We start from the raw sequence: 288,358 nt of genomic DNA, 5'->3' as shown, positions 1-288,358 counted from the left end.
AATGTAACAATTAAAGTGCTATGCCTCTGAGAGCAATTTCCTATTGTTGTCTTGCAAAGTATATTTCCTCGCCCTCAGTTCTGCCGTCACTTAGCAACTGAGAAGATAACTGGTGAAATTCTAAATATTAACTTGTCAGGGGGATCAAAACAGAAAACACGCACTGAAAATATTGGGAAACAACTTCATTTATTTTTTCTTCTTGACTTCAGCATCGTTGAGTGGCAGATGTGCGGGAAGCTGCTAACCAGAGTGCAGCTATGGTAGAGTCTAAGGATTCACTTGAGTTCTGTGCACATCGGTCTCTATATCACATGAAGTCTATTCAGCCCCAGTGGGGCTCAGCACAGACTTTGGGGACTATCTGTGCAAGGCTAATTGCAGGACTAGGGTCTAGTTTGCTGAACACAGTGCCAGCAACAATGCCAGCTAAGGTCCTGAGACTACAACTTCATCTGCACAAGCAGACAGTTTTGCTCACATGTAACCCCACATAAGTCCAGGGGTACAGACAATTGCCTGCGTAGCTCAGACTGTGGAAGTGGGACCTAAAATGGATCTGTGCAGAGGCAGTACAGGCTGGTGGGTAGGAGCCCTGGACGTGAATGCAGAAAAATGGGTTCTCATGGGAATTCCAGGCCTGAACTCACTGTTATGAGAATTTATTTTGCCCACCTATATAATGTAGGCCATAGAATTTCCAAATAGTTTCCATATCAAGCTCTCTGGTTGAGCCAGACCATTTATTTTAGAGGGACAGACAATTCATATTTACAGACTTCGAGTGAAGGAGGATTCACCATGTCTGACAGCAAAATATTCCAATGGCTAACCACCCCTATTAAAAATGTATGCCTTATTGCTAGTCTGAATGTACCTAATTTCAGATTGGGTAATAGTATGTCTTTGTCTGCTAGACAAAATAACCCTCTCCTCTCAGGAAGCTTTCCCTCAGGGGGCTAGTGATAGACTATGCACAAGTCCCTCTTAACCTTTTATTCGTTAAGACGAATCCTTTGAGCTTCTTCAGAGTCTCTCTGTAGCACAAGTGTCAGAGGGGTAGCCGTGTTAGTCTGGATCTGTAGCAGCAACGAAGGGTCCTGTGGCACCTTATAGACTGACAGAAAAGTTTAGAGCATGAGCTTTCGTGAGTTAACTCACTTCTTCAGATGCTGGACCAGCATCTGAAGAAGTGAGTTAACTCACGAAAGCTCATGCTCTAAACTTTTCTGTTAGTCTATAAGGTGCCACAGGACCCTTTGTTGCTTCTGTAGCACAGTGGTTCTCAACCAGGACTACGTGTACCCCGGGGGTACTCAGAGCTCTTCCAGAGAGTACATTAACTCAGAGTTTCTCAACTTTTTCTATGAAGCAAAACTGCTTCTTTTATGTTCCTCTAATATTTTTATTTATTCTTTTTGCACCATCGTAAGTACTATGGTGTTCCTTCAGTCACAGTCGACATCTCTTCAAAAATCCAGAGACACTGAGCTGACTCAGCTCCTGCGGAGTCTTCTCTTGGATCTTCCTGGACCCTGATTGGCTGGATTCCCTGTAGCCATTCTAGCCTCTTCGGAAGACCTCTCCATGGCCTCCTTTTGACCTCAGGGCCTGGTGCACCCCATCACAAGGAACCTATTTTTTAAAGTGTCAATGCCAGGACTGGGCTCAGTATTCCAGGAATAGTCTCAATAATGCTGTCATAGTGGTAAAGTCAATTCCCTGCTTCTACTTCTGCATTTGTGCTCTTTATAAAAGCACCTTAGTGTGCAGTCATGAGCAGTAGGTTAGCCGCTGTGGCTCCTACATCCTTGTCTGAGTCACTGCCTTCCAAACACAGTCCCTCATCCCAAAAGTACATTTGATTCTTATGACTTGCATTTAGCTTTATTAAATGCAGATTATTCAGGGAAGCAGAGTTTACCGTGCAACACCAATTTTTGTGTCATCTGGAATCTTTATCCGTAACAATGGTCTATTTTCTTTCAAATCATTGATAAAGACATAAAACCAGATCCCTTTGGACATCCTCTAGAAACACTCATATTGAATGGTGATGTCCTGATTAAAATTCCTATTTGAGATCTATAATTTCGCTATTTCTAATCCCAGGACTACCACTAAGCTACTGTGTGACCTTTGGCAAATCACTTCCTTATCTGTGCTTCTATTTTGTTACCAGATTTGCCCATTACATTGATGTTGGCTCATTTATTAGGATTACTCTTCTGGCATTTGTTTGCTTGTTTGTTTGTTTGTTTGTAAGGAATGTGCCATCAGGAGCACTATACTGCTGAAGGATTTGGGGAGTGTGTCTTTAGAGATCATTTGCATGACAATGCAAAGGTGTGTACATGTAATGCCTTGTAAACAAAGCCTGATGGGGAGCAGGTGAAGCAAACAGATTCCGTCTATTGTAAACAACATGTTGTTGTAAAGTCACAATTTATGCTATCAGCCAGTGTAAGAATTGTGGAGTGTCACCAATTCTTGAAGTTGTTGTGGGGGTACAGGGCAGTCATCACTGCTGTGCAAGATATAGATTGCACAGGGCTCCCTCCATCTTAGCATTGTGAGGTGTAAACAGGGAGGGGTAGCGGTTGAATTAGTTGGCTAGGGGCCTTTTGGCCGTACAGCTGTAAGACCGTTTTAACTAGTCTCCCCCCTCCCCCCACTGTTCAATGCTAGATCTAAAGCTGAGTCTGTAATTATTTAAACAGACTTCACCTTGGTGGATGCTGTGGCTAGGCCCAGAGCTGATGCCCATGTGAGCTGAAATCACAGGGTTTTGTCTACAGCACAACCCACAAGACAGTGGGCAGGCGGCTGGTAGGAGCAAGCGGAATGTCAGGCCAGCACAAATGTGGGATTGCCTCAGGCTCAATGAGGGAAGACTCCAGGGTGATGTGTCAGGGCCTGCATGGACTGGACAGAGTTGTAAGTGGGGCATTTGAAACTGGGTACGAAGAAAGTTTGGGTGTGTGAATGGGACCCTTACAGGATTGGACTGGTGAGCCTGAGAGGAAAAGGACACTGCTCAATCCATTTGAGCCGGGACAGTTACTTGAGGGTGCGTTATGAACTCTGGGTGTGGCATTTTCCCAAGCTTATGCCATATGACTTTTCTGCCTCTTTCATTAAAAGTTTCTTTTCTACACTCAGACTCTGTGCTTGCAAGTGGGGACGCATTGCCTCTCTGAGGCAGCCAGAGATGTGTGAATTTCCCAGGCTACTGGGTGGGGGCTCAAACTGGTTCTATGTGAGATGTATGAAAAGGAACCCCTAGATATTGAACTTGGCCCTGGTTGCTGATGACTCCTTCTGGCAGAATGGTTATATATTATTCTATGAATGTGCTTCTTATGTCACTTGAGTTTTCATACAGAGCTCTACTTTTCCCTTTTGCAAGTTCTCTCCAAATGGCCCTATTCTGCAGGACCTAGGTTCTCCAGGGTTGGTTTCTCCCAACCCTAGAATCAGAAGAACATACGCACACATTAACAGAGCACGTTTGAGAGGCCCAGTTAATCACCACTCACAAGCTGAACACATATATGTGCCTGGCTGGGCTAACCAACAGTTTTTAAGTTGCCACCCTCACATGTCAGGTTCAGTGCATCTCTCCCTACTTTGTTACCACAGTTGTTCTGATGGTAATCCACTTGATGAAGAATCCCACGTTTTTTTGGGTGCTTCAGGGATCCTTAGCTTAGCTATGAGGAGCATTGCTGTAGAGTGAATGAGGAAGCCAAAAACACCCTTGGTGGGGAGGGGAAAGAAACAGAGAGAAGCAACCAGCTTAACAATGGAAGTTATTTATTTTCAAGGTAGTAATCACATAAGAGGAGCCAAAGAAACAAAACAGTTACAATATTAAATCTAACTTAAATTTGCTAACAAAAGTTAGAGCTAGCAAACCATAACTGATAACTGACCATAACTAACCCTATGGTCAGAAGGCTATACAGAGAGAGAGAGAGAGAGAGAGAGAGAGAGAGAGAGAGAGAGAGAGAGAGAGAGAGAGAGATGGCTCTCACCATTCTACAAAGCTTGAATCAACCAGAGCTCCCAGATGGTGTTGATGCCTCAGGGTCCAGAGGGCTGGAGACGAGTAGAGTCCCCAGCAGAATCAGTTAAGTCCTAGTGGAACTGATGCACAATTTTGATCCAGGCATCAGCACTCTTACTTGAGCATAGTTTTTTTGTAGGTAAACAACAATGGTTTAAGGGTTACCACTAGATTTGTTTATGGGTAAACTGATGATTCAAAGCAGCATACCAAAGTTGTTTTGTTCAGGCTAGACAACAGGGACTGATCATTCCCAGCTATGGGCTGTGTTCCTTTGAGGGAGCTCATAATGCAGTTAGGCAGTGTCAGTATCTTGGATACTAACAGAGGATTTATTACTAGAATTGGTTTGTTAACTGCTGAGCGGAGTGTGTGCAGACATACCATTAATATCTGGAGCAGGGATTTCCCAGCAGGGAATCACAGAAACAAAGGGTTGGAAAAGACCTCAGGAGATCATTGAGTCCAGCCCTTGCTGAAAGAAGGACCAATCCCAACTAAATCATCCCAGCCAGGGTTTTGATAAGACAGAACTTAAAAACCTCTAGGGATGGAGATTCCACCACCTCCCTAGGTACCCCAGTCCAGAGCTTCACAACTCTCCTAGTGAAATATGCAATGCTGCCCTGCTTTTTGGATCCCAGAGGTCAGTGTGGTTCTTAGCTTGGAATATCTGTTCTCCTTACTGTATGCTAACGGAGATGCCTTTTTGCCCCACCTTTAATGCAAATGAGTTTCATTAGTCCTGTCACCCTTGACCAGAGGCATTTAGGTGCATCTTTCCCTGCTGTTTCATTACTTTTTTGTACGTTTTTCTTCTCATTGGCTTTGGTTCAAGCAGAGGCTGGGATCATCTTCCATGAGCCAGAAAGGCTGGATACTATGCCCTGGTTCCGCCCAGAGCACAGATCTGTCAGATTACAGATTTTAATCCCACCTTTTGCTTGCCTTGTGTCTTTAAATTGTAAACTCATTGCAGCACGGAGTATCTCTCATGCTCCTACAGTGCTAGTATAACCAGATGGAGGAGGTTGGCTCTGGGGGATTGGGCCACTGGGGCTGGGAGGTGGAGCAGCGGGCTGGGGCAATGGGAATTGGGAGACAACGGGGGGCTGAGAGGCTGGGGTTGGGCTTGGAGCTGGGAGGTGGAGAGGGAGGCTGAGAGGCCAGGGGATTGGGCTGCTGGGGATGCGAAGTGGACTGTGTGTGCGCGGGGGGAGCATGAGGTGTTTGAGGGTTTGGGCGGCTGGGACTGAGAGTCAGAGTGGGGGCTGGAGAACAGATGATTGGGGCTGCTTCAGTTGGCAGTTGCTAGCTATGCACAGCACAGAGTGCTACAGTTGTGCCCCAAATGCAGTGGCGCATACTCTGAATATGCCTTGGGATGGCCCTGAGTACAACAGGGCCACGCTGTGAGCTGGGACCTTTGCGTAGTGCCATATTATAAATAATAAGGAAGCTACTTACCTACATTCCCATCTTTGGACTAGGGTTAATCAAACACCAGTAAGAGGTCTAGATCCTGTCTCAACACAAGGGGCTGAACGAGATGATCTCTTAATGACCCTCCCAGCTCTACATTTTTATGATTCTATAGGATCTTTGAGATCAAAATTAATCTTTGAGTTTTTGAAGTTTTGTTGATAAATAAGGAGACATCCATGAACACAGAGAACTTTAATTAACCCCAGAAGGAACTATTAGTATCAATTAAAAAAATCGTATTAGTTGGTACATAGCTGATTTGAGAGTCTGTAGCGATAATCAACTAACTTCAGAGTCCCCCTTCTATCCATAGAGCCTGATGAGTGTCTCCTTTCAAACCGTTGCATCAGAGGTGAAGAAAAGAATAAAGCTATTGTCTACAGCTGATTTTTATCCAGTAGACTAAAAGAATAAGACTACTGAGTACCTAAGGTAGCGTTTCGTAAGGGTGGTGCATATACCACCAGTAGTATGCGAAAGAATTTGAAGGAGTACATGGCAAAAAAAAAATCACTAAAAATCAGGAAATAAGCAGTGGGACGGTAGTGGGAGAGCAGGTATGCCAATAAGGCCTAAGTCCCAAAAGGGGTAGACTAATGTTTTAAGTTTGGGAAACATTGACCTAAGGGAACACAAGGCCATCTGAAGTACTCAAACTATGATCAAGTTAAAAGGAAAAAAGGTCCACGGTCAACTTCCTTGATTACCTTTCACAGAGATCAGTACAAGCTTGATGCACTTGAATCGTACTGAGGAGATCAGACGCTTTTGGCAGTGCAGAGCCCTGTGCTGATAATGCTCTTGGAGCACCAAGGGTGCAGCTAAATTGCACATCTGTTTTCATAAATTTGCATTCGTTTTGGTGTCAATTTGTATGCTCTCCGCCAGGCAATTTGCATAAAAGAGACTTATAGCACAAGATAAAGCAAATCTCATTGACTCTGATCTTTCCCCCCCACCCCCCGCATCCTCTCCTTTCGTCTCGTAATTAAAGTTAAAATTTTGTTGGTGTTATTTTAGTAAATGTCACAGACAGATTGCTGGCAACAAATGAAAATTCATGGAAGCCATAACCCGCCTGTGAGTCTTAATAAAAATGATGGGAGTGGGAGTTGAATGAAGCCTTGGCTGCAGGGGGAAGAGAACCAGCGTTCCAAAGCAGGGAGGGGGTCTAGCACCCATAACAACTGGCAGCTTATAGCTGCCACCACAGCGTGGTGATGCAGACCTCCAGGCCCCACTGCATCCACTGTGGCTGAGAGCTGCCGGGGCCCTGCTTCTTAGGGTAGATGAGAGCTCTGTGGCCTCCCTGGCTACCTGCAGCAGATGAAAGCTCCATGGTTCTTGTGCTGCCCACACTTCTGGGGCCCCCCAGACCATGGCTTGGGGCTCCAGGCTCCTGCCACACACCTCAGAGCTCCAGGGGACACCCTGTCACCTATTGCACCTCAGGGCAGGGAAATCAAGGCCCCACCTATCAGTGACTAGGAGATCCAGGTTCCCCGCTGGCCAAGAACACTGGCCCTGCTGCAGCAGGACTAAAGCAGAAAATACCAGAGAGGTCTCTGACAGGCACAGAATCTGTGACTTCCATGACCTAATCTTATCCTTACTCATAATAGTTGTCTTCCCTTTTCCTTCTTTGTTGGATTTCTCCTTTTCCCCGGGTTCTCTCCTTTCTCTCTCTGATCTAACATCACTCTCTTTCTCCCTCTCCCTCCGGCCCCCATGTCCCGTTCCTTTCATTTTCCTGTCTCTTCCTTCTCCACTGGTTGCCCTTCCCAAGCCTGCTGCCCAAGCAGAGTGGGAACCAGGTGTGAGTCACAATCTGGTTTCTGGGCTTTGCACGCCCATACGGTGCCCTTTACTGAGGGAAGCCGCTTCCTCCTCCACAGATGTTAGCAACCTCTGGTGTGTCTGACTCATAGATGACACGTACAACAGGGGCTGCACAGGGGGCCACATGCATCCACCGCACAGCCCCGCCCCTTACCCTCGCCATGAGCACTGTGTCCCTTCCGATGAGTACGGGGGCAGCTCCGCCCCCCCCGCGCCCATGTCCCAGCTACTCCTAGGCTGGGCTGCTCCAGCCTGTACATTCCCGCTGTGTGGGAAAGAGTGGAACCCGCTGCAGTTCCCCTGAGATGAATGGCAGTGGCAGTGGCAGATGAGGTGCTGGTACGATGGCCTATCAGGGTGTGAGGGCTGAGCAGGAGCAGCTGAGGGAGTGGCCACAACTGGCCAATTAGCCTCAGATCAAGAGAAAGGAAAACTTTATGTGGCAGCCATTTCCTCCCTGGTGCCAGGCTGGGCTAGAGCCAGGGCAGGTGTACAGAGCAGGGGTGCCTGGCGTCCAGCTTTCCAAGGAGCACCCAGTCAGAAAGCTGCTGGACAGGCCATTAAAAGCCTGGTTGGTGGTGCAGAAGGGCAAAGGCAGCCTCGCACATGCCCTGGATCCACACGGCTCACAGAAGTGGCAGCCAGATCCTTGCAGCCCTGAGGTACAGGAGTGGCCAGGCAGTCTCCATGCACTGCCCCCTCACCAAGTGTCAGCTCTGCAGCACCCATTGGCTGGGAAATGCAACCATTGGGAGCTGCAGGGGCAGTACCTGTAGGGGTGAAGGCAGTGTGTGGAGCCTCCCTGGACACTCATGCTCCTGGGGACTTTATGGACTTGGCAGCCACTTCCTGGAGGGAGCTGCGGTAATCACTGCTGGAACCCTGCACCATCAGCCCCCATCCTGCACCCTAACTCCAGCCTGGAGTCCCCTTCTACATCCAAACTAGCTTCCACCCCAACCTTGTTTTCTAACTCTGAGCCCCTTCTGCACCCTCTTAGTCCTGGCTCTATCCCAGAGCCCACAACCCCAGCTGGAGCCTTCACAAATCCTGCACCTCAATTTTCCCAGTCTGGTGAAAAATGAGTGTGGGTGGGGGAGGAAGCAACAGAGCAGGAGGATGGATGAAGCTGGAGATGGGACCATGGAGAAGGGGCAGGGCCTTGGTGCAGGAAATGGCACTGGGGTGTTAAATTTTGTGCAGTTAGAGAGCTGGCAGCCCTTGGGTAGAGAACTCTCACCACAATGTGCTCAGTGACCCAGCCCCTGCAGAGGTATCATGAAAACCCTTGGCACCCTTCCATCTCCTCCTGCAGGCTCCCCTCTCTGGGCTGTAGTGCACCACTGCACCCTCTGTGTCTGTGGAAGTGATGGGCTAGGGTCACACCCATGGCACCGAGTACATCTATTGTCACATAGAGGGACAGAGCCTCTAACATTTCCGCCCAATGGCTACACGATGTGATCCAGGTGATGCAGCAGAGAAGACAAGATCAGCAGCTGCCGTCTGTTTCACTGCACTCTGCACATTTCAGCATGTAGGAAAACACTAGAAGAGTTCACCCGGCATTGCTTGGCTCCTTGGTCGCTCAGTGTGTGGTAGGGCGGGTGGGGGTGAGGTGCAGGAATCAGGGTTGGAGGCACCATTCCCTGTAAGCTGAGTGCTTGGGTTGCTGCAAGGAGAGATTCAGGTGCCACCCAGCTGATCAGCAGGGTTCCAAAGTGGGCAGCATGTGTTTTATTGGTGGTGCAGATCTTCACGCACCTTGGTGCCCATAACAAAAATTATTCTGCTCACAGATGTAAAAATTAGAGAGCAGCGTGGTCATTGCTGAGGAGGGTCTCAGGAAAGGGGGCTGCAGCTCTGGGGAATACAGGAGTCAGAGCAGGGGTTGGGAGATGTGGGAGCTCAGAGCAGAGGTTGGGGTACAGGAGTCAGGGCAGGTGACTGGGAACTGTCGGGGCCTCAGGGCAGGGTGTGTGTGCAGGAATAAGGACAGGGGGTTGGGAGTTGTGGAGGGTTCCTCAGGGCTGGCCAGGGTGGTGAGGGACATGCTGACTGGCCAGCAGCTGGTCCCTGGGGCAGTCTGTGACAGCAGGGGCTGCTCTGCCCACATGGTGGCTGCTTCCCAGGACTGGTACACTTGCTGCCCCCCTGTGGCCATTCTGGAGTATAACTGACTTGGGAGTAGAGCCCTCCCTTCCCTTTGGATGAGAAACTATCAGATTCCAGGCACATCCCATTGTCCTGGCACAACCAAAACATAGAATCATAGAATACTAGGACTGGAAGGGACCTCTAGAGGCCATCGAGTCCAGCCCCCTGCCCTCATGGCAGCACCAAGTACTGTCTAAACCGTCCCTGAGACATTTATCTAACCTTTTTTAAAATATCTCCAGAGATGGGAGTCCACAACCGCCCTAGGCAATTTATTCCAGTGTTTGACCACCCTGACTGTTAGGAACTTTTTCCTAATATCCAGTCTAAACTTCCTCACCTTGCTTTAAGTTATGGTAAGGGGAAACAGCGTTTCTGAGCCTTTTGCTGAGGTCTGCCCTTCAGTTGAAGAGTGGCTTCATATGTAACACAGCCAGTATGACAACCCTATGCCAGAGCAGGGAAATGTGCTCTTTCCTGCTTTCATGCTGGTTTAACATGAAAGAAAGAACACCTAATGCTCACACACTAAACATTGTGTTTAAATATTGAACATTGAGGGCTAAATTTGCAACATGATCAACTAAGTCTTAGCTGCATGATTCGCTTTAATGCTAATTGGAGTGGTGGAGCTAAATCCCAGCACACCTTGCTCAGTATTTACCCCTAAGGGCCTTCTTCCTCTGCTGAAAAAATCAGAACACATTGCACTCAGTAAGGGTCTAGCAGGCATTCTAACATCCCATGCCAGACAACTGACTGTGCCTTTTGCAATTTGCATATCAACTTTATGTCGTGCAGTGCATAGGAAAAAAGACAATTGTGCCAGCCTGAAGGCAGTGACAAGCAGTTACAGGAATGAAAAGATGGGGTATTTTTAAAGTTAATTAATCCAACATAACTAACAGAATATGCTAATCCAATGTAATATACCTGTAAAATAAGTGGGCTGATATTCTGAAGCTCAGATATTTCCAGGTCTTTGCTACAGTGCATGTTTTATCTAAGACAGGGGACAGGACCTGCTCTCCTTTAAAGCTGAGGAATTTAAGAAAGAGATCAATTGTGACCTTGCCACGAATTCTGAGTGAAAGGCAGTACACAGTTCTCCTGCCCCAGGAACTCAGTTGCATGAATCAGGGTAACAATCTGGTTCCCTTTGAGGGAAACCCATTGAGGGGGGTTCTACACTTGATGCAATGTACAGCTGCACCCATTCCTGATCAGCTGTGCTGGCATGAACATTGCATGTGAGGAGAAAAGACTCCACTCCCAATACCTGCATGGTGGGAAAGCTAGGCTATTCTCTGCTGCTGCTTGTGATATCAGTAGCCGGCACAGAGGAAGAGGGAGGCACCTTATGCCTCTTTAATCCTGTGCTTGGGCACTAAAGAGAAGTTGCAACATTGCTCTCAGTGATTTTCAAGGGGGCAAAACTCAATTCAGGGGATGCTTCTGGGTCATATTCTGCTTTTGGTTACCCAATTCACAACCTCGTGGATTTTAGTGGGGATGATGGTACAACTGAAGGCAGAATTTCACCCAGCATGGAAGAGGTCTTGTGTTTAGACCCCTTATTAAAACTTTATCTCTCGGGCTATATCTACATGAGGGGGTTTAGTTGACAAAACCGGAGTTTTGTCAAGAAAACTCATGGAACATGCAGATTCCCGAGGTGTTCTGTCAACAGCAAATTGACAGAATGCTGCACTTTTGTCGACAGCCTTATTCCACTCTCCACGAGGAAGAATGCCTCTGTTGGCAGAGCTCCATCAACAGAAAGCAAGTCTGTACATTTCTGGGGCCTTCTGTCAACAGAAAAGGCCTCCAGGGTGCTGTACAAATACTCTGGGGGACACCCTGTCCACAGCAATGAGTGCTCTATGGTTCCTGCCATCAGTCCCACTTAAAGACTGGAAGACGGCCAATATAACGCCAATATTTAAAAAAGGCTCTAGAGGAGACTCTGGCAATTATAGACCGATAAGTTTAACATCAGTACCAGGAAAATTAGTAGAAACAATAGTAAAGAATAAAATTGCAAGGCACGTAGAAGAGCACGAATTGTTGGGCAAAAGTCAGCATGGTTTCTGCAGAGGGAAGTCGTGTCTAACTAATCTATTAGAATTCTTTGAAGGGGTTAATAAACATGTGGACAAGGGGCACCCAGTGGACATAATATACCTAGATTTCCAGAAAGCCTTTGACACGGTCCCACACCAAAGGCTTTTATGTAAATTAGGCGGTCATGGGATAGGAGGAAAGATCCTTTCATGGATCGGGAATTGGTTAAAAGACAGAAAACAAAGGGTGGGAATAAATGGTACATTTTCACAATGGAGGAGGGTAACTAGTGGTGTGCCCCAGGGGTCAGTCCTGGGACCGATCCTGTTCAACTTGTTCATCAATGATCTAGAAAATGAGGTAAGCAGTGAGGTGGCCAAGTTTGCAGATGACACCAAGTTGTTCAGGACAGTCAAAACCAAAACAGATTGTGAAGAACTACAAAAAGATCTCAGCAAACTGAGTGATTGGGCAACAAAATGGCAAATGAAATTTAATGTGGGTAAGTGTAAGGTAATGCATGTTGGAAAAAATAACCCAAATTACACGTACTACATGATGGGGTCAAATTTAGCTACGACAGATCAGGAAAGGGATCTTGGAGTTATAGTGGATAGTTCTCTGAAGACATCCACGCAGTGTGCAGTGGCAGTTAGTAAGGCAAATAGGATGTTAGGAATTATTAAAAAAGGGATCGATAATAAGACAAAAGATATCATACTTCCCCTATATAAAACTATGGTACGCCCACATCTTGAGTACTGCGTGCAGATGTGGTCTCCTCACCTCAAAAAAGATATATTGGCATTAGAAAAGGTACAGAAAAGGGCGACTAAGATGATTAGGGGCTTGGAACGGGTCCCATGTGGGGAGAGGCTAGAGAGACTGGGACTTTTCAGTTTGGAAAAGAGGCGATTGAGGGGCGATATGATAGAGGTATATAAAATCATGAATGGTGTGGAGAAAGTGAATATAGAAAAATTATTTACCTTTTCCCATAATACAAGAACTAGGGGACACCAAATGAAATTGATGGGTAGTAGGTTCAAAACTAATAAAAGGAAATTTTTCTTCACACAGCGCACAGTCAACCTGTGGAACTCCTTGCCCGAGGAGGCTGTGAAGGCCAGGACTCTATTAGGGTTTGAAAAAGAGCTTGACAAATTTGTGCAGGTTAGGTCCATAAATGGCTATTAGCCAGGGATAAAGTATGGTGCCCTAGCCTTCAGAACAAGGGCAGGAGATGGATGGCAGGAGATAAATCACTTGATCATTGTCTTCTGTTCTCCTTCTCTGGGGCACCTGGCATTGGCCACCGTCGGCAGATGGGATGCTGGGCTGGATGGACCTTTGGTCTGACCCAGTATGGCCGTTCTTATGTTCTTATGTTCTTAAAGCCTCAGGAAGCCCAGGAAATGCTGTCACAGGAACCTAAGACTGTGGAAGCAGCAGGGCTCTAGGCTGCAGTCTCCCACAGCCTCACAGCCACTCCTTTCGCCAGAGCCATGGCAGATGGTAGGCAGACAGACAGCCACCCTGAGACCACCCTGGGCCCTTGAGGGAGCATACTGAGGGGTCTCAAGAGCCACTCTAGGGCATGAAGTGGTGAGCCACCTCCTGAGCCCCCATATGCCAGGGCCCATTGTGCAGACCACACGTGGCTCTGCTCTCAGGAAATTACCGTCCTGTGGCCCAGGAGTTGTTGGCTGCTGCTCATGGTAGGGTGGCAGGGCCTTAGGTGCTGCACTGCATAAATGACTCAATGTTTCTCCTCCGTATCTTCCTTACAGTGGAACCTGCACTGTCCATGGGCTGGGCCAGCCCCATCTCACTGCCAGGCTGCACCAGCCCCACCTCAGCACCGGAGTGAGCCAGCCCCACACCACCAACAGGTCAGGCCTGCAGTTGGAGGGGCCATCGCTCGGTGCAAGAGGACCTCCAGAGAGACCACAATGCTGCTCTCCTGAGGATGACAGAGCTCATGAAGTGATGGCTGCGGGATGACCAGAGTGGTGGTTGTCACAGGACTGGGTCCAAATAATGTCCTGCTTCAGTGATGATGCTGGAGTTTGGTGGGACATGGTGGCCCAGCCACCCACAGCTTCTGCCCCTGTTCCAGCCACCTTCCCCCCACCCCCGCAGCTGCCCCTGTGGGCCATGGGAGAAGCTTTCTGTCTGGGCTTCTCGGATCCATACCCTTTCCCAGTCTGCCTGATGGATTGGACCTGCACCCAGCTGCTCATATCTATGGCTGGCATCTGTCCCCCTCCCCAGGAGGAAGGCCTCCCACCTCCCCTCCACTGTGTTGTTCAGTGCACAAAACGTGGCCGCAGCTTGGAGGACATTGTGCTCCCCCACATCCAGACAGGTGAGCAGGCACCAAAACTGTGCATTGAGGTAGACAAAGGTGCAGCCAACCTGCATCTGAGCCCCGTTGATGTGGGCATTAAAGAGTTCCTGGCTGGGGTCCAGCTGGCTGGTGTAAGGCTTCATAAGCCGGGCCATGAGGGGGTAGGCTGTGTCCCCACGATGAAGATTAGCATCTGACTATCCCCAAATGCCAACTTCTGGAAGGGGACAAATGTGCCCACCTCCATCCTCCAGCATCCTCCAGGCTGATGTTGTGGAACATCTGGGTATCACGTGCCCAGCCTGATCACCCAACATAAATGTCCATGAACTGTCCACAATGGTTGACCAGGGCCTGCAGCACCAAGGAGAAGTATCCCTTGTGGTTGATATACTTGGCCATGCTGTGCTCCAGGTCATGGATCAGGATGTGGGTCCTGTCAATAGCCCTGATCCAGTTCAGGAACCCCAGGGCAGTGAATCCAGCCTTGACTGCATCCATGTCTCCCATATGGATGACCATCTGCAGCAGGATGGTGTTGATGGCCAGCATGATCTGCAGAGGGAGGGGACCAAATACACACCTCAGGGACTGCAAGAGGGAGTCCCTGGGTGCCCATAACCCCACTTCTTGAGGGTTCCCCTTTGGTGGGACACCCATGAGAAGGGCCCCAATGGTGGACTTCCCCATGCCAAACTGGTTTTCCACAGAGCTGTAGCTGTCAGGGGTGGTCAGCTTCCAGATGGCAATGGTGACCTGCTTCTCCACGGGGATGGTGGGCTCCAGCCTGGTGTCATGTCTCCACATAGCTCCAGGTGTCATGTCTCCACATAGCTTCATGTCTTCTGCATGCAAAGTTCTGGAGCTACTGTTGATCATCCCTCTGCCCCATGACCAGCCATTCCCACCAGTCGTAACTATTGCGTTGCCTCCAGGTCTGCCTGTGCACCTGGGATGTGTGTGTGTGTGTCTGTCTGTCTGTCTGTCTGTCCTGCAGCCATGGCAAGAATGGTCAGGCTTGCCCTCCATGAGGAAGAAGAGGATGGCTGTCGGGAGGTGCAGCACCTCTAGGTGGGGCCACTGCAAGCCTGGGTGAGGCTCTGGCACCATTGCTCTCTGGAAAGGACTGTGTCTCCCAGGGAGAGTTGAAGCCCTGCTCTAGCAGCTGTGCTGCCTCTCGTGGAGGTAGGCATACTTCAGCACGGGCAGGGAAGAGGCTCTGAGGGGAGAGGGGGCCTTTAAGGGCATGTCTCGCTGGGACTCCTAGAAGGGATTGCCAGACATGCCACCCTGTCTGCTGTTTTCCAGAGGGGCATTTTGTTGAAAAAGCAGTGGGGCAGTTTGAGCGCTCTCTGTCAACAGGGAGGTTCAAAAGCAGGATCTGCTTTGCCCGCTGGATGCAATCTGCCAACAGAAGTTTTGCCGAAAGGTCTCTTCCACCAAAAACTTCTGTTGACAGATCATGCTAATCTAGACATAGCCTCGGTGGGCAGCATATAACTCAGGTTGCTAACGTTGCTTTAACAACAATCATTCCTGCTGCAGCTCCTTGAAAAATTACTGATGACTCTGGAGCCAAGAATTAAATCAGATAAAATGTATATCTTCTTACTGAAACAGTCCTATGAATATTTCTAATGGACAGATTACTGGGTTCAAGTAGAGACAGGCAGATGGGTTCAGAAAAAGTGAGAAATCCCATCTGAATCATGCTCTTTGCAAAATCAGCCTTGAACTTGCACTAAATTTTACTATTACTGATAATTCAGTGGGTTTTTTTATCTATTTAGTAACTATATCTTGCAATAATGCTCAATTTTAGCAGTGATGCAGTTCTTTGGCTGCTGAACATATTACCAGTGGATTCTGTTGCTATGTCCTTAATCTTTTGGCTTAATTTTTTTTCTCCTGCCTGTGGATTATACCGATTCAAGCAACCTCAATCAAGCCTTTATGAAGCTTCTGAATTTCCTTTATTTAACATAGAGGTAATCCCATGAGAGTCAGTTTAATAAATTAAATGCTTGGCAAGTTTGATAGAGTTTCAAGCTAGCTCACAGGCACTGGCACTAAGTGCTGGCGTGAAGTGATTTCCATCATATACAGCAGGGATGGGGAACCTTTTTTGGGTCAAGGGCCACTGACCCATAGACAAATCAGTCGGGGGCCACACAAGTGAGAAGAAAAATAAACCCTCAGTGATGTGGCCCCTGCCAGATTGAAAAAAAGAAAAAGAAAAAGGAAAGAAACACTCTTCTCATTCCCTGGCCACACCAGCCCCAGAAGCTAGTGGAGCTAGAGCTAGTTCATTTTGTGGGCTCCTTTAGGCTCTCGGATGGGGCTAAAATGAGGGGTTCAGTGTGGGAGAGGGCTGCCAGGAAGTGGACTTGGCATGTGGGGTCTCGGCAGGAGGCAGAGTGCATGAGTGGGCTGGGAACTGGAGAGGTCTGGGTGAGATGGAGGAGGTGCAGGAATGGGTTGGGAATTGGGGGGTCTGGGCAGGAGAGAGGGTGCAGGAGAGGGCGGCATGGGGGTCTGGATAGGAGGGGGTGCAGCTTTCCTGTGTGGCACACCCAGACACACCTGGCTTTGAGCCCTCCCCCCATCTTCTGTTGCTCTGCTTGGCTGGAATTTTGGCCAATCAGACCAACAGGATAAAGCCTCCTGATAGCACTGCTGCTGCTACTCCACCTCCCTTTTCCCCAGCTGGGGGAATGGCAGCAAGTGACAGTGGCACCACATCAAGCTGCTTCCAGCAGAGTTCATGGGGCAGATTCAGACCCAGCTGGCCTGGCTCCAGCCCATGAGGTTCAGGGCTTTCCACTTCCACCTCACTGCAGGCTGGGGAGGGAAGCCCTGAGCTTTGGGGGTCCAGATCCAGGCCTGCTGCAGGCCAGATCCAGACTGCAGGCCGGTGGTGTCCCGCCCTGATATACAGGGTTTACTATTGGTTCAATGGCTCTCAGCACCCCAACTATGAAGATTGTTCTAGCACACATGAGTAAGCCCCCAAACTTCCGCTTACTCAGCTGAACCCAGCCCATATACCTCAGAGGCATAAGGGACTGGTGACAGAGGGGGTTTAGCCAACAGAGGCATGTCCACATGGCCTCTGCAGTGCCGGCACCCGCTTCTGCCGACACGGAACTCTCATGGGGCTATGGTAATGAGCTTTGGGAGTATGCAAATGGCATGCCATTTGCAGTCCTGAGACGTTCATTTCTCATAGCTCAGCTGGCATTGGCCCTGGGGGAAGTGCCAGGTAGACATAGCCTGAGTGTTTGCTTGCCTCGGTTTATCATGTGACTCCAACTACTCTGTAACAGTTCCCTTCCTCTTTGTTGTTTACCCCTCTCCCGAGTCTTATGTCATCTGCAAACTTTATCAGTGATGATTTTATGCGTTCTTCCATGGCATCAATAAAAATGTTAAATAGGAGAGGGTCAAGAACAGATCACTGTGGGGCACTATTAGGAACTCATCTTCTTGAAGATGATTCCCTGTTTGCAACTCCATGTTGAGATCTATCACTCAGCAGCTATTAATCCATTTCATAGAATCATGGAAGGAGGTCATCGAGTCCAGCCCCCTGCCTAAAGCAGGATCAACCCCAACTAGATCATCCTGGCCAGGACTTTGCTAAGCCAGGTCTTAAAAACCTGTAGGGATGGAGATTCCACCACCTCTCTAGGTAACACATTCCAGTGCTTTCCCACTTTCCTGGTGAAATAGTTTTTCCTAATATCCAACCTCCCACGCCCCCCCTGTAATTTGGGACCATTGCTCCTTGTTCTGCCATCTGTCACTACTGAGAACAGCCTTTCTCCATCCTCTTCAGAGCCTCCTTTCAGGAAGCTGAAGCCTGCTATCAAATCACCCCTCATTCTTTCCTTCTACAAACTAAATAAGCCCAAATCCCTCAGCCTCTCCTCATAGGTCATGCTCCAACCATGTAAATTTTATATGCTCTACTTTTTTAATCAAATTATTGTATGTCAAGTCAAATGCTTTACAGCAGTGTAGATATATTACTGCAATTCTATTAGCTTTATCAAACAAACCTGGAATCTTACCCAAAAAGACAATTAGTTTGAGAGGGTATTGTAGGCATAGATGGAGGAACAGATAAGGGTATCAGAGCCAGGATAGGGAAAGCAACAGTTGCATTCAAGACTCTTTGTGCCATATGGCATTCAGAAATAGTATCTGTGGCACAAAAAAAGCCCTGCCCTTGGCCTGGTTGGCTACAGGAAGGTACAAGTTTGTGAGCTACACAGAACTCCGCTATAGGTTTCCTTCCCCATACTTGAAGAAGAGTTTGGGGTAGCTCGAAATTTTGTATCTTCCTCCAACAGCAGCTGGTTCAGTAAAATATATCACCTCATCCACCTTGTCTCCTTCATGCTGTAATCTGTTATTTCTAATATTCTAATGCTAGAAGATTCACCAGGTGTTGTTTAGGTCCTTGTGGGGGCTCAGGGCTGGGGGTTGGGAGGTGTGTGTTGCAGGTGTAGCTCAGGGCGACTCCAAAGCTGGCTGGGGCTGCACTGCCCAGCCAGAGGCTGTTTCTTGAGGCTGGCTGAGACTTCATTGCCTGGATGGCAGCTGCTCCCTGGGAAGGCTGCAGCATCATTGCTATGCTGGCTGGTCCCGACTGGTGGCTGCTCCCCAACACCTCTCACAGCTGTCCTGCCCAGCCGACAGCAGCTCCCTGGTGCTGCCCAGGGTGACAGGGGCTGCAGTGCCTAGCTGGCCTCCCTCCTTCCTACCTGGTGTCCAGTGTTGGCACCAAGGGTTTGGGCTCTGGCTGTGAGGACCGGGGGCCACTTATCCTTGGATGGTAGCTGGCAACATGCAGAAGCCTGCCCCCAGCTAGGCAGTGTTTACAGGTGCATCTGACCTGCCCCCGTGCAGTCACTCTGAAATTTAACTGCCCCCTGCACTGGCTGCCCCCTGTGATCATTCCAGGACATAATGGTCCCAGTTACAAGACTCCTCCCTTTCAGTTTAATCCCAAACAAACACATCCCATGCCCAGCCCATTAGCCTGGCACAACCGAGCTCTGACTTTGCTTAAAGCTATGATAAGAGGAAATTTGGTGGTCTTAGTTCTTACCATTTAGGAGTTCTTGAACAAACAGCCTCATAGCTGGATGGAAAAACAGACAGACACAAAGTTTCTAAACTATATACTAGATTAGACAGCATTTGTCTAAGGAATCTCAAAAGCTCTCTGACATTGAGTAGGCCCCAGGTCAGAGCCACGTCTTAGCAATACCAGCCCTTCTCCTATTTCAGTGAGAATATCCTATTCCTTCTTGTCATTCAGCCTTTGTTAAACTGTTTGGCTGAGTAACTGTGTCAATTATATGAGCTCTTTTCTCAGATTACGGACATTATCATCAGTGGATCCACAGTGGGTAAAATCATTTCCAAGATCAGTCCTTCCAATTCACCATTCTCCTCTGCATCGACTAGTACGTTCCATTGGTCTTTTTAGATGTACATCTAAAACCGACCTTTCTTTTTCAAGGAAATTTGACAAAGCAAGTGGCTGATGTCTGAGGAGGGGTCCTGCCGTGAGGCTGAGGAAAACATTGCCTCTTCCGCAACGAACAGGAGAGTGGAACGGAATCTGTTCCACCTGAAGTAGCAGCAATGTCAGTCGCTGTTGATTAGATGGGAAGGAGGATAATTGCAGTTCAAGTGAGCTCTCCGGTCTGATTGCTGACTACACAAATGTGGTGGGTAGAGGTAACCACCTGGGGTTTCACGCTTTGAGGCACTGGTGCACGTGACGGGAGGTATAGCTGTTATAAATCATGACATCACTTGTTTACTCTGTCTCATACTGTACCTCTGAGAGCTTGTGTAATGCAATTAACCAGTGCTGTTAAGCCTGACCTTGTGTTGCCCTACAGGAGAGACAGACTTAATCCCCAAACACTGGCCATGCACTAGCTGAACACATGGGCAGTGGGTGGCCCCCCAAGCTTGGGGAGGCAAGCCCCACAGCTCTGCCCCTTCTGTCCAACACCCCGCCTCCCACTGCAGCCTCTGGCCTCTGCCCACCACTCTCCACAGATACACACAATATCTGTGTACAGCTTTGAACGCAGCGGGGGCCCCATTGCCAGCTTTGGCCTCCAGATGTCTCTGTCATACAAATCACAGTGGTACCCCCACGTGTAAGGTGAAGTTTCCCCTCCCAGTGTATCAGAGCGGGGAAACGCTTTTCTATTGAGGGCCACTGACAAACAACAAAAATTGGTTGCTGGGCACACACGGCCCCTTGGGGGGCACGAAGGCTCGGGGCTTTCCCTGCGCTCCTTGGCGGGGACCAGAAAAGAGAGTTTCAGAGTGTAGGAGGGAAGTTAGGGAGCAGGAGGGAGTTCTGCCTTTGGGCAAAGGGTGCAGGTCAGGGGTGGAATCTGGGCAGATTAGCAAGCGGGACAGGGTTCTGCCCTGGGGGAGGAATTCGAGTAGGAGTGCAAGCTATGGGAGGGGGCTCAGGGGTGCAGGTGTGTGAGGGGCTGAGGAGTGCTGGCTCCAGCTGTTTAACTCAGGCAGCTCCCACTGGGTGGCACAGCAGGGCTAAGGCAGGCTCACCCCTTGCCCGGATCCCACGCCACTCCCAGAAGCTGCCATAACGGTGCTGTGCGTGTCCCATGCATGTTGCCCTGCCCCCACAAATCCCAATGGCCCATGACTCCCAGCTAATAGGAGGTGCAGGGGAAGGGCAGTGAAAATGACCTCATAGTTTTCCTGTTCCCTCCCCGATTTTTCATCAGTATCCCTGTGAACAGGGGCTGTAGGGGGCAAACCTACACACACCCCCCACCACACACACACACACACACAGAGCGGGGCAAGCTGGCACTCCTAATTCCACTGGCACGCCAATACTTGCAAGGGGCTGGATCTGGTCCATGGGCTGGAGGTTCCCTCCCCCTGTAGTATATTCATGAAGGTTTATTCTTTACAGAGTGTTTGCTGGAGAAAATGAAGCTCCAATCCCTCCCCTAGGGAAAGCAGCAGTTTTAGTCTGCAGAATGAGATATTTTTAAACTCGATTTTACACCTCTTCTTATCGAGGGTGGCAGATTATGATGTTAATGTGGGGCGATGGGAGGTTTACTTTTGCAGGAGCCAGCATGCAATTTACTGCAAAACATTCTGCAAATGGCTCTCATTTGACCCAGACACAGAGTGCTAGTAAAAGAACAAGAGGTGACAACATTAATAAGGGAAATGCATTAACATTAACTCTGAAATTAAACAAATCCTGCAGGAGGGAAAAGGCAAACAAGACAATCAAGAGACTGTATCCTATGGACGGTTATAATATGGGACTCAAATGTGCACTGCATTATGGTCAATGCAGAACTGCCCTGGTCCCAGGGAGCAGAACGCCTCCTGGATTTTGTGGGTATGGATGGACACCATGCAGCCCATGCTGCTGCCTTGGGGTATGCAACCTGCTATACTCTCTGCGTGCACTATTGCTAGCCAGCGTGCAGGAGGAGAGACCCATGTCTCTGCATGGCCCTGCAAAGGAAGCAGGGAGGCAGCAGCTGGTGCACTTTCCAGAGCTCACAGGGTTTAACAGTGACACGGTTGTGGGAAGGCTTCTATGGGCTCCTTCCCCAGCAGTGTGCCTGAAGCAGATTTTAGCCCATATAATAGCAAAGAGATACATACTGGGCAAACTTCCGTTCTCACTTACCCCGGGGGGAATTGGGTGTAACTCCAGTTCACCAGTGTAAACCCAGAGTTGTGTAAGGCACTGGAAGCTTTGGGGCACCACTGGCTCTGTATGTCCAGCCACCTGCCTCTTCCTATCCATGCTCTGTGGCTCTGCTTCCTCCGCAGCGTTAAATTAAAAGGGAAAAGGCCCGCCAGAGCTATTAGCGGAACTTGGGAAAGAGCCATTCAAGTGGTAATGAAGCCATTTAGCAGGCATTTGCCAGTCACAGTCAGCTTCTCAAATAGCCTGACAGGCCTAACTTCAAAATTTGTTTTAAAAATATTCCGGTAGCGTCTTGTTGAGGATTACAAAATCACATTACTAAAAATCATCATCCCCTGCCTCCAGCTGCTGTTGGGTACAGGAGCACCTGTTTAATAGTACTATGTAGGGCCCCATAAACCCTAAGGATGGTCATTCCCAGAGCAGTACAACACAGTAGTGAATCAGGTCTGTAGAAGTGTAAGTGGGATTTCTTACTCTTCTTAGCTTTGTATTCATGTGACTTCGTATGAGATGTTCAGAATGGGACAAATCACCACCACAGGCCCCAGGGCAAGGTAGGAAAGGGGCCCAGCTCCACCCTCCCCGAAAGGGGAGGGGAAAAGGGTGGAAGGGGTAGTATCTAGGGCAGTCAGCCCATAGCACTGCCCGAACCACAGTGCTGTCCCCACATCCCCTGCATCACAGCCACAGGGAGCGGCAGAGCAGCACTGCCACCGCACTTCAAAGGGGTCTGGACCTCTGGACGCCACCACTGCCAAAGTAGCAGTGATGCTGGCTGGAGCTCTGAGCCCCTTTGAAACACTGGGCCTGGGGCAAGTGCCACCTCTCCTTCCCCCACCTCCCCACCCCTCCCCCCATTGGTGGACCTGTATGTTCAGACACAATAACTACAAAGCCTTAACCTCAGTTTGTTTATAGCTATTCATCTAGGTCTGGGCACAACCAAGCGTGGGAAGAGCCACTTTTTATTTTAATGGGTTGGGATTGGGCCCCTAGTCCTTAGGTGAAAGATTGCTCTTTGCTGAGCACTGGCAGGGGGTGCAGGGTTGTACACAAGGGGAGCAAAACAAGATCCCTGCTCTGAAGTGCTCTCCACCAGAATTCAGAGATGTCTTCAGGGATAGTCACTTGACGCTGCATGTCAGTAATGTGGTTCTTCCTTTGTATGGTTTGTAATATGAATGAATGTCCTTAACTGAGCTGCTGTTGGGTTACAGCCAGTTGGGTAGGTTCACATGGTCAATTTTGGATGGGGACCACCATCTTGTTTAGCAGCGTCATCATCTTTGGCTCAGGAAGAGCAATACAAGACTCTCCCAGTGTGTACTCAGTGCCTGAGGCACATTCTGCACCATGTGATCTGTGGAGCATCTCGGTGAGGGCGTCACCAGTGATCCAAGAAACATCTTGCCTGGTACCTATGGACACACATGTGGATTGGCTGTTGACCAGAGTTCAGCCCTGAGTACTGTGGATCCCATGGGCCCTGTGATACCCCCTTGTATGGTGCTATCAGGAGCCAAGGGGGCTATCATGTGCCCAGTGCCGTTGTCTTCAGACTCCCATAGCCACTCCCTGGCACTGAGAGGCACTGTATCTCCTTGGCAGGATGATTCAAGTTTGTTGTCCAAGTCAGAATTTGGATCTTACGTGTCATGGCCACTCCCTGTATGCCATCACTTTCCTCAGAGGGATTTTCACCCCTGCTATTCAGCAGAACCTCTGTACTGGTCAGCTAGCAACAAGCCACAACTAGGAAGAAGTTGTGTTCCTGTACGTTATCACTCACAGTACTTGAACCTGCAAGGGTTTCCACTTGCTTCTAGATCATCTCCATCTCCATCTTCTTCTCCATCCTCCAGTAGATGCAGTGAAGCTATGTTACAAAAGCTGCAGTGTGAGTTCTGTAGTGAGTTCAGGGAATCCCCCACCCCTCGCCAGCCCTCGTTGCACCCAATACTGGACATTTGTAAAGCAGTAACTTGGTCTTTGATTTCACCTGGTGAGTGACCTAAAGTAGAATGGGCATGTGCAATCATTTGAAGAAAAAATGGTTACTAACTGGTTCTGTAACTATTGTTTTTCAGGATAAGTTACACACGTCCATTTCGTGTTGTACAGTCTGTGTTCTGTGCAAAGTACATTCCCCTCCAAACAGTCTTTGATATAGAAGGGAAGACAGAATTGAAGGGAGTTTGGACTGGCTTGGAAGTGAAATGGACACATGAGGCACAACAGCCACAGACTATACCACAGGAATACCAATCCTAGAACTTTTCCTTGAAACAAGGCCCGTTGCCAACTTTGTCCACATATCTATTCTGGAGATACCATCACTGGACCTAACCAGGTTAGTCACAGAATCACGGGCACATTTTCATGTTCCTCAACTAACATCATACATGCCATCATGTGCCAACAATGCCCAGATGCTTTCTATATTGGACAGACTTTTAAATCTCTTAGACAAAAAAATAATGTGCTTAAAATAGACATAAAAACACTCCTGATTCACAAACCTGCCAGCCAGCACTTTAACGGAGTGAGCCATTCTGTTAATGACCTGAAAGTCTGCGTTTTACTGAAAAGGAACTGTCACAGCCATTTGGAAAGAGAGGCTGCTGAACTCTCTTTTATATTCATATTCGACACATTAACACATGGTTTGAACAGGGATGGCAATTTTTTAGCTCATTATAGGGGCTCTTTTACATACTTTGCTTTATCTAATTCTTGATTTCCCCCTGCCTCCTTCTGTCACTCTGCTGTCTGATTTGCTCACCTTGGTAATAACTTTTCTGATTTGTAAACCTTGATTACAATTTTTGGTTCTGTGTGCCTTAAGTATTGAGTCTGTTCCGGTATGGCTATACTCTGAAGAAGTAGGTCTGTCCCCGAAAGCTCATCACCTAATAAATTATTTTGTTAGTCTTTAAAGTGCTACTGGACTGCTTTTTTGTTTTCAAAGAACAACAGTTACAGAACCAGTCAATAACATATCACTGTCTGGCTGAAATAGTTTAAAGGACGGTATTTATTGCTAATGTTTTCTGTTTATTAGATCCAGCAACAAAATCAGCCAAAATTGTTTGCAGGGTACAGGAGGTAATCATGAGAAACTTGGAAACTATTTCCTGTCCTTTTATATACCAGTTTGAATATGTTTTTTACTTTTTCCTTTGACCGGTGGGCAAACAATCCATAATTTTTTCTCCTTAAGCCTGTATCCCCCAGCAACATTTGTGTTGTTAATTTTACTCCCAATTTTACTCCTAATTACTCCTACTATTGAGTCTGTTCTGGTCTGGCTATGGTCTGAAGAAGTGGGTCTGTCCCACGAAAGCTCAGCCAATAAACTATTTTGCTAGTCTTTAAAGTGCTACTTGACTGCTTTTTGTTTTGATAGTGTATAGACTAGCACAGCTTCCTCTCTGTTACTATTCCCCATGCTGTGTTTGTTGGGAATGCTGTGGTGCACCAAATCCTAGCAGCGCCAGCTAGGCAAGTCCCAGGCAAGTGCTGCAGGGGTTTCATCAGCAACCCACAGCCGTAACACCTGCTGGGTCCCCAAACCTAGTCCTCATCTGCCTTCAGTGACCTGCACCTCCTAGAGACTGAGCGACCTGCTGCTGTGACTCACCCAACCTCCCAAATGCCATGTCATTTTCTCCAGCTGGCCATCTTCAGCCCTTCCCATCCGGAGGAAGAGAACAGCAGACCTGAACCCATCACTGCCTTCTGATGGCTACTACTGCCCAGCAGATGTACTACACTATGGAACCAGTGTCTTAATACACTTGTTTCAGAGAGGGAGTACACTGAGGAGTAACTGCACTTAATCCCGTGTACCTGGACCCAAGGTCCAATTGCCTTATCTATGGACGTATGCAGCTCTCACTTCTCCTGTGCAGGGGTGTGCTCTCATTTATAATCTAGCCCAAAGAGAATTAGCTAACACACTCTCTAGACCAATGATAGCTTCTTCTGAAAAAGCATGTCCAACTCGGACAGCTCTGAAAAGCCAGAGAAAATTTGTCAGACAAGAAAAGAAGAATGATGGCTGCACTTAGCATCCCTTCCATTTAACTCCTGTTGCTAATTAAATAATTAAAGAGACCAGCAAGAACAAGAAAGTAACAGCATCACTAGCAATCAGGAGCCAAATCCGCTTTCTCGATGGCTTTTTTCTAGAATGACAAAGGTTGGTCACCTGCGGCAAATGTGCACCACCAGTAGAAACAAAAACCCATTTGTGGGCTCTTTGATAATCAGCTGGACAGCATGTGAATCTCTCCTGAGTGGCTGCATAAGTGCCCAGCTTACAGGGAACACTAACCTGCAGCAGCCATTGAAGTCAAATATGACTCAGAGGATGTAAGTGTTTGAAGAGAGCACAGTCAGGGTTTGGATTTTAGGGACACATTTCATGCTATATCTCATGAAATCTTCCTCAGAAAGTTAATTCAAAATGTCTTAATGGGACCACTGGCATGTGGTTTGAAGAGTGGCTAGAAGTAATAAAAAGATAATGTTTTGAGGGGTTTGGCTAATGTGGTATCATTAGAGTCTATCTTGTTTAACTCTCTCATTAATGATCTGGGAGAGTGAATAGGCAGCATGTTAATGCAATTCTCAGAGACGATTAAATTGGAAGGAAATGTGAACACCATTCAGGAGAAAGAACTAACATGAAAGGACAAGGAGTTGTTAGCAAGCTGGGTGGGCAGAAAATAAAATGAGATTCAATTTAGAGAAGAGCAGGCTAACTGATCCAGGGGGAAATAATCTGAAACAAGTACTGATCTACTCAATGAGCAGGAGACATTTGGGAACCATTAATGCTGAGAGAGACCTAGATGAAACTGGACAGCAAATTAAACATGATTTTGCAATACGTGCAGAATAATTGGCCCACCAAGCAGGGAGGTGTTTGCTTCTGGTATTACCATTACTGGAATGCTGTGTTCAGTTCTGGGTATCACATTACTCAAAATAGATTTCCAAATTCAGGGGGTACAGAGGAGAATAAGCTAAAGTAACTGATGCCTGCAGAAAGTTTAAAAGATCAATCCTGGCTAAATGACGACTGGAAGGATACATAAAAATGGCTACAGATAGCGGAGAAGTTTAAGATCTTTGGAAGTACTCTCTTAGGCTAAATAAACAAGAAAGACAAAGACTATGAGCCCTTGAGGCCAGTGTATACTGCCTTTTGCTGTGTGTCTGTATGGTGACTAGACTCAGCTGAAGTTTGGGCCTTTAGGTGCTACTATAATGGCAATACTTCATTATCATCACCATGACCACCACCACCACCTAAGAATATCTTCTTTCCCATGAGGCATGCACTATTGGCACGCACTGTAAACTTGCAATGGCCTACTATATTAGTGGAGCATTAATACATGGTGGCCAATTCACAAACACAAATGGTGGTTGGCGCTTTTTGGCAATTGGGACCCATTCACTGGTGTGGGGATGAACAGAGAGCTGAACATTGCAGCTGTAAAAAGCCTCTTTCCAAATCTCATTATTTAATTAAACTTCAGGCTAGCAGGAGCAGATACTGAAACAGCCTCCAAGGGTACCAGATGGTGGGCAGGAAAGACGGTGCTCAGCTGAGACCAACCCTTGCATCCAAGCACCAAGAAGCATGCAGTGATGCTCTCTGTCCTTCAGGGGCACTAGGGCAGCTCCATCTTTTCCCCAAGTCATGTGGACTTAGCAGATCAAACTTCTACAGAGAAGCTAGTCCCAGCAGTGTGAGAGAGACTTTCACCAGCCGACTCCTGGATGTCATCAGACTGCTTTCTCTAGTTTTTGCTCTGGCCATTGTTCTCATCTTCTCTGATTGGCTGTGTGCTGAACCCTACTGGATAGCTTGGAGCCCCAGAAGACATGAGTATTAAAAACAACAACACAGGGAACTCAGACCAGGGGAAGTTGTCATACTCCTCACTTGAAAGATAACACTAATGCATTAGCACCCTCTACTGTGAAAGCACTAGCATAAAAACACTACTGGGACTGTGGAACAGTCCTCTAGGCAACACATTCATTACTCTATACTGCAACATCTGGTCTATTCTCCTCCTTGGGCTTGCTTCCAGAGAAACTGTAAATCATGCACAACTGTTCAGTCACTTTTTTGGGCAGAGAAACAGCCAGTAGATGACTGGGAAATACAAGTATCAGAGGGGTAGCTGAGTTAGTCTGTATCTTCAAAAACAACAAGAAGTCAACGTGGCAGCTTACAGAATAACATATATTTTGGAGCATAAGCTTTCATGGGCAAAGACCCACTTCATCAGATGCATCTGATGAAGCGGGTCTTTGCCCACGAAAGCTTATGCTCCAAAATATCTGTTAGCCTATAAGGTACCACAGGACTTCTTGTTTTTGGGAAATACAAGACCACCAAAAACATTTTTGCTTGAGACCAAAACTTAACATGGACTTCATAGGTTCATACACCCAATACTCCAATTGTCACCTCAGAAAAGGGAGTTTTAAAGTGGGTCTGAGGCAGATTAATTTGAGGGGATGTTATTCCTGTATCTGAAGATGCTCTCTGATCCCTGACACCCTGCCCCATTTTCATGAATAAATCAAGTTCCATCACTGAACAATGGCAGATATGTTACTTCTTGCTGCAGACCCATTGTAAGCCTGGCTGCCAGGCTAAAGAGCCAGTCCCTAAGTGGTTCTTTAGATCCAGCAACTGCCCTTAATGAGCTGCTTCTGGCAGTATGAAAAGCTGCCTGGGTTTTTGGAAAATCTTGCCTCATTGTTCTAAAGACTGAGGTGTTACACATAAGGGTTGGGTCTACACTACACAGTTTTGTTGACAGAAGTTACGCTCAGGACATATTTCCCAACAGAACGTCTGTTGACAGAACGCGTCCACACCTAATAGCGGCTCCCCTCATCAACTCCCTCTGCCGACAGAGAGTGGCCAGACTGCTCAGCCCTCTCTCAACAGAAGAGCCACCTGGAAGCTCTGCAAACAGAGCAGCCCAGTGAGCTGTAAGCCCTTTCTGTTGACAGAAGCCCCCGCGCCCCCCTCCCCCAGAGCGTCTACTCTATGTTTTTGTTGACAGAATCTGCCAACAGAGGCATTATGACTCCTATGGGAGCGACTTAACTCTCCCAAGAAAACTGCTGTGTTCTGTCGACAGTTTCTCAACAGAATGCATTTGTAGTGTGGACGCTCCATGAGTAGACACAGCCAAGGTGAAAAAGTCAAAGTAACCCCCCAACCTCAAAATACCACATTATTGAAGTGACACTGCCCCTACAAAATCCTAAGGTCCCACTAGCTTTTTTAACACCTTGTTTTATGGCAATGACACAAATTCCTTCAAGCAGCACGGGCTTGTTGCAGACAATCTCTGTACTTTCACTGATGAAACCAAGCAAGAGGCCACTGAGTAGCTCACCAGGAGCAGACTTCACTGTTATCTTTCTGACCACCCTGTACCAGGTAAAAGCATTTGTTTACTGATAAACGGAGGTTGGACAGTAATGTTCCTCAGTGCTATTAATGAAGTGGCAGTGAAGAACCTATTACATCTTGTCATGGCTCCTTCCCCACTCTAGCAAGATAAATGCAGAAGTGGGGGCCAGCAAAAGTACCTCCAAAACCTTATCTACCAGGTTTTGGTGTAAACTTCCCCCCAAAAGTCCTAAAAACCTTAGATTTTGGGGATAAAATTCGCTGCCACCACCCAAGTAATAATAAGGAAACCAGGGAGAGACCACTTGGGAAATCTCAGCCCCAAAAGTAAAAACCAGGACACAAACATTAACCGATACCAGGTTAATAAAAAGAAAAAGAAAGAACTTTTATTATTACAACAATATTCGTGTTGCAAGCCTCATGACTAGATGGAAGAGTCACAAAGTAAAACACACGGGGAATCTCCATCATGGGCCTAGAACTTAGTTACAAGGAGAGTAAAAGAACATTTCTAAAAAGCGCACAGACATCAGATCCCACTTCCCCAACCATAAAACAATAAAGCCTAACGGATCTATCTAAACTTTACCCTACTTACAAAAGATTGGAGGGCCTGTTCTTGGAGGGAGATATTCTGTGTCTCTCTCCCTCATGGCTGGAAAGAAGAAGAAGAAGAAAAAAGACAGAGAACAGAAGAGGGAGGAGCCAAAATTCAATTCTTACCTACATTTCTATAGGCCAACCCCACCTGGCTCAGGAGTTTAACCCTTTTACTCCCAGGCTGCTGGCTAACCCTCATGATCATGACACATCTATAATACATAATTGCAATTGCATCTTCTAATTTTCCAATGCAAAACTATAGTGAGTGCATACGGTGCCACTAGGGAAGGCATCTTTAAACTGCAGACTGGGATGAGTATGCCCAAGGAACTGACAACATCAATTGATTAAGGGTTTTCCACAGCATCCAACGTTTTAATATCCGAAGGCCTGACCCAAACGCTGTGAATGCCTCACAGGTCAGTTCAATCTGCATAGTGCAGAGCATAATATATTCCATAGTATTTTCTCCTCTGCCCTCCCTGTGTTGGGTGGGGAACGGACTCTTCTTGGGCAATAATTTATTATAATTTGTATTATCATTGTTATACTTTGGAAATACTTTGCCAAAGGGAAGGATCATTCATTGAGCACTGATGGGTCAAGTTTTGAATAAGGCTTCTCCTCAGGAAGCTCTAGAGACAACTGAACCTTTTTATCTAAGGCTCTCATGTGTCTTGTCAGCTGCATTGTCCCAAGGGAGCACAACAGTTTGGAGAGTCCTGACAAGAGACATGGTTACTGATGGTGAAATTCACCATGGTGTACAACACCTGGGCACCACTTGAGTGCCATTTACATCCTCAAAATGGATATTTTTCAAAATTGACTTCCTTTCTGGGTCTCAGTGAGACTGTGATTTCAATTGTCTGGCTCTTGTCAAGCAGCGAATGCTATGAAATCTTTGTTCAATTTACAGATAATCTGGCATATATTGTCTGTGTCCCATATGGAACAGGGGCTCTTAGTTTTCAGAATTTGTTTTAGTTAATGGAGAATAACATTTCATAGAATCATGGAACACTAGAACTGGAAGAGACCCGCACAGAACCAGCAGACAGAGACTCTTTACACAGTCTGAATAACCAAATGAGTTCTAGAGGGGCCCTGACAGTCTCTAATCTCAGGCTCTGTCACACCAGCCCAGGAAAGACCATGCCCCAGCAGAGGACGCTCTGGTCCCTGCAGTATAAATCCGGGGAGTATCATCCAAGCTGGCAAATAATGCTGTTTATGTCAGGGAATCACCAGCAGCGTTCCTTGTAATCTGAGCACTTGGGTGGCTGCCCAGGGGAGATGAAGGTGCTGCCCAGCTGATTAGCAGAGCACCCAGAGATCCCACTACCGGCAGCATATGTTTCTACTGGTGGTGCACATCCACATGTGCTTTGGTACACAGAACAAAATTTATTCTACTCATGAAAGGAAAAAATATCGAGGGAACTCCGATTACCAGTGTAAAGTGGATCAGAACAGCTCAGAAGGAACGAAATAAAATCCACACAGTATCCAGCCTCTGCTCCTGAGCAAGCAGCTGACCCAGTGGATGGAAGATTTGGGAAAGACACCTGACACTATTTCTCCCAATTACATGTTCATAACTTCCCTGATTTATTTTTCCAGAAGCACCTCTGATGCTATTACGGGTTTGAGATCTTCTGTCTCAAGATGTGCTGTCTGATACGTAGCTAAGATAAGGGACCTTACTGTCATGCCTCTTTCCCATGGTGTTTCCGTGGGCAATTTGTCAATGTTTCCACAAGATGGCAGTAAAGGAAAATTGTTGCCCAAGGATGGGACAAAAACACCAAAGGACATTGTGCCTGCCAACTGTGATTAAGATACTGAAAATACCATTTTGCTAGAACCAGGAATGCTTGTGGGAAGCTGCCTGGTGAGAGAGATTTATTTACCGTATATGCTTTCCCAAGTCTATGGCCAGCTAAATGAAAGTCACTTTCATGTTACCGTAACGACATGCTGACTATTCCCATGGTACAGTGTAACTGCTGATTTCTGACTCCTGGGCTTTGCGGTCTTGATTTCAAGTGTTAATTTTTGTCTTCCACCCACCCAGATAAGTTTACCCACATTAATTGTGTTCTAAGCCTCTACATTTATTTGTATTACAGTTACACTTAGATGTACAACTCAAATCTGGCCCCATTGCACTAGGCAGTGCATATACACATACAGTCACTACTTTGATGAATTCACAGTCTGCAGAAGAAGTGAGAGGAAATGGTGAGGCAGAGGGGAAGGTGGCTTGCCCAAAGTCATCCAACTGGCCAAGTAGTCTGACTACCAGGCCAGTGCACTAATCATTAGACCATAGACTCATAGAACACTAGAACTGGAAGGGAGCTCAAGACGTCATCGACTCCAGTCCCCTGCCCTCATGGCAGGACCAAGCACCATCTAGATCATCCCTGGTAGATGTCTATCTAACCTGCTCTTACATATCTCCAGCAGTGGAGATTCCACAAATCTTCCTAGGCAATGTCGGTTAGGAAGTGTCTCCTCAGCTGCGTCTACACGTGCATGCTACTTCGAAGTAGCGGCACCAACTTCAAAATAGCGCCCGTCGCGTCTACACGCGTCAGGCGCTATTTCGAAGTTAACTTCGACGTTAGGCAGCGAGACGTCGAAGTCGCTAACCTCATGAGGAGATAGGAGTAGCGCCCTACTTCGACGTTCAACGTCGAAGTAGGGACCGTGTAGACGATCCGCGTCCCGCAACGTCGAAATTGCTGGGTCCTCCATGGCGGCCATCAGCTGGGGGGTTGAGAGATGCTCTCTCTCCAGCCCCTGCGGGGCTCTATGGTCACTGTGGGCAGCAGCCCTTAGCCCAGGGATTCTGGCTGCTTCTGCGGCAGCTGGGGATCTATGCTGCAGGCACAGGGTCTGCAACCAGTTGTCAGCTCTGTGTATCTTGTGTTGTTTAGTGCAACTGTGTCTGGGAGGGGCACTTTAAGGGAGCGGCTGGCTGTTGAGTCCGCCCTGTGACCCTGTCTGCAGCTGTGCCTGGCATCCCTATTTCGATGTGTGCTACTTTGACGTGTAGACGTTCCCTCGGTGCGCCTATTTCGATGTTGGGCTGAGCAACGTCGAAGTTGAACATCGACGTTGCCGGCCCTGGAGGACGTGTAGACGTTATTCATCGAAATAGACTATTTCGATGTTGGCTGCACGTGTAGACGTAGCCCTCATGTCCAAACTAAATCTCCCTTGCTGCAGTTTAAGCCCATTGCTTCTTGTCCTATCTTCATAGGCCAAGGAGAACAATTTTTCTCCCTCCTCCTTGTAACCCTTTTTTAGGTACTTGTGAACAGCTATCAAGTCCCGTCGCAGTCTTCCCTTTTCTAAATGAAAAAAACCCAGTTATTTCAGTCTACCCTCATAGCTCATGTTCTCTAGACCTTTAATTGTTCTTGTTGCTCTTTTCTGGACCATCTCCAGTTTCTTCACATCTTTCTTGAAATGTGATACCCAGCACTGTGTACAATAATACAACTGAGGCCTAATCAGTGCAGAGTAGAGTGAATGAACGACTTCTTGTGTCTTGCTCATTACACTCAGTTAACGCATTGCAGAATCAAGTTTGCTTTTTTTGCAATAGTCTCACACTGTTGACTCATATTTAGCTCATGGTCTTCTATGACCTCTAGATCCTTTTTATGCAGTACTCCTTCCTAGACAGTCGCTTCCCATTCTGTATGTGTGAAACTGATTTTTCCTTCCTAAGTGGAGTACTTTGCATTTGTCTTTATTAAACTTCATCATATTTACCTCAGACCATTTCTCCAGTTGATACAGATTGTATTGAATTATAACTGTATCCTCCAAAGCAGTTGTAACGCCTCCTGCTCGGCATCATCCATCTGCAAACTTAGTAAGTGTACTCTCTATGCCAATATCTAAATCATTGAAGAAGATATTGAACAGAACTGATCCCAAAACAGACGGTCTGTGGAACCCGGCTTGTTATGACCTTCCAGCATGCTTGTGGACTGTTAATAACTATGCTCTGAGAAGGGTTGTACAGTCAGTTATGCTCCATATTGCCTCCTTGATGTTCTATTGCACCCAGCACAATGGGACCATAACACATACCAGTGCTTCTGGGAACGACCAGAATATACGTAAGGACTATATAGTGATATTTTTATTTACACTAAGCAGAATACGGGACTGTTGGTGGAATGAGGCAATACCCAATCTGAGTAAAGGTATTGCATTCTGACCTGTTGGGATTTATGGGCTACGTCTATGCTAGAGCAATCTATTAACAAAATAGTGACAGAGAGATAGCCGTGTTAGTTTGTATTCTACCAAAACAAAAAAGCAGTCAAGTAGCACTTTAAAGACTAATAAAATAATTTATTAGGTGATGAGCTTTTGTGGGACAGAAGAAGAGCTTTCGTGGATCTGAAGAAGTGGGTCTATCCCACGAAAGCCCATCGCCTAATAAATTATTTTGTTACTCTTTAAAGTGCTACTTGACTGCTTTTTTGTTCTGTCAACAGAAGTTTCTGTTGGAAGATATCTTCTGACAAAACTTCTGTTGACAGATTGCGGCCAAACTGCCAAGTGGATAGAAAAAGCAATCTGCTCTGTCGACAGAGAGCAGCTGGATTGCCCAGCCACTCTCTTGACAAAATGGCCAACTGGAATCCAAGCAGACAGGGCTGCCTGGTGTCCTGGAAGCCCTGTCTGTTGACAGAGGGTCTCTCAGAATGGCCAGACTGGCTTTCTGTGGACAGAATCTGTAGACAAAGGCATTCTACCTCATGGAGGAATGGCAGAATGCTGTTGACAGAAGTGCCACATTTGTTGATTTACTGTCAACAGAATGCCTTGGGAATGTGGACACTCCATGTGTTTTGTCAACAAAACACCACTTTTGTTGACAAAGCTCTCTAGTGCAAACATAGCCATGGTGAGATGAGTTTTCTTGACAGAGGAAAGGAAAAGGAGCCAAAGAACACTGGGAGACTGAGGGAAACCTAAAGGTGGAGATGAAGTGTTTTACCTTTCTCTATGTCTCTCTCTTGCTACAGGCCGACCAACCAATGAAAGAGAGATTAAATGTTTCCCCATGTAGGAAAGAGAAACCCCTAACTATTCTAAGTGGATTCAGAATATTATTGTTTCCCCAATGATAGATATAGCCCTCAGAGACTAGTACAATGGATGTTTCTGTAGGTCACTGTCAGGTAGGTGTGGTCAGTAAGAAAAAATGCAAACCCTCTTGCCTGAACTCTAATTGTGGGTATAAGCCCTGAGTTCTATTTCCTTTAGGCTAACCACCATGTAATTGTATACAACCTTTCTCAGTACAGCTCCATTTAATGTATCAGTCACTCATTTAATTTGGCAGAAATCCAGTTGTCTGTCACATTAATGGCTACCAATGTCATCCGCTGGAATAAAGGGAGTGACTATGACTATAAAGGATTGCAAAAAATTAACTTAGGAGCCTCAAGACAGCACTAAGAAAAAAATCAAATGCATGTTATATAGATGAACATATTTTGTAAGATCAAAAGAAAAGCACTTAATAAGTAAAGCCATCAGGCCAGTTTCAAATACACACACACACACACACAAATCTTTTAAATGTTAAACTGGGCAGTGAAATAATAACAGTGCACTGTCTGGATGGTGGGATAGGAGCATTTTTAAGCAAGTAACCATAAAATGCCACCTTCTATTATTCTAAACTTATAGAATAATAAAAGAATGAATCAATCAAATCTTTAGAGCAATGAGAGAACATGGATCAAAATCCTGAGCATCTCTACTGATGTGCTAAAAAAATTGGGATACTCAGGTAGGAAGTCTTTAGGGTTTCTCTAAGAAATAGGTTCAGAAAAAACATATAGTCAATTCAATAAGCTGAGCTAGAAAGCTACATGGCTAAGAAGTCTGGGTACCCATGTTACCTGAACAAATTTCTGTGTCCCTTACACACTTCAGGGACACACACATCTTTACCCAATCCCCAGGGCTCAAGACATGACCTTGTTAATTTAAACTCCCACCCTTAATTCCTAGGGCTCAGGGTGGAATTCCCTGTGGGTATGCAGGATCTGTGCCACTGAAAAAAGCCTTACACTGCAATATTCTAATTCTCTATTTACTGACAATTACCAACCAAGCAGAATACGTGCTAAGCAGAGGGTCATGCTCATCAATACTGATAAGGCAGGCAGACTTCCGTTGTTGGACAGACAAAGTCTCTCTTAATCCTGGTTGCTGCACCTCAGGGTTATGCAGAGGAATTCTGGCCATTCTGGTCTTAGGCTGTGTCCTGGGGATGAGTTCTTCTCCCAGGTCATCTAGTCTTCTTCTTCTTCTTGCCTTTAACAAGAGGCAATGGGCTTAAACTGCAGCAAGGGAGGTTTAGGCTGGACATGAGGAAAAAGTTCCTAACTGTCAGGGTGGTCAAACAGTGGAATAAATTGCCAAGGGAGGTTGTGGAATCTCCATCACTGGAGATATTTAAGAACAGGTTAGATAGATGTTTATTAGGGATCGTTTAGACAGTACTTGGTCCTGCCATTGGGGCAGGGGCCTGGACTCGATGGCCTCTTGAGTTCCCTTCCAGTCCTAGTAATCTATGATTCTATGATTTTTCTTCCTTCTGTGTTTCCTTCTTTGACCCTGGTTTAAATAGTGAAACCTGAGTCCTGCTTAGCTATACCTTGATCAATTATTTTAGTATAATTTTACTAACAAATCCTAACCTACCATAACAGAATTACCTAACCAATCAAATCCCACCGCCTTAATTTGATTTACACCTAGCAAAATTAATTGTACAGCAGACAGAAACAATTACAAACCAGACAGAGATCACACAGACAAACAGGAGGAAAGTGAAGACAATCACCATAGCATGGGGATTCCACAACCTCAGTTATTGATCAGTTGTTTCTTGCCACACAAAACGCTGTTAACTAAGTTTTCTTTACCCACTCTGCTGTCTGTATCTGGTGGCAGTGGGAGGTATTAGGTAGGTGGTCTTCTTCTAACAGCCCGATATGACATTTTTGTAATGAGATTTAGATGGAATGTGGGTTGTGACCTGTAGCTGCTGCTGCTTTTCATTCTGGCTGCAGAGGAAGCCGTTAAGCCTCTCTGTGGTTCTAGGCAAACCATATTTGTGATATGGTTACACTCAAGCCTCCTCTAAAAGACTCTCATGAGCAGTGCTTTGTTTGCTAAAAAAAGAGGAGCTGGTCAGCTTGCTCGACACCATTCCGCCCTGCGCACAGATGATCCCATGGCTGGGGCTGCAGAAGTGCCAGTGCTCAGTACTGGCAAGTATCAGCCCAAAGAAAGCGCTGCTCGTGAGTGTTACACTTCATAAGATTGTAGAGGAGACAACATGGTCTAGTGAGTGGGGCCCTGGACTGTGAATCAGGAATCCTGGCTTCTCCTGGCTCTGCCACTGTCTCACCGAAGATCATATAGCAGATTGATTCGAATCAATGGGTTTCTGTTCCATTTCCCTCCATGTATGTAGTATATAAGGTCTTCACAGACTGTCTTACCACTGCTCTATACACTATAACCTGCATACCCTGGGTGTCCCTAATTCTGTCCATAACTCTGTGCAGTACTGCAATGCATTCTGCTGGATGCTTTCCCCCAGTACTCCCATAGTAGCACAGGGTAGTGCCTGGCAGAGGTGGGGGATGTGGAGTGCCATGTAAGCCCCTTACCACCATCATCCTCACTTCCTGCCTGGGCTGGCACAATCTTTAATTTGGCAAACCCTGTTTCCCAAGGGTTGCCAGATTAAAGAGGTACAAGTGTATTTTCAAAGGCACCCATTTTAGTAGATGAGACTTAAGAGCCTAATACCCAGTATGTATGTACAGCACCTAGCACATTGGCGTTCCAAATTCATTTGGACTACGTCTACATGTGAAGCCTACATCGAAGTAGCTTATTTCGATGTAGCAATATCAAAATAGACTATTTCGATGAATAACGTCTACACGTCCTCCAGGGCTGGCAACGTCGATGTTCAACTTCGACGCTGCGCAGCACCACATCGAAATAGGCGCTGCGAGGGAAAGTCTACGTGCCAAAGTAGCACATATCGAAATAAGGGTGCCAGGCACAGCTGCAGACAGGGTCACAGGGCGGACTCAACAGCAAGCCACTCCCTTAAAGGGCCCCTCCCAGACACACTTGCACTAAACAACACGAGATCCACAGAGCCGACAACTGGTTGCAGACCCTGTGCCTGCAGCATGGATCCCCAGCTGTCGCAGCAGCAGCCAGAAGCCCTGGGCTAAGGGCTGCTGTCCACGGTGACCACAGAGCCCCGCAGGGGCTGGAGAGAGAGCATCTCTCAACCCCTCAGCTGATGGCCGCCATGGCGGACCCCACTATTTCGAAGTTGCGGGACGCACAATGACTACACGGTCCCTACTTCGATGTTGAAAGTCGAAGTAGGGCGCTATCCCCATCTCCTGATCAGGATAGCGACTTCGACGTCTCGCCGCCTAACGTCGAAGTTAACTTCGAAATAGCGCCCGACGCGTGTAGCCATGACAGGCGCTATTTCAAAGTTAGTGCCGCTACTTCGAAGTAGCGTGCACGTGTAGACACGGCTTTGGAGTCTCTGGGCACTACTGCGAAAAAAAATACATAGTAAATAACAATAACAAGCAGTCTTCTGTCCAGTGGAATATAACCAGTTTGTACATCTGGGAGGAAAGCAGAGTGGAAGAATTTACTGGGCAACTAGTCAAGTAGATTATTAGATCCTGAATGTATGTTGTGGTAGGAAGAGTTTTGTGACACCTAATGTAGAGAAAAAATGTGTTCATAACTTCCTATTATTGCAATTTCAGTGACAATAACTTTTAATATAGACTGTCCCTTGCAGTGCTGGAAACCAACGAAATCCACAAAGTGAACCTGTCTCGCCAAGTTTCCCTTCCTAATCTGAATGAGTATTCCAAATTATAGAAGCTTTCCTCGGTAAAAATAATTTACAAGATCATGCTGTGTGCACAGTCTTACACACTGTCTCAGAGTATAGCTATGGAGCCTGGACCGGAGTTGTGAGGTACAGGAAGAAAACACACCTGTTACACAATGACAGTCCAATGAATGTCAATTCCTAATGAATTCCAAACCTCATAGTCAAGCAACCCACCTCCAAGAAGACCTGGTCCCGGCACGCCGGGGGCCACTACCGGCCTCACACCATCCATAGGCACCTCTTAACAATTTCATGCCCTCTTAGGGCTTGAAATCATTAAGAGGTGCCTGTGGATGGTATGAGGCCAGTAGCAGCCCCTGGCACTCCGGGACCGGGTCTTCTTGGTGTCAAGTTGCTTGGGAATGGAGCCCAAAGCAGGCGTTAAACTCCATCTAAGGCTAAATACTGGTGAAAAACCTCACAGTGACACTCAGACAACCCCTGCCCTATATTATTATATAATACCATTCTTCATTATTTGTTAAGTGTTGGCACCACAACTTGCTGTGATCTAGGACACAGATACCAAGATGATCCTGGTCTCAGGCAGCTTGGGGTCTAGAATAGTGAAGGGCAAACTTGGGTAGTGAGTGGGCTGCATGAATGGGCCTTCTTCATCCCAGTGGGCTGCAAGATTGTTGAAACCAAGATGGTCTCCTGGGAGAGGATAGTTTTGCTAACTGTGCTTGTGTACCTAGACTATGCAGGGGGTGCCGATTGAACCATACCAGCAGCTTGATTGGATGCAGAGGGTGTGCACGGCTCTCACAGTATTGTGTGCAATTAGCACACACCTCACTTCATGTGCCTTTGCTTTAAGTGAGTGTCACTTTTGTAATGCCAGTTGGAAAAAAACCTACATTGACAAAAAGAAGCAGAATCTGGTAACCCGGCATGACCTGGGCGATGGTAAAGAAAATGTCTTGTAGACCACATGTAGACTGATCACGGGTCTAGAATCACAACCTGTGGACACCAAGAAGTCCTGTGGTGCCATATAGACTAACATATTTTGGAGCATAAGCTTTCATGGGCAAAGACCCACTCTGATGAAACAGGTCTTTGCCCACAAAAGCTTATGCTCCAAAATATCTGTCAGTCTATAAGGTGCCACAGGATTTCTTGTTGTTCTCGAAGATACAGACTAACACGGCTACCCCTCTGATACTTGTCAACCTGTGGACAAGACATACGGGAGATTCAGATTAAGTTACTTTTGATAATTTTTCTCATTTGTTACCATTGACTTCTGTCAACCTCATTTTCCTCCCATTTCAGTGTGATTTTATTTTTACTGTGATTTCACATCAACTACACAAATTTCTCAAGGTTTAGGCTGGAAAGCATGCATATGTCCAAGGACAGCGTGATGGGATGTCCACCCCACACAGAACTGAAAGGGGTTCAGGTGTGCAGGTAGTCCAATTAACTGCCAGGTTGCATCTGCAGGAGGAAACAAGGGGGAAGGGAATTGACTTGCTTTGGGGTTGAGGTGGAAAAGAAAAGGAGGTACCTATTTAAAGCCAGGGAGGTGAGAGCAGAATGGATCTGCTGGGGTGTAGCCTGTAACCTCTCACTGAGAAGGAGAGAGCTTGACTTGGCAAACTCAGAGATGGGGCAGGAGCCAGAAGGTGTAGCCATAGTCTGTTACTCCTGAGAGGAGGAACATGCACAGTGATCTGGCCAGAGAGCCAAATCACAAAGAAGGAACACCTCAAGCAGCTGAGAGTGTGAGAAGACAACAGAAAAGAAACTACCACAGGAGGGAGCAATGCTGGGTCACAGCTAATACCCATGAGGAGGCACAACTAGCTGGTGAGAGAAAGTCATGGCAGATACCTTTAAACTGGGCCCCAATTTCACTAGAAAGGTTCGTAGACTTTGTGCAATCTTCTCATAAATCTAAGCAAAACTATGAGATTGCAAAAAACCCTAAAGTCAGATGACTTCTTTGGGGGTTTTAGGATGCACTGTAATCATTTTACAAAGCCATACATGCAGCAGGGTTATTTTTGGACATCAGCAGCCATCCTTGTCCTTGGGGGCGGGAGGGGGGGCGGGGGAGAGAGAGAGAGAGAGAGAGAGAGTGCTAGGCTTGGAAAAATTGTTATGCTTATTTGTAGGATGTTTGTGCTACTCAAGAGCTACTTAGAAATGATGTATGTACAGGACTGAAACCACTGACCTACTTGCACATTAGCAGCCTGTGCTGGTAAAAGGAAGACAAGTGGTACTTGGAAGTGTCACAGGAAGGCAAGAAACAGGGAAAGCTACATGAGGAGGCACTTTAACTTAACCAGTGCATCTCACAGCAAACATTCAGCGCATTTCTAATGCTAGCAGTTTTCCTCTGAGTAGTATTAGCATGGATTTCTAAATGAATCTGAACGTCACAGTTATTAGATGTGGCCATGTTTTAATAGCATTTCTGTAGGGCATGCTGACTGAAAGGGCTGCATATTCCTTAGCTTGTTTCAAGGAGCAGGAGCATGTATTATTATTAGGGCTGTCGAGTGACTTAGAAAATTAGTTGCAATTAAATGTGTTATTAAATAAGTCTAAAATACCTTTTTCTTAAATATTTTTGGAGGCTTTCTACACTTTCAAATGTAGTGATTTCAATTTCAGCACAGAATACAGACTGTACAGTACTCGCTTTCTATTTACTTTTAATTACACATTCTTGGACAGTAAAAACAAAATAAATGGGGTGTGAGGTGAACTGAAAGTTGTAAGTACCGTCGTGCAGTCTCTTTATCATGGAAGTTGAACTTACAAATATAGAATTATCTAAAATCAACTGTAATCAAAAATAAAATGCAAAACTTTAGAGCTTACATGTTCACTCAGTTCTACCTCAGTTCAGCCAATTGCTCAGACAAGTTTGTTTGTTTAATAATTTCCCATTGGTGTACTATTGTTTAACAGTGTGATTAATGCTGCAATTAATTGTGTTTTTTTTAAAATCACATTTAACTCAAAAATTAATTGCACAAGTTAACTGTGATTAATTGACAGCCTCAATTATTACTTAGCCCCATTTGCCTCCTCTGAGCATTTTACATCTTTTCTTGCCTTTGTATTTCTTGAAACACAGCCGAGATCTGCACGTGTTTGAATTCATCACTCCATTTGTATGGGCACAAATTTGAGGTATGAGCATTCGTGTATTCAGTGTTCGGCTTTTCCACAGCACCTATCACCATAGTATCAAGCACTTCTGGGGTCTGATCCAATACCCATTAAGTTTCGTGGCCTTTGTGCATTCACATTTGTACACATAGATATTGGATTTTAACACTTTTGTATACATGTGATAGAAATTTACCAGGCTGAATCTGTTTAATTAAACTTTGGCTTTACTGTGTTAGCAAGGTGACCACCCATCCCATTTTCACCAGGACAGTCCCTTATTTGAACTGTCTCACAAGCGTCCTGACTTTTTTAAGAAAATGGGCAAATTGTCCCATATTTTGCAGGGGTCCCTGGTACTTGGTGTCTCAGGGAAGCAGCCTCCACTGCCAGGGAACTCTGTGGAGTGTTCCCTGGCACCCTGTGCCTTGGGGCAACAGGTCCTGCTGAAGGGGAGCTCCTCTGTGGGGCAACTGCCCCATTCTGCAGCACCTTACGATGGCAGCCCCTGCTGCCAGTGAACTCTGCCATGGGGTGGCTGCCTAGTTCCCTAGCTTCTTGTGCCTCAGGGAGGCAGCTCCTGCTGCAGGGAAGCTCTTCAATAGGCCGGCTGTCCCACTCCCTCGTGTGACAGCCCCTGTCGCTAGGGACCCCTCCCACAGGGCAGCTGTCACATTCCCTGTCTCCACACCTCTGCCAGGAGGCTGCGAAACTCCTATTCTTAGCACCCTTCCGCCAGGAGGTTGCAGACCCTCCCCATTCACTACTCACCCCCCATGGGAAGGCTGCTGAGCCCCCATCCCTGGTGCCTCACTGTGGCCAGTGTTCCGTATTTGCCATAGGGCGATGTGGTCACCCTCTATGTTAGACATTAGTGTAGCAGAAGCACTCAGATACTTATTTTGGGGCTTCCCTGTAGTCTAGAGCCATGTCTACACGTGCACGCTACTTCGAAGTAGCGGCACTAACTTCGAAATAGTGCCCGTCACGGCTACACGTGCCGGGCACTATTTCGAAGTTAACTTCGACGTTAGGCGGCGAGACGTCGAAGTTGCTAACCCCATGAGGGGATAGGAATAGCGCCCTACTTCCACGTTCAACGTCGAAGTGGGGACCGTGTAGTCGTTGCGCGTCCCGCAACTTCGAAATAGTGGGGTCTGCCATGGTGGCCATCAGCTGAGGGGTTGAGAGATGCTCTCTCTCCAGCCCCTGCGGGGCTCTATGGTCACCGTGGACAGCAGCCCTTAGCCCAGGGCTTCTGGCTGCTGCTGTGGCAGCTGGGGATCCATGCTGCAGGCACAGGGTCTGCAACCAGTTGTCGGCTCTGTGGATCTCGTGTTGTTTAGTGCAACTGTGTCTGGGAGGGGCCCTTTAAGGGATCGGCTTGCTGTTGAGTCTGCCCTGTGACCCTGTCTGCAGCTGTGCCTGGCACCCTTATTTCAATGTGTGCTACTTTGGCGTGTAGACGTTCCCTCGCAGCGCCTATTTCGATGTGGTGCTGCGGAACGTCGATGTTGAACGTCGACGTTGCCAGCCCTGGAGGACGTGTAGACGTTATTCATCGAAATAGCCTATTTCAATGTTGCTACATTGAAATAAGCTATTTCGATGTTGGCTTCACGTGTAGATGTAGCCTAGATGTGTTATTCCAGAATAGCTTATTTTGGAATAACTCCATAAACAGCTATTCTGAAGTAACTTTGTAGTGTAGACATACCCGAAAAGCTTTTCTAGTGGTAATAACGTCCTGTTGTGAGTCTGTTGGCTTCCTATTTAGCTAATCAAGATGGCCTAGAGCAGGTGACACTGACACCCATACAACCTTATTAGGGACCTGGCAAGGAGCTATCCATGGCAGCCTTTTGTCAGTTTGGAGGGAAGGAGTCCTCGTTAGGTGCATTATAAAGGCTCTAATGTCTTAACCCTAAGGGATCAGACAATGGCTGCTGCAAGAGAGACGTTAACAGATAAAGCTCGTGATAGATGGCAATTCCTAGCTTACAGCCTCTCCTTGCACTACATGGTTCTTGGGGACCTAAGATAACTATATAAATTAATTTGTTCCAAAAGAACCTAATAGATTTAGGAACACTGGACTGCTCCCTTTCACTTTTAAAATTTCCCCCTAAAAACCTAATGCAAGAGTCTGGTTCCATGTGCTGAAGGAACCTGGCATATGTGCAAAAGGACTGGAGTGGGACAAGGGCCATTCTGGACTAGCCTGGTGGGCTCACAACACATTTAATAGGCTTGAAGTTCTCCAGTAGTATGCCACTTTTTTCCTGAGGCAAGACAGAGAAGAACAGTGTGATTTGGGTGTGTGCGGCATTGACATACAATTAATAATTCAAAGCAGCAGATGCTTTTATTCTCCCTTGATGCCTTGCACTGTAACTTCCATCAATAAAAATTCTAGCCTCTGTTGTTCAGCAGGAAAGACTAAGTCATGTGAAATATTATGCTTTACAAACATTTTTGTCTTGAGACAGATTTGGATAATGGTTCAGTTCAGACTTCACAGGGAGAGAAATTATTAAACAAATGTCTCTAATTCCTCTAATTAGCTTTTGTGACAAGTACAGGACACACATTTTGAATTATGGGTTGAAGTTATGTAATGTGTTGCTTTTGGAAAGCTCTGTCTGAACATCTCAGAACTACCCCTTCCTTCCCCCAACGCCAAGAGAAGATTTCTCTCCCCTCATACTGCCTATTCTGCAGTAGCCGTTTGCAGCCTTTGCGATGCAGAAGATTGCATAAGCTATGGAAGACTGCATAGCTATTTATATCACACCAGATGCCCACATGCTTATTTGCAAATGATTGGGACATTCAATAATAATTTAATGCTGCACTTTCTTAGCCCTTTTCATCCATTGAACTCAAAGCACTTTAATCATGTGGGAGTAGATAAATACCCCCATTATGACAAGGTCACATCTTGGGTCGCTGTGTGGGAATTGGGAGTAGAATTCAGCTCTCATATCAAGAAAATATGGTCCTTTCCCTGACGGTCTTAAAAATCTAATAAAACAGATTATATGGTGAGTTGTTATGACAAACTATGGAGTGGGAGAAAGGAGTGAGGAGCTCGGGGAGGGCAGGGTGCTGGAGGAAATGCAATTGGATGAAACAATTTTAATTTCTCTTTTGATATTTGGTTGTTAAGGTCTTCGTGTGTTTTTAGTGTTCAGTCAGCCAGACACTGGGATGACAAGGGAGCTGTTGGTTTTGTGGTAGTTCCACGGGTGCTTTCCCTAGCAAGATGCATAGAGTGAGGGCTGTTTGCGGGGTGGGGTTTCACAAATGAGTAAAATAGAAAATGTCAAACTTTTTAGCCCTCTGTCAGTGACTCTGGACATCCATGAGGTGAACATTTTGCATGTGTAGGCAACGGTTGTTGGTCACAGGAGCCAGACAGGGACTGTAGTGAGAGGATTATGTTAAATTAATAGGCTGTGTCTACACGTGTCAGATCTTCTGGAAGAATACAGGCTTCTTCTGGAAGATCTGGGGAGTATCCACATGTGTAAGGTGCTCTTCCAGAGGAAAACACTAATTCTTCCAGATCCCTAACACCACTTTTGTAAGGGGAATAGCTCCTTCTTCCAGAAGATTCTTCCAGAAGAAAGCACGTGTGGATGCTCGTGGACTGCTTCTTCCGGAAGAAGCAGACCACCATGGAGGCTTCCCACGGAACTGGGAGACAATCTAGCAAGCTCCTGGGAGCTCTATCGTGCCTGCTTCCATCAGCAGTTAAAGCTCAAGGACCTTAGAAACCCCAGAGCAGGAAGCAGGGGCTGTGAGGCTGGCAGCACATGCTAGACTGGAGTGCCCAGCCTACTGCCACCCCAGTGTTGATGGCCAGCAGGTGGATGGCCAGCAGCCAGCCTCCCCGAGGGCTGCCCTGGGGAGTCAGATGATGGCAGCCTGGAGGGAGATCCCCACCGTAAGAAGAGAGCCCCTGCCTGGAGAGAGCCAGAGTTGTGAGACCTCCTCGCACTCTGGCGTGAGGAAGATGTCCTGAGGGACACGTCAGGGCACCGGCACAATGCCTCTGCCTGCACCCGTCTGGCCACAGCCATGGCCACCCATGGCCATCCTGCGCAGACTGCGGATCAAGTCCGCAGAAAGACTAAGGAGCTCCAGCAGGTACACACACAAGCCAGGGACAGCAGCCATTGCTCTGGGGCTGGCCCAGCTGGGTGTCCCTATCATAGGGAGCTGAGGAACATTCTGGAGGGCGATGACACCTCAGCACCATGCCACCTCGTGGGCTCGGCTGCCATGGAGCCCCCCCGCCACGCTGGAGGGAGAGGACAGTGGCTCCTCCTAAGAGGCCAGGGAGGAGGGCGAGACCACTAGCCAGCCCCAGGGACCCTCAGATGACTCCTCCCTTGAGGTGTCCCTGGTGATAGACATGGCCGTGGGGCTGAGCAGCTGGAACACGTCCAGCTGGGCCTCCCCAGACCTATATGAGGTCACACTAGGTAAGCACATGGCATGTGGCATCCCCTGGTGGGGGGGCACATGCAGTCCCCCCCATCACAGCCTCCTGATGCCCCACAGTTGCAGGGCACCCCAAACTGTACCCCCCTCCAGGAGCCCCAGCACATGCAGGTCTGCACAGGGGGGAACCCTGGGTGCACAGCTGTGCCCAGACTATCCATGCCCTGGGCACAGAGCCCTCTGTGACTGACCGTGTCCCTCTTACCCAGTACCCCCTTCCCAGGTGAGGCCCTTCACGGGTGACAGCATCTCTAAGGTGAGGGGCTGCTCAGGCCACCATGCCAGGGCCATGGCCTGTGGTACAAGGGCCTCCTGGGTTGGGCCCAGGGTCAGGTGCCTGGGGGAGACAGGGGACTGGCACATGGGGCTTTGCTGGGGCCCTAATCCCACCCCCACCTTGTCTTACAGCAGCTCCATCCCGGGGACGACAGAGGCACCAGAGGAGCCTGGGGTGAGCTGGCAGTGTGCAGGCCAGGGCCCTGATGGGGATATTGGTGCCATCCAATGCTTTGAAGCACTGGGGGAAGTCGAGCTCCGCAAAGCCCACCACGGCTCCATCGAGGTCCCCACCACGGCTGCGTTGAGCCACCACATGAGCATGTTGTTGATAGCCCTCACGACCTGCAGGGGATAGACAGCATGCATGCTCATGGGTGTTCCCAGGTGTACCCCAGGCCAGTCCCCAGCCTCCCCCTCCCTCCATCCCTCCCTCTCTATGACCCCCTCAGCAGGGTTCACCTCTGGGAGTTGGCTTGTGTACAGATGGGGTATTGGGGGTCCCCTGTCAAGGGTCCCCTGGCCCCTGTGTCTGGGCACCCCCCAGGTCCCTGGGGTCCCCATTGCCTGACACCCTCTCCCCGCTCCCTGAGCCAGGGACCCAGCATGTGGCTTACCTCCAGTATGACGGCCCCCAAAGGCGGACTTGCCTACCCAGAATTGCTGCCCCATGGAGCAGTAGCTATCTGAGGTGGCCAGCTTCCAGGTGGCGATGGCTAGATTCTTCTCCACCGGGAGAGCTGGCTGCATCCCCATGTCCTGGCGGTGAAGTGTGGGGGGGGGCGCAGCCAGGCACAGATCTCGCAGAATGTGCCCTTTGCCATATGCAGGTTCCGCTGCCACTGTCTGTCATCCCACTGTGCCATGTCCACCCTGTCGCACCCGTCACTGCTGGTGGCATGGGTCCAGCCATGGTGGACGGGCTGTTGGGGGCCTGGCTGGGGCAGGGGTGGGTCAGGGCCCCCAGTGCTCATGTTGAGTTCATGCATCAGGCTGAGGAGGGTGGCCAGGAGGCCCTCCAGCACCCTTGTCAGGGCAAACCTCTGCTGCTGCCAGACCTCCGGGTCCATGGCCAGCACATGGGCTGTTGTGGGGGGTGGGGTGGCGAGCCTTTAACAGGCTTCATGGCTGGTGCCCCAGAAGTGCTCTCTGGCCTTGCAACCCCATCTGGGGCGTTTCCTGCCTTGCTCTTCTGGAAAAGCATGTGCCCATGTGTGGACACAATCTTCCAGAAGACTGGGAAGCTCTTTCAGATGCCACTTTGTGTGTAGATGCTCTCTTCTGGCAGATGATCTTCCTGAAGATGGCTTCTGGAGGATCCTTTTCAGAAGAACTGACACATGCAGACACAGCCATAGAGTTTAAGGCCAGAAAGGCCCACTAGTTCGTTTAGTCTGACCTCATGTACAGCATGAACACATAATTTCCTGCTGTTACCCCTGTGCTGAACCCACTAACTTGTGTTCGAATGCTTCCAGACATTCACAGCCTGCGTCTGAAGACTTCAAAAGATGGAGACTCCACTACTTCCCTTGATGAGTTGTTCCAATGGTTAATCATCCTCCGTATTAAAAATGAATATCTTATTTCTAATTTGAATTTGTCTAGTTTTAACTCCCAGCCATTGCTTCTTGTTATGTCTTTCCCTGCTACATTAAAATGCTCTTTAGTACATGATATTTTCATCCACGGAAGTTATTTATATACTATAATGAAGTTAATGAAATCCAATGAATCTCTTCCTTTCCCATAAGCCTGCCATCTGATTCAGTCAGGTGCAACACTGTTGCAATGCATGAGAACCACACAGAAACTGAGCTGCCAGGCTTGTGGAGCACAGATGTTACAGCCAATAAGGTGACAGTCTTAGGCTATGTCTACACTTCTGGGAAGATCAGCTGGGTCAGGGTCAATCTTCTGGAGTTCAATTTAGTGCACCTTGTAGAGGCATGCAAAATTAAACTATCTGGAGTCAGCAGTCAACCCCTGTACACCTCGCTAGTGCAAGAAATAAGGGAGGTTGATGGGAGGAACTCTTCTGTCAACCTCCCTCTGTGTGGACGGCCAGGTAAGTCAGTTGCAGCTAAGTTGATTCCACCTATGCAATTGCCATAGCTAGAATTGTGTATCTGCAGTTGACTTACCTGCCTAGGGTAGGCCAAGCCTGACACTATGCCCTTTTCCTGTCTGAACAGCTGAGAGCCAAAGGGTGGCAGCACTCAGCTGCAGGGTGGCAGTGGCAGGTAACACTTAGCAAAACCCACCTGGCATATTCAAACTTGCATACAAAGAGTGGGAGGCAAGAGCAGCGAAAGTGTTTAGAGGGGTAAAGTCCAGCCTATCTGGCTGAACTTCAAGCAAAGTGCCTGAGGAAAGTTGGGGTACTGATGAGAGCTAAGTGTCTGAAGCATAATGATCAGACTGAGGTTGTGCTGGGAGGTTGGGGAAAGATAGTGGAAGATGCGGGAGGCTAATCCCTCAGGTATTTGCTGGCCACTCACTTTTGTGTGCATTTGCGATCGGGGAGTAGTGCAGAGTTGCCACCGTTGCATTTCCCCAGCCTGTCTGTCCAGGAGATTGCTCCCTTTCAGAGGTGGAACTAGCTGCCATGTTCTGTCCTTGCCAAGACAGAATAGCTTCTCCAGGTAGCATCTAAAAATCACATGGATTAGACTCGATAGTCCAATGCCATCTCGGGCTCAACATGGCTGCATGTTGTGGTGTAGGTGCACCCCATTCCATGAGGGCAAGGACACCTGTGTGTGTGTGTGTGAACACCACTTCTGTTGCTGACGCACTGTAGGCAACATGAAGCAGTCCTCCACTCTGAGAGAATGTGGCCTAATGGCCACTGTCAGTAGTGTAGCCATTGGGTTCAGGGCAGCATAGCCCAATGGCCAGAGTTCAAGGGGTTGGGAACAACAGCCCCAAAGAGAGGCCTAAGGACACCCTACTCCACTAGGCCCCAACCCAGGGTCCTGTCATTGGGGTACTGATTCATCACCTGCTCAGTAGGACGTGCCACTGAAACACACTGAGCTCACTTGGGTGGGAGCTACTAGTCACACACCTTCCTTAGGCACTTCCAACCAGTTCTGGCATTGAGGCATTCCACACAGCTTCAGGGTCCTCAGGCTCTGCCACACCAGTTTCCCCTTGCAGCTCCATTAACTCTGGAGGCTTGGTGCAGTCTCTCAGGTTTCCAGCTCCCGCTGGCTGGGTTACCTCTGGAACGTGTGTAGCAGGTCCTTCTTCTCCAGTGTCCAGGCCAGACTGAGCTGTGCTGCTTCCTTTTATACTGCTCCAGCACTTGGAGCATGCCCAATCTGGTTGGAGAGTTGGGACTTTCTCTGCCCAAAGGGTTTTAAACCCTTCTGTCCCCGTGTGGGGCATACACATCTGTCACCATGAGAACGAGTGTTAAAGTATGGAAAATGGGTTTATTTTTTTTAGTAGGTTACTAATGAAACTAATCCTTAACTGTCTACCATGAAAATACCAGTATCGTTGCTGCTGTGTGTGAGCAGGTATCAGGATGAGAACTTGGTTGCTAAAATTCTTACCTGAACTCTTTGATTGGTTTGTACAACTGGACAAAATTCCTCCATTTTCACGCTATCCAAATGAGAGCCCCCACTTACTTTTTTAAATCTATATTTCACTATTTCAAGGCAAAGCTATGCTGAATTGTGTTTCTCCCCTAAATCTAAATGAAGCTCTGTGTAAAATGGCTTCAGAGATACATTAATTCTGAACTAACGAGGCCATCAGCATCTCAGTCCTAGTGTGTTTATTAGGCAGCAAAATTACCTTGAGCTAAAGGAGGATAGGTCAGGAGAAGATGAGTGAGAAGCATTTTGAAGGAGATACCCTTAGGCTATGTCTACACTAGGCCCTTCGTTTCGGAAGGGGCATAGTAATGAGCAAGTGTAGCCAGACAAAGTCTCCCCCTTACAAGCCAGCTTGCTCGCTGCCCCGCCCACTGAGGAGCACACAGGGCACGGAAACGGCTGCTGACAGCACAGTCTTTGATGCCCTCATTGAGGCCCAGATATGCTAGCTTATCGTGACCCTGAGAAGCAGAAAGTACAGCTAGAAGGCTAACAGGCCAGACTGTCAACATGGGGGGGGGACCCTCAGAAATCACCCCAGCTGGCATTGATCAATATGATGCACACACACAATCACCCAGAAGGGGACGTGCCCCGCCCGCACAAAAGAATGTCCTGTACTCCTAAGCTGCGTCTACACGTGCACGCTACTTCGAAGTAGCGGCAGTAACTTCGAAATAGCGCCCGTCACGTCTACACGTGTTGGGCGCTATTTCGAAGTTGAAATCGACGTTAGGCGGCGAGACGTCGAAGTCGCTAACCCCATGAGGGGGTGGGAATAGCGCCCTACTTCGACGTTCAACATCGAAGTAGGGACGTGTAGACGATCCGCGTCCCGCAACATCGAAATAGCGGGGTCCTCCATGGCGGCCATCAGCTGGGGGGTTGAGAGATACTCTCTCTCCAGCCCTTGCGGGGCTCTGTGGTCACCGTGGGCAGCAGCCCTTAGCCCAGGGCTTCTGGCTGCTGCTGCTGCAGCTGGGGGTCCGTGCTGCATATACAGGGTCTGCAACTAGTTGTTGGCTCTGTGTATCTTGCACTGTTTAATGAAAGTGTGTCTGGGAGGGGCCCTTTAAGGGAGCGACTTGCTGTTGAGTCCGCCCCGTGACCCTGTCTGCAGCTGTGCCTGGCTCCCTTATTTCGATGTGTGCTACTTTGGCGTGTAGACGTTCCCTCGCTGTGCCTATTTCGATGTTGGGCTGAGCAACGTCGAAGTTGAACATCGACGTTGCCAGCCCTGGAGGACGTGTAGACGTTATTCATCGAAATAGCCTATTTCGATGTCGCAACATCGAAATAAACTATTTCGAAGTTGGGTGCACGTGTAGACGTAGCCCTAAATTGCTTATCTCTTGTCTTACAAGTGCAAACTAAGTAGAAATGCCCTTGTAACAAACTGGCGTCACAAAGACAGACCAGTATGATCTGGCACCATAGATAAGAAAGAGAATACATAACCCAAAAGGGGTATAAAAGATGGGTCCAGCAGAACTCTAACTTTGAGTGCATTCCACCAACTACCTGCTGGTTGGGTCAGGTGATTGCCTCCCGAGGTCCACTACTGGGGACGCCCAACCTCGTATTCGTCTTTCCGCAGAATTGAGTGACCGATCCGGCTTGGCTATGCTGGTATCGAGAGACGCAGAGAGGGTAAGATACACCCATGCTAGGTCTCTGACTCTTTTTGTGCACAGCTAAAGAATTAGAGCTCTGTAACTAGTGTCAAGATATCATTGTGTTAGATGATAACAGATATCTTTGTATTGGATTGTAACATAACTTGTTAACACCTGTACTTTGCTAGCATATAAGAAGTAAACAATAGCCTTTTGTAACCACACGCTTATAACTGTAGCTTAAATAAACTTGTAACTAGTTAAGCTCTGAGCCTAACCATTTTGTTAACCCTTTTGTTATTGCAACACAGCTGGCACAACAAAAGAACTTTAACTGTTTGGTTACTACAGCCTGGCCGTGGGTGAGTGTGCTAGGAGCTGCCTGCTCTAACAGTAAAAAACTGGGTTGTTTAGGACCCAGGGGAGTACCTCACCGCACATTACCCGGCCACCGGCTAACAGCAAGTTGGGAAGATGCTAATGAGGTGCTACCATGAATGTCAGGGATATCTATAAAGTCACTAGCAGCCCTACTTACAAAAGCTTCATTAATAAACAAATTAAGACGCAGAACTTTACCATTTAGGTGGTAGTTAGTAGCATTAGCTGTTTTTTTGTTAATTCACAGGTGGTATGGCTTTGAGCAAGCTCCGAGCTGCACGGGAGCTGAGGGACAGAGGCTGAGCCCTCACCTCATATGCCGATGAAAATCAGCTCGCATGCCACTCTTGGCACCTGTGCCAGGGGTTGCTGACCCCTGCTTTATCATGTAATAATGTACTGTGTGAAGAAGCCCTGAGGCACCATGGCTCATCTTTCTGCTAAGAATAGGGAACTGAAGGCTTGTCCACATGGAGACACTGAGGGAGAATTAATCCAAATGAACTAAATGTGTGACTTGAAAGCAGATTCATTAAAGTGTATCAAAGCTTGTCTGAATGCACTCATTCAGAATTCACATGGCCTCAATTTGGTTTTATTTGATTAACTTCCAAAGTAAATTGCAGTGTGCACACAGTGATTAAATGATATCTAACTAATCTACTTCAGAAATTAATTTGGACTATCTCTCCTGAGTGTCCCTGTTTATGATAGCCCTAGTACGCTCATCTCTCACTGCATGATGATGGAGAAATGTAGACTCTGTAGTAGTGTGTGGTATAGCATTTTCATCTCTTCTTAAACTTTGGACATTAGCTATGGTATTGTCAATCAGCCAGAAGGGACCTGAAATATTTTTTTAATATTCTAGCACTTCAGTTGTAGCACCAAATTTGTCCAGCATTAAAGTGGGTCAACGACCACACAGGAGAGTGTAATATCAGTCATCCACCTAGTTGAATATCCTGTATGAGTCAGTGATCAAAACTGAATTCTTCAGAGGCTGGGACTAACTGCCTACACAAGTTGAACCTCTCCAGTCTGGCAAATTCTCTCATTCTGCATCAGTCAGATCCTGAGATTTGCCAGACTAGAAAGATTCAACCTGTACTGCAATTTGTGTGATAACTTAGCAGATGCTGTTCTTGCTCCTACAGATGACTTCAAACATTGTCTTTTAAAAAATAAAAGGGCTATATGAAGTAATGGGTTGTTATGGGAGATTTATCCGAATCAAAACTCTGGGTTCATACATGCCCAAACTTCGGGTAACTTAAAACTACAGCTTTGAAAAGGGGTTTGAGCTTCCCTGTAATGCAGTGGTTCCTAACATTTTTCAAGATGGCGACCCATTTTCACAATTCAGTAAGAGTTTGTGAAACAGAGCAATTCAAAACCAGGGGGTGAGTGGGAGACCCTGGGAAAAAAATTATACATCTTGATTCACTACCCTCACTCTTAAACACCTCCCAGCCCCAAAACATGCCCCCCCCCACAACACGAGTGCCACTGCTGTTCCTCACTGTTCCTTCGCCATGCCGCCACTGCCTCCTTCATGCGGCTCTCTCTCTCCAACTCTCTCCACACCTGCAGCAAGGCAGTTCCATGCCCTGACACACTGAAATGTGACTCAATTTAATTGGTTTAACAACTGGATCCCTCCTGCCAGCTGTTAAGCCAATTAAACTGAGTTCCATTTCAGAGGGGCAAGGCAGGGACTGGGATCTGGAAAAATGAGCAGCAGCAGTGGTGGGAGCTGCAAGTGGCTCCTTAAGGAGCCACATGTGGCTCGGAGCTGTCTAGCCAGTGACCCTTAAAAAACCTTATGGTGGCCTGTGTCTGGGTCCTGACCCATAGGTTGGGAATCCCTGCTGTATTATTTCTGAGGGTGCATGTGCTTAGTCACTATGTGCATTTTGAACTTCTTATTGAAAGTGCTAATGGCTGCCCTTGGATACCGTAACAGGGGTTTGTCTACTGGTTTTGCAGGTTGTTTTTTTAAGAAGCCAGCAGAGCTTGGGCTCTTGGAAAGGCAGACTTTGGAGTCTCTGAACAAGGAATCAGCCTGCTGCTGTTTGTTCCTATTGTGTTTAGGGAAACCAACTTTTGTGGACATTTTTTGCACAGAAACACGTTTGCACTAAAGACATATCCAACATGCATCGCCTATTGCTCATCCTACCAGAAACAATCCTGCAAGGCCCCAAAGACTGGCTAATCACTCGGGCCAATGATATCACGATAATTCGCCTGCATAGCAACATCCTATATTAATCAGCTTATATGTACGCAGATAGCAGCTTTCGTTTCGTACTGCTATGTACAAATGTATCCATCTTTCTTTAGCCTGAATGGTGGTGCCTGCATCAGCAGACAAGAAGCATGGAAGCATGGAAGATAGATATAAATATTGTTCTGGGTTTTGGTGTAACATCACACACATGATGCTACTGAAAATCATAGAGTATATCTATAAACAGCACATAACTAATGGCTAGTGTTTTGCTTGTAGCCATTAGGTTATTACTCTTGCCTAAGTCATAATTAGTGGAATGAGAAGGATCTGTCTCTAAGGCCAATGAATCTGGGTCATCAGCAGAAGAGAATGAACCTGCAACATTTGGGGCTGAAGTCATGTGCCCCTCTACAGCTTGAGCTAAAAGCCATCTGGCTCTCAGCTAAGGTTGTAGAGCAGAGACTTCACTCTCCCTTGTCAGTGGTCTCAGTACCTCTGGGGGTTACATGTCCAACATAGACAAGTAGCCCCAGGTTGGGTTTTTTTTACCTGCAACAGTCACAGGAGAAAAGTCCTCACTAGCTATTATTCCATGAAATTGAATAAATTTAACCAGCCCTTTGTGTGACCCAAAGCTCACGCTTCATTAGCAAAGAACTCTGCACCAGAATAGAGCAATACTGAATGGGATTTTGGAAGGGCTAAACAAAAAGCCACCTATTCCACGAAGCACAAGATTAAAAATCATCACAGCTTCATCCTGGAGTGCTACTGTCTAGTTAACACCTTCCATTCACTGGGAATTGTCCTTACAAGGGTTGGCAGCACTGACAATAAAACTGAGAAAACTGGTCCATTCGGGATGTGTTTAGCAAGACTGAAATGCCAAGTGAACCACAGGAAACACAAATCCATCCATGCTGGTGGGAAAACTAGCTCCTGAGGATACAAACAGCTGTGTTTTTTTAGAGTGTTGTTTAAACCTGCCACAAATTGGTTCTCTACAGCCCCAAATACCACAGCGAATGTGAAATTAGTTTAACTATCTCCAGGTGTGGCAACACAGCCCCCCCAGTGTGGAATATGGGGTGAGAGTAGCAGTGTACACTAAAATCTGGTACTCCAAAGGTAAGTCTGCACTGCAAGTAAAAACCAGCTGACTCCAAGTTGAGGGCTCTAAGATGCAACTTAATTGCAGAGTACGGTTACAGGCTGGGGCTGCAAATCTATGCTTTAGTGGCTGTGTCTACACTAGCCCCAAACTTCGAAATGTCCATTCAAATGGCCATTTCGAAGTTTACTAATGAAGTGCTGAAATGCATATTCAGCGCTTCATTAGCATGCGGGTGGCCGTGGCGCTTCAAAATTGACGTGGCTCACGGCTGCGCAGCTTGTCCAGACGGGGCTCCTTTTTGAAAGGGCCCTGCCTACTTCAAAGTCCCCTTATTCCCATCAGCTCATGGGAATAAGGGGACTTCGAAGTAGGCAGGGGACCTTTCGAAAAGGAGCCCCGTCTGGACGAGCCGTGCAGTGGCGAGGCGTGTCAATTTCGAAGCGCCGCGGCCGGCCGCATGCTAATGAAGCGCTGAATATGCATTTCAGCACTTCATTAGTAAACTTCGAAATGGCCATTTGAATGGCCATTTCGAAGTTTGGGGCTAGTGTAGATGTAGCCAGTATCACCCCAGCGGGCAGGGTCCTGGAGTCTGGATTCCAGGCCACACCTCGGCTTTCCAACTCCACCTGAAGCTATTTAGGGAGGATCTGCCCCTGCCCGCCAACATGAGGTACTCTCATTTTCTGAAAATAGCCTTTCAGAATCTTCAGGATTGCTGTCAAAAGTCACTGGGAGATTGACGGCATTTCTGAGAAACTCCAGGTCAATCCTGGAAGGTTGGCAATGCTGCCTACACCTCAATTAAACAGCCCCTTAGCCAGGCCCATGAACCTGGGGCAGCTGGCATGGGCCTGCCGTGGGTGCCTAATTGCAGTGTAAACTTATCCTAATTTCCATGTGTAGTCCCTGCAGGCATGACCTAAAAGTATCTGGTGAAACCCACACAGTAATTGTAGCAGAAATCATCAGAAAAAGGGGTGAGGAATTAGTAGCAAAAAAAAAAAAAAAAAAAGAGGTCTGTAGGAATTGCTTGAGCAGTGAGTGTAAGTTTTTATAGCCTTAGTCAGAATAGCTGCTGAGTAAGTTAGTACAAATAAGGGAACAAAGAGTGCCCTTAAGTCACTACCTTTGGCTTACTATTTTGCAATAAGCAAATGTGTTGCAAACTAAGGTTGGGTAACCACAAGAAGGCAGTTTGTCCCAGCTCAGAATATTTTGCAGGGACGCAACACTAGATGCCTAACTGCAGGCAACTATGGGAACCCAACTGACATATATGCCCATGGGATAACCTTAGCTAATAAACTAACCCATGGGATATGCTTACCCCAGTAGTCTGTGGGCGAGGAAGCCAAGCTATGGTATGGGAGGGAAGAGCGAGGCATGGGATGCATACAGAACCTTAGGCGATGTCTACACTAGAACATAAAGTCGATTTTAAGGCACTTAGCTTGATTTTACAATGTGACTGCCTTCACTGAAAACACCATTAGGTCGATTTTAAGGGGCACCAAGGTTGACTTTCTTGTCCCACCCCTCTGATATGGTATAATACCAAGTTTGAATTTACAAGGTCGAATTAATGCTAATGTGGAAACAGCATTACTTTAAATCAATTTGATTGACCTTCAGAGGTATCCCACAATGCCCTGAATGTATTCATTCTTGCTGCTTTCACGTCCGCTGCTCTCCAGGTGTGGAGGAAGTAGGTAACAGGAAGCCTGGCAATTTGAATTTGTTTTCTTTCTGGCCAGTGTGGTGATCACATCTAGCCATGATTTCTCAGGGTTGCAGAAGAGCCCCAGTGTGGAGCTATCAGAAGAGCCAGGAACTCATTTCTGTGTGGGTGGATGACTCTATGCTCAGTAAACACCAGGGATGCTCAGCAGTGCCAGGTGAAAATAAGCTCCCCCACCCTCTCACATGACTGCCAGGCTGTGTGGACCATGCCAGCAGGCAGTGGCATGGCCTGTCCTGCAAGGGTTGAGGGCTTCTTCCCTGCACAGAATTCAGCAGGAGAGGCCAAGAAACTTGTTTAATGTTTTTCTGAGAGCACCCAGCTGACTGAACCCTTTCAACAGGTTGTTCAACTTTTTTCCTCCGTTTCACATTTTACGGGGCTGCCCCTCCCAGCAAGCCACCATGCGTCGGTTACATTTTTAAGCAGTCACTGCTGGGATAGCGCTTCACTCTGTCCCTTTTTACAGGATAGTGACTAAAAATAACCTTGTTACCAAAAAATGTATTTCACCTCCTTTGGTCAGTCCCGGGAGTGCCCTACTGTTGCCATACAGGCAGTCACACAGCCCGACTCAAGAGTCTTTGGGACGGCAGATAGTGTGACTAGGGGACATACAGGGTACGTGTGGCTCAGGAGGATTTCATAGGAAGGAATGTAGGTTGCTTTTTAAAGAAGAACAATGACCTTGTTACCAATGAGTTCTGGGAGCACCCCGCTGACTGAATCATTTCAAGAGGTTGCTCAACTTGTTTTCTGTGCTTCACATTTGTACAGGTCAGCCCCCCTGCCCCAAGACACCATGTGGCTGGCAGGCTAGTCTCCTCACCCCACCATGTGGCTAGCCCCCGGCTCACCATACTATGTGACGGCTTTGCTGTGGGGACTATGCTTCCAGATAGCCCCATGTCCTGCCCTGCGCAGGTTGAAGGCTTCAAATTTTATGGGGCTACCCGCCTCAAGGCTCCATATGACTGGTGGGATAGCTCCCTCCCTCCTCACCATGTGGTTAGCCCCCATGCCAACACATCAGTTGGTGGCTGGGCAGTGTGGACCATGCCTGCGGACAGTGCCATGTTCTGTCCTGTGTGGGGCTTCCCTGCTTGAGAGGGCTTACCCTCATTGGGACAGAAACAGAATGTGACTGGGGTCCATATGGAGTACTCCCTCTTCCCTAATCATGTGGCTTGGGGGAGGATTTCCTGTGGTGGACTGGAACATGTGGGCTCTCTCACTCTCTTCCCTCTGGCACACAGGCAGTTGCTACAACTACAGCTACTTTACCAAAAGAGGCAAGGGAATCCCTTTATTCTTTCCTTAAATTTTCTATCTTCTAATGCTTCCTTAACTTGTCCCTCTCTTCTCAGGACACTACTACTTCTGATGGGATAATGGCTCCTTCTAGCAGACACTAGAATCCAACGCCCTATGGGATTCTTTCCTTCTAAAGGAAGTATTAGAAGTATTTAGGCTTGGGGATCCACAGTGAGTCTGTAGCTAATATTGCTAATGGTCTTCTTGCCACTTGTTGGAGAAGTCAGTGCAATGACCTCTTTAGAGCGTTCTTCACTTCTACATGGTGACAACTCAGATTTCTCTCCCTTTCTACCTCTATTTCAAGCCTGGCTCCTTCAGCCACACACAGTGAAAAAGTGGTAGTGAGGCTGTAGTGTCTTCCGTCGTGGTGAATAACATGAAGTTTTCCCCTAGTCACATGGCTCCTGTTTGGTGTATTTTCACCGGGTGAAGAGACACTAACCATAGAAACCAAGGCCTTATGTCTTTCCTTCTCTTCTTCTTTTGAGCCGCACTAACCACTAGACACCAATGCCCTCTGGGACTCCATACTTTTCCTTCTTTCCTGGAGAATATGAAGGCTTTCACTGGTTGCATAGACGCACTTTTTCCATTTGGGTCTCATGGGGTTCAGAAGCTGAAGCCCACCTGTTTGGTGTATTTTCACTGTGGGAAGAAACTGCTGAAAAATGTCAGTTCTTCACTTTTGTGTGGTGGTGGCTTACAAATTTCTTTCTCTCTCTCTATAGTTCAAACTTTGCTCCTTCAGCCTCTCTCCCTCTCTCTCTTCACTTGTATCCAATGTTAATTTGAAATCTCTTTAAAAAAACTTTTTTAAAGATGATTTTCTGTAAAGAAAAAAGCTGCCTCTTTGTGTAATGCAGATGACTCAAACAATTTTTCTCATCAGGGACAGACTTCTGAAGAATGGCCATTTGTTTTCAGTGGTAGGGGGAATGAGGGCACCACACGCCAACAACCACTTGTGGGGCATTTTTTCCCATAATGCACCAGCAAAAAAGCCCAGAAGCCAACAGGGCTGAAGTAACTATGGGATAGGTGCCCACAATGCACTGCTGTGCCAGTCGAACTTTGGTGATTTAGAGGGGAAGCACTAAGTTGACTTTGTGAGCAGGTGGGGACACAACTTCGACTTCATAAAATCGAGTATTACAAAGTCGACTTTAATAAATTCAACTTTATTTCATAGTGTAGACTTAGCTTTAGTGTATTTTCTCTTGGCACAATAATTTTATTCCAGGAACCCGGAGATTACTCTGCATTTCAAGCTATTTACTACTTCTACTGCTGCAAACATGGGGCTGGGTTTTGGCATCTCCAGAATGGCTGTTTCCTGCCTCTGCGCTTTGTCTGAATCTCTCACGTTTTATATTTGCAGCCACAGCTTGCTTTTAAAAGTGATTTTAGTGCTGGTGAAATGTGCTAGATTGACAGCCCTGGAGAGAAAAGCGTTCATTTATCTTGAGGCAAATGTGGATGGCAACAGGGCATGGTTGCCCCTGCCCACTGAGGCATCTCAGTCCAGGCACTAGGATCCACTTGCAGTGTATTCGTTCTTTATCCCCCATAGGGTGGTGTGACCGCTGGAGAGTGTTTGTTTTCTGCTTGTAGAGGCTGGTTGGACGTAGTGGGATGTAAGAGAAGAAGAGCCTTTGGTCACCCCCTGATGGGTGCGCAGAGGAGGGGTGGAAAGTACTGGTCAGAAATCCTGTAAAGGAGCCAAGTGGCCAGCCAGTTGGCCAGGGTGCAGCAGACAAAGCTAGAAACCATGGAGCTTGAGTGGGCATTTGTAAGGGGAATTTGTGGCAATGTGTGTGGTGTTCTCTCTCTTTCTGGCTATGTCAGCTACCAAGCCAGCAGTGGGAGTCACTCAGAGAATGAAAGAAACAATGAGGATGACTGGGTGAGGAAGCTGTGTTATGAACATTATCCTGCAGTGGGTACCTGAAGGATGCTCCAGTTGTGTGAAATGCCACCTGACAGATTTGTTGGAATGAATGACCTGAGGTTTGGGGGTGTCAACTACTTCCATCTAGGGGATTTGAGCAGATGATAGTGGGAAGAAAAGAGGAAGCGGAAGGTAGAACTCAATACTTTTAGCTGCATGCTGGCTTGGAAAGTGGCCAGTGGAAGCATGTGACTATGATAATAAGGCAGAAGAAAAGACTGGCTAGTGAAGAGAAATCCAAGTGAGGAACATGTTTCTGAGTTGGAAACTGAAGGGTCATGGGAAGCAGTTAGCAGGTGGGAGAGTACTGAAGGGAAAATGACTAACCTTGCAAAAAATGGGAAGAGACAATTGAGTTAGCCAGGGATCAGAGCCTCAAACAGAGGATGAATCACAGAAGAGTGCAAATGAGAACAAAAGACCAGAGGACTTGCAGACTGAAAGAACAGAAGGGAAAAGACGAGAATTGCACCAACATCAAGAAGAGGCAGTGACTGCAACTGGGGACTCCCTGTTCAGGAGAACATATGGGCCTGACTCTAGAGCTGTTCTGGAGAACAGAAGCATTCTCTGATTTTGTCCAACAGGGCCTAAGGTGTGGGATGTGGATGTAAAGCTGAAGAGGATCCTAAGGTGACTGTTACAGGAGCAGGAGAACAAAAGTGAAACAAGATTGTCATGATCAACAGGTGCTTAGGTAATGGTGCTGTAAGGAGGGTCTTGGGATTTTTGATCACTGTGAGGTATTCATGGTCCAAGGACTTTTCTCATGGGATGGACTCCACCTTCTTAGATGGAAGTTGGCACAACTAATTAAAAGAGACTTAAACCAAAAACTCGGGGTCAGGTACGAAGGGTTGTGAGATACTTATGCAACCTTGACTTCTGGTTCTGTATCGTGTGGGAGGAAAATCAGGTAAGTGAGGATGCCACAATGGCAGACAGGACCAACAAACAATAGCGGAATAGACATTGAGAGAAAAGATAGTGCCTTTGTTATTGGCACTAACATACAGGTAGGTAATAAGTGTGGCAGAGGAATGACTGTATCTAATTGGGTGAGGAATCCGGGTGAAACCAAGCAGAAACTATTAATAGAGTTGTCTGCAAACCCTGCAAGAAGCATGGGTAATAAAATGGAGGAACAAGAATTACTGGTGCAGGAATTGAAACCAAATATTGTTAAGTGTAGCAGCAGCAGCCTCACTCCTGGGCCCCAGCCCCTTGCTCAGCTCTCATGCCCACAGATAATCTGGGTACTGCCGTATGGGCCCCACAAACCCCAGCCACAGTTTGGACTTCTGCCCCTTGGCTGAAGTGTGGGGTGGGGAACTGGGGTAGTTGCCCCAAGGTCTGCCTGGGTTAGGTAGCGTCCTCCCCAGCTTCCAGCTGATCCCGGTGGTTGCCTGGTGGAAGAGGGGAGCCCAAACACTCCTTGTGGGAAATCTTCACTTTCCCTGCTGTCTCCGGCAATGCTGTTATTCTTCTGAGCTTTCTAACTCTCTCTCTTACCTTATCTGTTGTCTTCTCACTATACTCCAGCTTCCTCTTCTGCTCTCCTCCTTCTCCCAGAAGGTGAAGCTGTCCCATGGCAGCCTCAAGTGAGCTCAGCTGGCCTTAACTGATTCATAGCAGCCCCTTCTCAGCTGCTTCTACAGGTCATCTGCTCCTCGCTGCCCTGAAGGCACCGTCTGTTAATTAACCAGGCTGTCTCTGCATTGTATAGAGCTGCCTCCCTCCCCTTCTAAGCTTGACCTCTGGCCTGACCCTGTCAGGTTTAATAGAAACCTGCTGCAATAGTCATGACTGAAATGCAGGTATTGAGGGGTATGCGCTATTTAGAAAAGACGGAAATAAAAGTGGAAGGAGGTGGAATAATATTGCTTGTTAATGAGAAGGTAGACTGTAAAGAAATTGGAAGTAATAGAATAGATAAAAGGAAATGTGTTTGGGTCCAAAGTTCTTAGTGGAAGAAAGCTATTAGAGGCTGCACTGGGACAGTGCTTAAGGTCTGCTATGACCTCCGGTATCTGATCTGCATCTGGATCGAGACTGCTAGTAACTTTAGTGAAATAAATTCTGAGAATTGTGTGACCACATGACATGTTAATTTCCCATATATGGGTTGGAGAAAAAGTACTACTAATAACAGTAGGGTCCAGATATTCCTCAGTATGAAAGTGGACAGATTTCTTCACCACATAGTCACAGAACCAATAAGAGAAAATGGCACTTTTGGTTAAGTATTGGTAGGTAGTAGAGACAAACTTGGTTTCAGTGAGAGTGAATTAATTCAGTTTAAACTAAATGGATGAGTAAACAAAAATAGGACTGCAATAAGGGCAAACTTTAAAAAAACTAAAGCAAGTAGTTTGGGAAGTGGATTGGACTACAGAACTTGAGGAGCTGAATATGGTGGAGGCCTGGAATTACTTTAAGTCAAAGTTATAGGAAACTATCTGAAGTCTGCATCTCAGGAAAGGGGGAAAATTCTTAATGAAGGGTTTGAAGATCATGTTGGATGAAGAAGCATCTCATGCAGGTTATCGAGAGAAAGTGTAAAGCCAACAAGGTTTGGAATAGGGGATGGATCAGTAAGGGAAAGACCTCGTGGACGGCAGAAAATGTAGGGGAAAAGTGAGAATTGTCAACAGCTAAGCAGAGTTGCACCTTGCAAAGGAAATTAAAACTAATCATGTAAGATTCATTAGCCATACGACTAAAAAGAGAACAAAGGAAGAATAAATAGGAATGCTAAAAACTGAGGCTGGGGAGGTAGAAGATTACAGATAATCTAGGCATGGCACAACATTTAAATGAATACTTTGCCTCTGTTTATAATAAGGGTAATGAGAAGGTAAAGTTTAGCCTCAAGGTAGCTAATGAACCTGAGGATAAGGAAGTCGAAACTATGATATGTGAGATGGAAATCTGGGGGAGGAAGGGCTAGATAATCTCCTTTCTGGAGTATAAAAGGCACTGGCACGTGAAATTACAAACTCAACAGCAAGGACTTTTAATGAATGTGCAAAATCAGTGGGCATAGCCTGTTACTAGAGAATCGCTGATATAGTATCTACTTTTAAGAAAAGAAAAAAAGTGATCCAGGAAATGACAGGCCTGGTGGTCTGATTTCAATTGTATGCAAAGTCTTGGAACAAATTTTGAGAGCAAATAGTTGAGGAGATAGAGATAAATGGTAACTGGGATAAAGTACAATGCAGTAGACCCCCAACTTATACAATTTTGACTTACGCATTTCTTCCAATAACACAAGTTGAAATCGTGACTGGTGGGGAGCTGGGAACCATATGCGATTGCTAGAGGTACAGATTGTTAGTGCTAGAGGCACTAGCAATTGCTAGTGGTCACAAAGGGGACATTAGATGCAGAGGCACTGAATTACTACACGGAATTATTTCCCAGGTGTTTAGCTGGTGGGTTTTTTTTCCAATACATTTATAATCTACTTGATCACCACACTTGCGGTTCAGACTGAAATTCTCCCCACTCCCAATCAGACTGGCAGACTCCCTGGGATTTAAATTTTGCCTTCTTCTGCAACATGGGGGAAAGGTCACATGCTGGTTTCCACTAGAGTAGATGGTGGTTTCTCTGTAACTAGAAGTCTTTAAATCAAGGTTTGAGGACTTCACTATCTCATACGGAGTTTATGGGTCTATTACAGGAGTGGTGAGTGGGTGATGTTCTGTGGCCTGTGATGTACAACAGGTCAGACTAAGTGATCACCATTATCCCTTCTGGCCTCCAAATCTATAAGCAGAAGTTCAATGGGTGAGTTCTGTGCACTAGACTGAGACTTGTTCATCTCACCCATTCCAAAGAGTCATCAGATGGTCATTCTGCACAGTTGGAATGAACTTGAAGTGATGCTCACAAAGATGAAGGACAACCTTGTGGTTAAAGTACTGGACTAAAAGTCAGGCAGATCTAAGTGAAATTACTGTCTGTGCCACATGCTGCTATGTGATCTTGGGCAAGTCACTTTCCCTCTCTGTGCTTTAGTTCCCTCCCCACTTGGTCTATTAGGTCTCTTCATATTCTAAATTCTACTGGGGTGGGATTCTCTTTCATCAGAGGTTTGTACAGTGACTAGCACAATGGGACCCTGACCTAGTTTATTAAGGTATTACAGTGGACCATTCAAACTAAATAATGCCTAGTGACGAAAGATTCTCAGTTCATTACTGACTTCCTAACCCGTGAATGACTTAGTTTTGCACAAAAGTTGTAACAAAACAAAAAAAAAATCAGACTTTCTCTAAAAAAAATTAAACCCTTTTTATTTGTATATGTACTTTATATATAAAAGAAATTAAAAAAAGAACACAAACAATGCTTATTATGGCAATTCAGTTTTGTCAGAGCCCTCTGCTTGGGCCACTGCCTCTGGTCCACTGGAAGTTAGCAAAGTCCGCCGGTTATAATGTCCCTTTATGATGCCGGAATTATTGTTCTCATTAAGGATTTGTTTCTGTTTTTGCCTGTTAAGAGACTGTACAAGTCCTAATACAACAGCTGCTAAGGAATACTGTCCAGTCAGTTTTCTTGGTTGTAAGATTAAAGGATTTGGTTGTACTCTTCCTAGAAGAAAATATGTTTTGATTTTTCCTTCCTGTTCGCTGATACCTTTGACATAAATCTCTCCTCGATAGTCGAAGGCAAATCCCCTGTCCTTCAGGATCAGATACGTTTCTTCAGGCACTTGTATTCTGCCACTTACACCTGTGCTGTCCATTCGACTAGCTAAATTAACTGTTTTGCCCCAGATATCATATTGGGGTTTCTTAGCACCGATAACTCCTGCTACAACAGAGCCATGACTAATACCTACAAATAAAATAAAATCAAGAGGAAACAGAATTAGGCAATCAAACAAGAACATTCAAAATATTAAGTTTCCACTTATGCTTTAGAAATCTGCTCAGACACACTTTTTTCCTGAGTTTTAGGAAAAAGGGTAGAAAAAAGAGAAATAAGGACATAAAAGATTGGAACTTCCATGTGCAATCTGTAAATTATGCATCACCTTGACACAAATGAACTACGCATTATCTTGATACTGTACAAGGGGTCAGGTGTAGCCCTTGTTCCAAATAATTTTGCCATTTTGAGGAGTTTGTCCTGCAAGACATACTTGCTAGTGTTACACTTTCAAGATACGATATCATCATATTGTTACTTCCCATGAAAAGACATCACAACAACATGATGCAATTGCTGAAAAATTTCATTGGTTCTTTATAGCTTAGTATTATTGTGTGAAAGTTTAAATTGTTCTGCAGGCGCCCCTAGTAAATTCAAGACCGGGAGTAATACTGCAAGATTGAAAGGATCTACGTGCCCACTTTAAAAGTGAATTCAGTACGTTTGAAAGGTGATAGACACACAGCTCTAGGGAGAACGTTGCTGTGTTTTCTCTCAGATGAGGTATATTATGGAGAATGACAATGCAAGTCTCCCCATATTGCCTGATCTGTGGAACCTTGATGTGGAAAGGCCATCTCTAATGGATCACACTTCTGTTGGGTATTTTTTTGGGCTTCTCCAGTAATGCATTCTCCCCCACTGGCTGTCAGGTACAGGTATGTTAGTGCTGTGTCCAATACGTGCAGCCCATTGCCTTTATTTCCCATCCCAAGGGTTCATCTAGGATGCCAGGTTTCCCATGGCAGCAATTCGAAACCACTGGTGGCCCTACAGATCTGGTAGACCTGCAGTAGAATTAGATTGCTGTGCAAAGCAACAACAATCTACTGCTCCCATTTCCATTTCACAGGAGAAACAGCCGAGGCCAGCAGATTAAATGAAAAAAGACACTAGGGCTGTGTCTACACTACCTCCCTACTTCGAAGGGAGGATGGTAAGTAGGGTGTCGGGAGATTAGTAATGAAGTGCTGTGCTGCATCTGCAGCACTTCCTTAAGCTAATTCTTCCCCATGGCAACTCTGAAGTGTTAAAATTTTGAGGAGTAAAGGGACTTCAAAGTTGCCCAGGTACTTTGAAGTACCGGCAGGTTGGCTGCGGCTACACACGAGCCGGAACTTCGAAGTTTAACGCTTTGGAGTTGCCCTGGCGGAGAATTAGCTTAATGAAGTGCTGCAGATACAGTGCAGCACTTCATTAATCATCTCCCGACACCCTACTTACCATCCTCCCTTCGAAGTAGGGAGGTAGTGTAGACAAGCCCCAAGGAGAGTCAGTATCAGATCCAGGATTAGCTATAATTGATCCTGGCTTCCCGATAGTTCTCAGACCCTCATATTGTGATGCTTGTCTGTTAGATTCATTCATGTAAGAGCACACAGGATACTTCCAATGATTAGTACAGTTTGAATCTCACTAATCTGTTATTCTTGGGACCTGACCAGTGCCAAACGAGAGAATTTGCTGGATCACAGGACATTAATATTGTCTAGCAGCATTACCAACACTTTCACTGCTTGCTGGGCTCTTAGGAGACATTTAAGGGTAAATTACAGCCAAATAACAGCACAGAACACTGAGACCCAGGACTGGTGGCTGTAAACAAACTTTCTGGAACCCCAGGAAACTGGACCACACCCATGATAAGCAGTTGTCCAGCTAACAAAAATTATGCTGGATTACAGATGTTGCTGGATGGGAGTGTGCCGGACTACAGAGGTACAACCTGTACAGTAAGTGATTACAAACACTATAAAATGAGAACCAGAAAATTTTCTTTCAGGCTAAGCAGTAGGTGCCTGTATTTTGTGACCTGGAGGGTCTGATTTCTCTCCCTGCTTATGACTTTTAAGTCACTGTTACCACCGAGGACAAATAGCTGGTGCCACTGAAGTTCCATACATCCACAGGATCAATACATAATGCCATTGCAGATAGCAATAGGCAGAAGGTAAGAAACAGACAGCAGGTTTAAATCAAAACCAAGGGAGCACTTTTTTATCCAATGTACAACCTGTGGATCTCAGCATCAGGAGTAAAACTGGGTTAAAAAAAGAATTAGAGGATTTGTTCATCAATGGCTATTTTGCAAGATGGTCAGGATGCAACCTCATGTTAGGTATCCCTAAAACTTCTGACTGCCAAAAGCTGGGACTGCAGAACAGGAGAGGGATCACTCAATATTTCCCCTGTTCTTTGAATTCCCTCTTAAGCGTCAGACATTGGCCACCGTCAAAAGAAAGGATAATGGGCTAGGTGAACCACTGGTCTAGCTAGGCCCAGTGTGGCCGTTCTTATATATAAAGGGTGCATGCCTGGAAAACCACAACCCATTGTATTTCAAATGCTTGCACTGTACTTACCGATGCGGAGCTCAAAGTTGTTGAATGAATGCTTGTTGATCTCCTGTATACTTTCATTCAAAGCTATGGAAAAGTCCGCCAGAGCACATAAATGCCCCCATTTGTCTTCACATTGCTAAGAGTGAATTAAAACAGAATACATTATATGTGTTTTGCATTTGCCATAAAACAGCTGTCTCCCTGGAATTAAGCATGTGAAATCATAATTCACAAGACCAATTTCATCACACTCTATTAAATCTCAGTGAGGTGGTTCACTGTTAATGGAGAGGTAATATATTCCATTTATGGTGCACTGCTTACACATTTCAGCACAGAGAAGCTTTGATGTGAAATATTGCAGATGCTTTCCTTGAGATAGGAGTTTGATGGGTAATTACGGGAATAAGCAGGAGGAGGAATTTTAGGGGATAAAGCTAAGGCAGAAAGGGGTAAGGAAAGCCAGAAGGAAGAAAAGCTGTGAGAACAGGAGTCAGAGAAATAAGGAGAAAAACAGTGTGGAGAGTGAAAGAGAAAGAGAGAGAATTCTTCAAGAGCAAGTGTAATTACCATTTGCTAGATGTTCCACCTACAGGTTGAACCTCAGGACCTGACCAGTGCTGGACAAGAGAATTTGTTGGAGCATGGGAGGGCAATATTGTCTAGCAGCATTACCAGAACTTCAACTGCTTACTGGGCTCTTAGAAAACATTTTAGGGTTAAATTAGAACTAAAATAAGAGTACAGAACACTGAGAGCCAGGACTGGGGGCTGTAAACAAACTCTATGGCACCACAGGAAACTTGGCCACACCCATGGTAAGTGGTCATTTGGGTAACTAAAATCATGCCAGATTACAGATGTTGCCAGACGAGAGAGTGCCAGATTAGAGAGGTTCAACCTATATCTATTTTCTTCTAGTAAATATCACCCTGTGCCCATCTTAAAATGTCATTAGTATCCTTCACTTTGCAGGAATGGATGAAGAACATCGCTCTGACAGCTCTGCTTGTTTTAAAAAGATTGATTTAGTTCCTTACCTGTTTTTCAGGTGATAATCCTGACACAGCCATGTATGTGCTGCCAATGGTTTTAATTTTTTCAATGTCTTGAAATCTTTCTTCACCTAGTAACTAATGGAAATGAAACAAAAGGCTATTACCTCTTGAACCTGCAGTAGAGTTCAATTGTAAGCTAATAATTATTCTCGCAAGTATCAAAGAGAGGTAGCCGTGTTAGTCTGTAGCTCTGATGAAGCGGGTCTTTGCCCATGAAAGCTGATGCTCCAAAATATCTGTTAGTCTATAAGGTGCCACAGGGACTTCTTGTTGTTCTCAATTATTCTCACAATTTGTTGTAAGGAAGATCTAATTTGGTAGCTCATCTTGTATAATTGACAATGGCACACGGTTCACTTGAACTTCTTTGTACAACGAGCTTAAAGCTTTTAATGTTTCTATGGTTGGTACTCACAAAAAACATTCAGCTAAACCCTGCTGTGCCCTGTAGGGCTGCTTGGAACATCCTATTATGGATAGTACCGAACACACACACTGAACTCTATTTTAAATTCAGGCAATTGCTGCAGTTCCATTGTGTGCGCACATGTGCACACACACACACACAAATTCAGTACAAGCATGCTGGAAAAAACAGCAACCAGCACTCCAAAATGTTACAAAATCTTAAATCCTAAAGAAGAGTTCTCTCTTATCAGGCAAAAAATTAACACTTTTTTACTATCCACCACTATGCAAAGTTCTTCCAGTTCATGCATGCAAGGTTCAAATGAATTAAAAGTTAAAGGAATTACTTCATTCAAAGCAAGGTGCCTACCAGTGGCTTATCACAAATGTCCTTCCATCAAACTAAGGGCCCTGTATGCAAGTCAAGAATCTGGTGTCTTGCAAACATCTTGCTTAGGGAAATCACACCATCACTCTCTGATGAAATGATGCTTTGCATCCTGTGCAGGGAATGGAATGGTCCTTCCAGCTACACGAACACCAACATCTAATCTGCTTTTGTTTTCTTCTGTCTGCTTGCAAAGCCACTTATGGTCTTGCCCTGCCCAAAAGTCAGCAGATCCAATCTTAAAGAAAGGCATCACTGTCTGGAATGCAGCCTGCATGAGCAATCTGATGGCAGCAGATCAGTGCAGGAAGGCATTGGGGGAAAGCAATTTAGGTAAAGGAAGAGATTTCATTCTCAGCTTCAAGGAGGATTTTATAAACAGCAGTGAGCAGCTCAGTAATTTAAAAAACACGCAAATAACTGTGCTCTTTTCAGAAGAAAAGAAATCATTGGCTCTTAGATTGTTTATAGAGATAGAGCTCAAGTGACCTTCTTTTTCCTCTTCTACTATTTTAAATACCCTTACATTTCAGCTCTATCCTAGTTATCAGCTGATTCCTTCTCTGTCTAAAACAATGCTTTCTTTTGGAGTTTCTGCTCTGTGGCATCATATAAAGATGGATTTTAAAACTGTGAAACAATATTCAAATACATGCAGTTCTGTTTTTTTCCTTAATATCGTCTATAATTTTCTCAGGAAGTTTAGGGGACATTTTCTAACACTAACACCTCCCTTGGGCCCCCAGATCCATTAAGGGCTTGCTCCCACATTCTTTACCCAGCCAAGGTCAGTGGGACATTAGTGATCATGCAAAGAATGCAAGATTAGTCCTCAACTGTATACACACAGTATTATACAGTTGCATGCACCTGGGCATATTATGCAAGTACAGTTTAATCAGTGAAGTGTGAAAATGCGATTCTGCAGTTAAATCATAAATTATGTTTGTGACAGCATAACAACTGCTACGGCAAAAGATTGAAAAAATAAACATTGCATAAATCACGGCAGGGCAAAGGGAAAGGAAAAATGCTCTGTAAAGTAGAAAGCCCTTATTAAAATACCAACACAAGCAATAATACAGTACCAAGATACCAAGGTGGTAAGCATCTTGGACTAAACCAATTCAATAGACTATCAAGTATCAGAAATAAATTGCCTTAGAACTGCAATTTGCAGGGCAGGGGCCGTGTCTATGTGTGTGTCTGCGCAGCATTCAAAACAATGGGGGTTTGGGCATAGGGGTGGCTTCTGCGATACATCCAATAATTATAATAATATTCACCTTGGACTCTGAAGAATGGTGCTCCAGAAAGTCAGTACAGGGTCTATGTAGTAAATATACCTGTTGGTGCCTCTGAGCACATGTATGAAATAGATCACATCTAATTGCATTCTCAAATCACACATTGTCAGACTGAATAGTAACAGAGAGGGAGTCACGCTAGTCTATATACTATCAAAACAAAAAGCAGTTAAGTAGCACTTTAAAGACTAGCAAAATAATTTATTAGGTGAGCTTTCGTGGGACAGACCCACTTCTTCAGACCATCTGAAGAAGCACCATAGGTCTGAAGAAGTGGGTCTGTCCCACGAAAGCTCACCTAATAAATTATTTTGCTAGTCTTTAAAGTGCTACTTGACTGCTTTTTGTTTTGATTGTCAGACTGAAAGAGTCCCCATGGCAATCCAGAAGTCTACACCTCCTGGCTTGCCCACCTAGGAGGAGCCTGAAGAATTACACAGACCTGACAGCAGATTCTGAAGGTTAACAGAGTTTGGAACTCTGGAGATAAGAAGTTCCAGGCTCTGGCCTGGCGTTAGGTGGCTGTACAAGGGTGGAAGCGGTAATTAGATACCTGACTCTACATCCCTGTGAATCCTCTGTGTGGGTCTTCATCAGGCCACTGCTTTGCTGACCAATGTAGGAGTGTGGGGAGCTGAAGGAGAGGGTTAGGGAATGGGCAATCTTGAATTCATTCTCCACAGTGTAGGTTATTTCCCCCCAGGACAAAGGGGGTAGAAGGGAGGGCCTGTGACTCTCTGAGGTATCACGCAGCTTCCCAGAAGCACAGGAAGCACAAAATAGCTGAAATTCAGCCAGAGAAGTCTTGTGTTTGTTTTTTACTACTCATAATAGATCTACTACAAAGGGGACGGAAGGCTAGGTCTAGACCCTAACAGTCCCCTTTGCCAAGTTATAAAGCAATCAACACTCATCTCAGTTTTTGAGACTGGCTTCCTCAGACTGTCTGCATGCAGTGGAGTTCTCCTGCTGCACACCACTCCTCTGGGTTAGACTGCTCCAGTGGCCACCGAGGTGGCTTACATCACAGCCACAGCCCGTGACTTTAAAGTGAACATGCAGTGATGGCATGAATCCAGAATAGGATTTTCACTACTAATGCTCTAACCTCCCTTCCTTCATTCTCTTCTGCCAGAGAATGCATAGTAAAGAGGACAATGCAGAAGGACATTGAGAAGACGCCTATTGGTGTGTTAAGGAAGATAATTATATTGTCCTATCAACATACAAAGAGAAAGGTTCAGGACAGGATGTTCCTTTATGCAGCTCTAAACCTGATGAGGTGGGAAAGAAATATCAACAGAAAAGCCCGTCTGCCTAGGCAGTTGCAAATGCGAGCGCTGATCTCAAACTCATCAAAGAATGGTTTGTTATCGTGCAGTAATTAATTTGTTCCTCTCCATCTGCCAGGCCTGTAATCTCAAGCTAGGATCTGGAAGGCAAACTGGATTTGTTCTGGCTCCCATGCCATCACCCAGGACAGCTACATTCCAGTTGCAGAATTTCTAACAGCAAGGAATCCATCTCTCTCTCAGCTGTGCTGGCACTGACTGGGACAAACCAGAATAATAAGCAGTCACAATAAATGTTGGTCACTGAAGTCAGCAGCTTCGATTCTGAATATATGCAGGGTGCAGAAACATTGCCTAAAATGTCACCATTTTGTCCTAATCACCTTCTACAGCATAACAGGTGTGGAGTACAGCAGTTGTTTTCCCACAGTCTTTCTATATGTGATGCTGAAAAGCAGCATTTTCCCAACGCTAACTGTGCTGCTTACAAGCTGTGCACCCAGACATGACTCACGGGTCTGCAACTGGGGATCAGGATGAAATACCGATAAGGAAGCACCATGCACAACAGGGGTGGGTCCCCTCCACCTTAAATCAATATTTGTCAGAAAACTTCATCAGCAGACTTTCAGCTAGGAGATGCTGCACAGCTGAAAGTGGGACATTTAATGACTTATCTGTCTTTTGGCAGTACCTTTTGTTCACTCCTCTTATTCTATCCCTTTTTCCTGTGCATGACCACTAACTCTTCTCTTTTCTTCTATTTGCTTCCTTTTAAGCTGCTGAACGTGAGACCAGAGTTTAACTGGAATAAACAAACTGCATCTCCACACTACGAATAGGTTACTAGGCAGCAAGGGATCACATTATTTCATTCAATGTTCATATGAAAACCAGACATGTCTGAGGTTTAACATAGTCCCTCAATAGGCTCTTTATTAATGAAAGAGTAAGTGTTGGGGAATTAAACGCAAGATAACATTAATACTCTTGGTAACAGAGATGCCTTAGTGATCACAGATATAGCAATGTGATTATTCTGCCAAGATTGCACGCACAAATAATGGGACTTCTTAAAATTAATTCAAAGCATAAACTTTGCATTAACTTTGAGACATCAAGTTTTAAATTGGATCTACACAGAAAAACAAAATTATTAATAAACATATGGTGACTGCTGGGCGTGAGCTTTATATGCATATCTGCACAGATAGTATTGCAGTAACCTAGATGGCAGCAAAGCTTGTTAAGTAGCAATGATATCTGAAATATAATTATGTTACACAGGGAAACCAGACTGTGCCTCTTTATTCTTCCCTGACCACCTCTACCTCTCTGCAGAAATTCCTCTGTCCCATCTAGTTCTGTGAACATATCCTCAGTCTCTTCCCCTCATACACCTCTTTATCCATGGGGTTATAGTCAGCAGGCACCTGAGAGTCAAAATCCAAGATGTACCCACCACCAGTCTCCCTCTCATGATACTCTAGGAGAAGAGGTTGATGGTCCTGGGTTTGCATTTGTGCACCTCAGTTCCCAATCTATAACATCTGGATAATCACACTTCTGGCACAGAGGCAATATGAGGATAAATTCATTAAACTTCTGTAGCTCTCTAGTTTGCTTTCCCAAAAGCAAAGCTATCAATGGTGCTTCAGCTTTTCTACACTAGAAGCAGGAGTCTCTCCCATCTAGCTGGGATCTAGAACTGCTGACATTTAATGAAATGTGAAGGGCAAAGGGGTCGCAACCTACTGAAACTTGTTCGTAGCCCCCAGGTTGGCTATCTCTCTCCTTGGTAGTTTTCACTCTGGCTTCCAGAAGCTTCACAGTTCTTAACCTGTCTTTCTGCATAGGCTCAAACATCTTCTCAGGTCTAGCCTTTGTTCCTTTTCTCTTCTCATCCTCCCTGACCGCAGTGCAGAATTTGACAACATCTGTCTTGACATCCCTATTAATTGATTGGCAGAGTTAGCAATGCATTTGGACAACTTCCTCCCTGGTCTCTGTCTGATATCCAGCTGCTACTCTTTTGTCAATGGTTACATCTCTGCCATTAAGCTTAGAGGTTTGTGCTTGGCTGTCTTCTCTCTTCTTGTTTATCTTATCTCCCTTGGTGTTCATTCTGAAATCAAACATGATTGTCCTTCCTGAGGAAATGTTGCCTTAATATAGCCCTTTAAGTCCTTTCCTCACAGATTGTTAGCAACATCATGAAACTTAGTTTAGTTTCATATATCTAAACCTATTCCCTCCCTATCTGATCAGGCCAGCACTCGACATTTCTCCATTCCTCATATACCATCTTTTCTTAAGACTCTGGAGATGTGATTTGACACTATTCATACTCCTTAAGTCCATCAATCAATTGCCTTCAAAACAATGTCCTGTACTTCCCATATCTGGACCACATCTTTCCCAAAACTACCATAGAAGACTTCGTTCCCTTTAACCATCAGTACCAAAGTACAGACTATAGCTATATTATCTAGACCAGTGGTCCCCATTGTGGGGTCTGCAGACCCCTGGGGGTCCATGAGGGAATTGCAGGGGCTCTGTGGAAAAAAAAAGGATAAAGAAAAAGGATCCTAGAAAATAAATACATTAAATACATTTAAATACATTGTAAAGTTCAGTCAGTTATTATTTTTAAATTAAATATCTTTCAATAATGTTATTCATTGCTGTTCAAAAATCTATGTTGTGGTTTCCCTTTTCATTTAATGAAATGTACATAGTAGTTAGAATTGTCTTTTATGGGGATCCGTGAATGGTTTGGGAACTGACTGGGGTTCTACACTAGTGAAAAGGCTGAGAACCACTGATCTAGATGTACTGGAAGAGATTCTAATTGGACTCACACAGGTGTAAATCCAAGTCACTCCACTAATTTCAGTCTTCACTTTACCAGCATAATTAATATCAGTATTTGGCAATTTTGGCAAAGGAAAAGAGAAAACTTAGATAGCAATTACAGTAAAGAGTAGATACAATTATCACAGGGACATAATAGATGTGATTAATGAAATGTCAGATATGCAGACGTGGGTGTTCATCATTTAAAGTCCATGAAGTCCCCTTCTCTACTAGCTGGTATTACCTCATCAAAGTCTGCAATGATTTCATTCAGCAAACGGAGACATTCCACTCCTTGGTTATTCATTTCAGTTTGAGAATAAAAATCAGCAAATCCAGGGATGGAAGCAAACATCACTCCAACAGCATCATAGGACTGAGAGTATAACTCCTAAAGGAATAATAAGAAAGAATAGCAAGTTGGAGTGGAAATTTATCCCATAGGGAATGTGGAGTTGTGGCAATTCATTGTCTGCACTTCACAACAAAGTCACCATCTTTTGAAGAACAACATAATGTATGTTGTATGATGAAATCAATATGCAACTCTGGACATGGGCATTTCTGGGTTCTATTGGCTAGCTGAAGTCCCTGCGCAGAGGTTGCTAAGAGTGTTGCAGACACTTGCAATTTTATCCTGAGTATATTGTAACAGTGGCTGCTTTTCTTAAATCCTCATCAGCTTGAGTCATGTGGTCACATAAGAATTTCATCTTTGATAGAAAAGAAGAACCTTTCCAGCCCTTGTGGTTGTTGAGAAAAGCTGGAAATGTGCGCCTGAAACGCACAAATACCTAAAAACAAATACAAAGAACCTGATGTTTATTATTGGAAAAATCCCATCATTTGTAAACCTGTTTCAGCGCGAGTAGTGCTGTCTAATGATAAGAATTGGGGGAAGTAATCAAGATTCTTGATTTCTGTTCTAGATGAAGTGCGTAGACTGGAGGCTGGGGCCCTAATTATAAGAGAAGAAAGAGTATATAAATGAATGTGTGTGTGTGAAGATACACACATATATACCAGTGCTGCATATGCAACCAAGTACTGTACATAAAACCAACTGGCAGAGCTTTCAGTTGCTCTGTTATTCTATTTTTGGTAGAAAGCATTGGGAGAGAAAAAATAAATCCACGAGAGTGCTTAAACTACACATCTGTGGAGTCATTTTTTGAGAGCAGAAGAATTAAGTTAATAGCCAGACATGAATGATGGGATTGATCACACAGTAATTTTCCAGATGTTAATACCAGCCAGCTCATTCATATCCTCTCCAGGTATAATCACTCCAGGAAATTGACTTGCAAAAAGCAGAGGTGACATCTGAAAAAAATACAACTGCAACTGTATTGAATGCAGTGGCATTGACCTGTTGGGCATCTGGTTTCAATGCTTCATTTGAAAATTATTTCCTCACTGAATGTGTGTGTGAATGTATGTGATATCACAATGGTTCAGTAGGATGGAGCATCTGCTCTCCCAGTAGCCAGATTATATTCATGACAAAAAATATATTCATGACTGTCGATAGAGAGCGGGGCCTGGAACTAGTGTTCATTTCACTCTAAAAAAAGTGCTTTGCTCAGGCTGTCTTTCTGTCAGCTGCATGTGCACACCTTCATTGTCGCAGAATAACACTGTGTTTTCTGAGCACTTTCACACATGCAAAGTAGGAAACTCCCCAAGAAACTAAACTTTTTAGCTTCCAAATGTGTAACTTCTAAAATGATTCCATCTTTTCCTGGCTGATGCTTTAAAGCATTAAATTTTAGGGAAAAAATATGGGGGCTTGTCCTATAACACCTGTTTTTGTTAGTTACATCTGTTTTCAAAAAAGTACCATCTGACAAACAGGATTCTGAACTCATTTCATTTACATTTTTGGTACCTTAATTCTAGAGCCATTCATTGGTACCTTGATTCTAGAACTATTCTAGAATTACTCATGGTTCCTGATGCTCAGTTCAAAGATCTTGTATATCTCCAGTCCCCACCCTGATTTCCATCATGTTTCAGAACACACATAGCTTGGTTTGTACAAATGTCACTGTGAGCATTTGATGTATTCCTGGTCACTTCACTTTCAGACTAAGTTTCTCACCCCCTTTTTTTTCAGACTTCCTTCATCTCTTAAGTAAATCCACCTGAGATCTCCATCAATGATCTTCAAATCTTCCCTATCCGTAGCTGTTGTTACCTGTGCATTCTGGCTTATGGGCCTGTTCAGTCTAGCTCTGTATTCATTCTGATTCTTAGCATATGTTTAAGTTTGTGGAGGCCCATTAAGATGCAATCTTTAATTAGATGGTGTCTGTTCTAAACAACCCTGTTTCGTTGAATGGACAGGATGAATAAATGAATGAATAAATAAGTAAATGAAGCACAGGCTATAAGAAGAGAAAGAATGTTCTCTTGGATTTAGGGGCTAGCCTGGAGCCCAGGAGAGCTGGGTGCTGTTCCTGACTCTGCTGCAAACTTCCTGTGTGATAAAACAAAGCAGCAGAAATGTAGCAATTTGAAGACTAACAAAATGATTTATTCGGTGATGAGCTTTTGTGGGACACACCCACTTTATCTGATCAATTTCATTTCCAATACAGACTGACGTTTATAAGTACAGTCTGTATTGGAAATGAAATTGATTTGATGTAGTGGGTCTGTCCCATGAAAGCTCATCACCGAATAAATCATTTTGTTATTCTTCAAAGTGCTACATTCCTGCTGCTTTGTTTTTTTGGAGTACAGACTAACATGGCTACTTCTCTCTTACTATTCCTGTGTGATGTTGAACAACACTCATTGTGCACATGCATAAGGGGAGAGCGTGAAGTTTGTACAGGCATTAGTTAATTTTGGCATTTCCTATCTTTTGAGGGTTTGACTTTGCAACATTAGTGGTCTTCTAACATTTTATGCATGTAATACATAAGGTAAGCTAGAGGAAACAGCTTATAAATTGTAGCAGCATCCTAAAGAACCCCTTTTTTCTTTTGCCTGTTAGGGAAAAAGATATCAGAAATAAACAGTCATGTACTTCATTATCTCGATCCTTCTCCAGGAAGTGACGAGCAACATGGCTTGGCAGAATATTTCGTAGCATATTTTCATTGTGTTCCCTTAATTCCTTCATTTCATTGATTTCTTCTTTTGCTTGAACACGCCACAGAAAGTCCAGCCTTGCTGTGTATTCAAGCTATAGAAGAAAGGCAAACATTAAGTCTGATGAGATAGCCACAGACATTGGATTGTAATCATGGAAGTCGGTTGCTATATCTAAATTACTTCAGTGCTGTAGACACCAGTATAATGAATCCTAAATAATTTGCTTTCTCCTGCCAACAACTATCAGCACTTTGTCATGTATAATGAGAATCACAAAGGAATCTAGGTCCCAATAACATTAATCACATTTGTCTCTTACATTCAGTGGTTGGAACATGTCAATAAGTTATATTTTCCTTAGGACACGTTGGCATTACTAAAAAAAATATTATAGGGTCAGACTTGAGATAAAGTAACCAAACAGATAGTTAGGTTAACAACATACGCTTCCAGCTCCTGAATCAGAAAATATCTTCATCTTTTTATGATTGTTTTCAACTAAAATGTCACAGAAAACCACAGCAAAGCTGGATAAGGATATTCTGCAAAGAGAGGCAATTTACTTCTCAAGGACAAGCACTCTTTCCTCAGTGAAAGGAAGTCTGAAAAGCTCAACATACTCCAAGAGGGGCTTTGAAGTTTGAGACGCCTGAAGTGAGCTGTTTCTGCAGCTAGGATAAATAGACATTTGCTTTTGGTCTTACATATGATAATGGAAGCATACACATTGTCCTGTGGCTATACAATTATCTGTCATTCTGTTCATATTGCATTCTGGTTCCAAAAGTTGCAAAATTGCTATTTATCATTTGATTTGAATCTACTTCACCAGGAAAAAGGCCCAGAATCACCTTATATTTGATTGTAATGAGATCCTCTGGTAAATTTGGAGCCAGCGTGCCATTTTGGGATGGTGTTGGGGGTATCAAACCTGTCATACTGGGATGCTGCTTGGTCTTCTTTCCCTTCCTCTCACTATCAGGGAGTGAAAGGAAAGCACACAGCTTGCATTCTGGCTGGTGAGGGGAGGGGGCAGAGGAAGGAGTGATGCAAGTTCTGTACTTCCCCTCGCTCTCTGAAGGGAAGGGCAAGCAGAGCAAGCAGCATCCCAGTATGAGAGTGTTCAGCCCCCTCCCCTGCCCTTGATTTGGAGAAATTACATGGGGCTTTAGATTATAATAGATTCCAAGGCCGGAAGGTACCATTGTGTTCATTTTATGGCACTGAACTTTCCCAAAATAATTCCCAGGAAAAAAAGGTCCAATTTTGATTGTAAAATTACCAGTGATGGATAATTCAACTTGACTTTAAGTAAATTGTTCCACTGATGGTTAATCCCTCACATTGGTAAAAGTTTACACCTCTTTCCAGTCTGAATTTGCCTAGCTAATACTGGATCATATTATAGTATTTTATGCTAGAATGAAGAGATTACCAAATATTTGAACCTACAGACTGTAATCAAGCCATCTTTTAATCTTCTCTTTGTTAAGATAACTAGACTGAATTCCTTGGTTTTGTCACTGTAAAGCATGGTTTCTAATCCTTCCATTATTTTTGTGGCTCTCTTCTGAATCATCACCAATTGATCAACATCCTTGTTCAACTGTGGGGTGCAAGTCCCTCCACTGCTATCTGTGGCCACCCCAGGAATTGCTCAGACTCCCTTCTTTTATGATAAATTCAGGATCATTTATTCAAGTGCCCTCCATTCACACCTTTAGAGTGCTACACAAGAATCTGAATCTCTTTGACCTTCAGATTTTTTTTATCAGGTCCCTGGAAGGAAATGAGAGCTCTCTTCCTTGAGATCTTCTTCAGTCTGGTTCGTGGGGCCTGTTCTCCCTCCCTCTATAGCACTTTCTTTCTGTCTTTTATGGACTAATTAATTCATCCCTCTTTCCTCAATCAACTGGCCGTGGGGAAACACTCTAAACACAATGCTGACCCATTGATTGACCTTTAGTACTCTGGCACAAGGCATCAGAACTGGATGCAGTGGTGGCACCAGCACCAAATACTAAAATGACATATTCGCTCGACTCTTACCTGAGATTCCCTCTTCAGGCATCCCAGGACCTCATTAGTTTGTTTAACCACATCATCACATTGGGAGCTCACATTCAACTGATTTTCCACTGTCACTGACACATCTAATTCAGTCGCTGCTTCCCAGGGCAGATGCCCCCATCCAGTGACTATGGCCTGTATCTGTTGTTCCTAGAGGTCCACATTTACGTTTACCCACATTACAACAAATGGGGTTTGCTTATGCCTGGCTTACCGTGACACCTAGATTGCTCTATATGGGTGACCTGTCCTCTTCATTATTTACTCTAGCCCACACTGGCTACGTCTACACGTGAAGCCAACATCGAAATAGGCTATTTCGATGAGTAACGCCTACACGTCCTCCAGGGCTGCCAACGTCGATGTTCAACTTCGACGTTGCGCAGCACCACATCTAAATAGGCGCTGCGAGGGAACGTCTACACGCCAAAGTAGCACACATCGAAATAAGGGTGCCAGGCACAGCTGCAGACAGGGTCACAGGGCGGACTCAACAGCAAGCTGCTCCCTTAAAGGGCCCCTCCCAGACACAGTTGCACTAAACAACACGAGATCCACAGAGCCGACAACTGGTTGCAGACCCTGTGCCTGCAGCATGGATCCCCAGCTGCCGCAGCAGCAGCCAGAAGCCCTGGGCTAAGGGCTGCTGTCCACGGTGACCATAGAGCCCCGCAGGGGCTGGAGAGAGAGCATCTCTCAACCCCTCAGCTGATGACTGCCATGGCGGACCCCGCTATTTCGAAGTTGCGGGACGCGCAACGACTACACGGTCCCTACTTCGACGTTGAACGTCGAAGTAGGGCGCTATTCCTATCCTCTCATAGGGTTAGCGACTTCGACGTCTCGCTGCCTAACGTCGAAGTTAACTTCGAAATAGCGCCCGGCGCGTGTAGCCGTGACGGGCGCTATTTCGAAGTTAGTGCCGCTACTTCGAAGTAGCGTGCACGTGTAGACACGGCTACTGTGTATTCTTTGCAAACTTAATCCACGATGATTTTATGTTTTCTTCCAAGTCATTCCTAAACATGCTAAATAGCAGAGGGTCAAGAACAGGTCACCATGGGACTTGTTCAATGATGACTCCCTGTTTACATTTACATTTTGAGACTTATCAGTTAGTTCGATATTAATCCATTTAATGTGTGCCATGTTAATTCTAAATCATTCTATTTTTTTAGTTAAAATGTCATATGGTACTGAGTTAAATGCCTTAATTAGGACTGAATATATAACATCGACATTCTAACCTTTGTCAACCAAGATTGTAACCTCATTAGAAAAAAATATCAAGTTAGGCTAAAGCCACACTACTGCAGAAGATCAACCCACTCAGGGTTGATCTTTCATAGTTTTGTTTCGCGCATGTGCAATACAGCACTTTCTGGGGTTAAAGTCTGCCCCAGACCTCCTTACAAGCAGTGAAGATTAAGGAAAGTCGACAAAAGAAAAGCTCCCATCAACCTTCCTTGTAGGCAGCCATTGTAGCTGACGGCTGATAAGTTGATTTTAGCTACGCAATGGCGTAGCTAAAATTGCATGTCAGCAGTCAACTTCTATGTCTAGTATAGATATAGCTTTAGTTTGCCAGGATCTATTTTCTATAAACCCTTGCTGGCTGGCATAATTACATTAACCTTCCTTAATTCTCTCATAAGCATTTGCTTAATTACTGTGTTGCACAGGATCAGTGTCAGACTCATAAGCCTGTACTTACCCTGCTCATCACATTTACCCTTTATAAATATGGGCACACTAACTTTCTTCCGGTTTTCTGGAATTTCCCTGGTGATCAAAGGCTTACTAAAAATCAACAATAAAATCAACATACTCCTTGGCCAGCTCTTTTAAATCTTATAGGTGCAAATTACCCAGACCTGCTGATTTAAAAAGTCTAATTTTTGTACCTTATGTGTAACAGCCTCCTGAGATACTCACGGAAAGGGAAGAGGGGTATCGTAATATGATGATAACATTTGTCTTTCACAATGCAGAACAAAAATATTGAACACTTCTGTGTTTTCTGTGTTATTATGATTGCTATAATATTTCCATCTAGTAATGCACCAATGTCTTTGTTTTGTTAGAATCTCCTTATTTTCCTTAAATGAACTATCCTTGCATTTATTTGTGGTCCCTTTACTTCTCTTATCAATCTCTCTTTATGTTTTAGAGTGCATCTGCCTCCCCATGAGACAGTCTTTCCATGCATTTGTGAGTCTGTTCGTTCAAGAACTCTTCCTAAATTATAAGAGTTAGGACCACCAATTTTGGTAAGCAGCTTCCTCTTACCTAACTTAATGCCAGGTCATGGTTTGGTTGTGCCAGGAAAATGGGAAGTGCCTGGAAGGGGAAGAAAAAAAGTTTCTACAAGTGACTACTGAGTTAATAGACACTTTCAAAAACTTTTCTTCTTCCCCTTTTCCCACCCTCTTCCTTTTGTCTCATCTAGCTGATTAATCAGTTTTTATTTCATTTTTTCTAACTTTTAAATTCTTTTCATCTCAGTTATCAGGACTCTCTACATCTGAAGAAGTGGGTCTGTCCTGCAAAAGCTCATCACCTTATAAACGGTATTGTTAATCTTTAAGTTGCTACAAGACTGCTTCTCTGTGACTGGTTGTCCAACCAGTTACGCACCTACCTGATAGTAGCCCCATCTAGGTTGCACTTCCCTAATTTACTAATATGGTGATGTAAGACTATATCAAATGCTTTACTAAAGTCTAGGCATATCATGTCCATCACTCCCCGTTTATACACAAGGCTTGTTAACCTATCAAAGAAAGACATCAGGTTGGTTTGACGTGATTTGTTCTTGGCATATCCATGCTGACTGTTACCTATAACCTTATTATCTCCAGATGTTTTGCAGATGGATTCCTTAATTATTTGCTCCATTACCTTTCCTGGCACTGAAGTTAAGCTGACTGGTGAGAATCAAGTATTGGCTTGGAATGTTCTTTATAAATATTTATATACAGAATGCTGAATGTACTTATGAAAAGCCACCTGGAGCAATAAAGTAAAATTCATCCATGGACAGTAAGGAATAAACATGGCCTAAAGCAACCACTTATGAATTAAAGAAAGCAGAGGCTCAGAGGGGTAGCTGTGTTAGTCTATAGCTGCAAAAACAACTCAGAGTCCTGTGGCATCGTCAAGACTAGCAGATTTATTTGGGCATGTATCTGATAAAGTGGGTTTTACCCACAAAAGCTTATACCCAATAAATCTGTTAGGCTATGGCTACAATGTAGCTGTAAGTTGAAATAACACAATTTGTGCAATGCAAATTGCATAAATCATTTTGAGTTACCTTATTTTGAACTGAGTGCTGTCCAAAAGGTTTCCACTACTGCCACTATTTTAACCATGGTGTTTAACCCTGGAGTCGCTATTTTGGGATAAAAGGTGCCACAGGAGTCCTTTTTTTTTTTGAACAGACATTTTTATAAGGAATTCTGATAGTCCTATCTTAGGCTAGAGAAACAGGTGACCTTGATTCAGCTAAGGCTTGTTTGGGTTCTGTCTGTAGTTATTACATCCTCCCTTTCGTAGCTCAGAAAGTTTGTTAGAGTTAAGGTTAGGGCTAACACACATTTTATCTATTGAATGGAGAAGTAAGGCCCCAGAAACATTTCCTTGTATGGATTTTTTCTTGACCTGCTTATATTTTGTAGAGGGATTAGCATATGATGCTCTATTTCTGATGTGTTTTTAAGATTTTTTTCAACTTCTATGCAATTTGGGCTATGTGATTTTTGAATGAAACAAGTACTTCAGCATGGAATTGCCAGACGACCTGGGCTACCTAAAATGACGGAAAACTCCTGGACAACATGTCACTTGAATATACAATTTGAACCTCTCTAGTCAGGCACTCTCTAGTACTCCAACATCTATAGTACATGCTGATTTTAATTAGCTGGATGTCCAATTATCATGGGCGTGGCCAATTTTCCCAAGGTCCCATACTTGGTCTTAAAGCTACCAGTCCTGGCTCTCAGTGTTCTGTGCTGTTATTTAGCTGTAATTTACCCCTAAATGTCTTCTAAGAGCCCGTAAGCAGTGAAAGTGTTGGTACTGCTGCTAGACAGTATTGGCCTCCTGTGGTTTGGCAAATTCTCTCATTCAGCACCAGTCAGGTCCTGAGGGGCCAGACTAGAGAGTATCAACCTGTATGGCTGTAAGTCAGATGCTTTTAAAATATCACTTTCTGGCTAAGAGTGCTTGTTTTCATCCTAAATCAGGTTCCTGGCATGGAAATATGATTTATATAGATATTATATAACACTAATGGAATAATTATTAATTAGAGGTTCAGTATGGCTGATTTTTTTCAGACTTACTGGCTGCACAAGAGATGGGTTCTGTGGGAGATTCTCTCCCTCTGACGAGACAGCCTTACTCTGTTTATACTGTATCAAGAAAAAGTAACCTTAAAGCCCGTGTGTGCAGAGTTGCCAGGCTTCATAAAGAAAAGCAGATGGCTAACAATCCTCAAATGGAAGACCACACCTATTTGCTTTAACATGCATCTCCTGCTTAAGAAATCTTCCTAGAACAGCACACAACTCAGCTTATTCTACCACAACAGAGCAAGGAAAAGAACAAGAGACTCTGAGTGGGGAGCTTAGCCAAAGGCATTGATTTCTCTTGTAGTGCAGGTTGAGCCTCTCGAGTCTGGCACTCTCTGGTCTGGCACCATCCACAGTCCGGCATGATTTTAGTTAGCTAGATGTCCATTTATCATGGGGGTAGCCAAGTTTTCCATGGTCCCATAAAGTTTGTTTACAGCCACTAGTCCTGGCTCTCAGTGTTCTGCACTGTTATTTAGCTCTAATTTATCCCTAAATGTCTTCTAAGAGCCCAGTAAGCAGTGGAAGTGTTGCTAATAGTAGCATCCTTCAGTCTATGTAGACTATGGAACGCGCCCTTCGTAGTTCCGTTTGGCATCCTCATTTGCGGCGTCGGCTGTGACTGTGAAGACCCACATGAGAGTGACAGTCCTTGCTGCATCTGTTGCATATGTAACGGGTGTCTGGCAGGTCCGTTCTGTGCTTTCTGTGGGCTCGCTTCTCCTTTGCTGGCTGTCTGATCCTCAGCTCACCCTTCTGAAGTCTTGCTAATGCTACTAGACAATACTGACCTCTAGTGGTTTAGCAATGGTCAGGTTCTGAGGGTGCCAAGCTAGAGAGGTTCAACTGGGACAAACTTTTGAACAGTATATGCTACTCCCACTCATAGGCTAATATTCCACTGTACTTCCGACTCAGAGCTCATATGGAGACTTGCAGAACACTTACTCTTAAGTGGCTAATTTGGTTGCTTTAACCCTAACTTTAAAACCTGGTATTTACTTTAGATGCTGCTGCAATATACCAAGTTTCATGAACAACAACTTAGATACAATGGAATTGGCAGGAATACCGTAGGCCAAGCAACACAGTGCTTTGGTGTCAACTGGAAATTGGCATTCAGGATGAGCTCCCTGTTTGCCCTCCTTTGGAATGGGTTGGGGCAGTGGGCAAGCCCATTACCAAATGCACTAGTTGCTACTTTCATAAAGCTAAATTCTTTCTTAGTGTTGCCAGTCCTTTACCTGGTGGTACATTTCATAAATCTCTAACAGCTGGATTCATGTTATTATCTGAGTATCTCAGCTGTCATATTATAAAATACAGTCATTTGTAGCCTTATGGTTGCACATGAAAGCTTGAAAATGTGAACCTGAAGGAGCAGAGGCAAACCAAAAGTATCTAGAGTTTAATAGTTTAAAAATCTATTTTTTAAAAGCTTATCATGATTTTTGAATTTGTGGCTTGGCATGATGGTTTACTCAACTCCCAATTCTACATATGTCTCAGTGGTCGTGGGTGGCAGAACGAGGAGCAATGTATGGTGTCATGTTACAACGTACGAGGTCTAAGTTGAATATTAGGAAAAAACTATTTTACAAGGAGGGTGGCAAAGCACTGGAATGTGTCGCCTAGGTGGAATCTGCATCCTTAGGGGTTTTTAAGTCCCGACTGGACAAAGTACTGGCTGGGATGATTTAGTTAGGATTGATCCTGCTTTGACAGGGGGTTGGACTCAATGACCTCCTGAGGTCTCTACCAGCCCTAGGATACTACAATTCTGTGATAAGAGTTTTGCATCAGTAAAACATGAATTGAAGAGAAGTAAGGACATGACAATTTAGGCCACACTTTGCAGGATGTGTCTGATTCTTCTCTCTTGCAGTTTGTTCATATCCCTCAGTTTCTGGTTTCAGACTTAGACCTGACTCAGACTGGAAGCAGCAAGGACAAAATTTTCACACATATGTGCCTTCAATTAACTATTTCAAATCATGTTTAGGCACCTGTGTTTGAAAACTTTCCTGACTGCCTTCTGCAAGGGGCTCCATTCCCAGAAAAGTCAGTGAGGAGGAGGGAACTCCACCCTTCTGTCCCACTTCCCACGAGCCACCCTGCACAACAGGCTTTTTCATTTCCTGAGTGCGTATTTCCTACATTCATCATCTCCCTTTCGGTATGTTAAATTAATCACTTCACACCGTTTTTTCCCCTAAAATATTCCTTCATCACGTCACTCCAGTTTTACACCAATGCCTGCTATCAGTATTTTTGTCACAGTGCAATACTGGAGTAGCAATATGAGGATTTTTATTTAGCACATTTGATGAGGGCTTTTTTTGCTTTTTTATGCTTTTAAGATTTTGTTTTAAAATTTACATATAAATATATGAGTCCGCTTTATTCTTTTCTTTGAGGGACTTCTAATGTTCAGTTTCATCTACTTTTAAGACCCTTTTCAGTCCATACCATTCAATACTATATAATTTGAAAAACAAACAACACAAAAGCATTTACAGTTCTTTCAACCCCTTTCTTGCAAATCCCCATTATCTCCATGTTTCCATAGTGATTTCCTTATTTTTATGTATCTATTCTGGGACAGCTGGTCTCTTTCTTTGGTTTAGGCACAATTTCAGTGTATAGCTGAGGTGAGTGGAAGCTGAAATTGGAAGACATAGCAAAAAACACAAGATGATGTGGTAGCATATTTTAAGAAGCATATTATTAAGGTTGCCTGAGGTTGTCCATTACAGGACCCTATTTTTGATTGCTTATAACTATTTTGACTGACATTTTTCAGGTGTCTGCATCAGGCTGACTTTTTTTTTTTTTCAGTTTCAGCCAGAATGGGTTAGCCATTTCTGAGAAAGAGGCTAAGGAAAATACATTGTTTTGGCCATGTTAAAAAAATAACATGGACAGCCTTTTTTTGAAAGCCCTAGTATCCTCAGCATTGAAGTAAGGACTGAGGGCATGTCTACATAGCAAAGTTATTTTAAAATAACAGTTCTTATTTCCAAATAACTTCTCTAGAGTCTACACAACTGTTATTTTGAAAGCATTTTGAAATAGCAGCTGGCTTATTTTGAAATAGGCAAACCTCATTCCATGATGAATAACACCTATTTCCACCTATTTCAAAATAGTTATTGCACTTTATTTATTATGGTGCAGACACAGAATAGAGCTTATTTCAAATTAAGCCAAAGTGTGTCCAATGGCTCCATTTCAAAATAGGCTCTATTATGTGTAAATCCTTCATTTTGAAATAGCTCAGGGCTATTTCAAAATGCATTTTGTCTATGGCTACACTAGAAGCAACTGTCATCAGACATTTCTGTTGGAAGAGATTTTCCACCAAAACGTGTGTCGACAGAGCGTAGCCATATACTAAGGCAGATCAAAAGAGCGATCCACTTTGTTGACAGAGCAGCCACAATGTCCAGCCTTTCTCTCAATCATGCAGCCAACTGGAAGCACAGCAAACAGTGTCCTGGAAGCCCTCTCTGTCGACATAAGGCCACCTAGAGCATCCACACAGTATTTTGTCGACAGCATCTGTCAGCAAAGGTGCTCTTCCTAATTTGGAAGAGGGAGAAGGTTGTTGGTGGAACTGCCCTCTTTTGTCGACCACCTTTCGACACAGTGCACTTTGTGTGTGGAAGTGCATCAAGTTTTCTCAACAAAACTCCGCTTTTGTTGAAAAAATTCACTAGTACAGCCATAGCCTTTGGCTGTGGCCACACTTGGCCAAACCTTCGAAATGGCCATGCAAATGGCCAAAACAAAGCATATTAATGAGGTACTGAATTGAATATTCAGCACATCATTAGCATTTGCATGCTTCCAATTGTGGTGCTTCGAAGGTGCTGGTTGGGAACGCATGTGGCTCAGCGCAGCTACACAGGAGTCCTTTTTGAAAGGAACCTGCACATTTCCAAATCCCCTCATTCCTCTCTGCTGAGGGAATAAGGGGAATTCAAAATGTGTGGGGCCTTTCGAAAAGGGCCCCTGTGTAGCCACACCAAGCTGCACACATTCAAAATCAGTGCTTTCGAAGCGCTGTGGCCAGAAGCGTGCGAATGTTAATGAGGCACTGAATAGTCAATTCAGTGCCTCATTAATATTCTTCTTTTTGGCTATTTGCACGGCCATTTCGAAGGTTTGGCCAAGTGTGGCCACAGCCTTTGTGTGTAGCAACCTTATTTTGAAATAAGCTCTTCTGGAATAGCTTATTTCAAAAAAAGTCTGGTATGTAGACATACCCTTGGGTGCATCTACACTAGACAGCTACTTTGAAGTAGCTGGCACAACGTTGAAATAGCATGAGTCATGTCTACACACACCATGCGTTATTTTGACGTTGAATCGACGTTAGGCGGCAAGACGTCGAAATCGCTATTCCTATCCGAAGATGGCATGTGTAGACGATCCGCATCCTGCTACATCGAAATAGCAGGGTCCTCCATGGCGGCCATCAGCTGAGGGGTTGAGAGATACTCTGTCCAGCCCCTGCAGGGCTCTATGGTCACCACGTGCAACAGCCCTTAGCCCATGGCTTCTGGCTACTGCTGCTGCTGCAGCTGAAGGTCCATGCTGTGTGCATGGGGTCTGCAACTGGTTGTCAGCTCTGTGGACCTTGTGCTGTGCATGCTGAGTGTGTCTGGGAGGGGCCCTTTAAGGGAGTGGCTTGCTGTTGCCCCAGAAGGGCTAGTCCAGCCTGTGACCCTGTCTGCAGGCTTTGCTGGCCCCTTATTTCGATGGGGAGTGCTTGTGTATGTGGACGCTCCACATTTCCTTCCGGGGCGGCTCCTTCAACGTTCCCCATCGCTACTTTGACATTGAATGTCGATGGCACGAGTCCCAGAGGATGTGTAGACGATATGCATTGACGTAGCCTATTTCGATGTTCTTACTTTGAAATAGGTTACTTCGACATAGTGTGCTAGCTAGCTCAATCCACTCTTTCGATAGAAAGCGTCCACACAGCCCCCAGCTCTTTTCAAAGAGCAGGCCAGGGATCAAAAAATCCAGCACCAGAGGGACTCAAAAAAAGAGGCTGCGGAGCATCTACACATGATTTTTTTTTGTATTTTTTTTTTGTTTTTTGAGAGAAGCTTTCAAAAGGAGGCTCTTTTCCTGATCTGGGAGCTGAAGAGGGCTTCCAGAAGAAGAGTCATATTCTTTAGTTTTCAGATCGAAGAGCAAGTTTTGTGTGTGGATGCTCTGTGTGTTCTTTCAGAAAAGGGCCTGATTTTCCCAAAGACCTTGCTAGCATAGACACAGCCTAACTATATACAGCTGAGGAATTTAGACTTTGTTGAAAACTGACACAGTTGTTTTACAACAACTTCAATGAAATTTAAGGTTTACAAATCCAAGAGCACAGATGGGTTCAGATCCTGGTCCCACTTTAACCATAACTCTAAATTTCAGAGGCAATCTAGTTAGGAAACGCTGGCCCAGTAACTACGGTGTCCAGCTGGGAGTTCTGCACTCAGGTCCCAGTTACTTGGTCTTCTCTATCTGCAAATAGAGAAAAAAACACTTCCCTTTCTCACTGGGGTATGATGAGGATGAATACATGAAAGATAAGGATGCACTTAATACTATGTTTATGGGAGCAACATAAGTGCCTAAGATGCACAGATGATTGCACATCTGGCTTCTCTCCATTTATTAATATAGCTGCAGTGAACACATGGGTGGCGGGTGAAGCTTCTGCTTAGAGAGGCAAGCTCCAAAGCCAGTGGCCCCACAAATGTTCCAACCCTGCTCTGCTCCGCCCCACTCTGCTCAGGTCCCCCTCCCTTCCCACCATTCAGCTGTTTTCCCACATGCTCCCTGCCCATCCTTTCCAGCTAAATTTGTGAACTTAAACGTAGGAAATGATAATTGGGAGAAAAAAACACTTTTCTAAAATTTCTTTCGAAAGAAAACACAACCTGTTTTCCACTATGTGCCTGATTGTGACCACTGGACATGTGGAAGGTACCTAATTAAAAGCATTGAATTTGGGAATAAAATATCAGTCACAGGTTTTTTGATCCTGAAGGTTGTCAGAGATTTGTTTGCCAAACGTTATAGAAAGGCAAGTTAGCTTCTGGCTGAATACAATATTAAATATTATGGAATGTATGATGCAGTTCTTCTTTGTTTCACATTTTATTAATGAATATTTTTAAGCTGATTTTACATTACAAATGTACTCTTGAAGGGATAGCTCAGGGATTTAAGTATTGGCCTACTAAACCCAGGGTAGTGGGCTCAATCCTTGAGGAGGCCATCTGGGGCAAACAGATTTTTAAAAAAAACTCTGTCTGCGATGATGCTTGGTCCTGCCAAGAGGGCAGGGGACTGGACTTGATGACCTCCTGAGGTGCCTTCCAGTTCTATGGAGTGTGTATCTCCATATAGTATATTAAAGCCTTCATAAAGGAATCAATCCAAATTGCTACACATTTAATGCACTGAAAGACTTTATTTTAAATTAATCAGTCAAAAAGGCTTAGTGTGTTCATAACAAAATTAAATAATTTTAGAAAAAGGGAATACTGATTTATTTTGTGTGATTTCCATAACAATAGACAAGTTTATGAAATTTCACCATATATTTATGTTAAAATATGTTTCCCAAGATTTTAAGCATAACAAACGATCTTATATCTTATTAAGGTACTGATTTTGGTGGAGGATTCTCTTAAAACTAGTTCATCAACAAGTCAGAAGAAAAGAAAGGGAAGCTCATTTGTCCAGCCACCTGGAAGAAGAGGGATGGTATCCCCTTATTGTCTCTCTTCAACAGGTGGACAAAGGGATAAAGATTACAGCATCGGGGTAGACAGAAAGGACAGGAAGACTTTGGAAGTAAGTTTTTGTACCATAGCAATTAAAATATGTATTTTAGATAAGAGTTGTCTTTTGATGAAATTATTTAAAAAAAAATTATATGCTTCATTTCCTGGACACCACAGTACAAATCACTCACAGCCACATCAACATCACTGTCTGCTGGAAACCCACTGACTGCCACACTTACCTACATGTCTCCAGCTTCCATCCAGCACACACCACATGATCCATCTTTTATAGCCAAGTCTTTTGATACAATCGCATCTGCTCTGATCCTACTGACAGAGACCGAAAACTTCAAAATCTCTACCAAGCATTTATAAAACTTAATTACCCACTGAGAGAAATAAAAAACAGATTGACAGGGCCAGGTGAATATCCAGAAACCCACTACTTCAAGATAGGCCCAAGAAAGTCCATAACAGAACACCACTTGTCATTACCTATAGCTCCCAGCTCAAACTCTTGCAGTGCATCATCAGAAATCTACAAGCTATTCTAGATCACCATGCTACACTTTGGAAGGCCCTAGGTGACAGGCCTATTCTTTCCTATAGACAACCTCCTAACTTAAGAAAGATTCTCACTAGCAATCACAGGCTATACCACACTAACACTAATCCTGGAACTTTTCCTTCCAATAAACCCTGTTGCCAACTTTGTCCATATATTTATCCTGGTGATACCATCACTGGACCTAACCATGTTAATTACAAGATCAGGGGCTCATTCTCATGCACCTTGACCAACACTATATATGCCATCATGTGCCAGAAATGCCCCTCTACAATGTACATTGGACAAACTGGGCAAACACTTCACCAAAGAATGATTGGACGCAGATTAGACATTAGGATTCTCAATACAGATAAGCCTGTCAGTGAGCATTTCAATGGAGTGGGCCATTGTGTTAAAGACCTGAGAATATGTGTCCTACAACAAAGAGACTTTACAAGCAGATTACATATGGAGATTTGTGAACTGAGGTTCATACTCGAATTTGACACTTTAACACCTGTTATGAACAAAGCAATTATCTCATGCATTACAAGCATTGCTCCCCTTCCTTTGAGGTTCATAATTATCTCAGGAAAGCCACAACATCCCACCCCGCCCCTCACAGCTCCCTCTTTCAGTTCTATGTATTTGATTTGTCAGTTTTTATTGCAATTTTTTTTTGGGCCTCTGTGCTATATAACTGGGTCTGGACTAGAAATTCTATAGATCTGAAGAAGTGGGTCTGTCCCATGAAAGCTCATCACATAATAAATCGTTAAACTTTAAAGTGCTATATGACTCCTGTTTTGTTTTATATGTTTATATGTTTTTATGTTTATATGTTCACTTTTGGGCTTTCAGATATGAGTTGTTCAGTGTTGGTCTTTTATACGTTCACTCTTTATTGAAAATAATCAGGTTTTTTTTTTTAACCTTTCAATTATAGTGTCAGGAGCCCCAAAGAAGTCCGCTGGCCTATGCAATGTTCTAACTCCAGTAACTAGTAGTATGGTCCCAAAGGGTGTGTTACACAGTAGGGTCCTGCCACACGTTTGGCTCTCCCAGCCTGCCCTCTGCTCCATGCCAGGGTGAGGGGGGAGTAGGTTAAACACTCAAAATGCTTGATTTCAAGTTGCACTTGAAAACATTTACGACTAAATCTGAATACTCAAATTTTCCATCTAAAAATATAAGCAAGGATTCTTCAGAGATGTGATTTAATAATCTTCAGTAACAAACGAATGAAATATTTAAAGCAAACTTTAAACAAAGACCCATGTAGACATATTACATTATTACACAACTACTTTTGTCAGTAAATTCACAAACTAAGAGTAAATACCTCCCAGTTGGCATATGCCTGTTAAATGGCTTCATTACCACTTAATGGCCCTTTCACAGGTTCAATGCTATGCTAATCACTCTGAAAGGCTTTTCACTTTATGTTATTGGATCCCCTCCTGAGGAAGACTCATCAGACTGCAACAGCCTGCAGTAGGATCCTGCAGGAATTATCAGAATAGGAGAGCAGCTGAGCACTAAGACCCAAGGAAGGCATTGCTTCCCTTTGCCCCTTAAACCCGCTGCCTATGAGTGCATGCACAGCATTGAATTTACTAGTGCATGCTGTTCTTAAGGATCACTACAACTGCACTATATTGGATGTGAGCTGCCTCTAATCAGTCTTTGTTTATGGTTTATTTGACATGACATTATTAAAGGTCATATACGCAAGTAGATAAAAATATTTGCTTCAAATGGCAGCTGGCATTTTGAAAGTAATTATTGCTACATCCCGCAATCCTAGTTTGTAAAGTGAGCAGTAACAGTAAATGTTTGCTTTACCTGTTGACCATGATAAAATACAGCTAACAGGAACATTGCCATCAGTAGCAAGGATGCCTCCTTTGTGCCCAGGAAATCCATTCTGGAAAGAAAAATTAAAACAAAGAAAAACATGAGTATCGATTGGTCAGTGTTTCATTTTTTATCAGGAAGGGCTAATTAGGTAATCTAGCTGCTTTTTTACATTTATGAAAAACATTGGGATTGAAAAATATAACTAATAGTAATAATAATAAAAATAAATTCACCAGGGCAAGATTGCAATTAAAATATTTACTGTCTAACAACCGATGTGTTGAAAGAATGAAGTGTGGCCTCCAACAGCAGTCTGGAGATGCCAACCCTTCTCTTTTAAGTGTGACAGAGGAGCCACACGTCACTCTCTTTGTGTTGGCGATCCCAGTGCCAGTCCCACACAGCGAACAGAACTGACATGATTAAATACAGCCTTCAACGAGGTACGCACACTTCAGTCCTCTCCTATGCCCAGCTTGAGAGCTATGGGCCAGGATGATCTGCAGCTGCAAAACCCATTTGGCACTGAAAAGCGGGCCTATCACAGACTGCATTATGGCCTTCTGATCTAGTTTGTTCTAGTCCTGTCGAAGATTACATGAACCAAGGCCAGGGGTCAGCAGTCAAAATATCAAGAAGAGCTATTTGTTTTTTTTAAATTTGATAAGAACTCAATAATTCAAGAGCCGCAGTGCATGTGAATACAAGATGGTCCTTAATAAATACCATCAAACCATACTTTTTGTAACTGCGGTTTTAAGAACAATGCACGTGCAATGATTTATAATGTGATACATGCTTACTGCAGGACATTCACAAACTTTTATTCTATTTCCTCACACTTTTCATGTGTGTGTTTGTACCACTGTCTTCCTGACTTTCACTCCAGAACATACTGTAATTATGCCCATTTTACATCACGTTTAATTTCATTTTTCTTCCTTAAAATGCGTGTTGCCCTTCACAGCAGGAATGCCACAAGCTTCCTTTTCCTAAACAACATTTTATTAGCAACACGATCAAAACACAGGTACAGTATCAAATCCCACAACGCACTGCACATATTAAAGGGGGAGTTATCCAACGTTTTGAGATCACATATCATTCGCTATTTAGATATGAGTTGTTCACTGTTGGGCTTTTAGACGCTCACTCTTTATTGAAAATAATCAGGAGGTTTTTTTTTTTTAACTTTGCAATTATAGTGTCAGGAGCCACAAAGAAGTCCCCTGGCCTATGCAATGTTCTAACTCCAGTAACTGGTAGTATGGCCCCAAAGGGTCTATTACACAGTACGCTCCTGCCATGTTTGGCTCCCAGCCTGCCCTCTGCTCCATGCCAGGGCCAGGGGAGAGTACAGTAAACCCTAGAAATGTAGGGTTTCAAGTTGCGCTTAACTTGCATTAACGTGAGTTAAGTGCAACTGAAAATTCCACTCCCCCCGGCCTTGGCTCAAACCCCCTGCAGCCCAGCTCACCACCCCTGGCCCGGCTCTGGCTCACCACCCCCGTCCCTGTTCAACCCCCTTTCCCTCTGGCCTGGCTCCCTACCCCCTGTGTGTAGCTCTGGCTCAACCCCCCCTTGGCCTGGGTTCAACCCCCACCCTGTTTGGTTCCAGCTCAACCCCCCACGGCTCGACTCAGCACCCAAGCCTGGCTGCGGGTCACCACCCCCATGCGTGTCTCCAGCTCAACCCCCCTCCCTCCCACACAGCTCCAGCTGAACTTCCCCCTCCCGGTTCAACTCCCTCCGCCCTGGTTCAACCCCCCCGTGCACAGCTCCAGCTCCCCACCCCTGTGGCTCTGGCTCAACTCCACACTTCCCAACCCTTTTGCAATCCTAACCCACTGTCAGGCTTAAGCCTCCCTAACTGCCCCCGCCTCGGACCCCAGGATTTGCGTTTCAAAAGGTGCTCTGGCTGCAGAACATGCGTTAAAAAGCCCCTCCCCCAATTTACATGAAATTCGAATTATGCGAGGGTGCATGGAAACACAATGCTTACGTAACTCGACGGACTACTGTACATAGGGTAGGAACTGGCTATGCTGGGTTTAGGCCATCTGAGTTCCCCTCATCCTGAACAGCAACGAAGGGTCCTGTGGCACCTTATAGACTAACAGAAAAGTTTTGAGCATGAGCTTTCGTGAGCACAGACTCACTTCATCAGATGCTCTGTGCTCACGAAAGCTCATGCTCAAAACTTTTCTGTTAGTCTATAAGGTGCCACAGGACCCTTCGTTGCTGTTACAGATCCAGACTAACACGGCTACCCCTCAGATACTTGACCTCATCCTGAAGGAATTCTCAGCCGGCCAGATAAAACCAGCATCAGTGCTAGTTCTGGCTGAGAAAGTTATTTGAGTATTAGACAAAGTCAGGACCATTGAGTTCTATTTGTAGCTTTGCAACTGACTTCCTGACACCTGAGGCATGTTACATAATTTCTTTGTGACTCTCATTTCACTTCCAAGTGACTGTTTGATTGGGCTGGGCCCCTTTTTTAATCACTGTAGATGAACATTCACGTTAGTAGGTTTTGGTCACACAAGTATCTGGGGAATGTCTGGTATTCATACAGTTACTAAGGCTATTTGCATATGAATAAATCAGACAACATTCATCATTTCTTATTCTCCTGCAAAAAAGCAGTCATGTAGCACTTTAAAGACTAACAGAATAATTTATTAGCTGATGAGTTTGGGGGGACAGACCCAAAGAAGCTCATTGCCTAATAAACTATTTTGTTAGTCTTTAAAGTGCTACCTGACTGCTTTTTGTTCTGATAGAATACAGACTCACAAGGCCATCTCTCTGTCATTATTCTCCTGAAGTTTTAAATCCTCCTATCAAGACTGGAAACAATATCATTTGACTAAGGTGAACAATAAGGAACTGTGAATAACAAACAGCAGGGCAGTCAAAAGGAACAGCTTGTGAACAACCCATAATTCACACAAATTTTGATATATTTGAGCAATTACAAATAGATTTGCAATAATCAGCTATATTTGGAAATGCCTCGAAATAGAAAAGAGGGCTAACTTTGTTGGATATCTGTTGACAGCAAATACCTTGATCGTATCCATTCACCTGCCTGTCAGTCTGCTCTATTGTAATTTTAGAATGGCAACAGAATGAATACAGGAACACAGATCACTCTTTCTTTTATGTCACAGGGTTATAAAACAATGGTAACATGCTTCAATAAAAGCCTTTTTCAAACCTCAACATGCCATTCATCAGTTTTGCTCAAAATTCATATAATCAACAAATTGAAGTCATCCCACAAATAGGCACCTGATCATATTTCTTGATATATTAATTGTTCTTAGAATACACTGCCTTTTTGTAAGAGTAGGCATCTCCTTAAACACTTCCTTTAGCAACCACTGTCTTGTAGCAACTGCTATCTTCTCACTGTCATTCATGCTGCCTTCAGATTGTCAGAAAACTGGTTTCTAACAGTAACACTCACTGTTAAGTCCCAATCAACCTGTCCTCTTTTTTCAGAATTCAGCGGTTTCTATTAACAATAGCATTCTGTACATTCTTTTCCACTAAAAAACAAGCAGTCTTGCAGCACCTTAAAGATTAACAAATTTATCTGAGACTTTCCCACTAGAATTTTTCCTAACTATCCAGACTGGATATAAACAAAGGCTTGTATATTATGATAAACCAAGTGGCATAACGTACATGCCACTGAAGCGGAAGGTAAAGTGAGCTGATAAATACCAGCCTTGTCGTGCAGCTACATCTGTGTTAAACTGGTTTGCACATATTACTATTTTCTCTGGAAACACAAAGATATTTGAAGAATTAAAAACTGAAATTTTCTGGATTTGCTCCAGGACTAGTCGAAAATGTGCAGCATCACTGGCAATTCTATTGCTTTATGAGTGCTCAGATGGCAGTTAAGGCAGGTCTAGTCTATAAATGTACTTTGGTATAACTAATCCACATCCCTGGGCAATGCAGTTATACTGACCTACCCTATCCCCTGGTGTAGACAGCACTACGTCAATGGAGGGAATTCTGTTGACATAGCTACTGCCTCTTGTGGGGAGCATTTACTATGGTGGGTTAAGCTTTCGCATCAGCAGAGTAGCAATCTCATTGCAGTGAAATAGTGGGCCAGCTGAACCAGTGAAGCTTTGTCACTGAGGTGTTTTTGGTATCTGCCTGCCCTCAAATACATAGGAACCTCAAGAAACACTCCCTGCAATTAGACTGATTTTTTTGGGGGACTAGGGCCCCAGAAGCAGTGGGCTAAGCTTTCCTTTGAGAGGTACAACATTTCTAGCCTTGAAAGATCTGGAACTATTGGGTGATATGGCGGCTCCTCAGAAATCAGTGGGAGCTATTTCATCTGTGCATCCAAGGCTCCAACAGGTGATTTTTAGAGATGGTTCAAATGTGGGGATGTAGCGGTCCTACTCCTGAGGAAATTCTGTGCCAAAATATTAGAAATCTGGAAAATTCAGTTAATTTTGTCAATAAATAAATGTGGAGTCCCCAGCATGGCAGTAAGGAACACAGGATACTGGTTGCAGGGAAGTGGGAGATCTCTTCTCCCTCTGTGGAACATGGCCCTTGGGGGTAGGCCCTGGCCTTATGCTGTGTCAAGGTTGGGTGTAGCCTCAGAGCCGAGCCGATGCCCTGGGATGGAGGTGCTGCAGTATGATGTTCCACCTATGTGCAGCCAGTTGCCAGTACTCCTCACTGCTCTTCTGGGGTTTTCACATTTATTAACTGACAGAATCTGAAGAACTGGAAAATATTGTGTGCAGAATTTTTAATTTGTTGGGGCAAAATTCCCTGAGGAATAGAAGGTACACATCCCCCGTGTCCTGGGGAAAGGCCAGTGGGGAGATTGCAAATTCCCACATTTTTGTCTCCATGGGGCATGGACAGAGAAAGAATGGAGACTTTGGCAGCTTTAAGATTACAGCAGCTGTTGCAGACTATCTTGAGGGGAACTTTCATGGGCCTGGTTCAAAGGAAACATTTTAGCTCATGGTGCACGTGAGCACATACCTATACTATGAGGTGTTCATAGGGTCAAAGACTTGCCCAGACTATTGGAGAAGCACAGTACCATTTATTTGAGATTTGAAATGAGAAGGCCCTGCACATGAAAACAGCTACAGGCTTCATTTTTTTTAATTTATGAGATCTATAAAAAGCCTGACCTGTTCCATTCCTGTGTCTTCTTTTATTGCTAGTTAATGAGATGTTTCCTGAAGCAAGGAGGTTGCTGACTTGTCTAGAAATGAGGCGACTCAGTACATTTTCTGTTTCTAAGGCTCTTTTGTCCCTTAGTGTTTAATGACATGGTCTTATATCACATATCTAAGGTGGAGGACAGAAAATAGCAACACATGGCATGAAAGAAATGTGACTGAGTGAATTAACCATCAGCAGCAGATAGCTCAGAGAAAGAAGATCATGTTTAAATATATCACCATGGCATCTGATGCTTGTAGCTTATTACCAGTATTATTTATATTACAGTAACTGCTACTGTCCCCAAAGAAAATAATTGAACAGAGAGAGACGGTTTCACCCTGAAGGCCTTGTGGAAGCTCACAAGTCCATCCTACATGTGAGCTAATGATGTCGTCTATCTAGCTCAAGCAGTGGTGGCTCAAGGCTTTAGCCTACTAGCTCCCAAGATCTGTCCTTCTAGATGATGTGACCTAAGGCTATTATTGCACATGATTTGACTGCCTGAAGGGGCTATAAAGTCACACTTGTGTTTGTGTGATGAACGTATTCCACCTGCTCTAGGAAGCTTATGTTGAGAATACAAAGTGTACAAGTGCTGCATAGGCCACCTCACATAACGACTCCTTTGGTCCCCAGGGACTGAAGTTTGATTGTAAAAACATGTATGTCTGTTACATGAGCCTAAAGGACCAGCTCCATCAATTCACAGCTAACAGTATAAATGTTTCTGAGGGGCCAGGTTACTGGCGTACAGCAAACACAGTAGTAGGCATCCTTCAGTCTGCATAGACTATGGATTGCGCCCTTTATAGTTTCAATCGAGGACTTCATTTACAGTGTCTACTGTGACTATGAAGACCCACACAAGAGTGACAGTCCTTGCTGCATCTCTTGCAGATGTGGTGGCTGCCTGGCAAGTCCTTAGCGTGCCTTCTGTGCGCTCGCTTCTCCTCTGCTAGCTGTCTGATCTTCAACTCGCCCTTCTGAAGGCCCTTGTGTAACCCCTGCCTCCATCTGCTGCGGTCGTCTGCTAGTTATTCCCAGTTGTCCAGCTCAATATCTACCTCTCTGAGGTCTCTCTTGCAGACAACACACACACTGTGTTATTGTGGTTTACCATTTGCATTTTCAGAAGACCCCTAGTGCCATAGTAGGAAGTAATGTTGACACACTGTGTGATCTGAAACCCTCAGTCTTTGTGTCATCATAGCTCTTACACCTCTAAAACATTGTCACTTAGTCTTGTGGACACTCTAAATGCTAATCTTTAAATGTTAAAAAGTAGTCATACAAAGCATGCTGCAGTTGCTAACTAACAATCATCCGAAGTACTGACAGCAAAGGGTTACATTATTATCATCCCTCAAGCTGCTTTAGTACATTTTAAAAGGGGTTCTGCAGAAAATACAAGGGCTGCCAAAATGTTTAACATATGGTGTTTTCTGAAATCAGGTAGCAAACTATATTTGGCATTTCAAAACAATCTCAATACATTTCTAATACAGACTGAACCTCTCTAGTCTGGAACTCTCTCCTACGGCAACATCCATAATCCAGCATGATTTTAGTTAGCTTGTCAGCCACTTATCATCAGTGCAGCCAAGTTTCCCGTGGTCCCATAAAGTTTGTTTGCAGCCACCAGCCCTGGCTCTCAGTGTTCTGTGCTGTTATTTAGCTGTAATTTACTCCTAAATGTCTTCTAAGAGCCCAGGAAGCAGTGGAAGTGTTGGTAACGCTGCTAGACAACATTGACCACCTGTGGTCCAGCAAATTCTTTCATTCTGCATCAATCGGGTCCTGAGGGTGCCAGCCTAGAAAGGTTCAACTTCTACAACTTTTCTAGCCCCATCACAATTAGAAGTCTGGGACAACCTGAATTATAGTCTTGGTAGTCCATTGTATTATATGAAGGAATTATGTTACATGCAATCTACATACAGACATTTCCCATGATACAGTCATTACTATTGATAGCTGAAACTATTTCAAATAACCTCAAAACTATCAGTCCAACTTCAGTGCCTTTCTGGTTTCTTAGCCAAGAATATATTGATTCTCTCATTGAAGGCTGTGAAATGCTTTCAATTGTTCTGTTGCAGAGAACCAGTGTGATTATTATTTATTCAAGGCCAGATTGAGATCCTCTTATCTGTACTATATTACCCCAGAAGTAGTTCCGTTGACTCCACTGGGATTATTAGTAATGGAAGGAACTGTTCAGGATGAGTAAGGTCACAGTCCAATCCCTAATGATTAATGATTATTCAAGAAATGATATCCAGCATACAATGCACAGAGGGCTATGCTGACTCACAGTGGCTGTGTCTGCACTACATACTTACTTTGAAGTTAACTTCGAAGTAAGCTGCTACTTTGAAGTAGCCTGCAGACCATCTACACTCATTTTTCCTTACTTTGAAGTTAACTTCGAAGTAAGGGAGCATAACTTCGAAGTCACTACTCCATTCCCAGGGAAGGAGTAGTGGCTTACTTTAAAGTTTAACTTCCAAGTTAAGTGTATGTAGACGTTCTGCACTCCTTACTTTGAAGTAAAGGGTCTGTCAACGAGGCGGCCCCCCTGGAGGACGGAGACAGTCTGGCCAGCTTAGGTAGTGTTTTATGGCCCCAGCTGACCACCTTAAATGAACCAGCTCCCCGGCAACCCCAGGCAGGAAGCTGAGGCTGTGCCACAAGCAGGGGCAGCATGAGCTCTCCCTCAGACTGCCCCTGCTCAAAGTACCAGCCTGCCTGCATACCGCCTGGCCAACATGGCAGAACGCCAGGACCCCCCCTCAGAGGACAAGTCCGAGGGCTCACAGCACCCAGGCAAGGCCGTGCTAGGAGGGGACATTCGTGGATCGAAGACGACCTGAAGGACCTCCTTGCTCTGTGGAGGGAGGAGAAGGCCCTTGCCAAACTGGCTCCCAGCAGAGGAACACAGATGCCTTTGACTGGTTGGCTGGCAACATCGTCACCGAGGCAACCCTGACCACACTGGCAGCAGCACGTGGATAAAAGTTAAAGAACTCCGCCAAACTGCCATTAAGGCCCGCGATGCAGCCAGCCAGTGAGGGGGCACAGCCTGTCCACTGCCCCCAATACTAGAAGCTGCATAGGCTCCTGTGGCTGAAGGTGGTGACCACCCCAGAGCATCTGGTGGACACCACTGGTCGCCCCCTCCATGGACAGCGAGGATGAGGTGGGCCCCAGTGGCACCATGAGCCCCTTGTGTGGGGAGCAGGTGACTAAGACCAAGGGCGATGAGGGGTCCTCCAGCGACGGGACCCTCTTCATCGCCCTCCCCTTCGGGACACACAGCCAACCCTCGCCAATCTGAGCCCAAGCCCCGGGATGTCGCAGCCAGTACGTACAGGATGAGTGGGACATCACCAGGGACAGGGATGGGTCCCTCCTCTGGAACAGCCCCGAAGCCCACGTCTGGGGTCGGAGGAGGGAATGTGGCCTGACCCTTGCCAAGTGGGAACCTCTGGGCATCCCAGACCCCAGGGGGCTCATGTGCCAGCAGGTGGCAGGGGAGCGGGGTGGGGGCCAGCACTAACAGGACATCCCCCTGCCCCCTTCTGTCTCCACAGGTCCATCATCAGGAAGGCACCACCATAGCTGCAAGGGGCTGGGAGGCAGTTCCATCACCCCAGCCTGCATCCCCCTGTGGCTGCAGCTGAGCCTCTCACAGACAACACTGGAGCCTCCCAAATGCCTGCTCGACTATGCCCCTGGCATGGTTGAGGCGACCGTTAAAGGTGTTCTGGGCCGGAGTGGTGTGTCTGGTATAGGGCCACATGAGCCATGGGTGCAGCAGGTACACAGCGTTGGCCATGAAGCAGGGGGACATCATGATATCCCCGAGTGGGAGCTCCTGCAGGTGGACATACATGCATCCTGCATGAGGTGTCCCAGCCATGAATTCTGCAGCAAGCTTAAACTCAAGGGCTTAAACTGCAGCAAGGGAGCTTTAGGTTGGACATTAGGAAAAAGTTCCTAACTGTCAGGGTGGTCAAACACTCGAATAAACTGCCTAGGGCGGTTGTGGAATTGCCATCTCTGGAGATAGTTAAGAACAGGTTAGATAAATGTCTATCAGGGATGGTCTAGACAGTACTTGGTCCTGCCATGAGGCCAGGGGGCTGGACTCGATGGCTTCTTGAGGTCCCTTCCAGTCCCAGCATTTTATGATTCTATGATGCTATGATTCATAGGTTCTGCCCGGCCACCCCACGCCTACCTCCAGGAAATGGCCCCTGGCATCCAGCAAGACCTGGAGCACCACCAAGTAATACCCCTTCCTGTCAATGTAGGTGCCCCTGCTGTGGTCCAGAGCTCGCATCACCACCTGCATCCCATCCAGAGCTCTGAAACAATTGGGGAAGCCCAGGTCTGCGAACCCGACGAGGGTGGAATCCAGGTCCCCCAGGGTCACGACTTGTGGCAGGAGTACCCTGTTGATTGCTCAGACAACTTGCAGGCAGGGAAGACGCACCCATGAACACCTGATGGGGACCTCCCTGTCCCCTCCCCACCAGGGGCCCCCTGCCCAGTAGCCCCCTTCCCAGGGTGGGTCTGTTGTGGGGAACGGACTTACCTCAATCATCACTGATCCGATGGTGGCCTTGCTGACTCCAAATTGGTGGTTGACAGATCAGAGGCTGTGAGGGGTGGCCAGCTTCCATAATGCGATGGCCACCATCTTTTGCACCAGTAGCATTGGCCTCATCCATGCGTCCTGGTGCTGGAGGACTGGAGCGAGCCATTGGCAGAGGTTTTTGAATGTCTGGCAGGTCATCTGAAAGTTCCTCAGCCACCGCTCATCATCCCAGTCCTCCAGCACCAGCCGGAACCACCACTCACTGCTGGTGGCGAAGGCCCATCGACGCTGGATTGGGGGGGCCCAGGGGAGGGGCAGCAGTGCTGTGGCCAGGGCCTGCAGGCTGGGGCCCATGAGGCAATCCGGTTGCACCGCTGGAAGAGAAGAGCAACCAGCATGGCCAGCAGGCTGGTCAGGGTGGACAGGACCTTGTCCTCAGGCAGAGTGGGAGTGGGCATGGTGTGCGGCTCTTCTCTCCAGCATGTGCTCTGCTGCTGTCCACAGCCTGGCAGTACTGAGCACATGCGGGGGTGGGGGGGAGTTGGGAAGGGCCCTTTAAGGGGTCATTTGGTTGCGAGCCCGGAAAGGCTTGTCAGCCATGCAACCCCCTGCCTGCATCATTTCCTGGTCCCTTACTTTGAAGTAGGGGCTAATTGTGTGTAGACATTTAATGTCGAAGTAGGGGAAGCCTACTTCGAAGTAAGGCAGGTGTTTTTTGTGTGTAGACGCTCTACTTCGAAGCTGCTTCAAAGTTATTTTGTAGAGTAGACACAGCCAGTGAGTAGCATCTCACTACACTAGGGCTATGGCCCCACAGACAAGTTATTTCAAAATAACAGCTGTTATTTCAAAATACTTTGCTGCTGTCTACAGTATGCAACTGCTATTTTGAAATAAATTCAAAATAGCAGGTGTGTTATTTTGAAATTGGTAAACTGCACTGCAGGAGGAATAGCGCCTATTTTGAAAGAACTATTTCAAAATAGGTGCTGTTAAGACAGGTAGCAACCATTCTGGAACAGATTATTTCAAAATAAGGCTGCTGTGTAGACGTAGCCCAGGAGAACCTTTTGGAGCATAACAATACTGATAGTGAGGAAAGGTGGCAAAACCTGGCCCACAAGAAAGGTAACCACAACAGCCATTTTGTCCACACGTAGCTGCTAAAACTTACTCTCCATTGTGATTAAAGTTGTCATATCGCAGAAAGAGGGAGGCATAAATGGTCTCAGTGAGCAGAGAATAGATTGCGATCATAATGAGAAGCACTGCCAACTTCAGGACGGAGTTGAGCCGAAGAAACACTGCACAGGTCACCATGGCCAGGACACCGGTAAAGACAAAATACTGAACAGAGAGCATAAGTGGTCAATTGCAGCAGTCAATGAAGCTTTATTAAGACCTGAATTTTCAGTCTTCACTATCTGTGGTCAGAAATTTTGAAAATCCAGCTCTGAATCACATTAGGGCACCAAAAATTGAAGCTTCCATGCATTTACAATAATTTAGGGATAAACTGCAATGGGGTATATAGGCAGTAAGTAATTGGTGCAAATAAACTGCTTGGGATGGAGGTGGTCTGATGAGGATTCCCCCTGTGCAGCACTCTCTGGTTGCAAAAATTCAGCAGAAATGGCTCTGCCACTTCCTGTGCTAGCTGCCCCATCCTGGGAAGGGCATTTCTTGGCCAGGATGGGGAGAGGAGAGGCATAACAGCTAGCTGTCCACTTGCAAATAGTCTCTCAGGGCATTAATTAGGCTTATCTGAGGAAGCTGTTACTTATACCACATCTGAGTAGTTCAGGATCATGGAGCCCTCTCCTTATAACACACCCCTTCATGTTGGCCAAGTGGAGAATCCAACCCAATGGAATAGTTTAGTGTTGCGAATCACGCAAAACTTCACCACCCTCTTACACAATGATTGTAAAAGCACCTGTAACCACAGACAGGCAGACTTGAACCTGTGACCTCTAGAGCTTAGTGCATAACTCTCTATAGTTTGAGCTAAAAGCCATCTGATGCTCAGTTAAGGCTAGAGAAGGGACTAAATCTTTTGCTCTTTAAGTGGTCTAGGTGCCACTACATGGGACAGAGAACCACACCCAGTAGGTGAGTGGGTTACGTATGCATGTCTACTGCCGGGGCCTAAAGGACCAGCTGCATTAACTCACAGACATTCTCTCTTGTTCGCTTCTCATTTTCTAGTACTTTCAACATCTCAGTCTTCTTAAGGACTACCTTTTTGTCAAAGAGCATCCTTGCACTTGGCATGCTACATAGAAGAAAACGTGAACCTGGCCTACAAGTGCTTACACTTGAAATGGCAACATCAATACCTATAAACCAAAGAGTTTAGTGCCACTAAACATCTAGGATATTTAATTAGTAACATTATGCAAAGGTGCAGAATTGGTTATTTTCACATTATTTCTCTTACTCCACCTCTTTGCCCTCTCTTCGCCAGTGATGGCCTGCTACCTAGAAATTAGATGCATACCAATGGCAACATCATGACACTGTAGCACACTTCTTTTAGAGCAATACATTTGTTTTATTTACAGCCATCCAGCTCAGTTCTGCTAAACTGTTTGCTCCCAATGGAAGGAACAGTTCAGCAAGAGTCCTTCAAAGGCACAGACTGGAAAGAAAATTGTGGCAGTTGAGTCACTGCAGTTCTTTTTGGTGTGCAAGATTTATTAGTACACTCCATTGATCTCATCTGACTAACATTTGTTTTTGTGTTTTACTGAATTCAGGAATAACCCCCCAGGTAAATTTACAATTATTTAAAATGAACCACTGGCAAAAGTCAACACAAACAAGACTGCAGAGTCAACTCATTCACACTGCCTGAGGTACCGGTTCAGCTAGTCACTTGGCACTTCTTTGGTTATCACTGCATTCAGGGGCACAGAAGGATGTGCGTAAGCACTTCGCTCAAAGGGGATATAAGAGACCACATACGCCTCATGCTTGCGCTGATTGCAAAACCAGCTCTTCATTGGCTTTCACCACAGCATAGGACTTCCAAATGTTATTTTGTCACAGCCACTCTAGTATCCTCACACAGCACATGCCTGCCCAAGGTCACGTGCCTATGGACATGTGAACAATGCAAAGAAGCGGGAGGGGGGCACTCAGGAGCTATGGGCACAAGAGTAGAAGGTAAAAACTAGTTGTAAGTCCCACCAGATCATCAGGTTGGTTCCCTCTGTAACCTCCCATTGAGTTTTCTACCAGCATGTGAATAAACACTTAAGATGCCAAAAAGTGGCAATATAAGCTCAGAAATACCTCAGGATAGGAGCAGATATCTGTGAATGATTCAGAGGAATTGAACGTCTGATTCTTAAAGGGAATTGGTTTGTCAAAATCACACCAGAGCTGTGGATTAAAAAAATAAAAAAAAGTTAGGGATGTATTTAAACTGAAGTTACCTGCTATACTGTGCTGTGATGACCACCCAGTCCCCCACCCCTACCCCAGATATGTGTATTTAGAGCAGGGAACTCTTTGGTGTCCATGTGTACACAAAACCACACCACCACCAGAAATGGCACCCTTGCTAGCAACCTTAGCAAAAAATCCAAGGGCTGAACAGCCAGAAAGACATCTAGGAAATCTATGTGCTCCTGTCTATTGCCACAGAAAGACAAGACACATTTCACAAGATTAGATCAATTAGATTAAGAGCAGATTAATGAAACATATCCAGTTTACATGCACAGACATATGTTTTGCACACACAAAGGTTATGCACCATTTTGATGCCTTACACATGGCACTAAAAGTGACTGTGTGGGCCTAGCAGAGATGGGTCAAATTCCCATGGCATTACTGCAGATCTGACTCATGAATTAAAAAAACACAGAATTTGGTCCTAAAATTCCGAGATTGACCATTGTGATGACGGGCAATTGGACGCTTGTACTGGAAATTGTTTTATCTGATACAAGGTCGGTGTTTAATTTTCAAGTAGTGTTTTAATTAGGATACATAAACCAGCTAAAATCTAAACCAAACAGCAGTCTGAGGTGCAATTTACTATGTGTTTGATAGGGGAGGGATAGCTTAGTGGTTTGCGTATTGGCCTGCTAAACCTAGGATTGTGAGCTCAATCCTTGAGGAACCCATTCAAGGACTGGGGCAAATAGATATCAGGGGATGGTGCTTACTTCTGCCAAGAGGGCAGGAGACTGGACTAGGTGACCTCCCAATGTCTCTCTCAGCTCTAGGAGATGTGTACCTCCATATATATATAAAGTCTGTCTGTTCACAGGAATACTTCCTTAATGCTCAGAGCCAGGACCACCCAATTTGCTACATAGCTTCCTTTTATTTAAACTTTGGTTATGTTGGGGAGGGAAATGAAGCTCCCTCACAGTCAGATTTGTTGCTTGTTATTCCCTTTCCTCACTGTTAGGGAGTGAGGGAAAATTGCCCAGTTTGCTGCATTCCCCACTCTGAATGGGACGAGCAAGGGGCAAGAGCTATGCACTTTGCTCTCGCTCCCTCACAGGGACAGGAAGGGGAACAGCAAGCCATTGGGAGCGACGTGAAGCTCAGGGCAGGGGACTGGAGAGTGGGGGACTCTAAGCTGGGAGCTGGGTTGTATATGGAAGGGAGCAGGAGTCAAGGCAGGGGCCTGGGTGTATGTGGGGCTCAGGGCAGAGGGTTGGGGAGTGCAGGAGTCAGGTTTATTGGGCATAGCTCCAGACCATTTAAACTGCAGCTGGAGCCGGGGGTCTGGAACAATTTTTATACTGGGGTGCAGACAGCTGTTGTACCAAACTGGAGACCCTTCAAGCCAGGGAGTGCTGCAGTACCCCCACCAGTAGTTCCAGCACCTATGGCTGGAGCCCTGCAAGGTGCACTCTTGGTAGCGGTAAGGGCTGGTTGGGGGAAGGGGATGTGGCACATTGTGCTCCAGGTGGCAATGACAGCTGCCTGCTCCCCCACCATTCCTTCCGCCTGAGGCCCTCCCTTTCTGGAAATGCAAAGCCAGCCTCTGCCCTTGCACAGAGGCCCAGCAACTCTGTCTGCCTCCCTGTTTCCTACAACTGTAGTACAGATTTATACATTGGTAACTCAGCCATAATGTATTGCCTATTTAGAAGCAGAAGTCATCTAAGCTTTAGTTGCACCATTCTCTTGGTAATCATCTAAACACCACACATGAAATTCTTGGCCCAACTGAAGGCAACGGGAACTTACTCTATAATGATAAGCATCACTGGTCACATTCTCCTTCCTGCTGCTGTCCTTCCTATCACTGGCTACATGATAGCACAAAGAAATTGGAAGGAAGCCATCACACATTGATAATCATCTGTCAGCCACAGGAGCGCGATACCAGCCGAACACAATGTGGTTAAACGTCGGTGGTGAAATGAGGAAGGGTTTGTCTGTATGAAAAGTTAGTGTGTGGCAACTTGGGGTGTGAATTCACCTTGCTGTAGCCTGCCGTGCATTCGCTGCTGTGCACTAGAAGCGTCATGGTGTGCTTTGGTCGAAACTTCTAAGAAGCAGGAGTCAACTGAAATGAACTAGGGAGCTTTTAGTGTACAGCAGCAGGGCCTGCATGGACAGTTAATGTGCTACAGGCCAGTGCAGGGTAAATTTACACCCCAGGTTGCTATGAACAAACCGTTCATATACACTAGCCCTATATTTAAATCTTGGCAACTCAAAGTGGGAGATTTGACTTCAGCACACAAGACTTTGTTTGTAATTTAACGTTATTGTGGCAAAGCCTCCCCAACTATCAAAATGGGTAAAATGACAGCATGTGCCTATCACATGGTGGCTTAATGAATGATGATTTTTGGAAAGTGCTTTCAGATAGCTGTCACCTTAGGGAGGCTGAGGCCACTGACAAGGGAGAGTGAAGTCTCCCTTCTACAGTCTTGGCTAAGAGCCAGCTGGCTTTTGGCTCATGTGGTAGAGCACACAGCTTTAGCCTCTAAGTTTGCAGGTTCATTCCCTCCTGACACTGACCCAGGTTTGTCAACCTTACATATTGACCTGGCATGAGTTATAAAGATACAAGTAATAAATGCAAGCAGCTAAAGCTCGCCAAGACTCTTGATCAAAAACTTCTGTAGCAATGGAGTGAATGATTAATGTATTAGATTTCGCGAATTAGTGAGATTTCAGGTCACCCTGAGTGCAGACTTCACTGCCTTTTGGGCTGTCCAGCGTGATTATCTGGCCCATTTATCTGATGGTTGCTGGCACCTCTGAAGACTTTCAGATAGTCTGTGCACTGTTGCAATTTTCAGTTACACAGGGCCCTTTGCTATTGGGCTCATTATCAGACAATCTAAGTGCTAACATTTAGTATCTAAGCCCAAATGCTTTATAAATATTGATTGCTTATTTTACAGATGGGTCTGCTGGAGAGATAAGCTAAGTGACTTGCCAAAGGGCACACACTGAATGTAAAGGCAAGTTAAGAACTGAAACCAGGACACCTGACTTCTTGACTTTTATGCCAGCCACTGACTGCCCCACATCCGAGCCATCCTTCCAAGAGTCATGTGATGGTATTTTCTTATGTTATCAGCCAGTTACATTGCTAAGAAATCTGATTTACAACAGGGCTGCAACAGATGAGAATCCTGTAGTTGTTATTTGAGAACATTATTTGGAATACCAGTTCTTAAGAAATCACATCATAACAACAGCAGACCTTAAATAGTTTGCAAAGCATGGGACTTATTGAGCAGGAAGTAGTAGAAAGGATTTTAAGATAGATAATCCTAAAAAGGGAGAAATAATTACACGTTAGAAAACTATATTTTAAACATTAGACTCAATTTTCTGAAGTGCTTTGGGTTTGCTTTGTATATTTAAATTATGTCTGGCGTGTTACCACTTAGTAAGCAAGAAGAGTCACAGAAAAAATGATCTAGTTTTATAATTCATAAAACACATTGTCTGGGATAGACGTACCACCCTCCCTTAGTTCCTCTGAGGCTTACTATATTTATGATGGCTCCCAGAAAGTTAATCATAATGGATGCAAAAATGATGACATTCCTGGCCAAGTAGGTCTCATTAATCCAGCAGCAAGTTTTCCGTAGCACAAGAGGTAAACATTTATAATCCTCTGCAGTGGTGATTAGCACAAGAGTGGAGTGCAGCATAATCAGGATAGAAAATTGAATGACCATAGGCACCATCCTGCAGCAAGGACAAGAAGAGACCCCAGCAATATATTAAATCTATACCACTTAGTATTAAAAGCATACTTGTAAATTGCTAGCTAGCATTAAGAAGTAAATACCAGTTAGATCCCCAACGATATTCCATTCCCTTTCTGTTAGTTTTTCTCTTAAAAATCAATTGATCTAATAACAATGACAGTTAGCCCCAAGAAACATCCAATATGCTGTGGACATTCCAGTGAATACAGAGAATTGTTTATATTCCATATGGCTGGCCATTACTTCAGTGACTTTATTACCCCCTAGCTTATAATCAACTGCTGTCAAGGCAACATTCCACTAAAATTATTGCCAATATCTCAGTCTGCATTGGACGTTCGACTGACAAAAATCCTTTTCAGGCCTCAGTGTTCTCTTTCTAGATGCTTTCAAACTCAATCTACTCAAACTCTAGGATTCCAGCTCCACTTTTATGTAAGATAGTCGTTATACAGCTAGGGTGGTTTATCTGTAGCCATTTTAAAACAATGTTATTCTGAACCTATGTACAGGTGTGTTCAAAATCTATCATTTACAAAGTGGTAGGTTTTAAGGTGTGAAGGGACTATGGTGGTAATCTACTCAATGGGTCTACAACCAAAATAGTGAGAAGAGTCATTTTTTCAAATTCCAGTGGTCCCATAATGTTTGTTTACAGCCACCAGTCCTGGCTGTCAGTGTTCTGTGCTGTTATTTAGCTGTAATCTACCCCCTAAATGTCTTCTAAGAGCCCAGTAAGCAGTGGAAATGTTGGTAATACTGCTAGAAAATACTTACTTCCCATCATCAGGCAAATTCTCTCCTCTGGCACTGGTCACGTCCCAAGGGTGCCAGATGAGAGAGGTTCAACTGTACCAGAAATTAACTGGGAATCTCAAGGGGGTAAACTTCAGATCATACAGCACAGTAATCTTATCTACAATGGGTACTCTTTGCATGTGTATAGAAATAACAGCTTACATTTCTATTATATAATAAAATGTGTCTTTTTGAAACATGTTATTCATTTTCTCCTGGTCTCTAACTTGTTTATTGCAACCCATTACATCATTTATACCTCTCTCCTTTATTTACAGTTATTAAATCACATTCAAGGACAATTAAAATACGTTAAACACATCCCTATTATTAAACACATCCCTAATATTATTTTTTCCGTGTAAGTAATGGATGACTCTGCCAAAGAGATGTTATCTGTTCACAAATGCAAGGATAGGTGGTGGTCCATGAAAAAAAATTCTCTTTTAAAATGTGAACCAAAACCATTTGCGACTCCCAGTTTTAAAACTGGGGGTGGGAGAGACACCCAAACCACTCCATGCTGGTTGACCCACTCACCGCAGCCTGCTGCACCATGCGCCACTCAAGCCCAGACAGGATCTGGACCCCGCAGGGAGAGGTGGGCCAAAACACACAGGTGCAGCAATAGGCCCAGCTCCCCCTCCCCAGCTGCCACTTTGCTGCCCTGCCCAGACATGAGAGGAGCAGGAGTTGAGGACTGGCCAGCTCCATCCCCTGCTACCCTTCTGACCCCTGCCCTGCCCAGACGTGAGAGGAGGAGTAGGGAGAGTTGAGTGCTGTCCAGCCCCTGCCACCCACCCTGCTGCCCTGCCTAGGTAGGAGAGGAGAAGGAGGGAGAGTCGAGCACTACACACACTCGCTACAGCTCTCACGTGCACTTCCAACACTGCAGGGTGGTGAGTTCCCTTCTGCCCAAGGGAAGCTGAGATTCGCTTTGGAGCTGCACAGTATCAGCCTGGAAACGAGTAATATGTCATCAGTGGGGAAACCTTTGGTACCTGCAGGGTGTACATTATTGATTCCCCAAAGACGTGGCATGCTGCAGCTCCAAAGCAAGTCAACAGAAGTCTTTCCTTTAATTTCAGAACAAGTTGGATCAGGACACTGAAGCCTGAACACAAGGGTATACCTGCACAGCAAAATACGTGTGCGGCACCTAATCTCAGAGCCTAGGTCAACTGATTCCAGCTCATGTGCCTTGAGCTCCCAGACTAAAAAGAAATTAGTATAAACATCTGGGCTTATGCTGGAGCCCAGGCTCCAATACCCACCAAGTGGGGAGGGTTCTGGAACTCAGACTCTCAACCAAATGTCTAGATTGCTCTTTTCAGTCCTTCAGCATGAGCCCCATGACTTCAAGGCAGTTGACCTGGCCTCTGAGACTCTCAGTTGTGGGGATTTTTAGCTGGGCAGATGTACCCTGAATGTCTGATCTGGCATTGCAAAGCACTAACTGTAGAGCCACAGAGCTAGTACTAAATTTACCCTTCTTTCCAGAACGTCAGCAAATGAACAGATGCAAGCTGTTTAGAAAAGAAACAGGCCCTGCAGAAATAGAAAGAACTCCAGTGACCCCACGAAAAGAGTCGAAAAGAAAAGTTACACAGCAGAATGCTCTAATGCTCATTCCATGAGCATATGGAATGATTATCACATGAGAAAGTGAGTCACACCCAAGAAGCTGCAGACAGCGAAGAATGACTTCAAGGTTTGTAATGAAATCAGCTGGGTTCAGAGAGAGGGTGGCTAGAGCAGACAGTGGGGCATTACTTTGTGTTGGCTAGAGTAACTTTCCATCTTGAGATGTCAGAAAAATAAAACCTGCAGCCGACATACTGAAATTCACTGATGGGCCTGCTGTTTCAGGAAAGACTATAAATGGATCAAATATATATACCTTTTTTAGCCCTGTATTCTACATATATATTTTAGAAATGTGCACCTGTTTGTCCATCTGTTTGTGACTGTGTTTGTTCAACCCCTCTTCCCACCTTAAATGATAAGAGCTCAGGCCACCAAATTTGGTACGCAGCTTCCTCTTATCATAACTTCAAGCAAAATAAGGGCCTGGTTGTGCCAGGATAATGAGATGGGCGCGGCATGTGACTGTTTTGTATCAAATGGGAAGTGAGGGGTTTGTAAGCAGGGATAGTTAGCTTCATGCATGGACACAGGGGGCAGCAACCGGGGGAATGGTTACGCCCACAGGTGGCCACTGGGAGGGCAGAAGGCATCCCAGTTATCACTCACTGGCCAACGACATGGGCCCCACCACCCCGGTATGCCCTGGGCAGCAGTTGTTGGTTGCTCTATGGCCTTGTGACCCTGGGCTGTCCTCGAGGAGCAGCTGTGGGTGGTTTGTGCCCCCCCCACGAATTCCAGCCCCCCAGCCCTAGCCCCACCCCCACCCAACCCTGGGCAATGCCAGGTAAGTCTACTAGTAGAGATAAATTGACAGAGAATTCCTTCCTGTTCCCAAAATGGTGATCTGTTAAACCTTACACTTGTAGGTGAGCCCCACCAGCCAGACACCTGGGAAAGAATACCCTATAGTAATTCAGATCCTCTCTCACCTAGTGACCTCTCACCAGCCACTGGAGATATACTCATAGCCACACATGTGCCAAATGCCATTACAGACAACCTCATCATACCATTCCCCCTCCCCTCAATAAATCAATCAATCAATCTCAGTTTTCTCCTCGGAAAGCCATTGCACAATTTCATTTCTCTGATGATTAGAAACCTTCTTTAATTTCAAGCCTAAACTTATTTGTAGCAGGATTATATCCATTCGTTCTTGCTCCAACATGAGCTCTTAACTTAACTCCTCTCCCTTTTGCGTGTTTATTCCTTTTGACTCATTTATAGAGAGCAATCATCTCCCCCCTCAGCCTTCGTTTGGTTTGGCTAAATAACAAAAGCTTTTAAAGTCTCCTGTCATTAGCTAAGTTCCGCTCCTCTGATCATTCTAGTAGATGTCCTTTGTACTTGTTCCAGTTTGAATTCACCTTTGTTAAACACAGACTATCAGAACTGTACAGAGTATTCCAGATGAGATCTCATCAGTGCCTGGTACAATGCTAACACTCCCCTCTCTCTACTGGAAATATCTCACCTGATTCATCTTGGGATTGCCCTTAGCTTTTGTCATCAGTGCATAATATTGGTGACTCTACCCCATCTTGTGATTAACCAATGTCTCCAATCTGTTATCCTTTATTGTTGATTCCAACTGATAAATCCCAAATTTATAGTGGAGATTCTCATTGTTAGTCCTTAAGTGCATGAATTTGAAGTTCACACTATTAAATTTCATCTCATTGTTAATATATTAGTTTTCTTGTCTGTCCACGTCTTTGTGTATGATATTCTGGTCAAACACTTTATTGACAATACCTCCTAACTTTGTGTCTTTATGAACAAAACAAACAGTCATGTAGCACTTTAAAGAAGAACAAAATAATTCATTAGGTGATAAGCTTTCACGGGGCAGACCCATTTCTTCAGATATGAAGAAGTGGGTCTCTCCTAGGAAAGCTCATCACATAACAAATTATTTTGTTAGTCCTTAAAGTGCTACATGACTGCTGGTTTGTTTTGTTAGGATACAGACTAACATGACTACCTCTGCAAAAGCAATGAGGGGTCCTTTGGCACCTTATAGACTAACAGAAATGTATGAGCATAAGCTTTCATGGGAAAGACCCACTTCGTCAGATGCAGGTGCTTTTGCAGATCCAGACTACCATGGCTACGCCTCTGATACATGACTACCTCTGCTACTATTCATTACTAACAGGCTACCACCTTTTTGTGCCACGGCCATTAAAGAAAACTTAATGTTAAAAAAGGCTGTTCCCAAGACCAGTCCTTGAGGAACTCCACCAAAAACCTCCTTCCAACCTGACAGATCATCTTTCAGCATGACTCACTATCATCTCTCCTTTATCCAGTTCCTTACCTACCAATCAATTCCTGTATTAATCCTCATTTTTTCCCATTTAACTAATAATTTTCCTTGTGCAATTGTATCAAATGCCTGACTGAAATCCAAGTAGATTAAATCTACTTCATTTCCTTTGCCTAGAAAAGCAGTTGTCTTCTCAAAGAAAGAGATTTGATTGTCTGGCACAATCTAGCTTTAAGAAAATCATGTTGTATTTTATCCCAATTAGCGTTTACCTCTATGTCCTGAATTATGCTGTCTTTCAAAATTTGTTCTAAGACCTTAGTCAGGAGTCCCCAGTCACACAGAAGGGGTCTCTTCCTGTTGACGTGGTTCTTCAGCCTTGCTCTTCAGCTCTTTCTGACTGAGAGCCTTCTTGCTTTTGTCCTCACTTGCAATCTCCCGTGTGTTCTCTTCTATGCTGCTGCGTCTCTGAACCCTGTTTATCTTCATTGTCTCTCTCCCTCTTCTTGCAGGACTAGATGTCTTTCTCTCTTCCTGGCCCTCCCACTTCCTCTGCTTCTCTTTCTGCCTGCTGCATGCCTCCATCTTCCAGCAGGAGGTGTATGGTAGAAAGTGGGCCAGAAAAAACAGTAAAATGTTTTGAGAGATTGGCATCAACATTTTATACAGAGTTCCTGGCTTGGAACCCTCTTCCTATTGGGTTTCCTTGACTAACCCCAACAGAAAGGGTTATTAAGGCCTTCAGCAAGTTGGTTACATTTAGAGGCTGGAGACAATACTCCCTCATCTAGGGCAACTGGCCTCCTGAGATACTGAGCTCTTCAGCATCCTGAAAGAGGAAAGGACTACCAATGATTCTGCCTGGTTGATGTCATGACCAAGCACCAATAAGAGGACAAGATGGCAAGGAGTTCAGCAGAAGAGGGAAACTGAGGTAGACTTACTCTGTCAGCCAGTTTCACTACAAAGGACTGTCGAGGGTGACTGCCAACAATTCTTTATACAATTGCTAAGAAAATGGACAAAAGAGTTTCCTCTATCCTGAGAGCATACAGCATATCTGAGAGTCTTAAGTAAAGATGCAGAGTAAGGTATTTCTCACAATCCTTTAAATGATGCTTCCCTTCACTTGTGCTTCCAATAATTCACCAGGAGCTCTGCTCAGCAATATATTTAAGCAGTTACTTCACTTTAAGCATGTATGTAAATCCTATTCTCTACTGAACAAACTACTTAAGCATGTGCCAAAGACCTACTGAAGTCAAAAACAATTGGGCTGTGACTACACTGCCCCTCCCTCTTGGAAGGGGCATGCAAGTGCGGCTGATCAGAAATGCAAATGAGGTGAGAGATCTGTAAATCTGAGCCTCATTTGCATTTCCGATTGGCTGCGTTTGGATGCCCTTTCTGAAAGGGAGGGGCTGCGTAAATGTTTTGCTATCACAGATGGGATTACTCGCATACTTAAAATTCAGAATGTGTTTAAAGGCTTTACTGAATTTGGATCTAGAAATACAAAACCCATATCTGTCTCCTTACTTAAATACGTCCCCTCTCTTGCTCTGACACACTTATTTGTTAGTGCAGGTTGCTCATGATTATGAAGCAAATAGTATTGCTATTTGTGTGCTTTGTAAAGAATGTGATTTTGTTTTCAAAACAAAACATATGGACTTTTCAAACAAGAAGGACTCAGAGGTAAACATCTGCCTTTGTTAACCTTGACATTGATCTTTAAACTCCTGAAAGTGGAAACCTGCCATGGAGTGTCATTCTGAGTAAGAAGAGAAATGACAAGGAAAGTAAAAGCACTGCAAGGAAGATGAATATGTCAGATATGACACCTGGTGGGTTGTGAGTTTTAGTGGAAAGGAATCCATACAATGGGAGAGTACGTCATATTTTGTTGCTGTGACAGAAATGATTAAAGAGCAAAAATCTTCAATAGTCTCCATAAACAACATCTGTCAATCCTATTGCACATGAGCAACCAGAAGAAAGCTCAGCAATCTAGATATGGTAGTTTAACATACTGGAAGAAAAAGGACTTTAGAAAACAAAACCAGATTTTGCAATTCTATTAGCAGCATTGCAGCACATGAGAAGTGCCAAAAAGCTAAAAATCAGAGGTGGGAAAGTCCCAGTATTTGCACTTGCCCCAAGTCTTCAGTGTGTTGAACAACTCACGTACCCAAGAGAAGTAGCCATGTTAGTCTGAGTCCACAAAAGCAATGAGAAGTCCCCTGGCACTTTATAGATTAATAGATTTTTTGGAGCATAAGCTTTCATGAGCTTTCATGTTCACAAAAGCCTGCTAGTCTATAACATGCCACAGGACTTCTCGTTGCTCTTGAGGATGAAGATTAACATGGCTACCCTCTGATACTTGTGGTCATGTACCCAATATCTGCCTTGTTTTAGGATACTCAGAGTAGATTGTTTCTAAAGATCTGAAGATAAGTAATTGAAGATTATAAATTGGTATAAATGGGCAGGAGTGGGCATATTTTGCAAACCATTGATGGCTGGGTTTGTGATTTCTGTAAAATCAAACAAACAAACACAAAAAAACCCCAAGGGGTGTTTTTTAATCCATGTCCTGATTTATTGGAATTCTACATTCTGTGGGACTACTATACATAAATTAATACAGGTTGAACATGTCTAGTTAGGCACCCTCAGAACTGACTGGTGCCAAATGAGAGAATATGTCAGACCACGGAAGGTCAATATTGTCTAGCAGCATTACCAACACTTCCACTGCTCAATGAGCTCTTGGAAAACATTTAGGGTGCAAATTACAGCTAAATAACAGCACAGAACACTGAGAACCAGAACTGGTGGATCTAAACAAACTTCATGGGATTATGGGAAATTTTACCACACCCATGATAAGTAGTCATCCAACTAACTAAAATCATGCTGGATCATGAATGTTGCTGGACAAGAAAGCGCCGGATTAGACAGGTTCAACCTGCATTATAAATTACTATGCAGACATTTATAATGTGCCCATCAACATAACTTAAAGGCATGTTTAAAATCATATGTTTAAATGAATCAAAAGCATCTATCCTTGGACACAAGTATGTTTAATACTTATTTAAAAGCACTAATCAGTTAGTTTAAGTCCTTAGTGCTTCTAACGTTGCTATAGTTCAATGTTATCCTGCAGGTGAACACAGCAGGCAAGCTTATTTGTGTGACAAGCAGCTGCCTGAGAATTAAGTGCTTTGTGCATCTCGTTCTGCAGTAGCAGCATCATACACCTGATAGGAGACTGAACTGTGGGACTTTTGGTGAAGTTCAAATCATAGGGTTTTGTATAGTAGAGCAGTAGAGCTGTAGATGCTCAGCATGGCTCTGGCATGCAGACAGACAGATGAAAAATGCCACATTAAATGGCAGGAGATAGTGGACAAAAATGTGAGTCCGACATGTTTGGTTATTTACATGAATAACACAATACAAGAACTGGAAGGAGCCTTGAGAGGTCATCAAGTCTTTTGTCCTGCACTCATGGCAGGCCCAGGCATCATCTAGACCATCCCTGATAGGTGTTTGTCTAACCTGCTCTTAAAAAAAATCTCCAATGATGGGGATTCCACAACCTCCTTGGGCAATTTATTCCAGTGTTTAACCACCCTGACAGTTAGGAAATTTTTCCTACTGTCCAACCTAAACCTCCCTTGCTGCAATTTAAGCCCATTGCTTCATTACCTATCATCAGAGAATATGGAGAACAATTTTTCTCTCTCCTCCTTGTGGCAACCATTCAGGTACTTGAAAGCTGTTATCATTCCCCCTGTGAGTCTTCTCTTTTCCAGAGAAAATAAAACCAATTATTTCAATCGTTCCTCATAGGTTATGTTTTCTAGAACATTAATCATTATTGCTCATCTCTGTACCTTCTCCAATTTGTCCACATCTTTTGTGAAATGTGGTGCCTAGAACTGGACACATTACCACAGATGAGGACTAATCAGTGCAGAGTAGAGTGGAAGAATAACTTCTCCTGCCTTGCTTACTAGACTCCAGTTAATACTTTTCAGAATAATGTTTGTTTTTTTGCAGCAGTGTCTTACTGCTCACTCACATTTAGTTTGTGATCCACTATGATACCTAGATCCCTTTCTGCATTATCCCTTCCTAATCAGCCATTTCCTATTTTGTTTGTGCACAAATGAATGCTCCTTCCTAAGTGGAGTATTTTGCATTTGTCCTTATTGAATGCCATTCAGTTTACCTCAGAACATTTCTCAAGTTTTTCCAAATCATTTTAAATTATAATGCTATCCTGCAAAGCACTCTGCAACCCCTCTCAGGTTGGTATCATCTGCAAATTTTATAAGTGTACTCTCCATGGCATTATCTAAATAATTGATGAAGATATTTAATAGAACCAGTCCCCAAATTGATCCTTGCAGAACTCCACTTGTTATGTCCTTCTGGCGTGACTGTGAACCATGGATAATACTTCCTGAAAATGGTTATCCAACAAGTTACTGTAACCTAGCTGATAGTAGCTCCATCTAGGCTGCATTTCCCTAGTTCATTTATAAGACGGTCGTGTGAGACAGTATCAAGTGCTTTACTGAAGTCTAGGTATACCACATCTACCACTTCCCCCTTCTCTGCAACCCTTGTTATCCTATTGAAGAAAGCTATCTGGTTGGTTTGACATGATTTGTTCTTTAGAAATCTATGCTAAGGTGCCATGTATCACCTTGTTTTCTTCCAGATGTTTACAAATGGATTCCTTAATTATTTGCTCCATTACCATTCCTGGAACAGAGCTTAAGCTGACTGGTCTGTAATTTCCTGTCTTGTCATTATTTCCATTTTTACAAATTGGCACTATACGGCCATGTCTACACCTACAAAAAACTTTGAAATGGCCATGCTAATGGCCACATCAAAGAATACTAATGAGGCGCTGAAATGAATATTAAGCTCCTCATTAGCAAGCCACCAGCTGCAGTACTTTGAAAATGCTGCGGTTTGCTCGCCTGTGGCTCGTCTACATGGGGGTCCTTTTCGAAAGGACCCTGCCAACATTGAAATCCCCTTCTTTCTATCAGGTCATAGGAATAAGGGGATTTGGATGTTGGCAGGGCCTTTAGAAAAGGACCACCATGTAGACGAGTCATGGGCAAGCGAACTGCGGCACTTTCAAAGTGCTGTGGCCAGTGGCATGCTAAAGAGGAGCTGAATATTCATTTCAGCGCCTCATTAATATTCTTCAATTTGGCCATTAGCATGGCCATTTTGAAGTTTTTTGTAAGTGTAGACGTAGCCTATTTGCCCCTTTTCAGTCTTCTGGAATCAATCCCACCTTCCATGGCTTTTCAAAGATGATAGCTAATGTCCTAGATACCTCCTCTATCGGCTCCTAGGTGACCTAGGTTTGAAGTTACCGATGATCCTTAACTTCTTTTGACTTCAGTGGGAGCTACAAGCACTCAGTGTTCCAGGAAGCCCAGAAAAATCAGAGTAGAAAAAGACCTACTAGGTCATGTACTCCATCTTTTTGACAGTACAAGGCTGTTCCTGACAGAATAATTATACATTGCATCACAACATTTATAAAGTATAATTACACAACTTACTAAGACATACTTATGTGCTGTGATGGAACACAGAAACAAAAGCACTTTTTAACCAGTCACTAACCCACAAATCATTACTTGCCAACAAAAAATTGTACCCATTAGTAATGAGCATTTTTTTAGATTATCTGTAGAAACATGAAGCCATGTTATGCTAATTTTTAAAACAACACTCCCCATTCATTTCAATGATAAGTTCCACTGCAAAGCTGACAGCATGAAACAGACACTGCAAGAATTGTCGATTTCAGTTCACTCTGCTGGTGAAAAGGCAAGGGTGAGCTAGGCCCTGAAGACAGCATGATACAAATTTAGGTAACAATAAAAAAAATCACATTTCCAAGGTTTTCTTAGGAACTTTAGAATACAGGTTGCTTGATTTATGTCAAAATGAAGCAAATTCTATAAATATCATCATCCTGTGTAGGGCCAGTGTTTTCTGGAACTTGCTGCTCTTTCCATGCTCTTTTCTGAAATGACTCTTCCTTTCCAGAATTATTCTTAATTTTAGAATTGGGCAGCACATACAAGGTCACCCCACCCATGCCCCCAATTTCTGTCCAGAGACCCCTGACTCACTCTCAGAGTTCAGGGCAAAGGCTGGGATCTGACTGCTGCTGCAATTCACTTATATCATCTCCTCTTCTCACGTTAGACAGAGGCTCAGCAAAATTGCTGCTGAGTTTCTCCTGGGAGGGCAGGGGCTGGGTGGCAAGGCACCAGGCCACCTTGCCGTGTTGCAGAGAGGATAGCACTCATTGCTCCTAAGAGCATCCATGGTGCTTCTCCTCTGCTCACCTTCCCTGCACAGCGGGCTCTGGCCTTCAGTGCCGAGCATTTTCATTCTGTGACAGATTGCTTATTGCTCATGTTTGTTGACAAGTGTATTTTTGTGCTAACAGAATGCTTTTTTTCCCAAGGTTTCCAAAATATACAGCTTTGAAAACCTGAAGTTGTTCTGTTTTCATTGCTGGAAAAAGCTGGCCCTAACCCTGTGCTTTCCTTGAACTGCCTTTTAGAATTGTAATGCAGTCTCTTTGTATTTACCTGGAAGAAGGAAGTAAACTTTGGATTGCGGTGATAAATACAAGGACAATGAAGGCGCACACCAAGTTTGATTTGAACACTTCATCCCTCATTTGAGAATACTGTAATAAAAAAAAAAAGATGAATTAATGTTCGGCTCATGTGGCAGTGTTGCAAAGAGTGACATTTTTTGAAGTTTCTGGGAAATTAAATAGAGGACCTGGCACATTAATCACTGTACTGTGGTGTTGTTTTCAAAGGAGAAAGAAAATTATTATGTCACAAACGAGCCACTCAACCACTCTCACAATGGGTGCAAAGCCCAACCACGTCACTCTTCCAGTAAAAAGTGTTTTTACATAGTTGCCTTTGTGTCTAAATTCCATGTGTTAAAAAGCCAAACAGAGGGTAAGGACACAGGCACCATGGGAATGACCATGATGCAAAGTACCTAGTTGTAACTAGGAAAAAACATAGCGCTGACCGGGAAGTCCAAGAAGTAAATTCAGATCTAGGTCTCTAATACCCCACCGTCTGGCACCATTTGGGAGCAGCAAAGTTTTAACTGGGGACTCTATTAAAAAAGAAAGAGAAGACGTACACTGATGTCAGCAGAGACTGAATAGATACATAAAGTTACACATGTGCTTAAGTGCCTGCAGGATCAAGGTGATTATGTTTTCCTTTTAAAATACTCAATTTTCAGCTGAAGCGAACCTATCTCTTCTCCACCTCCCAGCACCTGAATTCCCCTACCCTTGCTTATGCTGACTTCTCCAAACCATGGCAAGAGACCACTTGAGGGGGGTGGTGTCACAGGTGTAATGTCAAAATGATCTTTATTTCTGTAATTTCCACTTCCCCAAATCCAAACATACCCTACTTATTCATGAGATTTGTGAATGGAGTTGGGTGAGAATAGGGGGAACCATTTAGGCTGTGTCTACCCTAGCAAGTTCTTTCAAAAGATCCCACAAAAAGCATTCTTTGGAAAGTAAATTGAAAGAATGTGGCACTCCTTTTGAAATCGTTTTTCCTCTCCCACTTCAGGAAGAGCACACCCTTTTGAAAGCTTTCTAAAGAAAACATGTGTAGATGCTCCACAGGCCCTTTTCTTCAAAAGAGCAGTCCTTATGGGGCCTGATTTTTTGATCCGTGGTCCGTTCTTTTGAAAGAGTGGGGGCTGTGTGGACGCTCTCTTTCAAATGAACAGATCACTCTTTTGATTCATTAATTGGGTGTGGATGCTCTCTTTCTAAAGTAGTTCTTTCGAAAGATCTCTGCAATGTAGATGTAGCCTTAATGCTGCGATTGTCATGTATGTGTCATTTGCGGCAGCATTATGTCTTTTCCTAGAAGCCTAACAGAATACGGCCTGAGCTCTGTATTACATTGATCCCATTCTCCTAGTTTTCCAAGTAATACACAAATGATATAGAGACTGAGGATCATGAACATTCACTCTGCCTCTGTAGAAAGTGGGGATATTATTCTACTAACAGCCCTACTTTTATACTGAAGAACCTCTGAGTTGCAAAGATGCCACCAAAAGCTTTGGCATTTGTTTTTAAATTCAACTACACATTGCGAAGCATTTTGCTTTCAGTGCAGCACACCGCCTTTATTGAAAATCCTATCCGCTGTCTCCGATTACCATACATCGACCTCGCCACGCTAACTACTTCAGAAATGAGATCTGGCCTCAGCCAATAAAAGTTGATCAGTTAGATCAGGAGGCACATGGGCTAAGACCATACATGGTATAAATCATCATATCTCCATTGATTTCAGTGGAGCTATGTCAATTTAGAACAGATAAGGGGTTGGCCTGTGTACCTATATTTCAAAAACTCTGGTGGAGTTCTACTTATGATCTATCTGTGCTATAAAAATTCCATTAAGTAATCAAAATAAGCAGATGCCTGTTCTGTATATTGTTCTCTCCCATCTTTTACTTTAATGGATTTACACCTCTCTGTTTTATCCAGTCTCTCTGGATAGTGATGAAGCCACGCTATATATTCAGAACTGTAAATGCAATTAAAGGCAATCTAAGCTACATACCGATCTCTCTTACAGACTTTGTGAGAAAAAAAAAACAAACCAGATGCCAACAGGTTCAGCTATGCAGAACTGAAATGTGGCCAGGAGCAGGGCAAGTGGCAGGAGAGAGAAGAAGCTGCATCTCTAAGATCCATGGGCAACATCCTGCTGCAAAGTCCAAACCTCTGTCACTGAGGATACTTTTCAAGGAGGAGCGTGCTGGGCTTTTAAATTACATATAATCCTTGGATCCTGCTTAGGGGTTTCATGTAATGTATGTGGTCTAGTGCAGGGGTGGGCACTAAGCAGTCTGCAGGCTGGATGGGATTCACCAGGGTTAGCCCCGATGGGCTGTCAGATGCTTTATTTACTTGCATGTCCAGAGGTGCAGCTGCTTGCAGCTCTCAGTGGCTGTGGTTCATTGTCCTGAGCCAATGGGAACTGAAGCAAGTGGGGCCTGGCCATCACCACTTCCTACAGCTCCCACTGGCTGGAAACAGCCTCCTGTGGGCACTGAGAGCTGCAAGCAGCCCTACCTGTGAACATGCAGTTATATAAACCATCTGGCAGCATCCTGGGGCTAACCCTGGTGAACTGCATCCATCCCCCAGGCTCCTTATTGCCACCCTGGTCTAGTGAAAGCTGATGGAAGGGAGAAGGTTCTTGTTATCTTCTCTGCCATCCAAAGCCTGTTAGCTACAAAGGAGGAAGGATTTCCATTTTCCTCTTTGCCTGCTTCCATCTCCTTGTCTGCTCATTGGCGCATCAGTGAGAAATCGACTTGATACGTGATGAATTCACTACTGTGCACAGGGCCACTAATTAAACTCTTCTGCTTCACACAGAGGTACTGGACTTGATTACCTTTATTTGATGAGATGCATTCTCTTTGGAAAAAGATAAGTCTTGTTCTTCCTATTCATTTCTCCAGATGAATGCCACTTTTTTTGAAGCCCTGGGTGTCAGTTTCCTTAGAGATGTCTCTGAATGCCACCTGAGTCACTGAGCTATCAGTAACAATGACATAATGATAGTGCAAAGGATAATGGACATATTAAATTCAGATCACCTGCTCTTCATAACCCCACTTGTCTTCTCTCAAATATAAAGCCCCCTTGTCTTTCTAGTAACACATGAATATCCAGTTCTACATGCCTGATTCAGGTAAAACTATCACTGAAGACAGATTGAGTTTTGCCTGCCAAAACTGTAAAGGACTGGGTCTATGAATTGCACAAAATTAACAAGGAAAGATCATTTCAGTTCTTCATGATGTATTATGAAATGAAAATGATTTGATAGGGAAATTACAGAGAATTAATTTTCTCCAGCACAAATACAGCATTTCCTGCTGTGTTCAAATAGCTGTCAAAAGGATAAAGGCATGTGTGGCATAATTGTGTCTCAAGAAGGATTTGTTGTTAGCAGTTCTATGGCAGCGCTGAGGCTGATGATAAAGCTTAGTGCGTCAGTAGGCGTATCCATTTTCAGAATGCATCAAAGTCACCAGGGCTGGATTGAGCCTCAAGGCTCATGCCTGCACCAAGAGGCCTGCCAGGAATATTGGAGTTGAAAGCTTTATTCTTTTTATATTCATATTTTAGGTTTAATAATGTAGCAATGTAAATTAACATATTAACATTAACATCTTATTAATTTATTAATTAAGTTAACTGAATATACGCCTCTTGGTTTTAAAGTTTAGTGAGTATAGTAAGTAAAGAGATATTGTGTCTACTTTAATGAGATCAGGCTGAAGTCTTAATTGCTTGATTTACAATGCCCTTTGCTTTGCCCAATATGAGATACTGTGGTACAATGCTTTTCTTTGAAAGGCCTTGTAACATTTTTGTTTACGTGTGAAAGCAGTGTGTCTGTGTCGAGATAAAGATACAAAGTTTATTCTCAGAGCCAGATGGCCAAGAAAGGAGGGGCAAAGTGTGGGTGAAGACAGACTTAAGAGCATCAGGAAGAATCATCAGTACAAGAAGTGATCAGATTGGCAGATTGACAACTCCAAAGCATGGAGTAGGCACCCCTAAAGACAAATGGTTACAGAATGAGCCTTTTGGAGATGGTTTGGGAATGACTGATATCAAAAAGATAACACATTGACACAGCAGAATCCATAGACTTCAACAGAGAAAAAGATTATAAAAGCAGGATGTTTTGCCATGGGACTTTTGGTTTGTCTTGCCACCAACTCCAGGAGAACATCAGATTGTGACCAACAAGGTCCTTGTCCCCCTCTGTGATCGATCTAGCTGGCCACTAGATTGATCCAGGCTCTAGATTGGTAACTATAGCATGGTCTGGTGGGACTGTGTATGCACGGTGTCTGTGTGCATGACTGAATAGTATATGCTACTGTTGCATTCTCAATAAATGCGTCATACTGCCTTTTCCCCTATAAAAGACCTCGTGTGCTTCGTTTAAGCATAACAGGGAGTCATTGTGATTCAGAGGCACTATTCTTCCCTGGACTCCATCCAGCACTCTGCATAGTATGGTACCCCTCGAATGGCTCCATTATAGCTCTGGTCTTCACTTGTCTCTCTATTGAACATCCTGTCCCTTTTGTTCTGTATGCCAAGAGCTGTGGTCTGGGCAGGAACTGGGCACCACAAATGGCAGTGGGCACTGCACCATTCATGGCTGCAGAGAATCAGGGCCTGAATTGGCATCGGTTAATATTAGTAATGAGGTCAAAATGGGGTATCAGGATCCACTGTGTAAGCATGTAATAAAAGAACAGTCTATGCCCTGAAGAGGTCACAGTCTTCTGAGGTGTTTTCGTAATTAGAACAGTCCAGAAAATATATTTTCCATGGGAACCCTTGAATATTTAAGTGTCACTGTGAGGACAACATCCCCATAGCAACATCCTCCTACACGCACTTCCCAAAGCAATGTAGTTCTCTGTAGGAATAACCCTTGCAAGAAGAGGAATAGCCCTGAGGCTAGGCAGTCCTTTCGGGATACCTACATCTGTGGGGATAATACTTTCTTGAACACAATATTTCCCCTAATGAAAAAAGTGTGGACACATTCCCGTGATATATCCTGCATGGGATTCCTGGTGTGGGGAAGTTTCCAACTCGTAAACAAGAAGTGTAGAGAAAATCCCACCTGACAAACTTCTGTTTAGAAGGGAATCCTCCCAAGCAATAGCTGAGAAACTTAATGAGCTTTCAGAAGGATGCCAGTATCTTTGATGCTACAACTGCAAAGATTCTTTAGCTGTGTCTCTTTTGCTTTGGCCCATTTGCCACTGTGCTGTTTGTGAAAATAGCTTGTAGCAAAATCCAGAGTAAACTATAACAGAAGTCCAGTGAGCTATAAGTGCCTAGTGACAAATGTATTAGCAATGACCAGTCCATTGGGTGAAATAATTTCCCAGACACTATTTGGGGTCTTGCATGAATCTCTCCTAACAGCATTCCTAATCCCTCCTAATCCTGGTGGAGTTCATCCTCCTTTCATGATGATATCCTATTTTGTCTGATAAAACTATGCTTGTCACCTCCACAGAATCAAAGTTCATCCAACAGCAGAAGAAAATAACAGAGGAACGGAAGGAAGGCCTCTCCTGTTATAAATAAATTGGAGTTGTGCCACCACGTCCCAGCACGTCGTGCAATTTACACAGAGCAGGTACATTACAGAAACTGAGTGTTTGCATTTTGCATCCTTTTTAACAAATCAAATCTCCAAACTAATTCCTGCTGTAATTCCACTGACTGCAGTGATTTTATAGTAGAAGGATAAAATTCCAGCCTCCACCAGAGGGGCAGTGCGGATTTAGGGCTTTATTTACATCCCCCTCTAATTACAAAAAATAAGCTTTCAATGGGACATGAGGTGCACAGTTCTATTGCTTGTACAGTTGGAGTACATATTTTATATTTACTTGCTTGTCAATTGATTTGAGATATAAGCTATTGACTCTGAGTTCAGAATGAATTGGGCTGGCAAGTGTGATGCTTTGTTATGGCCAGCCGGGTCAATGCTGGTGTATCTATTGTACACACTTAATATATGCCCTTTCTAGAGAGATATGCCAGGAGAAGAAAGGAGGGGGTTTATTAGGTAGATGCCAGTGCTGTATCAAAGCATGAGGCTGAGTGTGAAGACACAAGGACTCAGAAAAGGAGACAGAAAAGGAGAAACTGGAAAGATTTTGGACATATTTTATCTCTGAGTCTCTCTTGTCTTGCAGCAGCCACTGCCCTGTAGTGGAAGCCACAGGGAGCAAAATAAATCAATCAGGCATAGGGAAACTGCAGGTTGAGAGGGGCAGGCCAATAAACCTGTGCCAGTTCACTTACTAAGAAGCATTGTGGAGGACAGTTAGCGGGGCTGAGATAGATGGTCATGGTGGACCGCAGAGAAGCAGGACAAATCTCTGATTCTGGAGCGAAAGACAAGGACTGGAACAACGAAAGCAGGGAGAAAATATTTTGAAAAAGTCATGTGACACTCAAATTTAAACTGGAGGAAAACAATGGCTGTTATATTATAGAATATGGACAATCTAGAAAACAATTAATTACTGAGGTTGGACCTCCCTAGTTCAGCATGCTTGGGACCTGACAAGAGAATTTGCCATATCCAGGGGCTGCCACAGGGCCTCAGTCAACCCTGTCCCTGCCACACCCCACCTGCCCTGTGGTGGGGCAGGTGGGGGCTCTGGGTCCTGGACATGTAGAAGCCTCCCAGCCCTTACTGCAGCAAGGCAAACAGGGGGATCCAAGTCCCAGTCCCACAGGGCAGGTGAGGGCTTTGGGTCCTGGCCCTGCAGCAGCCCCACAGCCCCTGCTTCTGTGGGACAGGCAGGGGCTCTGGCTCCCAACCCCATGGCAGCGTCTTGCCACCACTGCTGAGGGGCAAGTGGGGACTTCAGGTCCCAGCCCTGTGGGGCAAGCAAAGGCTCCAGGTCCCAGCCCCTACTGCTGTGCGGGAAGCAGGGCTCTGGCGCCTGGACCCACAGCAGCCTCCCACCCTGGGGCCTTGGGGCAGCCAGGGGCTCTGGCTCCCAGCCCTCCTGGGGCTCCTACAACTGCCTGCTACTCTTATCTGGCAAAATTGGTGGTCCTGCCAGACAACATATGTTGCCAGACGAGAGAGCACCAGATTCGAGAGGTAAAACACGTACAATGGACCTCTCTTATAGTGAAATACAAGATATGTTTCTTCCCCCACTTTTGTCTGTGCAATGATTGAAAGAGTAACATCATTGGTGATTAAGAACAAAGAGGAAGCCGTGCTAGTCTATACACTATCAAAACAAAAAGCAGTCAAGTAGCACTTTAAAGACTAGCAAAATGGTTTATTAGGTGAGCGTTCGTGGGACAGACCCACTTCTTCAGACCGTAGCCAGACCAGAACAGACTCAATATTTAAGGCCTTAAATATTGAGTCTGTTCTGGTCTGGCTACGGTCTGAAGAAGTGGGTCTGTCCCACGAAAGCTCACCTAATAAACCATTTTGCTAGTCTTTAAAGTGCTACTTGACTGCTTTTTGTTTTGATATCATTGGTGATGTTAGTGATGGTATGCAAGATAATATCCGGAGAGAATAGCTAGCCTTTCTAGAAAGGCAGCACCTAGTTATTTTCTAGATTGTTTATACACTATAATTTGACTCTAATTGTTTTACTCTTGTTTTATCAGGTTAAACTTTGAGTTTTAGAAAGCTGAAACTACCCCAGTTCATTTTCTAAGGAAGCTCTTCATTTTTTCATATTCTATACCTGCTGCTGCTGTGTGGGACTAGAAATGCTGGTATACAATTGTTATCATTAAGAAGTCACTATTTACCAACCATTCTGACAATGTGCTGCCTGAGATATCATTCAGAGAGCAACAGGTGTCATAAACGTTAACAGATTCTGACTTTTTAACAGATGCCTTTCTGTCATTTAGATATAATTTAACACTCTGTTACAATTTGAAATTTGACCTCTGAGATGTTACAGTGGTTTTTTTTCTCACTTTGCTTAAACTGTATTTAAATTAGATTCCACATTTTCCATCTGGAATTTGCCTGTCATTGCTAATTGTGGAGTCTGAATTGTCAGGCAAGTTTAACAAAATAATGCCCCTAACACAGGACTCTATTCTGGTAAATCCCCATTTATTTTGGGCCTGATAGAGGTTTTAATTGTATGGAGTAATAACTTACTCCTTGAATAATCCTCTTTTCTTCAGTGGGATCTTCTGCAGAGTGACATATTATTCGGTGACAGCAAGGAGTTCAAAAATTCCTTCTTAATGAGAGCAAGGTCTGTAATCTGGGTATGGCCTGAGCCATGAATGTGGGATTAGATTCAAACTGCTACTAGAGGTCTATGGGACAGATCCCTAGTTGGTGTCAATTAGTATAATTCTATGGAAGTCAATGGAGCTATGGCAATTTACACCAGTTGAGGAGCTGCCCACAAGAGTTGAACAAACACACCTTGAGCTGTTGCTCAACAGATGTTAAAGCACTGATGGACAACAAAACTCTGCAAGCATACCATTTCCACGCTCTTTCTCTTCCTCCCACTTCTCTATTTATGCATGCACCTGGCTAGAAGACTTTTACAGCTGGCACTGAGCACTTTGTTATCCTCTGGGTTGATGAAGCCATTTAAAATCAGTGAAAAGAATCAATGCAATTAGCTTGCAAGATACACTGAGGGTAGGTCTACACAGCACAGTTATTTTGAAATATCAGCTGTTATTTCAAAATAACTAACCTAGCATTTAGGAGATGTGACTGCTATTTTGAAAAAAAATTCAAAATAGCAGTTGACTTATTTTGAAATTAGTAAGCCTCATTTCATGAGAAATAGCACCTAGTTTGAAATAAGCTATCTCGAAACAAGTTGAAATATGTTTTTGAAATACGTTCGTTATTTCAAAACAAGCCTACCTCTTCTCTCCCAAAATAAGCCATAATGCATCCAATGACTCTATTTCAAAGTAGGCTTTTTGTGTGTAGCAGACGTATTTTGAAATAGCTAACAGACATTTTGAAATGCATTTTTGTATGTAGCAGTGTTATTTCAAAATAAGCTATTTTGGAATAGCTTATTTTGAAACATGGCTGTTGTCTAGCCAGACCCTGGAAGACCTCACTTTTCTGTCCTGTCCCCCTGCCTGCCCCAAACAGAAAAATATATCTGCTTTTCAATGTGGACAGAGATAAGTGATGGGTGGGATCATACTCAGGAGGAACAGTGACATGAGAGAACAATATTTATACATTGATTTGGGGATTAAACCAAAGATTTGACAGGATGGTTTTGACTCAAAACAAAAAGGAGTAGCTGACTGGGATTTCATAGACTCTTAGAATCAAAGAATACTAGAACTGGTAGGAACCGTGAGAGGTCATAAAGTCCAGTTTCCTGTGCTCACGGCAGGACGTAGATCATCCCTAACAGGTGGTTGTCTAACTTGCTTATAAAAGCTTCCAATGATGGAGACTCCACAAACTCCCTAGTCGATTTGTTCCCGTGGTTCATCACCCTGACAGTTAGAAAGATTTTCCTAATGCCCACCCTAAACCTTCCTTGCTGCAGTTTAAGCCCATTGTGTCTTGTCCTATCTTCAGGAGTTAAGGAGAATATTTTTCTCCCTCCTCCTTCTAACAACCTTTTAGATGTTTGAAAGCCATTTTCATGTCCCCTCTCAGTCTTCTCCTCCCCACACCCCCTGCAGACTGAAGAAACCTAATTCTTCCAGTCTTCCCTCATAGGCCATGTTTGCTAGACCCGTAATCATTTTGTTGCTCTTCTCTGCACCTTCTCCAATTTCTGTACATCTTTCCTGAAATGTGCCACCCAGAACTGGACACAACACTCCAGTTGAGGCCTATCTTGCTAATACAACCCAGAATATTTGCTTTTTTTTTTTTGGCAACAGTGTCATACAGTTAACTCATATTTAGCTTATCGTCCACTATGACCCTAGATCTCTTTCAGAAGTACTCCTTCCTACATAGTCATTTCTCACGTTTGTGAAGATATTGAATAGAACTGGTCCCAAAACTTATGCTGGGGCAGGAGAGGGGGGGTGGGATTTAGGCTGGAACTGTATTACCTATAAAGGGGAATATATCTCTATATCATCTATCTGATTTTTTAAAAAAGAAGCATCATTGTATTGACATTCACTCCCAGTTTTTGCCACAGCAGCTCAGTTTTTAAGAGCAAGCTCTGCTTTGACTGGTCATCAAACTAAAAGTCTGGTAAAAGTCTTTCACTTTTCTACCAACATAGCATTTGCTCACTAGTAGGGAATTTCATGGCTTTGGAACTGACTCATTCAGGAGTATAATGAGCAGTGTGTCCATTAATGGTCAGTGGTCTTCAGATCAATCACGTCTTCTAAGAAACCAAACAAAATAATGCTAGAACCTAGAGCTGTTTCTAGTTCAGTGGACATTTAAGACAATTTGAATTGGAAAAAAGCAGCTATCAAGACCCAGCTACCTTATGCTCCAGGCTGGAGTCTTTAAACATCAGTGAGAAAGGCTTGATATGCTCTCTTCTCAATTTATCGCCACTCCGTAAGTCGATGGTGTGCTCTATTCGCTTGTTAATTTCCTCGGGCCCCGACTGGACATGCAAAGCTTGTGCAAGATGGTTTGGAAGCAGATTTATTGAATTTCTTGTTAGGGCAGCCAGAGTCTAGGGGAAAGCACATGCAAACAGAATAAACCTGCTGGTCCCCTTGGGTTAAAAATGCAATGTTTTAGATCATGTCGCATTGCAAACTGTAACAGCATTCCATGCAATCATTCAATGAAATCTACAGAAGTTTAAAATAATAAGTCCGTTCCACTAAACACATACAGTACAGTAGGTGTCTACTTTCATGTGGTGTTTTGTAGGGGCTTTTATGATTAGGGTTACACTGAATTACCTCACCATCGTAATGTTTCCAGATTTTGCTACTGATTTATTTGTGGAATTCTTAAAGAACAGGGATTCTTAGAGATGTGGGGAGAACCCACATCAAGATCCCAAAATAGGGGACTCATGGTATGTCTTAGCAAATTAAAACAGAATTCACAGAAAAGATATAAAAGAGAAGACGCCATGAAATTACTGGATGTGTATAGTCAGGGAACAGATGGAGGACAGGGGAAAGAAGGAGAAACTTCCCTGACTACCTCACCATATGCTATCTGTGTGCTTTCACACAGACAGTGAACTCTTTCTCTCTCTCTCTCTCTCGCTATGCTGGCATGTCCCAACCAGTGCATGTAGCTCCCAGTTATGGCATATTGTTTAATATAACGTTTATGTAGCACTTTTCAGGGAATTAACTATAGTAGATATTTTTTGTAGCTCATTTCAATTGTACTTTTCCATGACTGATGACGCAAGTGATTTCTGTGAAGTTTCTAAAAGAACAGATTTTGGAAAGTGTAAGAATAGTGTTTAACCTTGAGACCAGATGTAGAATTTAATTCCATGAAGTGAGTAACTCCATCCAGTGTAACAATTCATTAAATGAACCACAACAAGACATCTGATTGAATGTGAAAACTTAAAGCATTATTGTCTGCTGTATTCCCAATGTATAAAACTCCACTATGTTAGGGCATAAAACAACCTCTGATTATTAGGGGTAAGGAAGAAATTCTCCCTGTGGTCAGATTAATTAACAGCTGTCTATCGCAGGGCTTCTCTGATTTATCTGGTACTCCCCACTGCGGCAGGCAGGATATTCCTCTTTGATTTGAACACGTTAGGCAACTTTTATTGATTAGGAGACACCACACTGCTAATGGAATATAGCGTCCCCTGGTTCAGATTCACAGCATGGACAGAAACTGTTTTAAGCAGCTACCTTCTGATGATGGTTTAGTGGCACAGAAGAACACAAGCGTGGCTTTACCCTACCAGTGGAAAAGTAGCCACCATAACAAAATATAACTGTAAGTGGCAACCTCGTTTGCAGTCCCACTAGAAAGACCAAGGATCAAATAGCCCTGAACAGTAAATTGCTCTCTGACACTATACAATTAGAAAAGAAACTTTAGAACACAGAAAGCCAAAATACCTTAAGACATATGGCTGAAATCCTGCCCCATACTGAAGCTGATGGGGATCTTACTGTTGACTTCAATAGGGCTAGATTTCGTCTCCCGTGTGTTTTGATAATCCCTTTTATTTAGCCACATAAAAGGAAATACCATCAATTTTTTAAAAAGGGAAATCAATTACATGTTTCCATAAAAACTACCAGACAAATCTGTGTCTTCATCTTATTTTTGATACACAGGAGTTAAGATGTCTGCAGTAAGGGCTGATTCCAAAGCCCGGTGAAGTCATTAGAGTCTTTCGAGACAGAATTTCAAGCCAGAAGGAAACACTGGGATGTCTAATCTGACCCCCTGTAAATCCCAGGCCAATAAACTTAACCCAGCCATCCCCACACCAGGCCTATCAATGAGTATGATAGAACTCTGGAGATCTACAGGGCAGACAGCCACCACACACCCCAGGGCAAGATGGGAGGGGACCCAGCTCCATGACAAGGAAGGGGTGGGGACAAAGGTGGAAGGGGTGGTGTCTAGGGCAGTCAGCCCTTAGCACCTCTTGGATCATGGAACTGGCCCCTGCTTCCCTCACAGCCATGTAGTGTGGCAGAGGTGTGCAGCTACGACAGTTCAAAGGGTCCCAGAGGCTGCGACCTCTGCTGAAGTAGCAGCAGCAGCAGCTGCAGCTAAGGGCTCCTATGAAATGGTTGCAGATCACAGGCAGAGGACAGGGAGGACCAAGGTGCAAAAATGTCTGAGGCCCTAGTAGCAACAAAAAATTTTTGATTATATATAAAATATATATACCCAGAGTGTGCATGTATATATATATATATATGTATGTATGTATGTATATACCCATAATATATATACCCAGAGAATTCTGCAAGTGATTCATTTCCCATGCTGCAGAGGAAGGGGAAAAGAACACACACCCAAATACACACCACTGTTCCTGCGAATTTGACCTGGAGCAATAATGTCCCAACCCCACATATGGTAATCAGTTGGACCCTGAACATGTGAGCAAGATTCAGCCAGCCAAGCCCCTGACAGAGAGAAGAAAAAAAAATATATATACGTCCTTCCTGAGCCCTACAGATGACTGTCAGAAGCCTTATATCATAAAATTTGATATTTTATTAACAGAAGAAAAAGTGATTTCAGTGTTTTTGGATCACACTCCCTAGCACCCAAAAATATCCTCTCCTGAGATGGATATTAGATGTTCCCAGGACTTGACGAGTTAATTTAAACTTGGGATCTGTGTGGTGAAGCTATTATGGATATTCTCATATGGGGTGGAGGCCTGAAAGAGTGCCTGGTTCTATATAAGAACAAGATCACTTCTGAGGCTGAAGTGTTTTGCTCTCTTCAAAATTAAGTCATACATAGTACGAGAGCTCTGCTGGAAGCAGAGGGAGACAAGTGCCTGATAGTTGAGCACCATAACTCTTGATTACTCAGGGACAATTATTTCACCTCCTCTCAGCGGGTGACTACAGTAATTTTGCTCAGTTTGAAGAGAAAAATCATACTGCTTTGTTGCTGCTGAGATTAATTAACTGGTTTAGAATCACTGGTGCCTCAATATTCCACCTAATCATGACAGGAGCAACAATGTCAGCTGTCATGGGACAAGGAGAGAATCTGAGTGCAATAATCCATATTTCTCTGGGAAAAGATGAGCAGTCCCTAGATGAATATGATGCAGTTCCACTCTCTCTGTCTCTTTCTCTCTCTCACACACATACAAAGTGTCTCCCTCATGGGCAATAAAAATTGAGTAAAAAAGGTGATGTATGTGTCATCAACCAAAGGGATGTGCTCTAATCCACTTGTGCCAGCACCTCCCATGCTTTGCTCTGCATTTAGGGGAGCACAAAGTGGAATATTTGCACCCCACCTAGGATGCTGTCTGGTCCACAGCTATAATGGAACAAATACCGGTGATCCATATAAACACTGAGGGCCAGATGTAGCCCTCCTTATTAATTTGCAGTAGTACTTTATTCACCAAGCAATCCTATTGAAAGCAATAGAGCTATCTGCAGAGTAAAGTACTACTGAGTATCTGTGACAGTAGCAGAATCTGGACCTAATAAGTTTTTTAGTGTTAGGGAGTTTCATTGACAGACAAGAACTATGGTACTTTCAGTCACACCCCAACTGAATACACTGGCAGAGTATATACAGAGGTCAACACAAACTTGTTCCATGTTTGCCAACAGATGCCATAGAATTATCATACTTATTTCTTGTTCTAAGTCTAAGGAAAAATTTCGGGGGGCATCTATGATTTGAGGGTGGCTGTCAGCTGGCAAATGTAATTTTTAAAGGCCACTGCTCTGGGTCTGTCAGATGCATAAATATGCAGGCATGCTACGGTGTACTCTGAAGACCTTATTGACATGATTTTGGGATAACCATTTTACTCAGGAGTTACAGGCTAACCATCCAAAATTAAAGGTCCTGAAATCTTTACATCATGCAGTTATGTATTCTATTATCAAATGAGGGCCATCATTATTTATGTTACAGTAGTGCCCTAAAACCTTGTTTAGAGTCAGGGAACCACTGTGTATGGGGCTCTGCTGAAACACAGATGCAGATGTATTACAAAAAACACAGCAACTTTTGAAAAGTTTCAGAGAGATTTTAAATACTGCACAGAAATGATATTTCACTTCCCTCTGCTTTTAATACCAAGTTCCTTTAGTATTGCAAGTCAAGAGGAAAGTAATAATGAATACATTTGATAAAAATCTCTAAGAATGTGCAAAGAGAAATCCTCTATGCGAACAGCACTAGAGATGCACGTAATGTTAATATCCGTCGGAAAACTTTACAATATCCCCTTTCTACTGGCACAATGCCCTAATGCAGCATTTCCCAAAGTGTGGTCTGCGACCCAGTACCAGTCCTTGGGAAAAAAAATTCTGACTCTTAGAAAATATACAAATTATCACTATGTACTATTATTGTGAATAAATAATAAACTGTGAAAATTTATTCATTTTTCATTCTGTTTTTTAATATGTGTTTATATCTTTGGGCCACAAAAAAAGTACTGAGAAAAACCAGGGCCCAACTATATAAAGTTTGGGGAACCCCGCCCTAATGCATAGCCCGGCAAGATTACAGTATATCTAACTTTACACCTGCATCAAACTAGGATGAAATCCTGGCCTGGTTAAAATCAATGAGAGTTTTGCCACTAATTGCAATGGAACTAGGATTTCATCTTCTGGGGCAGATCAGCTGGAGGAAATTGCTGTGACAATTTACAAGAGCCAAGGATCTCGCCCTGGTGCCCATCTTCCACCTTAAACCATTGTAATAATTAAAGAAAGGGCGGAAACATTTCCCCCACTAACTGAACTGGTTTTAAAAAGGGGCTGTTTGATGTTGTCTAGAGATTTGGAATTATAAATATGTCCCAAGGGGGTGGCGGGATTAGTAAGCAGAGAACTAGTGAGGCAGACAAAAAGGCATGAATAATGCAGTTTAGCACATGGCTTTCAAATTTTTCACATGCCTATTGCAGCTACCCATGTGAAGTTACAATTTGCTACAGACACAAAACCTTCCTGAACTGAGGATATAATGCATTTCCCAGCGCTGTCTAATGCTTCATCTGGGAATCCTTATCTTGTTGATAAGTATCAGGGAGGTAGCTGAGTTAGTCTGTATCTTCAAAAACAGCAAGAAGCCCTGTAACACCTTATGGACTAAGAGACACTTTGGAGCATAAGCTTTCATGGGCAAAGATCCCCTTTATCAGATACATAAGCTTGGCCCAGGGGAGGGGGAATTCAGAGTGGGATTTAAAGAGGGAATCTCAATAAAGGGGAGGGCCAGAGATGACAAGGTCTTTTCAGTAAGGGTGGATGAGGCTCATTAGCTGCGTCTACACGTGCCGGCTATTTCGAAGTTGAAATCGACGTAAGGCGGCGAGACATCGAAGTCGCTATCCCCATCACCTGAACGTCGAAGTAGGGCACGTGTAGCCAATCCGTGTCCCACAACGTTGAAAGAGCGGGGTCCGCCATGGCGGCCATCAGCTGAGGGGTTGAGAGACGCTCTCTCCAGCCCCTGAGCTCTATGATCACCGCATGCAGCGGCCCCTTAAAGCTCCCCGCCCCCTGCCTTCCTGTGCAGGAAGCTGAGAGAGCGTGCAGGCGGCAGCATTGCCACGTGGCCAGCCTGCACGCATCTGTACAGCCCCAGGCCACCCCCGCCCCCCGCTGCGATGGCCGCTCGCCAGCCCCCCAAGTCCCCCCAGGGCACCCCCCCAAAGGGGAGCCAGGGCTCCCAGCCTGGCAGCCAGCCTGGGAAAGGGCAGCGGGGCCCCTCCTGATGGAGGCCGAGATCCGGGACCTGCTGGGGCTCTGGAGCGAGGAGGAGGTGCTCCAGGTAATGGGGAGCAAGAGGCGGAACGTGGATGCGTTCGCTCGGCTGGCCGAGGGCCTGGCCGCCCGGGGTCACCCTGCCCGCACTCCTGACCACGTCAGGAGTAAGGTTAAGGAGCTGCGGCAGGGTTACGCCCGGGCCCAGGATGCGGCCAGCCTATCTGGGGCTGCCCCCGCCACTTGCCCCTTTTACAGGGAGCTCAGGTCCATCCTGGGCCCCCGGTACACCTCCTCCCCGCTGGCCACTCTTGACATCTCGGCTGACGAGCCCCAGCAGGCCCCAGAGGCAGAGTCCACCCTGGAGGCAAGCCCTGCGCCCCAGGGGCCCACCCCTGGGACACCAGAGGAGGAGGAGGGGGGATCCTCCTCCAGTGACGGGGGGCTCCAAATACTCCTGCCGTCCTGGAGCTCCAGCAGGGCGTCCGCCCAGAGGGTGTCCCCCGACCATGGGAGCGGACCGTCAGGTATGTATACCCCCGGTGCACACCCCCGGGGTTGAGGGGTGGGGACAACAGACATGACCAGGGTCCTCCACATGCCCAGATGACCATGGCCTCAAGGACAGCAGTGGCATGTCCCTCAGAAGAGTGCATCAGCCCCTGCCCCCCCAGCACGACAGTGCCATGCCCCATCCCTGGGGATGGGGGGAGTGGAACCTAGGGTCCCCCGGGGGGGAGGGAGCGCGACACCCATCAGCAGCAGCAGCATCTCCCAGGGACGGGGATGGGGAACCAGCAGCAGAGGGGTGGGGGGACAAGGGCCACAGCTCGGGGGCCATACACTAACAGCTGTCTCCACTCTTCTTCCCCCCCAGTGTTCCGCAGCTGCACCATTGGCGGGCCTGGAGAGTGCCGGCGAGGTGTCAGTGGTCCTGAACAGCCCACCAGGGCCATCGCTGCAGGCCAGCCCCTCGGTGGAGCACTGACCAGCCCCAGGGCAGGGCCGACGGTGGAGCCACCACCACCACAGTATGTCAACGGACCCCCAGCTGCTCGCGACCCTCTGGGGGCAGCTGGAGGTGTCAGACCAGCGGCTGCGGGTGGACGAGTGGCGCCAGGAGGCATGGGGGGCCTTTATGCGCACTTTTGAGTGCATAGCAGACTACCTGGCCCCCCATGCCACACCGCTCGCCGCTCTGCCCACCCTGCCCGCTCCACCCGCTGTCCCACCGCCGTCCACCACCGCGGGGCCTTCCGCCGTGGGGGACCTGGGGCCTGCTGACACCCGCCAGCCGTATCTGCTGGTTCGCCCAGCCCCCAGCCAGCCTCGGCCAGGGCTGAGGCCGAGGTGAGGGTCGCGCCCACCAACTCCGAGCGCTGGACAGTACATATCCCCATTATTGTGTATATAGTTTGTATTAGACCCCTGTTCTTTTATGATACCTGCCCCCCCATGTAAATAGTTCTCCCCTTCCTTGTGTTCCACTGTTTATCATATATATATATTTGTAGTAATAATAAGAGAATTCACCGTTTTGTGGTTTCAAGAACAGGTCTATTTTTATTTGCAAGAAAAGTTGGGAGTGTGTGCTTTTGGGTGCTCTGTGGTGTGGGCGTAGGGGCAGGGAGTGTTGTGGAGGATGGGGGGGTACAGTGGGGGGCCTGCCAGCGTTCACCCCATGGCCTGGTCAAAATGGGCCCGCAGGACCTCCCAGACCCGGGTCCCCTCGGGGTCCACCTGGCGACTGGAGGCAGTGGGTGGCTGCACGTCAACCCTGCCAGCCTCCACAGCCCAGCCCTGAAAGAATGCCTCCCTCTTGCTCTCCACCAGGTTGTGGAGTGCACTGCACGCGCCCACAATCTGGGGGATATTGGTGGGGCTCGCATCAAGGCGGGTGAGGAGACACCTCCAGCGCCCTTTGAGGTGGCCAAAAGTGCGCTCAACCACCTGGCGCGCATGGTTCAGGCGCGTGTTGAAGCACTCCTGGCTGGCTGAGAGATGGCCTGTGTAAGGGTCCATGAGCCAGGGCCGGAGGGGGTATGCCACGTTTGCGACGACGCAGAGGGGCATGGTGGTGTTCCCCACAGAGATCTCCCGCTGGAGGATGTAGGTCCCCGCCTCCAGCCAGCGGCACAGGCCCAAATTCCTGAATACTCGGGTGTCGTGGGTGCTGCCAGGCCAGCCAACATAAATGTCCAGGAAGCGGCCCCGGCTGTCCACCAAGGCCTGGAGGACCACCGAATGGTAGCCCTTCCTGTTCAGGAAGCGTCCTCCGCTGTGCTCTGGAGCTCGGATGGGGATATGGGTCTCATCCAGAGCCCCGAAGCAATTTGGGAAGCCCAGGGTGGCAAACCCCGCGATGGTAGCATCCGGGTCCCCAAGCCGCACGAGCCTGTGGAGGAGCAGGGTGTTGATGGCGCGGACGACCTGCAGGGGAAGGACATGGGACAGCACCAATGAGGGGTGTGCAGGGTGTGTCTGGCCCTCCCCCCCACAGGGCAGCCCTTCCCCCCCAGGGCTGCCCTCCCCCACCAGGGCTCCCCTCCACCCCCAGGGCTGCCACCCCTCCCCGTGGGTCCTCTTACCTCCATGAGGACAGCCTCGATGGGGCCTTGCCAACGCCAAACTGCTGCCCCACGGATCGGTAGCTATCTGGAGTGGCCAGCTTCCAGACAGCGATGCCGACCCATTTCTCCACGCTGAGGGCACGCCGCATGGCGGTGTCCTGGTGCCTGAGTACGGGGGTGAGCCACTGGCAGAGCTCCAGGAATGTCTGCCGGCTCATACAAAAGTTCTAGAGCCAGCGGTCATCATCCCACTCACCGAGCACCAGCCGCTCCCACCAGTCGGTGCTCGTGGGGTAGCTCCACAGCCGGCGGCGTGTGCAGCGGGGGGGGGGGAGGGGCAGAGGACAGCAGGGTCTGGGGTTGCTTCCTCCTCCCCTGGGGGCAGCTCCTCTTCCACGAATAAAAGGTGATCAGCTGCCTCCTTCATGGAATTGAGCAGGGCGAGCACTGCTCCTGCAGGGGCGGCTGTGTGGACCTCTGGCTGCTGCTGCTGCTGTTGCTGCTGCTGGGGGTCCATAACTGCTTCGCCGAGCTGTGCGTGCTTATGGCTCTGCAGACCGTGTGCTGTGCAGGCTGTGTGTGTCTGGGAGGGGCCCTTTAAGGGAGCGGCTAGCTGTTGCCCTGGAAGTGCTAGTCCGCCCTGTGACCCTGTCTGCAGCTGTTCCTGGCACCCTTATTTCAATGTGTGCCGCTTGGGCATGTAGACGCTCCCCTGCAGCGCCTACTTCGATGTGGTGCTGCCCAACGTCGACGTTGAACGTCGACGGCACCAGCCCTGGAGGACGTGTAGACGCTATTCATCAAAATAGCTTATTTTGATGTCGCTACATCGAAATAAGCTATTTTGATGTAGCATTCACGTGTAGACATAGCTATTATCAGCAGTTAACGTGGAGTTGTGAACATCAAAAGAGGAGAAATCAAGTCAGTTCAGTCAGAGGTGATGTGGCTCATTATCAGTAACTAATGTGGAAGTGTGAACATCAAAAGCAGAGCAAGTGTATTTGTAATGGGCCAACCACTCCCAGTCTCTGTTCAATCCTTGGTTGATGGAGTCAAATTTGCATGTGAATTACAGCTCTGAAATTTCTCTTTGCAGTTTATTTTTGAATTTTTTTGTTGTTGTGGTAGGATTGCTACAGTCTCCCTGGACACTGAGTAACAGACATAAATGTTGCAGTCCTGCAAAAAAAAACAAAACAAAAAAAACCTGCAAAGAGAAATTTCAGAGCCCATTACAAAAACTGTTCTGGTCTGGATATGGTCTGAAGAAGTGGGCCTGTCCCACGAAAGCTCACCTAATAAACCATTTTGCTAGTCTTTAAAGTGCTACTTGACTGCTTTTTGTTTTGATAGTGTATAGACTAGCATGGCTTGCTCTCTGTTACTAAAAACTTTCTCTGCGCTTGATGTTCACACCTCCACATTAGCTACTGATAATAGGCCACATCCCCCCTGACTGAACTGACTTGATTTCTCCTCTCTTGATGTTCACAACTCCACATTAACTGCTGATAATGGGCCACATCCAGCCTGACTGAGTAGATCTTGTCAAATCTGGCCCTCCCCTTTACTGAGAACCCCTCACACTCATGCATCTGATGAAGTGGGTCTTTGCCCATGAAAGTGTAAGCTCTAAAGTATCTGTTAGTTTATAAGGTGCTACAGGACTTCTTGTTATCTAGTTGATGTCAACAGTAAAATTTCCATTATCTTCATAGTGACTGGGTTTTGGAGCTTAGCCTGTTAACATCGTGCAATCACATCACTTCAAATGCTTGGGTTATCACGGTTCATGAGGCTTGTAGTCTCTCATAAAAGAGCTGAATGGGACAGGCTTATTACTTGCAATTTCCCTGTGGCATTTTTGCATAGACTGGAAAGGAGGATGTAGGCCCAGATAATATGTGAGCAAGTAATAGAATAGTTCACACTCAACAAGTATTCTGTATTTTTTTTAACTGAAAAAATACAATAAAAACACTGAGTGAGTTTCAGGCAGTAGGTTTTGATTCAACGTATTCCCACTGAACCATAATGCAACAGTAAATCTAATTACAATATTACCTATATGCAAATATCTTTGAAACGGGGCTCGGTTGTGTTGTGCAAACAAGAAAAAATGCAGTCAACTTACAGTTGGTTAAGTGGAACCTTAGATGACCGCATACTATGTGGTGCCAAAAGAGTTTTGCTTTCACATTTATTAGACACAAGAAATTCACTCTGGCAGACCTTACGGGTTATGTTTTCAGTATGATACAATGCAAATGTAGACAGGTTATGCCTGTCACCATTAGCTATAATAAAAGATGGTGCATTCAAATTCTGATTCACTGAGATGAATATATACTTTGAAAATTATTTAATTATTTGAGTCTTTTAGTGTATGACACAATCATGAAATCTAAGGTTTCAGTTCCACCACTAGCTGAGCTTACTCTGATGCCAGAGGGCAAAATCTGGACTTTAAAGTGAAAAGACCAAAGGTGTAAGAGGCAAAAACAGACATAAAATAAGATAAATTGAAAGCAGAAGGTACAGAAATATATTAACATAAAGCTATCTAAGAGGTAAAATTTGTAAAAATCAACTTTCAAAATTAAAATAAACACATTTCCAGGAAAAAACAGGAAGGATTTTTTCTCTGGACCATTTAATATACTATGACCCTGTCATCTGATATATCTAATCCTATGTTCAGATTTACAGAGACTGAAGCATCTGAAAATACTTTGGGTCAGGGTCCTATAGAACTGCATAAGCATGAAACAGAGTTCTATAAATGTTATTCTAAAAATAATACATTGAATAGAGAATGCTGTCTTTTCCTGTAAGTTCCTTTTTTACAATGGACTTCTATAGCAGTGATATGATTTTCTGTTAAATACTATAGGATAACTTAAAATAACAAAAGGGCAGGTTTCCATTGTCCAATCAGACCCATAAGAATATTTCATAGGGGCTATTGATCTCACAATAACAGGTTGGAATTAGGAAGGTAATCTAATCTCCTGTACTCTATGACCCCGGACCCTTCTACGTTCAAATCCTGGTCTTCACTCCAGTTGTTCATACTTCTCTAAAATCAATGGCATCTTTAATACATTGTTTATTAGATGCCTGTGCTGGTAACTGTCACCACACCCCACATTAGAACATGTGCATACACCAGATGGCTTTCTCAGAGCAGATTTTTTGTAACTGCATCCCATCTGCATTCTTCCCTTTGTTACAACTTCTGTGAAGCACAAAGGGAGAATCTAATTTCACCAATGATACATATTCCACAGGGCTTGGAGACCTGGTCTATGTCATCTAGAAGGTGCTAATAGCTCTGCTCTACTAGGAATACAGATGCAGCAAGGACTGTCACTCTTGTGTGGGTCTTCACAGTCACAGCCAACGCTGCAAATGAGGATGCCAAATGGAACTACGAAGGGCGCGATCCATAGTCTGTCTAGACTGAAGGATGCTGCTACTAGGAATATTGGACCATAGACTGCATTTCATTAGGGACACACACAACCTAGGTGTAATTCACAACCATGCCTAGGTCAAAAGCCTGGCAACTTCAGTTTTTCTAGAGGTATGTGTGATGTGTAGAATGTTTCTTCTCTCTCTGAATCAAATCTCATGCCTCCAGTCCATTCTCATTGGTCACTAGTCTACAGTAAATTAGGGAAAAATATGAAATGAGATGCACTGAGGCTTGGAGGAGAGAAATCAGAAGAGACGCTGTGTCAAATTCTCATAGACTTGGCAAGACCTAGAATTAAGCCATAGATACCAGGTGAGTTGAGTTACCCAAATCTTATAACTGATCACATTTTAGTGAGGGCATTTGAGAGGAGCTGGAAAATACTGAAGAAGATCTAATGCTTTTCTGTCATCTATTTTTTTTTTGGATATTCAACCTCCTCTGCTACAAACGGGGGCTGACAAAACTGCAGATGTCATGGGTAAGGTGAGGGGGCTGGCTCCTTGTGCCAGGGAGGGACAGACCCTTGGGTGGAAGGGGTGGGGCTGGTGCTAGCCTACTTCCTGTCAGCCCTTCAGTGCCGCTCGGAGCACACTAGGACTTGGGGGGGGCAATTTAAAGGGCCACAGTAGCAGCAGTGTTGGCTGGGAGCCCCAAATCCTTATATATCACAAAAACTCATGGCAGTTTCCCCCATTTCCCTCTCATCCACCCCATCAGTGGGCCTGGAGACAAATGATCCTTCTGATGATCATTAAAAGAAAGATAAAATTACCAGCATAATATAAAGATGCCACCTGATTTCAGCCCGCTGTTAACGAACAATAACGCACACTATAATAACTTTAAAACTGAAAATTACTTAACTGAATCATGCATGTAGCAAATGGCTACTTAGCGTTTCTGACCAGCTAATGAAATGCTCTATACCAAAATTATTTCTGTTTTTAATACAGGTTGTACCTCCCTTGTCCCACTCCCTCGGGAACTCAGCGGTCCCAAATGAGGGGATTTACTGGCTGAGGGGAGGTCATATCTCCAGGCTGCCTGGAGGGGGAGCCCCACTCTTGAAGGTCTCACCAGCTGGGCTGCTGGGTTCCCCCTGACATGGCCAGGTTCCCTGCTTCTGCAGGGGTATTGGGGCTCCATGTCCCAGAAGGCTCTGCACTACAGGGCTTGGGGCTCCCTCAGCCCAGCCAAAGTCCCCCATAGCTGCAGGGTTGACACTGGGACTTCTTGCCCCAGCTGGCTCCCCTCCATGGGGCTGCCAGGCTCCTCCGGCCCTGGCCGGGGTCCCTGCACTGCAAGGCTGATGGAAGGGCTCCATACCCCAGCCACACCACGGGCTGCTGGGCTGCCCCAGTCCGGCTGGGGTCTCTGCGGCTGTGGGCCTGCTGCCAGGCTCCTGACTGGGGCTGCGCTCCCCACAGTGGGGTTCTCCAGCACCAGCCAGGCTCCTCGACCTCAGTCTCTGCCCTGAGCTGCCCCTGGAGCTCTCTGGTCCAGGTGCTCTCTAGTACCAAAACATCCACTTTCCTGCCAGATTAGGGATGTTGCTGGATGAGAGAGTCCTGGATGAGTTTCAACCTGTACTGGGAAAATTACATTACAGTAAATCAAAAGAGAGAGAGAAGCCATCTTCTGTTGGTTTAGATTTCTAGTGTTGCTATAAAGTAGAAACACCTTCAACGATATGTCCATTCATACACGTATCAGTAATTTTTCATAGAACTTTACTGGCTTATTAGCTGGAAGGAGGTCAACCGTGGCATAGAACAACAGACCTTTTCTACAGCAAAGAACATGGACAACAGGGGAATAACCTAATTGGTCATTTTTTTGGCCTATGCAAACTGGAAAAGGTAAAAAACAAGAAAAGGAAAATGTTTATAGAAGTTAATCTTAGTAACATCCATGCACTCTCTCATTCCTAATGGAATGAGAATACAAATAGAAGCTAAGAAAATGACATGAGAGAGGTAATGAATTGCACGTGCAGATATGCAAAAACACAGATACATATTGTATATAAAATGGATGTTTTATATAAGAGCAAACGCTACCATGCACCATTTTAGTCTGAAAGGACAAAGACTTCACAAACAATTGATCTCTTGTGAGGGTTTACAGCTCTAGGCAAGAGACAGCTGACAAAGCAAGATCTTCACGCAACAAAGCTTTAAGTTCTACAGACATTTCAGGCAACTAGGACTAAGTACATGCAGAAAAAGAAAGGAAGTATTATGTCATTATAGGTCTCTCACATATACATGTAAGGCAACTCAAACTGATCTTGTTTCATGATGACTCATCAATCTTTCAAATGCAGTAGAAAGAGTGGTGTCCTAGGGCATTTTAACCTTAGCATCTTTAATTTCTCTGAGCAGACATGCTTCACAACTGATTTTATGACTGCAAAATGATTGGCTCCTAGGATGTGTACAACAAACATTAAATGCTCTTGAAAATAGTCTGATTGAGCGCAATCTAGAGAGACATTCCTTTCCTGTTTATTGCTTCTTACTCTGCTTCGCTAGTCATGACTCCAGTAATGCCTTGCTGGGGAACCATAATTGTTTCTGGGATGTATTTTTTTTTAGGTGAATAAAGAAAGAATGTGGAGAATAGTGATACTGTTATCACCAGGGGCATATTAGTCCACATCTCTTTCTTTTGGCTCACACATCAGCCCATGGTATGTTTGCAAATCCCCTCCATGTCACCCCCTAGCACACACCTGCTTGTTTGCTGACTTTGACAATGAAAAGAGCAGTGCACCTAAAATGTATTGGGCTGGAAACACAGAATTTACACATGGTGACTTGCATATCGCGTGCCATTTAATTACATCAGTTTTTCATTTAATTAACTGTTTTGAGGTTTGTTTCAATTAAAATTCAGCCGCACAATATTTAATTTTAGTTGAACCAAAACCAAAAGAAAACAAAACACCACCATCAACAACCCCTGCCCCCCCTGCCATGAAACCCTGGCATTTCCCTGGTTCTGATACATAGGTTAATATGCCCCTGAGGTGATTTATGTAATCCTCTGCAGTTACACTCCATGTTACAGAAAAGGTTAAAGATGAATGCGCTTCCTCTGAAGCATCCATTATTGAGATGCATTCAAGCATGATTTCATTGCTGATGACATTAAGGAAAGTTGGACTTACGTTCTGTTTTCCCACTATGTTATCGAATGGGAGTTCGGGGCTCCATGGTCCTTCTGTAAATGTCGCCCCACTGTTCCTCCTATCTGAGGAGCTGACAGCCTCTTTCACAATGTCTTCAGGCAAAGTCAAGAGACTCTCCTCAGGCTGCTTGATTAAATAGGTCTCAATGTTATGTTTCCTTAAGAATTCATTTCGTTCTTTACCGTGTCCTTCCTCAACTTTATAATCTCCATTCAGGCAGTCCAGAGTGGCTTTGGAAATGTGGATCCTCCTGCGTGTATGAAACAAATGGTACTAAATGCTGGTTTCATATTTTGACAGGAAGGAATATCAAGAGCTTTATGTCATTATTTAACATTATGAAATGCCCTTTGGCATAGTACCTATGATTTTACAATAAGGAAATATTACAAACTGTTAGCTTTCAAAGGTGCTGTGTAATTGCTCATGAGTCCCATATTTCTTTTACGCGCCCAGGCTCCAGTTCTGCAATGGGAACTCCATGTCAAATGCGGGCACCAGCCTGGAGCCCCATTTTCTTTAGTGGTATTTCATGTGGGTGTAGGAATCTGCCCATATTATTCTCATTCTTATTCCTTCTTTCTTTCTATCAAGGCAGCACCCAGAAGCCACAGCCACCATGGGATCCCATGGTGCTCGGTAATATACAAACAGAACAGAAAGACTGCCCCTGCCTTGAAGAGTTTACAACCTAAGCTGCAAGGTAAGGAGCAACAATGGGTACAGACTGAGGAGGGAGGATAAGAAAACTAGGGACACTGTTGGTCACAGTGAGGCTGACAGCCGCGGCAGGCCCTGGGGCAAGGTGGCAGGGGGATGGCTCTATGCCCTGGAAGGGGCAGGGCCAAGGGCAGACAGTGCTTTGAGCTGCTTGGCTTGTGGCACTGCCTCCCTACCCCATTCCTTCACATCTATGCAGAGCTGTGTAGCAGCACTGCCTTGCATTTCGAAGGGGCCCCTTTGAAATGCCAGTCCCTGAGGCAACTGCTTATTCTGCAGTTGACAGGCCTGATTGGGCAGCATGATATGCAGTGGTACCAGAGCATCAGCAAGGTAATATGGGTCTGATTTCAGGACTGGTGCTTTAGTACCAAATTCTGCTGATTTTATGGAGAGCAGTACCTTACTCCTGAAGCATTCTCATTGATTCCTCTCAGATTACCCCCAGAATGAGGTACTACTCGGTGTAAACTAGTATTCCAAAATCTGGCCCTCAAACTGGAGATGGGCCAAGGAAGTTGTGCATTAGTTTTGCAGAAGCTTGCTTTGAATTTGAGTTCTATTAACCAGTTTTATGCAAGAGTCCAGGGGAGGGAAGGAGGTAAAAATTCTCAGTTATAATTCACCTCTAACTTCTGGAAACATACAACCTGCTCCACAGATGAATGATTGCTGGAGAATGCAGGGGAGTAATCAGGAAAGCAAAAGCAAAATTGGAACTGCAGCTAGCAAAGAACATGAAGGGTAACAAGAAAGGTTTCTACATGTGTGTTAACAAAAAAAGGGTGATCAGGGAGGGTGTGGGGCCGTTACTGGATGAGGGAGGTAACCTGGTGACAGATGACGTGGGAAAGGCTGAAGTACTCAATGCTTTTTTTGCCTCTATCCTCACAGATGAGGTCAACACCCAGACTACTGCACTAGGCAATGCACTATGGGAAGGAGGTGGGCAGCGCTTGCTGCGGAAAGACAGTTTAAGAGCTATTTAGAAAAGCTACAAGAACAGAAATCCCTGGGTCCGGATTTAATGTATCTAAGGGTACTGAGAGAATCGGAAAATGTCATTGCAGAGCCTTTAGTCACTACCTTTGAAAACTTGTGGAGATTGGGAGAGGTCATGGATGACTGGAAAAAGGCAAATATAGTGCCCATCTTTAAAAAAGGGAAAAAGGACAATCCAGGGAACTATAGACTGGTCAGCCTTACCTCAGTCCCTGGAAAAATCATGGAGGGAACCTTCAAGCAATCCATTCTGAAGCACTTGAAAGAGGGGAAAGTGATCAGGAATAGCCATTATGGATTCAGCAAGAGCAAGTCATGCCTGACCAATCTGATTAGCTTCTATGATGAAGTAACTGGCTCTGTGGACATGGGGAAGTTAGTGGCTGTGATACACCTTGACATTAGCAAAGCTTCTGACACAGTCTCCAACAATATCGTTTCCCATAAGTTAAGGAAATATGGATGGGATAAATGGACTGTAAGGTGGATAGAAGACTGACTAGACGCTCAGGCCCAATGGCTAGTGATCATCGGTTCAATGTCTGGTTGGTGATCGGTTTCAAGTGGAGTGCCCCAAGGATTGGTTCTAGGGCCAGTTTCGTTCAACTTCTTCATTAATGGCCTGGATGAGGGGACGGATTGCACCCCCAGCAAATTTTCAGAGGACCCTAGGCTAGGAGGACAGGTAGATACATTGGAGGATGGGGATAGGGTCCGAAGTGACCAAGATAAATTGGAGGATTGGGCCAAAAGTAATCTGATGAGGTTCAACAAAGAGAAGTGCAGAGTGCTGCACTTGGAATGGAAGAATCCCGAGCATTGTAACAGCCTGGCGACCAACTGGCTAAGTAGCAGTGCAGCAGAAAATGACCTGGGGATTATACTGGATGAGAGGCTGGACACGAGTCAACAATGTGCCCTCATAGCCAAGAAGGCTAATGGCATATTGGGGTCCATAAGGAGGAGCATTTCCAGCAGATCTAGAGAAGTTATTATTTGGCACTGATGAGGCCACATCTGGAGTACTTTGTCCAGTTCTGGGTCCTCCAGTATAGAAAGGATGTGGATGCATTGGAGCTGGTCCAGTGGAGGGCAATGGAACGGATTAGGGGCTGGAGCACATGACCAGTGAGGAGAGGCTGAGGGATTTGGGCTTATTTAGTTTGCAGAAGAGAAGAGTGAGAGGAGATTTGATAGCAGCCTTCAACTTCCTGAAGGGGGGCTCTAAAGAAGATGGCTCTAAAGAAGAGAGGCTATTATCAGTAGTGATGGATGGCAGAACAAGGAGCAATGGCCTAAAGTTACAGAGTGGGAGGTGTAGGTTAGATATTAAGAAAAACTTTTTCACCTGGAGGGTGGTGAAGCACTGGAGTGTGTTACCTAGAGATGTGGTGGAATCTCCATCCTTAGAGGTTTTTAAGTCCCAACTTGAGAAAGTCCTGCTTGGGATGATTTAGTTAGAGTTGAACCTGATTTGGGCAGGGGGCTGGACTCAATGACACCTTGCAGTCCCCTCCAGCCCTAGGATTCTGTGACTCTATGAACTTAGGCACCACAGGAACACACCAGCTGACTCCTGCGTAAAACTCAAATAGCCACTACTTTAGAGTTTGATTCAGCAGTCTCACAAAGGGACCACTAGGTGATGTAGTTAATGGTCTTCTAACAGATTTCTCGATGGTAAGAATAATAGTCTATATTTTTAAAAGTGGTTTTGGGGTCCCAGCTTATGACACCTCAGAGGCCTGGCTTTCAACAGCCAAGTGCTCAGTGCTTGCTGAAAAGTAGACACTCAAAAAACGAGACTCACCCAAATCAATCACTTTTGAGTGACTTGAATTTAGGCAGCTATTAGTGTTGCAGAGCTAATAAAATATCAGTACATATTACTCCTGGGGGAATTAAGGGCCACTGCACTTCCTCAGAGTTCATATCCTTGCTCAGATGTGTTTTTTCTCAGAAGAATATGGATGCTCTTAAAGAGGTGCTTCAGTTACAACACTTGCTCACCAGGGGCTGGTTGGCACAGGAAGAGAGGGGAGCCAGCTAGTTGCTATGATCTATATAGTGAAGCCAGGGTCACATGGGATGGGTACTGAGGTGACAAGTAGGGGCAGGAGCTGCAGGGACACATAAGCACAGAGAGTAGAAGGTGCAGGGTCACATGGGGAAGGGGCTGCAGTGACATAAGGGATAGAGGGTATCAGCTGCAGGGACAGATAGGGATGGGGGTAAGTGGTGTAGCAACACATAAGCACAGAGAGTAGAAGGTGCAGGGTCACATGGGGAAGGGGCTGCAGTGACATAAGGGACAGAGGGTATCAGCTGCAGGGACAGATAGGGATGGGGGTAAGTGGTGTAGCAACACAGGGGAGAATAAAGGGACACATGGGGACAGGGGCAGATGCGCCTGCCTGACTGGGAAAGGCTATGAGTCAGCCAGCGTCTTCATGAGGGTGGATCTCCAACTTCCTAACAATTCCACACCTACTAAAATACCTATTCCACACTTCTCCCATCCACACCTAGCAGCCCTCATCTTCAGGTGCCTTCCTCAGCTCCTCCATTAACCCATGACTTCCCCAAGCCTTTACGCTGCTTTACAGGGGTGCTGGAAATACATTTTTGCAAAGCTACTCAAAGTTCTGCACTAGTATGTTTAGCAAGTAATCTATTCTTCAACAAAACAAAACAAAACAAAAAACAAAAACAACAAAAATCCTGGATCCCTTTTTTTTCTCTGTATTATTACAGACATACTTGCTGATGGGTTTTTGAAATAAATTGACAAAATAATTGAAACTGGCATGATTCTATTACAATATTTTGGCACATAGAATATTACATGCAAAATTCTTAATTTTTAGAACGGAATTCTCCCAGGAGTAACATGTAGGAGATACACAGAGCTAGATTTTCCAGTGGTGTAAACTGGCTTTGATTTCAATGGCCGTATGCTGGTTTATATCAGCCGAGGCTCTGGTTCATAATATTTCCCATCCCATCTCTTTGCAACCTTCTTTGGTGGCCTCTCTCAAGCCATTGCAGATTTATGCTATATAAAATACTAGTGATAGGCCCAGAAATCCGTTTCGTAAAAAGGGTGTGTGTTTAACCCTTTTTGTTAATGAATACCTCCTACAAATTGCTGATAGAACATAAGTCCTGTGGAGTGCATGGAAGTGAAGGAATCCAAAACCTCTGAGGGTCGGGAGCTCTATATAATCTGAAATATCAGTTCATAATAAGAAACTTCCAAGAAATTGGAAATGTTTGTATCTCAGTCCATTTAAAACCCAGGGCCAGAATGTCAGCCAATATAAATCAATGATGCTGGAGTGAAGTCAATGCATTTGTGCCAATTTACATCCAAAGGGGATCTGACCCATTCTATTTTTCCAAAAATTTCCTCTGAGATTAGTGGTCTGTAATGGTAAAATGACTGTAAAAATTGTTTCTCAACAGTAAGCAGCATTTGAGAAAAAAAGTTTGTTTCCAAGCTTATATATCCAAAAAGGCTAAATTAATTTAAGGGACTAAACAAATAAAGAATAGAAAACAATACATTAGTTGCCAGGGTGACTATCTTTGTGTCGAATTTTAGTCTAATATAATTCTGGAAGATTGCATTATAAACTCTTGAAATATGGGGTTTATAGTGGAAACAATAACAGTACTAAGCAAAACTGCGATCTTGGCTATTGATTTAATACATATACATGGGCAAAATATAAAAAAAAAAACAGCTGGTAGGGTCAAGAATGGTTTCTGCTTCCACTTTACATGTGTTTGACTTTTTCCTTATTCATGTAAAGTGTACATTGAAGACGCCTTGTCTGGACTCTCTTAAAGTGCATAAATCAGAAACACTTGCATTGGAGTCATAGGATAACTTATCGTAGGAAAGGTATAAGACCAGAATCAGGCCCAAGGCTTTTGAACCTAACTCATAAATAAGGTATCCTGAAAAAATCAGTTATCATGTATGTCTTATGAAAAAACAGACATGATAATTCCATGATGCACATGCATTAGAAATAAGAGCCTGGTCTTTAATATGCAGAGAAGTGGCTCTAAACTTTATATGCTGGATTTCCTCATGTATTCATTATCAGTTAGTTCTGGACCAAATTTGCTCTTTTAAGGCATATCCACACAAGCATGTACTGCATGCTAAGCTGTGATATAAACACTGTATACAGAGCTCCACATGTTGTGTCCATACACATAATGAGGGCATGTCTACATTGCAGTTATTTCAAAATAACAGCCATTGTTTCAAAATAACTTTGCTAGCATATACACAATGCAACTGTTATTTCAAACTAGTGGTTGGCTTATTTCAAATTAGGTAAACCTCACTGTGGCCGTGGCTACACTACTCCTCCCTTTCAGAAGGGGCATGTAAATCGTGGTGGTTTGAGCCTGGGATGCACCATATCTTACTTCGATATAGCCCCTATTCCATGTCTAAACAGCCCCTATTTCGACGTAACTATTTCAAAATAGGTGCTATTCCTCACATAGGCCATGGCTACACTAACCCTCCCTTTTGGGAGGGGTATGTAAATTATGGCAGTTTGAAAAATGCAAATGAGGTGCTGATATGAATATTTAGCTCCTGGTTTACATAATGGCAACCACCTGGCTCATCAAAAGTGCTGATTTAGAACTAAATATAGCCGTGTACCCAGGGCTCCTTGTAAAGGGTGCCCTGATTTCAAAAGCACCCAAACAGCCAAAGGACTATTTTGAAATGCATTTTGTGTGAAGCAGCCTTATTCTGACATAAGCTATTCCAGAAACTCTCTTCCGGAATAGCTTATTTTGAAATAATGCTGCTGTGTAGACATAGCCTAATGGTGATCCAGTGACTACTGCCATACTAGGATTTGAAACAGCCATAGGCCAAAGTATACTAGAGAACTTTTAGTGAATAGCAGCAGAGTTCCACATGGACGCTTAGGCTACGTCTACACTAGCCAAAAACTTCGAAATGGCCATGCAAATGGCCATTTCAAAGTTTACTAATGAGGCACTGAAATACATATTCAGCGCCTCATTAGCATGCGGGCGGCCGCAGCACTTTGAAATTGACGCGGCCCGCCGCTGCGTGCCTCATCCAGATGGGGCTCCTTTTCAAAAGGACCCCGCCTACTTCGAAGTCCCCTTATTCCCATCTGCTCATAGTAATTACATGGTAATTTTGAAGTTTTTGGCTAGTGTAGACCCGGCCTTACTGTGTAGAATGTTGGAGTACTGTAGGTTCATGCCTCAGCTCACCACACAGCACAGGCTTATGCAGACATGCTCTAAGAAACTCAGAACTGATCCATCTTTCATTGTGGCAAATGGCATCTGATATGAGAAAATAAAATCCTTCGTGCTCCTGGTCACTAGGCATGAAATTCACTCCCTTGCAAGGTAAGGGCTAGTGATTAATCTATGCTCCACAGAAGTCTCACTCAGCCCCACTATTGTCATGGCTCATGGTCCATTTTGGTCAATTTTCACAATTTCAGCTACTTAAATTTGAAATCTCCCTGTTTTGTATATGTAGGATCCTGACAGAAAAAGGAGTTGAGCGAGGTTGCAAGGTTATAGTAGGGGATGTTACAGTACTGCTATCCCTACTTCTGCTGCTGGTAGTGGTACTGCCTTCAGAGCAGGTGAGTGGAGAGTGGTGGCTGCTAACCGGGAGCCCAGCTCTGAGGGCAGGGCTCCGCCGGCAGCAAAACAGAAGTAAGGACAGTGTGGTATGGTATTGCCATCTTTACTTTTGTGTCACTGCCTTCAGAGCTGGGTCCTTAGTCAGCAGATGCCACTTTCTGGCTGCCCAGCTCTGAGGGCAGCAGCACAGAAGGTACAGGTGGCATGGTATGGTATTGCCACCTTTTCTTCTGCACTGATTCTGGCCCAGGGCTGCTTTTGTACCTGGGTGCCTGGCCAACACCCAGCATCCTACTAACACCCAGCTCTCAGAGAAGCACAGAAATAAGGTGGGCAGTACAGGAACTCCCTTAAAATAACCTTGCAACCTACCTGCAACCCTCTTTTGGGTTAAGGACCTCAGTTTCATAAACACTGGTCTCCCCTGGGCACTCTGTATAGAAGCATGCAAAACTCCAGATTTCATTAGGGGAGACCAGATTTCCTGGATATGATACATTTTTCATGACTGTGAATTTAGTAGGCCCTATGCTAGTGCATAGCCCTTATGCTGTGCACTTCATCAAAGAGGTGAAATTCAATCCATTATAATACATATTTGGGAAACAGAATTTGGCTTGGCTATTTTGCTAACCATGACAAGGCTGATAACAATGCAGCATGTTCCTCCACATCTGTATTGGTTCTGCAATGTAAACACCAATGAAAATGTTACACTTGTATGCACATGTGACTCAGAACATATATGCTGGGAAAGGAGGAGTTATTTTTTCTGAACATAATCACACATTTAAAAAACAAACAGACAATACTTAGAAACTAATTACAGGAAATACCAACAATCATTTTCCACTGACTTTAAAGACAATTACTCTAGTCTATAGGGATGGGCACTGTATCTGCAATATCTCTAGTACAACCTGGAAACATGACTTTTCCATGTGTTACTTAAAGTAGATTGAGGTATAAGGTGCATTCTAAGGCACTCCAAGTTTGGAGCAGCCTAGCACAGTTCCCACTGCAGAACTGGCAGTCACACTAAGCTTCATCTGTCGCAGAGCTTTCCCACATGTTGCTCGTGTGCTCCAAGATCCTGACCCTGCATCATTAAAGTCAACAGGTGTTTGCCATATATGCTAATGGGTACAGGATCAGAGCTTAACTTGAGATTTCTGTGGGCAATATGGCACAATTGCTTAATTCTAACAGTTCTCCAAAATGGTAAGTGGTCTGATTGCAAAGCGTACCAAGAGTGGTTGGCTCACCACAGCAAAGATAGGAAGAGTGTATCTCAAAATGTGTTGAGATGCAGATTATATGAGGCAGAAATAACTTGTCAGCCCAGGGGTGAAGCAGCCACCTCAGATGAAGAAACAGAAGATGTCTGGAAACACATATATTCCTATATGTACAACTTCTGTTGTAAAGGTCACAAAGCACAGATTAGCAGTTCAAAGGATTAAGTTAGTTGTCAACAGGACCTGGGGGCAAATTTTCCAAAACTCCACAAAATTAGGTTGGCAGCTTATGAAAGATACAACAGTGCTCCTGCATCTTGTGTGAAATTACGGAGAAACTGCATCCCTGTTCCTCACACTGGAAATGGCATGTTAGTCACAGGAGAGAACCTTCAACCAAAAGTCCAGTCTCAGATACGGTGTCACAGTGGGACTGGCTCTTTAAAGGGTTTGTGGTTCAGCCTCACCTGTGGCAGCTTCAACTCACCTCTTCAGGTGGAGGGAGTTATTATAATGATCATGTGACAGAATGGAGGACCATGTGACTCAGAACCAGGTCTGCTAGAAAATATAAGACAGAGCTTGTGGCCATTTGGAAGAGAGTCACATTCTCTTTATGGACCCAAACAGATGCCTGGAATGTGCAAGCCTTCAAGGATGAGAAATTAACAAGGAAGGCTGGAGTGAGGGGAGCGAACCTGCTGGAAGGTAGGGGACCAAGAATCCTGCCCCAGTGCTATGATCTAGCTATGAAAGCTGGATGGGAGATCTGAGCTGTTTTGTATTTTACATCAATAAACCAGACTCATAAAAGGGAAGAATTATTATGAAAACAGCTGCAGTGTGAAATATGTTTAAAATGAGGAAAGGAAGGAAACAGATGGAGTTGCAGAGTCAGAAGCCAGACTGGCTATGTCCTACTTCATTTAGGAATGGCAATTGGCTAAATACTGTCATCGACTATGTGCAGAGGGCAGAATTCCCTTTCCCACGGCCCAAGCCACAACACCCAGGTCTGAATGGTGGGCAAGACAGCAATGGAAATGAGATTCATTTTCCTTCCCAAAACATCTGCCTGCTGGGGGTGGGGGGCAAGTCAGTTGCTGTCTAAGAAAGGAAGCTAACATATGTGAATTTTGTGACAATCTGCTGACCAGAATCAGCCAAGGGCCACTGCATAAACGTCACCAGTCGGATGCTTTATACATTGCATCAAACCTATTTAAATATTGGAAAGAATTAATTTGTCAAAGAGAAACAAAAGTTACGCAACTGATGGGATCATGCTACGTCTTACCCAGGAATTCCTCCTGACTCGAGTTTGTTTGCAATATCCACATCCCACGACCAGACATCAAACTGCCACTTTCGTAGGCCCAGCACCCCACACAGCACTGATCCAGAATGTATTCCTATCCGCATGTCAATGTCATGCTTTGTTCTTGACCTAACATACCTGTATTTAAGGGATAAATACACAAAGAAATACAAGATCAGCTCATGCAATCAACGCCACAGAAGACTGCAACTATATTCCATACGGAAAAGTCACATCTCCACTGCAATTCAATGACTGTCCTGTAGGCCTTGTAATAAGGAAACTGCAAAACTAACATAAAATGCAACACCAATTTGGCATGTAGGGATATTCGATAGTCTTGTACAATGAAGAGATAATATTCTTGGCAGAGTACATGTAGTCATCAAATGGTTCTGTAAGATGGATTAGCACAGAGATGGTCACTTGCATGCATGGTTTGATGGCACACATATTATTTTCATCTATCTATCTATCTATCTATCAAAAGAGAGAGAGAGAGAGACAGAGAGACAGAAAGTGACACACAAATGCTTAAATTGAAGAAACCGTAGGATCCACTGAGTACTTTCCCTTAAAAGCACATATTTCACCCAGAACCTATTATAGGTGAGATATATGTTTCCAAATCTAACTTCCTTCTACTTTGAGTCATTAATTGCTTTCCAAAACCTCCCTTTTCTGGATGACATTTTCTAGGGTTGGTCTTTGCCCAAAGGTGAAATATTTGTTAGGTGGTTTGGAAAAAAATATTCTTAGAATATCAAGGGGTTGAAAAAAATATACTTTTCCTAGTATAACAAAAACTCTTGTGATCTCTTTTGAGCAGCTCAGAAGTCAAAATGGATGGGATTGCCTAGCAAAAATCTGCCATGGAAACAAGTCTCATTAAAGAGCAGTATCTTGGACCATGTCCACACTGTAGGGACTACAGCAGCACCGCTATGGTGCCATAGCTTTACTGGCTTAAACTCACAGTATAGCTACTTTATAGTGATGGAAGAGGTTTGTCCATCATTGTTGAAAAACCTACCTGAGCAATAGTAGCTATGTTAATGGAAGCATTCCTCCATTGATTTAGTTGGGTCTCCTGGGAATTAAAAGACCACAGGTACTGATCTGAGGAACATGGCCATAGTTATGTCCAATTTTAAGCAAGACCATGCTTTGGGTGAACTTGTAAAAATTGGTGAGGATTTGGCCAGTTGAAAATTGTATCCTGCATACTCAAAGAGTGCATTTTGAACGAGGCTTTTCATGAAGCTCCTTAGATACACAGGTTGGTGGGTTGTGCCATGTATATACACACACTTGACTACCTTAGCTATATAATGAAGGTGCCAATGCCTTGGCAGACCTTCTGAAATGTGAGAGGGCTAGGGAACACTGCTTTGCTCTTTGGACGGCTTGTAAAATGAAGCACTGTTCTGCTATATTTCAAATGTCCCAGACCTGAGGAAATACCAAAGTGCTTTCCCCAACATTAAAGGTTCACAAGAAGAGATACTTACTTTGGCATGGGACATGACACATCCAGGATGCCCATGATACAAATAGTTTTGCATTTAGGAACCTGCATCCACCATTGCCTTTTTTTTTTCCATTCCTTTCTATGCAAGCAAAGCCAGAGCAAAGCAATGCATGTAAAGAGAATGCTATAGTTGACTGGAAATCAGGAAATGCCAGCGTTAAGCTGCATAAACAACTCTCATCTCTTCCTTGTTATGTGTATGTATCACGGTAAAGTTCACTTCACAAAAATCACCCTCAGAGTTGACTTTATTAGGCAACTTACTTAACAGTCCCAGAAAGGAAATTATGTGTTTGATCCTCAGCTGCTTCAAATCAATTTTGCTCTGTTGGGTTAAAAGAGCTACACTGGATGAAGATACGAGCCAGAGGGAAGATTTACAATGATCTTGCCTTCCTTTCAGACTGATTCCAAAGCTGTGTATGTGGAGAATGGTCACAGAAACTAAGCTAACTGCATTCCAGATGTGGCCCTTCCCAGTGAGAGTTGAGGTACTCTGGCTTGGAAGTGTGAAGCAGCTCACAACTAAGTTATCTGTTCTATTCCTATTGTGACAACAAAGTATTGTCTTCAGAACTCTCAAGCTAATGCTATTAATGAACTATAAATTTTCCTTAAAACCTCCTACTGGGCTATGTCTACCTTGTGCCCCTAACTCAAAATAAGATATGTAATTTCAAAATTGGCTGTTTTGGGATTTGGAGCTGTGCAGACAATGCCAAATTTTGAAATAAAGTGCTGTTTTGGGGCATCCCTTACTGCTCTTGCAACAAGGGGTAGAGGGATGCTGAAATAGTGTACCTCATATTTTGAAAAATATTTCGAAACACCAAGTGTATTTCCCAGATGCAGAGTTACTATTTCGGGATACCTTGGTATACTGAAATAGTTCAGTATACCTTGGTATACTGAAATAGTGTAAACATAGCCCTACTCTTTACATTAAATAACATCCTGGCTGGCATTCTCAGAATAAATAAAATACACTGGAGGCTGAAGTTTGATATTTTTCTATGCAAGTGCCTATGCAGCTACTAATGAAGTCAATGACAATGGTGCCTTAGGATGGACAAAGAGTAAGCAAAGCTATTTCACAATTCTAGAGCTGCACACCACAGACTCATATCTGACTCAGACAGGTCGTGTCAAAGGGCAAAAGGATAGATCACTAGTTTCCATTCAGTCCTTGGCCTTTGATTGCTGTCAACAAGGACATCAGTGCAGAGTGTGAAACTGAGTTTCAAAAAAGGGAAGAAATTATACAAAAATGAGAGGATTCACAAAAAAAGCAATTCACCTTTATGGTCCAATGTTGCCTTTTTTGCCGTCTTAGAAAAATGACTATAATATGTCCTAATGCAGCTGTTATCTTGCTAGCCCAGTACTTACTCATCAGATCCATACACCAGGAGGTCTCAGTGACCTTGGCAAGAGGTGTGGACTGAGAGTTATACTTTTATGAACTCTTTTTTGGCACTTCTCCTCCAATGTATTGAACAAAACATGTTTCTCTATAAACAGCCAGCAGCACACACGGCTTTCTTACTGCACCAGCACTGTGCACAAAGACGCACATTGTGGCAAATGACTTTCCAGTTGTTCTTGGAGCATCAGCTCTTGGAATTGATGACATTCTGAATTTTGTTCTGTGGAGTTCTGACATTTTTAAACGTTATTTTTAGCAATTCAAACTTTTTATTTTAGGATTTTCCCTTTGTGAGTCCAGTGCCAAAACTGACAACTGGAAGTAAAACTTACTCTTCTATAACAGTTATTGACAAGGAATTATGAGCAAATTTCAATGTCACATTCAGTGTTAGGGCCAGATCATTGATCATTCAATCTATGGTATCTATCAAATATTATAAAGAAAGCAATCGTGTAGCACCTTAAAAGCTAACAAATGTATTTATTAGGTTATGAGATTTTCTGGATTTCAGATTTTCTGAAGCGGGTCTTACCCATGAAAGCTCATGTTAGTCTTTAAGGTGCTACACGACTTCTCATTTTTTGGAAGCTACAGACTAACATGGCTACCCTTCTAAGACAATCAAATATTAAGGGACTCCTTTCCATCCCTCCTCCTCAGCCAACAGCAAAGAGCTTTCCAATTTGAGATGTGCCCAATGGGCACTGAAAACAGCCTCTGGCTGAAAGGAGAGATGCTGGTATGAACGAAGTGTATGAACACCAGTTACTGGCAAGGAAAGACAAGTGACTGTTGTTTTGTGCTTAGAGATATCATAGAATCATGGAACACTAGAATTGGAAGGCACCTCAAGAGGTCATCAAGTCCAGTCCCCTACCCTCATGGCAAGACCAAGCACCTTCTAAGCCATTCGTGATAGGTGGCTATTTAACCTGCTCAAAAAAATTTCCAGTGATGGAGATTCCACAACCTCTCTAGGCAATTTATACCAGTGTTTAACCACCCCGACAGTTAGGAATTTTTTACTAATATTCAACCTAAACCTGCCTTGCTGCAGCTGAAGTCCATTGCTTCTTGTCTTATCATCAGAGGCCAAGGAGAACATCTCTTCTCTCTCCTCCTTGCAACACTCTTTTAGGTATTTGAAAACTGCTATCACATCCTCTCTCAGTCTTTTCTAAACTAAACAAGCCCAATTATTTCAGTCTTCCCTTATAGCTCATTTGTTAACTTAAGTCTTGGAAAAGATATTGCATACGCATTAGATAATGAACAGAGCTTGGAAACATTGGAAAAATTCCAATGAAACATTTTTTCATTTGAATTTCTAGTGTCGTCAAAATTAAAAATTCTGCAGAGTTTTGTTTTGGCAAAATTCCTGTTGACCTAACTAGACCCAGAGGTTTTCTTGTTTTGTTTTATTTTTTTTGTTTTTGTTTTTGTTTTTTTGTTTTTTTCCCTGGTCAACATTCTCTAATTAGTACAGGTAGTTATGTTCTGTAGCTGTTAATAACAGGAGTTTCTACGTGCATGAAGAATTTGAGCTGAAAATCAGAAATTTACCTACTTGACAATTTAAGAATGGATTTATATATTGTCATTTTTAATATTGCTACCAGAATGCTCTGGAACTGATGACAATGCCATTTAGTTTGTATCGGAGGGGTAGCTGTGTTAGTCTGGATCTGTAACAGCAACGAAGGGTCCTGTGGCACCTTATAGACTAACAGAAAAGTTTTGAGCATGAGTTTTTGTGAGCACAGACTCACTTCATCAGATGCTGGTCTTGGAAATCTGCAGGGCCAGGTATAAATAAGCCAGAGCAAGGGTGGGGATAACAAGGTTAGCTTAGTCAGCAAGGGTGAGGCTTACTACCAGCAGCTGATCTGGAGGTGTGAATACCAAAGGAGGGGAAGCTGCTTCTGTATTTAGCCAGCCATTCGCAGTCTTTGTTTAAACCAGAGCTGAGGGCATCGAATTTGCAGATGAATTGTAGCTCAGAAATTTCTCTTTGGAGTCTAGTCCTGAAATGTCTTTGCTGTAGGATAGCTACTTTTAAGTCTGCTACTGTGTGGCCTGGGAGATTGAAGTGCTCTCCTACGGGTTTTTGTATATTGCCATTTCTGATATCTGATTTGTGTGAGTTTATTCTTTTACGTAGAGACTGGCCAGTTTGTCTGATGTATACAAGCTCGCTCTCTCCCTGGCAAAGAAAAGCTCGGGTGTAAAGTGGCTCATGTACTACTGGCGTCAGATAAAAAATAAAGCCACCATTTGTGTTCTCTAGTTGACCGAAGACTGTAACCTAATATTGTGAAAATTATATATCTAATGGGAAAGGAAAGCAAGTAAATTTAAATCTAAAAAAGACCTAATTACAAACGAGCAATGAAACAAACTGATTTGTTGAATTTTCTCATAAGAATGTAAGTGCTTTTTTATACTGATAGGCAATAAATGTGGTCAGACTGAATTGGGCATGTAGTCTAGAAAGGGCGATTCTGGGAAGTGTGTTTTGTTTGGGAAGGGAACTGCTACTGTTTGCATTTTAAAAGTTAGCTAGCAGTATGTACTAACCTATGGAATAGCTTGCAAAATGTGGCTAAGATCCAAACACTCATGTTGGTGGCCCTTATATAAGGTCAAGTAACTGTCTAATGCAAAATTACACTCTAGGCCCTATATAATTTAGAGCAGTCTCAAGGATCAATTTTCTCTGGAATTACAAAATTAAAGCTGATATGAATAACATCACTATGTGCAGAGGTTCTTATACTATGCTCATCACTGAATGCCCATGAGCTGATATTATAGCAATGCACCCTACAATAAAGTTATGGGATATGCTGATGTTTATGTGTCAGTACTTGCTAACAAAATCTTTATGAATTGTATGGATTTCCATAAATTCAAGCACAAACCATTAGAAATCTGTGTTTTTCCATTTTCCACTTGCATTATCACACCATGTCAAATAATTCCATTGCTGTGCTATGTTTTTAATTTTAATTTCAATATTATACTTTCATTACATTTCTTAAGAAGATGGGTATCAGGAGGCCTGTTAAATAACTCCAAGAATTAAATTAGAATAGTGACTCTGAAAATCCCCTTCTATTTGGGGGATTCTGGGAGTAATCTGTTGAACATGAGCTCCCAGGCTATGTCTAAACTAGAGCGATTTTGTCAACATAAGTTTTTGTCGGAAGATATTTCACAAAACACTTCTGCGACAGATCGCGTCCAGACAGCAAAGCTGATCAAAAGAGCGATCTACTCTGTCAACAGAGAGCAGCTGGATTGCCCGGTGGCTCTGTTGGCAAAATGGCCAACTGGAAGCACACTAGACAGGGTTGCCCGGTGTCCTGGAAGCCGTTTCTATTGACATGAGGGCCTCTGGAATGTCCAGACTGGCTTTCTGTTGACAGATCTCTGTCAACAGAAGTGTTCTTCCTCATGGAGAATGGGGTACAGCTGTCGACTTACTGTTGACAGAACACTCTTGGGAATCTGGACACTCCGTGGGGTATGTCAACAAAATGGCTGTTTTGTCAACAAAACTCTCCAGTCTAGACATAGTCCCAGTATGATGTTGTGTCCAAAACAACTAATGCTATCCTGGGATGCATAATGAGGGAAATATTGGGGAAGAGAAGGGAAGTGATTTTCCTTCTCTATTTGACTGTTGCTGGAATGCTCTTTCCAGTTCTGGTGCCTACAGTCCAAGAAGGATGTTGATAAACTGGAGAGCGGTCAGACAAGAACCATGACAATAATGGAAGGATTAGAAAACATGCCTTATGGAGTAGACTCAAGGAGCAAAATATGTTTAGCCTAACAAAAAGAAAGTGAAGGGGTAACTTAATTACAGTCTGTAACTTATTAAATGCTGTGGGCTGTATACACACAATGTATTACCTGGGCCGTAGGGACCAGGTGGCGTGCAGCCACAGCCTGGACCTTGAATCCCTGACCCTGGCTCTGGACCTGGAAACCTTCTGTGCATGTCCTGCTTGCTGTCAGGTCCTGACCCCCTGCTGCACAGCTGCTTCAAATTATGGAGTTCACAAGACTGGATGGTTGCCCCAGACCCCAGACTTTGCAGGACCAGAAGCCATCCCTCGACCCCGAGGGCTGGGCCAGCAGCCCCAGACCTTGTAGGATAGACTGGCTGCCCTGACCTCAGACTTACACCATGTGGGGCCATCAGGCTGCCCCAGTTCCATACCATTCTCAGAGTGACTGCCCTGGACCCTCACTGTGCAGCTACCTCAGTCTCCGAACCTCATAGTAACCTGTATACCACTGTGCTGAGCAACAAGTAACCCAGTGGACCCCAGCTGGCTGGCAGGCCAGCCTGTAGCACACATCTGAGAATCATCAGACTATAAGTATTTAATATTTAATTTTAGTAATAATAATTTATAGTGCATAAAATAATAATTTAACAGTGGGCTCCTTAATCTACCAGAGGAATGTATCACATGATCCTGAGGCTGAATGTTGAAGCTAACAAATTTCAGACTGGAAATAAGTATAAATTTTTAATGAGGAAAGTAATTAACCATTGGAACAATTGACCTAGGGTTTTGGTGGATTCTCCACAACTGACCATTTTTAATCAAGATAGGATGTTTTTCTAAAAGGTACGCTCTAGGCATATTTTGGGGAAGTTCTGTGGCCTTTCCAAGACAGAACTTCGGACTAGACAATCACAGTGGTTTCTTTAGGCCTTGGACTCTATCAAAAAGCCCGATTGTTAATGAGGCCACAATGTGTTAAATACTTCACAAATAAATAAGGAGAGATTGTGTCCCTTTCACCTTACAATCATAGAGGAAAAGTCATTTATGAAGGATTTGGCAGAGGGTGTGCTGTCAAGTTTGTACAAATGACTTTAATCTATACAAAAGAGACAAGACAGGAGAGCTGATCTCTTTTATTGGTGAGAGAGACAAGCTTTTGATTCACACAGGGCTCTTCTTTAAGCGTGATAAAGGAACCTCACAGGGTCACAACAAAATGAAGGTGGAACAGATTGTTTAGCATAAGTAGATAGCACATATTGTAAAGTACCAGTCAAAGTACAGTGTCCTTTTGACACTTCCAGTTTTTGGACAAAAAATGGGGGCTATTAGGTTATTACACTGTATATATCTACATACACAACTGTAATATTTAATATTTTGATAGTTTTTTTCTACCTATAATTTTTATTATTTGTGCTTTACTTTGGTCCTGAGTACCAGAAGTAAAATGTCCACCACATTCTGCAATATTTAGTCTCTTAGTTTTGTTAGTTCCCTTCCTAGAAATGAGCCAAGCCCATCATTTAATTGCAATTTTTGTTAATGATCTTGAAGTCTCTCCTATATTCAGGGCACAGTAAAAAACTGCTGCATTCTCAAATTCCAGGGGATGCACCCAGGATTAGGAAGGAAGACAGGTGGGCAGATTTCACATAGAATAGGCAAGAGGCTGGCTAGGAGAACAGTAGTAACAAAGGGAGGAGTTTTGGTGTGGAACTCCCTAGTATGTTAAGGAAGGCAATAACTGGAGGAACACTGGGAGGAGGATGCAGTGGATTAGAAATTGGGTGGTGTTGAGGTCCTGACCGTGCACATAGGTGAGCAAGATATGCAGAGCTGGTGCCAAGCGTAAGCAGACTGAGCAATTGCTTCAGGCCCCAACCAGATCAAGGGGTCCTCTATTATTAATATATATTGGCAGACAGGCTCCCATAATATTCCTGTTTAGGGCCCCGATGGGATTGCATCATATCTGAAAACAGTCATCTACATACTGGGAGTTCAAGCTTAAACTAAAACTTTTCTAGCTCCTGCAGACTTAAGAGGCCACCTTAATTTAATAAGCAATGCCTGTTCGGCTGACAAACTGATATGTTTCTCTATGAACTTCTTTTCACAGACAGCCATTGGCACTGCTGCCAATTTATGGATCTTTTCTTGTCAAAGGGGTTAAAGAAGATGAAGTAGACTCATTTTATCCTACCTAAATTAGTCTTTAAAAAACCCACAGCTGTGAAAGTGAATAACTGCTAATTCCTCTCTGTGGAAATACTGTGGCCATTGTCTTCTCCCAACACTTTCTTATTATCACCATAGACAGGTTATAGGTTCTAAATCAGAGTAGTCATAAGTGTATTCATTTTCTATGAATGTGGACCTGGCGATGCTTCACAGATCAAAAAGATTCTCTGTCATGTTCCAATAAGTCCAAATATCTCTGAAGCCAATGTACCAGCAAGATATTTGAAGCTTTACTCGGTCTAGCAATAAAAATGCTTAAATAACAGACCACCAGAAAGTAGTAACAACAACAAAAAGAAGACAACAAATGAAAGAATTACCTGATAGTTTTGATCATGCTGAGTCCCATTTCAACACAACAGTGCGCGTGGTCTTGGCGAGGTTCTGGGAGCCCAGAAACACAGTAGTAACAGTCCCCCAGGATCTTAATTCTAAGGCAATGATGTTCCTAAAGTACATGGATCCAAACAAAAAGATTTGTAGTAAAGGGCTTGTATTTGCAACACCAGCATGGAAATGGCAATGAAAAAACTATTGAATAGCTTTTTGCTATTCTCTGTAGGCAAGTCTACACTAGCAAGTTCTTTCAGAAAATCCGGCCCTTTTTGAAAGAACACTCTGAGCGTACACACACAAAGTGCTCTCTGTCAATCTGAAACCGAAAGAATGTGGCTTTTCTTCTGGAAGCCCTCTTCTGTTCCTGGATCAGGAAGAGCACCTCCTTTTGAAAGCTTCCTTCCAAACAAGCATGTGTAGATGCTCTGTGGGTGCTTTTTTCAAAGGAGCAGTCCTCCTGGTGCTGGATTTTTTGATCCCTGGCTGGTCTTTCGAAAGACCAGAGGCTGCGTGGCTGCGAGGACGCTCTCTATTGAAAGAGCAGATTGAAAGATCACTATAGTGTAGATGTGGCCTGTATGTGCATATATATGTGTAACTAATACTATCTTAATTTGTACTGATTTTAAAAAATAGTGCCTTTATACTTCCTGTGCGTGTGTGTGTGTGTGTGTGTGTGTATGTGTGAAGTTCTTATTGCAGGGGGTGAAATTCTTAGTAGAATTGGATTAGAAGCTAGGCAAAGTTCTCAGAAGAGGCACGATGGGTTAATCAGAGTCTCACAGTTAGGAAACTACAGAAGTCTATAGGAATTGATTAACAACATAGTATGTCCCTCCACTGACTTCAGTGGGTATATGATCAGGCCCACAGAGAGGAATGACAACTTCCCTGTCTAGGAAGTTATTGAATATTGGGGTGGGGCTAGGGTGCGGAAAGAAATAAACAACGTGGGAAGAAAAATTCCCATGGCTTTCCTCCTCAGCCTTTTCCCTTATAAAAAAAATCACAGTATATATGCAGCAGGTAAATTTCATCCATTATATTTAATTATATTAAGACAACAGTTTCGTAGTTTCTCACCAAGCAATTACTGACTATGTGAGAAGCAATGTTTCTGAGCACCTCTGCCCCTCCATCCTAAAGGTTTGTTAAAGTGAAAAAAAAGTCCTCAGGCTTAAATGGTTAGACTTAAAGACTGGTTATTTATTTTGGTTTGGGTTTTTTTTCTGTTTTTTTTCCACTGGATTTTTTCCATTGGATTTTCATTCTTGTCCGCAAGGTGAGAAAGCCTTCTCTTGAAACTCGGAAGTGGCTGAGGGGCAGGAGTGGGGAGACAGAGAGAAAGCTATTTTGCATCTAATACAATTACAGACATTTCCAAATCCTGAGCCAACTAACCACTGAAGTTAATAGATTGCCAGTGATTTAAATGGCTCTTAGATTTCACACATGTCCACCAGGTGCATGAAATTGAATCCTGGAAGATCGACCCCCTGAGTGGATTGATCTTCCGTGTAATGAGGATGTGGCCTCACTCCCTCACGCAATTGAACTGCTAGTAATTCCAGATAGGGCTGAAGGGATATCTTTTCTGCTTGGACTGGGACACCACCATTCCTAACACAGAGGTACTAAAGGTTAAATTCTGCTCAGAGATGTGACTTCAAGTCAAAAAACCTGATCAGTAGGAGCTGATTGGTAATACCAGAACTTTCCTTTTATAGAGTTTTCTGATCCTCTGAAATCAAAAATCAATTTTATGTCTGTAGCACCTTCCCTCTCAGTGGCTCCAGGCACTAAAGGACATATCCTGATACCTAGATTCACAGTAAGTGGCATTACTTCTCAAATATCTCACTGACTTCAGGTGGATACACTATTTTGCTTTTACGCTGACATGTTATAATAAGCATTGTGCAATATTATACTGAGAGAAGGCAACGGGAATAAGATAATGGATTCTTGAATAGATTCTTTTCTGCCTAGGACAATTACAAAATTGCCACTTAATGAAACGTCATCCTGATTAGAAAAACAACAAGAATTAGTCAGGTTCCAGGTACCAAAAGTGTCTCAGGAAGAGTAACATTTATTTATACGTATCAGAGAAGGAACCATGTTAGTCTGTATCTTTGAGAACAACAAGAAGTCCTGTGGCACTTTATAGACTGCCAAATATTTTGGAGCATAAGCTTTTGTGGGCAAATACCTGCTTAATCAGATGCATGAGTGTGTGTGGGGCAGGAGGGGTTTCCAGAGAGATATTTAAAGAGTCATTTAAATAGTTATTTATATGTACAGCCTGCTATTCTTTAAGAAAAAAAAACCCCAAACTTTCAGTTACATTCTGGTTTGTCGCATGCAAGTGTGAATGGGTGTGTGAGACCCTTGAAATATTTCAAGCAAAACACTGATCTAGATAAATGCCACTGGCCCTCCCACCTACAGAATACCATTCTGCTCTGTTCTTCTCAGCAAGTACCTCTCTTTTCAAATCTCTTGGATGCACCTATCTCTTCTGTGATGGCTACAGTGAGCCAAGAATTTACAAGACCTTTTCTTGTTTGTTTTATAAAACAAAACCCTGAATTGAATCTTTGTGATAAATTCTCTGTCAACATGTGCATGAACTAAGGATATGTCAACACTATTCTGTTGCCAAAAACTACCCTTTGGTGACAAAACAGTGAGTGTGTACATGCTGCAATGTAACTTTTGTTGAGAGAAACACCCAGTTTCAGAGACACAAACTTCCATCCTTAGGCGACTTTTTTCTTTTGCTCTCTCTTTATTGTCCACAAAGAGCCAATGTAAACTCTGTTTTGTCAATAGAACTGGCTTCCCCCAGTATCCCACAATGTCTGTCTCGATTGTTCTGCTCAGCGCTTTGATCTCTGCTGCCCTGCAGGGCTGGGCCCTTCTTCTTACAAAGCTCAGGGAAATATCTGACAGCTGAGTGAGAACAAACAAAAAACAAATCATTGGACTTCCCTGAACTAGGAACACAGGAGCAGGCAGACTTCTTCAGGAGAGGAACAGATTGCTGTCATGCTTTGACATTCCTCAGCATGGAGAGCTCACAAAGCTACTTATGATGCTGCTCCCAGCAGCTGAGGAGACTGTTGGAGAGCTCAGAGGCAATCTCAAGATGGGCGGGGATTGGCTCTGCCTTCCCAGAACACTGCACTCTGGGATTCAGACTCACGGTGCATTGTTCATCCACTGCCAGCGGTGGTGTTCCCAGAGTGGACATGATTTCTTGACAGAGGGAGCAAGTGTGAACAGCCTCTGGTATTTTTGTTTTGTTGACTTTTGAATGGTGACAAGTTCTGTCAACAAAACTTGGAGGTTTAGACATATCCTAAGTAACTGTGTTCCTGGACTGACCTCACCCCTTCCGCACGCCATGTATTTCCTTCACTCTGTGTCACATCTAAAATGTTGACGAGGAAGGACCACAGGTCAGATTTATTGGTGCACCCTACATAAAAACTCTGTTTATGGCTGTTCTGTGCCCCTAGAACAGTGCGGAGCAGCAGGCATGTGGCTGTAAATTTGGACCACAGATACCCGCACCTTTTGGAACTGCCCAGAACCTCTCTCAGGCAAAGAAAACAAGGAGGAATACTTGGCCTTGTCTTTGGTGTTCAAACCTATTGCTGTACATGATTCTGATTGCCACAGATGATGAAAAAGCTGCAAGTTTATGCACAGTGTAATCCAACATCATGCCAAAAAATTAAACCTGCAAAATGATCAATATGGTTAAAAAAAACAAGATGAGTAGGTCAGAGCAGTAATTCAGACCAGGAGTTGCTGTTCTGTTCTCTGATGAAGCCTCTTCTATTCCTTATTTTTTCTTCCTTTTCTATTTTCTGATGGAGCCCCCAAAATTCTCCTTTTGCACATAAATGACAGACGACATGGCTCCAAAATGCACATTAGCATCACACATCCCACTGTGATTAGCATTATATCCTGTTGGTTCTAATTAGTGTCAAACTGTCTCACAGACACCGGAAAATTACCTTTTCTCAAAATCTCAGCTTCTTGTCTGATTTGAATGACAGTATTTACGGACCTGATGCTGCCATTCTCACTCAAACAAGACATCCACTAAAGTCAAAAGCAGCTTCCCCTGAGTAAATTGAGCAGGATTGTGTACTAGATGAGCAGCCATAACACTTGTATCAGAGATCATTAGCAGTTAATAGGGAATATTTTTCCCTATCCAAAGCACCTTAAGTCAGAGGAAAAGGGAATTTGTAGTCCTACCATGAACATATAAGCTGCTTAGACAGAGTAGCATGTGAATGATTTATGCTTTGGCTTATTAAAAACACCAGCAGTGACTGGAAAGAAAACAAAGCAAATTGGCATAAAATGGAACTGTAGAAATGAGTTGCTCAAATATCAAACTGCTGAAACACACAAACAGAAACTTCATTAACATTTCTTGTCTCCTCAGCCAGAAATTTGCAGAAAATATAAATAAAAAGACTGATCACATATATTAAAATAAGCCGAGCTTGTCAGAGTGCCAGCTGCAGTGAATTAATCATTCCACCCACTTTTCAAGGAACCCAAAATGCTCACCATCAGCTCACCAAACATTCAGTTTTCACAATGATTTCAAATTAGACATCATGGTGTGTAAGTGAGGAACTGGGTGAGGTTGGAGTGCAGAATACAAAGGTTCCCTCAAAATGTTTGTTAAAGCAAAGATTTCAAAACTCTTTGAATTATGTGGACCACATACCAAATTCATAGATTTGTTAAGACCAGAAGGGGCTGTTACACTCTTCTTGGGCAACAGCTTCTGAAGCACACATGTGACTTAGGAATTTAAATCTCATTTTCAAAAGTTGCTTTAAGAGTCTATGTCCCATTGAAAGTCAAGGGCCATTAGGCTCCTAAGTGACTCTTAAAAATAGAATGTAGGTACTTCCAAAAATTGTGACCCTCATCATAGAATCATGGGGTTGGAAGAGACCTCAGGAAGTCATCAAGTCCAAACCCCTGCTCAAACCCCTGCTCAAAGCAGGACCAATCCCGACTAAATCACCACAGCCAGGGCTTTGTCAAACCAAGACTTAAAAACTTCTAGGGATGGATATTCCATCACCTCTCTAGGTAACCTATTCCAGTGCTTCGCCACCCTCCTGGTGAAATAGTTTTTCTTAATATCCAACCTAGACCTCTCCCACTGTAACTTGAGACCACTGCTCCTCATTCTATCATGTCACAACTGAGAACAGCCTGTCTCCATCCTTTTTGGGACCCCTCTTTAGATAGTTGAAGGCTGCTATCAAATAGGCTGCTATCATATAACTCCTCACTCTTCTCTTCATATGCTCCAGCCCCCTAATCATTTTCGTCATTCTCCACTGGACTTTCTCCAGTGTGTCCTCATCCTTTCTGTAATGGGGAGCCCAGAATCGTCTGTGATACTCCAGAAGTGGCCTCACCAGTGCTGAATAAAGGAGAATAATCACTTCCCTACATCTACACACAATGCTCCAACTAACGTGCTCCAGTATGCTGTTAGCCTTATTGGCTAAAAGGGCACACTATGAGCTCATATCCAGCTTCTCATCCACTGTAATCCATAGATCCTTTTCCGAACTGCTGCTTAGCTAATCATTTTCCAGTCTGTAGCAGTGCATGGGATTGCAGCATCCTAAGGGCAGGATACTGCACTTGTCCTTGTTAAACCTCATCAGATTTATTTTGACCCAGTCTTTTAACTTGTCTAGGTCACTCTGGATCCTATCCCTAACCTCTAGCATATGTAACGCTCCCCTTAGCTTAGTGTCATCTGTGGACTTGCTGTGGGTGAAATCCATTCACTCATCCAGGTCCGAACAAAACTAGCCCCAGAACCAACCCTTGGGGTACTCCGCTTGATACCAGTCACCAACCAGACATTAAGCTGTTGATCACAACCCACTGAGCCTATCGATCTAACCAGCTTTCTATTCACTTTCCAGTCTACTTATCCAGTCAATACAGCTTTAACTTGCTGGCAAGAATATTGTGAGAGACCATAACACCACCTTCCCCATACCCACAGAGCCAGTTACTTCATTGTAGAAGGCAATCAGCTTGGCTGGCATGATTTGACTTTGGTGAATCTATCTTGACTATTCTTGATCACTTTCCTCTCTTGCAAATACTTCAAAGGATTCATTGAGGATCACCTCTATGATTTTTTGGGGAACTAAGGTGAGGTTGACTGGTCTGTAGTTCTCCAGGTTGTCCTTGTCCCATTTCTTTTAAAGATGGGCACCACATTTGCCTTTTTCCAATCGTCTGAAACCTCCCCCAGTCACCAGGAGTTTTTAAAGGTAATGGGCAATGGCTCTGCAATCACATCAGCCAACTCCCTCAGCACCTTTGGTTACATTAGATCTGGCTTCATGGGTTAGTGTATATCCAGCTTTTCTAAATAATTCTACATTTGTTTCCCCCCCGCCCACTGATGGCAGCCTACCTCCTCAAGTCTGATTTTCTGCATACGGTGTGTGGAACTAACCATGTGCATAAAATGATAAATATGCATATATGTTTGTCAGCTCAGGGCAATATAAAGATCAAATAGGTCCACTGCTGACCTAGTAGATTCTCTAATGCTGTAACTATATGAAAAAAGTGGTTCTGAAGAGCTTCTGTAGTGAGTAATTACACATTGGACACTGTCAGAAAAAATACACCAGAATGACCTTTAACAATTCATGACTTCAAAGAGAATAGAAACTACAGGTGTTTTAAAATTTTCATTACTGCACATATCTACAGAAAGGTGAATGAAATATTAAGTTAAATGTCACTCGCATGGACATTAGCAATCCAATTAATTTTCTCTCTCAATTCAACATGTTACTGGATTATACTGAATTTTACTCCCTTATTCACATTAATATATGATGTTTAAATGGTCCCTTTCAACCAGATGCTCTACACCTGTAATGTATCCAAAGATACCCCAAAGAACAGAACACAGCCACCACTTGTTGGAACACAGCAGCTGATAAGTAGGGCACTGCAACGCTACGCACAAGACAAGTTAGGTGAGAAAGTGTAGACAGGATGTGGATGTGCTGGAGCAGGTTCAGCAGAGGGCAACGAAAATGATTAATGGGCTGGAGCACCACACCTATGAGAATAGGCTGAGGGATTTGGGCTTGTTTAGTTTACAGAAGAGGAGACTTAGGGGTAATTTAATAGCAGCCTCCAACTTCCTGAAGCAGAGCTCTACAAAGGATGGAGAGAAACTGTTCTCAGTGGTGTCAGATAGCAGAACAAGGAGCAATGATTTGAAGTTACAGAAGGAGAGCAGTAGGTTGGATATTAGCAAAAAGTACTTCACCAGAGGGAGGTGAAGCACCGGAATGTGTTGCCTAGGAAAGTGGTTGAATCATCCCTAGAGGTTTTTAAGTCCCAGCTTTACAAAGTCCTGGCTGGGATGACCTAGTTGGGGTTGATCCTGCTTGAAGCAGGGGGCTGGACACAATGACCTCCTGAGGTCCCTTCCAGGCCTAGGATTCTATGATTCTAAAAGGAAACAGAATCCTGGGTGAAACTACACAACTGATTTTAAGTAGATTGATTGTAATTAACCAAAATGGAGTTTGACCAGGACTCAATGACCTTTTGAAAAAATGTCACGGGACCTTTAATAAACATGGCTAGCCAGGACATTGAGTTTGTATGGTCGTATGAAATAACAGAATTTCCACAAAGCATCACACTGGATAAAAGGGATGAATGACAGTTACTAACTCCAAACCTTGAGATAAGGTTTCCATAGAGAACTCCCATCCCATTAAGGAACAGGTCCCAACTTGACCAGCACAGGAAAACTGATGAGATCTCAGAGAGAAGGTGTTGTAGGAACTGCAGTGATCCGTATGTCTAAAAAGCCTGTTACACCTCCCCTCATGCCCACTGAATGCCTGTGAGACGGCTCTTCCCCAGTTCCCTCTCCTGGAATGTTTGTTGAGATGAATGGACCATCTGAGCAGCTCGCAGGTAGATTTGATCAGGTGGCAATCACATGACTATTGCATGGACACTCATCACTTATGCAGCAGAGACCCTGATCAGGCAACAATCACATGCCTTATGCATGGACACTGCCCGAGGCGGGGTTTGACCAACCAAACATGGCCTAGTCACATCTAGCCACAGACCAGGAGTAGCAGGCCCTTAAAAGGGGAAGGAGCCAGGTGCTCAGGAGCATACTCACCAGATTGCATCTCCCGGGAAGGCTCTTCGCCCGGACTGCCTGGCCAGTGGTCCACTGCATCACTTTCTGTCATGCCTCGGGAAGACTTACCTCCACTACACCGACAATCACTGCACTGTGGGAAACTTATCTCATAGAACCCCGAAATCTCCATGGCTGTGCCCGTCCCGGCAGTGTGAGTATGCTAGTGTGAATGTGACCCTCTTCCCTCCCCCTTGTCTTGAGCTTAGTTATCAGTGTAATAAACATGCTAACAAACTCTGCCAAATTTTCTGCAAAACTCTGCCCTCCCTAAGCTTAGTAGCTGGCCCACTTTTGGGTAACAAAGAGACAAAGGCCTTAACATTTACTCTTCTCCTTTACAGCCCCTGCTCTGACATGAAACTAGTGCTTGCCGATCTTGTATGACAACATTTTATTTTATTCTTATTAACAGGAACGTAGTTCTTATGAGGGATGGGTCCAAACTCAAACTCAGAATCTGAACAGCTGGCAGCCTGTGGGTGTGTCTACACTAGACCTGTGTTTTGAAAGTAATTTCAAAAGAGAGTCCAGTTTCGAAACAGGCCACAGAGAGTCCACATGCATCTTTTGAAACTGTTTTCAGTGAAAAAGGGCATGCATTTCAAAATTGCTCTTCTCATCTGATTTCAGGAAGAGCAGCCCCTTTCAAAGTCAAATTTCAAAATAGGGCATGTGTAGACGCTCCTGGGCCGTTATTTCGAAATAGTGGGTCCTCCATGGCGGCAGCCACAGAGAACACAGAGACGCTCTAGCAAGCCCCAGGTGGGCTCTGTGGACTCCAGTGCCAGCCTCTTAAAGCTGCATGGCCCCGGAAACCCTTTGCAGGAAGCTGAGAGCATGTCCAGAGCCTCAGGAGCATGAGCTCTGCCTGGCACATGCTTCAGCAGCACAGATAGTGGTGCCACTCAGACCACCAGCTGGATAGTGAGACCCCCACACACCACGGACCCCCAGAAGGCCCCCTCCTCCCAGCCTGAGGGGTCGCCGGAGGCAAGCCAGGGCCAGAAGAGGAGGGGCCCCTTCTGGACAGAGGCTGAGATTAAAAATCTTCTTGGCCTCTGGGCAGAGGTGGACATGCTGTTGCACAGCACTGGGTGGCCCTGCAACACAGTGGCCTTCAAACAGCTGTCTCTGGGGCTGCGGAAGCGGAGCTACCCCCAGCACACAGCTGATAAAGTGTGCGCAAAAGTAAAGGAACTGAGGCAGGCCTATAGCCGGGCCAGGGACGCCTGCAGGCGATGGGGGGCAGAAGCCACCCCAAAGTGCCCACACTACTGAAGGCTGGGCCAGCTCCTCGGCCCAAAGAACATCCCCAAGCTAGCAGCTGTGGTCAACAGAGCCAGCCCCGACTCAGACCCCAATGCAGACCCTCACGACTGGCCAGGACCATCGAGCTGGACAGGCACAGTGGAGCCAGGGAGCAGCTCAGAGAATGAAAGCCCCCTTGTCATCAGGATCAGCTGTGGCACCTCCAGCCAGGCTCCCTTGAGACAGGTGTCCCTAGATCTGTTCTCTGGAGCGCCAGGTAGGTAACAGGTACATTGGGCAGCCCGGGGAGGGGAGTGCCCTGTCCTGTATCCCCTGGCCATGTCCCAGACCTAGGCATGGAGCATCCAGCTCCCGCATCTGTGGACAGTGCCCTGACCCTCCCGAGTGGGAAGAGATGTGGCGGCTGGACTGCAGCCAGTGGGCGCGCCATGGATGTGGCCCCAGTGGCCACATGGGACCCCCCAGGGGGTTCAGGCGAGCAGACGCTGCATTGGAAGACAGTCGGGGGATAGTGTGGGGGCCAGGCAGGGCCCCAGGACCAGGTGTCACCATTGATGAGTGTCCCTCTCCCGCTTGTGTCTCCACAGCCTCATCCTCCAAGGGCAGCACCAGTCCCGTCCCGGCCACCAGCACACCAGCCCCACCATCTGACAGGGCCAGGGAATCCCATCCCTGCCACCCCGGCTGCAATCTGCCCAGACACAGAGGGCCTGCTGTTGCCGTTGCTTTGACCTGGAGGAAGCCGTGGCGGCCCACACTGCTGCTATCTGGGAGCAGATGGCTGTGCTCTATGAGTGGCTCCAGATGGAGCAGGAGGACAGGGCCTAGGGGAGGGAGGTCTGGGGCGAGGCGACTGCTGCCCTCTGGCATCTTGCCTCCCTGCCCACCCCCACTGCCGCCCCACCCTCTGCTCCCTTTTGGAAGACCGGGGGATGATGAGGTAGATGAGGCTTTTTTTGGACAACCGAGAGAAGCTTCCGGATTGCGGGCTCTCGTTATTGTGGAGGACTTCAATTACCCTGACATCTGTTGGGAGACCAATACGGCGGTACACAAGCAGTCCAGGAAATTTCTAGAAAATGTTGGGGATTGCTTCTTGGTACAAGTGCTGAAGGACCTGACCACAGGTCATGCGTGGTTCGACCTGCTGCTTACAAACAGGGAGGAACTAATAGGGAAGGCAGAGGTGGGTGACAGCCTGGGAAGCAGTGATCGTGAGGTGATAGACTTCAGGATCCTGACCAAAGGAAGGAAAGAGAGCAGCAAATTACACACCTTGGACTTCAGAAAAGCAGACTTTGACTCCTTCAGGAACCTGATGGGCAGAATCCCCTGGGATGCTACCATGAAGAGAAAAGGAGTCCAGGAAAACTGGCAGTATTTTAAGGAAGCGCTTTTGATGTCATATTGGATGGTTCCTCTCATGTCTTCGTGGAACGACTGGATCATCTTGAGTAACCGTGGAGGACAGCCTATCTTGTGGAGCAGTTTGAACAGACCATCCCTGCTGACCAAGTCAAAGGCCTTGGTCAGGTCGATGAAGGCTGTGTAGAGTGGCTTCCTCTGCTCCCTGCACTTCTCCTGCAGCTGCCTTAGAGAGAAGACCATGTCAACGGTAGACCTCTCTGCGCGGAATCCACACTGCAATTCGGGGTACACCCTCTCAGCAATCTTCTGGAGTCTGCCAAGGATGACGCGAGCGAACAGTTTACCAGTGACGCTTAGGAGGGAGATTCCATGGTAGTTGTTGCAGTCGCTTCTGTCTCCTTTGTTCTTATACAAGGTTATGACGTTAGCGTTGCGCATATTCTGTGGAATCTCACCCTCTTTCCAGCACAGGCACAGTAGCTCATGTAGGGGTTCCAGGAGTGTGTCCGCGGCACACTTGATTACCTCTGGTGGTATACCATCCTGGCCAGGGGCCTTTCCTGCTGCAATGCTGTCGATGGCTCTCTTCAGTTCATCCACAGTCAGTTCCTCATCCAGTTCGTCCATTACTGGTAGGAGCTCGACGGCATTGAGGGCTGCGTCAACCACAACGTTCTCGCGTGAGTACAGCTCGGAGTCGTGCTCAACCCAGCGCTCCATCTGTTTGGCTTTGTCAGCGATGACTTCACCAGATTTGGATTTCAGAGGTGCCATCTTGTTCTGGGTGGGTCCTAATGCCTTCTTCATACCCTCGTACTTTCCTCTGAGATCACCAAAGTCAGCACAGGTCTGGATGCTGCTGCATAGCTGGAGCCAGTGATTGGTGGCACAGTGCCTGGCTGTCTGCTGTACTGTTCTTCTGGCTGCCCTAAGTGCTTGCTGGGTACTCTGGCTCAGTGAGCATTTATACTCCAGGAGTGCAGCGCGCTTCTTTTCAATGACTGGAATCATCTCATCTGCGTTAGCTTCGAACCAGTTGTTCATGTTTCTAGCTCTTCTTGATGTCAGAATCAGGAGCAGCGTCAAACAAGGATGCGTGCTTGCTCTGACATTGTTCGGGATCTTCTTTGCACTCCTCCTGAAGCATGCCTTTGGATCTTCAACATAGGGCATTTTGCTGCACACAAGATCTGATGGGAAACTGTTTAATCTTGCAAGGCTTTAAGCTAAGTCTAAGGTGCGGGAAGTCCTCATCAGAGACATGCTGTTCGCAGACAATGCTGCTGCAGTGTCTCACACAGAAGACCAGCTTCAAAAACTGCTGGATCAGTTCTCCAAAGTGTGCAAGGACTTTGGGCTTACCATCAGCCTAAAGAAGACAAACGTACACAGTCAGGGTGTTGCTGAATCCCCATCAATCAGCATTGACAACTATACGTTAGCGGTCGTCCATGAGTTCGTTTACCTCGGGTCCACCATCACTGACACCCTGTCATTGGACACTGAGCTAAATAGGAGGATCGGAAAAGCGGCCACAACTCTGTCCAGACTCAGCAAGAGAGTGTGGAATAACAACAAGCTGTGCACTCACACCAAAATGCAAGTCTACAGAGCCTGCATCCTCGGCACCCTCCTTTATGGCAGCGAGACTTGGACCCTGTATGCCCACCAGGAAAAGAGGCTGAATGTCTTCCACTTGCGCTGCCTCAGGAGCATCCTTGGAATATCATGGAAGGACAGAGTGACCAACACCGCCGTCCTCGAGCAAGCTGGAATCCCAACCATGCACACCCTCCTCAGGCAGTGTCGGCTCCGCTGGCTTGGCCACGTCCATAGGATGAATGATGGAAGGATTCCAAAAGACATCCTGTATGGTGAGCTAGCCTCTGGCAAAAGACCTCCCGGATGCCCCCAATTGCGCTACAAAGATGTCTGCAAGAGAGACCTCAGATAGGTAGACATCGAGCTGGACAACTGGGAAGATCTAGCAGACGACCGCAGCAGATGGAGGCAGTGGTTACACAAGGGCCTTCAGAAGGGCGAGATGAGGATCAGACAGCTAGCAGAGGAGAAGCGAGCGCACAGAAAGCACACTAAGGACTTGCCAGACACCCACCATATCTGCAAGAGATGCAGCAAGGACTGTCACTCTCGTGTGGGTCTTCATAGTCACAGTGGACGCTGTAAATGAAGTCCTCAATTGAAACTATAAAGGGCGCGATCCATAGTCTATGCAGACTGAAGGATGCCTACTGTACTGTACTGTACTGTACCCTATTGATGTGCAGCAAGAAAAGTAAATATGGTAGGAGATCAGACTGGCTTGATGGGAAAATCCTTGAAAAACTTAGGCACAAAAAGGGAGCTTACAAAAAGTGGAAACTTGGACAGATGTCTAGGGAGGGATATAAATGTATAGCTCGAGAATGTAGGGCAGTTGTCAGGAAGGCGAAAGCGCAACTGGAATTGTGACTCACTAGGAATGTGAAGCATAACAAGAAAGGTTTCTACAGGCATGTTAACAAGGTGATCAGAGAGGGTGTGGGGCCCCTATTGGATGAGGGAGGTAACCCAGTGACAGATGATGTAGGGAAAGCTGAAGTACTTAACACTTTCTTTGACTCTGTCTTCATGGACAAGGACAGCTCCTGGACTAATGTGATAAGTGATGCATTGTGGGATGAAGGTGGACAGCCTACGGTGGGGAAAGAACAGGTTAGGAGCTATCTAAAAAGCTAAACATACATAAATCCATGGGCCCGGACCTAATTCATCTGAGGGTTCTGAGGGAGTTGGCATATGTTGTTGATGAGCCCTTGGCCGTTATCTTTGAAAAGTCGTGGAGATCGGGAGAGATCCTGGATGACTGGAAAAAGGGAAATGTAGTGCCCATCTTTGAAAAAGGGAAGCAGGATGATCCAGGGAACTATAGGCTGGTCAGTCTTACATCAGTCCCCAGAAAAATCATGGAAGGGCTCCTCGAGGAAGTCATTTTGAGGCATTTGGAGGAGGGGAGAATGATCCGGAAAAGTCAGCATGGATTCATGAAGGGCAAGTCATGCCTCACCAATCTGATTAGTTTCTACGATGAGATAACTGGCTCTGTGGATAGGGGAAAATCAATGCATGTGATTTATCTTGACTTTAGGAAAGCTTTTGATATGGTCTCCCACAATATTCTTGTCAGCAAGTTAAAGGAATGTAGATTGGATAAATAGACGATAAGATGGACAGAAAGCTGGCTAGAAGGTCAGGTACCCAGTGGGTAGTGACCTAGGGCTCGATGTCGGGATGGCGGTCGGTTTCTAGTGGAGCGCCCCCAGGTTCGGTTCTGGGTCCTGTTCCGTTCAACATATTTATCAGTGATGTGGATGAGGGGTTGGATTGCTCCCTCAGCAAGTTTGCAGATGACACTAAGCTAGGGGGAGAGGTAGATATGCTGGAGGGTAGGGACAGGGTCCAGAGTGACTTAGACAAATTGGAAGACTGGGCTGCAAGAAATCTGATGAGGTTCAATAAGTGCAGAGTCCTGCACTTGGGCCAGAAGAATCCCAAGCATCGTTACAGGCTGGGGTTCGACTGGCTCGGTATTAGTTCTGCAGAAAAGGACCTGGGAGTTGTAGTGGACGAGAAGCTGGACATGAGTCAACAGTGTGCTGTTGTAGCCAAGAAAGCTAATGGGATATTAGGTTGTATCAAGAGGAGTGTTGCCAGTAGATCCAAAGAAGTGATTATTCCTCTTTATTCAGCTTTGGTGAGGCCACATCTGGAGTACTGTGTCCAGTTCTGGGCCCCCAATTATAGGAAGGATGTGGATACACTGGAGAGGGTCCAGTGGAGGGTGACCAAAATAATTAGGGGGCTGGAGCACATGACTTATGAAGAAAGGCTGAGGGAATTGGGACTGTTTAGTCTGCAGAATAGAAGACTAAGGGGGGACTTGATAACAGCCTTCAACTTACTGAAGGGAGGTTGCAAAGAGGCTGGAGAGAGGCTGTTCACAGTGGTCACGGATGGCAGAACACGGAACAATGGTCTCAAGTTGAGGCTGAGAAGGTCCAGGTTGAACATTAGGAAGAACTTTTTCACTAGGAGGGTGGTGAAGCATTGGAATGGTCTACCCAGGGAAGCAGTGGAGTCTCTATCCCTGGAGGTGTTTAAGTCTCGCCTCGACAAAGCCCTGGCTGGGCTGATCTGATGGGTTTGGTCCTGCTTAGAGCAGGGGGCTGGACTTGATGGCTTTTTTGGGTCTCTTACAGCTCTATTGTTCTATGATTCTATGATTCTATGAACTCTTTTGAAATAGCATACTGGTACACCAATCTGCTTTGTGTGTATGGCTGTGCTATTTCGAAATCCCTTGTTCCAATTTAGATTTTCAACATTCCCCTTTTCAACATTTGTGTGTAGTGTAGATACAGGCATCAGGTGTGTGTGTGTTTAAGGATCTGAACACTTGGCACTCCGTGTGTGTGTGTGTGTGTGCGTGCGCGCGCAAAAGAGAGAGAGACAGAGAGAGCTGGATCCAGATCTGAATGTTGTGATTTGAGCTCATCCTTCATTCTCAATGACAGCGAATTTGACTGCCAGCTGGTGAAGTAGAAGCCTTCAGAACTACGACCATTCTGAGCACTTGAGGAGCCAGTCATTTCTCTTTCAAATTTTATATCTGAAACTGCAACTACACACAGACGAGAAGGGCAGAAACGTATGGCAAGCAATTTAATCTCTGGGGCCAGATAATAGCCTTTCGGAGATGAGGAGAGAAAAATAAACAGCAAATACAGATATTGCTTTTTCGAAGCTGGAACTTTCCTAGCCCTATACCTCCAACAAAAAACCATCAATCATTTTTTCCCCTCTCTGGAATTTCTGCCTGAGGAAAACAGAAATATTAATGAAGCTTCTGTTCCAGTGGATTGATATTTGCAGAACTCATTTCTTCAGCTCTGTTTTATGCCAATTTGTTTTGCTTTCTTTCCAGTTGCCACTTGTGCCTTTAATAACGATAAATCTTTTGCAAATGTTGGAGATATATATAGATATACATATATCTATATTTCACACTATTATATTTTTTCTAAACAAATGGTGGGCAGATATCTGTTCTTCGTTCTGCAAAGTTTGTAGTGACAACACAGACAATATGGAATTTGTTAATAATAGTCATGTACATCCACACAGACCAGAATACTTGCCATAACTCATAAGCGTTTCAAAAATGTCAAACAGCAGATGCTGCTCATCATCTGCTGACTCCATACAAAGGAATCGTATTGAGTAACAGACACACAGAGAGGCAAACGGAATTGCCAGGCCTCTGGACTAGGTGTGGTCGGCGGGGAGGCCTGCTGATGGAGGGTAGAGCCAAAGGGGGCAGTTGCCCCTGTGCCCAATGTTTCACCTGGAGCTCCACCACCACAGCTGTCAAAGTAACAGTGTTGGTGACCAGAGCTCCAGCACCATTTGAAAGGCTGCGGAAGGTTGTGTCACTGCTCTTTGTGTGGCTCTGAAAGAGAGTGTGGGGAGGGGTCAGGGCTGTCAGCCCTAAGCCCTGCCTCTTTCACCTTTGGTGCCGCCCCTTACAGATGGGGATCTGGGCCCCGCTTCCACCTTGCCCTGGGCCTGCGATGGATGTCAGCACCACTGGAAGGGTAGTGATGGGGGCTGTCTGCTCCTGAAGGGGCAGGACTGGCAGCAGCCAGTACTTCTCCCCACCCAGACTGCACCATGCTCTGCCCTGTTCACAGCCAGCCAGGCCTCAGAGACACCTGGAGTGCACCACACTCCCCGCCCTCCGAGCTCTCAACAGGTGGACCACTCTGTGTAGGGCTTTGGTGATGATTTAAAGGGCCTGGGGCTAGGGTCACCACTGCTGTGACAGTAGCGGTGGCAGTGGTGAGGAGTTCCAGGCTCTTTTGTATCTTCAGACCTCAGGAAAGTCGCTCCCTTTGTCCTTCCTCTTGTCAACAGGCCTGCAGATACAGCTCTTTAGCTAACTTCATTGGAAACTCCTTAAACTATGAAGTAACATTCTTTTTTATACTATCAGATTTATGCCTATAAGTTCTTCAGAGTGATTCAGCAGATTAGGTTGCCATTTGACACAGTACGGCATTAATGAGTAAATATGCATGTACAGGTGTAAAATAAATTTTAAGAAATTATAACAAATAATTAAAGCTATCTAAAGAGGTCTGTAGCAGACCTTTTCATCTGAGGATGGGTCATTGTAAAGCCAATGACCACAGAGAGTATTGAGAATTGTTTGAACAATGCTACTTTAAATACAGCTGTGATCAATAAAGCACATCTTATATGGATTAGGAACTGGCTAATTAATAGATCTCTAAAATAGTGGTCAATGGTAAATCATCATCAAGTAGGGGTGTTTTTGGAGGGGTTCTTCAGGGATCAGCTCCAGGCCCAATTTTATCCAACACTTTGAGCAATTATCTGTAAAGAAAAATAAAATCACTGCTGATAAAATTTGTGGGTGACACTCAAATTGGCGGAGTACTGAAGAAGGCTGTGGAGAGGGCAGTCATACAGGCAGTCATATGTGTAATCTGTATCATTTGGTAGCTGGGTCTCATTCAAACAAGGATTTTAAAATAGCCAAATGCCAGGTTATACATCTAGGAATAAATAATGTGTTGATTCTGAAAAGTATCTAGCCCTCGCAGTGAGCAAACAATTGAACATGAGCTCCCAGTGAAATGCTGTGGTAAAAAATACAAATGCAACTTGCAAAATGCATGGGAGCAGGGAAATTAATTTTTCTCCCACTTATGGCATAGGTCAGACCAAGACTGGACTACTGCATATAGATCTGGTATGCATGTTGTAAAAAGGCTGATGAAAAATTGGAGAGAGTGCAGTGAAGAGCAATCAAAATGATGCCTAGGCCACAGTCTGACAGTGAGAGACTTAAACAGCTGATTGTGATTAGTTTATTAAAAAGAAAAGTGAGAATTGACTTGATTAGAATGTGTAAGAGCCTTCACAGAAGGAAAAGAGTAGATACTGAAGGGCTTGTTAATGAAGAAAGGCATAATAAAAGCTAATGACTAGATGTTAAAGTCAAACTTAAATTAGAAAAAAAGACATAACTGTGAGGGTTATTAACTATTGGAACAAACTACCAAGGGAAGTGAAGAATTCTCCATCTTGAAGTCTTCAAATCAAGACTAGATGACTTGGTGGAAGTTATGCCTCAGTCAAACATAAGTTATTGAGCTCAGTATAGGGGTGAATGGCAGAATTTTAAAGGAGATCAGACTAGATGATCTAACAATCCCTTCTAGTTTTAAAATCTATTAAATTTAAATTCATTTTCCAGTCTGTCCTGTAGCTACAGAAACACAGGTGCAAAGAACAGTGATGAGGTGCCTGTCTATCTAAAACCATGCTTTTTCATCTGAAGAACTGGGTTTCACCCACCAAAGCTCATGATCTAATACATTTGTTAGTCTCAAAGGCTATGTCTAGACTATTGCTGTGATTTCGGGATACAAATGTATTCTGTTTCCACTAGCCCTTGTCCTGAGAGGGGAACAGAAACTTTGAAATAGCCCCTTATTTCAAACTTCAGTGTCATTTGGAGAGCACCAAGTTTGAAATAAAGTAACTTGAAATAATTTACACAATTTGTATTGTGCAAATTGTACAAATTATTCTGCATTAGGGTTACAGTCTAGACAGAGGATTGCTTATTATTTGTGAAGCTACAATCCAACATGGCTACCCCTCTGAGAGTCGATGTTAACCATCCTACTGACAAACCCCCCAAAAAATCAGTAGAACTGCACTCATACAACTGACAACTGCATTTGGTCTGCTAGATTTTACAGGACCTTTTTTGTTTAAATTTTGTTATAAATATGCGTTCATCTCATGGCAACACTTTTCCATGAACAGGAAATCATGAACGACTGAGAAGTGACTGTACCATACACAGGGCTATTACTGGTTGGGATTTTCAGTAGAACCCCAGTGATTCACTGAAATCCATAAGGAATTGTTCTCTTCAACACTTAGTTGCTTTTGGACATTCCTAAAAGCCCATGGAAGTCAATGGATGTCTTTGGTTTCTACTTAATCTACAATGCGATTATGATTGGCAGATATATTTCTCAGTTTGGACCTCCATTGTGTATAGTCAGTTACCAGGTAGATGTGAAGTGAATGAAGTATTGGTTTGAGGTTGTAAGGGCAGAACTTCATTCTGCAGAGAGGAGAGACAACAGCCCATTTCCTGACAGCCCTAATGCAAATGCATCTGGAATTCAATACTGGGCAACTGACTGTCAAGAAAATTGACAGTGTGAGGGAGTTCAAAGAACAAACAATAAAAATGATATCAGAGCTCTTGAGATGATTTAGATTGAAAGAGCAAATTATCTATAGCTTGGCTAAGAGGTGGCTTTTGGAGAACATGATAATTGGGGGATATCTGAAGGATATTAAGCCCCATGCTGAGAGTAATTAGTAAGGTGGGCCTGAGAAGACCTAACTAGAAGTCGAATTCTGACACGAAAGGTTAGATTGATCGTATTATTTACATTACTGTAGCACATAGGAATCCTAGTCATGGACCACGACTGCCTTGTGCTAGGCACCATACAAACCCTCAACTCAAAAATGACCCCTAAGAATTTTTAAGCTCAGCCCTCTGTAAAGGGGAGGCACACAACTGGGCTGCCCTAGGAGGGAATTCTGACTCTCTGTGAGCTGGAAAATAACTGTGCATGCTGAGTGCAGGTCACCTTTTCCCTCTTTCTTGTCCAGCTCTTCCTGCCTTTCTCCGTCCTCTCCCCACCCACATCACTACAGAAGGCAGAGACTGGGCATATTATGCTTACTCTTCCCTTCTGCTCCCTACCTCAGATCAGAATAGGTCTATGCAACAGTGTGGGTCAGTTTGAAAATCAGTCTACCTGTTTAGGCACATAAATGTGGACTGAGAAGCTGAAAGTTCAGGCACCCAGTTTTGAAAATCTCATACTATGACTCCACTCTCCATTCTGCTACAGCATCATGTGATATTGGACAAGTTATGAAAATTCCAACATCTTACACATCCTCTGACTTGCAGCGGTGGCTTCAATACAGCTATTTTTGATTCACCTCAGGTGAGATTGGTAGCAGTTATGTTCTATGCCTGAGCTCCCTCCTCTGCAAACTGGGATTATGCAGGTTGAACCTCTCTAGTCCAGCAACCCAGAGACCTGACTGGAGCCGAATGAGAGAATTTGCTGGGTCGTGGGAGGTCAATATTGTCTAGCAGCTTTACCAACACGTCCACTGCTTACTGAGCTCTTTAAAGACATTTTGGGTAAATTAAAGGTAAATAACAGCATAGAATATAGGGCCAGGACTGGTGGCTGTTAAAAAAAAAAAAACTTTACGGGACCACAAAAAATTGGCCACACACATAAAAAGTTGGTCATCTGGCTAACTAAAATCATACCAAATTATGGATGTTGCCAGACGAGAGTGTGCTGGACTAGAAAGGTTCAGACTGTAATATATCCTTATTTCACAGTGGTTATGTGAGGATAAATCCATGGATGCTTGCCAAACCCAATAGTGATGGAGACCCAATCCCTGGACACAAAGGCATTTTGAATTAAATATGGTTTAAGAAGGAAGTATAAAGGAGAAATCTATGTATGCAATACTATAGACTGTTCCTGGCATATTGGGAATATAAGAAACGTAAAGGAAAAGCATTAAATACATTGTGAAAATGCTGTTTTAGAATGCCTTTGTGACACATAGAAATTACTTAAATTTGATCTAATTTGCTTTTCTCCAACTGTCAATTTACTTTCATTGGGTGACAAAGAAGCAGTTGTTGAGTGCTTAATGGGCATCAAAGACAAACCTAATTTAATGCCTTTCACTTAGCCTGCTTTGGCAGTACAAACCAGCACTGCACAGCCACAGAATGAGCATTTTTGTTTGTTTACAACACAAATATTGTAAATAGATTTTAATCCACTGGCCAATATGCTATTGCCCTGGTAATTGGCCAAAAGCATTCATATACCCTTGAGAAAGCACATTTCCTTTCCAGATGGCACAGGTTGGCTCAGAAATTATGCTTAGCAATTGAGGAATAGTTTGACTTTTCTTGACCTTGATGTGCAAGCAAAGAGCTTATGCTGAGGACTGCATCAGTGTTAGCAGATGTACACCTGTCCCCTGAAAGGGCGCAATCCACAGGAAACTAACAAGGGACCTTATTTTAAAAGGCTTTGAAACAGACCATAACGTTAGCAATGCTGTACCAGAAGTTCACTGAAAAGCAGGAAATAGGGAGAACCCTCCCAAAAGAGGTTATAATGGACCAGATTTTGCCACTTTTACACCAAGTAGTACCTTTCTCTGCAAGAATTCTGACTGGTGAGTTGGGAAAGTAGGTTCTAGCCAGCTTACGTTGGCCACATCTACACTATTAAGTTCTTTTGAAAGATTTTTCGAAAGAAGGGGGCTCTTTCGAAAGATCCCACAGAGCATCTACACACAAAGGGTGCGTCTACACTAGCCAGCTACTTCGAAGTATCCGGCACAACGTCGAAATAGCACGCGTCGTGTCTACACGCGCCGTGTGCTATTTCGACATTGAAATCGACGTTAGGCGGCGAGACATCGAAATCGCTATTCCCATCCGAAGATAGGAATAGTGCCCTACTTCGACATTCAATGTGTGTAGACGATCTGCGTCCCACTACTTTGAAATAGTGGGGTTCTCCATGGCGGCCATCAGCTGAGGGGTTGAGAGGCGCTCTGTCCAGCCCCTGCAGGGATTATGGTCACCGTGTGCAGCAGCCCTTAACCCAGGGCTTCTGGCTGCTGCTGCAGCTGGGGGTCCATGCTGCATGCACAGGGTCTGCAACCGGTTGTCGGCTCTGTTGATCTTGTGCTGTGCTGGGCAAGTATGCCTGGGAGGGGCCCTTTAAGGGAGTCTTTTGGGGCTTTGCTGGCCCCTTATTGCGAAGGGAAGAGCTTGTGTGTGTGGATGCTCCACATTTCCTTCCGGAGCAGCTCCTTTCGATGTTCCCCATCGCTACTTTGATGTTGAACGTCGATGGCACCAGCCCTGGAGGATGTGTAGACGATACACATCGAAGTAGCCTATTTCAATGTTCTTACTTCGAAATAGGCTACTTCGACGTAGTGTGCTTGTGTAGACATAGCCAAAAAGTGTTCTTTCAAAAGTAAATCGGTAGAATGCAGCTCTCCTTTTGAAAGTGCTCTTTCACTCCCATTTCAGGAAGAATGCTTTCTTTCAAAAGAAAGCATGGGTAGATGGTTTGTAGGGCCCATCTTTCAAAAGAGGAGTCCTCATGGCGCTGGATTTTGATTCCTGGCCCATTCTCTCGAAAGAGCAGGGGCTGTACGGGCTCTCTCTATTTAAAGAATGGATCCATCTTTTGATCCGCTCTTTTGTGTGGGGACACACTTGTTCAAAAGGAGTTTTTTCAGAAGATATCTTCCAGAAGAACTTCTTTTGAAGGATCTCTGTAGTGTAGACATAGCCTTTGAGTAGCACCTAATTCCACAAGTCACACCATTGTCTCCAATGGACATATGGATATTTGGAGTTAGATATTCTCTAACATGAACAGGGAATAAGAATCTGTTTCTAAGTAGCTAGGTTTGGTGAGTATGATGGCTGGGCAAGGAGAGCCCAGTGACAATAACAAATCTTTGAACCTTTGCCCAACAGTCGGGGTGTCAAACTCACACCCTGCGAGCCATCCTGGGCTAGGGCAGGATTACCAGGGGGTCTGGTGGGGGGCAGCAGCAGCCAGGCCCCCGATACCTCCTACACTGCCAAATGCACTCTTGTTCCCCAGGGCTCCCCCTTCTGTGGGGAGTGCAGGGCAGCACAACGACTGCTGCCAGACTGCACCAGTCCCCCCCGGCTGTAATCCCTGAGGCCATATCCTTCTGGGTACAGGTTGCCATGGAGGGAGAGGGTGGGGTGGTGACAGGAAGGGGAGGGGCTTGGCCAATGGGAACAGACAGGTCTCTCCCCCCAGCCTTGCAAGTACTCCCATGCCAGATTGTGAACCTACTCTGGCCAGGGATGGCCTGTGGGCTGCGAGTTTGGAACCCCCTCAAACTCTGAATAAACCTTTGAGCTTTCGGAAATATTCAGCTGATTTCTCTGCCAGGTTTCATGCTCTGAACAGGAGAAGAATGTCTAAAAACGTTGTAAGTAAGCCAGCTCTCGTGAGATTCTCAGATGAGTTTTGTACACACGTGAGGTTCAGAAGAGCAAGTGGATGTTTGGATGCTTATCTGAACGGAAAGCTAACTGCAGACCTTTGGTGCTTCACCAGTTTCTGGTGGTTATGTCCAGTTTCTGTGGCGAGGGCAGGGAAGGTTTTTAAGTGTATGCAGTAGTAACCCCGAAGGGAAGATGCAACATCACACCCCTTTGGAAAATGAACTGCATTTAACTCACATGTGCTAGTCGATCAAATCTGGCAAAGAGTTCATTCAGCATTCGGACCAGCTCCTGTGCTGACAAGGTTGTGGAGAGGTTGGTGAAACCTTTAACATCTGCAAAAAGAATACTAAACAAAGAAAGGGAAAGAATATTAATGTTTCAGGCCATTTGTGCCAGTAATTGGCATGATAAATACCAAAATTTACCCTGTGCATAGTGAGTACTATGGACTCTGCATATGTGGAAAAGTGAGATGCAAATAGCCAATGTCTGGCCAGAGTGTGATTTAATCATTAGCTCAGAAAAAGGGAGGGAACATTTTAAAGTTATTCTGCTTTTGCTGTGGGACTTGCACACTGGACTATTTACTGTACAAAGAGCTAGTACTAAACATACTAAAACATGAGCACAAAGTACTAAAACCTGCTTTGTGAAAGAATATTATAGCAATTTTCATACTTTCATAAAAAAGTTGTGGGTTTTTTTGTTTTTTAAAATCAGTCCAAGAACAGGACTGTTCACAGCTGAGGCCCCTGGTGGCTCAGCAGAAAGAGATGTCCACAATTTTAAAGCACCACTATTTACTGAAAAGCAATAACCATTTTCGAGTAGGAGATATGTGAAAACTTAGCACTCTTTACTATCAGCATTTTAAAGATGGTGGTAGCATTATCAAAGTAGCAACTACCTGCTCGCCATTTGAATTCTTCTACAAAAACAGTAACAGAGAGGGAGCCATGCTAGTCTATATACTATCAAAACAAAAAGCAGTCAAGTAGCACTTTAAAGACTAGCAAAATAATTTATTAGGTGAGCTTTCGTGGGACAGACCCACTTCTTGGTCTGAAGAAGTGGGTCTGTCCCACGAAAGCTCACCTAATAAATTATTTTGCTAGTCTTTAAAGTGCTACTTGACTGCTTTTTGTTTTGATTCCACAAAAATAGTTATAGTAATAGAGGATGAGAAAGGGCAATAAAATGATATTTTTATTTAGTATTGTGTAAACTTTTTATGAAGATTCCTGTATCTTCAGCCACATCCCTTTTAGTAATTGTTTGTGGGCTGCCGCTAAGGCTACAGGAGTGGCAGAAAAGGTTGACTATCTTTTTTATTGAAACAGTCTTTCCAAAGCCATATTGGGGTTTCATTCAAAATCCAGATAAATGCTTTTCTATTGAATCCTATAACTCAATCAACACATACACATGATGGCAGTTTCATTCCTTTTTACTCCTGGTTTGGGACAGCCTTACCACAGACAATATGGGCTGAGCTTGTTCTAAGCCAGAGGAGAGCAAACATTTTATGTTAGGACCCACTTTTCATCACTGCAATCAGCAGGGTCCCCCACCCTGTCCAATGTAACCCAAACTGATGGAAACGTTGGTTATGTTTATATGAAAAAATCATTTGATGTGTGTAAGAAAATAAGTCTGTAGAATGTAAAAACTTTATTAATCGGTATATAAATATGAATACACATGCTATAACAGGGTCAGGCCAGCAGACCCATCATGGAAGGATGAAAGACAGCTCAGGAAGCAGCCTGGGTGAGCGGGGAACAGACAGACCTACTTAAGCTCCCAGGTGGAGGCAGTAGGGAATGGCGGCAGTTAGTCAATGAGGGTCAGCTGATCTCACTGCTGGAGTGTGGGCTGGGCTTAAAAATCAGTCCCAGCCAGGCCTGGGCTCCTCTCCTCCAGCAAGACTGAAGTCCTGACTGTTACAAAGAGTGAAAGGATTGACCAGCCAACCCAGATGGGCTGAGGTGGGTGCAGCCTAACTCCCCCACTCCAGCAAGAAGGGAGAGACGTGGGACCCTGCAAGTCCCAGAGGTACCCTGCCGCAATACATAAAGTCTGGGTCTACACTAGCACCCCCCTTTCAAAATGGGGATGCTACTGAGACACTTTGGGATATGCTAATGAGGTGCTACAATGAATATGCAGCACCTCATTAGCATAATGGCAGCTTCGGCACTTCAAAAGTGCCGCTTTTGATTGTGCGTGGCGCGTCTACATGGGGTCCTTTTCGAAAGGACCTTGCACACTTCGAAATCCCCTTATTCCTATTTTGTTTTAGGAAGAAGGGGCTTTCAAAGTCAGGGGGTTCTTTTAGAAAGCGTCTGTCTACAGGAGTGGCATGAGTTCTGAAAGCGGCACTTTCGAATCGTGCATGGCTGTCATTATGCTAGTGAGGTGCTGCATATTCACGTCCGTACCTCATTAGCATCTTCCAAACTTTGCCTCTAGTACCAGTGAAGCAGTTAAAATGAGAGGCATTTTCACTCACCTGACATTCTCATAACGGTGAATATAGATCTTATGGAACTGGTGCTGCAAGTGCTCATCTTCCACATTAGTCATGTCGTTAATCATCTCTAGTACAACAAATCGAGGTAATACAGAAAGCACCAGCCGTTCCTGAACAAAAGCAAAAAAAAAAAAATACAGGGTGGGCTCTTTAGACTGGACATGTGTTAATCTTTCAGAGCAGAATGACAGAGATCTGTATTTGATGTTTATGTTGCACATTTAAACATAGACTGTTTAAATGTTTAAACACTTTTCTGGATCAGATCCTCAATACTGACTTATTTTTAGAAATTCCACATGATGTGCATAAAACTCGTATGTACACAATTAGTTAATGTAACTGCCGAGCTGTTAACAAGTGTAGAGTGAGGTCCAAATCCTGCTGATCCACATGTCAAAGGGATAACTCACATGAGTTAGGAGAGCAAGATTTGGCCACTGAGGGACAACTGAAAGAATTAGGCTTGTTCAGTTTGGAAAGGAGAAGACTGAGAGGGGCCATGAGAGGAACATTCATGTACTTACAGGTTTGTTACAAGGAGGAAGGAGAAAAATTATTCTCCTTAACCTCTGATGATAGGACAAGAAACAATGGCCTTAAATTGTAGCAAGGGAAATTTAGGATGAACATAGGAAAAACTTCCTAAATGTCAGGGTGATTAAATGCTGGAATAAATTGCCTACGGTGGTTGTGGAATCTCCATCATAGCAGGTATTTAAGACCAGGTTATATAAACATCTGTCGGGATTATCTAGATAGTACTTCATTCTGCCGTGAGTGCAGGGGACTGGAGTTGATGCCCTCTCTTGGTCCCTTCTAGTTCTAGTATTTCATGACTCTGTGATTTGCACCCAAATTTGACCAGAAAGCAGACATTCAATACACAGCATAATATAAACAAAATGCCCACTTGTACCAGATTCTAAGGCTGTGTCTAGACTGCGGGGAACTGTCAGCAAAAGATACACAAATTGCACATGTCAATTTGCGTATCTTTTGCCAAGAGTTCTGTTAGGAGAGGCTTTTCTGACATTTGGACCATGCACATGCGGCCTAATCTCAGAAGAAATCCCTGTGTTGAGACAATCCTTCTTCTTCATGGAACGATGTGTACAGGAATTTCGGCAGAACGCTCCTGACTGGCAGATCTATTCCAAGAGATCTGCAGTCTGGACACACACTCTGATGAGAAAACTTCTGTTGACAGAAGTTTTGTTGACAGAAGCCTGAAGTCTAGACATAGCCTAAGAGGCAGATCCTTAATTGCTTTACATCTGCATAGCTTCATTGACTTCAGCACACTCATGACACATTAGCTGAGAATGTTTAACTAGCGCTCAGTACAAGCCAGAGAAGATGAGACTTTCCAGGAGACAGTAGAACAGTCCAAGCCCTGGTCAGACAGCCTCTTTGGTGTGGTGAAGGGTTAAAGGCTCAGGTAAGGAGAACATTCAAATGGAAGAGAGGGAAAGGATCCCATAACTGGGACACTCCCAGCACATGATATTGTGGTATCCTCTCACACTGAGATATGTCTATGGGGGAGGAAACTCCAGTTATTAGGAAAAGAAAGGTGTTAGTAATGGGGGATTCAGTCATTAGAAGCATAGACAGCTGGGTTTGCGATGACCTGGAGAACCGTATGGTGACTTGTCTGCCTGGCATGAAGGTTGCTGATCTCTCACGACACTCAGACTGATGTGTCGTGTTGGGAAGGAGCTGGTGGTCATGATACATATAGGTATCGATGACATGGGGAAGGATAGGAAAGAGGTCTGGGAGGCCAAAATTTAGGCTGCTAGGGAAGAGACTGAAATCCAGGACCTCAATGGCAGCATTCTCTGAATTTCTTTCTGTTCCATGTGCAGAGCCAGGCAGACAAGTAAAACATCAGGATTTCAATATATGGATGAGATGATGGTATAGACAGGAGGGGTTTAGATCAATCAGACACTGAGGAAACTTTTGAGAAAGAAGGGCCTATACGGGAAGAACGGGCTCCACCTAAACCAAAATGGAACCAGACTGCTGCCACTCAGAAGGTCATAGAGCAATTTTTAATCAAAGGGCTGGGGAAAGCCAACAGTGTGGAGGAGCACATGGATTGGACAGAGGCATCCTTTAGGGGACAGTCTATTAATAGGCATTCACAGTGTCCTAGAAAGGAGGAGAGGATGGAAGATGATAAAATATGGGTAAAGTCTGATGAGAAATAGTCAAGTGAAAAACAGTTTGATTCAATCACATCACATAATGGCAAAGAGCTAAATAGTAACAATTTTTAAAGTGCTTGTATACAAATGCTGGAAGTCTACATAACGAGATGGGTGAACTAGAGGCATCACAGAAACTTGGTGGAACTGGGTAATCAATAAGACACAGTAATACCAGGGTATAAAATATATCAAAAGAGTAGAACAGTCATGCAGGGGGGTCGGGGGTGAGAAAGAAAGTATAAAAACAAATGAAGTAAAAAATCTAAAATGAATTAAACTCCTCCATAGAATTTCTATAGATAGTAATTCCATGTTCTAATGTATTAATATAGCAGTACGGAGCTACATCTACACGTGAATGCTACATCGAAATAGCTTATTTCAATGTAGCGACATCGAAATAAGCTATTTCGATGAATAATGTCTACACGTCCGCCAGGGCTGGTGCCGTTGACGTTCAAAGTCGACATTGGGCAGCACTACATCGAAGTAGGCGCTGCAGGGGAGAGTCTACACACCAAAGCGGCCCACATCAAAATAAGGGTGCCAGGAACAGCTGCAGACAGGGTCACAGGGCGGACTCAACAGCAAGCCGCTCCCTTAAAGGGCCCCTCCCAGACACACTTGCACTAAACAGCACAAGATCCACAGAGCCGACAACTGGTTGCAGACCCTGTGCATGCAGCATGGATCCCCAGCTGCAGCAGCAGCAGCCAGAAGCCCTGGGCTGAGGGCTGCTGCACACAGTGACCATAGTATAGTATCATAGAATCACAGAATTAAATTTAACAGCCTGTGGTGGGAAAAACATGACAGCAGCCACACACTATGGCTTTTTATTTCAGAAAGGGGAACAACAGTAAAATGAGGAGGTTAATTGAACAGAAATTAAAAGGTACGGTGCCAAAAGAAAAATCCCTGAAAGATGCATGGTAACATTTCAAAGACATCATAGTAAAGGCTCAGGTTAAATGTGTGCCCCAAATTACAAAACACAGTAGTAGAACCAGAGAAATGCCACCAGGGCTTAACAACCAAATAAAAGAAGCAGCGAGAAGTAAAAAGGCATCGTTTTACAAGTGGAGGTTAAATCCTAGAGAGGAAAATAGGAAGGAGCATAAACTTTGTCAAACGAAGGGTCAAAAGTTGCGAAACGGGAAGAGGAGAGGAGAGAAGAGGAGAGGGAGTGGCAGTGGCAGTGGCAGCGCCAGCCCTGCACGGACTCTTTATGTTGCTGCTCTGACTGCAATTCTGGCCAATTAGAGCAGTGGAGGGTTGTGCCTGGGAGCGGCGGGAAAAGGGGTGCAGTGCCATGTGTATCCTGGGGTGCTGCACCTCCCTGTTGCTCAAACCCTATGCCTCAAGACCACTCCTGTACCCTCCCTCCTGCCCAGAACCCCATTCCCACCCCCTTTCTGCGTCCCCCCTCCCACTCCAACTCCTTCCCCCTCCCTCCCAGACCCCACACCTACACCCTGTCTCCCTGCTTCCTGACCCTGCACCCCAAAGCCTCTTGCACCCTTCCTCCCACCCAAACCCTGCACCCCCAGCCCACTCCTGCACCTCTCCTGCTCAGATTGCCCATCCCCAGCCTGCTCCTCCATGACTCTCCCACCCAGACCCCCAATTCCCAGACCACTCCCGCATCTTCCCTCCTGCCCAGACCGCACACCCAAGCCCACATCCTGGCATCCCTCTCACACAGTGAACCCCTTATATTTGACCCTATCCCAGAGCCTAGAGGTGCCCACATAATGTACTAACTTGGTTGGTGTCGAGTGAGGGGAGTGCCAGTGGGTGAGTGGGGGGCACCAACCCAAAAAAAGATTCCCCACCCCTGCATTAGCTGACCAAAAGCCAAAATAATCAAGGAAAAACAGTCTTGATACTTCATGTTCTTAAGACACACTCTAACTGGGTGCTAAGTATCCCTTATTCTCTGAATATTATAACACACTGCTCAGCATGACTATATAATAAAGCTGCTTTTTAACTAAATCCTATCAGTCTTTCAGGCAGCACAATGATTAAAAAGACCGACAAGTTCATCTGCAGACACTTGCCTTATATTCAAAGCCCTTCTCATTATAAAATCTTGTATTTTATTTCTGACTTTCTCCTTGTGGAATGAAAACTGTACTTCGAATTCAGAGAGAAAATAAAAGAAAGAAATGAAACAGAAAAACTGTTTATTATTGAACTACTTATTAATGTCATGATAACACCAAATAAGAAAAAAGCCACTTCTTCATAGACCAAGAGACAAAGAAATAGAATATCCTTTCTTTCATGATGGGAAATATTTGCAAACCTCGTTCGTATTCATTTGGGGAATGTATTAAACAAAAGCTCCAGAATATTATTTTAAAATAAATGACTGTTCACTTGACATACATTGAGCAAAACAAGAAAAATGTGCCTGAGCATATTTGATACTTTGACCTTCAGCCTACTTATTAAACTGAATTCAGCATTCATAGCTGTACATGAAAACTGGCTATGACCCATAAAAAGAGAGATGATTATTAGTATGCCAACACTGTGGTCCTTTATTATAACTATCCCATCATGTGCAGGGATATTGCCCAGATGCCAGCAAGAATCTCAGTCTCTATCGTATGTCATGCTGCAGCCAAATGTTTTAAAATGGTAACAAAATTATGGTATGTATAAATTATGCAAACCAGTCAGTGATTGATTCCCCTGCATATAAAAGCCTTCCAGCTAATAATATTTGTGAGCATCACTTTCAGCAAATGCAAAGTACATTCAAAACCACTCTTTTGCCACCCATGATCACGGGCTGGTGGAGGTGCTGAACCAGCTCCATTCTGCAAGTCAGAGCCGCCAGCGGGTTGGTGAAGTTCATCCTAGTTACAGACCACTCCCTCAGCCTGCGATTGGTGGAGTGCAGAGCATACTATGTCCTTCCCTCCTCTCCCCTGGAATATGCTCTGCCACTGACATGCCATGGACTCTACATGTAACGGCCTTGTTATTTTGTACCAATGCAGCAATGCAAAGAAATCTTGGGAGGTCTAAGAATATAATTATCTGTGCACACTCTCTTTTATTTAAAGATCTCATAGTGCTTTGCAAATATAATTTCACACAGCTCTCCTATCAACTAGATATTATTCTTCATATTTTACAATGAGGCACAGAACAATTACATGACTTGCAGAAGAACAGTAACAGATCAAGGAATAAAACCCAGAATCCTGAGTCTTTCTGCAGTCTCCTGTGCTTTACTATAGAAATCACTCCCATAGTGTAAAAAATCCATTTGTTCTCTCTCTCTCTCTCTGTTTCTCTTATTCTTTCTTCTTCTCCTCCTACACTCCCTCCGCCTATTCACAATTCTAGTCAGTTTCAGTGACACTTTCATGGAATGAGCAACGTGTGCCAAATATCTTTTTAGGATGCTTATGCTGCTGAGAGAAAACTAATTAGGAAAACTAACCCTAATTGGGAAGCATCCGGAAGGCTGAGGCAGAACAAAAATGGACAGTCTGCTAGATTACCTTTTTGCATCCCCTGCTGCTAGCTGAGCAACTGACTATCAGGAGAGTAATAGCGATGATAAGAGGTTTGGAAAGATTTACGACCCAATCATTCCAGAGAAAAGTACAAATAACTATCTGTAACTACCCAAAGGGAATGTACAAGGTGACAGGGCTCCTTTCTCTTCATTAGCAAATGAAGAAGAAACAAGAAGTAATGGACTTAAACTACAGCAGAACATTTTTAAGTTAACTAAAAGAAAAGCATTCACTGGAAGAACAGATAAGACAAGGGAACAATGTGCCCAGATCAGCTGAAATCATAATGAAAGATCAGACTATATACCCATTTATTTTCAGCCTATTAAGGACAGTTTAGGAAAAATAAATTAAATCCTACAACAATAATGGGTAATTAACTACATGAGCTATTACAGGTCCATTTTGAGCCATATGTTGCTAAGATTATTTTTATCCCAACGTTCACATGCTCTATTGTGCATTTGCAATAAATTACACCAATACCAACATTGTCACTATAGCTGAGTTGTAATTTGGTAAATGGGCATTTCTCCAGATGAAGGTCAGACATGCACACTTCAGCACAGAATATAGACCTGCTGTTCACAAGCAAGTTAAACATTTCCCTGCAGAGTAATTAATACCTTTTCAAAGGTTTCATAAAGCCCCAATAAGCCAAAAGGTCAGTTCCTAGTCTTATGAGCACAAGTTCATTGCTAGAGATGAATAAGAGAACAAACACATATACAGTAGACCCTCGAGATACGCACAATCAAGTTGCGTGTGTCTCGGGTTAATGTAACTGCCAGCCCTGACAGGAGCGGGAAACTGTTCCTGTCAGGGGTGGCAGCCACAAGTCAGGCTGCTGTCCCTGACAGTAGCAGGGAAATTGTTCCTGTCAGAGGCAGCAGCCTGACTCTTGCTGCCGCTGACAGGAGCGGTTTCCCAGTTCCCAGAGTCGGGGGGAGCTGCGAGCCAGGTGGCAGCCTGGTTCCTGTCTCCCCTCAACTTGCACGAAAATTCAAGTTACGCAGGGGCTGCAGAAACACAACCTGAGAATAATTCAAGGGTTTATTGTACTGACAGTATGGGCCTGGGGGAGGTTCCCAGGAGAAAGCTAAGTTCCATAAGGTTCTCCTGTAGAAAGAGCTAGAGTAAGATTCAAGCCAAAATGAATGCCGTCTGCACTGCCCTCCAGCAAGTACAGCTCCAACAAAGTCATGCTGCCAGAGCACCCCCTGGCTGCTAGGACTCCCCCTCTCTTTCTCATCCTCTTCCTGGGCAGTTTGATGGCAAATTCAGGACAGATCAAGGAAAAATTAGAAGGAACCTTCAGTCCCAGTCAGAAGCTTTCCCCCTCCTTATAATCAGTTTGTATTAGACCCTCCTTACCTCTCCACCTTTTCACTCCCCACTACTTGCCCAATAGCTGTGAAGTCACAACCACAGATTAGAAGTTAGACTTTAGTTTTGTAGGGAAACTACTTCACACTTGCCATTATTGTTTCAAGACTCTTTTTTGCCGGGACTAAATTTACTTAAAAGAGGTAGGTAATGAATATCACACTGTAGGCTTAATTATCTGTAGATCCAAAGAAAAAGGAACCCAAAACTCTCCAAGGAGAAACTTGGCCGGGTCTACACTAGCCCCAAACTTTGAAATGGCCATGCAAATGGCCATTTTGAAGTTTACTAATGAAGTGCTGAAATACATATTCAGTGCCTCATTAGCATGCAGGCAGCTGCGGCACTTTGAAATTGACATGGCTCGCTGCCGCGCAGCTCGTCCCAACAGGGCTCCTTTTCGAAAGGACCCTGCCTACTTCGAAGTCCCCTTATTCCCATCTGCTCACAGGAATAAGGGGACTTTGAAGTAGGCGGGGTCCTTTCGAAAAGGAGCCCCATCGGGACGAGCCGCGTGGCAGTGAGCCGTGTCAATTTCAAAGTACCGTGGCCGCCCGCGTGCTAATGAGGCGCTGAATATGTATTTCAGCGCTTCATTAGTAAACTTCGAAATGGCCATTTACATGGCCATTTCGAAGTTTGGGGCTAGTGTAGACACAGCCACTGTTCATTTTACATTTTACAAACAGGAAAAATTAATCATTTTATGAATGAAAATTAATTATATTCAGAATGATTTAATTGTCAAAACATCTTTGTTTTATTTAGGAACTTTGAATGGACTTCTCCCAATCTTACTTCATCTAAAATGGAAGGTCACTTTGTAGCACTTTACAATGCACTATGAAGACAATAGTAGGTAATTAACAGGATATGGAAGAAACAATATCCTGCATGTTCTGTTTTTTTGAGGTTGCAAGGTTTAATTTACAAGACTTATTACCTCATCTTTATTTTAGAATTTTATTTTGACATGCGTCTGATGAAGTGGGTCTTTGCCCACGAAAGCTTATGTTCCAAATGATTGGTTAGTCTGTAAGATGCCACAGGACTTCTTGATTTTGCAGATTCAAGCTAAGATGGCTGCCCCCTGATACTTTATTTTAGATTAAGTTCCAGTTATTCTGTAGTCAGCTGCGTATGCCAATTAGGAGTTTGATATATTCCAAGAGAAACAAAGGTCAGTTCCAGTGCCTGTAGTTATATTGTTTTGTTCGGGTACTTGATTTGGGAATATTTTGAAATATGGCAGTTTATTGCCAGAGTAACTGGGATCTATAGGAGTTTGTGCACAGGCATCTTTATCACTATGTCTTTGTCTACTATGGCCACATCTACATTACGACATAAATTTAAATTTATTAAGATTGATTTTGTAACACTGGATTTTATAAATTCAAATTTGACCACCCTCATCTCCTCACATGCTCCTCACAAAGTTAACTTATTGCTGCCACACTCAGCTGGCAAACATCAACTGTTGCAGCAGTGCATCGTGCGAACCTATCCCACAATTCTCTCATCCCTGTAGCAGTCTGGGTATTTTGCTAGTACTGGACATCATCTTCCCACATTGCATTGCCCTCTTTCCCCTCCCGTGCTAAGCAAATGTGCATTTTTCCAGTCTGAAGGAAGGAAAAGTAGGGCATCAACAAAGATTGCCAACTTAACAGAAATCTCTTTCTTCTGTAACTGAATTATCAAAGATTTTATAAAAATCAGCAGGTGTGTGTCTTCTCAGCTGGCCATTCACTGACTCCCCCCCTCCCTTCACTGCATCTGATCCCTGAAAATAACACAGGGACAATGAGAAGCATGAAGAAAGAGTAGATAGTAATGATCTGGAAAAAAGAGAGTTGCTGGAGGGAGGGTATTTGGGTTCCCAGTTCACTATGCAGCTTCTGTGCACAGTCTGTGTTCTCAATTGGCCATCCACCCATTCTCCCCTGCATGAAGGGGTCCAAAGTTGGAAGAAAGAGGATAGAAAAGGCTAGGAAAAAATAATTTTGGCTTCTCTCTTCACTATGCAGAAATTGCCAACACAGGGGATGCCAGCGATGCCCTGAAAACCTTAGCCACTGGGGGAGACTTTCCCCTGGTGGCACCTAATCCCCCCGGCTCCTTGCTGGGGCATGGGGGAGTTTCAGTGAGGGGCAGTTGAAGCAGTCCCCTGTGTGGAAGAAAGGCTCCAAAAATCTTTCCCGCCCTTGGAGCCCTAACCACATGCAAGCCAGGACATGGTGCTGCCTAGCAGCATGGTCAGCACTGAACAGCAGGCACGTCCTTTTATTGGGTCAGGGGCTACCCACATGATGTGGCTGAGTGTGGGGAAGAACCCGAGTGCATGGTGCCTGTGGGGAAGGGAGGGGGTCATGCACATATGTAAACTGCTGAGAAGAGGTTTCTCAGCCTCTTATGCAAGCATGACCCCCACCACTGGCTTGTTGCCACATGGTGCAGTGGGGGCAGCCGTTGGCGCCAGGCAGTGCACAACAAAATACCAAGTATAGAGACAGAACCATGAACTCCATGCTGTGGCTATTTGCAATGGGTAGATGCTCTCACAGTGCTAATAGCGAAGAAAGAAAGACATTTCTCAGCCTCTCATACAAACATGAGCCCACAGCCACAGCCTTCCTGGTTCTGATTTGAAATTCATGGTCTTCCTATTAACTAATTCCTGTGCACCTCCAGAGCAGCAGCCAGAGCAGAACACTGAGGGGTATTGTGGGTTACATACGGGACATCTCTGGAGGCTAATAAATTCAACTTTAAGATGTGGCACTTCCACATGGTCTTTATTTGACTTTTAAATTCAAACTTGATGCTCCTCCCAGCAGGATCCAACAATATTGTGATAGCAACATTAGTGCTCCCTAAATCAAGGTAACGGTATTTACAGTGAAGACAGTCACTTGGTAACATTGAGCTACCTGCCTTAAATTCAAATTTATCTTGTAGTGTAGACGTAGCCTAAGGGTAGTTGTTAATACAAACACACTAAAGGAAATGTTATGGTTTCAAGGTGAGAAGGCACAGTTTCTCCAACTGTTTTTCAACCTTGTAAGAAGAACATAGCTTCTCCTTCACAGTTATTCAATAGCTTCCTAGGTAAGAGAGCTGAGAATGGCATGAAGTAGTAAACACAGGACATACTGGAGGAAAGTATGGCACAAGCTGCTGTTCTTTAAGAATGCTGTTTGACCCCATTTTGCCAAAGGGTTAATAAATGCAAACAGTGAATATTACGTTATGAAACCTTGACAACCTGGTGACTAACATTATATCCTAAGTGTCCTTGTTATTCAAAGAAGGAGCCTTTTTTCTTTGGTCATTAACTTATTTACCCATATAGTCCACACAAGTTATTTCCTAGGGTGTCCTCTTTGTAACTGGAGCAACTGGAAAGGCAGAAGGCTCCCTTTTAGTATGGAAACAGGGACAGATTAATCTTTGTGGGCCTGGCACCTAATATATTTGGGGCCAGCTGGGGCATAGCCTGGCATGGCAGGGATGGGCCCACTCTGCCCAACCCAGTGTAAGGACACTGTTTACAAACCAGCAAGCAACAGCTGCACAATGACCCACCCAATCCTGTGCTGCCAGCAGGCCCCTGGTCAATAACGGAGCATCCCCCAGTTCCCGATGGCCACAGCTCCTCTGGACTTTCTGTCCAGTGTCACCCAGCCCATGCCACAAATTCACAGTGCCCTGCTCAGTGCCCTCTGCCCACAGCCCTACCACAGCTAGCTAGTGCCACACACAGAACCCCCACTCCCTGGTGTCCCAACACACATAGATCTTTCCCATCTCCTCATAACCCAGCATTCCCACTCAGGGCTTCCAGAGACTCACTCTCCCCTGCCCTGACTCCCAGTGACACTGAATTAGCTCTCTGGGAGGTGACTGTGTCTGACTGCTGAGCTGCCAATGCAGACAGGGCTTGTCCTGGGGAGTGGAAAAAGGAACCTTGGGACGGGCATCATCAGCCAGGTCAGGGCTTGTCCCAGCTGGGCTCCCTCAAGATACATTTGTCTGAAAGGACCCAGCCAAGCCCCCTACATTGTCCCCTCTCCAACTGGCTGAGACTGCCCAGGCTTCTGCATCAGTCCCAGGTGGCTCAGCTCCAGGGAGACACGTGGAGCCTCAGAATTGGTGGGCAACAGACTGCCCAGAGCCAAAGGTGCTCTGGTCTGCTCTGTTTTGGCAGAAGGCTGGACTGAATGACCTCCCGAGGTCTCTTCCAGCCCTACGATTCTGTGATTCTCTGGGGTCTGGCCAGGTTAGTCAAACAGAAGCAGGAATATGAGGCCAGGATGTGGAGAGGAGGCTTCAGTCAACTGGTGGGCAGGCCTAGAGGAGTCAATTGTGGGTGGTGGGTGGGTAGCAGGCTGGTAAGGTGTCAGGGCACAATGAAAGCAGAGCAAGATGGACGTCTCTCTGAGCATGGACCCAGCTCCATGGCACAATTGTAAACCAGGCACTGGTTGAAAACCTGCGCTTTTATACCTTAAGCCTGTGGCCACACTAGCCCCTCCTTTCGGAAGGGCTATGGTAATGTGGCTCTTCGGAATATGCCAGTAAGGTGCTGCTTCCCATTACTTTCCCATGGAAAAAAGGGGCTTTTGAAATCAGGCAACTGTTTCGAAAGGTCTCTGGCTACACAGGCGGTGTGCGTTTTGCAACTAGCAGTTTCAAAGCATGTGGAGCTGCCATTATGCTAATGAGGTGCTGCATATTCCTGGATCGTATCATTAGCATATTCCAAAATGCCACATTACCATAGCCCTTCTGAAAGGAGGGGCTAGTGTGGCCACAGTCTAAGAGTGATACTTGGACTTGTCAACATTGATTTTCTCTTGTATTATGCAGGTAAAGAGAACACACATCAGTATTGTCAAAGGACATTGTTGTTGAGATAACTGTAAACGTTTTCCGTTTGCATCCATAAGGTCCAGCCACTGGAAAGTGACACAGAGACACACTGTGTAAAACTTAGGCTACACAATAATGTACATCTCTTGTTTGGGTTAAAGTTGATGTTTATTTTGGATGCTGCCCAAAACTGTTATTGGAAGGCTGTTTGAAGGAAAATTTTATATAATTTTTAAGGGTATGTCTATAATTGGAAATAAAGTTGAACTTATTAAAGTTGATTTTTTAATGCTAGATTTTATAAAGCTGAATAGGAGTGTCTGAAACGGCTCTCAAAGTCTGTTTAGTGTGTCCCAACAGATTGTCTAAATTTGACTGTGGCAGCAGTGCATTGTGGGCATCTATCCCTTAGTTCCTGCAGACCCATTGCATTTTGGGATTCTGTGCCAGTTTCTTGAGGGGAAAAAAGTTGCCACAACTGGGTCTAGGTTTCTGAGGTCGTCATCCCAGAATGCATTTCCCTGACTTCCTGCTTCCAGCTGAAACGAAACGGACAGGAAAGTTCCTTGTCCTGCTATCCGCCATTACAAAGACTAACATGGATCCTGAGATACTTCAATGTTTGGTGCAGTCTTTTTGTGATGACTTCCCACATTGAAAGTAATGCCTGGGCATGATCAGTGGCTTGATGCAGGGGGCACTAATGGATGTGAAAATCTGGAGAAGAGTATCATGCAGTTCTTGGTGGCACTGGAGTCACTGCACAGCATGGAGTGCAGGTTCTGGATATACGAAACCAGCTCCAACTGGTGTTATAGCATCATGTTGCAGTAATGGGATGATCAGCGGTAGCTGCAAAACTTCCACATGCATAAGGCCCACTTTCATGGAACTTTATGAAGTGCTGTCTCCCTCCCTGAAGCATAGTGATACCAGAATGAGAGCTCCTTTGACAATTGAGAAGTGTGTGGCAAATGCTCTGTGGAAATTTGCAATGCCAGACAGCTATTGGTGAGTGGGGACATCTGCAGTGGGAAAACCTACAGTGGGGACTGTTGACATCCAGGTAGCCAAGGCAATCACTAAGCTTCTCTTGCGAAAGACGTGTTTCTGGGGAATGTGCAGGATATAGCAGATGGATTTGCTGCCATGGGGTCCTCTAACTGTGGTGAGGCAAGAGATGGAACTCAAATCCCCATACTGGCACCAGACAACCAGGCTTCAGAGTACATTAACCACAAGGGTTACTTCTCCATGGTATTACAGGCATTGGTGGAGATCACAAATGTCATTTCACTGACATCAGTGTGGGGTGGTCGGGAACGGTGCATGAAGCACAAATCTTTACAAATTCTGGTTTGTTTAGAAGGCTACAGAGTGGAACTTTCTTGCCAGATCAGAACATGAAATTGGGGGTGTGGAAATGCTCATAGTGATTCTTGGTGACCATGCTTACCCCTTGTTCCATGACGCCATAGTCAGGCACCCTGTACTCCAGAAAGGAGCTCTTGAACAACAGGCTGAGCAGATGCCTAATGGTGGTAGAATGTGCTTTTGACCATTCAAAAACCAGGTTTAGGTGCCTTCTGACCTACTCAGACCTCAATGAAGAAAACATTGCTTTTGCCATTGAGGCCTGCTGTATTCTTCATGAGATTTGTGTGGTGAAGGGGGAAAGTTTCATGACAGCATGGGGGGGGCAGAGACAGATCTCCTAGCCAGATATTATCGGCAACCAAACACAAGGGCAAACAGGAAAGACCAGAAAGAGACACTGAAAATCAGGGATGCCTTGCAAACCAAGTTTATGAATGAGCATGAAGGACATTAGCTAGCTTCCCTCCCAAACATCCATGCTGTTTCCTTACCCTTTATAAAACCCACTCTTCACGACAACCCTCATCACCACACCCAACCCCAAAGCATGGCCCCCAAAGCATGTTAATTATTAAACGACACTTTCTTTTTCCAACCTACAGTATTTTTATATAGAGGGCCCTAATGGCAGAGTGGTGGGTATAGGGAAAACAAAAAGATTATAAACTCATAGTTCATATGTTAACCTTCTGCTGGTGGGTGATTCCCAGAAGGTAGAGCACAAGGATCTCCATGACCTTTGCCCCCTCGTCCTGGGTCCCTGATGAGAGGAGGGAGTGGAATGTGAAGAGGAGGCAGTATGCAAGTGAGGGCATAGATTGTACGAGGGATGCAGAGCCCTGAGCAGGGAAGGGCACTGATTGTGTGGAGGGAGGTCTGAAATGGTGGGGCCTGGAGTGGCTGGGAGATACAGGACCTCAACCAGGGGAGGAGATCAATTGTGGCAAGGGTGGCATGTAATGGTGCATGTATTACACAGGAGGTGTAGAGTTTGTGGAGTTTGATTTTTGAAGCATTGCTTCCATGATCTCCGTCTGCCTGTTCATTATTGATAGGACTGAAGCATGCATGTTAGCTTGATTGTCCATGATGGCTTTCCTCCACTTTCAGCAACTCTTTTTCCTTTCCTGTCATTTCAGAATAATCTGCCATCATTTCTTGATGTGACTTCTTCCTCCTCCACATTTGGGGCAACCTCATTTCAGGGGGACTGAGGCCTCTACTCAGGACTTTACTCCTATTTTCGAGTTTGTTTCTTGCATTAAAAGTATGTTAAAATATTCAGAGCATTGTCAATAGCAACATTTTTACCTTTACTTGTAACAATGAGCAAACTGACAGAATGAATTTGTCTCTATGGAAGAACTTATTGCAACTGCGAGGTCACTCTGTGGACTCTTAAGGCTAAAGAATGCATGACTGAAAGCAGAATGATTTACACTCTTCTGCAACTGATGTTTACCTTGGACACAATGGTAAACTACCTTGGTTCACGTGAAAAAATAATGTGGATGGTGCATGCAACTGAGTGGTGGGGGGGTTTAACGCAGGATGAGCCAGGATTTAACATATCATTGAAATCACTGCAGGTGCGCACATGCACCCAGGCAGAGTACGATCCCCTGCCAGCACTCCAGGGACGAGGTGGCTGCAGCATGGGCTGCGTAAAGCAGCACCTGGATTTTAAAGCAGGCTGTGCCAGGATTTAAAAAATAATTAAAAGTCACTCCACGCGTGCACATGAAACAGGGCAGGGTCCAATCGCCCACCAACCTTGCAGGGAGGGCTGGGCTGCCGAGTTTCCAATTGGATACCAGCCCTGGGCAGAGGACGGTGGCTACAGTGTGAGCTTTTTAAAGCAGCGTCTGGATTTTAAAGCCACACCACGATTTTAAGTCAGTAAGGCTGCATGTGTTTTGCTCTACACTGGGTGGTTCGCAGGCAAAAAAATTATTAGTGACTCACAAAACTTTCCATATGTTTCACAGGAGACATCAGCCTCTTCAGAATAAGAAAATGGGATAAGGAAAGATTGCTCGTTCTGTCCAGGTTCAATGCTGGAAAATGTGCAAGAATGTTCTGTGGGGCCATGATTCCAGATTATTTGCTGGTGGCTTGGCTCGGTGGCATCTTACTGTGGAAGCAGAAACAAGTCAGATCTTCCCAAAAATCTCATGAGGAGAATCCAAAAGTGCCCGTTTAAAACCTTCAGTGAGATGTCCGAACAGGAGCAGCGTTCCATCACAAGCTGACCAAAGAGAAATGGGCATAGGCCTTCTCTCTCCCCTACTTGCATCATGCTGTTAACAGTAGGAAAAAAACATACTCACCAGAAGTGCCCTCTTGAGCATATCGGTTTGGCTCCAAAGCCTGCCCCTGAGAGAAGGGGATGGGTTCCAATGTGAGACACATATCCTGGCTTGCAGGATCTGCTTCTGCACCTGATTGGAGCCTGCTGTCATCTACCTCTTTCTCATCCAACAAATCAGGGCCTGCTTCATCATCCTGGTGACCACCACATGCTGAAGAATCCATACATCTTCTGGGGGGGGAGAGGTTGCATCTGTTCCCAAAATAGCATGACGCTTATCATAAAATCATCATTTCTGGAGAGATGCCCCAGACTGACCATTAGCTTCTTTGCACTTCTGGTAGTTTTGCCTCAGCTCCTTGATTTCAATGTGACACTGCTGAGTGTCCCTGGTGTACCCTTTTTGAACATGCTTTCTGATATCTTTGCACAAATATTGGCATTTCTTTTGCTGGCTTTGAGCTGAGTGAAGATCGTATCTTCCTTCCACACTGAGATGAGGTCCAGAATCTCCTGCCGGCTTCATGCTGGGGCTCTTTTGAGACCCTGGGAACTCATGGATAGTAGGTCTGCTATAGAGGTGTACTCCTGTCATCTGCTTGCCATGCCGGCCAGAGAGGAAAGGAAATGGATTCAGAATTCCTGGCTTGATGACCATTGCTTCCTGTCACCTACTTCGTGCTTACCTGGACAGCAGCAGAGGTGAAGCAATGACCAGAAAGGACATATTGAGGGGTATTGTGGGATAATTTTGGTAGTAAAATCGATTTTAATAATGCTGCCATCTGCATTTATATAGGCTGACATTGTAAAATTGACTTTTAGGAGTTATTCCCAGTGAATTCAGCGTTACAAAAGTCGACCCTAGAGCCCCTTAAAATTGACCTACTGAGCTCTACGGTGTAGACTGATGGTTTATAAATTCGACCTGAGATCTTTACATTTGACTTAATCTCCTAGTGCAGACCTGGTCTAAGTAATGTTCATATGTTCCTAACCACCCTGTGTTTTGATAATTTGTTGGATGATTTTAGAGCATAAAAATAACTAGGGATAAAAGTCAACACAGGCAATTCCTCAATATAAGTACTGTACTAACTTCTGCCATGTAACCTAGTTTGCACTGTAGCCTTACCTTAATAAAATTTAATTTGTACAACAAAAAAATAAAATCCCATGCTCAGAACAGATCTATTAGGGCTTCAGACATCTGCAGCACTTAAAATTCCTCTTCTGGAACAGATAATGAGGATAAACAAATATTTCTAGTCTTGCTTTTCATTTTATTTGGATACAAGCAGAGTTCCCTGTTACAGTCAATCCATATTCCAGGCTAAAAGATCAAGATGGTCTTTTTTGTCTTTAACGTCTCTAAATCTGTATTTCACAATACTCCTTGACCTTTCAGGTAGTGTTTAAATCCTGTTTCTACTGAATACTCATACAATTATTCTACATTATTGGTATTCACCAGAGATTTAGAGTTTAGATTTATCCCCATTTTCTTATTTTCTTGCTGTGCAAAAATGACCAAGAATCTTGAAAAATAAAAATGTTCCTTACAGTGTCAGTTACTGCAGCACGTAAGAGAAAGTGGCAGAAATAAAGATTTGATGTCATTTATTGTTCAACCTGAGATCACAGAATGAAGATATGGAAAAGATACTGGAGGTTATGTCCTCCATTATAGGTTTACCCTACACATCATATATTTATATTTGCTTTGCACAATCTCAAATGTCACAAGCAACAAGACTTCCAACATTTCCCATGAGAGGCTTTTCCAGGGGCTAACAAGTTTCACTATGAGAAAATGTTCATAATTTCTTAAGGTTTAAGACTGGAAGTGATGCTTATATAATCTAGTCTGACCTCCTGTATAACATGCACAATTAAATTTCACCCAGTTATGCCTATTGGGAGCTTGAGCATGTGAACAAGATTCACCAGACAAGCATCTAGGATTCCCTGTATCACCTCCAGGCTCTGATTCATCATATCCCGAGTCCCATCTCATAAATTCATAGAGTCAGGGCCAGAAGAGACCATTATCTTATCTGACCCCCTGTATATATTTACCCAGAAACATGCTTAGACACTATTATCAAGTCACATCTCAAATCAAACTTCTTGCTGATATGTTAAATTGATTGCACTGTTTAAGTCTCCCACCATTGGGCATTTTCACCAGCCTTTAAATCATTTGTGAGGCCCTTTTCATAAGAACGTAAGAATGGCCATTACTGGATCAGACCAAAGGTCCATCTAGCCCAGCATCCCATCTGATGACAGTTAATCAGTGCCAGGTGCCCCAGAGGGGGTGGACTGAAGAAATCATCAAGTGACTTGTCTCCTGCCGCCAATTTCCAGCCTCTGACAAACAGAGGCCAGGGACACCACTCCTACCCCTTGGCTAAATGCCTTTATGGACCTTACCTCCATAAATTTATCTAGCTCTTCCTTTAACTCTCTTATAGTCCTAGTCTTAACAGCCCCCTCCCCCCCCGGCAAGGAGTTCCACAGGTTGACTGTGCACTGTGTGAAAAAGAACTTCATTTTATTAGTTTTAATCCATATCCTCCCCAGTCTCCAGCTGTCCTATTTTAAAGGTACTGCCTCAGATGCTATAACGTTAATGACAAATGTTTGCAAATACTTCTGCCATCTTGGCTATTTGACTAATTCTACTATCAGTGAATGTTTCTCGATATTCAGCCCAGGACATATAATTTCTAAATTGCCTGTCTGACTCCTGAAGACACATGGACATTACCTCAGTTCTCTCTGCCCCAATATTCTTAGCTAATGAAGTAGCAATCATGTCTTTTAGCAGTCTACAATGAGAAATGAACAGCACTATGATCCAAGATATCCTGAGCCTCCAGAATAGGCCTGGGGCCTCCATGAGTTAAGATTATATTATGCAAAGAAATTCTAGGAACACATCAAACCAAAACTGGCATCAGTATTAATCTTTTAATCTAGATTTCATTGGTTTATAGTAACTACCATTGGGTCAAACTTTCACCAACCCTGGGCCGATATTTTCGAAAACGATGAGTGATTTTGGCTACCCCAGTTTTTAACCACATAATATATACAACTTTTAATGGCTGCATATGTTGTTCAATATCACCTGGAGAATGCATTCAGTCCTATATGATTGGCAAAAAGACATTAAATTGCAGCAAGGGAGGTTCAGATTGGACATTAGGAAAAAATTCCTAACTGACAGGGTGGTTAATTACTGAGATAAATTGCCTTGGGTGGTTGTAGAATTTTCATCACTGGAGATTTTCCAAAAGAGCTTGCTAGTGCAGATGCAGCCAAAGGGAAGCCAAGCCTTTCCAATCTATTAGAATTTTCTGAGGGTGCCGAAAAGTTTGTGGTCACTGGTGATCCTCCAATGGGCATAGTGTACTTAGATTTTCAGAAAGCCTTTGATGGGGTTCATCACCAAAGGCTCTCAAGCAAAGTAAGCTGTCATGAGATGATAGTGAAGTTCCTATCATGAATCAGTAACTGCTTAAAGGACAAAAAAGAAAGAATAGGAATAAATGGACAGTTTTGAGAATGAAGTGAGAGAAATAATCATGTTCCCCAAGGGTCTCTCTGGGACCAGAGAAGTTCAAGCTCTTAATAAAGGGTCTGAAAAATGGAGTAAACATTAAGGTGGCACAATTTGAAGATAATAGAAAATTATTCAGAATAGTCAAGACCAGAGCAGACTGTGAAGAATGACAAGGAGATCTCACAGAACTGGCAGATGAAATACATTGTTGATAAACACAAAGTAAAGCACATTGGAAAATATAATGCCTATTATATATACACAGTGACAAGGTCTAAATTAGCTGTTACACTCACAGAAGAGATCTTGGAGCCTTTTGGTTAGTTTTCAGAAAATATTTGCTCAATCTGCATCTGCAGTAAGAAAAAAGCTAAGAAAAAGTAAGGAACCTTTAAAGAAAGGGGTAGATAATACAGTAAACATACTGTCACTATATAAATCCATGGTGCACAGACCCCTTGAGTACTGTGTGCCATTCTGATTGACCCACCTCAAAAAAGATATATCAGCATTGGGGGAGGGGGAAAAGGACAGAGAAGGACAACAAAAATGACTTGGAGTATGGAATAGCTTTCATATCACAAAAGATTTTAAAAGTTTGGGACTGCTCAGCTTGGAAAAGAGATAAGTAAGGAGGATGATAGAGGTTTCATGAATGATGAGGAGAAATTGAATAGGGCAGTGTTGTTTAGTTCTTTACATAGCTCCAGAACCAGAGTTCATGCTATAAAATTAATGAACAGTAGGCTGAAAACAAATAAAAGAGTACTTCTTCACATAATGCAGAATCAAACTGTGGAACTCATTGCCAGGAGATTTGTGAAGGCTAAAATGAGAGGAGAGTTTCTGGAGGGTAGATCCCTCATTAGCCAAGATGGTCAGAGATGCAATCCCATGCTCTGTGTATCACCACCTTCCATTTGCCAGAAGCTGGGTGTGGTTGACTGGAGATGGATCATTCAATGAGTGACTTTTCTGCTCATTCCCTCTGAAGTATCTGGCATTGACCACTGATGGAAGACAAGATAATGGGCTTGACGGACCACGGGTCTGACCCAGTATGGCCATTCTTATGTTTTTATATTCTAATGATGGCAGAAAAACTTGGGGAGGTAAAACTTCAGCAGTGTCCTATAATTCTTTCATAGAGAAATAAGGTCTTTTAGTTCTATTTAAAAATAAGCAAACCCAGATCAATGTCTTGCTACTAAGAAACTTTATGGGGGAGGGGTAAAGACCAATCCTTTAAAACAAATCCCAAATAAGTAAAATGATATTTTATAGACCATTTCTACAATGAAATATGAAGGCCCTGTGAATACTTTGTCAGCAATCTGAATTTTATACTGATACCAGTGTAGAGGGATTTTTATGTTCTTAGTATTCATATTAAAAAAGATGACGTTGGAATGTATAACCCTCTTACAATTTCTCTTCCAATCCCAAGCCAATCTGTTCTTATTCAAAAGTTGTAAATACTGGCTGTTGATTAAAAACTGGAGCTGTAAGAGCTTGATAAAGCCTTCATGGCATCTAAGCTTCTTTAAAAAAATTAGAGCTCATCAGCCTACAGACAGCTTTTTTAAAGTACATGGAAAAAATGCAACTGAAATTGCTGATGGGATGCAAGAAAAATAGTCTTGAAACTGGAGATGTGAGGGAAATAAATGAAAAGCAGAGAGAAGGCACTTGTTTCTCCATCATGATATCAGCTTTCTGGTGAATCCTGGAGCCCATTTTCAGCCTCTTTGAAGCAAAGCAAGCTCGACATTCTGATCATCATATAGATAAGCAGTGCTCCATTCCTATGTGTAGCTAGCACAGTTTATAAATCCATAAAAACCCAAAAGGAGAAGAGAGATTTCAGGTGAGGTTACATTACAGTGGGTTGTTTCATTGAGACAACAGATGGTGTGAGTGCATGTAGGGGACAAATTGTTAGCACTCATCTTCTGATATTTCTAACCCTCCTCTCACCCTGGCCAAGTTTTTTTGTTTGCTTTGTTTTTTTATCAGCACAGTAACAGCAGGTAGAGAGGCAGTGAATGCAGACAACCTAGCAAAACTCCACTTATGCTGGGCAAGTAGAATTTTGGGAAGGTGTGTGAAAGAGACACAGAGGAAACAAAAGGGGGATGAGTAGAATAAAATTGCATCATTTCAACCTAACTGCACTTGAAATTACAGGCTTTGTAGGAATTTGTCCTCTCTTCCCTGAAAAGAGATTCCCTCTCCACGACCTGGCAGATACCCTGGGATTTTCTGGCACACTTGGCCCAAGCCCCCACTGAAGCTGCATGATTAGGGACTCCCATTGGTAACAACTGGTGCTGAGACCCTAACAACCTGTAAGGACAGACAGAAGACCACCAGACTGCAGAGTAAGCTGCATGGTGCAGTAGCCAGAGCCTAGAGCTTAGGCCTAAGCAAGGCCTGAATTAGAAGCCGTGAACCAAAATCAGGCCACATATTAAAGCAAATGCTTCTAAGGTCTGTGTCCAAGACATGAACTTGGCAGAAACACAGCTAACATTGCCAAAACACAACGAATATGTAAACACATTCCAGCAGGCTAGCACAAGTTCACCCCAATTAGCACAAAATAGGATGGTCTGAATGAAGAAATGAATAGGTATGTTTTATCTGACACATCAGGAGAAAGGGACAAGGGAAAGTCACGAACATATCAGCTGTGTCTACACGTGCACGCTACTTCGAAGTAGCGGCACCAACTTCGAAATAGCGCCCGTCGCGGCTACACGCGTCGGGCGCTATTTCGAAGTTAACTTCGACGTTAGGCTGCGAGACGTCGAAGTCACTAACCTCATGAGGGGATCGGAATAGCGCCCTACTTCGACGTTCAACGTCGAAGTAGGGACCGTGTAGACGATCCGCGTCCCGCAACGTCGAAATTGCTGGGTCCTCCATGGCAGCCATCAGCTGCGGGGTTGAGAGATGCTCTCTCTCCAGCCCCTGCGGGGCTCTATGGTCACCGTGGGCAGCAGCCCTTAGCCCAGGGCTTCTGGCTGCTTCTGCGGCAGCTGGGGATCTATGCTGCAGGCACAGGGTCTGCAACCAGTTGTCAGCTCTGTGTATCTTGTGTTGTTTAGTGCAACTGTGTCTGGGAGGGGCCCTTTAAGGGAGCAGCTTGCTGTTGAGTCCGCCCTGTGACCCTGTCTGCAGCTGTGCCTGGCACCCTTATTTCGATGTGTGCTACTTTGGCGTGTAGACGTACCCTCGCAGCGCCTATTTCGATGTGGTGCCGCGCAACGTCGAAGTTGAACATCGACGTTGCCAGCCCTGGAGGACGTGTAGACGTTATTCATCGAAATAGCCTATTTCGATGTTGGCTTCACGTGTAGACGTAGCCATCATGAAACATGTACATTGTTTATCCCAGATTGTTTGTCTCAGTCTATAAATTTTGGGGTATCTGGCCTCCGCCCTAACTCTGGTCTAGGGGGCATTAGAAAATCCCTAGATTGATGGTCCATTGTCGTGGCCATAGATGTATCAGGGGTTGTGCAGAAGCTTGTCAGGAACTATTAATATGTTGTCACCAATAAACCTGGCTGAGCAATTTCATCACTGAACTGTGTCTGTGGTCCTTCCAGGCAGTTTGATGGAAATCGGCTGAAGCAGCTACCTTCACCGAACTTGGACAGCACTCAGAGAGGACACACACTTACACCACAACAGACAACCAATGAGACTAGAGGAGGGAAGTGTATGTTTCCCAGTTGCACCTGGACTTCTTCTTTTGGCCCATCCAGTCTCCACTTGCTCCCCCATCATGTACTCAGATGCACCAGATGGTCTGAAGCAGTGGAGTGGAAGGTTGGAAATACTCCTTTTTATTTTCAAAACAAAAAGCAGTCAAGTAACACTTTAAAGACTAGCAAAATAGTTTATTAGGTGAGCTTTCGTGGGACAGACCCACTTCTTCAGACCATACCCAGACCAGAGCAGACTCAATATTTAAGACACAGAGAACCAAAAACAGTAAGCAAGGAGGACAAATCAGAAAAAGATAATCAAGGTGAGCAAATCAGAGAGTGGAGGGGTGGGGGGGGGAAGGTCAAGAATTAGATTGAGCCAAGTATGCAGATGAGCCCCTATAGTGACTCAGAAAGTTCCCATCACAATTTAAACCATGTGTTAATGTGCCGAATTTGAACATAAAAGCTAGCTCGGCCGCTTCTCTTTCCAAAACGGTGCAATAATTCCTCTTCAGTAACACACGTACCTTTAGGTCATTGACAGAATGCCCCATTCCATTAAAATGTTGACTAACTGGTTTGTGGCTCTGGAGTGTTTTGATGTCTGTTTTGTGCCCGTTGACCCTTTGTCTAAGGCTGTGTCTACATGTGCCCCAGACTTCGAAATGGCCATGCAAATGGCCATTTCGAAGTTTACTAATGAAGCGCTGAAATGCATATTCAGCGCTTCATTAGCATGCGGGCGGCAGCGGCGCTTCGAAATTGACGAGCCTTGCCGCCGCGCGGCGCATCCCGACGGGGCTCCTTTTCGAAAGGACGCCACCTTCTTCGAAGTCCCCTTATTCCCATGAGCTCATGGGAATAAGGGGACTTCGAAGTAGGCGGGGCCCTTTCGAAAAGAAGCCCCGTCTGGACGCGCCGCGCGGCTGCAAGGCTCGTCAATTTGGAAGCGCCGCTGCCGCCCGCATGCTAACGAAGCGCTGAATATGCATTTCAGCGCTTCATTAGTAAACTTCGAAATGGCCATTTGCATGGCCATTTCGAAGTGTGGGGCACGTGTAGACACAGCCTAAGGGAGTTAGAAGTCTGTCCAATATACAAAGCATCTGGGCATTGTTGGCACATGATGGCATATATGATGTTAGTGGAGGAGCATGGGAAAGTGCCCATGATCTGTGAGTAACCTGGTTAGGTCCAGTGATGGTATCACGGGCACTCTCCCATGCTCCTCTACTAACATCATATATGCCATCATGTGTCAACAATGCTCAGATGCTTTGTATATTGGACAGACTTCTAACTCCCTTAGACAAAGGGTCAACGGGCACAAAACAGACATCAAAACACTCCAGAGCCACAAACCAGTTAGTCAACATTTTAATGGAATGGGGCATTCTGTCAATGACCTAAAGGTATGTGTGTTACTGAAGAGGAATTATCGCACCGTTTTGGAAAGAGAAGCGGCCGAGCTAGCTTTTATGTTCAAATTCGGCACATTAACACATGGTTTAAATTGTGATGGGAACTTTCTGAGTCACTATAGGGGCTCGTCTGCATACTTGGCTCAATCTAATTCTTGACCTTCCCCCCCACCCCTCCATTCTCTGATTTGCTCACCTTGATTATCTTTTTCTGATTTGTCCTCCTTGCTTACTGTTTTTGGTTCTCTGTGTCTTAAATATTGAGTCTGTTCTGGTCTGGCTATGGTCTGAAGAAGTGGGTCTGTCCCGCGAAAGCTCACCTAATAAACTATTTTGCTAGTCTTTAAAGTGTTACTTGACTGCTTTTTGTTTTGATAGTGTATAGACTAGCACGGCTTACTCTCTGTTCCTTTTTATTTGTGTGGGTACAACCATACACAGAAGACTCCTGACCATTGCGAGTTGACCTCAGGACAATAGTGCAAGCACAGGAAAGGGCTGCTTTCCAAAATTCTGGCTGATGTGATGGAGGGAGACAGTCTATCCAGAAAGCAAACCGCAAAGGGCCCAACTCCTTGCTACCTTACTTTCTTTTTCTGCTGGGGTAACTCCAATGCAGCTGGCATAACACACTGGTGAATTCTGACCCAAAGCATTTTCCTTTCTTTTTCTTCTTCTGGGTTCTAGAGCTGATGATTTTTTCTCCTTGAGTCTAAGCCAAATATCCTCACTCCCTCATCATCATCATCATCATCATCATCAATAACCGTGGGCTCAGCACCTGTTGGTGTCTGATGCCTCTCTCACTATTTCCTTCCTTCTTTCCCTATCCAGTGCAGAGTGGCTTAGTTTCTGTAGACTAGCTCTGCACCAATCTACTACATCATCTATCTATTCTCTGTGGGGTCTGCCTCTCCTATTTGAACCATCCATTATGCCGAATACTATGGTCTTGATTTTTCTTTCATTGTTCATTCCGCAAATATGTCTAAATAGTTGTAACCGTTTGATAACCTTCTCCAGCAGGTTCTCTTTCAGCTGTATCTTCTAACATAATTCCTCATTGGTGACCTTCTGCATCCATCGTATTCTCAGAATCTTTCTATAACAACTCCTTTTGAACACCAATATTCTTCTTTTCGAATCTTTCGTTATCACCCATGTCTCACACCCATACAACATGCTGCTGGATACATGTTTTCAAGACGCCCAGCTTTGTTCTTAAGCTAATTGCTTTGCTTTTCCAGATCTTATCCATCTCCTTCAAACTCACTCTTGCTTTCGCTATTCTAGTCGCTATTTCCTTCTTACAGTGTAGATCATACGTTATGTTGCTCCCCAGATATGTGAACTTCTCTACATTTTCTAGTTGAACACCATCCACAATGATCTTCCTTCCTATTTCCTTATCTCCAAATACCATTCTTTTTGTTTTATCAATGTTCATAATCAGTCCATACTGCTTCCCTTCTTCATTTAACACCTGCACCGTTTTCGCTAGCTTCTCCTCATCTTCCTCAATGATAACTATATCATCCACAAACCTCAAGTTGTTAATTCTTTCCCCATGTACAGATATCTCTTCTACCTCTTCCTTGATCTTGTCCATTGCTCTCTCAAGATGTGCGATGAAGATACTTGGCGATATTGGATCTCCTTGTCTCGTACCTCTACTCGTTTTAAACTATCTTCCCAATTCCCTGCACATTCTCACCGCTGCCTCCGCATTATCATTGATATCTTTCAACAACCGTGTTAGTCTGCTATCCACTCCGTATGACTCCAGCACTGCCCAAGTCACTTTCTGATCTATACTGTCAAGCATAACCCTGTGGGTGGCTATCACAATGCTGGATGGGGGGTTTAAATTTAATAAATCATTCAGAACCTGAGGAAAATAACAAATACTTACCATGAGGGTGAACATACCTATCCTACATACACATTGTGGGTTAAGCTGATCATCTTAAACATTTGGCCAGAGAGTTCTTATGCCACAATACAGCTTAGCTTTTCTACACACAATAATGTTATAATTTTGAGGTTTTAATCAGAGACCTGTGCCTCCCTTGGAAGAAGGAAATCTCTCCTTCTCCAGTATCCATTTCCAGATTTGAGCCACACAAGACTTCACTAGCATATATCTGAATTTTACGCAAAATGGCAGTTTTCAAAACAGCAAAAATTTTGGGGCAGAAGGGTACAACTCTTTGGGTGATTTGATTATTTTCAAATGAAGATATTTGAAAGCTGATATATCAGACCAGTTTCAAGTAGAGATAAATTATTGGATAAAAGCAGGTAAGGAAGCTAAAAGAGTATCATTAATACAATCTATCATATGGAAGTATGCACCAAGTATATGTGTGTCTGTTTATTATATGGGTTATTTTCAAGTTAGGAACAGTGGATAAATGACAAATTTCATTTTCATATCAGTGAGACTTTTTACTCTGTACTGGTAGAAAGTACACTACACCTTAGCATTTGGTTATGTTTTTGAAAATTGTGTAGTATATATTCCAGAAAATTAATCCTATATTTAATGTTTACTGCCTTGCCATAATGGATGCAGAATTACCTACTCTCTCTTAAAGATAATGTCAAGTAAGAAAGAAAGAATACACTTCATGTTGGTCTTTACATTAGGACCCTCAGAGATTAAAAAATTAATTGTGATTAGTCATGTGTTTAAAACAAACACAATTAATCATGCAATTAATTGCACTCTTAAATAATAGAATACCATTTATGTAAATATTTTGGATGTTTCATACATTTTCAAATATGGTGATTTCAATTAAAATGCAGAATACAAAATGTACAGGGCTCACTTTATATTTGTATTTGGTTATAAATATTTACCATGTAAAAACAAAATAATAGTATTTTTCCATTCACCTGATACAAATAGTGAAACCTCTTTATCACAAAAGTTGAACATACACATGATGAATTATGCACAAAATATAGCTGCATTCAAAAATAAAACAATGTAAATATTTAGAGTCTACAAGTCCACTCATTTTACAGGGCTGGCCATCCCTCCAGCCCACCATGAGCCACCAAGAAAGTTTTTTTTTTTTTTTGCGCTTTACATTTTACAGGGCTTTGCTTCAAACACCCCCTGCCATCCTTAAACTGACAGGATCTTGCCATGTCTGCGGTGAAATGGTATGGATAATTAATAGCTTCTGTTATTCAGAGGTTCATTGTCATCCTTAAGAAGCCTAAAGTGGCGTTGGAAAACAAAAGCTGAAGTGATTGTCAAATGCTGGAGCATCAGATGCCAATGTGGTGACTGGCTCCACGGTGACGACGAGCTCCTGGTGGACATGGTCAGGTTCCTCAGGCATCTGTTGAGTGGCAGCGTCCTCTTCTATTGGCCTACACTTCCTCTTCACCCTCTCGGCTCTCACTGAAGACCTGAGGATGGTCTCCTGAGGAGTCCATGCTATCCTTGGTGAGAATGGTTGGGTCTCTTCCAAGAATGGCACTGAGCTGCTCATAATAGTGGTATGTTTTGAGAGGTGTCTCAGATCGACCATTGGCTTCTCTCACCTTCTGATACACCTGCCTGAGCTCCTTGATTCTTACCCAGCATTGCTGAGCATCCCTGGCATACCCTTTCTCCATCGTACCCTGAGAAATCTTCCCATAAATGTTTGCATTTCTTTTGCTGATTCACAATCTACCCAGCACAGATTCTTCACCCCACACAGAAATGAGATCCAGGATCTCGATATGGCTGGGGCTCTTTTGCAATCCTGAGAACTCAGATCAGAACTAGAATCCTAAGAACTCATGATGGCTAAATGTGATGGTTACTGAGATACGCTGTCCGCATTGGTCAGAAAGAAAATGAATTCAAATTCCTGGGCTTCCTGTTACCTACTTCCTGCACACCTGGAGAGCAGTGGAGGTGAAAGCGGCCAGAACGAACACCTGTGGGGTATTGCAGGATACCTGTGGGATACCTCTGGAGACCAATAAAATCAATTTAAAGCAATGCTGTTTCCACACTAGTATTCATTTGACCTTTCGAATTCAAATTTGGTGTTGCACTGCATCGGAGCTATGAGCTAAGAAAGCTGACCTTGGCGCGCCGGAAAATCGACTTAATGGTGTTTGCAGTGAAGACAGTCACATTGTAAAATTGAGCTAAGTCCCTTAAATTCCCAAAAATTTTCAGGAAGAACGGGCCTCCAGAAGGAGGATTTCCTTCAGGAAGACCCCCGGGGGCCATGCATCTACATGCCGTTTTGGAGTCTGGAAGAGCATCTTCCGGACTCCAAATCATGTGACATTATGCTAATGAAGCACTGGGCGTTGCGCAGCACCACATCGAAATAGGCGCAGCGAGGGAACGTCTACACGCCACAGTAGCACACATCGAAATAAGGGTGCCAGGCACAGCTGCAGACAGAGTCACAGAGCGGACTCAACAGCCAGCCGCTCCCTTAAAGGGCCCCTCCCAGACACACTTGCACTAAACAGCACAAGATCCACAGAGCCGACAACGAGTTGCAGACCCTGTGCATGCAGCATGAATCCCCCGCTGCAGCAGCAGCAGCCAGAAGCCCTGGGCTAAGGGCTGCTGCACACGGTGACCATAGAGCCCTGCACGGGCTGGAGAGACAGCGTCTCTCAACCCCCCAGCTGATGGCCGCCATGGAGGACCCCACAATTTCGACGTTGCGGGACGCAGATCGTCTACACGGTCCCTACTTCGACGTTGAACGTCAAAGTAGGGCGCTATTCCGATCCCCTCATGAGGTTAGCGACTTCGACGTCTCGCCGCCTAACGTCGAAGTTAACTTCGAAATAGCGCACGACGCGTGTAGCAGTGACGGGTGCTATTTCGAAGTTAGTGCCGCTACTTCGAAGTAGCGTGCACGTGTAGACACAGCTAAAGTGAGCAGCAACGAAGGGTCCTGTGGCACCTTATAGACTAACAGAAAAGTTGAGATCATGAGCTTTCATGAGTTAACTCACTTCTTCAGATGCGTTAACTCACGAAAGCTCATGCTCTAAACTTTTCTGTTAGTCTATAAGGTGCCACAGGACCCTTCGTTGCTGCTACAGATCCAGACTAACACGGCTACCCCTCTGATACTTGATAAAGTGAGCAGTGCATGCTTCATATTTTGTGCTGTAACAGAATTCACTATATTTTAAAATGTAGAAAAACATCCAAAATATTTAATAAATTTCAGTTGTCATTCTATTGCTCAATAATGTAATTATAATTATGATTATTCATGATCAACTTTTTAAATTGTGTTCAATTTTGAGTTAATTGCATACATTAACTATGATTAATTGACAACCCTACTTTAAATATTCTGTTGAGAAGGTAATGCTCAAAGTAATATACTGCACCAGATGCACAGTTGTACAAATTAGTGCTTAGTGGAGCTATGATGGTTTACACCACCTGAGAATCTGTCTGACAATATATACTTCATTTATACCAAGATAACAGGTTATCAGGAGCTGGAGGAGTAGAGGAGGAGTGGAGAGTGGATTTAGATGTTTTGATATTGACATTTTTATTGTCTAAAACAATTATAGTTTTCAGTCCTAGGCAGATAAATGTGTTTTGCCAATAGATGAATGAATTAATTTACCAGCCAGTGTCATCAACTGGTACATACCATTGCCTTTACAACAAGTTCTCAACTTTGTTACTTTTGGCTTTTGAATTTTCCACAATTATTCCTATCTGAGAGTCCTTATTAATGGTGTTTCACTTTCTCAGTCATGCTGTCAAAAGGTTCTAGATCTTAACAAAGACCAATTTTCAAAAACAATTTTGATTTCTACATGAAAATGGAAAAGTATGGCCACAGTCTCTTCTTAGGATCACATGATCACAAGTTGACCAGGTTTCCTGTGGTTTAGCAAATAGATAGGAACAATGCCAAGGTGGTGGCAAAAATTCTTATTTAATCTTACTATTATGTCTGGTATAGGGTAAGGGACAAATTTTTAAAGATAATTAGGGACCTAAACGTGTAAATAGGTGCTGAATACGTTTTTCAAAACCATCTAGATGCCTAATTCACAGCCAGAGTAAATTGCCTAGATGTTTTTGAGTATTCCACTAGGAACCTATCTACATCTTTAGGCACCTAAATACACTTACAAATCTGGTCTTTAGTGACTTAGGAATTTTTGAAAATGAGACTTAGCAAGTTAGGTATAATAGCAAATTTAGGCAGGCCAAGAAAGAACTTGAATATTAAACAGACACAAAAGACACAAAAACTCAAAATAACATTAAAAAAGTGTATCAGAAGCAGGACAACTGCCTCAAAATCAATGGAACCATTGGACAAAAAAAGGCACTACAAGAGTACTCAATGAAGACAAGGCCATTGTGTTGAAGCTAGATTAATTCTTTGTATCGGTCTTCATGGGTGAGGAAGTGAGTGAAATTTACACATCTACACCATTTTTCTTACGTAATACATCTGAGGAATGGTCCTAGATTGAGGTGCCAGTACAGGAATATTTCGAACAAATGCATAAAATAAACAGTAACAAGTCATCAGCCCCATTGGTACTCATTCAAGAGTTCTGAAAGAACTCAGCTCTGAAACTGCAGCAGTACTAATTGTGGTATGTAACCTAGCACTTAAATCAGTCTCTGTACCTCATGATAGGAGGACAGCCAATGTAATGTTGATTTTTAAAAAGGCTCCAGAGGTGATGGTAGCAATTGCAGGCTACTAAGCCTAAATTCAGTACCAGGAAAACTCATTGAAACTATACTAAAGAATATCAGACACATAGATTAACATAATTCGTTGTGGAAGAGTCAACACAGATTTTGTAAAAGAAAATAATACCACACCAATCTATCAGAGTTCTTTGGGTGAGGTGCCAACAAGCAGCAGACAAGGGTGATTCAGTGGATACGGTATACCTCGACTTGCAGAAAGGCTTTGACATGGTCCCACGACAAAGCTTCTTAACCCAAACAAGCCATTATGATATAAAAGGAAAAGTCCTCTCAAGGATCACTAATTGGTAAGAAAACTTAAAACAAAGCTTCAGGAAAAACGATCAGTGTTCACAGGGGACATGGGTAAATAAATAGCAGATCATCCAATGGTCTGTAGTGGGACCAGATCTGTTCAATATGTTCATTAATGATCTGAAAAAAAGGGATAAACAATGAGCTCTCAAAGTCTACAGATAATGCAAACTTACTCATTTGATGAAAGATTAAAAAGACTGCAACTGCTCTGCTTAGAAAAGGATGACGAAGGGGAGGTACGTTAGTGGTCTATAAAATCATAGGCTGGATCTACATGGTGCAGCTTTCCTGGTAGGTCCACGCGAATAATTTAGGCATAAGGGTCTGGCAACAGAGGGGCTTTTTGCTGGCAAGGGCACATTCACACAGCCTCTTTACTGCTGGCACCTCCCTCTGCCGAGACTGAGCTCTCATGCAGCTATGCTAATGAGCTGCATGAACATGGTAATGAGCAGCCCTTTGCAATTTTGAGGCTGCTCATTAGCATGGACCTGCCGGGAATGCAGCACCATGTAGACCCAGCCATAGTGTGAAGAAAGTGCAAAAGGAAGTGTTATTTATCCCTTTACATAACCCAAGAACCAGGGATCACCCAATGGAATTAAGAGGCAACAGGTTTAAAACAAATAAAAGTACTTCCTTGCACAACAGGCAAGCTACCTGTGGAATTTGTTGCAACAAGATGCTGTGAAATCCAAGGCTGTGTCTACACTGAGTCCTAGTGCCTGCAGTTTGATGCAAATAACTTGTCTCGAAAATGCAAAATGGTGCCACATTTGCACGTCCACAAAGCTAATTTGCATATTCATTGAACTAATTTGCCTTTTGCAACCGAAATCAAGCAGTATAGATGTGGTTCTGCTGGCAAAAACTCCCTTTGTGGGCAGCCCCTTATGCCTAATTTTTTCCAGGCTTAAGGGGCTGCCGACAAAGTGGGTTTTTGCCCGCAGACCACATCTTCACTGCTTGATTTCTGTCGTAAATATGAAAATTAGCCTCATGACTATGTACATTAATTATGTGAATATGCAAATGACAACCATTTTGCATTTTCAAGACTGCTTATTTGCATCAAACTGCTGGCCCTAGGGCTCAGTGTAGACACAGCCCAAAAGTATAAACAGTTTAAAAAAAAAAGCTAGATAAGTTCTTGCAGGATGGGCCCATCAGTGCCTAGTAGCCAAGATGATCAGCGATGCAACCACATGGTTTGGGTGTTCTTAAGCCATTGATTGCCAAATGGTGGGTCTGGACAATAGGGGATGAATCACTTAATAATTGTCCTTTTCTGTTTGTACCATCTGAGGCACCTTGCATTAGCCACTATTGTAAAACAGGATGCTAGGTAGATGGATATGCTTTTAATGCAAATTTTACCTGAAGTTTCAATAAAAATCAAAGGGATTCAGGCTTGTCCATGTTTAAGTCCCTTGTGAAAATATGCTCTTCAGTCACTTAGGGGCTTTTGAACATTTACCCATAATTCTCTATATAAAACAGCTAACCACAGTAAAATTCTGTGTTACCATTGCTATCTCCTTTCTGTGTAGTAGGCAAATTTATCATGAACAGACTAGAATTAATGATAACATAGCTAGCCATGAACAATGAATGTATGGAGTTACTCCAAGTCTATACCTGCATACCTGAGAATAGGATTTGGCCAATTGTATTGCTCCACAGGAATAGGTTGAACTGCTGAGACAAGCAATGATAGCAATAAAAGAGTAAGGGACCCACACTATAATGAAAAATAGCCATAACAAGGAGAACAAGAATTGCTGTACAATAACAAGAATCACATAATATGAAGCAGATGGCTACCACATTTCCAAATTCAGTTCAGAGCTGCATGGAAAAAAACTGAATAATCTCCAAAGAAATAAAAACTGGAGGAAAAAATAATCATTTTGCTAGTTTCACATTGAATTCGTACCACATTCCACAACAACAAGCTATGATTAGTAAAGGCAAAAGATAAAAGCAAAACTGTTTTTTGTTTTGCTTTGTTTTTTCTGGGGAAAACGGCATGTTTTGTATGTGCAATTCATCCAGATGTCCAGGTTACAGGCCTGCCGACAGAGGTGGGGTAAAGGAGGGCAGTTGCCCCAGCCACTTTGAAATGCTGTGGTAGCACTGTCCCACCACTTCATGTGCTGCTCTGGGGGGTGGGGATAGGGGTATGGGGCTGACTGTACTAAGTCCCACCCCTTCTGCCCTTGCCTTATCTCAGGCCTCCCTCCCAGCTCTCCCCAGGCCTGCTGCCATGTTACCAAGTCCTGCATTTGTCTATTAAGACAGGAGTGCAGTATTTAACTTCTAATAAATCTGCAGGTTCTTTTTAGAGGATCAGTGCAAAATCTTCCAAACACCACCAAAACCTTTTAATAGCTTTATGCAGTCTGTACCATGCTGACCAGTGTCGTCTCCTCATTTCCTTGTCCTCTCCTGTTCTGGACCCATAGGCTACAATTGGCTAGCACTCCAGTCTATCTGTCTCTCTACATCCATTTGTTGCCTCATGGCTTAAATGTAGATTGCAAAATCCCTGGGGCACGTACTGTCACCTTGTTCTGTAATTATACAGCACGTAGCATAATGAGGTCCTGATCTATGACCAGGGCTCAAAGGCACAAAGGAAACACAAACAACAAATAATAACAAGTGTTTGTAGGATTAGCCTCTTAATTTCAGCATGGTGAATACGCACTATTATCTATTATCCCTATTTTATAGATGAGGAAAACAGAGGTAGATGATCTGCAGCAAGTCAAATTGAGAATCAATATTAGAATTCCAAATTTATAACCAAACCTCTGGTCATGCTGTTTTTTGTGAAGATCAGAACATCATCTTCTCTGCTTCATTCCCAGGCAGCGGGCCCAGCACCACTGTCTGCCTTTGGCCCCTCATAGGGAGAAGTGGGGAGATGCAGTCAGAGTGTACTGTTCTGTGACAGGGTCTGGCTTCTGTAAGCTTCTTTGGGAGCCACTGCCATGTGGACAGAAGGGATGACAGCCACCACAGGCCCTGGGGAAGGTGGAAGCGGGGCCTGGCTCTGTGCCCCCGGAAGGGTGGGACCAAGGCAGTCAGCCCTTATCACCACTCTGACAACAGCGCTGGACTCTCCCCTGAGAAGCCATGCAAAGTGGCACAGCAGTGCTGTGGCAGTTTTTTAAAGGGCTTGGATCTCCAGCCACCACCAATACAGCAGAAGCAGCAGTGGTGGTCAGAGCTCTAGGACCTTTTGAAATGCTGGGTCCCAGTGCCACTGCCCCCTTCGCATCACCCTGTCAGCGAGCCTTCATATGGAGTAGTTTCCAGCAACTTCTAGGTTGCTCTAATTTACCTGGGGCAAGTGCAGATCTACCCAGAGAATCAAGAAGTCACCGTGGGATGCCTGTGTGCTCCAAGTCACTGTGTTTCCAGATTACATCACAGAAAGAATCTGATCCACAGTGTACCGGGTGTCTATTGAACATGAAATCTATGTTTAATAGGTCTGTGCATATCTGTTGAAACAAACCCCATGAGACGTGCTTAATAATGACACTTTCATTCTGAATCAGGGTGGCCTTACGTTCCTCCAAGAAGACTTTACATCATAATGTAGAAGGATAGCGATTTTTTGAAATGAGGGAGGGATTTTGGTGAAAGAATTAAACGGAAGCAGAAGTTAAAATACTAATATCTCACTTTCAATCATTCCATTCACTCCAGTGAAAGTGAACCTTAGTTCTACAAGAAACCAGAAGAGTTCAGCATGGCTACCATACAACCAAGATATGCATAACTCTAACCAGTTTATGTGACTGGGGAGAAATGAAACAAAATGCAGTTTAAGGCAGGTTTGCAGCCCTAGTAGTCAAGCGTGTCCTATGATAATGGTAACAAGCACACTAATATGGTAAATTATGGGCTTCACAGCCATACTTATCCCTGCCATAAAATGATCTTAAATCTCAGAAATGAAATAAAAAATTAATAAATATCTCTAGGGCTGAGCTGTGCAAAATCCATAATTCCTATTCCACAGGAAACTCCAATGTAATCCTGGTACATGGGTTAACCCCAGAACAGGTTGAATTTCTGTATTGCAACAGTCTCTTGTCTGGCAACATCCATAATGATTGTAGTTAGCCAGATGACCATTAATCATGGGTCTAGTCAAGTTTCCCATGGTCTCATAAAGTTTGTTTACAGCCACTAGCCCTGGTTGTCAGTGTTCTGTGCTGTTTTTTCGCTGTAATTTACCCCTTATGTCTTCTAAGAGCCCACCAAGGAGTGGAAGTATTGGTAATTCTGCTAGATAATTTTGACCTCCTGTTGTTCGGCAAATTCTCTGGTTTGGCACTGGTCAGATCCCAAGGGTGCTGGCCTAGAGGGTTCAACCTGTATTTCAACATTTGTGTTTATCCCCATCTGGGACGCAAATCTGTAATATCAATTTTTTTCCAGACTTTGTTCAGAAATATTGAAATATTTTATTTTGACAATATCAGTCAAAACACAGTATTTTAACATGACTGAAATAAGAAGGTTTCAATCTGCTTTTTTAAACCAACCCAACAGCTGCGTCTACACGTGCACGCTACTTCGAAGTAGCAGCACCAACTTCGAAATAGCGCCCGTCGCGTCTACACGCGTCGGGCGCTATTTCGAAGTTAACTTCGACGTTAGGCAGCGAGACGTCGAAGTCGCTAACCTCATGAGGAGATAGGAATAGCGCCCTACTTCGACGTTCAACGTCGAAGTAGGGACCGTGTAGACGATCCGCGTCCCGCAACATCGAAATTGCTGGGTCCTCCATGGCGGCCATCAGCTGGGGGGTTGAGAGATGCTCTCTCTCCAGCCCCTGCGGGGCTCTATGGCCACCGTGGGCAGCAGCCCTTAGCCCAGGGCTTCTGGCTGCTTCTGCGGCAGCTGGGGATCTATGCTGCAGGCACAGGGTCTGCAACCAGTTGTCAGCTCTGTGTATCTTGTGTTGTTTAGTGCAACTGTGTCTGGGAGGGGCCCTTTAAGGGAGCGGCTGGCTGTTGAGTCCGCCCTGTGACCCTGTCTGCAGCTGTGCCTGGCATCCCTATTTCGATGTGTGCTACTTTGACGTGTAGACGTTCCCTCGCTGCGCCTATTTCGATGTTGGGCTGAGCAACGTCGAAGTTGAACATCGACGTTGCTGGCCCTGGAGGACGTGTAGACGTTATTCATCGAAATAGACTATTTCGATGTCGCAACATCGAAATAAGCTATTTCGATGTTGGCTGCACGTGTAGACGTAGCCAACATGTTTTATTTTGAGTCACTTCAATATTAAATTGCGTTTCCCAGTTGTGGACCAGTGCCTCCTGAGAGTAATTGTTCACCACTTTTCCCCCTGGATCAGGCTCCCTGAACAAACTATATCTCCCATTATGCACCAGCTGTCACATGAGTCCAATGATGCACCACACAGCTCTGTCAGAAGTAATCAGTGTTGAATTAGAAGAGATGGAGTCCTCAGGGAGTCGAAGCCAGAGCTCCCTTGAGGCAATTTGCCATGATGGGAAGTGCAGTTTAATATTAGCTGACTTGAAATATTCTAATTTGTGTCTAACTGACCTCAAAATTAATTTTGGTTTGATTTCCCCACTAGAAATATCCAAACGCAGGTTGCACCTCCCTTATCCAGCATGCCTGGGACGTCACTGTTCCCGGACAAGAGAATTTGCTGGATGAGATAGGGGCTGCTGCAGCTCCAGCCTGCTGCCTCCCTCTCCAGCCCAGGCTCCTAGGGATTACCACATGGCTCCAGCAAGCCCCTACTCCCAGGCTGCCACGGAGCGGCAGAGGAGGGGAGGGTGGCTCCAGCTCCTAGCCCCAAGGCAGCTCTCGGTCTTGCTGCTGCAAGGAGGCAGGAGCTCCTAGTCCTATCCCACCCCATGCTACTGTGGGACCAGTGGGGGCTCTGACTCTGGTCCCCACACTGCAGTGGGACCAGCAGGTCTCCAGCCCTGGCCCCGCGCTGCTGTGGGACCAGTGAGGACTCTGTCCTGGCCCCGTGCTCCTGAAGGACTGTACACTGCTGTAGACCAGCAGGGGCTCCAGCACTGGGCCTGGCATGTTGCCACAGAGTAGGTGGGTGCTCGGGCTCTTAGCCCTGCAGGGGCTCCTGCACTACTCATTACTCTCTCACCAGGCAACATCCATAGTCATGCTGGAAAAGAGATCTTGCCCAACAAGAAAGTACCAGATTTCAGATGTACAACCTGTAATTCAGCAGAAAATCTTGATTTTGTAGAAACTGCATTTTGTATCGAAAAATCATTCTGCAGGAAAATTCCTGACTTGCTCCAGTTTGAAGGGAATATCTTCTTAAAGCTGCACCTAGGTATGTTGCAATGCACCAAAGAAGTCAGAATTCAGGCAGGTTTACCATATTTTAAGTTCCCAAAGAGTAAAGTGCTGGAATACAATGGCCACCCATCTGGAACTGGGTGGGACAGTCCTGCAATGCAGAAATTCTGGCCCTGAGCTGAATGATTATGGGACAGTATCCTGGATTCCCTGTGGTGGCTCTTCAAACTTGTCCCAGGCTCAGGAGTTGCACTGGCCTCTCCATGTCTTAGGTCTGAGCAGTTCCTCACCAGAAGACCTCACCTGCTCATCCTCCATTCCTTCATGAGGTCCCATCCCCTGGCCAGGCCACAAGTTGGAGCTAAGCAGTAATAAGAGCCACTCAGAGAGCTTGGCTCACTCTGGGGAGCCCCAAACCCTTCACCTTCCCCAGATGGTGAACCTCAGTGTTAGGGACATGGGCCAGGGAAGGTGGAGAGTCTAGGTGTCCCCGCAGCAGCGCAGGTTCCCTGAGCAGCTCTTACGATGGCCTGCTTCTGGCTTTCAGTCTGGCCACACAGCAGGGCCTCAGGGGAAGAGGAGGAACAGTGGGTAAGGCCAAAGGCAGGGTTGGGAGTCCTGCATGTACCCTGCTTTTGCTTTGTGCTGGAGCAGGGTGAAGGGGAGAGGGACCTGGACCAAGTTACCTGTGGCAGTAACACTCACTGGTGGTGGGGATAGTATTGTTCAATACGGTCCTGGTGGAAGGGTGACTGGTGCAAACAGTTTCTCCACAGCAGCAGGAACAGAACATACCACACTCACGGATGCTCCACTTCCTGCCACCCTGGAGAAGCAGGGTGCAGCAGGCTGGGAGAGGGTAGCAGGGCGGTGGGCCATTCCAGCTCCTGCTATCATGGAGAGAGTGTGTGTGGCACATGACCCCTGCTGCTGCTGCACCACCTGTCCCCAAGCAATTCCCAGGATGAATTGCTCTTGTGGGTGGGGGGACAGAGGTGGAGCCAGAGTGGGGTTTTGGGAAGAGGTGGAGTGGCGGTGGGGTCTCCAGTGGCAGGGGTCCCCCAGGCTCTTCATCTGGGGCACTGAGGAGGTGGTCCTTATCCTCTTATGGACAGCCTTGGGAGCAGAAGGTCAAAATACCACATGAGGTGGGTGTCAGAGAGAGCAGGCTCCTCTTCGTGAGTGTGTTAAGGACAAGATTTCCTGAGGAAAATCTTTGAGAAGTTACGTCACAGAAACACAGCAAATGACAGAGCATAAACCTCACTGAACCACCTGTAAATCCATGCACTTCAATGGGATTACATGTGTGTAAGTCAGAAAATGTTCCAGTTACAGCAACATATCCACTCCAATGTATATGGACAAAAGCAGTATTTCTCTGGATACCTGTCTCTGGTTTTCCGTCTCTAGCCTCAGTCTTGCTTCTACGCATCTTCTGGTCTCTAAGAAGGCTTGGCGCTGAGCTCTGTCTGATAGGTAGCTGATGAAGATTCCTGCTGTATTCATACACATAAATAACACTGCCTGAGCTGCTATCTGAAATAGACAAGAAAACAGGACTTTGGTCAGATGATTGAGAGAAAAATATTCATTTAAAAATGAAAAAAAAATGCTTAAAAGGCTGTATAACTGAACAGTTAGGAAAGTTAATAGAGAAAAGACTCTTGGATCGTAATTAAAGGTATCAAACATATGAAATGCATGCTGCCTGAAGAAAGAAATATTCAGTATTTGGGGGCATTAAACTCTGACTGAACCATGAATGATGATTCTAAGAGCTGACTCACAAGGCGCTAGTCAAGAGCAATAACAAATACAATTAATAATTTATTTTTCCCTAGCCCCTGCTGGAAAAGCAGCTTTGTGATATGCTTCATGGCTTGGTGTGAGAAGTGAGCCACATAAAATAGAACAAAAGGGCAGATTATCCATCTAATTGTGAATTACCATTGTTATTGCATTAGTATTATTGACACTGAAAACAACCTCATTACCAGCAGATGACAAGGAACTGGCACACAGATTTCTGAATAACAAAAAACCCAAAACAAAACCCGAAAGTATAAATGAATACTTGCAACAGGGCTGTGGTATAAACAGACATTTGACTTCATCCATGCGAGATTAAAAGACTAAGCAAATTCTCCTCCTCTGCAACTGCCCACTACGCTCATTCTGAACGTGGAAGAACTGGCATCCCAGTTTCTCTCTTTTTGCTCCTCCAGGCACGGCACAAGCTAAAATAAACTTTATTGCCTCAGCCATTGTGAACTTGCAGAGGCCACCTGACTTTAACTGAGCTATGCTGATTTACACAGCTAGTGATTTGTAAGAACAATTTACATGTCACTCTACTTCTTATTTACACTCTTGCTACACCCTGCTAGACAAGTCGGAGGACTGGGACGAAACAAATCTGATGAAGTTCAACCAAGCATTGTTACAGGTTGGGAACTGATTGGCTAAGCAGCAGTTCGGCAGGAAAGATCCTGGGGATTATAGTGGATGAGAAGCTGGTTATGAGTAAACAGTGTGCCCTTGTAGCCAAGAAGGCCAACGACATATCAGGCTGCATTATGTGGAGCATTTCCAGCAGATCTACAGAAGTGATTATTCCCCTCTATTCGGCACTGGTGAGGCCACAGCTGGAGTATTGTGTCCAGTTCTGGTCCCCCCATTACAGAAAGGATGTAGTCACAAAGAAGAGGGTCCAGTGGAGGGCAACAGAAATGATTAAGGGGCTGGAGCACATGACCTACGAGGAGAGGCTGAGAGATTTGGGCTTATTTGGTCGGCAGAAGAGTGGGGGGTGGGATTTGATAACAGTCTTCAACTGCCTGAAGAAGGGCTCCAAAGAGGATGGAGAGAGGTTGTTCTCTGTGGTGACAGATGACAGAACAAGGAGCAATGGTCTCCAGGTGCAGTGGGAGGCTACATCTACACGTGAAGCCTACATCGAAATAGCTTATTTCGATGTTGCGACATCGAAATAGGCTATTTCGATGAATAACGTCTACACGTCCTCCAGGGCCGGCAACGTCGATGGTCAACTTCGATGTTGCTCAGCCCAACATCGAAATAGGCGCAGCGAGGGAACGTCTACACGTCAAAGTAGCACACATGGAAATAGGGATGCCAGGCACAGCTGCAGACAGGGTCAACGGGTGGACTAGCGCTTCCGGGGCAACAGCTAGCCGCTCCCTTAAAGGGCCCCTCCCACATACACTCAGCCTGCACAGCACACGGTCTGAGGAGCCATAGGCACACAGACCCCGGGCACCACAGTCATGGACCCCCAGCAGCAGCAGCAGCAGCAGCAGCAGCAGCAGCAGCAACAGCAGCTAGAGGTCCACCCAGCCCTCCCGGCAGGAGCAGGGCTTGCCCTGGCCCATGCCATGTGGGAGGCAGCTGAGTACCTTCTTGCCCCAGGGGAGGAGATGCCCCCAGGGCAGCAGGGCTCAACCCCTACCCCTGCAGCACCCCGCTCCACCCCCCGCCTCACACGCCGGCGGCTGTGGAGCTACCCCACCAGCACCGACTGGTGGGAGCGGCTGGTGCTTGGGGAGTGGGACGACGACCACTGTCTCAGGAACTTCAGGATGAGCCAGCAGACATTCCTGGAGCTGTGCCAGTGGCTCACCCCCGCACTCAGGCACCGGGACACTGCCATGCGGCGTGCCCTCCCTGTGGAGAAACGGGTCGGCATCACTGTCTGGAAGCTGGCCACTCCGGACAGCTACCGATCCGTGGGCCAGCAGTTTGGTGTCGGAAAGGCCACCGTCGGGGCTGTCTTCATGGAGGTAAGAGAACCCACAGGGGGAGGCCAGGCCAGGGCAGGGGGGCCAGGCCAGGGCAGGGGGGCCAGGGCAGAGCAGGGGGGCCAGGGCAGGGCAGGCCAGGGCAGGGGGGCCAGGGCAGGGCAGGGTGGACAGGGCAGGGCAGGCCAGGGCAGAGCAGGGCAGGGCAGGGCAGGCCAGGGCAGGGCAGGGCAGGGCAGGGGGGCCAGGGCAGGGCAGAGCAGGGCAGGGGGGCCAGGGCAGGGCAGGCCAGGGGGGCCAGGGCAGAGCAGGGCAGAGCAGGGCAGGGGGGCCAGGGCAGGGCAGGGCCACGCACACCCTGCTCACCCCTCACTGGGGCTGTCCCATGTGCTCTCTCTGCAGGTCGTGCGTGCCATCAACTCCATGCTCCTGCACAGGCTCGTGAGGCTGGGGGACCCACATGCCACTGTCGCCACCTTTGCCACCCTGGGCTTCCCCAACTGCTTCGGGGCTCTGGATGGGACTCACATCCCCATCCGCGCCCCGGACCACAGTGGAGGACGATACCTCAATCGCAAGGGCTACCATTCTGTCGTCCTGCAGGCCTTGGTGGACAGCCGGGGACGTTTCCAGGACATTTACGTGGGCTGGCCTGGCAGCACCCACGACGCCCGGGTTTTTCGGAACTCGGGCCTGTGCCGCCGGCTGGAGGCGGGGACCTACATCCCCCAGCGGGAGATCCCTCTGGGGGACACCACCATGCCCTTCTGCGTCATCGCGGATGCGGCCTACCCCCTCCGGCCGAGGCTCATGCGCCCCTACATGGGCCATCTCTCCACTAGCCAGGAGCGCTTCAACGAGCGCCTGAACCGTGCGCGCCAGGTGGTGGAGCGCTCATTTGGCCGCCTCAAGGGACGCTGGCGATGTCTCCTGACCCGCCTGGATGCGGGCCCCAACAACATCCCCCAGATTGTGGGTGCCTGATGCGCCCTGCACAACCTCGTGGAGAGCAAGGGGGAGACCTTTCTGCAGGGCTGGGCCGCGGAGGCCGGCAGGGCACACGTGCAGCCACCTGCTGTCCCCAGTCGGCAGGTGGACCCCGAGGGGCCCCGGGTCTGGGAGGCCCTGCGGGCCCACTTCGACCAACAGGCCGCGGGGTGAACTCTGCCCAGGCCCCCTACTGCCCGCCCCTTCCTCCCCCACACTCCTGCCCCAACGCCCACACCATGGAGCACCCCACCGCCCCCCCCCCCACTTGTCCTGTACAAATGACAGCACGAACTTGTGGCTGAACGTAAACTTTTTTTTGGTCTTTCAGAACCTTTTGTTTTTTGTATGTAAATAAATAAATATGTGAAACACAAACCAAAAAGTAGGGACAAACGTTCAACAAAAGCAAGATGTGCACAAATAAAACAATACAACAACAAAGCAAACAAGTGTGCGCCATCAACAAAAAATAAAACCAGGGAGAACGGGGAGAACTATTTACATGGGGAGGACGGGGCAAACGGGGGCACCAAAAAAAACCAGTCCAACTATATACAACAAGGGGGGGACCACGTCCCGGGCCCCTCGCCCCTAGAGCCCAGCACTGGGCGTGCCCGGCCGGGAGCCCCGCCGTGCCTGCAGTCTGGTCCGCGGCTGGGTGGGAGCGGGCTGGACCGGAAGGTATTGGTGCCGGCGAGTCTCAGGCAGCTCCAGGGGTCCCTCGGCGCTCTGGCCCTCGCGGGTGGGTGGTGGGGCAATGGCGGACGGCCCGGCGACGGCCGGAGCAGCTGGTGGTGGGGCTGCAGGAGCGGGCACAGCGGGCGATGGCTAGGCCGGTGTGGCATGGGGGGTCAGGTACTCAACCAGCCGGTTAAATGTCTGCATATAGGCCCCCCATGCCTCCTGGCGCCAGGCCAGTGCCCGCTCCTGCAGCTGGAGGTGCTGCTCCGAGACCTCGAGCTGCCGGCGGAGGATGGCCAGCAGCTGGGGGTCCGTCGCCGTCGCCGGTAGTAGGCGCGGGGTCCGCCGTCTTCCCCTCCGTGGGGCCGGTCGTTCCTCAGCCGAGGGGCTGCCCTGGAGCGATGGTCCCGGAGGGCTCTCCGGGACAACTGAGGCCTCGCCGGCGCTGTCTTCCGGTCCTTCGGATGGTGCAGGTGCAGGTGCAGGACACAGGAGAGGAGGGGGGAAAGAAGAATGGAGACAGGCGTTAGTGTGGGCCCCGAGCCGTGGCCTCTGTCCCCCCCGCCCTGTGCTGCAGGTTCCCCATCCCCGTCCCCGGGAGATGCTGCTGTGATGGATGGGGTTCAGGGGTCCCCCTGCCCTGCACCCCGTCCCCTGGTGGGAGCGACTCTCACTTCACCCCGCAGGGTCTGAGAGCAGGAGAGCTTTCTTAGGCCACAGATGGCCAGTTTCTGGCAGGAGTGACAGCACCAGCTGTCGGAAGAGACAGTCCTTCCAACCCGTCGTGGGGAGAAGACCCGAAGGGGGGCCCCTCTGGGATGCAGCTTTCCCCCTCCTCTGGCTGGCTGCCTACCAGCTCTCCCTTCCCCTAGCCTCTACCTGTGGCCCCCACTCTCGCCCCCCAATTCCAAGCCAGCTCATCTCCTCCCTCCTGTTTGTTCAGGGCAGAGGTGTCACCTGCCAGCTGTAGCCCCAGGATCCTCCTTTGGCCCTGGGAGCTCTTCGGCTCTTGTGGCTCATATGTAGCCTGAGTCTCCCTTTGGCACTCCCCCCACTCCATCACATGCTGCTGCTGCGGGGTGTCCCACCCCCTCCGCCCGGGGGCCCCTCGAGGTTCTGCTCCCCCCTGGCCCGGGGATGGGGCATGGCACTGTCATGCAGGATGCGGGGGCAGGGGCTGATGGCTACAGTGCTGTGAGGGCCATGGCCCTGGTGTCCTTGGGGCCATGGCCATGTGAGCGTGTGGGGGGCCCTGGACACATCTCTGTTACCCCCGCCCCTCAAGCCCAGGGGTGTCCACCAGAGAGGGGTACCTACCTGTGGGTCCGCTCCCACGGTCCGGAGATCCCCGGGGGTCGGAGGCCCTGCTGCTGCTCCGGGATGGCAGGAGGAGGATCTGCAGGCTGGATTCTGCGGAGGAGGAGCCCCCCTCCTCCTCCTCCTCCTCCTCCTGCCGCGATGTGCCGGGGATGGCCTCTGGGGGGGGCCCCCGGGGTGCGGGGCTTGCCTCCAGGGCGGACTCCGGCTGCAGGGCCTGCTGGGCCTCGTCAGCCGAGGTGTCAAGGGTGTCCGGAGGGGAGGAGGTGTGCCGGGAGCCCAGGATGTCCCTGAGCTCCCTGTAAAAGGGGCAAGTGACGGGGGCGGCCCCAGATCGGCTGGCCGCATCCCGGGCCCGGGCATAACCCTGCCGCAGCTCCTTCACCTTACTCCTCACATGATCCGGAGTGCGGGCAGGGTGACCCCGGGCAGCCAGGCCGTCGGCCAGCCGAGCGAACGCATCCGCGTTCCGCCTCTTGCTCCCCATTACCTGGAGCACCTCCTCCTCGCTCCAGAGCCCCAGCAGGTCCCGCAGCTCGGCCTCCGTCCAGGAGGGGCCCCGCTGCCGCTTCCCAGACTGGCTGGTCCTCTGGCTCGGCTGGCTGCCCTGGCTCCCCTTGGGGGGGGTCCCCTGGGGGCGCTGGGGGGGCTGCTGGCTCGCCATTGCAGCTGTGTGGGGGCCTGAGGGCTGTGCAGGCTCGCCACGTGTGCAGGCTGCAGCCTGCACGTTGCCTCAGCTTCCTGCAGAGTCAGGGAGGGGGAGGGGACCTTTAAGGGGCCGCTCCACGCGGCCACCAGTGAGCTGAGGGGCTGGAGAGAGCGTCTCTCAACCCCCCAGCTGATGGCCGCCATGGAGGACCCGGCAATTTCGACGTTGCGGGATGCGGATCGTCTACACTGTCCCTACTTCGACGTTGAACGTCGAAGTAGGGCGCTATTCGTATCTCCTCATGAGGTTAGCGACTTCGACGTCTCGCCGCCTAACGTCGAAGTTAACTTCGAAATAGCGCCCGACGCATGTAGCCACGACGGGCGCTATTTCGAAGTTAGTGCCGCTACTTCGAAGTAGCGTGCACGTGTAGACACAGCTGGAGAGGTCTAAGTTGCACGTATATTTAAAAAAAAAAAAAAAAAACTATTTCACAAGAAGGATGGTGAAGCACTGGAATGGATTACCTAGGGAGGTGGTAGGATCTGCCTCCGAGGAGGTTTTCAAATCCCAGTTTGACAAGGTCCTGGCTGGGATGATTTAGTTATGGTTGGTCCTACTTTGAGCAAGCAGCTAGACTTGTTGGCCTCCTGAGGTCTCTTCCAGCCCTATGTTTCTATGATTCTGCTTGTTACCATTACCATTACCTCCCAAACCTTCAAAAAACAAACTCCCCTTTTCACTTAGTCACTCACACAGGCACATGTAAGCTCTTTGAGATTATTTTCATGAGTAAAGCTAATCAGACCTGCATAATGCCTGCTACATACTTGCAGTATGGAATCCCATAAATAGCCTGTACTGAGTGAGAAACCAAGGGATCCTTTGGGATGGAAATAAAAGTGCTGTATAACATTTTTATACACTGCACAAAACAAAAATAACTGCAGCCTCAGCTATCTTGTTCTGAGCCATCCCTGGTTTAGGCTGTAAATTCTTGTGATCCTCTCTCAGTTTATATCTCTCTGGTAAGTATTTTTGACCTTATGAGAGAGATAATGCAAAGCATGTTTGGATTCATTGATTTCTCAGAAATACATAAAGATTTAGAGCAAATTATCTCCTGACAGTTTCCGAGCTGCAGCTGCTGTTGCCACTTACTGGAGTTAGCTATAATCCCTATTGGACCATACTTGGAAAATTTGTAAAGAGAAGCTGAACTCCATTCTGTGTCTGTCAGGTTCAGGACTTGGTGCATTTCTGTCCCTTCCTGGTCTCTCTGTGTGCATTTACCCAGTTCTCATGCCACCTACCGCTGCTTCTCCTGGGATGGAACTTGGGCTTCAGTACACTGAGTACATCCTGTAGGGTATTCTGTGCTTACTTAGTAGGTGTATCTGAGTTTGGATACTACCAGTTCTTTCCTTAAGATCTTGTGACTAGTGAAATTCAGGGGAAAAACAGCCCTCTTAAAGACAAAGTACTGTTTGTTTTAAAAAAGACTTAAAGGCTTACCTTGATTGTGACTAACAGGGATGAGATCGTTTCAAATGAAGGTTGAAGGCAAGTTAGGTGATAGTGATCATAAAAAAAAATAGATTTCATGATTCTCAGAGAAGGAGGGAGTAGTAGCAGCAGAGTAAGGACAATGAACTTCAGATAAGTGAATTTTAACAAACCCAAAAAAGATACGTTCCCATGGGAAGCAAATGTAAGGGGAAAAGATGTTCAGGAGAGCTGTCTGTTTCTCAGACAGAATATTAAATGCACAAAAGCAAACTCCAAAGAAAAAATAGGAAGACCAATAAGAAGCAAATTTGACTCCATTAAAAGCTCTCGAATGACCTGAAAATCAAAAAGAAATCCTTCTAAAATTGGAACCATGGACAAATTCCTAAAGAGGATTACAAAAGAATACCACAAGCCTATAAGGACAACATCAGAAAGTCTAAGGGGCAAAATAAGTTACATCTAGCAAGGGTTTTATATGTTTTAGATGTTTTATAAATACATTTGGAACATAATAAATATGAAGGAAAGTGTACATCCTCTTCTTAGTGGGAAGGGAGAACTAATAATGGATGACAGCAAGAAGGTGTTTAATGTCATTATTTCTTCAGTCTTTACAAAAATAATGGAGCAGGAACACCAGGCAAAAGAGGGAAAGAGCATGTAAAAGAATACTTAGATGAATTAGATGTAGTCAAATCAGTAGGGCCTGGTGAAATTCACTAGGATACTCAGGGAATTAGTAGAAGTAATATTGGAATGTTAGTGATTATCTTTGAGATCTCATGGAACACAGGTGAGGTCCCTGATAACTGAAGAAGGGCAAACATACCTATTTTTAGAAAGGGGAACAAAGAGGATACAAGGAATTATAGGCCTAACTGGTATATCTGGAAAGATACTGAAACAAATTATTAAATCATCAATTTATAAGCATCTAATGGAGTCGTAAGTAAGAGCCAATATGGATTTGTCAAGAACACATTATGCTAAATTAATCTAACTTCCTTCTTTGGCAGGATTATTGGTCTACAGCAGGGGGAAAGCGGTTGAAATGCTATATCTTGGTTTAGGAAGGCTTTGGTAGAGTTGAATATAATATTCTCACAGGCAAATGTGGGAAATGTGATCTGGATGAAACTACTATAAGGTAGGTGCGTAAATGGTTGAACAATTGCACTCAAAGAGTAATTTATCAAAGGTTCCCTACCAAACTGGGACAACATATTTAGTAGGGCTTCCATGGGGATATGTCCTGAGTCTGGTACTGTTCAATATTTTCAGTAATGCATTTTTTTCTTAACAAATTTGAGGCTGGTACCAAGACAGGAGAGATTCCGAGTGCTTTCAAGGACAGGATTAGAATTTGAAATGACCTTGGAAAACTGAAGATTTGGTCTGAAATCAATAAGACAAAATCCAATAAAGAAAAGTGCAAAGTATTTCACCTGGGAAGGAAAAATCAAATGCAAAACTACAAAATGTGGAATAATTGGGTAGGCAGTAGTACCGTTGAAAGGATCTGGGGAATAGAGTGAATAGCAAATTGAATATGAATCATCGGTGCGTAAATCACCAGAGTGCTCAGAAGCCTGAGCTGGAATACCATCTCCAGTTTTAGAAGCCACACTTTTAAGGAAGATGTGGATAAATTGGGGAGAATCCAGTGGAGAGCAACAAAAATGATAAAAAGCTTAGAAAATATGCCCTCTAAGGGAGTATATACAACGGAGCATGTTTAGATTTTTAAAACGGAGGCTGAGAGGGAACCTGAAAATGGTCTTCAAATATGCTCAGGGCTCTTATAAGGAGAATAGTGACCAGTGTGGCAGGGCCAGGCTAAAGGGCCCCTCAGAGCAGCCCGAACAAGCAGAAGGACCTGCAAGGCAGTCACAGACAGCTGGGTGGGAAATGGCTCAGCCTAATTAAAGCCAGCTGGCCCCAATGACTGGGCCAATAAGAGGCCTTTAAAACTCTTCACAGTGGGAAGGGCAGGGGGAGAGAGTGAGATGAGAAGAGAGATACAGGGAGACAGGAGCAGAGAGAGAGAGAGAGAGAACACGAACACGAACACGAACACGAACGCGAACACGAACAGGTTTGAGAGGAGCAGAGGAGAACAACAGGAACACTGGAGATCACAGAGGGAGAGTGGGAGCTTCTACAAGATCAAGAGTGAGGACCCATGACTGCTATGGCCTGGAGAAGGTACCAGGGGGAATCATCTGGGGAAGTGGGCCAGGGAGGAGAGTTGGTGTGCCAAGGGCTAAGGGAGTCAGCTCATCCCACTGGCAGCTGCACAGGGTCCCTAAGCCGGAACCTGGCTTGAGTGGGTGGGGGTCAGGTTCCCCCCAGACTACCCCTCACACCAGTGAGGGCAACAGGGCCCTTAAGGGGTCCTAATGGACTGACCAGAGGACAGAGGCCCGGGAATAGGACTGACTTTGTCACACCAGTTATTCTGCATGTCCATTGGATGCAGGATAAGAAGTAACGGGTAGAGCCCTACACAGATACATCAGCATCCATATCTTCAAAAATGTGGATGTGGATACCTGTGGATATAAAGTGGATATCCATAAATTTGCAGAGTTCTAGATTCAAAATTTGCATCTACACACATATTTGTATCTGCAGAAATGAGCCATGGATATCCACATCCACAGAGAAACAGAGAAGCATGTGAAGCATGAGGCATGGAGGCTTTCACTTGTATTTGGTGAGCCCAACCATATGCAATGACTTGGGGGCACACAGGGAGCCATATGCATCCCTCACCATTTTTCCCCTCCTGTACCATTAATACTTCGCCTCTTCCAATGTGTGGGGATGGTCCTTCCCCTCCCCTGGAGTGGCACAGCCTGAAAGCAGTGAAAGTTTCCTAGCTCACATTACTCTAGGCTATACCTCTCCAAGGGTGAGGGGTGAGGGAGCATGTACCAGAAGAGGTGTGGCACTTCAGTGAGAACAAGTGGGCAGAAGCAGAGCAGGGATGACGAGAGAGTGGACCAGGAAGTGGAGGGCCATGGGAGGTGAAAGGCTGGGGCATGAACCAAGATGGGAGGGGGGTGAGGCAAAGGCACAAAGCCAGTGCCCCCTTTAAAATCTCCACACAGGTCACCAGTGACCCCAATTTCCCAAAGAAGGAAAAAAAGCGAAAAATGGATGTGTTGTAACCTCCTTCCTGCCTGCAATGGTCAGAAAATGTGGCAGAGAGTTAGAAAAAAATTCACACAGAGATCTGATTTTTATTTAACAGGCCTGGGGTAGCAGAGAAAAATTAGAAAGTGAAATCATCTATATTTTTATGTTGCTGGGGAGAAAGCACTGGGTATTTATAACAACTTTAAGTTTGGACACAATAAAAGAATGGAGGTAAATAAAACACTGACTAAACTTGAGGAACAATGCACGCCAGAAAGGAACAAAAAATTTGAAAGACTCATTTTTATATGCGTGCAAACAACTGATAACACCATAGATCAATATGTCAAAGAAACAAGAAAACTCAATGAAACCTGTGACTTTAGCGGGTTGACAGAGCCTGTGGTCAGAGATAGAATCATTTGTGGCATTACAGGAAAATGTGATAACAGAAAGAGTGCTCCGTGAAGGACACTTTAGAAAAAGCTCTCCGGATATGTAAGGAAGAAGAAACTGTGAAAGTACAAGCCAGAGAAATGAGTTCACCAGAAGAGGTTATTCATGTACTAAGGGCAAAGAATATAGCCAGAACAGGTCAAATTAAAGAGTGCAACCACTCACAATGCACTTCTAGGGAGAAGACGATACAGACAGTCATGTAGAAGGTGTGCATCACAACATGACCACAAACAGTGTGTTGCCTTTGGGAAACTCTGTCAAAAATGTGAGGAAAATAAGGAATTTGCAGAAAAGTCAAATGCATGCAGTACTACAAAGGCCTTATGAGAAGGTAGGCGTTGATTTATTTACCTTTAATCCAAGGATTATTTAGCAGCCACAGATTATTATTCTCTGCATTCAGAAATTTGCACACTGCAGAATACTTACAGTAAGTCAATGAGGCTATGTCTACACTAGAGGGTTTTGTCGACAAAACTGGGGAGTGTCCAGATCCCCAAGGTGTCTGTCGACAGCAAATTGACAGAATGCAGCACTTTTGTTGACAGTCTTATCCCCACACCCCATGAGGCATAACGCCTCTGTTGACAGAGATTTGGTGACAGATGCCGATCTGGAAGTTCGGGGCGGGACCCTGTCAACAGACAGGGCTTCTGGGACACCAGGCCCTGTCTGCTGTGCTTCCAGTTGGTCATTTTGACAAGAGAGCAGTTCGGCAGTCTGGCCACTCTCTGTCAACAGAGCAGATCGCTCTTGTGAGCCGCTTGGCAGTTTGGCTGCTATCTTTCGAATTAAATTTTGTCGGAAGATATCTTCCAACAAAAACTTCTGTCTACAAATCCCTGTAATCTAGACATAGCCTGGTAGTTGTCATGAAGTGAATCTTCTCCAGATAAATTTATAAAGTCGACAGGCCTTAGTCATCAGCAGGTGGGACTAAACCAGTGACATTAGGGGCTAAAGCCATGTGCCTCTAACACATCAACGAAAAGACACCCAGCACTCAAGTATGGCTGTAAAGCAAATTTCACTCTCCCTTGTCAGAGATCTCAGTGCCTCTGGATTACATACTTCCCTTAGCTGAGAAAGCACGTCTTAAGCTTCTGAGACCATCCAGTGGTTCATTCTGAATGAGCCCACACTTGCAAAGCTGACAGAGAGAGCCCACCTGCAACTGAACCGTCAATTTTAGGCACTAAAAAGTCATGTGCATGAGGTAAAAGCCAGTTGACTTTCAGCTGAGGGTTACAAAGTCTTTAGCAATAATGGGCCACAATTGTTCAGGGCAGATTTTAGGCAATTTGACATATATTGGGATTTTTATTAAAATTACCTTCAATCAAAAGGACTTGTGGACAATAAAGAACCTTATGTGCTGTACTACAGGTACAGACAGTAAAGAATCTTATGAAAAAGAAAGCGGGGGTGATGTGTGGAAAATGTTACTGGTTCACTGTAGTACACCCCTGGAGAATGGCTTTTTTCCAGTTCAGCTGCTGCTGAGAAGAAGAATCAGAGCTATTTTACCAATTACTGAGAACTTGCTGAAATCTCACAACAATGAAACCTTATGAAAGATGAAAGAAAATAAGTGGAAGCAGAAATACTATTTTAACAAAGGACCCATGATCTCCCAGTGCTTAACCCTGGTGACAGAGTGTACCTGAGGAATTGTATTTCTATTACTTGGGGCCAGAGTACATCCCCAGTAATCCAGACAGACAAGGGAGACACATTTAAATGAAATCAAAGAGATTTACAAGTATCAGTACAGGTTGGACATTAGGAAAAAGTTCAGTACAGGTTGGACATTAGGAAAAAGTTCCTAACAGTCAGGGTGATCAAACGCTGGAACGAATTGCCAAGGGAGGTGGTAGAATCTCCACCACTGGAGATATTTAAGAAGAGGTTAGATAGATGACTTTCAGGGATGGTCTAGAAAGTGCTTGGTCCTGCCGTGGGGGCAGGGGGCTGGACTCGATGGCCTCTCGAGGTCCCTTCCAGTCCTACTATTCTATGATTCTATGATTCTATCCCAGGAATTTCCAAAACTATAAAAATAAATGTGGATCCTGGCTTTTCCCAGCTGAAAAAGTAGAAACTGCCAATGAATAAGAGAACAACTCAGACTCTAATCAAAGGCTGATACTGAGAAGATTACAGTGGGAGGTTAAACATCCTGAAAGATCTGAAGGCTTCAGTTACACGACAGTGCTCTGTCACCAGAGTTCACTGTCGGAAGAAATTTTCCAACAAAGCTTCTGTCCACAGAGGCTGGCCACACACAAATACTAATCGGAAGAGCACTCTGTTTTATCAACAGACCAGCTGGACAGCCCAGTTGCTCTCTTGACAAAACAAGCACCCAGAAGCACAGCAGACAAGGCTGCCCATTTTTCTGGATGCCCTGTCTGTTGAGAGAAAGCCGCCCTCCAAGGCGTCCACACCATTTTTTTTGTCGACAGAATCTGTTGACAGCAGTGTTATACCTCACGGCTGAGAGGCAGAACGCTGCCAACAAAAGTGCTGAGTTTTGTGGACAAACTGTCAACAACACACATTTTGTGTGTGGATGTGTGGACTGTCCACCAGTTTTGTCAACATAACTGGGGTTTTGTCAGCAAAATCACTAGCATAACCCTAGTTATAGAGATTTTCTAACCTTCCCAGAGTAGGGAAGTTAAAAAAAGTGAGTGATATTTAGTAGCCTTTCCTCTCTAGGTAGTTGATACATTGGGTTTGTGGAAATGTTGTGTATCAGGGGTTGGCACACCTGAGCCCGCATCCTGCCACGGCACAGAGCTGGGACTAGGGCCAGGGCCGGGGTCGCCACCAGGGTGCGGGGCCAGGGCCGTGCTGGAGATCTACTGAAAAGGGCTATTATGGGTCTCATACACTTTAGGGAAAGAAGAATTTGAAAGTCCTTCTTTCAAGGCTCCCTTATGCACACACTGCATTTCTGTAGAAATGATGATGTCACAGTGCTTCACCATGTAAAGGATCTGCTCTGCTTGGTGGTGAAACTGAGGCACGGGGCTGGCTGAGCCACATGGCAAAGCTCTCACACTGAAACAGTGGGGGAAACTAGGACTAGAACCTGAGTCTAGTTGCCCTAGATCAGAGGTCAACAGCCTTTCAGAAGTGGAGTGCTGAAATTTGACCTTGGGATGTGGCACAGGGCTGGGGCCCCCGTCGGCGCACAGGGTAGCAGTCCCAGTAGAGTGAGACTCCACACGGACTTTAAAAAGTATCACCAGCACTCAGACCATACATGGACGTCAAAAGGTCACATTTCGGCACTCCTTCTCAGAAAGATTGCTGACCACTGGAATAGAGCATTGTGGGAGAGATTTGGATTTTACAGATGGTTTCTTCCTGGATCTGCCACTGCTTTCACTTTCGATTTAGACTATGACTATGACTAAATTCTTTATGTAAACTAAAGTGCAATTTAACTCACATGCTGGGATGTTTGTGTTCTTTCCCAAGCCTGTCTTGCTCCAGAGCAGAGACCTCACTCATAGTTGGACTCTGGTTTATGCAGGGAAATACACAGACAAACAAAGTAGATTGGTAGAAAGTTAGCTATTAAGGGTCCTAACAGGATGAGACCAGTGGAGTAACTTACAAGGGGGAAAAGCAGCTCCAAAAAGCAGAAACCATCCTTGCAATAAGAGAGTGTGGGAACAGCAGGGGAGGAGGCTGCTATAAATCAATTAATCCCACTTGAGGCTGCCACAGGTCTTTTAAAATGCCCTCCCGCACCACCACACCCACAGTAGGGAGATGGGAGAGAGTGGAAGATAAGTGAGGAGGTTCAAACAGGTCAGGAGAAAGTTAGAGTGGAGTAGGCAAATAACAGCAACACCAGAGACAGCAGGAAAGGTGAGCAGCTCCCACAGGGAGTGTTTGGGGCTCCCTGCTCCTGGTAACCTCAGGGCTCAGGCAAAGACTGTGGGAGACTGGGCACTCAGCCTGGTCAAACCAGGGGGCTCCTATCTGCTCCCCTTCAAGCCTGGGGACCAAAACCTGATGCCTGACAAGGGCAAGTGGGCACCACACTGTGGGACTGTGGACTGAGCAGAGGTCTGGGGCCTGGAAGTGGCATGAACACAGCCACAGGGTATACTATTATTATTTTCCTTTATTTGAGATGTGACTTACTTTCTAAGTGTTTCAAGAATTTCTGGATCACTTAAACCCACTGAAGTCTTTGCAACAACTCAAGAAGAAAGGCTAGAAATATCTGGTTCTAAATTCTCTGACATTGTAACACTGTGGTATTACATCTCAGAGCTGCACAGAACAGGCCATGAGGCACAAAACCTATAGCCTTATGAGGCCCCATGGTCAGCATTTCAGAGTCAACAATATTTTGGTTTTCAGCTGAAAGATTTGATTTTTAGGTATTTGTTTTTTTCAGTGAAAAAACTCAAAATATCTACTGAGAGCAGACATTTTCTATGTGAAATTTCATTTAATCAAACCCCTAATTTTCCATAAAAATAGATTTAATGGAGAAAATTTTCACCAGCTCTAATGCTGGTCCTTCAGTACATCAAGAATCAACTTTATTTGGAAACCTGGTATTTAACCCTATTCCTCCCCAACAAACACAGTCCAAAAAGGTTTTGCCAATTTACTTTATGCAGATGATTACTGATTTGCAGAGTACAGTAGTCCAGTTTTGGGGAGATCTATAGTCTAGTAGGGTCAATTCTGCCCCTGAGCCCTTATTCACTGACAACTTGGTCCATAAGTAGTTCCATCAAATTCATCAGAACTATTCACAGAATATAGGCAAGAGCCTCTGGCCTTAGGGTTCCATGACTGCACAATCTAATTTTGGACACAGGGCACCAAAGAAAACATGTTGCAGGTGAAGGGATGGATGATTTATACAGCTGGGGCCATTCTCCTCCATCTTCAGCTGGACTGTTCTATCTCAAACCAACAGAACTACTTGCAGAGTAAAGTACTTCTAAGTATGGGAGTAGCAGAATCTGGGTCTTTTGCTGTTTGCCCTTCCACCACCTACACACCCTGTTTGTTACCAAAAGGCCTGTGAGATTACCCCAAATACCTGGTCAAACTATGATTTTACGAGCTATGAACCCTCTCCATGTCCTTTATGCAGTAGTGGAGACAATATGGCAGGGATGGGAGGGTTAAAAAAGAGGAAACCTTTTCAGATCAGGTATAAGTCCCTTAATTGTATTGTGCCTCACACTGCACTTGGATAAAGAGATGCAGCTGGGATATAAAGTGACATAAAAGGCCATGTACAGTGCTGGCAGACATAAAATTATGCTACTGGGAAAGCTAAATAGTCAATATTATATAACTGCAAACAAGACAGTGTCCAACCATGCAATGGTGGGGGAGATATCATTACTGAAAAATCAGAGCTACTTCCCCTACACAGCTGTGTGCATGGGAGACACACAACAGAAGTGTGGATGAATAAAGAAGGTTACACTATGGTGTCCACTGGAAGCCAGAAGTAGCTGTTATAATTTTTACTCCCATATCTCTACTTCCTATAAATCTAAGTGCACCCTAGCACACAGGAGAAAATTAAGAGCCTGATTCACAAAGAAATCACTTGTCAAATCAAATTAAATTTACATTTATAAAATGTCCTTCATGCAGGCACCTCAGGGGCACTTTATGAAGTCGATAGAAAAACAAAGGCAATGCAACAAGAGCAAGCCAAATCAAACAAACGAGGTAAGTTTAGTTGTGAAAGTGGACAATGATTTGATTCAGTTTGTTTTTGTCTGCTGCTTGTCATGAAGGGTATCTTAAAGACCTTTGGTAAAAAGATGAAAGAAAAAAAAAAGATGAAACCTGATAACATTTGGAACAGATTTAGAAGCGGCAGATCTCAGCAGAAGGAGCAATTCATACACAGCTGCAGGAAGTGTGAGTCAAAGAAGGAATTACAGTAAATAAAGAGAATGGGGGGAAAAAAGAGAACATTCATTAACAGGCCAGTGGACTAGGCTAGTAGGTTTGTGGGTTAGAGCTCAAGAATCACAATCAAAGGAGGACGTTATCTGAGGGGAGAGAGCAGGACTGCCGTCAGAGGGGGAGAAAGGGGACAGCTGCACAGAGGCCTAGCACTTCAAAGGGGCCCGGAGTTCCAGCCCTCATCACGGTTACTTCAGCAGTGGCAGTGGAGATCTGGGTCCATCTGAACTATTGCGGCAGTGCTGCACTGGTGCTGCGCATGGCTCTGGGGCAGGAGGAGGGTCCCAGCACTGTGATGTGAGCGGCACAAAGTGCTAACTGCCCATTCCACTGTTGGCCCTGCCTCTTCTGGAAACATGGAGCTGGGCCCTCCACCCACCTCTCCCCAGGACTGTGGTAGCTGTCGGCCCCTCTGAGAACGAGAGAGAGAATCAATGATTCAGAAAGAAGAAACTCCACATGGGCCCAGATGGGAAAGTAGCTACTGAAAACAGAGCTGATCCAAGAGTCACCCGTTCAGACTGACTTCATTTGTAGGGTCACATAATCCATTGTATGGGCATCTGGTGGGTCTAAACATTCTTGTTTGTGACAGTTTTTGCATGAATGATTTAGCATCCAACATTTCCAACCAGAAAGTGTGTTGTTTGCTATTCATCATTCTCTTGTTTGAAAAAATTCAGTTATCCAATCAGAGAGGATAAGCAATAAATGAACAGCCAATAACCACAGACAACACGTTCCAAACAGCTCATCATCTAAAAAACTTCGATCCCAAATTTCTGGTGAATATTTATGAATGCATTATGACAATTATTAGAATCTGTCGGTTAGTGATTAGCTAACCAACAAGAGGGGGCTAGATATGTGACATTCTTCATAAGGAATAATTCAACGAACTCTAGTTGAGATTCACCTGGAGGACACAGAGAGGTGAAGATGGAGGGAGAGAGAACAGATCTGAGCTCAGACCTGACAGAGAAAGTTGACAAAGTTGGAAAAATTTTGAAAATGAGACAAGAATTTAAGCTTTCCAACTACAGTGCAATCAGAGGTGTCACTGCACCTCAGGCAGGCAAATCCATTTGATTTAATCTAGCTAGTGCAGCTCAAAATAGTAGTAATGAGGCAGTGGCAGAGACCCCGAGTGCAGGCCTGTGCCGAAACCCGTCACTACATCTCTGCCATTTTTAACTGAGCTAGCTAAATTAAAGCTACCACAGACATGCCTTCCCCATCTGAAACCACACCGTCTATTGTGATGTAGGTGTAGCTTGACAGAAGTATTTTATCCAATATTGTACCCAGATATTCTAAAGTGCTCTGCAAAAGCACAGAATCCCGAAGATCTAGCATGCATGATGAAACTGATGGGAAACCTGATTTAGAAGCAGAATTGAGACAGCAGCCTGGTCCTGTCAGCAATAAGGAGGTGCACACTAGCAAACAGAAGAAAATGGTTATTCAACAGACAACAAACTGCTTCTGGAAGGCAAAGAAACTGAAATAAAACCCACTGCAAAATAAATGTAAACAGAACATTCTTAAGGCAAGAGAAAAAAATCCAACATGTTCCCTAAAGCAATTTCACATAACTTTATTCCTTTCCTACTCCGTATTTTAATTTTGGGTTGGTTCCACCAACATATGACAGACGTTTCTGACTGAAAAGAGATATTCAATGGAATATGGAAGCTGTTGTGTTTCTTTAAGAATGTTTTCAGTAGGTGCTACATAAAGCAGCGGTTGCTATGGTAATTATTATTGGTTAATTAGGTTTGATGAAGCCTTTTGAATCATCATTAGTTACTAAACTAAAAATAGCTGTTTGCCATAAGGTTGTTTTCTCTAATAAAATAATCTTAGAAGTCTCATTTTCCCTTTGCCTTTGCGGCTGACCTAGGTATTGTTTACATCAGCATAAGGAGAGATATTATGTTCTTTTAATATCACTTATAATAACTGATACTAAGTAATTAATGTAGGGGTTGTGATGTGCTGAACTGTACCTCTGGAGGCTTAATTCCGCTGCTTTGGATAGAATAGGAACTTTTGGCTGTGCAAGCTTCCCATCCCCAGCTGATCAATGGTCTTTGAAGGGCAGGCATGGCCACGGAAGGGTCCACAATCACTCTCCACGCTCTTTCAGTTTTTGGTTTCTCAGTGGAGACTGACAAGTATTAACAGCTGTGGCACTTACATTTTAACATATGCACCTGTCTCCACCAGGAAGGGGAGACCACCTCCACCTTATTTTGCAAAACCCACTGAGCAGCTGCATGACTTTTTGTTAATACAGACGGACTCGGGCTTGGTTTACACACTTGACATGCTCTGCTGGTACTCAGGTAAGGGATGATGGTTATCTAGACACGTAATAGTTCTAGGTGCCGCAACGTGTTTGCAAAAAAGGAAATGAACTCACAAAATGAGGGAGGATCTATTACATACCTGGGATGGGCCAGTGGAATAAAAAAGGACACTGGTTACAGATATAAGACTTAGACGGTAAGCTCTTTGGGGCAGGAACAGTCTTTCTGTTCTGTGTTTGTACACAGTCAGCCATGACTTAGTAAATAATAATAATATTAGGAAGTTAGCTTATGAGTCATCTCAGGTTAGACAAACACATATCCTTATGGTTCAAATGAAATCCCCTGGTGGATTTTGAAGAATAAATACCATAATTTTGGAAGATAATATTGCCTCTTGGAGATGTAATTTCTGGAAATGACAACTTAGTGAAAAATTTTTTCAGAAGAGCACAGGCTGAATTTTCTGGAACTCAGCCACCTGCAGCTCCCATTATCAAATTTTTAGTCAGGTTTTCGCAAGAATATCAACACTCAATGTGCAGAGGTCTTTGAGCATTTGGCCATTATTTATAGGCATATGCAGGACCTGTGCCCTTTTGAAATTGTGACTCACCACTGCTAGCGACTGGTAGGTTCTGCGTTTCCAGAAATACATGTGTTTTTAGTGGGGCAATACGTACTTCAGGTCTTCTCACACACAAGAACAAAGCCTAACCTTGACTGTCCATTACAGCCATAGGTTCCAAAGGGGATTGTGCCTACTCACCCTTATGCAGAATCTCCACCCTGCCCCAATTATCTCCATTGAAAATGTCTGGTCTCTGACATTTTTTCCTTCTTTGTGCAATTGAAAAGCCAAACATTACAAAAGCAACTCAGGGGAAAGTCTTTTTACCATTTGTTGACTATTTAACAAAGTACATTTTCTCCCAGAACAACGACTTATTTCCTTAAAGTCAATTGTCATGTTTTTCAATGAAAATGAAATGCACAAGTGCGTTTTTAATATTCACAGCAAGAGGTGCAATATTCTGTTATGAAAATATGGCCATTTCCCTTCGTGCTCCCCCACAGAATCCATTAGAAATGCAGAAAATTAAACGTTACAGCAAATTGTTCGTAGGTAACTCACACCATGCAATTTAGCAGACTGGTTATCCACTTAAGGCAGGACAATTGCAACACATTAGCTCTAGAAGGCAAATCATGTCCTATCAGCTGCAAAGTGACAGCAAGTGACACAACCTGAGTGATGCAGTGAGGCAGGAAAGCAAAAATGTAACCCTGGTTGTGCCACCGAACATCCCTAAATGCCAAGCCATTTTCAGCAAATCTCCACTAACTCATTTTGAGTTAGTCAAATATTAGACATAGCCCCAGGAAAAATACATATTTGTGCATTTTTGACAAGTCTTTTTTTTTTTTTCATAAAAATGCTACAGCAACCAGACATCAAGGACTGTCTGGGATACTGGAAGGAACAGGCTACTCCCTGCACTGCCACGTAAATGAGGACAGATGTACAAATACTTCCTTGTAACAGGGTTGCCTGCCCCCTACCCTGCCCACTACCCCTCGAGGCCCTGGTAACTGCAGTGCCCCACCTTGTCTTCCTTTCCCGCAGGGGTCAGTAAGCAAACCTCATACAATCTTTCTCATTCAATCACAGCCCTTCTTGGAGGGCTGGTTTCTTTACTGACAAAGTTCTAAGGCAAACACAAATCAAATCTTCCACTAAGCCTTAAACTGGCACAGCACATCCTCAGTGAGGAACTGTTTCAGCAGGGTCCTACTCCCTTTCCCCTACCCCATTCTCCTCCTTCAGGGGCCATGGTGGAGCCTTCTCTTCTTGCAGCTACTCTGGTCTCACTGACCTCCCTCTGAGTCTTTATAGCATAATGCCGTCTCCTCCCCTCCACTGGCTCAGCTGAAAGCACCAGTGCCTCTCTCAGGCAAGCTGCACATATTTTTAATCACAGTGCCAGGGGCCGCCCATAACACCGTTTTCTCAGTAATTGCTTTCCATGTTTGTGTGACATCTCAGTCCATGGAAGCATCTATCTACGATCCCATCCTGCTATATTTACAGCACTCATCGGAACCGAGTGCAATCTGACAGCTACATCTTTTTTCATTGAACAGGCTGGCATATTCACACCTATGACATGGTCACATGCATGCAAATATCCTTATTTAAGATGTTCAGTCTATTCTGCAGCTGAATATCAATCCCTTTTCCATTCTGTCCCTCCTAAAACTTCTCCTTGGCCAGTGCATTTTGGCAGAGATAACAAGGAAAAATTCATATCCCTGGTTTTTTTTCCTAAATATCTTTATTTCTAGCTGAGATATGCTAGTGTCTTTTGGAGCTTTTCTCCTTTAAAACATAATGAGTTCAATTCATCAATGCTACTGATATGATAAGTGATCCTGCATCAGCGTGCACAGAGTGGCAGAAGAAGTGATGGTTCTGTTCTTTACATACCACAAACACTTGCCCAATGGCTGGAATAACTGGGCATCTGAGGTAGCCTCAAGCCAACAACATAGGGTAGGAGGTACATGTCTCCTAGAACTGGAAGGGACCTTGGGAAGTCATCTAGTCCAGTCCCCTGCCCTCTTGGCAGGACCCAGTGCTATCCCTGGCATCTATTTGCCCAAATCCCTAAGCAGCCTCCTCAAGGATTGAGCTCACAACCCCAGGTTTAGCAGTCTAATATTCAAACCACTGAACTATCCCTCCCCAGCTACCCCCTGCTCAGATATAGGCCTTTTCTCCCTCAATACCCATATTTGTGTGTGGGTAGGAACCAGAAGTAGCTATTTAGCTTTCTCTTCTGCAGCAGGATCAACAGACATTGCAGGCCCAAGGGTAAGGTGGGAGGGGCAAGCCCAAGGGCAGAAGGGGAGGGGCTTAGGGCTGTCAGCCCTGTGGACTTCCCACTCTCCCTCAGAGCCGCGCACCGAGCGACACCACAGCATGCCGCAGCATTTCAAAGGGGAAGTTGCCCCCCTTATCCCCACACCTCCTCCATCAGTGGGCCTGCTGTTCTGCACCCAGTCATCCCACACGCACATTTCAGAATTACCAGGCTCAGTCTGTCCCAAGATGGAATACTTCACTCATCTTTTTATTGGGAAGCTGACCTCATACAGTAGCTGCCCAATTGACATGGATGTGCATCCATACAACAGTCACCTTCCTTTTAAAGACACACAGAAAATTATTTATTTTTAACAGAAGTTACAGCATTTAACCGGACTCCTATGTGGTAAGCAGCTCTGAATATTTAGGTGCTCACCTTTAAACCCCTGGGGCTGATTTTACTGCGGACTTTCAAGGTCAACTTAAAATAATGAGTGCCCTCTGAATCAGTCTGCACCCTAAAACTTAAAGCACCCAAAATTAACAGCCTTGTCCTTCTCCTTTGTAGCAAATTTACCCACCAGGTCCCTGAATCATACCCGTTGAAGTTACAAGCAGACACTGCATGAAAGGGCTCCTGATGCTTATTGCAAGCTCAAAGACTGCAGGAAAGTGCGCAAGCTGGGTATTCAGCAGTACAGGTTGAACCTCTCTAATCCAGAACTCTCTCATCCAGCAACACCTGTAATCGAGCATGATTTTAATTAACCAGACAACCACTTATCTTGGGTGTGGCCAAACTTCCCACGGCCCCATAAAGTTTGTTTACAGCCACCGGTCCTGGCTCTCAGTGTTCTGTGCTGTTATTTAGCTGTAATTTACCCTGAAGGTTAAGTCTAGATTGAAGGGTTTTGTCGACAAAATGGCCGTTTTGTCAACAAAACCCATGGAGCGGCCAGATTGCCAAGTGTGTTCTATCGACAGTCAGCGCTTATGTCGACAGCCGTAGCTGGCTTGCCACGCGGAAGAACACCGCTGACAACAGAGATCTGTTTACAAATCAGTTGTCTGGACATTCCAGGGGGCCTTCTGTCAACAGAAAGGGCCTCCAGAGAGCCACACAGCAGACACTCTGTCCACAGCAAGCAGCACTGTATGGTTGCTGCCCCTGGGCATTCTTAAAGCTGCAGGGAGCTTGGGAAGCCCTGTGGCAGGAAGTGGAGAGCATGTGAGTGGCAGAGCAACACGCTGCTCCATCCAACAACCTCAGAGTCAAAATGCCTCTCCAGCAGAGGTCTCCAGAAGAGGCCTCCTGAGATCCCCCCAGGGCCCTTTGAGGGACCACCCTGAGGAATGCCAGGAACAACCACATTTCTCAAGAGGCAGGCCCCCTCCTGGAGCGGGGCCAGTTTCTTGAACTTCTGGAACTGTGGGGGGTGACAGGGAGGAGACCCACCAGGACCCCAAGGCCAGGAGGCAGAACACCCCAAAAAACACCAGGACGGCCACTGCCCTGGCCGAATGGGCCACCTGCCCATACTATGGAGGAGGTGAGGGCAAAACTCAAGGTACTGAGGCAGGACGAGGTCCTGCCCAGGATGTTCCCGATGTGCCCCTACTACAGGGATCTCAATGCCATTCTGCGGGAAAGACACATCCTGCTGCACCCGAGCATCAGCACTGCACTCAGGGCCACCTCAGTGCAGCAGCACCCCCCATAGGCCACCTCATCCTGGTGCTGGACCTGGTCCCTGGCAACCGGGGCATGTCCTGGGTGTCCTTGGAGCAGGTGAGTACCCTGTGCATTACACAGCCGGGACGTGGGAAGCGGATGCAGACAAGGTGTGCTGCAAGCATTGCTCAATCGGCCCGGGCAGGACCTTATGCTGCGGACCTAGCATGTGGAACCATGTGCAGTAGGAGTTTGCCCCACCAGGACCTAGCAGACAGCTCCCAAGCACGGACGACTTTCTACTGCCAGCCTCAAGGGGGGCTGGATGAGCCCTGGAGGGGAGGGCCCTCTTAGTTTCTGCCACAGCTGGAAGTGGGCTAGCCACAAGGGTGCCGGCCCGACCCCAGACGCACTGAGGAGTGTGGCACCTGGCACATGGGCATGCCTGCAGGTGAGAAACAGTAACTGCTCCCGCAGACACTGACGCCAGCCACAGGTGTGTAGGGAGACCCTAGAGAGGGTGAAGATGCTCCTGGATCACCTGACACCCATGAGGGGTTCCCTCCATGGCCAGACACCCGCTGTTGTCCACTACCCCACTGAGCATGGAGGGGACCGGCGCTGCAGTCATCATGGTCCCAGAGGCACCGCGGCGCCCCTCTGTGGCAGGGCCCTGCTGTGCAGGTCACACATGGCTCTTCTCCCGGGACGGCCCTGGAATCAGCTGTGTTGCCCACAAGGACACGAAGCCCTGCTCTAGCTGTGCTGTCCCTCAGGGAGATAGGCAGCACTGCAGCAGAGGCAGGAAATGGCTGTCTGGGGGGCGGGGGGGTCCCTTTAAGGGCGTGTCTCACCATGGCTCCTGCAAGGACTTGCAACCCTGTCTGCTGTGGTTCCAGACAGCTGCTTTGCCACCAGAGTGGACGGGCAGCCCTCCCACTCTCTGTCGACAGCACGGATCGCTCTTTCGATCCACCTTGCAGTCTGGACATGATCTGCCAACAGAAGTTTTGTCGCAAGATATCTTCTGACACAAACTTCAGCTGACAGATCCCTGTAGTCTAGACATAGCCTAAATATCTTTCCAGAGCCCAGTAAGTGGTGGAAGTGTTGGTAGTGTGCTAGGCAATATTGACCTCCCATGGCCCAGCAAAATCCCTTGTTCAGAACCAGTCAGGTCCTGAGGGTGCCAGACAAGAGAGGTTCAACCTGTACTCACTTTGCATAAGAGCCAGCCTGGAGCAAGATGAATTAAACTGTGCCTCCCATGTAAGCAGCAACCTGCTCTCTTTCTCTCACTTTGCATTTGGTTGTTGTGTGTTAGCTTCCTGGATCCAAAGAACTAAGTAGCGTACCACTGCAACCTTTCAGGAAGAGTATTCATCTTTTGTAATAACTCGGTGTGTGCATGCCATGCGCCTGACAGAACCTTTGCTAGTGATACTATCCCAGGAAGAGCTTGCATTGTAAGCAGTTAGATAAGTCATCTTTTGACTTGTAAAGTGAGAAAATGTGATATGGAAATTATTGAAGCATAAGTAAGGAACTCTATGATATCATTAGAGTAATTTTGCCCAGTAAAACTGTGTTTCAAAGCATCTTTCTACTCAGACACGAAACTGTGAAAGTGGTGCCTCCTTGTTCAACAGATTAACTCCCAGCATGTATTCACAGTCCTATTTGCTGGCTTTAATCTCAAAACTAAGTTTCACTGTTTTTATTTCCAATTCACACTACGGAGCCAACATACCAGAGCTCAATTCTACTCCTTCTTCTGCATCACCAATACAATGTTTAATTCCCTTCCAAGGGCAGAATAAATTTTTCCACTCAATTACATCTCTGACTGATGGAAGGAGCTACTGAAAATCGGGTGGCACAGGTGTCAGTAAGGAAACAATTTTGCTTGAAGAATCTGTATTATATTGGTAAAAATCCAAGGCCATGTCTATACTACGGAGTTTTGTCAACCAAACTGGGGTTTTGTCAACGAAACACAAGGAGAGTCTATACTACAAATGTATTCTGTTGAGAAACTGTCGACAGAATGCTGCAGTTTCCTTGGCAGAGCTCTGTCGCTCTTGTTCGAGGCATAACACCTCTGTTGACAGGTTCTGTCTACAAAAAAAATAGTGTAGACACTCCGGGGGGCCCTCTGTTGACAGAGAGGGCTTCTGATTCACTGGGGAGTGCTGTCTGCAGAGCTTCTGGTTGGCCATTCTGTCGACAGAGGTCAGGGCAGTCTGGCCGCTCTCTGTCAACAGAGAGCGTTGACATGGGAAGCTTCTATGAGGTGTGGACGTGTTCTGCCTACAGAGGTTCTGTCACGAAATATGTCCCAACGGTAACTTCTGTCGATAAAACTCTGTGGTGTAGACCCAGCCAAAGAGTTTACCTTTAAGATCTCCAGTTGAATTTGCATGGCTAGCCACCCAGAAATCTAGCTCTCTCTTCATCACATTACCTGTAAAGCTTTTAGTACGTGCAGCTTACTTGCACAAAATTTGGAATATATTTAATCAGATGGCTTGATAGCAAAATGGCCATTCATATGCCCACTGCTACTGCCATTTTAAGACATTACATATGTTTTTCTTTCTGTAATGAACCTGAGAGTCACAATAAACATGACTAATGAGATATAACCAAAAGAAAAAAAAAATCCCCCAATATTTAGCTGAGAATTAGGCAGCTCCTTCTGGAAATCACTAAAAAAATGGCATTCCAACAGTGTAATTTTTAGCATCATTTTCACAGCAGAACTAGACTCCTGGGGCTACATACTGTGTGACACATCAGCTTGCCATGTGTGCACTGAACATCTTGGAGTGTGACTTGGCATACTGAGCTCTCAAGTACTAGTACATCAAGCTACATTCCAGAACATTCACAGCACTGTAGCAATGCTCAGGTGGAACATGGCAAACTGTCATGCTGTAGCCTCAAACTGTGGCATCACATGCAGAACCTTGTCATGTAGAGAAGCCCTAAATAAAAATACATATTGAATCTCTCTAGTCTGGCACTCTCTTGTCTGGCAACATGTACAGCCCAACATGATTTTAATGAGCCAGAAGTCCACTTACCATGCATGTGGCCAAGTTTCCTGCAGTCCAACAAAGTTTGCTTACAGCCACCAGTCCTGGCTCTCAGTGTTCTGTGTGGTTATTTAGCTGTAATTTACCCCTAAATGTCTTCTCAGAGCCCAATAAGCAGTGGAAGTGTTGGTACTGCTGCTAAACAACACTGGCCTTCTGTGGTTCAGCAAATTCTCTGGTTTGGCACCAGTCAGGTACTGACCGAGAGTCTCAGTCTAGCTGCAGCTGGTTTGCACCACAACAGCCTGTAAGCATGGAAGATTTGGGCCCCTAAATATTGACCCTATCTAGGGGAATTGTTGGATGGCATTAAATTGATATGGCCCTTTGATGCGTCAACCCCTTTCTTGCCTGGGGGATAGACAGTCAGGCCATGGAAAAGGGAGCATTACTGGGCATGTCTATGTCACACCAACACCCATTTGCTGGAATGGCTCTTTACCATGACTGGTAGTTGACGTAAATTATAAAAGCCCTGAAGCTGGGGCCTAGTCTGGTTATAAAACTCCAGAATTGCTGGTGGGAGGCAAAGGTGTCTTAAGGCCACAGTTGCATTCCTATGCACCCAGAGGGGCTCTGAGCAGAGCTCAGATGCAGCCCAAGATCTGGACCATGGCTTGCGAGGGTCACCTCTAGAGTTTTATTTACAATTGTCAAATATTCTCTTTAAAAGGCTATTTGGTTTTTATTTTTGCTCCTCCCTTGAGTCACAATTAACAACCCTAACAGACAAAAAGTGGGAAAGGAACCCAGAGGTGAATGCTAGCCATGACCCACAAGAACAGACAGCAGCGCAGCCAGATTAAAACTTTATCTCAGAGACCTTGAAAAGGATAAATGTTTCCCTCTGTGAAACCTGTGGGAGTTAGTTTGCCACTAGGCATAGGGGATGTTTCAATGGGATGAGCCATGAAAAGTCAGCACAATACCAAAGTACAAAGAGTGCTGTGGGAAAAGTTGATTCAGTTCTTTGCCTGACAGTATGTCAGAGACAAATAATGCAGGCTTAGATTTCTCCTACTGTTTTGTTGGAAGGGGCGGAAAAAAACAGTAGGGCCTGATTGTGGTCTCACACTGGGGTTAGCCAGAAGTAACTCCACTAAGTTTATGGACAAGTACAGGATCACAAGCACACTGAGATAACCACTGCAGACTGAATCCTGCTTGGTTTACTCAGAGGAGTAGGTGCATTTCTTTCAGTGGGACTACTCAGATGAGCAAGGTAAATAGGAATTGGGTTCTCCTTCACAAATTACAAAATATGGAGGCTAAAATTGGTAGGTGCTGAGCATCTGTAATTCCCACTGACATAAGTGCACATAAGAATGGCCACGCTGGGTCAAATCAGTGGTCCTTGAAGGCCAGTATCCTGTCTTTTTACAGTGGCCAGTATACCAGATATTTCAGAGGGAATGAACAGAACAGAGCAATTATCAAACGATCCATCCTCCGTCATCCAGTCCCAACTTCTGGCAGAGTAAGTTACAGAAACTCGGCATATCTCATGATCGAGACTCATGATCCTGATGTACGTAATTAACATACACTCTCAGACGGACAGCCCTGTTAGTCTGTAGCTTCACAAAGAGCTTACACAGGAAAGCTCATTACCTAATAAATGTGTTAGTCTTGAAGGTGCTGCAGGACTGCTTGTTATACTTAACATATAACGAGCAAGATCCTCAGCTGGTGTTAATCAGCAACATTCTCTTAAAAATGAAGCTATGGGGACTTAATCAGCTGAAGATCAGGCCTCATATGCACACACAGTAAGAGCACTCTACATTGTTGCTTTGCAATGTCAGTTCAGTCAGATATTAGAGACACAAATCCCTTCTCATCCTCCTCACACAAAACTCCATTGATCTCCAGGAACCTCCCTGCATGAGCAAAGCAGCGTTTGGTCTGCCCAGAGAACAGATTAGGGTGCACGTAGTAATGATAAATAACTGCTGTTCTTGTGAGAAAGCCTCACTGATGAGCATCTGAAAAAGAACATTATATGCTCTTGGACATGCTGAGGAGCTATTATTGAAGGCTGAAAACGTTTAAGAGCTTCATGTCATAAAAAAAAAAAATCTGGTGCATTGGATTTATCAATGGGCTTTCAGTCACTGGGTAGAAAATAATCCTTAACCTTAAAATAAATCAAGCCAATACTATTACAATCAATTGCTTCTGCCACTTGGCTGATGTTTACAGGAAGTCAAGCCAGGCTTAAGTATAAATACTAAGAAAGGTGCCAGGTAAAAGGAATGCAGTTTAATTAAAATAGGACGATATATTGTGTAGGACTTAGGTAGTAAGCCAAAGCCATTGAAACTGACGCAGACAGACTTATTGACTTCTACAAGCTTTAGATCAAGCCCTTAGGCTCTGCTCTGACAGTCCCAGTTTGTGTCTATTAGCACACAAGTGAAATAAAGTGCTCCTAACATCCATGGGACACTTCTCTTGAATTCCTTATGTTTGTACACACTCAGAATGGTGTTCCTCTGGAAGCATAAACCCTATGTGTGGTTTCCTTGGGATGCCCAGAGCTTTAAGGCACGTTGTACCACCTGGCTTTACCATGAGGCACCCCTGTCTGTGCCTGCTAGGGCTCTTCTCCAGCACTGTACTGGCTACGGGCAACACGAGCACTCTCCTCTAGGTCTATCCATGCCCTGCTGTCTCTTATTCAGTAGCAATAGCCTAGCCCAAACCCCGAGCCCTCCAAGTGTCTCCCTGGAATACTCATCCCCTTTTCCACTGGATACTTGTAATATTCACGGTTGCCATTTCCAAAGAAGCAGTGCACACCAGTTTCCCTCATCCACCTCAGGCCACCACTCCGGTCAACAAACATCCCTTAGGTATACTTGTAGCCAGACCACGCAAAAGTTTATTTAACAAAGTTTGAAGAGCCCCATGGTAGCAAGCAGGACAGGTTGCACCTCCCAAAACTAGGATTCTCTGGTCTGGCAACATCCCGAATGTTACTGGACTAGGGAGCCCTGGGCAGAGAGGCTATCAGGATGAGGGCTGGTGACTGGGAGCTCTGCTGGGTGACAGCCCAGTGTCAAGGGGTCAGGGGCCCTGTGCTGGGGAGCCTAGTGGGGCTTGTGGTCCTGGGACTGGAGCTGCATTGCCATGCCAACGTCAACTGGAGCTGGTGCCCCTAGGGCTGGGACCACATCCGACCATGGCTGGAGCCGGCATCCCCATGCCCAGGGCCAGGACTGGGGCTAGAGCCATGTATGGCAGCCCAGCCACAGCTGGAGCTGGCCTCTGCAGGGCAAGTGGCTGGGGTTGAGTCCAGCATCAGAGCCAAGGGCCAGGCCAGAGGTAACGTGAGCCACCAGTGCTGGAGGTGGGAGGGCCAGAGGCAGGGAGGGCAGCATGGAGGCAGTAGAGCCAGTGGCAGTTAGGGACAGCAGGCCAGGGGGCTGGAGGAAGGGGACCTCCCTTCATCGGGCAAACTCCCTCATTCGGGACCAGTCAGAACCCAAGGGTGCTGGATGAGGGAGCTGCCAACTATATGGGAAACAAAGGATTACATACAAAATAAACCATGACAGGCACTCTAGATGTAATTAAAAAGATGGCTTTGTGTCTAACAAAATACTGCCCAACAATACTTCCTGGCTAGCCACACTGACATCCCTTTTTTATGAGACAAGCCACCTGATGAGCTTGTCTCCTAAGCTAAGAACCCAGAGTACATCTTCTAGATATACCTGACAATCCATGGCCTTCACTTGTAAACAGGCTCCCTCCTGCTGTTTATTTCTTCCTGCAATTTTCCTCTCTTGTAGATTTCACAATCTTTCCCTGATACAAGGTTCAGTATGCCAACAAGCTTCCTTTGCAAGACACACAATACACAATACACACGAGCGGAAAGAGAGAGAAGCATTTGTTATCTCCTGTTCGAACCTGTCTAAAACCATGTCTATTTCACAAACTTTGTCAGTGCAAATTATGTTGACATAAATCCACTGCGTTTTGTATGTTGCTTGTGTGTGTGCATATTTGGCTTCTGGTATTGGTGCTTCATGTACTCACCAGAAGTGCTTGTGTCACTGGCAGTGCAGTGCCCCATAGGCTTACTGTCTCTTGGGAGCCTCTGGCAATTCCTGGTGGGACAGAAATCAGTCACACAGAGGTGACTGGGAGCATGGGAGCCATTTCCTGCTGTGCAACAGACTCCAGTCCATAAAGTTGCAGAAGGGTAGTAGTATCTGTTTCATAAAAAACAACAAGGAATCCTGTGGCACCCTAAAGGCTAACAAATTTATTAGGGCATAAACTTTCATGAGCTACAGCTCACTTCACCAGTGAGGAAGTGATCTGCAGCCCACAAAAGCGTATGCCATAAAAATGTGTCAGTCTTTAAAATGCCACAGGACTTCTTGTTGTTTCTGCATCCCATAAAGGAATCTGTATCCCATCATTTTTTCTCCTCTTTAAAAAATCTTGCATGAATCTGCACATCCCTCCTCACTGTCCACCCTTTCTGACAGAAGCATAGAGCCTGCACAGTTCTGCACCATTGTCATAAGCAATGCAATAAAGGAGCACAATTCTACAAAGTTTGGAAAACCACAAGAAGGACCAAATCAGCAGGGAACACAACATTTTCTTGGAGAACAGATTGCTGTGGGATAGGATGAGAGCTAATTCAAGATAGATAGTGGCATTCATGGAGCAGCTGCAGATGGCAGAGCACTATTTCTGGGTCCAAGAAATGAGCTCAGACTGGTGGGATCTCATTACATTACGGTATGGATGGATGAGAGTAGCTGCACTGAAAGTGGAGAAGCAAGTGGCAATCACTCTGTGGAAATCTGCAATGTGCTTGATTGCTACCGGATAGCGGGAAATTATTTTGAATTTAAAACACCCACTCTGGCTGCCGTCGTCATGCAAGTGTGCAGAGCCATTAATGCTCTCTTGTGATGCAGGACTGTAACCCATCATAGCATACAGAACACAATCCATTCATCTGCGGCAATGAGGTTCCTGAACTGCAGTGGCCAAATAGGTGGTACGCAGAATCATAGTTTGACACCTGACAACAGTGTCATAGAGTGCATTAACAGAAAGAGCTATTTGTCAATGGTTATGCATGCTTGGTGGATCACTGGGGATGCTTCGTCACCATCAATGTCAGCTGGTGTAAGAAGGTGTGTGACAATCACATCTTTAAGAATATACAGCTGTTCAGAAAGCTACAAGCAGGAAATTTCTTCTCCAATTGCTTGATTATCACTGAACATAAGAACATAAGAACAAAAGAATGGCCATACTGGGTCAGACCAAAGGTCCATCCAGCCCAGTATCTTGTCTGCTGACAGTGGCCAATACCAGGTGCCCCAGACGGAGTGGACCGAACAGGTGTTGATCAAGCAATCCATCTTCAGCTTCTGACAAACAGAAGCTAGGGACACCATTCCTTACCCATCCTGGCTAGTAGCCATTAATGGACCTAACCTCCATGAATTTACCGAGCTCTTTATTAAACCCTGTTATAGTCCTAGCCTTCACAGGCTCCTCTGGCAAGGAGTTCCACAGGTTGACTGTGCACTGTGTCAAGAGGAAGTTCCTTTTGTTTTAATCCTGCTGCCCATTAATTTAATGTGATGTCCTCTATGATGTTTAATTTAATTTGGTGTTCTGATATTACGAGAACGAGTACATCATTTTTTTCTTGTTTGCTTTCTCCACACCACTCATAATTCTATATACCTCTATCATATCCCCACTTAGTCTCCTCTTTTCTAAGCTGAAGAGTCCTAGTCTCTTTAATCTCTGTTCATATGGGACCCATTCCAAACCCTTACTCATTTTAGTTCCTGTGTTTTTAACCTTTTCTAATGCCAATATATCTTTTTTGAAAGGAGGAGACCACATCTGTACACAGTATTCAAGATGTGGGCATACCATGGTTTTATACTAGGGCAATAAGATAGCTTCCGTCTTTTTCTCTATCCCTTTTTAAATGATTCCTAACATCCTGTTCGCATTTTTGACCGCTGCTGCACACTGCATGGATGTTTTCAGAGAACTATCCATGATAATTCCAAGATCTCTTTCCTGATGAGTTATAGCAAAATTAGCCCCCATCATGCAGTATGTATAGTTGGGGTTATTTTTTCCAGTGTGCATTACTTTACATTTATCCACATTAAATTTCATTTGCTGTTTTGTTGCCCAATCACTTAGTATTGTGAGATCCTTTTGAAGTTCTTCACAGTCTGCTTTGGTCTTAACTATCTTGAGCAGTTTAGTGTCATCTGCAAACTTTGCTGCCTCACTGTTTACCCCGTTCTACAGATCATTTATGAATGGAGATGTTAAAATGCCAAGTGATTGTGGGGAACCCAGCCTAGTGTTTGCTCCCCTAACTCATGAAGCCATACGGTAGGGATTTAACGTTTAGGTGGTTAATGGTTAACCAGTAAGCCTCACCCTAAATGAATGAGGCTTACCAGTTATGGTTAGCTTGGGTGGGGGAGGGGGTTTGGAGCAGCCTCCCACCCCCCATTTAATTGGTTAACTGATTAAACCTCATATTTAACTGGTTAACTAACTAAACAGGATTTTATATCCCTTCTGCATACTGGCTCCCTCAACAGAGCCAAGGGAAGTTCCAGTTACTAGCTTAGCAAGTGCAGAATGATAGGTGACGGGAGTTTTTGTAGACTGAAGGGGAGCTGCCATTGTTTAGCCACAGTATTGGATCTCAGTGAACAAAAGTCCCAGTGGATATAGATGTCTGTTGCATCCTGCACAACATTTGTGAAGTAAAGTGAGGAAAATTGCCATTGTGCAGAGTGGGTGTCAGTTGAGTTCGAACGGCAAGAGAGGAGGGCTATTAGAAGAGCTAAATGTGGCACTATATGGTTCAGGAACTCTGAAAAAATAAAACATCTTAACACCGAGCCATGCGGCAACACAAGCAGCAGCACTCGCCTTCTGTATCTGAAGAGCTGGAGTCTGTCTATAATGATACACAGAGGTGGTTCCAGCTCTACGACTGAGCTCTAAAACTCAAATGTACGTAGCATTCCACTCCCCTCCTCATCACAGCAGGAGACAGAACAGCAGCTCCTACAGCTGAACAGCTATGAGGCCTGAAGAAGCAGGGCAGCCACCCTTTCTCAATCTCTCTAAACAAGCAGGGGAGGGCAGGAGGTGGCCTAGATGGTCATTGAGCTGAGCAGGCTCCAGAAGGATGAATCATCAGCAGACTCCCATCTTTCCAGCAGGGCATACAATGGAGTCTTCTAGGGCAGGGGTTCTCAAACCTCATTGCATCCCACACATCCCCTTTTTTTGATTTTACCCCAAGATGGGGTACGGAAGCCTGAGTCTGCCTAAGCCTAAATGACCTGGGGAGTGAAGGGAGGAGAAAAGCTGACACCCAAAAGCTTTAGCCTGTAACCCAAGTCCCAACATGCAGCGCCAAAACCCTCAGGCTTTGGTCTCAGGTAGGGCTTGGCCTCCAGCCTTGGGCTGCAGCAAGTTTAAGCCAGCCCCAGTGACCATATTAACATGGGGTCATGACCTGCGTTCAGGTCCTGACTCAGTTTGAGAAGCACTGCCCCAGAAGCAGCATGCTCCATGAGAGCTGTCTCTCCCTGCCTCTCCCCTGTGGGACAAAAGAGAGGAGGTAATTTCTTTTATTGGACCAAATTCTGTTGGTGAGTGAGATGAGCTTTCAAGGTAAAAGACATTACTTCACTCACCTTGTCTCTCTGAACCCTGGGCCCAGCATAGCAACTACAATAGGGACAACAATGGAAGGCCTCTCTTTTCTGTGTGATTGTTAACTCAGCCAATTTTGAATGCCACAGGTAACATTTTCACACGTGACCAGTGATTTTCCACACCAGAAGTTTTGAGTGCCTGAGCTGAAACATCTTGAAGGGGTTTGATTATAAGAGGGAGGGAGGTGGGCACTTTTGACATATTTCCATGAAAAAAATACAATAAGAACAATTGTACTCACTGGTCAATGGGTTATATATACCTGTTGATGCTTGCTCTGCAGAGGATGGGATTCTGTTAGGGTGTGTATACGCCACACTATAAATTTGGGCTGTGACCCAGAATTGAGGCCAAACCCCTCTGCCATCCACTCACAACACTGTCTGACCCTAGTCAGCATGCATGCAGGACTCAGAGCCCAGAACAACTCTGGGGGACAAGCTTGAGATCAACTCCTGCTGTGAATCAGTTCCAAGCCCCTTCCTCTTGCAGTCTTGATGTAGTTGAAGTCACAGACCTGAGTCAGAAAGTCTGCATCATGCAGCATTGACACATTAGAACAGCTGTGAGATATAGCCTGGTTTTCAAGGCAGTGTGGCTGCTCAAAGATAGGCTTGAAAAGATTGAGGCCACAAGCCTGGGTCCAACAAACCTGGATTCACAGTGTAGTGTCTATGTTACAGTTCAGAGGTGGAGAAGCTGAACTTTCATGTCAACGTGTAGAGATTCTTGCATTCAGCTGCAGAGATTCCCTAGTTCTATAATGGTGTCCTCAGAACGTGGTTGAATATTCTTTCCAAAAGGCCTGGATTCTCAGAGTAGTCATCATTATGGGCAGATTCCTGTACTTTACAGGAGCTGATGGATAGCTGCCTTGAAAATCCTTTATTAAGGCAGAAGATAGTTATTAACTATCCTTTATTAGACAGTTGTTCTGAACTGTGGTGATACGAATGTGTGCTCTGGAAATAAAGACATGCTACTAAATGAGTGAACTGCCCTTCACAAGATGAAAAAACACATTAAAATATCCCAGCAAGGTGTCAGTTTATTGCTTCTGAAGAGAACATTAGACCTTATGTTGCCTGAATTACAATTCTGTACTGCTGGGAAGAGTCTCAGTTTATTTGGACAATGTGGGGAGCATTTTATATTCATTGAGCTACAAGGAAAAGCCAATTCTCAACATCTTAGCCTCTTATGTAGTCACTTACATCTTTGTAAAGTGGGTCAGATGCTCACCCACAAGGACAGTGAAAGAAAGCAGCCTTAAACCTAGTGGAACCAGTCTCAAGAGATTTTCTCCTAACAGAAGAAACTTCTGTTGGTATAGGATCTCCATAAACTGCTCTTAAGCCCCCCTCTTGTCCATCACATTCACTAACAAATGGGGCATGGTCATCTGGGTGCAAGGTGGATAATTCCCAGGTGCAAGAAGAGAGGTAGAGCAACCCCAAATCTTGTTCCAGGCCTTTTTCCTTTATTTATGATTTATGTTATTTTTATAGGAACACACGTCTCTGCATAATTGCAGGTAGTTCAAAATAGAGCTGAGCACTGATTTTTTGATAGGGGGACCACTCTGGAAACACTGGGGGAGACGGGAGGATCAGCTCAAAAGCAAATTGATATTTTTGCTTTTCTTGCTAAAACAGAAGTTTAAAAAAAATTTAAAGAACCCCCAGCAATTACAATACATAAATACATAAATAAAAAATGGGTTTGAGTCAAAGAAAATGAATTGTTCAATAGATAGCAAAAGTTTTTGATTTTTCATTTTGTTTTGAGTTAAACACTGAAACAAACCACCATTTTTGCAACAGGAAGTCAAAATAAAACATTTCAAAATAACTGAAAAACACAGTTTTGGGCTTTACCAATATTCATGTTTGGAGCTGAAACTAGATATTTAATCCAACCTACATTTGTGAAGAGTTCTGTTATCCTGAAAAATTAATATTTCAGTGAATTTAATATTTGCAAAAATATTTCATCCCGTTCAAGTCTTACTGTCTTCCACAAGAAAACTCGTATGCTTAAAATTATGCTGGTACTTAAAATGTCTTCCTGAATCAAGGTTTTAATTAGGTACTGTAACAATTCTACCTGATTATTCTTTACTCAAACTTGTGTGTACATATTTTCACTAGTGTACTGAATGGCATTTTCAGTAAAAGAACACGATCTGTGGCCATACCAAAGCAATGTACATTAATGAGATTACTAAAGTTAGAATATGGCTATGAAATTAGGGTTGGAAGAGTTTTGCAGTGCTGGGTAGCATTGGAACTGGGTGGATTTTTTATTAACAGCACAAGAAAAACTTGAAGTGATTTTGTAATAAAAAACGCATCTGTGTAAAAGTTATCTCTACTTATTTAGCATACGTGATCTCTGATCATGCATGTTCCTGACTTCTTTAAAGGAAGCTGATGATACAATTTGGCTCAATTTACTCCACAAGTCTCATGATGGCAGAAAAATTACAGCTTCATTTCCAAATTCCATCCTGAATTTGTAACAATGGTAATTAGAAAAGTGGCGTCGTCATTAATTAATGGATTTATTCTCAATTTTTACACTGCACTTATCCATTCTCTCTAGTTACATAAAAATTGTACAAAAACAGGTTACAGGCACTAAATAAACACGAAGCATCACAATGTCATATTTGTGGAGCTCTTTTTCCAAATGTAATTGTATGTAAGGCTTTAAACTGAAAACTGCCTACATACAAAGCCTGCGTGCCTACATGCAAAGCCTGCAGAGACATTGCCTTTGCTCTGGAAAGCCATACCCACCTACTCCCCAACACACCTTCCAAAATCCAAGTCTATTACACAGCTATTACAACAGGCGGTATACTTCTTCCAGTGCACTAAATACCCCAATAACAGCCATGCAGAGAAAATGATAAAAGACAAAAGCACTGTTTTCACTCTGTTTCTGAGCTCTCAGATCTCAGCCTCAACGGAATCGTATACACCACCTTCAAAAGATGGTCCTGGGAGCTTAAATCCACAACATTGCTTGCTCCAAAAATCATGGTCTTAATACAGATGCTTCATTTATGGCTTATTACAACAGTCTGTAACCCACCTTCCCCTCCTTTTTGCGTTATGACTTGTAATTATTAATGGGTCACTTTGCCTTTAGTTGTCCCTTAGAACATGTGTTAACTACTTACACCAAACAATCTGTTTCACCTCTTATTTAATTGTGGCACTCTAGGTATGTCTACATTACAATTAAACACCATCTGTTGTGGGCCTGTGTTAGCTGACTCAGGCTTGGTGGGTGAGGGGCAGGCTGAAGGGCTGTAAAATTGTTGTGGAGCTATTCCAACTCAGGCTGGAACCTGAGTTCTAGGACCCCATGAAGATCCCAGAACAGGGTCCCAGGGTCTCTCTCTCCAATACATGGTGATCCAATAAAAGATATTTCCTCATCCACCTTATTTATGTAACATTTTCTTACTCAGCAGGTTCCTTTCTTCCTTCCTTCCTTCTTTCCTTGTTTTCAGGGATCAAATCTTCTAAGCTTAGTGACCAAATGTTTTTACATATTTTTACTTCTGTAATCACTGCAGGGCAAAAAAGAAAGAAAAAAAAAACTAAGACAGTGAAGGCAGGGGGTTTTGCTCCTTGTGTGTCACCAACAACATTGTTTAATAAGTGCCATTTATTTCCACATGTGGAAATCCACTGAAGGCTACAAGGTTAGACAGCTACTAACCAAGACATAATTTCACCTGTGGTCTCTTTATTACTAGAGATGAGTGGAAAGGAAAGGACTCAACTTCACTTTCAGATCTCAGACTGAGTTTATTGAAATGGCAGTCACTTTACTGTTCATGATGGCCCCAGTCCATAAATACATAAAATAACCCACTGATCTGGCCCATTAAGTGGAAATTTATAAACAGGCACTAAGCAGGGAACCCCTAAAGCTATTTCTATGGAGTTACTTTTCAGAGGAGAACCCCACTTTAAAATTTCTTAGGTTGCCATCACAGCCAAACATAGAAGCTGAAAGCAAGGTTGCACTCTTAGTGGAGGCAAATTTATAGAGCACTAGCAAAATAAAATTATGGAAGAAGTTTGAAAATATATGTATACATATTTGTTAATGATAGAGAGACAAGTGCATTTCTGGCAGAGAAGAAAGCTGTAAGTAAACTGAAGAAAATCAATTCTGAACATGCTCAGTGAGCATGTGAATATTTCTAAGAACATGATTGAAGTCCCATCCACTTTGTGGCATCACACAGGCAGGGAATGATAAATTCACACCTGCTCTTTTTCAGCTTGACAGGCACAGAGGATGCTGCTCTGAGGTGGCTACTGGGGTGGTTTATAAGAAAGAGCTTGCAACCATTTCATTTTAACACCACAACAAATCCCTACCACATTAACAACTTAGAAGTTGTACAGGTTGAGCCTCTCTAGTCCGGGACCTGACTGGTGCTGAGAATTTGCTGAACCTCCGGAGGTCAATGCTGTCTAGCAGCACTACCAACACTTCCATCTGTCACTGTGCTCTTAGAAGACACTGAAGAGTAAATTACAGCTAAAGAACAGCACAGAACACTGAGAGCCAGGACTAGTGGCTGTAAACAAACTTCATGGGACTGCATGAAACTTTGCCACACCCATGATAAGAGGTCATCTGGCTAACTAAAATCCCACCAGATTGTGGATGCTGCCAGACAAGAGAGAACCAGACTAGAGAGGTTCAACCTGTATTTACACTGGAATAATATGAAAAAGGTAGCATTACTCTGCTTTTTTGGTTGCATTTAGTTCTTTGTACAATACAACTATTGTTCCAATACTGCGGCTTCAAAGCCAACGGGAGTTTTACCATTGACTTTAAGTGATTGAAGTCTTGAGTCTTTAACAAGAAAAAGGTGAACAGAAAATACTACATGTGGGCAATATAGCCCAGTTAACATTCCTGTAGGAACTGTTAGGATTTGCATTTTTAGTTTTAACTATGCCACCTTACTCTTGCTTCACACTACGGTTGGAAAGAGAAGGCACGTAACTGACATAAGCAATGGTGCTTTAAACAGACAATTTCTCACAAATCTCTGAACCGTGTTCTTGACAATGCCATGCCATTTTTAATGGAAATGATTGATTTTTTATTTTATTTAAGACCTTATTTTCTGAAAGGGAGGGGCATTTTCCCAGAGTTAACCTATAAATAGGGAAATAAAGAAGAGATGAAAAACATCCTAAATTGAATTTCAGATGATTCATCTCAGAAATTGTAAACTTGGCACTTGAAAGGACCAATCCTCATTTAAAGCCATGAGCAGACATACAAGCAATTAGCTCTAAATTAACTCCCTGTAGTGCCATAGGGGTATAAAGTTGTTGTGATATAAAATAGTGCCAGCTCCCTAAAAGAGAAAATCCAACACTATGGAATCTGATTTTCTTTATAAGGAGCAAGGTTACATTTAAACATTTTTTTTCCTAAAATCACCCTGTCTGCATGTATATCTTAACAAATGTTGACACTAAATAGAGAGTAGTTCTTCCTGCTCTTTATTCTGGAAGCATAATATGTTTGAATGAAAGGTAACAGTGAAGTGAGAATCACTTTGTGTACTCAACACAGTAATAATAAGACTTGGCATTTACATGACACCTTTGGCATAAGATACTCAAAGCACTTTGTGAAAACATTAATTATTTACCCTTATAGCACCTGAAAGACACATTTATAGGTATGTGCATAAACAGAGATACAGAGACTTTTCAAAGTCACACACCATGGCAGTGGCAAATTCAGAACCCAAAAATCCTGATTCTGAGTCCTTAGTTGGAATATGCACTAGATACAAATACCCACCATACAAGACCACAAATGTCTGTCATAATAAATTTGGTGTAATAGATATTAGAATGATCTCTATAATGGTTTGACGTCTCAAAGGATCTGTATATACATTAATACATTAAAAATATAAATTCTTAAGACTGGCATCCATTAGAAACACTTTCACACAAGATATAGATCTTTTTCCTTTGTCTAAGTAACAGATATTGGAAAACAAATTGTTGTTCCTTTAATTAAGCTCTTTGCTGCACATTTAAGACAGACAGTATTATATAAATATCTTTCCACACTGTGTCTCTTAGTCTCAGGAACATTTACCAAATTATTATTAATTATCTGTATGTATTTGTGCAGATTCGAAAAGAAGAATATTGGCGTTCGAAAGGTGTTGTTATGGGAAGATTCTAAGAATAGGATGGATGCAGAAGGTCACCAATGAGGAATTCTATAGGAAGATACAGCGGAAAGAGAACCTGCTGCAGAAGGTTTTAAAACAGAAGCTACAACTATTTGGGCATATTTGCAGAATGAATGACAAATGAAAAATCAAGACCCTAGTATTCGGCATAATGGATGGTTCGAACAGGAGAGGCAGACCCCACAGAGAATGGATAGATGATATAGTAGATTAGTGCAGAGCCAGTCTACAGGAACTAAGCCACTCCGCACTGGACAGGGAAAAATGGAAGGAATAGTGAGAGAGGCATCAGACACCAACGGGCACTGAGCCCACGGTTATTGATGATGATGATGTATTTGTGCCTCCAGGCCGCAGTCATAGCTCAACAGAGAAGAAACACAGAACAAGGAGACAGTGCCTGTACTGGAGAACTGACCACATAAGTAAATCAGCAGAAATTGGAGAAAAAGGGGAATAGAAATGTGTCTGTAGTGCAGATCCCTTCAAACAATATGAACTAGGGCATCTGTTGGCTCTCTGTGTCGCCCTTGTTTTGAATAATAAAAACAAATAATAAAAACAAATTTTTAGTGAAATCTTTTCCCTATTAGAAACTCCCATTGATTTAGTAGGTTGGGACTGTACCCTCTAACTCGAATATGACTGTGCCTTTGGAAACAGTGTAAGGTATCTAAGGAAAAGAACATATTTTGGCACATGAAGTTTTACAACAAAGGAAAAAATCGGTTAAAAATCAAAAATTGCAGTAGATACAATGATCAAATCAGGAAAGTCATGTTCACATTTTATTCAGTCATAATTCAAAAAAAAAAGTCAAAAATGTGAATTGAATTAATATTGAGAGCACCAGGAGGAGAAAACAAACAAAACTCCAGACCCTTGTTATGTACAAGGGATGTAGTTTTTTGCAGACTCTGATAAAATGGCTGTTGCTGCACTGTAATGCTTCAGTGGTTCCTCAGAGTGCCTCATTGCAGTAGTGGTTAATTAAGCTACACAGCAGCCCTCGTCTAAATTATTAAACAATCATTCTGTAAGCACCTAGAGAATAACAGTGTTATAAGCAATAGCCAGCATGGATTTGTCAAGAATGAAAGGAATTTAGTAACTCAGCTGGGGTTATGGGCTGGTCTGTGGCCTGTGATGTGCAGGACATCAGACCAGATCATCATGATGCCCCTTCTGGCCTTACAGTCTGAGTCTTTCCTTCAGGGCTAGCTGTGTGAAACTATGCAGTCAGAGAAGTTGGCAAATGAAATCCAAGGACTTCTTAAAATAGTTGCTTATAAACAAAACTTGCATGATGAAAAGTTGTTGTGTCAGCTGCTGGCAGTGTCTTTCTACAATTTGCATTGTGTAACATGGTATTGGCATCTTCCTTTGCTCTGTTGTAGTTTAGGCAGAAGCACACCAGCATCATCAAATACAGATTCAGGTGTTTACAAAGAGAAGATTGATATAACTGATTACAAGTGACTGAAATTAGAGCAAAACAATACTTGGCAGCACGAGCAGGTGTCCAAGTATGAAATCTGTGCGTTAACCTGGAATGTACTTGTGACATTTTGTAGACGTGCTGTGTAACTGTGCTAGTTTTCTTAAATAAATGATCAGTCCTAGATGCTGACCCAAAGCTCACTGAAGTCAATGAGAGCCTTTCTGTTAACCTCAAAGGGCTTTGATCAGACCCCTAATGCAAACTGCCTTCCATCCACTCAATGCCTAGCAAGACCCCTTTTAGAATGGCTCCAAGCAGTGCTGAACACCAGCAAATCGATGGGAATTTGGAGTGTTACCATATCTCTGGTTCTGGCCCTACACACCAAACTGATCATGTTTATTCCTGGCTTATACCAGTGTAACTGGCCTGAGAATCTAGCTGTAAATGTTCAACTATTCACTGTACAAAGAAGTGACTTATCTTACAGAACTGGAAGGGACCTTGAGAGGTCATTGAGTCCAGTCCCCTACACTCACAGCAGGACCTATCACCATCCCTGACAGATTATTTTTTTTAAATCTAACCTGCCCTAGACCCTTGAAAAGGCCCCCTCAAGGACTGAGCTCACAACCCTGGTTTACAAGGCCAATGGGCTAACCACTGAGTTATCCCTTCCCCCTCACTGTTGTTTTGTTGTTTTTCTGTTTGTTTTCATGTGTGCTGCGAGTCACGGGGGTGGTAGTAGAAGGTACAGTATTCCCACCAGCAGTGGACCAAACAACTCAGAGAACCATTTGCTCTTGCTCTGGACACAAGTTGTTTCACCCTATTCCATAAAGCAGATTACCCCAACGAGCACCTTGCCAACTAATCTTGTAGTGATGCAAACAGACCCCAAACTGCCCCCTCCCACTTCTCTGCCCAGTTGCTTACAAGGGGAAGTATCAGCTGAATAGCTGCAGCTATTTCTCCTTCCAGGCCATGAATAAGGACCAAGACCACTCAATCCATTCACTTTCAATTACTTCCAAGGTGCACAATTCCCATTGGCAAGTGTTGCTTCATTGGATGTTGCGATTTTAGCCAAACCAGCACACCCCCATATTTTGTTCATGGGGCAAAAAATTTCACCATTTTAACGGTTTTGACAATAGTATATCAAAATGATTGTAGTAACCTTCATGGAGGACAAGTGTACCAGTTCGGCTGCTTTCCAAAATTTTACGATCAAGTGATAAAAGCAGGCTTCGTACATGGACCTCTTACTCCTTCACTGATGAGCTCTCCAAATGGAATTCATCATCGAATTGTAAATATGACTAACGCATTTGTCTAGTGTGGCACATTATTGCAGCTGTTCCAGAGAAAAGTATATCCAGTGCTAATCTAATTATGCTTTGACCCACTGATATCCGTTGTGCTATAAAAAGAAACAAGTTCATAATCCAATCTAAAAAAATACAACCAGTTTAGAAGTCACCCTAGGTAAGAATGGCAGTAAAGCTGGACAGTACATTGTACTATGAAAGAAGATTTAGGGATAGTGAGTGAAAAAGTTTAATTTTTTTTTACTTTCATGTACAAATTGGTCTTTAGAATACTATTAGACTAAAATATTTTAAAGGATACACTAGTATTCCCACATTGATATCTACTATAATGGAAATAATGAAGGTAAATGTGTTTACGAAATCCTGTTAGCCCCATGACATGTGTATAGTAGTTTGTTATTGTAGGGTTTTATAATAACACTGAAATATGCCTGAAAAAACCCAGCCTATATAAATATAAAAAACTGCACAGTCACTGGAAAGAGGTTTATTAATAGAAGGATCACATTTCAGATCTAACTAATCTCGGTACTGCTCCTTAACTCCTTTTTAAAACCCTGTATAATGTACATAGTTAGGACTAGATCCTTCAAGCCATCAATTTCAGCAGCTATTTCTCACATGGATAGGCTCACTGACTTCAGTGGGACTTACGTGAGCAATGGTTTAAGAGTTAAGCATAAAAATCCAGTTTATGTACATGGCTTACATAATTCAGCCTGTCAGAATTAACACTGATAGCATCATCTGCCTGTATTGTATCTTAATATAAATGCAGCGAACAGTTTATTCTTCACTATATTCCTGAAGCAGACAATTTACTCTCTATACTTTATAATCCAATAAAGGAAAACTCAATCGCAAACACAATACAAACAGAAACTCGGTGGAAATTCATTTATAGGAATGTCTGCAGTAAAAACATCACATCTCAGTAGCTGACTGATTTTTTTTAAAAAGCACATAAACTTGAGAGTTATATTTTTAGTGAGTAAAGACTTTGAACCAGATTCTTCAGTCCTTGCTCAGGGAAAATTCCATTGTAAGTGAGTGAACACTTTGCCTACCCCAGAACTACAGGATCAGACCCTCCTTCTGTGCTTTAACTCTGGCAAGTATTGAATATTGCTTATACATTTCACAACACTCCCAACTGGAAGTCAATGGGAGATGAGCATCTCAGAATCTTCCACTACATGCTAAGCAAACAGCAGAATTGGGCCAAAGAAGATCTAATTTTGTTTTCTTTATCTCACTTCTCTCTCTCTTTGCCACACCCCTCCAACTTTCTCCCTGAAAGTAATATAAGTAAACCACAGATTAAATAATATTTGGAAAAATGGCATTGGGAAATTCACATAATCCCATGTAAATCATAACTAGAGAAAATGATGCACTGTGGGTAATATTTATATGCATTAAAATGTGTGTGCCTTCTTTCGCAAAAACCACAGATACCCCCAAAGACATGCTGTATGTGCCCTGTGTTCAACATTACTGAAGACTTTCAGCTGCATCAGAGCAAATAAAAAGAATAAATTTTGTTATAGCCATTTAAATTAATTAGGCTAAAGAGAAAACAGGACACATGGTACTTGACTCCCCTCTGACACCTTTGTAACGTCATTAATTTTGATGGAGTTACTGCTGATCTCCACCAATGCAAGAAATGAATGAGACCCATTATCCACATGGATACTACTGGATAAGCTAATGAACTGGACAGACTATATCTCACAATATTATACTGAATACTGTTCACGATATTTTCTCTGCATTAAATGCCCATTGAAGTCAGCAGAAAAACTCCTATTTATAGAAAATTCAGAATTGCATCCTTGGGCTCTTCCAGCATTGCTTGCATATTTTAATTCATGTAGCTGGTCTAATGTAGGTAATGATACACCCTCCTGTATATCCAGATGGTTAAATTATTAGAGCTTTCCTAACATTATTAGAGAAGCAACATGGGTGAGGTAATACCTTTTTTATTTTAGCTTTTATTATCTCACTCTCCTTACTACTACAATAAATTCTTTCCTATCCAGCATTCTATCATCCAGAACTCTCAAATAACTGTCATTTTAACTGTAAGTAAATGTAAGTTATGTTTTCTATAAGTACAGTATAGTGAAAGTAAATACAAATATATACAGCAAATACAATATAAGTTTGCAGTGTACAACGCTACTGTTGTTGGTAAATAAAGCACTCTGCATACATTTTTGTTTGTTTCTTAATATCTAATCTTTTTTTTTCTTTTTGTGTTATGCATTCCTAGGTATATCTCTCTGTTATCCAGAATATTTGCATACCTAGGAACCTCCCGATCCCGGGGCTGCCGGATATGAAAGAGTTTACGTAATTAGACATACACAGGTCACTGAATCTTATATTTACAGCGTACGTAAAATAAACAACATAATAAAAGAGGAGAGTTTTAGCTGGAAGATTAGAATATCTTAATTCTCCTACAGATTTAATTATTACCCTGGGCAAGTCATTTAAGCTATCTGCATCTATCTATAAAATAATATTGACAGTGTTTTGGGGCTCATATCATTAACGGTTTTAAAATGATTTCAAAGGGGGAAATGGCTCTAAGAGTGCCAAATAACCATTTGGGCTATATGTTCCCATGTGATTGTATAGATCTTAGTGCATTCTGGCCATGTTAAGAACAGCAGTTAATAGGTATTCTAAACTACATGATAAGGCAACTATCACATCACTACACTTCTGTAAAGTGCTGCCCCTACACAATATATGTTGTTTGATGGTTTCCTGTTCCTACACTTTACCATGCAAGAAATCAATCCAGTGCACAAGACAAATAATGTGATTTGAATTACAATTCATTGTCTAAGTGCAGTACCTGATTGCATCTTAGTGCAGTAACAAAAAACTTATCCTTAAAAATAAGCCTTGTCGGATAGATGTTGAATGCAGTTCTGTATGAGATTCTGAACACACTTAGCTCACAGGAGTTGAGGGTGCTCAGGACCTTGCAGGAGTTTCTAAGCACCTTGCAGGATCATGCCCATCATTTGGGCTGGCCAAATAAAAGCTTATGGAATACCAAATGAATCTGGGTGATGAGAGAAGCCGCTATTGGACAGAACAAGAGACCACAAGAGGGAGCCAAATGAAAATGTTTTACATACAAAAATAAAAAGGCAAAGAATGTTCAGCACCAAAGGCCAGAGGAGAGCGCCTGCCAGCTGCTGGCTTTACTCACCATTCTACCCCTCCACTTTAATCCAAGATCAAAAAAAATTAACTAGTGTGCACTGTATAGACTCTGAAAAAATTAATTGAAGCATAGGGAGAGTTATTCTTAGAGGAGTCTTTATTCCCTTAATCAGGAGAATGCTTAATGCAAAGGTGGAGGAAAGAAAAAGGGAAGAAAAAAGAATGCAAAATGTCACATAAATGTTAATATCCTTTCCCCTGGCAAGCTGGGAAAGGAGCAGATCAAATCAAATATTCTGGTGGAGAAAAAAGTGCTGGAGCAATTTATAATTTGATCATTTAAATAACTGGGTCTGTTAAAGTGTAAAACAACACCAGTCCATTGAACACTCTGTGCAACCTATTAACTGGTTCTATATCTTTATTTCATAAAGATAATCATCTAACTAGTAGTATTCCTTTTTTCATGGTTCAAGAGCTTTCATTCATGCAAGCGACTATATGTTGTTAATATATTGTTAAATAGAAGAGATAATCAGTGCCAAGAAATGTCTATGTTGTGAATGACCCTCCTTCCTTCTCCCAAAAAAAGACTAGCTAAATGCATTGAAATAAGTGAAGCAGATTATACAGTATTAGTCATAGATGATGAAAGTCCTTTTCTGCAACTGACACTGGACTGAGATGGAATTTTTTCAAAACTGACTTGGAAAATGACTTTGACTGTTATAAGTACATTTTTCTTTAACATGGTTAATTTTATGGAGCAAAGGCTCCACATTACAGCACACTATTTCCGATTCTCTAAAAACTGATGCTGAGTAAGACACATTGTTCATCCCCTATCTGAATCATAAAGAACCCAGACATTAACAAGCAAAGGCAGCCAATCATACCAGCTCTTACAGTAAATGAGTGTAATCAGAAATAAAGCAAAACTCCTAAAAGTGCATACAGTGACCATAAGGTAAATGTAATTGAATTGCTATAGTAAGAAAGGATACCAGCAGAATCAAGTGGCAGCATGAGACCAGTTTGTGACATTGGATTGCTAGGAAATTAATGTAGTCAAAACTCTTAGTGTAAGAATGTGCACGATTTCTACTTGCATCTCTCTTGTAGTCACGTGGCAACAACAGCAGAAGACACAAATGAGGATAGATACATATCAGAAAAATGACACAATTTTTGCGCCTTCCACTGGTTGAGATTAACTCATCCCTTGCCTTCCTTGTCCATTCCTATCAGTCATGTTCACACCATAAATTGATGTGAAATACTGGGAGCTCAGAACCATGACATTCTAGAAGGGAGGAAAAGGAACATCTAAATGACTGGGTTCTGCATTGCTGCCCAGTAAGTGGGAGGACTAAAGCTTAGCAAAACATCCTATTTCCCAGGAAGACAGGGATGTTGCAGATTTTAATCCATCAGTGTTTATCAAGTGATTTTGGGACACGGGAATTTATAAAGTGACTTTGAGATGCAGGATGAAAGGGCCTACGGCTGTGTAAAGCAATATTAATCCAAAATTTACTCTCTCTATCCTTCCCTCCAGCCCCTACGCAATTAGTATTTTGAGTACCAAGTCCCCATTCATGCCCGAGCTTGTCCCACAAAGAGTCTGACAGCAAGAAAACCATGAAGCATGCACATGCACACACAGTCTCCAGCAGGAAATAAACTCCCTGTCCTAAGTGATTCCTTCGAAGTGTCCAATATAATTTTATTTGACCCAAGAAGATCCACCTTGACCAGCAACACAGTTTTGGGGTGATTGGATGGCTGCCTAAAAACTGGGTCCAATGCCCTTTGAAATCATAGGAGGGAATCATAGAATCATGGGGCTGGAAGGGACCTCAGGCGGTCATCTAGTCCAGTCCCCTGCTTCAAGCAGGATCAACCCCAACTAAGCCTTCCCAGCCAGGACCTTGTCAAGCTGGGACTCCATAATCAATGGAGGTCTTTCCATTATTTCCATGAGCTTCAGCTCTGACCCTCAGGTTTTTCACTCTATCAGTGTAAAGTGATTAATTTTATAGCTTGGAAAAGCAGATGCTAAGGAGGGGTATGATAGAGATCTATAAAATTGTGAACGAAGTAGAGAAAGTAAATAAGGAAATGTTTTCTCTTTCATGTAGTGAAAGAACCAGGGGGGTAACCCAATTAAATTAATAGCCAGCTGGTTCAAAACAAAAGAAGCCCTTCTTCACACAAAGCACAGTCAATCTGCAGAACCAGTGCTTTTTTTGTGCCGGTACTTTTCGGTACTGAGTACCGGCACCTTGGCAGATAAAGTTATGGGATTGGCCAGTGGTAAAGGGTGGGGAGCTGGCTAAGTACTGGCTCCTCTTTTTTTTTTTTTATGAAAAAGACACTGTGCAGAACTCTCTAGCCTGAGATGTTGTGAAGACCAAAACTACAACAAGGTATAAAAAAGAATTAGGTAACTTCATGAAGGATAGGTCTATCGATGGCTATTTCTCAAAAATTTCTGGTTGTCCCTAGCCTCTGACTGCCAGAAGCAAGACATAGACAACACAGCATGGATCATTCAATAACTGCCCTGTTCTATTTATTCCCTTTGACACACCTGACCCTGGCAACTGTGGAAGGACAGGACACTGGGCTAGAGGATCCTTTCGTCTGACCCAGTATGGTCAAGCTCATAGTCTTGCAAAAAGAAAATATTTAGTAACATTTCACATATTTCAATAACAATTTCCACACCAGCATCTCAACACACTCCACACACCCAACATGCTTGGACAGAATTTTAAGAGCAAGGAAACCAAAAGACACAAAGGAAGTGGAATGTTTTGCTAGAGATCAGAGAACTCCAATCCACCTCCACCTGCCCCCTGCCTCCATGCATGCACTTCACCCAGCCCATGCTCCCTCTCCCAGGGGGCTTCCCTACTGTGATCAATCTTTCTTCTTCTTTGTCCTCCTCCTCCCAGTGACACACAGCTATTAAACACCCCACCCTTGCAGACACATCCTGGGGCAGAAATGCAGGCTGGCTGCCCCGTTTGTTAGAAGGTACCTGGTTGATGGAAGTCACTGCCAGCCTAGGGATTACCAGCTGCATGACGAGCTGCAGGAGGGAGGTCACCAGCCCCGCCAGGATGGCCCAGGTGAGGGGTAGCGGAAGCATGCTGTAGGTGGCAAAGAGGGTGAAGAGCACGTAGCCAATCCCATCACCCAGGAGGCCACAGCCCAGGCCGGCGGCCAGGATCTGAGTGGCCATGGCCACCCACGTCACCACCCCGCTGTACTGCAGGTAGGTGTAGGAGGTCGTGTCCTTCCTGACCACCACTAAGGCACAGATGACCACCTCGATGCCGGTGAAGAAGCCCAGCAAGATGCCCTTGATGGGGTCCATGGGGGCCGAGGCCAGGGTCAGGTGGAGGAGCAGCAAGGTCAGCTTGGTCAGCACGTCCAGGATGTTCATGACCACCTCGGACTTGCGCCTCTGGCCCAGGAAGTAGCGCTGGTAGAGGCGCTCCAGGTCCCGGGACCTGAAGGAGTTGCGCAGCGTGGGGAAGATGACCCCGCGGTAGGTGTAGCCCCAGCTGAGGAAGAAGTCGGAGTTGCTGGGGGCGCAGTCGAGGTGCAGGAAGCCCAGGTCCCCGCTGCTGCTGCTGCGCTCCGGGAAGACTTTGGTGCCCCCGTTGTTGTGGCGCTGGGACTGGCGCCGCAGGGGTTGGTGGTTGGGGCAGCAGGAGTCCTGCGAGCCCAGGGCTCTGCCCCCGCCGCCGCTGCTGCTGCCCCCGCTGCTGCTGCTCTGCTCCTGGATGAAGCGCTGCTCGGTGATGTGGCGCACGGCCGTCTGCCACAGCAGGCGCTGGGGTCTGGCGCGCCCGCTGCCCGGGGGGGTCCTGTTGATGGTGTAGAGCTCCTGGCTGTCGCTCAGGCACCGCACCTCGGACAGCTCCATGGCGGCTGGGGGTCGGGTTGTCACATGGAGAGGCGGGCGCCGCCCGGGGTCGCTGGCCGGGGGGCGGCTAGTGGCGGGGGGCTGGTCGACCCCGGAGGCCCGGCTGGCCGGCCCCCCCCGGCAGCCCGGGCGCTGCCGGAGCCCGCTGTGTCCCCTGCATGCCGCGAGCGAGTCCAGGCGGGTTTATGGCACGGGCTGGGCTGGGCTGGGCTGGGCGCGGGCGGGAGGGAGGGAGCAGCTGGACGGGGGGGGGTGGCTCCGCCGCCCGCGGGTTTGCAGCCTCGCCGCTGTGATGTCTCGCTTGGCAGCGCGCGGCGCCGGGCGGAGGAGGAGGCGAGGACCGCGGGCAGGCGAGCGCACCCCCCCCACCCCGCCGCGCTGGCGTCCGGACCCGGGATAGGCTGCGGGGCCGGAGGACGAGGAGAGCGCGCGCCGGGCGGAGTCCGGAGCCCGGGATCCCGCGGCGGGTGTTACCCGCCTCGCGCTCAGGGGAGCGAGAGGCGCCCGGAGCCGCTAGACTCGCCGCGCCGCCGGGGCAGAGCGAGCGCAGGGGGCTGAGCCGAGGGCGCTCAGGGCCCGGAGCCGCGGGGCTCGGGCAAGCGCGGGGCCCCGGGAGCGCATTGCAAGGCCGGAGCCCGCAGCCGGGCTCCCCGGGCGGCCCCGGAGCCTCGCTCCCGCCACGCGGGACCTTTTCCTCTCTTCCTGCCCAGCGGTGACTCGCAGCAGCACATGTCCGGGCGGGCTTAGGGCGCCCCCTGCCCCGTGGTGGAGAGACTCGGAGCGGGGGCCATGGCGGGCACCGCACCGACCCAGCAACTCCCGGAGCGCCCGGGACTCAGGGCGCCGGCTGCCCCCGGGCTGGGCTGCTGAGTGCCGGGCCAGGTGCGGGCGCAGGAGTTGTCTCGCTTCGGGCGGCGGGCGCGGCTGAGCTCAGTGCAGCCCGGGCTGGCGGTTCCCGGCCGGGCTGAGCCGCAGGCGTGCGGCGAGCGCGGCGCCCCGGGGCGCGCCTGGCAGGCGGCGCGGGGAGTGGTGCTCCCCAGCCCGGCGGGCCGGCATGAGCAGCGGCGGCGCGGAGAGCATTAGAGCCCGGACAGACGGGATTAGCGGAGAGACCGGCGGCGGCGGCGGCGGCGGCTGCTCCTGGGAGAGGCAGAGCCCGGCACGGTCAGCTGATGCCCGGTGACGTCAGGCTCCGGTCCCTTGCACCCCCCTGCCGTCCAGTTACGGCAGGAGCGGCCCCGGTGCCGAGGCTGCGAGGCAGGAGCTGCCCCGGGCTGGCCCCGCTCAGGGAGGCTGCGGATGGCTGAGCTGAAGTGTTGCCAAAGTGCTGCCGGTGAGCTGGGCCCTGCAGGGGCGAGGAAAGGGTCGGGAGAGCCCGCAGCCCTGCCTCACGCATGCAAAGACAGGGGCACAGGAACCAGCCTGCGCTGGAAACTTCCCCCTCCTCCTCATTAGTAAGCTTGGGCTGGTGGACCTCCTGCCTGGAATAAATGATGTTGCGCAACTGTCCCCAGGTAGGCTTGAACCTGCGACCGCAGCAGTTTAGTGGAGGCACAGCTGGAGGTAAAGGCTCTGGGCTTAGGCTGCAGAGGACACTTATTCCTTCCCTCTGTAAGTGGTCTAGGTACCATTCCATGGGACAGTTAACCACACATAGGTGTGTTGGTTACATACAGTAGCATCTCAACATTTGCAAGTTCAATTATTCATAAACCACTGCTTCCCTGGGGCCCCAGGGCAGGAGTGCCTGCAGCCCCCACCTTGCTGGGGCTCTGGGCAAGAGCCCCAGCAACCAGGCAGGGAGCCACTGCCATATTCAGGAAATTCAGCATTCACTGGGGTTCTCAACACAGAACCCTCACAAATGTGGAGACCCTCCCCTGCTCTACTTCCCCTAGCTGAGGAAGGGTAATTCAGCTTCAGAGACCCAGTTGAAATCCCAAACAAGCCCCCACTTGTAGCTGCCTAGGAGGCAGATTTGAACCTTTGACCACTGGAGCTTACTGCAAGCACTTCTACAATGAGCTGAAGGCCCACTGACTATTAGCCTAGGCTATAGAGGACACTTAGTCATGCTCTGTGAAGTGGTCTAGGTACCGCTACATGGGATGGTTAGCCACACGTAGGTGTGTGGGTACAATTGCATCTGACGAAGCAGGTCTGTTCCTACGAGAGCTTATTCTCCAAAATATCTTTTGGTCTATAAGATACCACAGGACTCCTCAGTGTTTTTGTGGTTACAGACTAACATGGCTACCCTCTGATACTTATTGAATAAATAGGTTTTAGGAAGGGTTTCAATAGGTACATTGCACTAGGGTACAAAGTCACTCCCAGATACGCAATTCTAGCCACACCATGAGCGTAGCTAGAATCGACAGGTCAGAATCGATGTTCTCACCCTGTGTAGATCAGGGCTCTTCAGGCTTGTGCCGATGTCTCTTACTCCGCACAAAAGCGTGGACTGCCAAGGTCGATGGCCAAGCTCAGCGGAATTGATCTTGCAGCATCTTAACACACACGTCAAAATCAACCTCTGGAACATCAACTGTGGTGTGGTCGATCAGGAAGTAAATATAGATTGCCCCTAAGTCTAGTCTAACTGTGTCCAACCAGTTCTGAAGCAGAAGGCACTGCAGTGGCTACTGCTACAGTGAACTGACCACCTTATTCTGAAGTTATATTGCTTTCCCCCAAACTCCCACCCGCTCCACCTGCCTAACATTCTGGGAGGGAGTTTGAGTGTTGGATGTGGGCTCTGGACTGGGGTAGGGGCTAGGGGGCAGAAGGGAGTGCTGGGTTCTGGCTCTGGAAGTGAGTTTGGGTGCAGGGGAGGTGAGAGGTTGGGCTCTGGGAGGGAGCCACACAAAGCTGGTGACTACTGTGCCGGGCAATGCGGGAGTCATTATCTGTATTACAGCAGCCATCCAGGATAGTGTGTTCTCTCTCACACTCAGGCTTGCACCCAAATAGTCCTTATCAATCACACACACATCTTGCGGACTTGGGTCAGCAGTCCTCTGGACCTGGGGCCTTGGATCCATCAAGAACTTGGGTCCAAACTATGCCATGATGGATTGTGTATGCAAGTCAAGCCACAAACGCCAGTCATATGGTCTGCATAATGAAGTGTAGACGTGCTAGCGTGGTCGGGAGACACAGGCAGCAACTGTAAACTCACATTAATGATCCAATGTGGACACTCAAACACTGAGTCCACAAGTCTGGGTCCCACAGACTTAGGTTTGCAACAAAGTGTAGACAGGCCCCAGAGACCCTAACCAAACCTAACCCCCATTCTCTAGGCTTTTTGTACTGAGGGAGAAAAGGAAATCCTCTCAATGGGCTTGGATCAGGAGGGGACTTCATGAACTTGAATGACAGAGTATTACATTCCTAGGCTACATCTACACTACAGCGATCTGTTGAAAGAAGTTACTGTCGGAGGATATCTTCTGACAAAACTTCTATTAACAGGTCACGGCCACATGCAAAAGCAGATCACAATGTCGATCTGCCCTATCGATAGACAGTGGCCAGACTACTCGGATGCTCTCTTGACAGAGTAGCCAACTAAAAGCACAGCAGACAGGGTTGCCTGCTGACCCAGAAGCCCTGTGTGTCAACAGAGGGCTCCCCCGAATGTCCACATGGCTTTTTGTCAACAGATTCTGTTGAGAAACGTGTTCTGCCTCATGGGGGAGAGGCAGAAGGCTGTCGACAAAAGTGCCAAGTTCTGTCAACAGTATGTCAACAGAACACATTTTTAGTGCGGACGCTCGGTGGGTTTTGTCACCAAAAAGCCTGTTTTGTTAACAAAAACCTCTAGTTTAGACATAGCCAATGGCTACACAGAAGCATTATTTTGGAATAAGCTATTCCAGAAATAGCACATCCTCACGAAATGCCTGTCAAAATAGTGCTCAGCTGTTTCAAAATAGAGTGTCCACACACAATAGAGCCTGTTTCAGAGGCACTATAGTTGATTTTGGAAATAGCACATTCTCCCTGGCCGTGTCTACACATGCCCCTCCCTTTCGGAAGGGGCATGTTAACGAGGCACTTTGGAACAGGTTAATGAGGTGCTGACATGCATATTCAGTGCCTCATTCGCACAATAGCAGCCAGTCGTGCTTCAAAAGGGCTGCTTTCAAAAGGCAGACTGGCTGTATCGACGTGGGCACGTCAAAATAAACCCCACACTTCGAAATTCCCTTATTCCCAATTTGTTTAGGGAATAAGAGGATTTCAATGTGTGAGGTTTATTAAGAAGCGCCCACTTCTACACAGCCAGTCTGTGTTTCGAAAGCAGCCCTGTCAAAGCACGACTGGCTGCCATTATACTAATAAGGTGCTGAATATGCATGTCATTGCCCCATTAACCTGTTCTGAAGTGCCTCATTAATGTGCCCCTTCCAAAAGGGAGGGGCATGTGTAGACACAGACCCCATTTATACAGTCCCTATTCAGAAACATCTATTTTGGAATAGGCAATATTTCTTGTAGAATGAGGTTTACAGAATTCAAAATAAGCTGTCTGCTATTTCAAAATTATTTCAAAATAGCAGTTTTGCTGTGTAGATGCAAAGTTATCTCGGAATAGTGGCTATTATTCCTGAATAACTTAACTGTGTAGACACACCCTTAGGAACCAGGATAGAAAAATACACCAATATGGGCTATATCTATATTACAGGGATTTGTCGGCAGAAGTTTGTGTCGGAAAATATCTTGTGACAAAACTTCTGTCGGCAGATTGCATCCAGACTGCAAAGCGGATCAAAAGAGCAATCCGCTCTGTTGACAGAGTCGCCAGACTGCCTGGTTGCTCTGTCACCCAAATGGCTGCTTGGAACCACAGTAGACAGGGTTTCATGGAGCCCCAGAGGTAATTTCACCTGTTCAAAAACTGCATCATATGAATGTAACTAGGAGGAGTAGGTTTGCAGAAATCCTGGTGGTGCCAAAAAAGCCCAGAGCCCACACCCCTGCTTCCCCCCAAACTCCCACCCCCTCCACCTGCCTAACATCGTGGGAGGGAGTTTGGGTGTTGGGTGTGGGCTCTGGACTGGGGCTGGGGATAGGGTGCAGAAGGGTGCTGGGTTCTGGCTCTGGAAGTGAGTTTGGGT

At 44.9% G+C, this 288,358-nt stretch overlaps 1 protein-coding gene across 1 annotated transcript; it reads right to left on the bottom strand.

The window, feature by feature from the left end:
• Positions 1-64,973: 64,973 nt before the first annotated feature.
• ADCY8 (adenylate cyclase 8) lies at positions 64,974-283,229 on the bottom strand. The gene is made up of 18 exons (XM_074985614.1): positions 282,336-283,229; positions 232,255-232,404; positions 193,046-193,176; positions 190,768-190,879; positions 167,359-167,486; positions 158,008-158,166; positions 148,060-148,330; positions 132,926-133,123; positions 122,422-122,522; positions 110,827-111,028; positions 107,138-107,227; positions 105,015-105,187; positions 93,994-94,075; positions 78,300-78,458; positions 75,510-75,656; positions 68,997-69,089; positions 67,978-68,092; positions 64,974-65,518 (listed from the first exon to the last, which is right to left on the bottom strand). The coding sequence occupies exons 1-18, from the start codon at positions 283,227-283,229 to the stop codon at positions 65,031-65,033; spliced, it is 3,693 nt and encodes a 1,230-aa protein (XP_074841715.1). The 3' UTR covers positions 64,974-65,030.
• Between the last annotated feature and the right edge of the window lie 5,129 nt (positions 283,230-288,358).

Source organism: Carettochelys insculpta, chromosome 2, assembly GCF_033958435.1.
Source record: "Carettochelys insculpta isolate YL-2023 chromosome 2, ASM3395843v1, whole genome shotgun sequence".
Classification (NCBI taxonomy): Eukaryota; Metazoa; Chordata; order Testudines; family Carettochelyidae; genus Carettochelys; species Carettochelys insculpta.
The sequence above is the reverse complement of the archived record's forward strand: the minus strand, read 5'-3'. Positions and strand labels throughout refer to the sequence as shown.

Excerpts from the sequence above, each read along its gene's own strand:
- ADCY8 (XM_074985614.1), bottom strand. The coding sequence starts at position 283,229 with ATGGAGCTGTCCGAGGTGCGGTGCCTGAGCGACAGCCAGGAGCTCTAC. Across the intron at positions 78,459-93,993 it reads TATTTTATCATGGTCAACAG|CTTGAATACACAGCAAGGCT; the intron begins GTAAAGCAAACA and ends TTTCTTCTATAG. Across the intron at positions 69,090-75,509 it reads TCATTGCAGACTTTGATGAG|TTACTAGGTGAAGAAAGATT; the intron begins GTAATACCAGCT and ends CATTTCCATTAG.